The following is a 288,358-nucleotide window of genomic DNA, read 5'->3' on the forward strand; positions in this document are numbered from 1 at the left end:
TTCGCTATCCAATCTATGAACGCTGAAGTGGAAAATCGGTCGAACTTTAAGTAGCAGCCAAGACGGCAATTTGACAAGGCTAAAACAATAGCGATTTGAAATGTTACTGACCCATCAATAAATCTGGCGTAACGGCTCTAACATCAATATTTTATGTCAACGCCACAATGAGATTGACAAGCTATGCCGCGGAGGACAATGGTCTAACTGTCGCTCCGAGGCGGCGTGGAAAACTTTAATTTTTGCTATTAAATACTTAAGGTCCCGTAACTAATGTGTACATTTGACTTAAAAAAATCAAAAGAATTATACTGTTTATGCTTATACATGTATATTCATGCATTTTTCAGTCATTTCGTGAAATTCCTGAAGAAATCATGCGTTTCGTGTAGTCCCTTAAAGGGGCCTTTTCACAGATTTTGGCATGTTTTGAAGTTTGTCATTAAATGCTTTATATTGATAAATGTAAACATTAAATTTTAAAAGCTCCAGTAAAAAATCAAAAATAAAATTTAAAAAAGGAAAAAAAGTAGCCCGTAGCAGGGCTCGAACCAGTGATCTCCGGAATCTTGAAGTAAAAACGCATTAGCCAACTGAGCTATCCTGCCAAGCTTAAATAAGACGTGTATTTTATACGTTATATAAGCAATCTTCGTAGTTTCACGAATTTAAACGACAACAACAGAACTCTCCAAATTATTCAATCGTTTCGCGTTGCAACGCTTTATAATTTTTAGGTTTTTAAAACGTCAAAAGATGCATATAATGGCTATATTAGACCATGGCAAATATTCAGTAATACTGTTTTCTCACAAATATCATAACTAAACCGAAAATTTGCGAATCTGAAACATTTTTTTTCAATTTTGTCAATTTACCAAACCGTGAAAAGATCCCTTTAATCAAACAGTCATTTCACGAAAATCATGAATCGATTAGGAATTCCGTGAAATTCCTAGTTTCACATATTTACTGTAACACATATACTGCTAAATTACGGACACTGATTATTTTGAAGACTACTAAACTGTTCATTAATGGAGACATTCAAGTTAAAACAGTTTATTGGTAGCCTACCTGAACAGCTTACCTTAATTTATATTAACAAAACATTTATGCTTAATATCAATAACATTTCATACATTTATCCGTCAATACAAAATATTTATACTAAAATTTTATTTATATTAATAGTTAATTGTATCACATATAGTTTCGTTGTTTACAAAATAATAACGCGACGTCGTAAAATGTTTGTGTCAAAATATATAATAAAGACATAGATCCCATATATTTAATCCCAACTCTATTAGAACTAGACAGATACATCAAATATGTAGCACATATAACGTTGTTTGTTTTTAAATGGATCATGGACCATGTGCTAGTAAGCTGGTATGGTAACTCTGATTATAAATGCTTTTAATGGGTTACTGCAAACATCTTTTTAAATACCAATTAGTTACTACGGCTTCATTGTCATTTGTAATGACCATGGCGCATGAAGCTTTTAAAGTAAGCAGCGTCATTATTTTGTGTACTCTGATTTTTTTTAATCGGCTGATTAAATATCCAAGATGCACGTTTACTTTAAAAAACAACAACAATTATGATGATATACTTCTACTACATTAAACTGTTCTAGTAAATGCAAGATCGCTCCGAATATTCCTTTTGGTTTTCTTTAGGCCAAACGAGCCATGCTAATCGACTCAACGCTTACTTCTCAGTACACCTCCATTCTCAGGTTCAAAGTCACGCCTCCTGATTTCAGTGGTGACAGTGTGTCCGTCAGGCAAGTAGTTGACGTAGTCCCTGGATCAATATCAACCTGGGACCCCATCAACTTACTCCCCGAGCGGACACGTTTACTTTATCCGTTAGTCCAAATCCAAGAAAGTCCGATAACAGAGACTTCTATGAAAGCTCCATCATTACGTATTCCTTTAAGGGTTCGCCTTTTCCAAATATCTGGGTGTCTTTTGTAACATCTGCGTGCATTTCCAGGTTTCCGATTTAATCGCGTCTAGCTGGTTATGTGTACCGAAATATTCTATATATATGTCCGTTAGCTTCATTTTTCTGTTTGGATCTTCAAGCGGTTACGACTTACTTTATAAACAATAAGTATTTCCAATATTGTTTTAGGTTTAAACCTGTATTGAAAATAAAGACTTCCTACGAAATACCATAAGTTGTGCCAGATATGCCTATGTTTATTTCATTTCATTTCAACCTTCGAAAGTATCAATTCATAGCTATTCGACTTTTCAATTAACATATACGCCATCCCTTACATTTGTTCGTCTGTATTTATCATGTTATGTTGTTTTTCCCGGAAATTCAATTAAAAGCGTTTCAGTGCTTATAAATATAGATAGACGGTGATCCAAACATATGTCTCATATTTTCAAATTCACATTTATAACACACTTTAACAATATGCAACCTTACTAACTGAAGATCGGCGTATGTTTGTTACATAATTTATGTTTGAGAAGATTTGTGAGCGATGCCATTGTATAATAGCCTATTCTGCAATTGTTGTATTTTTTAATTTAATAGGACTGTGATGCCCGTGGATAGGGGGGGGGGGGGGGGGGGGGGGCATAACACATTGAAGGAACTGGAATATTGAAGTCTCTTAATATGTGGGAATAAATATAACGATAATGCAACCAATGGTTTGAATAAAGGCGAAATGTGTCTGCCAGACTTCCAACGCCACACGCGGCTTTACAAACATGACATTTATGTATGCAGTCACATGCTATTCTGCTGGCTGGCATATTTAAAATATACATAAATATTGTCGGTAAATATGTTTAAGTCACCACAGAAAAAAAGGTAAATCAAACTTAAGTAGTACAATGACCTGAAACATTTCCACCATAGTTATAAAATGAAAGGACATACGTGTCCACACAATTAATGACATTGCAGTGAATAAATTAACACGTTTATGCAAATGTTAATTTCACTTTTGAAACATTGATGTTACTTACTATTAAAATATAAACACATTATAAAACATATATTATCAAACATATTTACCATTGCTTTACATTGTTAACGTTATAGAAACTTTTGAGCGATTATACTGTTATAAAGTGTATTGGCCACGTGGTAAAAGCGTTATGAAAAGTTTTTTGCACATGTTCTGCTCTCTTTATTCTTTTTTCTATAAATGTCAATTTCTAAATGTACTATGTATAGAGTTGTCGTTGAATATTTTGTAAAAAAAAATGTAAACAACCGTTCGCACACTCAAACGTTACAAATCTGAAATGATAGGTTAATGGGCTAGCAACATAAATGGTATAAAGTATACGCAGTATAACAATAGTGACCTAGCGCAGGTATTCAGTTTGCCTTAAAGCGGTATATTTGGTCATTAAATCATTTATGTCCATATCGTTTACGATTTTTACGTAGGTTTTACATTTTTGCTTACGCGCTTGCATGAGCTAATAGAGAAGCTGTCTATAATTTTGAACTTTTTCTACACATTCTGAAATTATTACTTTTGAAAATTAGCAGTTTGTTCTTTATTTTCACAATCATATTTAGATGGTCCTGAGAAATAAATAACTGATAAAATGACATGATACAATTGCAGTTTTGCTATATGTAGCATTATCTATTTACAAATGCAATAACATAATATGACAAACAGACGCATTGTGCGTTCTATCGGACAAACACTTCCACCATCAATTATGCGTAATTTCCAACTACTAAGCACCCGCGCCGCAGCCGAAACATCATTTCTCAGCTTTCCTGTGACCAAAGCCTTTCTCTCAATCGTGCACATGAGTAATGAAGACTGTACGAGCCACGTCATGGAATTGACAATGTCCCGAGAGAGCTGCGCTTTACCTCTCCGAACTTTGCCAATCACCCGGCGTTGGTCGCAAATACTCGCATCTATTTTTTTCTGTAAATGGGATGCCGTCATACCGGTATTTACCGCTCCTACTATTTATGCTCCTTTACGTCTCGTGTTTTCTCAACGAGGATTTCATCCATGAATTATACGTATTTCTAAACAGCGACCCGCGCAGACTGTGAGTAACATATTTATCCTTATAAGAGCTTACATTTTACTAAATAAATAATCGGAAATGTACAATTCAGTCCAGTTAGGAAATTACCCGTTTATTTGTACATTCATGCAAAATGGAAGTTTTTTTCCATGTGTATGCGGTGATAAAAGTATTCTAAATGTCATCACATGATATTGCTATAAATGCCTTATATATTTGGTTTAAACACATATTTGCTATACAATCTGAAAAGACACATTTTTATCATAGAACATATGATGGCATTTAGTAAAAAAATGGTCATACAAATATTGATTTATATGGTGGTTAAATGGATATATAGCTAAATATATGTAAGCGGTACATGCATGTTAGTTTCAGCAAAAAGCTACGTCTATCGAACTGCAATACCACTAGTTAGTTCTATGTTGCGTGTTTGGTCGTAATATATGTTTAAACAATATCCACTTCCTGGTTAACATTGTTGAAATTTTCAAAACGATTATGAAAGTTGTATTCATAATAAATAAACGTATGCATTCTAATGACGTTCTTATTATGTTAACTATGTTTTCAAGGAATCTTAAATGACCGCGGCAAAGCTAAAATTATTACAACGAATGATTTTTTCCCCGTTGTGGCACTCGATGTTTGTGCTATACATGTATACAAATATACCTGACTTTAGTAAGACTTTTAGTAAAACCGAATATCTGTTTGCATACATCCTGTCTTAAAAGCTCGAAAACTTGACAAGCTTAAATATATATGTTAAACAAAATACTTTTTATTTTATACATTCGATACTTAAATAAACACATTTGTTTAAAAATCATGAATGTGTCGTTTCCTTTTTAAATGAACTTTTTTCTATGTTATGGATACAGCTTATCAGGAACCGGTGGGTAGAGATTAGCGCTCATCTGAAGGACATCTCAGTAATCCATGATAATGATAATCCATAATTAAATGATAGCAATTCTGCGTCCGTAATTAAGATGCAATATAAGGTAAAGCAAAATTGTCATATATATTGGACTTATTAAGTCAGAAACTATAACACCAGTGCAAAAAGAAGGAGGTGACAAGATTGGCCTGTGGGCTTTAAGCTGTCTAACCGTACAAACGGCGACATGGCGACAGTTAATGAAAACATAGCATTTTGACAATTATAGGTTGTCATTTCTTGCTAATCAGTGTTTATTTTATTTATAAGACAATGCAGTGAGTCAATAATGAATGATTACATTGTCATAGATGACAGACCCACCACAACTCATTTTGAAACTCGTCGCCATTTGTTCAGTGCAGTATTGTGAATGGCCCACTTTCAGGGTTGTTTATAAATATCTATAAATCTTTATATAACATTAATTATAATTTTACTGATGCATCATCATTGTCATCATCATCATCATCATCATCATCATCATCATCATCATCATCATCATCATCATCATCATCATCATCATCATCATCATCATCATCATCATCATCATCATCATCATCATCATCATCATCACCACTATTAAATATGCTTATAACGTAAATTATTTTCATTATGATCTCAACTAAAATGTTAAATGATGGAAATAAAAAAAAATCAAATTATATACATAATCATTTTTCAGACAAATATATATTTGTTAAATAATTTATTCATTTGTATAAAATTTACAATGAAAATATATTCAATACAACGGCAAAACTTACAGTTACATGGAAAATTCCCAGCAGAATATGTTGCCCTTATTATAGTATATTCAACATGATTATAAATTATTGCAACATGTTTCACTAGCCAAATCCTGCTACAACGTATATGAAGCAGCAAGTAGCTTCATATTTCAATAATAAATGATTGAACCCGTGTACTCTTTATTTTTTTTATTTAAATAACTGAAAACATATTTTGCTATGTTCTGCTGTGTTCTGTTATATTTGTCAAGACAGTATTTAATGGAAACTTAGCTTACTTTCTTTACAGAACCTTTGTTGATGTACGCTGCATTAAACTTGCCTTTTGGCTTGAATTTTAAGAATTAGGAAACAGATAAAGCGAACTTTCGCTTAAATGTTTTCAAGGATATCTCGTTCAATCTAAGCCTCGGGGATAAATGCATAAAACAAATGTGTTCGTATACACAAAGTAGTGTGCGTATCCGTGTATTTGTTCAGTTGCACGTTAATTTAGTCGAACTCCAATTATTACATACAAATTGGTTGCGGGGTTATCCTTATAAAATTACATTGTATATAATATGTATTTACCACTATGAATAAACACAAAAACTTTAAACACACATAATACGAGAATTGTTTGGTTTTTGTTCACAATGTGCGCTATGTTTGAATGGTGTTCAGTGTTAAAGGGATCTTTTCACGCTTTGGTAAATTGACAAAATTGAAAAAAGTTGTTTCAGATTCGCAAATTTTCGTTTTAGTTATGATATTTGTGAGGAAACAGTAATACTGAACATTTACCATGGTCTAATATAGCCATTATATGCATCTTTTGACGATTTTAAAACCTAACAATTATAAAGCGTTGCAACGCGAAACGATTGAATAATTTGGAGAGTTCTGTTTTTGTCGTTAAATTTTGTGAAACTACGAAGATTGCTTATATAAGGTATAAAATACTCCAGGTATATGTACTCGGCGGAATAGCTCAGTAGGCTAAAGCGTTTTTACTTCAGGACTCTGGCAGGACTCCAGGGGTCACTGGTTCGAAACCTGGTCCGGGCAATGTTCTTTTCCTTTTTTAATTTTATTCTTGATTTTTTACTGGAGCTTTTACGATCCAATGTTTACATTTATCGATATAAAGCATTTAATGAATAAGTTAAAAAAAATGCCAAAATCTGTGAAAAGGCCCCTTTAAGATATTTTACATTAAACAAAAATCAGAAACAGGCAAGATAGGGTAGAAATAATGAATACATTACACATTCAATGATATTTCAAAACGTTAGTCATATGATACAGAAAAAACATGTCGTAGATGCCTCAGCACTTCCGAAACAAAACTTAGTTAAACCAGAACTGATTTTATAATTCGAAATCATGTGTTTGTTTTCATAATACAATCAATACAACTATAATTGTTATACACATACACTTTAAAATTTCGATTTATTTGTATCGTCTTCTGCACAATAGTGCAACGCACAAGAATGGGCTGTGCTCTGTATGATTCCGATATTTTATCTAACATGCAAAAGGAGACTTTCAATGATACATAATCTACAAAAAAGGGTCAGCTCTTTAGATTTAGAATACTATAGTCTATATTTGGTTGTCACTTTGGATATGTGATATAAATATTATTTATATTTCAAAACTGCTATGAAGATACTGGTTTTTTGTTGTTATCCAAAACACTTATTTATAAAATTAATACAAATGAAGTAAATAGTATAAAATAAAATGAAAATAAACTGATATAACCACCATGCGATGCATAAAACAGACAGATTCTCACACATTCAAAGTTTAAAATAATCATCAATCTTAAACAAAATGAACAAAAAAAGAGAGTTGAATTCGGTTAAATCTACGTCAATAGTATGCATATTACATAAACAGATTTATCGATTATTTAAAGCGAACACAAAATTCCCAAGAGTAGAATGTAAAACTGAATGTAGTATGTATAGATAAGGTAATCTTTCATTATAGTGACATGTGTTTACGTACAAGGTATTAACAGACATATATACAATGCATAAAAGAACACCCGGCCTAATAGGCCTATAAGTCACCTTAACAACAGTGTAACATATAACGTGACCATTATTATACAAATGGACAATAAAATATTTGTATATTTTAATGTTTTGTTTTACGGTTCAAACCATTCATATCAAATCATTCCATGAAATAAATCCGCATAATCATAACAAGCTATATGCACGAAATAAGCTCTGGAAACATGAGTAGATGCTTAACAATCCATAAAATAAAACATAACTATGTCAACTATGTTTTCTACCAAATGTTGTTGAATGACATTTAAAACGGTACTCATGTAATGATAGGCCACATGAACTGACAACCCGACATTTTACTTGCCCTTTCCATTGTCAGCATTTTCAACTCTTGGTCCATACAAATACTTTTAAAGGTAGAACCGGGATTACAATTATTACAATCCATACAATAAATGCTGTTATCTTATACTAATAAAGGTTTGCAGTTTATTATAACTTTGCCAAGACACCATCTGTAAAAGTAGAACCACCAAGCCATACCATATTTTCAATAGCCATAAATAGCATACCAACTGTACAGTTAAACTATAGTCATATAGTCTTTAGAAGATACACTTTTAAGCATTCAATGACAAAACATAGAAATCCATGACATTTTATGTTTAACCAACTAGATCGATAGCTATGAAGAAAATGTGATGCTTTCGAAACCAAACACGACGTTAAAAAGTAAGCAGCTTCGACCAGATCTTTTAAAGTTCCTGTCTCGAAAAGGAGAACATATGTCACGAGTGACTCGTGATTTTTGTGTGAAAAGTAATTAATCTGTGTCTCTAGTCATGTGATGAAATGACTGTCAGCCACCAGAATACTTTCGAGTTACAAAATATTAAAATATACAATAAAAGTATAGGAATATTAACGTATTTTTTTTTAATGAAACCGAACTTGGCATAAACATTTGCTTCTTTTTGTATCAGAGCGAAACGCGCATTAAGGGAAGCCTTGTGTATTACTATTACTGTATATGTTTAGAACTTCATATCGGGTACTTCTGCGTTCTTTTATACGATAATATCTTGAAGCAAAAAGTATATTTTGTTGTCACTTGTTGTCACCACCTTTAGCTAATAATTCTTGCTGATATAGCAGGTGCATACCCGTACGATAGTCACTTTTTTAATAGAAAGGAAACATCTATTATGTCAATAATCAGCGTGTTTGATCTTACCTGTATTTAAATGAGTATTTTAATAATCTCTTGTGTAAAACAAATAATTTTGGACATGCAAATTGTTCATTATATACATTTTGTACATGCGGATTTGTTTAAGAGTCTGTTCAAGATTCAGTTAAAAACAACCAAAGGCAACTTCAATAATATGTCCCATTTATATATATATATATATATATATATATATATATATATATATATATATATATATATATATATATATATATATATATATATATATATATATATATATATATATATATATATATATATATATATATATATATATATAGTTAAAAAGTGCATATAAAATAACAAGTACGCTCTCAATAACAGACCTATATTTATTGGCAAAGTTTCAGAACATTTTCCCACGTGTTCATTGTATGTGTCACACATGTCAACTCCTACCAAATCGCGCATATTGGTTATTTAGCTTCGGGCAATCGTGATTAATAATTAACTCTGCATAAAATTATTCAAAGTAGTAGGCAACTTGACGTACGTTACATACAACGATTCTTCAAACGTTTTACTTGTGGCACGTCGTATTGAATTTGAGATGATGACGTGTTGTTCGTCTTTATTGAGATATTACAATGTGACATCCGAACGTTGCTTTTTCAGTATTGTAAAATCGAGTGATGAAACGTGTCGTGTCTTCAATCTAAGATCTGTTAGTTTCTTTAATTGCTCGATTTGCGTTTTTATGTTGTCGAAAGCGACAGAGAATTGATACGAAACAGTTATAGCTAACGTGACATGCATGCTGTACTCACCGAGCATTAGTGTCCAGATAAAATATTCTGTGATTTAATAGAATTTATTGGCTATTCACAGCTCATCAACCGATAGGAAATCTACTGATATACCAAGAAACATATCGAAAGTTACTTTATGTTCAATATCTGTCCACCATGTTGTTAAATGCGACCCTATTCACTGCACGAAATGTAAACCTATATTCGTTTAAAATGGCTGCTCGCAAGTACTAGAGTAAGTAAATATGAAATTTTGTAACATTTGAAAATGACAACAGTTGGGAGAGGGATATGACATAAACTTGGTGGTGAAAAATAGCCCTGTCATGAACAAATGTATGTCGCTCGCTTTAGCAATTAATTATAGCTTCATGCGTGTTGTTCATGGCAATGCGTAGATGTACAGTGTGTTTTGCATGGTTAATGTGCAGATATGGTGGCGCGGAAATGCGTACGAGTTGAACAGTTAATAATTACTCGTTGTTGTACGCCGCCCCCCCCCCCAGCCCACCCCAAGATCGTTTGTGTTGTATGAAACAAGTTGAAGTTCATTTCAAATAAAAGGCAAAATGCCATCAACGAGTTTCGGCAAAGAAACATAATAATTTGCGGACAAACCGGGGATATAATCAACCGAGCAATGTGTGAAGAAATCCAGAGGTCCGTATTCGAAACTCAATTTATCAATAAGTACTAACATTTTTTTATTATGTTAAATGCATTTGAATCGCACGAATATTCGCATATTGACTAAATATTTGAGGGAAATGGCCGTTTGAATAAAAATAAATCCCCGTCGAATAAGGTACATATTTTTCGTACCACATGTAAATAAGCGCGGAAAAACAGTTTCATGTAGGTTCGAATTTCTTAATCTATTAAAAACGTTATCCATTAAGGGTAATATTTGGATCGAAAAAGAAGCAAGGGTTCTACACAGCTATCCCTGAGTATAAAATCTACACGTTGATATTTAATAAACGGAAAAATCTCGATTATATTTATATATATGTTCACAACATATTAGCTGTCATTTAACGACTTAACAAAAGAACTAAACGTTCCGAACTGCAAACCATGATATAATCACCTGTCGGCATTTATATAAGAATTTCATTTCTTAAGTACATATGTAGTTAATGTCATGTGTTTATGCTTGAATACTTTCAAGACATATCTAAGATAATGATCCATAAACAATAAGTCAAATAAATAATCATTTCCATCAGAGGATAATTTATAGTTTATGATTCTTACTGTATTTGGCTTTGGTGGGGATTGAGTGCTCGAGTATCGTAATTGTTATTAACGATGCGGTTTAGTTAGTGAGGATTGGAATAAATTTAAATGTATACATCAATCATCAAGTCAAAAACCACCGCATACTTGACAACCATGGTCGGTTTTACATGAGGCGTCTAAATCTCACATATTATCTTTCTCAAATATAACATGTGAAACGTAATGCGTTTATATTACAATCTAAGGGAGGTAAATGCAAACAAAACTTATTTACTTAGGATACATAGCAAAAAGAAAATGAACACGGTAACGCAACATACAAGTAGAATAGGGGCGACTGCACTTCACACACACACGCGCGCGCGCACGCACAAACGCATGCACGCATACGCACACACACAAAATCCCACCAATGCGCTGGATCTTTAGTCTACTCGTAAAGCTAGTTCTACGCATTTCAGAAGTCGCCTTTTCACCGCTACACATACTATTCGTCGTTGGCATGAAACAGATGTGTAGTCTCTGTGCAAAATCCTAGTAGAATAACCTCGATTTTGGATATAAAAATATGATTATACGGGCAAAAGCCCGCGAAGCGGGCGTTGACCGTTCATACATTGGAAATTTAGACATAAAATTACATAAGAATACCACATAGGGATGGGTCTCAAACAAATTTGCAACGCGACATATATTTTCGCAATGCTATGTATGACCTTGAACAAATCAAAAACACTTTGACATATGCTAAATCACATGTAAGTACATACCTCAGGAAAAATTATATCAATGACATCATAATTGTGTAGCGAATCGCACTAAATAATCTCGCATTATTTGTTTTTCCAGAATTAAGTCATTACATAATTATCTCCCCTGAATACTCATCTTCAGTGGGTATAAGCCGAAGACTGGTTCACTACATAAAGTGACAGTCTTTACCAAACACAATTTTCGTAACATAACCCGTCTTAAATATATTGCCGAATCTTAGATAACTGTCGAATTTATTTGCTTTGATCATTTCAATATCTTATTGTTAGTATTATCATGACAAATCACAAACGCTTGTTAAAAAAATATTTGTTTTAAGCATTATAGTTTGCATCTCTATTCTTTCAGTATTCTCGCGGTATTTTAATAACGACACCCTACAGTTTATTTGTCAGAATTCGTGACGCATTTTCCATTCGCTCTCAGAAAGAAGTTTTACGTGTGATCATGAGCAATATTCTGGTAAGTAGTCGTTGTTATCCATCAGAAACACATTTATTCACAAAATTTAAAGATATTCGATCTAACTTATAGAGTATTTTAGCTTTAATTTTAAACGTATTTACACCTCGTCTGCTCGCACTTTACCGATATCCCGAAAGGTTACATATCACTATAATAAGTGAAGGCCTAAAACCACAAAATTCGATACCGTTTGATTTTCGTACCACAATCTTACGTAAAAAATCTTTCAGATTCGAAATCAACAAAAAACATTTATAAATTGTCTGCATTATTGATCAAATTTTAAGATATTTGTTGGTTTTCCGTTTTTAGAAGCTGTTCTGCCAAGGCAAGAGCTGGGTATCACACAAGCCATTCTATCCAGCAAAACTGACAGTTTTGGTTTACAGAAATCAACAAAGGAGGGATTCCTGAACTATCAAAATTTCCAAGCTATACACACAGTTATTATCTGTGGTGATCTTTATTGGTTCTGTTGGTTTACTTGGATGGAACATGTGTGAACTTTTATAGAACTTTGAAAAGTCTATATCTGTATATCTATAAACAAAAATCAGCTATGGTATAATAAGATCAGATGTGCAAACAATGTCAAAGGGTTGTTAAATTTACAATTGTGGTGATCTTTATTGGTTCTGTTGGTTTACTTGGATGGAACATGTGTGAACTTTTATAAAACTTTGAAAAGTCTATATCTGTCTATCTTTAAACAAAAATCAGCTACGGTATAATAAGATCAGATGTGCAAACAATGTCAAACGGTTGTTAAATTTACAATTTGAAGGCAATTATGCTGAAAAAATATGAAAGTTGCCATGCAAATTTAGTCTGTATATCGACAAGTGTCTGCCAATAAATGTCAAACTAGTAATACAAAACTAACCACAAGTAGGTAAAAGCACCAAGTACCTGTTGTGATCATTTATAGTAAGATAGTGTAATTCTAAACAGTAGCAAATAGCTTGTTTAGTAAATGCATAATGCAATTAATATGATTTCCTTTCTATTGCGTAATTAATAAATTGGTTGTTACTTGTTAATCAATGATAAATGTTTTATGGCTAGTACAAAACCAGCATTGTTAATTTTGTAAAAGGTAATAAAATAACACCACTTTGTAATTTCATATACGTAAATATTCTTGTACTGTAGGTTGATGACAGTGTTTTAGTATTACTTATTTTGTAACTATTATTTTATGTGCAAATAAATGATGTGAAGTGTTTTGTATCTCCACACAATACCACATACCTTTTTATATATGTACTGTGTTATGTGTAATTTGAATGTTTAAATAAAAAAAATATGGATGATATAACATGATGCATTCTAATATTTGCATTCAAATTGTAACTATAGAGCTAAGTGTATGCAGTTTAGACTGTGATTTAAGAATTGCTACAAAATGGCTAGTTTTTCAGTGGCGACAAAATTTAAACTATTCAACAATAGTTTGCGAAAGAAAATTAGAAACCTGCAAGATATCTGTATTTATTAAATATTTAAATTGCGAAACAAGTATGTTGTTATGCTGTTACACATAATTATACATTGATAATAAATAAGAAGACAATTAGCGTTGTTAACGTTTCCCAACAGTAGAAATCATTCTTCTGATGAAGTTAGTGGTATACAGACGAAAGCTCCAGGCATGGCTTTCAATACGTAGTGTGTGTTATTTGACAGTCTAAAACTTATTGGATTAAAAAAAAATCCTGTCAAATTTGTCAATCAAAATTGATTTGACACATCACATGATTTTGATTATGTTAAATCAGTGTACTGTATGCTAAATGCAACTGCTTTAGCAAGCTGTCAAGTTGAATTGAGACATTTGATGAAACAAACTGTTTCCTGGGTAGGACCAGTACTTAGTGTCTATATGACGTACCATGACGTCGAAAGTCTGCAAGAACTACTAGGTAGAACGAGAAATGTACTTCGACGTACAATTTTCACCGACCCTTGAGTGTTAGCCAATCAGAAGACACCTTACATCTGTTGCTTTTAGAGATATTTGACTTTGAACATTATTATTATTATTATTTATTCCAAATTATGCGACTATCGACCGCTTACTCATAGATATTGTGCGTATTTATTAAACATTATTATTATTATAATTTATACCAAATTATGCGACTATCGACCGCTAACACATAGATATGGTGCGTATTTATTGACCTGGCGTGGCGGAATTACCCTCTAACTTATGCAGGTTATAGTTATCACAAAATACGACCAACGGGAAGGTTAATATACATTATTTATCCCGTAAATTTTTGGTAACTGTTTGGTTACCGTTGGAAATTTCCTACACAGTAATTCGCTGGACGGTCGTGATACTCCGCCCCGCATGATCAATTAATACTCACAATATGCTGAATCATTTTAATTTTAAAAAGGTAACAATTGCATCTTCTTCAAATTTGTTTATAATCTAGTTCAATGCATTACATACTTGAAACTTCTATGTGTTTTTTTGCCATTTTGATATTTTTATTCATTTTGTCCTCAATTAAAAAAGAGATTTTAAACATTTATTATGAATAAATCTGAAGGAAAAGCGGCTGAAAAGACAAGTTTTTTTATTAGATGTTCAGAAAATGTGTACGTCGAAGTACAAACATGTATGTCGAAGTACAAATTGTACTTTGACGTACAAATATATACTTCGAAGTGTATTTTATATGTGTATGTCGACGTACAATTATTGTACATCGACGTACATTTCTCTTTTTACCTTGTAGGTCTTCTTGACTTTCAAAAAAAATGGTACGCCATAGTATATCTTTTTTTTTATTCAATATAAAACATACAATGTAAATATGTGCATAAGCAAGAACAAAAGTGGTATAATACAACAGTAATAATGTCAAACACATATAACACATGATATGCTATGATATACTGTTGTTGTTTTTTTGTTTTGGTTGCATGTGGTGTATGCTGTTATTTTTAAATGTAATAATCAATCCCATAGATGAGTTGCGTAGAGTTAGGTAGAAGACAGCTGGACTGGGTTATGAAAGTTTATGCGTTTCCATTTTTGTTCAAAAATATGAAGTTTATCGTTGTTGAGGGCTATTTCTTTTTCAATTTGGATCTTTAGTTTTAAATAGTTTATAAAACAGTTGAAAGTAGGCATTTGTTTTTTGTATTTGAAGCTAAATATAAAATATTTCATTAGTATGATAATGTGGTTCACAGTGTTATTAATTTCCGGTATTTAAAAATTATTCACACCGAAAATGTTGTTAACTGGTTCCATAGAATTTGAATATGTTTGCACTCCCAGAAAAGGTGTTCTATTGTTTCAATGTGTTCGCTGCATATATCACATAAATTTGTGTTGGATAGGTTGCACTTAAAAAGGTATTTATTTGTAGCTATGATTCTATGGACATATTTATATTGAAAATTGCTCAGTGTGCTATCAATAGTTGTTTTATATGGCATGATAAATATCTGTTTCCAATTAAATTCTTGTTCTCGAAGAAGGCTTTGCCATTTATTTTGAATCTTGGAGTTTTCTGCAGGGTGTTTAATTTGTAGTTTGTAAAATATTTTGTTTGTTTTGTTTTGTTTTACAAGTATGTTTTCCGTGAATGATGTTTGAGTACATGGTGTGTTATTTGTATTAATTGTAGATTTAATATGTATGGGTATGCTTTTAATTAATGTGTAATACATTAGGAAATTGCCCGAAGGTATTCCGTATATATAACATATATTCTCAAAAGAATAGAAGTCTTTTATTCTGTAATCGTACAATTGGTCGACATATTTAATGTTTTTTTCAAACCAATGTTTATAGAAAAAGTCTTCTTGTTTGAAGTTATGTCTTTATTGTTCCATAAAATAGTTTTACTGGTGGTTTCGGTTTCTAGATTATGAGTAACATTAGTCCATGCCGATAAAACATTAGACAGAAATATGTTTTCGTTTGCAACTTCATGCAAAATGGTATTGCTGATGTTACATTCAAAAAGTAAGGAGTCACCATATTTTTTTAGGATTTCCTGGTAGAATAAATTCCATTTACTTGTATTGGTATTATCTAGATATCTTTTAACCCAGCTGCATTTGATTGCATTCAAGAATGAGTCGATGTCCGTTAATTGGATACCTCCATTTTCTACAGATTGAATTAACTGAGTTCGCTTAATTTTATCAGGTTTACCGTCCCATATGAAATTAAATATTTCTGATTGTATATCTTTAATGATATCATTTGGTGGGTTTGGGAGAACTGTTAGTGTATAAATTAATTTAGGGAGTGCAAACGTTTTCAACACCGTGTTTTTTTCCGATTAGTGTAAGTTTACGATGCTGCCATGATTTAAACAATTTTTAAATTTTTGTAATTAAGGCAGTATGTTTTTCAGAACTATTTCATTTTCATTGTTTGTAAAGGTTATTCCTAACGTTGTTGCTTCATCTGATGTCCAGTGGAATTTCATTTCTTTTTTAAGTTGAATATTACTTTGTTTATATTTACCTACTCTTAGCACAGTGCATTTACTTTGTTAAGTTTAAGACCCGATGCCATTCCAAAAAGGGTAAGCGATTCTATAAGATTATTGAATGAGTCAATACTGTCATTTAAAAAATAAGTTGCGTCGTCAGCAAATAGGGACTGTTTAATTTCTTCGTCAGGTTCTAGCGATATTCCATTTATATGTTTATTTGATTGGATATAGTGTGATAGATACTCGATGCATATAATAAATAGTGAGGATGAGAGTGGATATCCTTGTCGTACCCCTCGTTCGATGTTAAAACTGTTTGAGAAGAAGCCATTGTTAATTATTATACTGTTAATATCGGTATAAAATAGTTTTACCCATTTAATTAGACTTTCACCGAAATTCATATTTTCTAAGCAAGAGAACATAAACGAATGGTCTAGTGAATCGAAAGCCTTTTCAAAGTCCGCAAAGAACATGAGGCCAGAATTGTTTGGTTGGTTGAAATAATTTATGCATTCTTGTATCAGACGTACATTTTTACCAATGTATCGCCCTTTAATAAAACCAGATTGAGATCTTGAAATGACTGATGGTAATACTTTTTTGATTCTGTTTGAATTACTTTTAGTTAATGATAAGGATTCTAGGTTTTTTCCAGGTTTTGGAATGAGTGATATTATACCTTGTTTTTGTAACGTAGTTAGGTTTTTGTTGTTAAATGAATAGTTAAGTGGATTAATTAAATGTGTTTTAATATCGTTCCAGAATATTTTATAAAATTCGACTGTGATGCCATCAGATCCTGGACTTTTGTTAGTTTGCATTTCTTTAAGTGCTAGTCCACATTCATATTCATTAAGTTATCCGTCGCACAGTTGTTTTTCTTCTTGATTTAAAGCATGATGTGTATTTTTAAAAAGGATGTTATTTTTAACATGTTTTCGTTTATATAGGGTTTCGAAGAATAAACGTTGTTCTTCTAGTATTTGAGTTCGGTGTGTTATATCTTCGCGATTAACTACTAATTTGTGTATAGTTTTTTGTTCACTTCTACGTTTTTCAATGTTTGCGAAGTATTTTGTATTTTTTTCATTGTGTTCAACATGCTATGCACGTGCTCGTCGTATAATTCCATTGAAATGTGTATGGTAAATTCCTTCTAATACTTGTTTGTTTGATGTTATTTCATTCTCAATGTCTTTGGTATCGTTTGTGTTTGTTTCATGTAATTGCTTTTCAAGTGTTTCAACGATTTTTATGGTTTCAGTTTCAAGTTTTTTTGTTTCTTTTTGTTTAAATGATGTGTATCTTATTGTTGTGTTACGTATATTACCTTTAATTATTTCCCATAATGTGTTGGGGTTTGCATCTTTGTTATTTTGAACTGTATTAGTTATTTCCTGTTTTATTTGCGTTTGGTATAGTGTATCTAATAAGATGCTGTTATTAATTTTAAAGTATCCTGGGCCTCTTTCAGGTTGAATTTTGTGCAGTTTAAGTTCAACTAGAGAGTGGTCAGTCATCAATCCTGGTTTTATGTTGCATGTATTAATAATATTGCAGAGTGACTCGGATATTAAAAAATAGTCTAATCTGCAAAATATTGTTGGTTTTGTGTTTGAGTGCCAGGTGAATTTTCTCTCATTCGGATTAACTGTACGCCATATATCGATTAAATTGTAGTTTTCAATTATGTTATTCAAAATGTTTCTATTTTTTGAGTGAGTATAAAGGTTTCCATTTCTTTTATCTAATAATGGGTTTAGAACAATATTGAAATCACCTCCGACTATAATGTTTTTATCTTGGTTACTTATTATATAGTATTGTAATGTTTCGTAAAATTTGGATTCATCTATGTTAGGGCCGTAAACGTTTATTAATGTTAATTGTGTTTCGTGTATTTTTATATCTATACTTGCTTGTCTGCCAATTATTATTTCGTTAAAGTTATCTACTGTTATTCCTGTATTACTTTTGATCAGAAAAGCGATGCCTTGTTTATTTGTATGTTGTCCACTAAGATAAATATCTCCGTCCCATTCATTTTTCAAGGTTTGTGCTAAGGTAGGTGTTAGATGACTTTCCTGTAAAAGACATATATTATATATTTTTTTCGTCCAACCATTTTAGCATTTTAGTGCGTTTGTCGATGTTATTAAGCCCTTTTACATTTAGAGTACATATTTTAATACTCATACAAAAGGAGAGTTGAGTAAATGGTAAGCGTTTGTGTGCATGTCCAGTTGGTTACTGTATTAAGGTATGCAACTGAGGTAAACATTGCTATACTTGTATATATATTAATGTATATATATAAATAATGTAATGAGATAAATAATTTAGAGATTGAAATAAATATGGGTAGGCTGGAATGTAAGTTAAAAAAACGACTTAATATTTGAGCTAAAATATTTTCTACAAAAACCCATGTGGGAAAGAATACTATAAATAGTATTTGGTACGTTTACTGTTTCTTCATTTGCGAATGTGTAGGTATGTGTGAGTCGAGTGCATGTGTGTGTGTTTTATGAATGCGTGTGTGAGGGGGAGAAAGGGAGAGGGGAGAGAGAGAGATAGGCAGTGAATGAGTGGGTTTGGGTATGTGATTGATGTTTTCGTGTGTCTACAAATACAAAAATCTTAACATATCATTTTTGCTAATTTCAAATACAGTAAAATAAAGCAACATGATAAATCTTATTTTATATTCATTGGTGCTTGCTCGTGCGTGTGTGTGTGTGCGCGTGTGTGTGTGTGTGTGTGTGTGTGTGTGTGTGTGCGCGCGCGTACGCGTATTTGCGCGTGTGTGTGATTGCGTGTGTGTGTGTTTGTTTGCGTGCGTGCGTGTGTTTGTGTGCGTGTATTAGTGTATGAGTGTCGTAAGATACATAAGATTTCACATTTACTATAGCATTACTAATAACATAAGGACAGTTATCATGATAGTAACAGAATACATTATTATAAGTCTTCAATATTCATGATAGTCAAAAATTAACATTTCATGAGATACATTACATTTCACATCTACCATAACATTACTAATAATTAAATATGAGAACATTTATCATGATACGAACAGCAAATTATTGTTTATTATTGTTATTATTAGTCTGAAATGTTCATGAAAGTCAAAAAATTAACATACGCAATCAAAATGTTTGGTGCTTATTACTTATACATATATTGTAATAATTGAGTGTTTTGTATAATTACGCGTTTAATCTCTGTCATTGAAAAGGTTCTTGCGTTTTTCATATTGGTAATCAAAAATTTACGAAAACGAGATACGCTTAGATCTATAAACTGACGGATGTTCACGATTAAAATTGTAACAAAACTAACAACAAATGGAACACAATTTAAATTTATTTGTCTAGAAATATGCTTTGATTAATTGTCAGATTCTCGTGGTAGACAAAAGAAACGAAATCAAATCACGTACTGAAAGACTAAGTATGCTTGTGTATCCGCCACATTATCATTCTGAATCGTTTTTAATGTATATTAAGGATATATCCTATGTCTTTCACATTTTCGAAAAGTATCTTAGATCATCAGATATTTTCGATCTAGATTGTATGATAAACGAAAAGTATCTTAGACCAACAGATAAACGAAGAGTATCTTAGATCAACAGATGGGCTCTCTATGCAGTGTCAAGCTTAATATACGAAAAATAAAACACAATTGAATATGCTAATTTGCTTGTGTCAAATAAACACATTCATAATTTGGAATGAGTTCCGGTTGAGAAATTTCGTTCGTTTTTTCATTAACAATTACGTATGAATAAATGGAAAAACAAACATATACAGTTTTCGTTATCATAAAAAAAGACAAGAAAAAGGAACTGTCATTGTATAGAAAAATTGACATAATTGACCAATATTTACATGTAATATATACTAGTAGTGTCTGTTCAGAGGCAAAGTGTACATGAATAAGTTTGCAAGTCTGTCGTTTACTTTACGTTTATGTCAAACAGTTATATTCATAAGAAGGTATTAATAGCGTGTCACATGTGTTAGTAGACTGCTTTTTTAACAAGCAGAATGTACATAGTAGTTCGTTTGTTTGTCGTTTATTTTATGCTTATGTTAATTATACATTTCTAATAAGGTATAAGTTAACATTGAAATGTTTTCTTCGTTTTTCATAAACAATTTTGTATGAAAAAAAGATGACAAAGCAACAAAAAAAACAACAGTCTTTTTGTTTGGTAGAGTAAGAGGAGAACATAAGGACCTTTTTACATGTACAGAAACATAATTTCGGTGAACTGTTAAGTGATTCATCGCTGCACTGCAAATGCAGCGTGTGCGTGTGTGTGTGTGTATGTGTGTGTGTGTGCGTGCGCATGTGTGTGTGCGTGTGTTGGTGTGTGTGTGTGCTTGCGTGCGTGCGTGAGTGTGCGTGTGCCTCTGTGTGTTTGTGAGATCGTGTGCGTATGTGCGTGTTTATTATTGAATTCTTGTTTAAGTATGTGTCTTGCTCTTATGTGTTAGTGCGTAAACAAATATGTGGGTGTTTTAAGAGTCGAATAACATGTGTTAATATATATTACTTAGTGAGGCCTTATATTTTCAAAAACCAGAATCTTTGAAGTAGCATTTGTTAATATATTTAATCAGATGAGGTTTATTTTCAAAACAAAGTCATGCATTTCACAAATCAGTCTTCGCTATAAGAGAAAGATTGTTCTTGTATCTCGTGTTTCTCGTGTTGTGGTGTTATTTACAAAAACAAAATCAATGCGGATTCACAGATAAGTTTTCGCTTTATGAGAAGGAACGTTCTTTTTCCCCGTGGTTCTCGTGATGTGGTGACGATTGATAAAAACTGTTCAGACGGATTGTGTATTGTTTGTATACTTCACATAATTGGAAAGGTAACTTCTCTTGGTCAAAAATATTTTTACTCGTTTGACCATGGCAAGTCTATCCAGTATTTGTACTGGTCATGTGTCACTTTATGAACAATTTCATTGACGTCACGGTAGTAGATGACGCCGTCGCGGGACCAAGTTGATGTTACTATGTCTCTTTGTTTTTTTTTCGTACGCAAGCAAGGACGTGGTTGTTCAGTTTGGTGAGGTGGTCGTTAATGTATAAAGGTGTTTTTTGTCTTCGCAGGTTTTTAGCGCTCTGCATTATTTTGCTTCTTTTTATGCGGGAGATCAACTTCAGAACGATGGGTCTAGGTTTTCTATTGTGGAATTTACCTATTCTGTGAGTTATGTCGATATCGCGTTCTGACAAGTGAAGGTCGGGGATATTTCGGTTTAGCGTTTCTAAAACTTTTTCTGTTGTTTCGTTTGCGGTTTCTTTATCGTGATCGGGTATGCCATCTATCTTGATATGTTACTTCGCCTGCTATACTGCTCTAATTCGTTTATTTTCATTTCACAATTTGATTCCTGCTGTTTTAGTTGTTTGCGTAGGCGTTCATTTTCGTCTTTCTGCTCATTCAATTTGCATTTCATGTCGCTGATTGTTTGTGACAGTTTATTATTTCCCATTTCTTTGTCAAATATATCGCTCTCGACCTTTTCGATTCTTAAGATGACAGAGCTGAGCATTTCCTCTTTAAGCTGCAGTACTATGTTTTTAATAATGGTGCTTAGTTCACTGCTGTCCTTTGTAAGGACGTTGTTAAGTTTAAAGTTTATCTCTTTCAACCCTGCCGCGATATCTAGATCATTATCATTTTGTTCTTTATTGTTTGTATTTTGTTCAGGCTCCTCATCTTCAAATTCATTTGCGCTATCTGCATTACTGTCGGATAATGGAGCGAATCTGCTGCCTATTGATTTCTTTTTCCTTGGTTTGTTTTTTGTGGATTCATTTAAGCTAATGTCAGCTTCACTTATACTGCTGCTGGTATTTCGGGCTCTTTTCTCTCGAGTTTTTGTATTGAGACTGTTTGAATCCATCGTATTAATTGTAGTCAAGTTTGAATCTATGCACTTATTCCTTTCGTTTTACTGATCAGTGTTTAGAGACGTGGGTCACCCTTTCTTTTTTGTTTAGTATAGTTGCGAAATTCAGTCGTGCGCACTCTTATAAAAACACTGTCGATCATAGTGTGTACACATCCGTTTTAAAATGTTAACAAGTTGCCGTGTAATGATTCAAAAATGGCGCTACCCATATCAAGTGCTGTCTTTTATAGCATCTTCATCAGATTAAATTTGCGTGTTTTATTACAGTTTTTAATTAAAAATGGTTAAAGTGTTACCTCTTTAATTCAAATATCCTTTATTTGCAATTTTATTGATTATTCCATTGAAAAAAAATCACTTTATATCACCACCGATAAAAAACATATCCTATCAACCTAGAAGGTCAAGGCCATAGTATATCTTGAGGGTTATCTTAAAAATGCACCCACTTAAGGGATCAATACAGAGCCCAGTGACTATAGCCAGTTAGCAGACACCCCATCCACTATACCACATCCACCGAACCAGCTTTAAATTCCCGTGACTAGACAAAAAAATAAGATGCTATATTTTTAAGCTGGAAACATGTCACTCGTTTTTAGATTGATTTTTTTGGATGCATTACTTAATTATTGCAACAATTATAATATTTTGAACACAATCATGTCAATATATGTATTAAAAATACATGGTTATCAAAAAAAACTTAAAAGGCTTTTGCCCGTAAATTAGGTAGCACCTATAATACGGGCAAAAGCCCGCGAAGCGGGCGTTGACCGTTTATTTGTATCACTTTTCTGAAATACAAAGAGACATTACCTTATAGGGATACAATATAAAGAAGTGAAACTCCAGCTGCTGGAGCAGTATTGAATTTTCATTAAATTAGTTGGTCCTTTATTTAAGGCAAGTGACCGATTGCCAAAACAGTACAAAACAGCACAATACAGCACAATACAAACCAACATAAACACAAAATATGAATAAAGCTGGGGTCACCGCCTTGGAACGGTCAATGCAAAGCATTGGGGGTTTAAACCTGGTTATAGAGCGGTCAACCTCACACTTGGCCCAGCAATATTCATAATACATTTAAGTGTAAATAAAATTTAACGTCATAGCATTGTAACTCAAATTAAATAATAATAAAAGGGAATTAAAACGCATTCAATTTAATTACTATTTAATTACTCAATTGCATTGAAGATACAAGAGTAACAGAATTACAACTTTTTGACGAACGATCAAATAAAACTATTAACAATTGTCAACTACATTCCTTCTTTATAGAAAAGATTTGAGAATATAGAATCATAGAGTTAATATCTCAGATAATCATCGCGCAAATACAGGAAGAAGCAGCAATAATGGGTGTAAAAATTCCATATTACATAGCTTGGTTGTTTATGTGACTGCTAAACAAATTAAAAATAATTAAATCAAACAAAAAACGCCTATCAAAGAGAAAATATAAATAAAATGGAACGTTATAAACCCAATGACCTATGCATGTAGATTACAACTGGGAAAGTCGGTCGTATGACGTCACAAAAATCCATAATGACATAATGACGTGAAAATATTCCAAGGGCAGGTCAAATAATTTCTGCCGTCACCTATTTTCGCGATGGAAAATCATAGAGCGCTGGAGCAAATAGACACTTCGACAAACGCTATATGACACGTAGATGCATTCCTCATGAAATAATACGGCATGGCAGTAATTATTAAGTAGCGAATCGTACTCTATGGTATTGTATTATGATTTTCTACGATCAAAATACGCCTGTTTGCCTCCCTGTGTGACACTTCCTGTTTCCCATTATTCATTGCAAATTAAAAATTGCTCTAGATGTTGTTAACAAAATCTTAAAAAAGATAACCCGTCTAAATTATTTGCATACTTCCGGTTTACAATACCGAATAAGATTAGTTTCGAATTAACTTCTTCAATGAACCCAATATTCTATAGTTAATATTATCCCTTTACATAAATAAACAATTGTTTAAAAGTTTAATTTGTTCACAAAATGAACGGCCGCGTTTCTTTCGTCGACATGTCTGTGTGACGTCACTGCTTTCGTCAATACGTCATTAAGAAGTAAAAATTGAAACTGACATACTCTGGTGGATGTTAACATTGTTAAATTTAATAAATTAATGGAATGCACTCGATTGGTAAGTCATTATTCAATTAAAATATTGCGTTTGGTTACATAAAACATCGATCTATATAATATTGCTAAAGATTACCTTTGATAACATGGGAACTGTTTTCGGCACATACAAAATTTCGCCGATTTTAAATTTAAGGTCATTATTATTCAGTCAAACTAGCCTCTAAACCTATAAGTTCGTGCACCTTAAATTTCAATGGCATATCTTTCATGAAAGATCATTAGACAATAAATAAACGTGATATATACTTTATGATGTATCTTTTGTTTAACAAATAACGAGTGAAGTATGTTGGTTGACAGATATAAATAATAATGGAATTACGTACCTTTAAACATTCGTGTATATGGTAGTCTGCGTCACACAGAATTACCCTATAAGATCCAGCATCAATTTTGATGACGTCACAGCGAGGCCCTGGGATGTGTTTATGATAGCCGATATATGTTTTTGTGAATATGTGTTTATTTGTATTAAATATTAGTTGTTTTAGATGAATTTCGTGAATAAACTGTAATGAAAATAATGGTTTAAACAAAACTGGTCTTCATAAAAACGAAAGATGAACGGGGATAACTGTTTTCAGAGGTCTAGATAAAGTGTATTTACTAATGGAAAAAAACTAAATAAAATTCTATTCACAATGGGGGCATAAAAGACTGTCACCCCTTCTAATGACAGTTGTTTTGTGACAAAATCCCAAATTGACGCAGTGAGAACCTTTATCGCAATAGGCCGGACACGATCTTAACGTATGGTCTCGTGTCAACATTTGGGGGAAAAATTTTCCGCATATACAGCATACTTTAATCGTATTGTAATTCAAAGTACAGAGTCCAAAATACAAATTCTAGACGGGCCTCAAAGGGAAACTACTCTTACAAAATTTTACGATCAAAACATTGACAAACATAGCCGTCTGGTGAAGGAAATTTGCAGATTTTAAACATTGTTTAGGCTTTTTCTTTGGAACGAGGTCAGAAAAACAGACAATTTATATCATATTTATTGTTTTTTTTCTCATGATTGTTGTTTTATCGGCTGTGGAAATTTTCGCGTTACAAAAGTGAACAGTTTTCGGGTACGTGCGTTCAAATGTTGCTTAGAAGTTTACGTCATAAAAAAGTACACGATCTTATAGGGCTGCACGAAGTTATAGGAATAGATTAAGTTTTGGAGTTATTTCTTGAGTATATTCTACGTGATTATTCTAAAGACCCTTTCTTTTGTGATGTATTTAGTTACGTTGTGATTGTAAACAATATTGCATCTCCGACTCATAATCGATCATTTTCGTACCAAACTGTTTCAAACTGTAAAAAATCAAACTGTGCTTACATACACATTGGAAATAGACTAGATCTAATTCATATGTACATTTTATGGATTCTTTTTGATTTTCTTTTAGAAGCTGCTCTGTCAAATGCTGGACTTCACACATTCCATGCAGCATTCTGCTGAGCAAAACTGACTGCGTGCTTTGTACTCAACAACGAAGCAATTCTGGACCTATAAAGCTTGACCAGGACTGAAACATTCGCAATTGTGACTCTGTAATGTTCAACGTTAGTGGACTGTAAAGAAACTGCAATTATTGTGGAGAGACTCTGTATGTCTGTAAGCAACAAGATGTGTTTGTGAAACACAATGTCCCCCTATATGACGTTTGACCTTGTAGGATGACCTTGACCTTGTGAAGGATGACCTTGACCTTGACCTTTCACCACTCAAAATGTGCAGCTCCATGATATACACATGCATGCCAATTATCAAGTTGCTATCTTCAATATTGCAAAAGTATTCATAAAATAAGCGATTTCAGCCACATATATTTGACCTCTGACCTTGAAGGATGACCTTGACCTTTCACCACTCAAAATGTGCAGCTCCATGAGATGCACATCCATGCCAAATATCAAGTTGCTATCTTCAATATTGCAAAAGTATTTATAAAATAAGCGATTTGGGTCACATATATTTGACCTCTGACCTTGAAGGATGACCTTGACCTTGACCTGTCACCACTCAAAATGTGCAGCTCCATGAGATACACATGCATGCCAAATATCAAGTTGCTATCTTCAATATTGCAAAAGTATTCATAAAATGAGCGATTTTGGCCACATATATTTGACCTCTGACCTTGAAAGATGACCCTGACCTTGACCTTTCACCACACAAAATGTGCAGCTTCATGAGATACACATGCATGCCAAATATGAAGTTGCTATCTTCAATGTAGCAAAAGTTATTGCAAAATGTTAAAGTTGGCGCAAGCAGACAAACAGACCAACGGACCAACAGACAGACAGGGCAAAAACAATATGTCCCCCACTACTATAGTGGGGGACATAAAAAGAATATACAGCATAACAAATATCAGTATTGAAAACAATGTGAAAGAATAGTGAAATTAACAATTTGCAATCAAGCATGTCAAATGAATTGTTGATAATAAAAATGATAGTTCCCAGGCAGCTCTAGACGTTTTTTTCTGTATTTCTATTACTAGTATTAATTCATAAAATGTATGCCACAATTAAAAAGCACACTCTGTTTAGAGACCATTGTGTTGTCTCATTGTGTGATGATGACTTTAAGTAATACATTGTACATTAAACAATATCTACTAAGTTGTTTTTAAGTATCAGATTTCTTGTTTATTATATAAATGAATGTTAATGTTTGCTTAAATATAAATGTGCATAATGCAGTGCCAGTAGCACACTTTGCAATATTTTTATTTCAAAATAGTGTGTTGTACACTTGAACTTATACCTATAATTAATAATCCTTGCCTAAAAATTCATTTGACACACCTGAGACCATGTTGTGTATTACCATTATTATTTTGCACATTATGCTGACACTTTGAAAAAAATGCAAATAAGCGAAAAGCAGAAGTTTAGTCTTGTCAACTGTCTCTGATTAATTTTTTGAAGACCATATAACAAGCGAAAGTGTAGGATACGGTATTCATTTTATTTGATGACTGCTTGTTATTATTTCTTCATAGAAGACGTACTGGATGAGTGGAGTATTTTTTTTGTTTCTACATCTTTGATGAAGTCAACTCATTGACATTTAGTGCCATGACTGAGCGTGTTTTTAACTAAAAAACGCGTGGTAGGAACTTATCCGAATATATGCAAACTCATAACGGTGTGTCTAAAACTACATGTGTTGAGTGCACAGAAACAAGGGCGAGAAGATACGGGTACAAATGAACATACTAAATGTGTTATTTTGTTTATGAGCTTGAACATACAAAAACTTGACTTTAATCAATTGGGATGTACATGCAGTTTAAAAATCGGGTTGTTATTTTATAATCATATTCATGTGGAAACTGCCTCACTCACATGCAATACGCAGCTGCTGTCTATATGTTTAATGCCACATTCCATAATGACTGAATATCTTTACTTTCAAAACATGAAAATGAATTAAATGAAATGAAAATAAACGAAAAAATGTAATTAAATTCAGGTGAAAAATATTTGATTATATTTTATTTAAATATGGTTTGGTAAATTATTTACTGGTAAAACAATTCTTATTGATAACAGTAAATTCGTGATAATAAGTATGTTGTTGTTTATTTTTTGTCTCACACATAAAGTGACAGGTACACTCATATATTTAGCGTTAAGCTTATGATGTGGGTCTTCATCATAAACCTAAATTTTTGCTACTAGTATTTTCTCCTTAGCACCAACCTAGTAATGTTCAATCTGTGTATGCCATAAGCGAAAGTTTTTACCAACTGTTAATTCCTGAGGATTCAGAAAAATACAATAAGTTTACCACATTTCATGACATAAGCTCTAACAGTGCGGAAGATATGCAAAGAGTATTGTGTCCAAAGCCAAAGGTGATATTTCTGGTCTGTGTAATTTTGCGCAGTGAATGAGGTCTATGCACTTCTTTCAAGATAGACGCAAACACTCCCGCAAGCATTGTTGCATTTATATATTTATTAACATTTATTAAGTACTAAAAGTTTTTCATTTACATATGCAGGGGATACATTTACGATGTCGAAGATTTAGACATGGGACCAAAATAATGAAGTACGGCACCTTTCTTTTTTATGCTTAAGTTAAATAAAATCGTTTTAGAAATAATCTCACCCTAAAACATAAATGGCATCCCTGCATATGGAAAACATCAATTAAACACAGTTTCGCGAGATTTTTTTTTAAATTCTAACATTGTTTTGAAAAATGGAAACAAAAAATGAAATACATGTTTAAGAGTTTGAAAACAGTACAAGGGGTTACTATACAAAAAGCATAGCTTCATAAACTTGTTTAAGATTTAAACATATTATATTTTATTGCTTTGCTAAATTACATATCGTTATGTAAAGAAATTGAATGTTTTGTTGCATGATAATGTGCAGACATATATTACCCGTGTTATTTTTATCAAACATCAAATAAGCTTTTGCCCGTAAATTAGGTAGCACCTATTATCATATTATAGTGGGCTGTAACCTTCAGCAAACGATATTACCACACTCTGGATCAGCAGACGATTTATTCCGAGATAGTCGATGTATCACGATTGGATATTACCAATCTGAACGCATCGGACTATGGAAGCATATTTGTGCCACCACTTAACAACTTAAAATAACATGAAAATAATGGAGGATTTCGCGAAAAAGAAATTCTTTTCGCGAAAACAGATAAATTTTCACGTAAATAAATATATTATGTTAACACGAATTTATGCATGTTAGTGCTCTAAACTGCCAACACATACAGATAAAATGTTCATGAAAATAATGGAAGATTTCGCAAAAACAAATAACTTTTCTCGAAATCAGATAACTTCATGAAATTATGAATATTAATTCGCGAAAGATGCCAGTTATATAAAAATAGATGCTCTTCAATCGGTGAACATTGTCTTTATCCTACAGACCAAGAACTGGAGTGTACGTGCATACTATAGCAAGTAGTAAGTTTCCTTTTATTCTTTTATTTTTTTATGTAAATGCATCTTTGTTGACGAAAATACATGAAGCTGTTTTTACATATTAATTTTCAGACACAAAAATGGAAATTACTGGGTGAGAAATGGATGTGCGATTTTTCTGTATTCATTAATGCAACAGTCTATACAGTGTCAATGTCACATTTAGAGTTCAAAGGTCGAAAACGGTACAGTACCAATTTCCCCCTTTGGAAAGCCACCTGTTAGACCTTTGGATTTTTTATATGAATAATAGATCTCTAATTTTCTTTATGGTAATTCCAGATCATGCCCGCATACGATATTCAGGACGATCTTCGGGGTATGTCATCATCACAGCTTATTGTTTTGTATCGTCAGAGAGGTTATTCTATACGTGAAATTCTTGGAGTTATGGCCATACGACATGGAAAAATAACAAGCGAACGATCAGTTTTCCGAGTCTTGAGACGTTACCACCTGATTAGAGGCCAAAGTCAGCACAGTCTCGAAGAAATTATTCAAGAAATATTGCTTGAGTTATCAGCTTTCGGTGAAAATGCTGGTTACCGGCAAATGCGTCAAAGACTCCTGATAAATCATGGACTTGCAGCAACATTTGAGATGGTTCGTCTAATTTTAGGACTCATTGATTCACAAGGTGCTGCTTTAAGGCAGGCGGAAAGGTTAAGGCGGAGAATTTATATAAACAATTGTCCCAATTTTGCAATCCATTTAGAATTCTGGGACAAAATTGAAGCCATACGGTCTGTCAATCCATGGAGCTATGAATGGATTTTCCCGTAGAGTGTTGTAGCTGAAATGTTGTGATTCTAACAAAAAGCCGATGTACATATCTAGCTTTTATTTAGATTACATTAGGGAAATAAATGGCATTCCAGTTCGGGTTTACGGTGACGCGGTATAGAAAATTCTATTGTCCGTGATGTGCAAATGGCATTACGATGGACAGACGCAGATAAGTACCAGGGGATCCAAAGCTTCGTCTATGTTTCATCTAACAGAAATGTCTGAATTAAGAGGTTTTGGCGAAGTCTTAGAGAAATGTGTGGAAATGTCTGGATGAACCATTTTAAAGATATGAGTGATTTCGGATTACTGGACACATCTGATAGTGTGCACTTAGAATGCATTAGATATTGTTTTCTTCTTGTCATTAGTAAAGACCTGAATGAAGTTTGCAATATTTGGAATACTCATTGTGTTCGTCGAAATAACCGAATTTCATGTCCTGCAGGAAACCTGAGGTGTTGTTCTTTCAGCCAGAAGTACATGGCGCAAGAGATTGTAAAATATCACTGGTTGACCAAAGGGAATTAAATGATGTGGAACGGGAGTATTCTCAACGCCCTCCAGAACTTGGTGTATCACAAGAGTTCCTGACAATTGCAATAGCAGATGTCGGAGATTTGAATCTTCAATACCCACCTAGAAACAGAGAAGAAGGAACAGAGCTTTTTGCTGCAATAATCATGTACATTGAACGCCTCGTTTAACACGGAAATGAAACAAAAATGAACTTAATGATACTTCCTAACAAGCTGGCTAACTTGTGCATTGGTTGACAAAATGTCAATTAATAGATATAGTTGTGTCTGAAAGAAGAGCAAGTACTAGTTTTAAACAAGCTGTTGGCTTTGTATGCGTTGTCATTGCCATGTATGATTGTGTGTCAATAAAACAATACATGTTTTGTCAGTTTCGCTTTAAAATATAATTTAAATATGTGGCCAAAATGCTAGCTTTATTTGTTATGAACACCCTGAAATAAAAATAAAACACAAACCAGGTTACGGTGTATATGGAGTCAATACCGTCACGGGGGAAGTACTGTTACACGAAGGGTAGAGTGTCTGGAAATATAATTTCTGGATCACTGCACTGTTTGCGTAACACTTTCAAATGTCATATGAACGATGGAATGCTTCTGTTCTGCCCATGTGTGGTAATCGCCCTTATACTGTCAAATAGTTATAATTTTTTTGGGCATACGGTATGAACAATGCAACACAAGGTGAGCCTTGAGACGGTTCTGTAAAGACTAAAGATAAACGAGAGAAACTGACTCATTACGACTGTCAAATTTGATATCATTGTTTCTTGCAGTCGTGTCAGAGGGCTGTCAGGTGTCATTTTCTCGTGTTCCCTTGAATGCAGGGGTTGTCATAAGGCACTTCTCGTCTTGCATTGTTCCGCCAATGTGGGGTGAGAATAGCAGTTTTATGCCATACAATAAGAGTGTTTCATATCCAAACTAATTTTCATTATGCAGTAGTCTACATGTGACCTTGATCTTTGAGTAACATACCTCAAACACACCAGTAAACATGGATAAATACATCAATAGTTATGTACAACTAACTATTTGTTAAGGTACAACTACACAGAGTATGCGAAAGTGCAAAGGTAAGTCAGAGGTGGCTGTATTAGTTGAATTTGTTTGATGGTAATCAAGCTGATATTTAAACAAGAACCGTTTGACATCCACACACTCGACTTTTCTCAGGGCAGTGCTAGATTATTATTATAAAATGAAAATCTAAATGAACAAATATACGTTGTACATGGGGTATAATTCTGCCAAAATATTTTTGGATTATCTGTCTTGCAAGTTGGTGTTCTCCTTTTGATAGTTAACAACAGCCCATTGTATAAAACTTGGATATCTTATCCGCCGGTTATCTTTGCGCACTGCTTAAATTTGTCCAAATTGGTTAAGACCTTGGTTAACTTTAACAACAACAAAACAATATCCAAAGCATGTGATGGTCTCATGAATCTTTTTATACAATTGGAATCCAAATTAAATTATCCAAACACCAGAGATATTGAAAAAGATAACCAATGATAACTTTCATTAAAGTTTACACAACTGGCTGCAAGTGTTCAAAGTTAAGGGGGAGACCTTTGATAGTTGTTGAAAAATGGGCACCAGTCACACACTTAAACAAGACTGATGTCCTCAACTACAATGGTCTGACAACAATAACTCAACATGCGTCGAAAAGTAGAGCTAAAACACATTAACATGATTATGTCAAGCAAGGGCAAATAAAATTAATAATGACACTGTTTATTTTAGAAATTATTTATATAAAATAAGACAGACTTTTTGTCATATCACAGCATAGCAATCAATATGAAATCAATGTTATCAAAAAGGTAAAAAATAAGAAGAAAAAAACAAACAAACAAGAACTTCGCGGAAGAAATTGTGCTACGGACGCAGGCAGGACATGAAACATTGTACCATAAATAGAGATTTAACCTATAAGTCTTAGTGTGACCTTGACCTTGTGGGTAGGGACCTGGCTGTTAAGCATGACACATTGGACAATGATGATGAGCCTTTGTGCCGAGTTAAATGAAATTCACTTGAAAGATGACGAAGTTATTCTCCAGACACGAATGAGACATGTAACTGTATCATATATGGAGATTTGACCTATAAGTGTGACCTTGACATTATAGGTAGGTACCTGGTTGTTTAACGCGACACATCGTCTAATGATGGGGAACATTAGTACCAAGTTAAATGAAATGCGCTTAATAAATGACAAAGTTATGCTCCGGACACAAAACATTGTACTATATAATCATATATGGACATTTTACCTATAAGAGTGACCTTGACCTTGGAGGTAGGGACCTGGGTGTTAAGAGCGACACAACGTCTAATGATGGGGAAAACAATTAGAACCAAGTTAAATGAAATGCGCTTAATAAATGACGAAGTTATGCTCCAGACACGAAACATTGTACCATATAATCATATATGGACATTTGACCTATAAGAGTGACCTTGATCTTGGAGGTAGGGACCTGGGTGTTAAAAGCAACATATAATTGAATGATGGGAAACATTTGTGCCAAGTTAAATGAAATTTGCTTGATAAATGATTAAGTTAGGCTCAGGACACAAAAGCTTGTATCATATCGTCATATATAGACATTTGACCTATAAGTGTGACTTTGACCTTGGAGGTAAGGACCTAGGTGTTAAGCGTTACTCATCGTCAAATGATGGGTAACATATGTGCCACGTTAATTAAAATTCGCTTAATAAATGACGAAGTTATGCTTTGGACACAAAAAAGTGTATCATATTGTCATATATAGACATTTGACCTATAAGTGTGACCTTGGTCTTGGAGGTTATGACCTGGGTGTTGAACGTGACACATCGTTTAATTATGGGGGACATTTGTGCCAAGTTAAATGAAATTCGCTTGATAAATGACGAAGTTATGCCCCGGACACGAAACACTATATCATATTGTCATATATGGACAGTTGACCTTTAAGTGTGACCTTGAAATTGGAGGTAGGAACCTGGGTGTTAATATCCACACTTAAGATACCCTGGTTTAATAAGTGCTCTATAAGAATTGTTAAACCATAGCAATTATAAAACACAATCCAACAGTACACAAGTATACATGAACATATATGCTGACATCTCATGTTTAAAACCCTCAAGTCAAATAAACAAGGCCAAGATGGCGCTTAATAAGTCTATGTAAAACTATTTACCAACAGGACAGCAAGGAAATCAAAAGAAGAAATACTTTGTGCTCAAGTGTGTAAAACCTAATTTCCAAAATAATGAAAAAAAACATCATAATATCATGAGTGTCACCCTCCTTGGGTATTTCTTAATACTTTTCATTAAATATTGATTAAAACTACATAGTACATAGTATGAGCTTGGTTACGGTTGTATAACAAACCCATCTGGGTTTTCATTGGTTAATCAATCGTACCCAACTACTCCCTCGCCATAAATCAGTCCAAGAAATATAGTTTTTATAAAGTAAAACAGTTTTTTTTACATGTTGAACTGACACCTGCAAATGGGGCATATCGAACCCCTTTCTTCGCAGCTGCAAACGTAGTACAGTATGTGCTCACAGTCTAAAAATGTATTGCAATATCTATCTCTGAAAATCTGGCATGTTGGAATTCTAGGATAGGTAAAACTCTGAAAAGAAAAAAACAAAAACACTCACAAAAGACCATACTAACACTTTTAACACTTCATGTTAAATAATTTAGGTCTTACAAGGTTTTATAAAGTGCCTCAGACACAGCAAAAAGTAAAAAAGCTCTGGGACAGCTGTAACAAAAAATATAAGTTTACCACTGAAAACATTGATTTTTATGAATACGTGCCTTCCCAAATTATATTTATAAAAGAAGTTTTGAACAAACACATTTCAAACATTTTTAATAACAATTAATATCACTATATTATACAATTAATAGATCTATTTTGTATAAGTTAATTAAAACATACTAACAGACCACGCGTAGAACACCACGTTAGGTATTCACGTTAAAGGCTCTGAAGTGCATCTATTTTTAGATCTGGCAATTTTCGCGAATTTTTTAAGGTTTCGTGAAAAGTTTTCACGAAAAGTAAGGTTTCATGAAAAGTTATCTGTTTTCGAGAAAAGTGATTTATTTTCGTGAAAACTTTAATTTATCTTTATGTGGTGGCAGTTTAGAGCACTAACAGGGAAAAATTCGTGTTAACATAATTTATTTTCTTTTCGTGAACATTTATCTGTTATCGAGAAAACCTTTTTTTTTTCGCGAAATCCGCCATTATTTTCGCGTTACGACATCTGCTAAGTAGTGGCTCAAATATGCTTCCATATCGGACAGTGGGCTACACCACACCGTCGCCGTTATGGCGGAATTGTCCGAGGAGTCCCGATTGCGATATTACTACACTCTGGATCAGCAGACGATTTATTTCATGCCTATCTTACGGAGGAATCCGAGATAGCCGATGTATCACGATTGCGATATTACTTACAAATTTTTTAATGGAGATAAAAACCGGAAGCGAATTGAATGTCAAAACTAACATAACCACACATTTGAGAGCAGTCAATCATGTCTGGTGATTCTTTAAAATTTCGTATGTATTATTCATTTTATATGTCATATTAACGTGTTAACGTCTTCGTCTTAGCGGTAAATTACTAAAAAATTGCCACTTCTTAGAATTCGGACACGTTTCATTTCGGATGTGAATCTGTTAGCGGTAAATAAAGTAGAGACGTTTTCAGTTGTCAATTTAAAATGTTTTTAACATTCATCAGGCAAAGATAGATTGAATAACACAGGAAACGCAATAAGAATTTTATTTGAAATCATTCTCATTACATTTGTATGCCGACACATTTTTATAATGGGAAATAGTGTTAACATGTAATGATGTATGCACACAGCATTTATTTTAATGTCCAATCTATTTGAAGATAAATAATGGATACTGGGTTTTCAAATGAAGTTAAATAATTCTTGATGGCCTTTGGAGTTTTCTTTTGTCGCCTTAAATGTCACATTTCGGTAACAAAATGGTCACCAGTTAAATTTGAAATATTTCAGGCACATATAAAGGCCCTTGTTTTTAAATTAAACAGAGTCTGTAGTGTCAGAAGAATGGTGTTTGTTTCATATCCGATTAAAGGTAGTGAAATCTTCTGCGTATGCTATTTGAAAAAATCCTAATGTTTTTTAACATTTTATGTATACAGATACAAATCCTGTTCAAATTCTATGGACACTCTTCCCAAAATGAAGAACAAAAACGTACACCTCATTGTTAACCAAGCTTATTAAGATTTTATGTTATTTATATTTTTATATTATATTAGAGGTCGCAGTGGTGTAGTGGATATGTTGTACGCCTAGCGATCGGGACATGCATGCCAGAATTTTTCAGGTCCAAATCGGAACTTTCCTTAAAAATTGTCCGGATATTTGACCAAAAAGCGGGACACCTAAAACGATCAATCATTTCACCTTTTCTTTAGTCAGTAGTCAGTATATTACTTACAAAAACTCTTAATTTCTGCCCAATATTGATGATAAATGTGTGTTCAGAATTTCATGAACGCATACGTTCTCCATTTTCCAGAACTTAACACACTCCATGAACTGAAATGTGGGGTGTCCCCGTTTGCCTCGATTTGACATTCAATTGGTGCAGGGATATCCCCTTGAACCTATGTAAATAGTGTGACACGATGTGAGCGCATTGAGCACTATTTTTATTCAACCAATCGTAAATTAACTCTAAATTAAGATTGATGCAATATGTACAAACATTTTTTCTGAAAATCCGTCAAAAACGAAAGGTAATTTGTGAGAAACATCAATGTGTATTGGTCAGCATTCAATTTGTTTGATGTACAAAATCGGTGTTTTGACAGGTTTTATAACTTTGGGTTGTATAATACACAGGATAATATTATTGTTGTACTTGCTTGGACCATGAAATACAAACGCAGGCGGCGTTTATTTCTGTACGATACATCTTTGGATAGCAATTAGCGACTCCTATCATAAAAACACCATGGTGTGAATGCTGATTAAATCAATAAGTTGCCAATAAATCGCTGATAAGGTGTCAAAAACAACACTGGTGCACCCGAGTAGTAGCAGTGGGTTGTACATTGGGGGCAATAAAGGGATTAGCGATGGTAAGTTTTAGCCAGAAAGAGCTTGAAAAGCGAATTTTATTGGGAACTTATAGACCTTACATCGTTTTTAACAAATTTCGGGACAAATCGTCTCATATCGGGATGCCAGGACAAAGAGCCCAAAAGCAGGACTGTCCCGCCGTGATCGGGGCGTCTGGCATGTATGGATCGGGAGTTCATGGGAGCTGTGGGAGCGTTCTTTAGATTACCCCAAGAGACACCAAGACGAAGTACTGGTTGTAGTCCCAGGAAACGGACTCGAGAGAGTTTCAAATAAGCCCTAGGCTTTCTATGCAATTGAGCTAAAATAAATGTGTTTAATCTAAGATTTTATATTATGAAATTGAATGCTGTTCAAGTCTTAAATGTTTTTGTTATCTGCCAATTTTGGTTTTGTTTAGAGCTATCATTGGAGGCATTAACTGATCACCACCACATCCAGTGCCACTGTAACCTACTGTTACTGATTATAAACTACCTTTGTATAACTATGGCATCTTGTATGTACATGTAAAAGGTTCTATGCAATATGGGTGCTGCTGAATATTCCATTATATACTGACCTCTAAGGTTGTTTGATGCTTAAGTTTGTATTGTCTTATTTTCAGAGAAACACAGAACACAACGACAGCTCAGTAAGGATGACATTGCAAATCAGTCACGTTTATTACTGCACAATTTCATTGGTGAGCGCCTTGAGAAAGAAAATGTCGAGCACAAGCCAAAGTTAGAGGATCTACAAGAACCAGGCACACCTTCAGGTAAGGATTTTATGACAACAGTGTATTTAAGCTGTTAGATTAAATGTACATTCAAACTAAGTTACTTTGGTTGCCCTGACTACCAATACCTAACACAAGTTATTGTTCCTTGATGGATTTCAATTGAAATTCAAAGTAATGATTCTTTGGTATTTAGAATGAGATCTTCAGATTATCATACCCAGCAAGTATGCTGTAATCACTCTGTCAGTGTGTTCAAATTGTAATACCGGTAAGTTTGTGACGAATTAGTGAAGCGAACCATGTCCGCATTTCTCAAATGATTAAATTGAAAATTCAAGTGTATCTTCACTTTAAAGCGTAGATGTGTAACACTTATTAAATATTCTAAATGATTCACAGTTGCCGAGTTATTGTTGTTAACCTAAAATATATACTTCCAGGGAGTGTAAGTATATATTGACAAAATTCTCAAATTGATTTAATTTAATTGATTAAATAGGTAAGCACATAAGGTAGTCGTGAAGACTCAGCGATGACCTGTAAATAAACTCTGACATACACACACACATTGATTTAATAAAAAGCATGGCCCACATTTACGTGTTTGATAGACTTCTTTTGGGAAAATGCCTACTGGATTTCAAAATAGTTTTTCAAAAATGTTCTTAAGGTGAGTGTTATCACACAACTTTTTATTTGTCAAACAATGTGCTGAATTTGTCAGTGGAGTTTTTCTTTTATGGCTGATTTTGGCTGGAATTTTTTGTGTCATGCAGTGAAAGACTAGATTTGAAAACAATCATATAAAAATATTCTTTTGATGACCCTGTATTCTAGATGGGCTTGGTTATATATTCCATAGTGTTTCGTCAATTATTTTATGACAGATATTTGTTTTATATTTATTTGATGATAAACAATTCAAATGGCTACCATTCTTGATAGATTTATCTCACGTTGTTGCTAAAATATTAATGGTCCACTTTAATTATAAAAATCAGCTTAATGACTGAGTGTATGTCATATTTTTTTATATAAGATTGCAGAAAATTATCATCATATAAAAATGGGTACATTTGTTAAATTTCCAGGTCCCCCTCTTGAACACTTCAAAGAAATTGGCTCAGCACTGAGATTTATAGCAGATGAACTTGACCAGGACAAAAGAATTCACAAGTACTGGATTTATACACTGTTGTGATGTTTGCTCTTTTCTTGTCAAATTGGCTTTTTTTTTTATTAGTCTTGCATTTTATATTATGCAAACGTATATGTGTTTGGAATTGTTAAATGGCATTGTGGACCAACCAGATAGCTAATTTAAAAAGAAAAACATCCACAACCATGTGTTATTTTGTTCAAGATGGTTGTGTGTTATGTAAAAAAAAGCTGCATTACAACTACCAGTAGAATAAAATTGTAATTCTTGAAAGTAATTATATATTTCAGTACAGCAACATTCCTGTGTACAACCAGTCATACTTCACAATCTTGAGATCACTCACAGAATGAGGATGCAAACGTTGTGATCGAGAGATCCTTGTTTTGAAAGTGTTCTCAAGTACTCTTGAAACCCAGTTATCAGTCTTAATTAGCCTTGTTTTTAAAGTAGAGTTGCCTGTCGTTTGAAGAATAGTACGTTGTAAATCATTGTAATGCCCTCTAGTTGGTTATTTATATTTGCTTTCATTGTTAATTTCACAGCATTATAGATAAAGTGCCGCCAAACGCACCTCGGGAAACGTTCTTCAATGTAGCCAATGATTTCTTCCTGGATGGGGTCATATCATGGGGCAGAGTTGCCACACTCTTCTATTTTGGCTATAAAATGATCTTAAAGGTAAGACAATGTGCTTGACCCGGTATCCGGACAAAAAAAAGGCACCCGGACAATCGTCACCCTGTGTTTTTTTTCATACCCAGACAGTCAGCACCCTGTAAATTTGTCGCCCCGGACAATTTGCACCCGATTTAATTGTAAACCCAAACAATTAGCACCCGAGTAAAGGCGATCAGTAAAGCCAGGCAGCACCTTGTTTAACTAATTAGTCTTATCCGCTAATTGTTTGGTAAAAGTGATGATTTATAAATCCCGTCATAACATGTGTTATCAAACTTATTAAGTGTGGATTGATTAAGGTTATCTGCTAATTGGTTTCATAACACCTCTAAACAAATAACAAACATCAAAGATAATTAAAGCATTCCTTAACTTATGATTTTTCTCGAAAAAACTAAATATATACTACTGTTTGTTTGATGTTTGTGTAATTCTCATATGTAAATAAGCTCATATGTTATTACAAGATGTCAGGTTTTGTAACCTGTGAAAACGAATAAAGTACTGTTCTGTTCTGTTCAATAAGTGTAAATAGAAGACAAAAAATGGAAACATTTCTTATGGCCCTATTCCACTACGAAAACAAGCCCACGATTCGCTACGATTTTTCACATTTATTGAATCGGGAAGACTCGTGACAGTCTGCGATTTAGTTACGACAGTGGTACGATTGAGTTACGACGAATCGTGGGGTTCGGTTGAAGTCTTGCGAATAGGGTCGCGACTTCACTACGATGTGTAAGAATCTACTGCGACTGTACTACGAACGATGCAGATCGGTCACGACTAAGCTAGGACCTCACCGAACGCACCCATGAATTCGGCGCCAATGTCTACTGATATTGATTCTAACACGGCACGCGACTTGTTTTCTATAGACAAAGAAAGAAAGAAAGTGTGAGTTATTCTGCAATAAATTATGGGTGGAGCTTAATGTTTCGAAAATAGTTCCGAATAAATAAAGAAAATATTGCAGTAAAATGCACGTTCTTTAATCCCGCTCTTAAAGAAATGTAAAAAATGTAGCACGTATATAAATGTAATGAAACAACAAATTGTATATTTGGTGATAAGTGGCATGACCACGCCTGCTTAGTATTTGTTTGTTAAAAAAAGGTAATTAACAGTGCTCCAGCCAGCTTTTCAAAATATAGGGGAGCTTCCCAAAAAAGGGCACATTTCACGCGTAATTTTGGAAAATAGGGCATTTGGTTATAAATATACTTAAGTATATACTTTGGTTATACTATATACTTATTAATTGTAAACATTAGTGCATTGGATGACTTCACCAATTGTATGCTGTTCCTCATTTTGTGTAATGAAATTACAATAAATATATTACTATCTACATTGGCGCTAAGGAAAACAACTAAGTCGCCAATTTCCTAACCGACTTTGGCTAGCATCCGACTTCACGCATTAGAGATATGTAGATATCATATTTCTTTCAGGTGTGTTTGTGAGGGGGGGGGGGGGAATTTTGATGTTTTTTTTATCACCTATCATTGAACTGCATGTTAATCTTTCAGGTTCCAGTTTCAGCATCAGTGGCCTTTTAGAAGAAAATGAAATGAAGAAAACATGAAATAAATTCAGGGGTTTCACTGGGTCAAAAAAATGTTGTGACTGTCACTACTTAAATTCATTGCTTTAAATAACTTTGAGCCAATGTTTGTCCACAGTAATATTAATTAAAACAAAAATATATATTGATAAATTTAAAGTCTAAACAAAGATCAATGTCACCATGAAGTAGCATCCAGTCTGGAGATTAAAATGAAACATTGTTATTGTTAATAATAGGATATATTTATTTCACAACACGTTATTTCAACTTATGTCAACAACGTTGACGGTTTTGTTAGGTCGCGAAAATATATGACAATATCAACATTACATTTTACTTGCAGAGTGATAAATCCTCCTTCCAAACAAGTTCTTTATTTGTTGAAATAACAACTGTCTTCCCCTATTCATGTTAAAATTCATCATGATTGAGGACAGAAAGTGTCTTTTAAAGTTCAGAAATAAAATCCAAACACAAATATGTTTTCCATGCCGTAATAATTAACCGCATATTCGCATTAAAAAAAGATGATGAATTTTCAAATGTTAATAGGTATTTTGAATTAAAAATCACTATTTTTGAAAACTTAAAAAATATAGCGAAAGAATTCAGAAGTTTAAAAAAAATCAATAGTGCTGAGTTTGATTTCATTCGAGTGTGATTGTGCCTAACCAAGCGTGACCTCAGAGATAATCTTTCAGAGCATGTTACTTTCGTCTGCAACAAAAGGCTAATTAGTGATCTGATAACAAACCATGGCCTTGGGACTTGTTTGTTCACAATGTGTTGACCAAATACACCCCAGGCAGTCATGTAAGGGTGTTATCTGTGTATTCATGTCGATGTTTCTGGCAATTTATGCGGCCTGAAGCAGGAATTTAGAGATTAAAAGGGCATTTGACAGAAAAATAGAGGGGCGCTTTTAAGTGGGCAAATTTTAGAGGGGCGCAGCGCCCCTCTATTTATTGCTAGCTGGAGCACTGATTAAGAAAACATTTATAGCATGTCATCTTTTCAGAAGAATTAACACATGTGACGTCATTTAGTTTCTTTGAGTGTTGTTCTCAATGAAAGTGATGTAATTTGCAAAATATTTATGAATGAAAACTACGTCAAATGTGTGTACAATTCAATGACGTCACTAAATAGTGAACTTTGTACTAAAAGGGCGGAGTATTGAAAAATATAGTTCACATCCAAAAGCTTGAAGCAAATCAATCAGAATCGTGTAAGAATAGAAGTAATATTTTTCTATGATGGCTTGTTGTCGAATAACCCACAGTAAGGAGTATAGATTCGTGTTATCAAAGCACTCGTGCTCCGCATTTGTGGTTTAATTCCTACGCATCTATACTCCTTACTGTGGGTTATTCGACAACAAAACATGATGGAAAAATATTGTTTCTTTATCATTCTTTACAAAATCGTAACTGTTTCGTAACTAAACAGCGAGAATCTTAGCGGGCTTGCAACTCAATCGGGGTGAACTCTTGAGAGTCTTGACAAAGTCGTAAATGATTCGTAGACAGATCACGTGATCACCGATTCCCCGATTGAGTCACGAATTACCTAAGATTCCATTACGACGCCCAACAACGCACTACAACACTGTTACGAGTCAACTGCGATTAAATTCAGTCTTAAAGGTCTTGATCAAATTTTAAACACGTTTAAAAACTGGCCGCGATTTTTTCGGAGCCTACGACTCGCCCGCGACTAGCTACGAATGAGTTAGGACCTTCACCGATTGAGTTACGAATGTCCCCGACCTCAAAATATTGGAAATCGGGACAAATCGTGGGGAATCGGGTCGTAGTGGAATACCCCTATTAGCAAAAATGCAATTCATTACGACAGGTAAGGGTGTGCGAAGGTTGTATTTCGAAAACTACTTGTATTAGACTGGAACTTTTAAATTAAACCAAGAACTTTTTGTTGGTAAAGCCCTTAAAGCATTGAATACATTATTGATAAAATGTCATGACTTTGATATAAAACCAAAATATTATGTCAATTGTTTGACTCCTTTGTTGGTTCTATATTAAATTATGCATCAGAAGTATGGGATTTCACGAAGTCAGCTGGCATTGAACGCATACATCGACAATTTTACAATGGTTGCTTCAGCTTAAAGTAAATACATGTAATGTTGCGGTTTATGCAGAATTAGGTAGATATCCATTGTATGTAAACAAGTATGTTAAAATTGTAAAGTTTTGGTTTAAAATTCTTTACAATGAAAATATTATTATGAAAACAGTTTACAAACAAGCTTTAAATGATTGTAATTATCCCCACGCTTTTTGAAAAAGCATGGGAATATTGTGGTTATCTCCGCCGTGTGTCTGTCCGTCTGTCCTGACCACTATCTCCTCCTACACTATTAGCACTAGAACCTTGAAACTTACACACATGGTAGCTATGAGCATATGTGCGACCCTGCACTATTTGGAATTTTAATCTGACCCCTGGGTCAAGAGTTATGGGGGTTGGGGTGGGGCCGGGTCAGAGATTTTCACTGATTTTTAGCTCGGCTGTTTTCAGAGAAAATCCGAGGTATGTCAAGGTTTGTAAAGGCTTTTAACATTGGCTCTAAAATCAAAGTCCTTCCACCTACAACTTTGAAACTTCATATGTAGATGCATCGTGATGAGTTCTACACGCCACACCCATTTTTGGGTCACTAGGTCAAAGGTCAAGGTCACTGTGACCTCTAAAAAAAATAATTTGACAAGCTTTCGCACCCACCCAAAATTGCCTTTAACTATAACTTCTTCATTTCTACACCGATTCACCTCAAATTGGTACTGAACTTCTCTAATGACATTACGGTCAATCTCAACTATGCATGGCCCCATTACCAACCCTGGGGCGCCCCGCCCACATAGGCCACATCCACCCAAAATTGCCTTTTACTATAATTTCTTTATTTCTACTGAATTCTACTAAATTCTACACCGATTCACTTCTTATTGATACTGAACTTCTCTAATGACAATACAGTCAATCTCAACTATGCATGGTCCCATTACCAACCCTGGGGCGCCCCGCCCACATAGGCCACACCCAACCAAAATTGCCTTTTACTATAACATTTTCATTTCTTCACCAATTCACTTCTAATTGATACTGAACTTCTCTTATGAAATTACGGTCAGTCTCAACTATGCATGTCCCAATTGCCAACCCTGGGGCACCCCTGGGTCAAACATGCGGCGTGGGGATATGCGTCGGCCTCTGCCACACCATTTCTAGTAAAGGTTGTAAAGATAGGGTCACAAATGTTGATAACATGTTAAATAATTATGGATTTGGTTATGTATTTGAAAATACAAACCTTGTGCAAGTAAACAGTTTTGTTAGAGAGTTCAATTGTAGACTTGTTGATAATTTTAAACAAGAGTGGTATGGTAAAATGAATAGCAGTTCTGTACTAGATATGTATAAAGTTTATGAATCGGCTTTGGAATACGAAGTATATTTAGACTTACACCTTAGACGTTTGCATTTATTTTTTGTTAGATTAAGAGTCTCTGCACATCCGTTGAGAATCCAAACTGGCAGATATGCTCAGAACAACATTCCACGAAATGAACGTTATTATTTGTGTTGTAATTCCGTTGATCTAGAAGACAAATAACATTTCATATGTATTTGATGCTGTTACACCGACTTAAAAAAAAAATATATTAGCCGTATATTTTATATTAATCCATCTGTGTATAAATTCCACAAGTTGTTAGTTTCATGTGATAGATTAGTTATTTCAAATGTATGTAAATACACAAAAGAAGCTTAAGTTATTAGAAATACGATCCTAAATAATACTGTTAAATAGATAGAAATAGATAGAAATTACTTGTTTTTCTATAATTGTATAGTTTTTTTGAATTTGAAGTTTTTTATGCAACTTTTATGTTACATGATGTTATGTTGTTGTTCGTATTCACGTGACAGAAAATAGTCTGTATATTCTAGTATGAAGACGATGTACTATCTGTCTGTCTGTCTGTCTGTCTGTCTGTCTGTATGTCTGTCTGTCTTGTACACACACAAAAAATCCTGGAACGATAGAAGACGTAAGACATGCACCCCGAGACGAGCAAACCAATTAGCGGATTGGACTAATAATTAGATTAAGTCCATAAAGTGTTGACGGAATTTTATTACGCTGCAAAGTCAAATCAAGTCAAATGTCTTTAATGGTAAAAAAACATTAACTGTTTCTAGGTTTTAAATTTGGTGTCGTTTGTCCTGGTTTACAATTTAATCGGGTGCCGACTGTCCTGGTCGACAAATTTACAGGGTGCTGACTGTCTGGGTATGCAAAAAAACACAGAGTGCCGATTGTCTGGGTGTCGTTTGTCCTTTGTGCTAAATAATTAAAAAGAGGGTACTTTTGATGGTAAAATACTCAAAGTAATTATATGCTTTCAAGTTATTGTAATGTTTTGTCGATATATTCTAATTTACAATTAAAAAAAGGTTTCAAACAACATTTTCATGGAGTGAAAAAATACAAAAGAACAATAATGGTTTTTATATTATGTTTATTTATATTATATTATATTATTTATAGTAATGTATTTCATTAAGTGTTTGTACACAATTATTCACATATTGATAAAGGTATAAATACTATTATTTGACAAAGGGGAAAAGTTCAGAATAATAATTAGTATTACCAGCTGTTGAATTTTGTGCTCTGTTTTGGCGACACAAATTGTATAACATTTGATTCAGATATAAATAATTGATTGTAATTTTGTGTGTGAATGTAACTTTTGTTTAGTGGATGAAGAATGAACACGATTTATTTGACATATTTCAGGCACTTGACAAGGTAGCACTCATCAGGGCAATAATAAACTGGGTGATCAATTTCATAGTGGATAAATTTGCACCCTGGATCATCTCCAGAGGAGGATGGGTAAGCAAAGCAACATGTTTTCATGAAACCCCAGGGGAAAAACAATAGAAAGGGTGTTTATTGTAGTTACTCTGGGACAGTTTGTCGGTCAGTCAACATAAATTGTTATGATTGTGGAGCAAACTTCTTCCACTTTTCATATTTTTAATTAAAACTTCAAAAACAAGCATGTTTTCTTAATTAAGTGTAGTGTGGCATACACTTTTCCTGTTCAATTACCCACATATTTCTTGCTAATTTGCCGTTTAACATAGCTAAACAAGTGGTTTTTGGTTAAAAGTCATGTTTTAAGGGTTTATGACAAAGCTCTTGTTTAAATATGTACACATTAATGCTAGTAGATGCCCTGGGCGATAAGCCTGTCTATTTGTTTATCTGTCCGTCAGTACGGGGGTAATCCTATATGTCATGTTTTGTGCAACATCAATATTGCAACCTACAAAGCTTGATGCTTGTATGAATGTTATCTGTGAACATTCTCAACAGCAACATAAGATTCCCTCATTTTGACCTTGACTTACTTTTAGACTATAGATTTAAATAAACATGAATTAAACATATTGTAAAAATCTTATGCGCTACGTGAGGTTAATTGCGATTATAATTAACATGGATGTATAATGGAGAACGTCCTGAGTCTGTTTGTCCTTTACATCAATAGTCAGGTAAACACTGCTTCATACAAAGATTATTTTATAATTGTTGATTTAAAATCAACAGTAATTAACTATATTGTTTACAATACACTACATTTCAACACGTTTTGACAGAATTGTGTCCTTTCATAAATTTTTAGCTCACCTGAGCACATAGGGCTGATAGGGAGCTTTTAGGATAGTGTGGTGCTTGTTGTCCATTAGTACTATCGTGAGATGTGTGTGCATATATAGGGAGCTTTTAGGATAGTGTGGTGCTTGTTGTCCTTTAGTACTATTGTTAGATGTGTGTGCATATATAGGGAGCTTTTAGGATAGTGTGGTGCTTGTTGTCCATTAGTACTATCGTGAGATGTGTGTGCATATATAGGGAGCTTTAAGGATAGTATTATGCTTGTTGTCCATTAGTACTATTGTGAGATGTGTGTGTGTTGGGAGCTTTTAGGATAGTGTGGTGTCTGTTGTCCATTAGTACTTTTGTGGGATGTGTGTGTGTAGGGAGCTTTTAGGATAGTATGGTGTCTGTTGTCCATTAGTACTATTGTGGGATGTGTGTGTGTGTAGGGAGCTTTTAGGATAGTATGGTGTCTGTTGTCCATTAGTACTATTGTGAGATGTGTGTGTGTAGGGAGCTTTGCGGATAGTGTGGTGTTTGTTGTCCATTAGTACTATTGTGAGATGTGTGTGTGTAGGGAGCTTTTAGGATAGTATGGTGCTTGTTGTCCATTAGTACTATTGTGAGATGTGTGTGTGTAGGGAGCTTTTAGGATAGTGTGGTGTCTGTTGTCCATTAGTACTATGGTGAGATGTGTGTCTGTGTGTAGGGAGCTTTTAGGATAGCATGGTGTCTGTTGTCCATTAGTACTATTGTGGGATGTGTGTGTGTTGGGAGCTTTTAGGATAGTATGGTGTCTGTTGTCCATTAGTACTATTGTGAGATGTGTGTGTGTAGGGAGCTTTTTGGTTAGAGTTATAACTCTCTCCACCCTGGAGATATTTTGCTTTCCTTACATAAACTATATGGACACAATACAAGAATGTAAACTAACATGACTGTCATCTTGAATTAACATAGACTGCATTCAGGTGATTAACAATTTATATATTTGTTATTATATTATAATTGTTAATTGTAGGATATATTAATTTAAAAACACTTATTTAAACACTTTCTAATTTTGTCTAATTTGTTGACAGTTTTGAATTACAAATTTACTGTTACGAAGCAATAAGGGTCAGAGTTGTAATGTTTCCTGTTACAGAGCATTGTGGTCTTCATAAAATCTGTTCCAATAATGCTGTCCTGGCTTTCCTCTACTAACTTCAAGTTTGCTTAACCCTTTTCCACTCAGACGCAAAGTTAAAATGGCTATGTACAAACAGCATAAAACAAGAGCAGCCTGCGAGTAACTTGCAATATGTTAAGGTTTTATGATGTTTGCTGCTCATCAATATCTATATATTAATAATTGGTAAAGGGTTAAACATTGCCCTCATCAGGATCAAGATTGGCCATGCCAAGGTTCACAAACTTGTATAGATTATGATAGCAAGTAACGTCGAAAATCCTCTTCTCTGAAATCATACGGGCCAAGGGTTTAATATTTGGTGTGTAACATAGTATTTACCCTTTTTAATACTCATGAGGTTGTTTCTATTTCCTAACTTTACAAATTTGGTCAGGAAAATTTTAATCGTTATTTGCTTATTCCTATCTCATTAAACTCATATTAAGGTGCACAAAAATAAGTAAATTACAAGTTTACCATTTCAGGAGGCAATTAGAGAATATTTTGGGACTCCGGGATGGCAGGTGGCTGGTGTATTAATTGCTGGATTGACGGTGGCAGGGGCGGTCGTAGCATACGGGAAGCGTTAGGCAGGGATATTAGGATTTAAGCAATACTAATACTCTGCACATGTGTATAGTTCTAACATCACTTGTACAGTCTTTTAATTTATGTTGGAAGAAAATGTTATTTCAGGGAAAACAAAGCATGTTTTTTATTCACTTTAGAGGTGAACTATATCCCCACAAATATAAGTACTGGTGGAGATGTGAAAGTCATAATCAATTTATAGAGACTAACTTGTACATTTCAGCTGTATAAACTTGTACTGGACTTCCAGTGTTGTTTTTTATCACAATTTTAGGAATTGGGCCAAGGGATTCGTAAAATTGTGTGGTTTTGAATACAATTGTGAAATTAAGTACTTTTCTTTTTCTTTCACATACTACAAAATTGACATTTAGAGGGTTTTTACAACTAAATTTACAAAGGTTCAACACTAAGATATGGATAGGGAGACAACATGTATAATTACAATTTTTAAAATCTTCAATTCTGAATTTCAGAAAATGCATACTTGTTTAGATTGGAGTTGGGGCTATATTTTGTTTCCAAATATGTAAACTAACACAATGCTTTTAAAAAGCCTGATTTGTATTGTCACACAGCAGATTGTTTACCATGTATTACTGAGAATTGCTCTTTATTTTCAAAATAATCTAGAATTTATTAGGGACCTTATTCATTATTGTTTACTGGGAAGAACATATTAAATAAAAATGACTTGGTTGTTAACATGTTGTTTATATAGATACCGGTAACATGACAGGCTCATCAATTAAAACCTTACATGTTATGCCCATTCAATAAGTGCATTTTTATGGTTTATATGCTGAAAAATCCAACCATCACAACATCATCCATTTATTATGTAAGAACTTTTTATTATGATTTTTTATTTGCAGTGTCTTGTTTAAATATTTTTATGTCTCAAAATACAATCATAGACAAAAAGTTTACATCAGAGAAAATTCATTAGTGGAATAAAATCTAATTCAATTAAAAGTTTGCACTAAGGCTTTGGAATCTTAATGTTCTAAATCATTTTGAATTTTTATGTCCCCAACTATAGTAGTGGGGGACATATTGTTTTTGCCCTGTCTGTTGGTCTGTTGGTTGGTCTGTTTGTTGGTTGGTTGGTTTGCACCAATTTTAACATTTGCAATAACTTTTGCAATATTGAAGATAGGAACTTGATATTTGGCATGCATATGTATCTCATGGAGCTGCACATTTTGAGTGGTGAAAGGTCAAGGTCAAGGTCATCCTTCAAGGTCAAATATATGGGTCAAAATCGCTCATTTAATGTACACTTTTGCAGTATTTCAATATTCAAGATAGCAACTTGATATTTGGCATGCATGTGTATCTCATGGAGCTGCACAATTTGAGTGGTGAAAGGTCAAGGTCAAGGTCATCTTTCAAGGTCAGATGTCAAATATATGTGGCCAAAATCGCTCATTTTATGAGTACTTTTGCAATATTGAAGATAGCAACTTGATATTTGGCATGCATGTGTATTTCATGGAGCTGCACATTTTGAGTGGTGAAAGGTCAAGGTCAAGGTCATCCTTCAAGGTAAGAGGTCAAATATATGTGGCCCAAATCGCTTATTTTATGAATACTTTTGCAATATTGAAGATAGCAACTTGATATTCGGCATGCATGTGTATCTCATGGAGCTGCACATTTTGAGTGGTGAAAGGTCAAAGTCAAGGTCATCCTTCCAGGTCAAATATATGGGTCAAAATTGCTCATGTAATGTCACTTCTGCAATAATGAAGCTAGCAATTTTATATTTGAAATGCGTGTGTATCTCATGGAGCTGCACATTTTGAGTGGTAGAGGGTCAAGGTCAAGGTCATCCTACAAGGTCAAACGTCATATAGGGGGACATTGTGTTTCACAAACACATCTTGTTGACTATCAAAAAAGTGCACTAGATTAATAGAATTCCCAAGTTGGTATAAACACATTTATTTTACAAATTTTCTACTCTCCAAATCATTAACATGTTGTTTGTAATTTGTTATTTTAGAAAGGTCTATCTATTATTTGTAAGATGTATTAATCTTGTTTCTGACCAAGGTATTATGTGAAGTATTTAAATGAATGATTATGTTATGTAATAAATGTAAAGAAATATCACTATGTATTTTTTTAGCAATTCAAGCATGGTTCAAAATGTTGTTTGCTCAGGTGAGCTTTTCTGACCGTCTTTGTCCGTCCGTCCACATTTGTTTGTAAACACTCTAGAGGCCACATTTATTGTCCGATCATTATGAAACTTGGTCAGATTTGTCCCAATGATATCTCGATCGAGTTCGAAGCTGTCTTATGCTGTGTCAAAAACTAGGTCACTAGGTCAAAAAAAAGAAAAACCTTGTAAACACTGTAGAAGACACATTTCATACCCAATCTTCATGTAACTTTGTCAAAATGTTTGCCTTAATGATATGTTGGTTGAGTTCAATAGTGGTTCCTGTCCTTTGAAAAACATGGCTGCCAGTGGGCTGGGCAGTTTTCCTCATTTGTCTAAAGAGAAACCTTGTGAACACTATAGAAGTCACAAATTTTGGCCAATCATCATGAAAGTTGGTTAAAACATTGGTTTTATTGATATCTCAGATGAGTTCGAAAATGGTACAGATAGGTGAAAAAACATGGCCGCCAGTGGGCGGGGCATTTTTCTCTATATGTATACATGTATAGTGAAAACATTTGAACAGTCTAGAAGTCACATTTTTGGCCCAATTTTCATGAAATTTGGTCAAAATGTTAGCCTTAATGATATGTTGGTTGAGTTCAAGTTCAAAAGTGGTTCCGGTCCGTTGAATAACATGGCCGCCCGTGGGCGGGGCAGTTTTGCTTATTTGGCTTTAGAGAATCATTGTAAACACTCTAGAAGTCACAATTTTTGCCCAGTCATCATGAAAGTTGGTCAAAACATTGGTTTTATTGATATCTCGGACGAGATTGAAAATGGTCCAGATCGGTGAAAAAACATTGCCGCCAGTGGGCGGGTCATTTTTCTCTATATGTATAAAGTGAAAACATGTGAACACTCTAGAAGTCACATTTTTGGCCCAATTTTCATGAAATTTGGTCAGAACATTTGTTTCCTTGATACGAGAGTTGAGTTCGAAAATGGTTCCGGTCAATTTAACATGGCTGCTGGGGGGCAGTTTTCTTATATTTATATAGTAAAAAAAGCTTGTGAACACTCTAGAAGTCACATTATTTGCCCAATCATCATGAAACTTGGTGAAAAGATTGGTTTTATATATATCTCAGATGAGTTCGCAAATGGTCTCGATCGGTCAAGTTTTCCTTATGTTACTAGAGGGAAACCTTATGATCAAACACTATAGAAGTCACATTTTTTTGCCTAATCATCGTGAAACTTAGTCAATACATTGGTTTTATTGATTTCTCGGACAAGTTGGAAAATGGCTCAGATCGGTGAAACACACTTTTTAGCTCACCTGATTGCTCAGGTGAGGTTTTAGGATTGGTCTTTGTCCGCCGTCCGTCCACATTTGGTTTGTAAACACTATAGCATTCACATTTCTCAAGCATTCTTTATCAAAGTTGCTGAAAGATCTCAGTCAATTTTGATAATGAGCAAAATCACATAATTAATGCCATAGTTATTGCCCTTAGATTGTCCAAATTTTCTTTATATTATACAAAATCCTTGTAAACACTCTAGAGGTCACAATTTTTATTTCAGATTTAATAAATCTTGGTCATAATATTTATTTTTGTAAGCAAAGTTTGATGTTTAGTTAGGGGGGGGTCAACTCAAAATAAAGGTTACCAGGTCAAATCTTACAAAAACAAAAACACTCCATGCGCCAGAGTTTTGGTTCAATAATGACGAAACTTGACCCGAATGTTTGTCCGGGCAATATCTAGGTAAAGTTTGACATTTGGTAAAGATTGAATGAACTGACTCCTCTCAGGTGAGCGAACTAAGGCCATCTTGGCCCTCTTGTTTTACAAATATTGAATCAATCAAAAGCCCAAGCTCAATTGCAAATGGCATTATGATTGGTAAATATTCTTAGTTGAGATTAAGTGTATTTCTCATAAAAATTGTCAAGTGAACATCAAATCATGAATGAAACAAGCTCTCTGAGTGGTCAATTTTGAAGTTGATGATTACAAATCATACCGTTTTGATTGGTCAGTTGCACAATTATAAGAATGTTTGGTTTGTTTGCAATTGCATCTAATAAATGACATGAGTTATAATAGGTGTTGCAATGTTCTCAAATGTTTTTTTAAATAAGTGAATGTTTGCAATTGCATCTAAGTTTTTATTTAGCATTTTCATCTTTTCATATTTATGCTCCCTTCGAAGAAGAGAGGGTATATTGTTTTGCTCATGTCGGTCAGTATGTCCGTCCACCAGATGGTTTCCGGATGATAACTCAAGAACGCTTAGGCCTAGGATCATGAAACTTCATAGGTACATTGATCATGACTCGCAGATGTCCCTTATTGATTTTGAGGTCACTCGGTCAAGGTCACAGTGACCCGAAATAGTAAAATGGTTTCCGGATGATAACTCAAGAACGCTTATGCCTAGGATCATGAAACTTCATAGGTACATTGATCATGACTCGCAGATGACCCCTTTTGATTTTGAGGTCACTAGGTCAAAGGTCAAGGTCACGGTGACCCGAAATAGTAAAATGGTTTCCTGATGATAACTCAAGAACGCTTATGCCTAGGATAATGAAACTTCATAGGTACATTGATCACGACTCGCAGATGACCCCTATTGATTTTCATGTCACTAGGTCAAAGGTCAAGGTGACCCGTAATAGTAAAATGGTTTCCGGATGATAACTTAAGAACGCTTATGCCTAGGATCCTGAAACTTCATAGATACATTGATCATGACTCACAGATGACCCCTATTGATTTTGGGGTCACAAGGTCATAGGTCATGGTGACCCGAAATAGTAAAATGGTTTCCTGATGATTACTCAAGAACGCTTATGCCTAAGATCATGAAACTTAATAGGATCATTGATCATGACTCGCAGATGACCCCTATTGATTTTCAGGTCACTAGGTCAAAGGTCAAGGTCACGGTGACCCAAAATAGCAAAATGGTTTCCGGATGATAACTCAAGAACACTTATGCCTAGGATCATGAAACTTCATAGGTACATTGATGATGACTCGCAGATGACCCCTAATGATTTTCAGGTCACTAGGTCAAAGGTCAAGGTCACGGTTACTCAACTTAGAAAAATGGTTTCCGGATGATAACTCAAGAACACTTATGCCTAGGATCATGAAACTTCATAGGTACATTGATCATGACTCGCAGATGACCCCTATTCACTTTCAGGTCACTAGGTCAATGTCACAGTGCCAAAAAGCGTATTCACACAATGGCTACCACTACAACTGACAGCCCATATGGGGGGCATGCATGTTTTACAAACAGCCCTTGTTTAGATAAGGATTTATGTTTTGAAACTAATAACTGATTTGTGTTGATTGGTGCATCTTCTTCTTAGACACAATCGTGTATAAAAATTAAGTGCTGTAGGATAGTTGTATTTATGATTTTGGGGACTTGGTTTTTAAGTTAAATTGTCATATTAGAGGCTTGTTCATAGTTTGACAAAATGACTGTTTAAGAAAATGTAAAAGATTAAAAAATTAATGTATTTCTTTTATTCAGACAAGCAGGAGAATACTGATAACTCATTAAAAAAATGTTCAAAATATATTTTTGTTTTATTGATAATCACCAATAAAATATTTATTAATATTGATTAAGCTTTTTAATGATTATTAATAAAAAGGAGTATTACCAAAACGATTTTTATACAATCCAGAATTTAAAAGCCTGTGTTGATATGCTTTGACTTCTAGAGGTTCCGAGTTAATCCACAGCAGTAGCCAATTGTATAAATCTGTATAACTCTTATCCAGCTGATAACTTTTGGTTATCTTATCATAACATTGAAGATAACCAAAAGTTATCCGCTGGATAAGAGTTATCCAGATTTATACAATTGGCTGCAGGACATTCAATTTATTTGTATTTTATCATTGTTATTTTAATCATTCAAAAGTATTTCAAATAATATGATAATAGGTGCTACCTAATTTACGGGCAAAAGCTTTTTAAGTTTTTTTGATAACCATGTATTTTTAATAAATATATGGACATGATTGTGTTCAAAATATTATAATTGTTGCAATAATTAAGTAATGCATCCAAAAAAATCAATCTTAAAACGAGTTACATGTTCCTAGCTTACAGATCTAGCATCTTATATAAAAAAATTCTAGCCACAGGAATTTAAAGCTGGTTGGGTGGCTGTGGTATAGTGGATGGGGTGTCTGCTATCTTGCTTAGTCACTGGGAGGTCTCTGTATTGATCCCTTAAGTGGGTGCATTCTTAAGATAACCCTTAAGATATACTATGGCGTACCATTTGGGTTGAAAGTCAAGAAGACCTACAAGGTAAAACGAGAAATGTACGTCGAAGTACAATAATTGTACGTCGACATACACATATAAAATACACTTCGAAGTATATATTTGTACGTCAAAGTACAATTTGAACTTCGACATACATGTTTGTACTTCGACATACACATTTTCTGAACAGCCAATCAAAAAACTTGTCTCTTGAGCCGCTTTTCCTTCAGATTTATTCATAATAAATGTTTAAAATCTCTTTTTTAATTGAGGACAAAATGAATAAAAATATCAGAATGGCAAAAAAAAACACATAGAAGTTTCAAGTATTTAATGCATTGAAATAGATTATATACAAATTTGAAGAAAATTCAATTGTTACCTTTTTAAAATTAAAATTATTCAGCATATTGTGAGTATTTATTGATCATGCGGGGCGGAATATCACGACCGTCCAGCGCATTACTGTGTAGGAAATTCCCAAAGGTAACAAAACAGTTACCAAAATTTAACGGGATAAATAATGTATAATAACCACCCCGTTGGTCGTATTTTGTGATAACCATAACTTGCATAAGTCAGAGGTTAATTCCGCCACGCCAGGTCAATAAATACTCACAATATCTATGAGTTAGCGGTCGATAGTCGCATAATTTGGTATAAATTTATAATAATAATGTTTAATAAATACGCACACTATCTATGAGTAAGCGGTCAATCGTCGCATAATTTGGTATAAATAATAATAATAATAATCTTCAAAGTCAAATATCTCTAAAAGCAACAGATGTAAGGTGTCTTCTGATCGGCTAAATCGTCGCATAATTTGGTATAAATAATAATAAAAATAATCTTCAAAGTCAAATATCTCTAACAGCAACAGATGTAAGGTGTCTTCTGATCGACTAACACTCAAGGTCGGTGAAAATTGTACGTCAAAGTACATTTCTCGTTCTACCTAGTAGGTCTTGTAGAATTCGACGTCATGGTACGTCATATAGACACTAAGTACTGGTCCTACCCAGGAAACAGTTTGTTTCATCAAATGTCTCAATTCAACTTGACAGCTTGCTAAAGCAGTTGCATTAAGCATACAGTACACTGATTTAACATAATCAAAATCATGTGATGTGTCAAATCAATTTTGATTGACAAATTTGACAGGATTTTTTTTTAATCCAATAAGTTTTAGACTGTCAAATAACACACACTACGTATTGAAAGCCATGCTTGGAGCTTTCGTCTGTATACCACTGACTTCATCAGAAGAATGATTTCTACTGTTGGGAAACGTTAACAACGCAAATTGTATTCTTATTTATCATCAATGTATAATTATGTGTAACAGCATAACAACATACTTGTTTCGCAATTTAAATATTTAAAAAATTCAGGTATCTTGCAGGTTTCTAATTTTCTTTCGCAAACTATTGTTGAATAGTTTAAATTGTGTCGCCACTAAAACTAGCCATTTTGTAGCAATTCTTAAATCACAGTCTAAACTGCATACACTTAGCTCTATAGTTACAATTTGAATGCAAATATTAGAATGCATCATGTTATATCATCCATATTTTTTTATTTAAACATTCAAATAACACATAACACAGTACATATATAAAAATGTATGTGGTATTGTGTGGAGATACAAAACACTTCACATCATTTATTTGCACATAAAATAATAGTTACAAAATAAGTAATACTAAAACACTGCCATCAACCTACAGTACAAGAATATACGTATATGAAATAACAAAGTGGTGTTATTTTATTACCTTTTACAAAATTAACAATGCTGGTTTTGTACTAGCCATAAAACATTTATCATGGAGTAACAACCAATTTATTAATTACACAATAGAAAGGAAATCAGATTAATTGCATTATGCATTTACTAAACAAGCTATTTGCTACGGTTTAGAATTACACTATCTTACTAAAAATGATCACAACAGGTACTTAGTGCTTTTACATACTTGTGGTAAGTTTTGTATGACTAGTTTGACATTTATTGGCAGACACTTTTTAAATTTGCATGGGAACTTTCATATTTTTTCAGCATAATTGCCTTCAAATTGTTAATTTAACATACCTTTGACATTGTTTGCACATCTGATCTTATTATACCATAGCTGATTTTTGTTTATAGATCGACAGATATGGACTTTTCAAAGTTATATAAAAGTTCACACATGTTCCATCCAAGTAAACCAACAGAACCAATAAAGATCACCACAGATAATACCTGGACACCTACACTGTTAGGCCGTAATTTAGCTATGTTGTAGTGGCCCCTCTGATAAATGGTCTCTTCTTTAGAATCTCTCTCTGATATGTACTATTTTGTTAAAACTTCTTTAGAGTGCGCTTAGTAAATTTTAATTGTTAATTTAACTTAATTTACAGACGGGTTAAACTTCTTAATGTTCCATTTCTCAGAATTTAGCAACGATTTAAATTGATTAACACTTGTGGCAGCTATTGTTGATTCTTCCAAACTGTTCCAGTAATGAATTGATCTTTTACTAAAGGTGTTGAGTCTTAAATTACTTTTGGAATTCTTGCCTCTTAGTTTCAAGTGATGACCACGAAGATTATCCTCAGCCAGATCGAACAATTTTTCCCAGTTTAAATCATCCAGCTTATGTAAAGATTTGGATTTGGATCATATCCGCCCTGTCCCTTCTGTACTCAAGTGTGACAAGTCCCAACTTTCGAAGTCTCTGGTCGTATGGTAGATGTGCCACCAATGGCACTAGTTTAGTTGCTCTTCTTTGAACATACATTAGTAGCTTTCAAATATTTTCTTACTAAAAACAATACGCCTCTGTTCCCATTCGAAGTAGGACTAAAGACATCATAGTCTGTAAACTTCAGATCATTTATACTCAGTTTTTCATTAGCTGCCTTTGGAAAAACCTCACAAATTCCAAATATATCCATGTCTAAAAATGCCTCAAGTTCTGCAACTTTATTCGATAACAAATCAACGTTTGTAAAGCACAATTTCAAAAATGTATCTGTATCTTCAGATGAACCTTTTGACAAATTATTTGAACACCCTGCATAATCCACACTTTCATTTGAACGACTAAAAACTGAACATTTTGAACGTAATTAACAATAATTGAACATTTTTAACGCGATTAACTGTGCTTTGAACATGTTTAACTGTTTACATATTTATGCCCCCCTTCGAAGAAGAGGAGGTATATTGCTTTGCTCATGTCGGTCGGTCTGTCGGTCGGTGTGTCGGTCCGTCCACCAGGTGGTTGTCAGACGATAACTCAAGAACGCTTGGGCCTAGGATCATGAAACTTCATAGGTACATTGATCATGACTCGCAGATGACCCCTATTGATTTTGAGGTCACTAGGTCAAAGGTCAAGGTCACGGTGAGCAGAAATAGTAAAATGGTTTTTGAATGATAACTCAAGAACGCATACGTCTAGGATCATGAAGTTACGCATACGCCTAGGATCATGAAACTTCATGGGTAGATTGATCATGACTTGCAGATGACCCCTATTGATTTTGAGGTCACTAGGTCAAAGGTCAAGGTCACGGTGACCCGAAATAGTAAAATGGTTTCCGGATTATAACTCAAGAACGCATACGCCTAGGATCATGAAACTTCATGGGTAGATTGATCATGACTCGCAGATGACCCCCTATTGATTTTGAGGTCACTAGGTCAAAGGTCAAGGTCACGGTGACCCGAAATAGTAAAATGGTTTTCGGATGATAACTCAAGAACGCATACGCCTAGGGATCATGAAACTTCATAGGTAGATTGATCATGACTTGCAGATGACTGCTATTGATTTTGAGGTCACAAGGTCAAAGGTCAAGGTCACGGTGACCCGAAAAAGTAAAATGATTTTAGGATGATAACTCAAGAACGCTTTTGCCTAGGAACATGACACTTCATAGGTTCATTGATCGTGACCCGCAGACGACCCCTATTGATTTTCAGGTCACTAGGTTTTTTAAACCTCTTATAAATTACCACACCCCACATTATAATTTTTTTTTTAAACAACATAAATTACCACACCCCACATTATACCCCCCAACCCTTATGCCTAGGATCATGAAACTTGATAGGTAGATTGATCATGACTAGCAGATGACCCCTATTGATTTTCAGGTCACTAGGTCAAAGGTCAAGGTCACGGTGACCCGAAATAGTAAAATGGTTTCTGGATGATAACTTAAGAACGCTTATGCCTAGGATCATGAAACTTAATAGGTACATTGATCATGACTGGCAGATGACCCCTATTGATTTTCAGGTCACTAGGTCAAAGGTCAAGGTCACAGTGACCCGAAATAGTAAAATGGTTTCCTGATGATAACTTAGGAAAGCTTATGGCTAGGATCATGAAACTTCATAGGTACATTGATCATGACTCACAGATGACCCCTATTGATTTTCAGGTCACTAGGTCAAAGGTCAAGGTCACAGTGACAAAAACATATTTACAAAATGGCTGTCACTACAACTTAGAGCCCATATGGGGGGCATGCATGTTTTACAAACAGCCCTTGTTATATTACAATCACTGTGAACCAAACCATTTAATGACCGTCCCCCGACCCTTGAGGGGCGGGGAGAGTAGTTCCTGTTGCACCAGCTGGCAAGTTAATTGCTTGTCTGGGTTGAAGTTCAACGATTACTGTGTGTATAGCTTGGAAATTTTTATAGTTCAGGAATCCCTCCTTTGTTGATTTCTGTAAACCAAAACTGTCAGTTTTGCTGGATAGAATGGCTTGTGTGATGCCCAGCTCTTGCCTTGGCAGAACAGCTTCTAAAAACGGAAAACCAACAAATATCTTAAAATTTGATCAATAATGCAGACAATTTATAAATGTTTTTTGTTGATTTCGAATCTGAAAGATTTTTTACGTAAGATTGTGGTACGAAAATCCAACGGTATCGGATTTTGTGGTTTTAGGCCTAAACTTATTATAGTGATATGTAACCTTTCGGGATATCGCTAAAGTGCGAGCAGACGAGGAGTAAATACGTTTAAAATTTAAGCTAAAAGACTAAAAAGTTAGATCGGAATATCTTTAAATTTTGTGAATAAATGTGTATCTGGTGGATAACAACGACAACTTACCAGAATATTGCTCATGATCACACGTAAAACTTTTTTCTGAGAACGAATGGAAAATGCGTCACGAATTTTGACAAATTGCTGACATGGATGTTCAATTGTGTTTGTTCCGACACTGCTTCGTAGATATTTGTTTTTGTGCCTGGCTGAGAAAATGCAGTTTTGTTTTGTATTAGATATGTTTTCAATAATACCCTACCTATGCACTGAAATCAGCCTGATATTAAGGTGTGAGATATATATAGGTGTTAATATCAGTCAATGTTTATATATTAGTCTTAATCAACTATAAAGTCATCATTTTTGTAGATTCAACAAGACAAACAAGTTGATATTACAATGTAGTGTATTTTATACACAAAAAGCAACAAAAATAGCTAAAACGTATAAAACAACAGAAAAACTGCTATTGACAACATGTTAGTCACTTTTGTTCCAAGGATAACTGATCAGCAAAGTGGCTTGTGATATGAGGTTACACAGGAGAGGAGGAGCATAGATTGTGATGCAAAACAGCATAATCCACACGGCTGATACATACTATTGGAAATATGGACTTGTGGAATATTCCTTTTATTATATGCATTCCTGTACGTTACACAAACCCCATTTGGAGAAAAATCATTAATGTAGTTAATGCCAAAAGAACATAATTTTCCCAAAGTGGTGAAGCAAAATAAATCTGGCATGGTATATTAGTGTTTTTAATAGGGAATATCTTGTATTTGACATGAAAGTTCAGCACACTCATACCATGGTAACTCCTGGAGTTGGCTTATGTCTCACAAGTGACATATCAGATCAGGTTGGCAGTTTCTTCTTTTATGGTCACATAAAGGTTATCTGTGTTACCTTAAATACTATGTAGCTAGAAGTGCCATTGAAACTTAACCCATGCAACTCCCAGAGTGTATTCTTGGATCTTGCATCAAAAGCTTTTCATTAAATTGAAGTTGAAATTTTGGTTGGTTCTAAGAAAAAATAATTTGTTTTAGCAAACCTTTTTTCTCAAATGCAACATATTATTTAGACTAGTAACTACTTCTGCAATGTTCTCAGCAATTTTGGCAGCCAATGTAATTTAAGTAGCTTATTACAAATATTAGAAACCATTGGCTATATCTCTATCTGCAGGGACAATTCACTTTCATTATACAATCTTGTGATGTTTGTGTACCAAGGAATTGTGTGCTAATTCTGTCGACGTCTGAATATTAGTTTGCAAATGCAAACCATCATAGCTAATAAATTTGTTGTGATTGCTAATGCTTTTTCTATCAATAATTCTAAAAGTGACAGTGCATGATTTTGGTTACAAAAATGTGCCAAATAATATGTCTAAATTTATAAAAAAATAATGACGAAAGTTTGTAAATGTGAAGTCAATAAGATATATTTGCATCAGTGTAAGGTTGATATATGTCATTGAAATTGGAACAGTGTGAATAAATATTTAATGTGAATATAAATATTTGAAATTTGTTCAAATTAGACCAACCTTTCAATACTATCATTCATTAATGTAATGCATTGATTTCATTCCCACAGTGACAATGTTCTGTTCTAAGAAATCCCTTAACTCTGACACTGACAATTTATTATTATGTTTAAAGATGCCTTTCCACTGAGAATGTCTTATACCAGATCACACTTTACCACTGACTACAAGTAATAAATAACATCCTACAACTGATACTTCTTATCTGATTGACACAGGTGTATGCATAGAGGTGCCTAATCCTATTGACACAGGTGTATGTATAGACATGCCCTTATCTGATTTACACTGGTATCTGTATAGACATGCTCTTATCTGATTGACACTGATATATGTATAGACATTCCCTTATCGGATTGACACAGGTGTATGTATAGACATGTCCTAAGTCGATTCAAACTGGTGTATGCATAGACCTGCCCTAATCTGTTTGACACAGGTGTATGTATAGACATGTCCTAATTTGATTGAAACTGGTGTGTGTATAGACATGCCCATATCTGGTAGACACTGGTGTATGTATAGACATGTCCTAATCTGATTGACAGTGGTGTATGAATAGACATGCCTCATCTGATTGACAGTGGTGTTTGCATAGACAAAGCTTATCTGATTGACACAGGTGTATTCATTGACAATCATGACAACTGTTCATTACAAACAACCATTGTAACAAAATACCATTTCCTTTTGTTTATCGACATACCGGACCACTTTCAATTACTGATTGCTATATAATTACACAGGTATCCACAATATATAACATGTAGCAGGGAATATTGATATTGCTAGGGACATATTGCCAGGAACTTTGCCACTTACCATTACATATTGCTTCAAACCTAACCACATATTGCCTCGACACGGGCAATGACATGCTTGCAATCAAATCACTGACCAAGACATTGCTGGACACTGTGTAACTTAATATCAATGACACATTTCTACACATCAGAGTAGCATTGTTAGACATATTGTCACTTTCACTGTCATTGTAAGACATCTTGTCACTGTCAGTAACATATTGCTTTAGACTTAACCAATAACAATTAAATAATGCTCGGCACTTCCACAGCCAAAACATGTTTCTAGACACAGTGCCACAGCTTATGACATATTGCAGGAATTTTACCAAGGAGAATTATAAGATTCTATACACATTACCACTGTCAGTTATATATTGCAAGACATAGTGGTAATTTCTATCGACAACACAAAGTTACATATTGACATAAATCATATAGCAAACAATGAAACTGCTCGACATCTTTCTACTGACAAAAATAAATATTGCTAGACACATGACCATTTGCCAGTAACATATTCCTTGACAAATTACCACTGAGAATGACCTATTGATGGAAATCGTGACACTGTCTCTGGTAAGTTGTTGACGTCTTACCTCTGACAATGACATTTTGCTAGAAATGTTGCCACTGAAAATGACCGTTTGCTAGACACTTTGTCGCTGAACATCGCTTATTGCTGGACACGTACAATTTATGTCAATGGTATAATACGGGACACATTATATCACATACAAAGACATACTTCATTATACCTTGTAACAACCTGTCGATGAAACGTTACTAAACATTTTACCACTGATAATGACTTAATGCTATACACCTTGTAACTTACCTTAAATCACGAATGGTTAAACCTCATTGACAATGACATGCTTAGACACGTGCTTTTTTTTGTTAATGACATTCAGTGCTGATAAACTGCCATTGGAACAGTTCACGTACGCATAGTCATGTTCAATAACCAATCAAACGTTATTTAAGACATGTCTCTTAAACGAATATACTTTTAAATCAAGGAACGTGATAATGACTTCAAGGAAGTGCTGATAATGACTTTTATATATTACATCAAGTAAAACATAAATACTAGTTATCAAACGATTCAACAGATTGTCACTTAAACCAGTATCTAGAATTCGAGAAAAACTCAAGAACTCCTTCTAAGAAAGTTAACGTCATGTTGTCGGCATATGACGTCCCTTTGACGTTCTCCATGAACGCGCAGTGGCCTCCCTTGTCCAACATGACTAGAAACAAGTTCGGGTACAGTCGGAACACGTCGAGTGGAATGTTCTCGTGCACCGAAACGCAATCGTCCATGCTGTTCACGCACAACACGGGCACGGCAATATCGTCGACGTCACGCATCGGGTCGTTACGTTTCCAGAACGCTTCGAACGCCTCTATGCCGTACATCTTGCAGTAGACATGGTAGTCGAACTCCTTCAGAGTCCATGCCCTCAAAATCACCGCCTTAATGTCAATGACCTTGTGCAAGGCCTTCCAGTAATTCAACAACATCCGCTTCAAGCTGATGAGAAGTATTAGCTCGTACAGTTTCGGTATTTGTTCGAAGAATTTTTCCGTGTTGTCATACGACGGGGAAATACACACCGCCGCTTTGATTTGCGAAGAGGACCCGTACTCTCCCAGATAGGAGAACAAGGTTGCGCATCCGGCCCCAATTCCGACCCCTAGAAGCGGCACGAAAGGGTAGCACTCTAAAATGTAGGTTATCACTTCCCGCGCATCGCTGGGGTCGCCGGTACTAGTTAGTTTTGGTGACGTCAGTAGACTGTTTCCATGACCCCTTCGATTGAAAACCACCGGTCGGAATCCCCTTTTCGCTGCTTGTATACAGAGTGCCGCTACACTCAGTGCATCGCCGGTAAGACGAGGAAACATAAGAATAATCGGACTGTTTCTGCGAAGCTCAATTTGCTCGTCAATGGCTAACCAATCAATAGCGACGACGCCTTTACCGCTCCGAATGTATTCGCGCCGAAAACTTACGTCAGCGTTCGGTGTGTTTAACAATCCTAACAGGGTCTGCATATAGCCGTTGCGCAGAAACCACGGTGGCCGGAAAGGGCGGCTAAGGAATCCGCGCCTGCGAACAAGGTGAATCGCAAGCGACGATTTTCGGGAGTGAAGTTTCGGAATAATATCCTTCATATGAAAAAAGTCAAATGGCCTCTTGCATGCCACGTATAAACATAGACCCCAGCGTATTATTATCAATATAAAACTTTTCAAGGACGAAAATAAACACAATATTACCATTTCCAGTTGACAAGCAACACAAGGTCTATATCTATAAATCATAAACAGTTTTGTTCACTTCTTAGCACGATATTTATTCTCTTCATTGAACATTCATGGGTATGCGCAAACTTGTTCTTGCATATGCTTATTCACAATCGCGATGATTATGCTACGAGTCATAAAGAAACGTATGACTGTTTAATAAATCCCGAACCAAACCGCTTAAAAGCGCTAGGATGACTTCTTCCGAATGATAACGTGTTGAAGTAATAGTATTCGCTTTCAAAATCATAGATTAATCTGCCAGAACGTGCTTTTAACCGCAAATTGTGTATCAGAAGTGGTAAAGAATCCGTACAGATATTTTAATATCCTTAGTTTTTCACTCAAAACTTATGCGGTTTCATGTTTTGTTATATTTAGGAGATGAAATCCTCGTTGTTCAATCTGACACTTAATATTAATGTTGATGTGTGTGCAAAAACTGTGGGTTCTTTGTGCTAAATTATGCCGCCTTCAATAAGCACGCGTGACAATTATTTATTCAAATTTTGAAGCATTTGCAATAAACAAATGTATTATAATAAACATGTCAATCAGTGCCTTGAACATGTGCCTTAAGGGGACAGTATCTCAAAAGCGGATGAAGTTATTCATTTTTTTTTCAGAATGAGATAGACTATTCTGGGCAAAAACAAAACGACCTCGACGGTGTTTGTGGATTTCATTAAATGCTATATATGACGTATGTCCGGTTAAACGTGGCGGAATACAAATTTATAGTAGGGATAGATAGTCAAATAGAAAAGTTTACTTGTGCAACGAGTCGAGGATCGAGTATAATAGATTTGGTTATGTGTTCGCCGTTGATATTTTCATGTATTGATCAGTTTGAAGTTCTTGATCCGAATTTATTATCGGACCACCGTGTGGTACAATTTCACATGACTTCTGTTAAAAAGTATTGGTGTTTTAATTAAAGTGCTATAAATGAGTGCGATAAAGTATCACACGTATTTACGTGGGATAATGACAAAAAGGATATTTATATACAATCTTTATATAATGCAGGAACTATGCAATCTTTGATCAATATATGTAATACTATCGATCATACAAATAGTTCGGCGTCATTAGATAATTATTTAGAAAATAAATGTTCTGAATTTGATAATGTGTGTTCACCTTTATTCAAGAAGACCATAAACACTCAAGTTAGAGGTAAACATCGTGAACATAAAAAATAATCGATGGTTTAATGACGAGTGTCAAGGGCAAAATCTGTATTCTATAATAACTTGAATATATTTAGAAATGACAGGTCGGATTAAAATAGAATTTTGATGGTGCAATCCCGGAGCAACTTTACAGTTTAGTTATTATAAAATAAATATAATTATGATTCAGAGCAGAAAAAGATTTTTCAACATAATCGGTTTTTAGATGCAAACAAGAAAAATGTGTTTGTCAGAAACACTATGTCCCCTTCTGCGCTGCTTTGATTTTTTTTTTACCTTTGACCTTGAAGGATGACCTTGACTTTTCACCACTCAAAATGTGCGGCTCCATGAGATACACATGTATGCCAAATATTAAGTTGGTATCTTCAATATTGCCAAAGTATTCATAAAATGAGCGATTTTGGCCACATATACTTGACCTCTGACCTTGAAGGATGACCTTGACCTTTCACCACTCAAAATGTGCGGCTCCATGAGATACACATGCATGCCAAATATCAAGTTGGTATCTACAATATTGCCAAAGTATTAATAAAATGAGCGATTTTGGCCAAATATATTTGACCTCTGACCTTGAAGAAAGACCTTGACCTTTCACCACTCAAAATGTGTGGCTCCATGAGATACACATGCATGCCAAATATCAAGTTGCTATCTTCAATATTGCAAGAGTATTCATAAAATGAGCGATTTTGGCCACATATATTTGACCTCTGACCTTGAATGATGACCTTGACCTTTCACCACTCAAAATGTGCGGCTCCATGAGATACACATGCATGCCAAATATCAAGTTGGTATCTTCAATATTGCCAAAGTATTAATAAAATGAGCGATTTTGGCCAAATATATTTGACCTCTGACCTTGAAGAAAGACCTTGACCTTTCACCACTCAAAATGTGTGGCTCCATGAGATACACATGCATGCCAAATATCAAGTTGCTATCTTCAATATTGCAAGAGTATTCATAAAATGAGCGATTTTGGCCACATATATTTGACCTCTGACCTTGAAGGATGACCTTGACCTTTCACCACTCAAAATGTGCAGCTCCATGAGATACACATGCATGCCAAATATCAAGTTGCTATCTTGAATATTGAAAAAGTTATTGCAAATGTTAAAGTTGGAGCAAACAGACCAACATACCAACGTACAGACCAACAGACAGGGCAAAAACAATATGTCCCCCACTATAGTGGGTGGGGGACATTAAAATATTGGAAGTTATTAAAGGCATCGGTAAAGCCTTGCAAGTCAGATATATTAAAGACTGATGATTTTTCCGATATTTTAAATCCATTAATGATCCAGACACACATTTTTATCAGCCAGATGAAGACATTTTGTATTATAATGAAAGATATCTTAACGAGGAATTGCAGTTAATGTTTGATGATTTAAATATTGAAATAACAAAAGACGACTTTAAAAAGGCATTTACATCTTTAAACAAGAGGGCCTGAAAGTCCCAGAGTCGCTCACCTGAGATAAAAAGAAATGACCTGTTCTTTGCAGCCAAATATATCAATGAAACAAATGTCCAAACCAAGTTTCATGAAGAATGACAACAAATGGCCCTCTGGCGGCCATGTTTTTTTTAACAGAGCTGAACCATTTTTGAACTCTTCCAAGATATGTCCAAATTTCACGAAGATAATGTCTTCTAGACTGTTCACATGTTTTCACTATATACATATAAAGAAAACTGCCCCACTGCCTGGTGCCCATGCTTTTCCACTTATCACGGCGGTTTCCAAACTCGTCCGAGACATCCACATAACTAATGTTTTGACAAAATTTTATGATGATTAAGTAAAATTTGTGACTTCTAGAGTGTTCACAAGCTTTTTTACTATATAAATATAAGGAAAAAGACCCCGCCCCTGGCGGCCATGTTTTTTTTTATAGATCCAAACCATTTCCGAACTCAAATGTCGTATCCAGGTGTGGTAGTGCGGTCTCGTTTACTTACGCGCGTGAACTGGTGACGGGATGGTTACGAGTTATGTAACTTTGTGAGCACTTATGTAATGCGGAAATATTTATTCCACAATCGCTTATTTCCGGTCAGGATGACACTGCTGACTGGTTGTAATTCAATTCGGTAAAGGTATTGCCGTTTACTTGAATCATTTTATAAACATATTATTCAACAGTAGGCTGTTTTACACTAAACAATTTAGAAAAATGAAAATGTATCAATTTTAAATTTTATTTCATTAATATTGTGTATCATTCATTACCGGAAAAAAGGTAAATCTTGATTTTGAAGATTATTCTGAATGTGTTTTTTTATCTCCAGAAACTTATAATTGAAATTATTTCCTTATTGTTTTCATAGACTATCCATTTGATATTTGCTAACATATCTTACATATGATTATATAGAGTGAATCATTATGGAATCTTGTTTTGATATGAAGTTCCCATTTAAATTACATATTTGTTGTTAATTGTTAAAACATGCATTAAATACTCCCACTGTGATATAAAATATATCAAACGGTTCAAGGTCACATAACCCCAAACCGGAACTCCTGTTTTTAGGGTTACATGCAGTCAGTTTGATACTTAGCACACATTGTTGAGTGCATGCTGCCTAGGTATTGTAAAATACATTGCAAATGGTTAGTTTTGGTATCAACTTGAAGGTATATTTGTAAGCAATAAGAAAATAAGCCATTTTTGTGCTCTACTTTTTGTGTTGATGGTTCCCCGCTTTAAAAGTAGGTCATACTATTTGAGCCCAAAATGGTTGTCTGCACAGCTGTCAAAACCGGTTTGCCTATTCTAAGGTAAATATTTTGAGTTAGCACACATAGACTTTAATGACATGCTTTTTTTTTTCAAAAGATTATGCATTTATCTTTTCAATGATGTATGATGATAAAGTGGGTATGCGCTTGATCATGATAAAAATTGATATCGAACTTCAACTATTTTATATGTAATATAGAAGGAAATTAATTGCGCATGCGTAACCTCAACCGGCTTTTATAACTGACCACTAATATTAACATCTGGCATACAGCACAGTGAGAAGGTCAGTAAGCTGAGTGGTAAAAAGTTACACACTGCAATGATCAATATCTGGGGTCTAACAAATTCTAGAGCAGAACTAAAAATAGAATGGGAAATATGACTCAGCAGGTTAAACAATGGAGATAGATACTGCAAAATTGTGTACATGTTGTCTTCATTTCAGCTTTCTCTTAGCTTACCATAAACTTGTAAAAATGACTAAAACAGTTGTTAATTAAGAAAATTCTGTGTTATGAAAAACAAGGCCATTGTCAAGCAATATTGTTCCCTACCGGCTCCACCATTGTCAGAAATTCCACCATTTTCAGTTTTTTTGGTTGCCATAGCAACCACAATTTTTGACGTAGGAACGAAATGAAATGACGTGCATAATGTCCATATTGCCATCTATCCATGTTGCAAGTTTCATAACAAAATATAAAGAACTTTTAAAGTTTTCGCAGGATCCAGAAAACCACCATTTTCAGCAGTATTTCTAGTCTATTTGTTGCCATAGCAACCAAAATTTTTGACGTAGGAACAAAATGAAATGACGTGCATAATGTCCATATTGCCAACTATCCATTTTTCAAGTTTCATGAAAAAATATTAAGAACTTTGAAAGTTATCGCCGGATCCAGAAAAGTGTGACGGACGGACGGATCTTAAACCATAAGTCCCCTCCGGTGAAACCGGTAGGAGACATTTAAATAAAACAGTTAATGGTACATAATACTGACATAATAAAACCAAACTTTACTACACAGGACACAAATGTTCTAACCAAATTTCATGAACATCGGGCAACTGAATTTAATAAAACTAGAGTGTTAACAAGATTTTACTATAGCCGTATAGGGAAAAATGCCCCGCCCAATTGGAAGCCATGTTTTTCAAGCAAACATAATTATTTTCGAACTCATCCAAGATATCATTTTGGAAGCCATGTTTTTCAAGCAAACATAATTATTTTCGAACTCATTCAAGATATCATCGAGACCAATCTTCTGACCAAATTTCATGAAGATTGAACAATAAATGTGGCCTCTAGAGTGTTAACAAGGTTTTACTAAAGCCATATATAGCCATATAAGGAAAAATTCCCCGCCCCTGGTGGCCTTGTTTTTAAAGGAACAAAAACCATTTTCGAACTCATCCAATATATCATTGGGACAATCTTCCGACCAAGTTTCATGATGATCGGAAAATAAATGTGACCTCTAGAGTGTTAACAAGGCCATACATTTCAATATAATTTAAAATAAAACTTAAGAAGAACATGTCGAAATAAGCGAGAAATCGAAAATGTCTGTACAGTCAAATTCGCCAGAATGTATATCATGCATGTACGATGTGAATCATCATTTAGTTTTATGGTTGTTTTTAAATTCCTGCAGCGATGTCTATTCATACGACACACGAACACCTACTCCGATTCTAATAAAAAGACGAATTCTTCGGTTATTGTAGGAAAATATGTACGAAATATCTTCGTCACCATCGGCTCGGGCGCTAATTTGTCTTTGCTGCATTTTATGAAATTCGTCTTCAATATCTTGCCTATTTTGTGTTATTGTAACATGTATTTATCAATATATTACAATTTAACACATATAAAAAATCGTATAGTCTCGCTTTAATTGTTTGACAAAAGAATGCCATATTGTACAGAATCATCAAACAATAAAAGACATATTCAAAAGTTTGCTATCTTCCAAAATGTATAACTATCATTTATAACTAATTCCACTTAATCTTCTTGTGCTTAAAACAAATATTTTAAAAATGGAGACTACTCTGTCAAATCAACATAATTTTTCATTTGCAGTTACTTCCCTTGACATATATTATATATATATATTGTTCAAAAGCTGTCATTACTATATAAATATAAGGAAAATGACCCCCTCCCCAGCGGTCATGTTTTTTTACCGATCCGAACCATTTTCGAACTCAACTGTCATATCCAAACTAGAGCTTTGTTACAGACGTGACGTATACCCCCATGTGCCGCATTGACACAGACTATTTTGCATGCTGTCATCACAAAACAAGAGAATCTAATTTATGGCAATTTTTAAGAATTATTATGCCATTATCATTTATAGCAATTTTGACCCTTGAACTCTTGAATTCTTCCACATGACACGCCGTTCAATGACTGTGAACAAAATTAATGTACAGAGTCGTTTTAAAATCTCACAATGAATGACATAGTTATGGTCAAGACAAGATCATTTATTGCCATTTTTGATCTTTGAACTAAAAGTGTGACCTTGACCTTGGAGATATCGACGTAATTCTTATGCGCGACACACCGTCCAATGATGGTGAAAAAAATTGCCACATGATTTTAAAATCTCACAATAAACGACATAGTTATGACCCGGACAAGCTCATGTATGGCCATTTTTGACGTTTGAACTCAAAGTGTGACATTGACCTTGGAGATATCGACGTAATTCTTTCGCGCGACACACCGTCCAATGTTGATGAACAAATGTGCCAAATGATTTTAAAATCTCAAAATGAACAACATAGTTACGGCCTGGACAAGCTCATTTATGGCAATTTTTGACCTTTGAACTCAAAGTTTGACCTTGACCTTGGAGTTGTCGACGTAATTCTTTCGCGCGAAACACTGTCCAATGATGGTGAACACATTTGCCAAATGATTTTTAAATCTAACAATGAACGGCATAGTTTAACCCGGACAAGTTCATTTATGGCCATTTTTTACCTTTGAACTCAAAGTGTGACCTTGACCTTGGAGATATCGATGTATTTCTTTCGCGCGACACACCGGCCAATGATGGTGAACAAACGTGCCAAATGATTTTAAATTCTCACTATGAAAAACATAGTTATGGCCCGGACAAACTCATTTATGGCAATTTTTTACCTTTGAACTTTATGTGTGACCTTGACCTTGAAGATATCTACGTAATTCTTTCGCGCAACACACCGTCCAATGATGGTGAACAAATGTGCCAATGATTTTAAAATCTTACAATGAATGACATAGTTATGGCCCGGACAAGCTAATTTATGATCTTTGAACTCAAAGTGTGACCTTGACCTTCGAGATATCTACGTAATTCTTCCGCGCGACACACCGTCCAATGATGGTGAACAAATTTTCCAAATGATTTTAAAATCTCACCATAAATGACACAGTTATGGCCCGGACAAGCATTAGACCTTTAAACTCCGAGTGTGACCTTGACATTGGAGATATCAACGTACTTTTTTCACACGACACATCGTCCCATGATGGTGAACAAATGTACCAAGTCATTTTAAAATCTAACGATAAATGACATAGTTATGGTCCGGACAAACTTTCGGTTTAAAACATACTAAGTGACCCAGTGTCCTAGTTTTTGACCTGGCATGACCCATATTCAAACTAGACCTAGACAACATCGAGATACAACTAGTGACCAAGTTTAATGAAGATCGGATGAAATTTTGGGACAGACCGAAAAAGTGACTCCTATATAGCCCCCATTACCAGTGATGGGGGTATAAAACACATGTTCTGACCAAATTTTATGAACATTGGACCAAAAATGTGACTTCTAGAGTGTTCCCATGTTTTCACTATATACATATAGAAAAAACTGCCCCGCCCTCTGGCGGGCATGTTTTTTCACCGATCTGGACCATTTTCTTACTCGTCCGAGATATCAATGAAACCAATGTTTTGACCAAGTTTCATGATAATTGGGCCAAAATTGTGACTTCTAGAGTGTCCACAAGGTTTCTCTATAGCCATATAAGGAATACTGCCCCGCCCCCTAGTGACCTAGTTTTTGACCCAGCATGACCCAGTTTCGAACTCAGTCGAGGTATTAATGGGACAAATGTTCTTACCAAGTTTCATGAAGATCAGACAATAAATGTGGCCTCTAGAGTGGTAACAAGGCAAAATGTTGATGACGGACGACGCACGACGGACAAAAAGCGATCACAAAAGCTCACCATGAGCACGTTGTGATCAGGTGAGCTAAAAATTGAAAATCTGCTGGTCCTGATTACATTTATAGTAGTGTGTTAAACACGTTGTTAGAAATGAACACTTTCTGAGGGAATTATATTTACTTTTTAATTAAATGTTTGATAAAGGTTATTTTCCAGAAACTTGGAGCGAGGTACTACTTGTTCCGCTGCATAAGAAGGGGGATTTAGAAGACCCGAGTAATTATAGAGGAATAACATTGTTAAGTACTAATGGAAAATTATTTATTAAAATAGTTGATAGTCGATTGAACGTATGGGGGGGCAATAAAGTTTATATAGAAACTCAAGCCGGATATCGAAAAGGTATGGGTACTATTGGCAATATTTGTGTACTGCAGGGTATTATTGCGCATATTTTGAATCAAAACAAACAAGTGTTCCGCGATCGGAGATATATGCCCCTCTCCAAACAGGGCTTTTAACTAGTGACCCCAATTTCAATAGGGGTCATCTACTGTACAAGGCCAATTCGCTTGTTACGTATCAAGCAAATCGGTCATTCGTTGATGAGTTATTGATCAGAAACGCTTTTCCCACTTATTGTGCCAGTGACCATGACCTTTGACCCAGTGACACCAATTTTGGTAAGGGTCATCTACTGCCCAAGACCAATGCGCATGGGAAGTATCAAGCCAATCGGTGAATCAGTTGATGCGTTATTGATCGGAAAGATTTCAAACTAAGTGTGTAACTGTGACCTTGACCTTTGACCTAGTGACTCCAATTTCAATAAGGGTAATCAACTGTCCAAGGCCAATGCACATATGAAGTATCAAGCCAACCGGTGAATCAGTTGACGAGCTATTTTTGGGAAACGATTTCACACTTAGTGTGTAACAGTGACCTTGACCTTGGGCCTAGTGACCCCAATATCAATACGGGGCATCTACTGTCCACGGCCAATGCACATGGGCAGTATCAAGCCAATCGGTGAATCAGATGAAAAGTTATTCATGAGAAACGATCTAACACTAAGTGTGTAACAGTGTGATTGACCTTTGGCTTTGTAACCCCAATTTCAATAGGGGTCATCTACTGTCCAATGCCAATGCACATGGGAAGTGTCAAATCAATCGGTGAATCAGTTGACGAGTTATTGATCGGAAAAGATTTTACTCTTAATGTGTAACAGTGACCTTGACCTAGTGACCCCAATTTCAATAGGGGAAATCTACTGTCCAAGGCCAATACACATGTGAAGTATCAAGCCAATCGGTCAATTGGTTGACAAGTTATTGATCGAAATTGATTTTCATACATAGTGTGATAGTGACCTTGACCTTTGATCCAGTGATCCAAATTTCAACAGTGGTCATCTATTGTCCATGGCTAATGCACATGTGTAGTATCAAGCCAATCGGTCAATTCGTTGAGTTATAGATCGAAAACTATACACCCTTAGTGTTTTAGTGACCTTGACCTTTGAACTACTGACCCCAATTTCAATATGGGTCATCTACTCTCCAAGGCAAATGCACAAGTGAAGTATCAAGCCAATCGGGCAATTTGTTGACGAGTTATTGATCGGAAACGATTTTCACACTTACTGAGATAGTGACATTGACCTTTGACCTATTAACCCCAATTTAAATAGGTGTCATCTACCGTCCAAGGCCAATGTACATGTCAATTATCAAGCCAATCGGTCAATTTTTTGAGGAGTTGTTGATCAGAAACGATTTTCACACTGGGTGTTATAGTGACCTTGACCTTTGACCTAGTGACCCCAATTTATATAGGGGTCATCTACTGTTCAAGGCCAATGTACATGTGGAGTTTCAAGATAATCGGTAATTTTTTTGACAAGTTATTGATCGGAAACGAACTGGTCTACGTACATTTAGAAGAGGGGCATACAAACTATACACAGCATTTGTCGACTTTAGGAAGGCATTTGACTTAATAATTAGAGATATAATATGGTATAAATTGATAAAATTAGGGGTACATGGTTAAATTGTTAATATAGATCTTTTTCATTAACATATGACGCACTCTCATGAAATACTCTTTTTAAGCAATTTACAACTTGAAGGCAGATTTTGTTAAATACCCAGACATATCAGTAAATCATAGACTTGAGCTTTTTAATAAACTTGTTGAGCCTATTCTAAGCTATGGCTGTGAAGCATGGGGTTAAATAATAGTGTTCAGATAGAACGAATACATATATGATACTGTAAACAAGTTTTAGGTGTGAGGTTGCGAACACAAAATAATTGTGTTTATGAAGAACCGGGAAGGGTGTCGATAATAAATAAGCGTATCATCTGTGTTTTAAAGTACCGGTTTACAATATTACAATCTGATAAGGTCAAGTACATAAAAAACGTTTATGATATGTTATTACATGATCAGGATATATGTTCCGAAAAAATCTCTCAAGAAATTAGTAGACAGACTAGGATTTAGTGAAGTATGGCTTTTTCAAGGTGTAAGAGATATTTATATATTTTTGTCCACAGCTAAACAAAGAATATCTGATATGTTTTTGCAAACCTGGTAAATTGAAATACAAAACACGACCAGAGGTAGAAGTTATAGCCTTTACTATAGCTTTAAGTTCCAACCATAGTTAAATTCAGTAAATGTGTCAAAATGTAGAATTGCTTTAACTCGTTTTAGTGTATCTGCCCATAGACTTGAAGTGGAAGCAGGGAGATGGCACACTCCTAAATAGATACCGTTTCAAAACAGAAAATGCAAACACTGTAACGTTCTTGAGGACGAATTTTATTTTTTACTGGAATGCCTAATGTTTATGTATTTACGTACGAAGTATATAAATAAATATTACTGGAAGAACACAAACATGACAAGAGCTGTCAGAATACAGCGTGCTCGACTTTTCGAGCGCATGCTTGACAGTATAACGTAAGCCATCATTGGGAAATTGTTCAAATACAATAAAGTCAAGGTAATATAGTATTATTCTAACTGGAAGAGGACCATAATTGAAACATATTGATCGCTTATGTTTTAAAGAAGTGGTACATTATAGACGATTCTGAGTTCAGGTCTATTTTAAACAATCTATTGAACAATTGTAAAGACATAAAATAAACTAATAAAATTATATTTCAAGTTTGACAGCAATAGCTTTGGTGGGATGGTTGGACGGTCTTTCAAATATAAAATAATAAAAATATTTTTTTTAATTTTTTTTAACATGTTTAAAAAATAATTCTTTATGTGTGTTGGAGGTGGAGAGGGGTAATAATGTGGGGGTGTGGTCATTTGTTTCATGATTTTTTTTCGGGGGTGGGGAATTCTGGGGTGGGGCGTGGGGGTGGTTTGGGCGGAGTCCATTGTTGTATGTCAAAGTATGAATAAAATCTGATCCTAAATAAAGAATAGCAATTTAAGCCAAATTTATTTATTTGACCTTGAGATTCAAGGTCATTCAAAGGTCAAGGTCAAATTCAACTGGCCAGGTACAGTACCCTCATGATAGTAAAAAAGTATTTGAAGTCTGAAGGCAATTGCCTTGATACTTTAGAAGTAAAGTGCATCTAAACACAAAATTTAACAAAATATTCAAAGTTACTAAGTCGAAAAAGGGCCATAATGACCTCAAAAATGCCAACCAGAGTTATGCAACTTGTCCTGTACAGCCCCCTTATGATAGTGAGCGAGTGATCCAAGCCTGAAAGCAATAGCTATGATACATTAGGAGTAAAATGGACCAAAACACAAAACTTCACAAAATTATCAATTTTCTAAGTATAAAGGGGCCATAATTCTGTCAAAATGCAAGTCAGAGTTACATAACTTTGCCTGCACAGTCCCCATATGATAGTAAGTGTTGCAAGCATGAAAGCAATAGCTTTGATACATTAGGAAACAAGAGGGCCTGAAAGGCCCACAGTCGCTCACCTGAGAAAAAAAAATGACCTGTTTTTTGCAGACCAAGATATCAATGGAACAAATGTTATAACCAAGTTTCATTAAGAACAAACAACAAATGGCCCCCTTGCGGCCATGTTTTTCAACAGACCTGAACCATTTTTTTAACTCGTCCAAGATATCAGTGGGACAAATCTTCTGACAAAGTTTCATGAAGATGCGACAATAAATGTGGCCGCTACAGTGTTTACAAGGCAAATATTCATGATGCACAACGGAAGACAGACAATTGACAAAAGGTGATCACAAAAGTTCACCATGAGCAAAAAATATTATACTCATAAAGATTGTAACCATGTGTGAAGATGATATTATTAAAACTAATCGAGTAAACTAAATCAAGATATGATAACAGCATTTGCACTCAGCAAGTGTCATTCAGATTGAACTAAAAATGTGACTAAAAGTATTCACAAGAGAGCTTTGTTTATAAACAATAATGAACTATTTTCAGTCTCACCTTGCAATTATATTTCCAAAATCAATAAATCCGTTTTAAAACACAAATCTTTGATAATGTGTGTTATTGTATTAAACAATAAAACCCAGTTTATTTTAGCAGAAATGTGGACCCTTCAAGGGAGACTATCTTGAGCATACTAGTATGTTGATGAATAAAGAGTTCTCTCAAATTCCTGAGTACGAGTTACTGTCCATTCTATAATAGAAAGTTCTGAGATCACTTCCTTTCTGGCATTGGATTCCAAGGATTAAACCTACAGAAAAAATCGAAATTAAAAAATCTACATTAATCTGCAGAGATATTTCTTAGTTATATAACAAAAGCATCACAAAATGTCTGGAAGAGGTAAACCAGCAGGAAGGAAGAGGAAAGCTCAGACAAAACTGCCAGAAAATAAGGAAACTATAGTGTTAAAAAGCTTTTTTACTATATAAATATAAGGAAAAAGACCCCCCTGGTGGCCATGTTTGTTTAACTGATCCAAACCATTTTCGAACTCAACTGTCGTATCCAGAAAACATATGTTCTGACAAAATTTCATGAAAATTGGGCAAAAAATGTGTCTTCTTGACTGTTTACATGTTTTCATAATATACATATAGAGAAAACTGCCCCACCCCCTGGGGGCAATGTTTTTCCACCCATCATGACCATTTTCAAACTCGTCCGAGATATCTATAAAATTGATGTTTAGAATATTTTTATGATGATTAGACACAAAATGTGACTTCTACAGTGTTCACAAGCTTTTTTTACTATATAAATATAAGGAAAATGACCCTCTCCCTCTTGCGGCCATGTTTTTTTACCGATCCAAACTATTTTCGAACTCAACCGTCATATCCAGAAATGTTCTGACCAAATTACAAGAATATTGGACCAAAAATGTGACTTCAAGAGTGTTCACGTTTTCACTATGTACATATAGAGAAAACTGCCCCCCCCCCCTGGCGGCCATGTTTTTTCACCGGTCTGGACCATTTTCGAACTCGTCCGAACATAATAATGAAACCAATGTTTTGACCAAGTTTTATGATGATTGAGCACAAATTGTGACTACTAGAGTGTTCACAAGGTTTCTCTATAGCCATTTAAGGAATACTGCTCCGCCCCCTGGTAGCCATGTTTTTCAACGGACCGGAACCATTTTTGAACTCAACCAACATATCATTTAGACAAACATTTTGACAAAGTAACATGAAGATTGGGCATCAAATGTGACTTCTACAGTGTTCACAAGGTTTTTCTTTTTTTTTACCAAGTGACATGGTCTCTAACCTAGCATGACCTAATGGGAAAAATGTTCTTACCAAGTTTCATGGAAGATCGGACAATAAATGTGGCCTCTAGAGTGTTCACAAGGCAAAATGTTGACAACGGACGACGGACAAAAGGCGATCACGTTGTGCTCAGGTGAGCTAAAATGTGGACCCAAACACATAACTTAACCAAATTGTCAATTTTATAAGTATGACAAGAGATGTGTTTGTAAGAAACACAATGCCCCCTATTGCGCTGCTTTGAAATAAAATTTCAATATATCATTTGACAGGTTTAGAAAATATTTCCCTTTTAAAGCTTATTACTTCCCTTGGTTTGTATTTTTTTACTTTTGACCTTGAAGGATTACCTTGACCTTTCACCACTCACAATGTGCAGCTTCATGAGATACACATGCATGCCAAATATCAAGTTGCTATCTTCAATATTAAAAAATTTATGACCATTTAATGAAGGTAAAGTTTTAGGAAAGAAAAATACAATGATATTTGACCTTCGACCTTGAAGGATGACATTGACCTTGACTTTTCACCACTCAGAATGTGCAGCTCCATGAGATACACATGCATGCCAAATATGAGGTTGCTATCTTTAATATTGCAAAAGTTATCAAACTTTAACCAAGGTAAAAGTTTTGGGACAGAATGACAGACAGGCCAAAAACAAGAGTCCCCCTCTCTTTTTCGAATTAGGGGGCGTAAAAAGGGGCAAAACTCTAAAAATAATGCTGACAGAGTTATGCACCTTGAACTTTACAATCGTCTTGTTGCCATAAAGAAGTATTCCACGTGTGAGTTAATTATCTTTGATAGTGTGGTTGAAGGTATTTTACTTTCTAAAAAACTTTAACCAACGCCAACGCCGGGGCGAGTAGTATAGCTCTCATTGTTCTTCGAAAAGTCGAGGTAATAAAAGTATATTGACCTCTTACAGACTTACAATGAAAAAAATACATAAAATCTATTTTTGTTTCTAAAGCCTTTAAATTGAGAGCTGACTTATGTTATCAATAGTTTCTCTCCATGTACTTACAATTTTTTATCTATTTAATTTACAAAATACAAATTACGATTAAGTGTATACACATGTTTTGTATTAAGACTTTTATCTAGGTTTAGGACGTATACAATTTTTTAAACACGTATTAAGACTTTCTTCTATGTCCTGTTAAAAACTCTGTACGCCATTGACCATCTGTGTATATACTTTGTTGTAATATGTGTGTACTCAAGGGCTTAAAGCCTAATGTATGTTGAAATTAACTCTATGAGCAACCACAACTCCTAATAGAGTAAGTAGGACAAAGTGAGATCTTGAATTGTTTTGAATTCGTCATATGTTGTTCTTCTTAAATGCTCTGAGTAATTATGTACCCGGAGTGTCAATAACTGGGAGTTGAATTATTGCAACTTGAGTTCTATGTAGGTTACGATATTCGACCTATATGAGCGAAGGCTGCTCCTATATTGACTACGCTTATAAATCACTAAATTATTTCGATTCGAGTCCTGATTGGGTAGTAAACGTATGCAAAAAATGTTGTTGTTTACATATGAAAGCTACGATGACAATGGGAGAGTAGAGGAGTTTCACGTTAATGCAAGTACATTAAAATGAATAAAAATGAAATTGAACAAGAGATGTGTTTGTCACAAACACAATGCCTCCTACTGCGCCACTTTGAAGCCATATATTTGAGCTTTGACCTTGAAGGATGACCTTGACCTTTCACCACTCAAAATGTGCAACTCCATGAAATACACATGCATGCCAAATATAAAGTTGCTATCTTCAATTTTGCAAAAGCTATGGGCTATGTTAAAGTTTTCGGACGGATGGACAGACTGACGGACAGTTCAACTGCTATATGCCACCCTACTGGGAGCATAAAAACATTAAATGAGCATTTAATTTCAGGCGATTTTTTTTAATGTGGTTTGATTAAGAATTAAATACAATGCTTGTTGATATCAATTCATGTATTATTATAATTATGTTGTGCTTCATTTTTTGTTGACTCGCAGACTTTTTCTTAGCAACAACTTAGTTAAAAAAATTCATCTTCGCAATCATAAGTGGAGTTGGAGTGAAATGTTGAGAGATTGTAAATTTCAATGTCATTTTCGTAGTTTCTTTCCTAAGATTTGATCTAGTGAACTTACTTTTGAAATTTGATCTAGTAAACTAACTTATGAACGCTAGTTACCCAGATTTTATTGTCAAGATAAACAATTTGAACAAGTTTAATCTAAATTGGACAAACAATGTGGTCTCTGTAGTGGAATTGAGCTATGTTGACGCCAGACGACGCACAACGACCGACGGCTGACATAAAATGGCCACAGCCGACTCGACTTCAAACTCAAGTGATATAACACCAGAATAAATTTGCTATTAAACATACTGGTTGAATAGGCAACCCTAGTTTCAAGATCCGTTTTAGAATCTATTTAATATCGCGGAAATGTAATCACTACTTCCTTCCAGACTCACATTAAAACAAGATGACTGCATTTAGAAACAACTTTTATAACAATCCATAAAATGTTACAACGATTTGTAGAATGAACAACATTATGATTTGAAAACATCAAAACCTAGAATATAATATAACAATCAATCAACAACAGTAAAATATGACGAATACAAGAGGGCCTGAAAGGCCCAAAGTCGCTCACCTGAGATAACAAGATATTATTGGGATAAATCTTCTGACCAAGTTTCACGAAGATCGGAAAATAAATGTGTTAACAAGGTTTTACTATAGCCATTTAAGAAAAAAAATGCCCCGCCCCCTGGCAGCCATGTTTTTCAACCAACCGGCATCATTTTTGAACTCGTCCAAGATATTATCGGGATGAATCTTCTGACTAAGTTTCATGAAGATCAGACAGTAAATGTGGCCTCTAGAGTGATAACAACATTTTACTATAGCCATATAAGGAAAAAAGCCCCGCCCCTTGGAAGCCATTTTTTACAAGCAAACATAATTATGTTCAAACTCATCCAAGATATCATTGAGACCAATCTTCAGACCAAATTTCATGAAGATTGGACAATAAATGTGGCCTCTAGAGTGTTAACAAGGTTTTACTATAGCCATATAAGGAAAAAAGCCCCACACCTGGTGGCCATGTTTTTAAAGCAACCAAAACCATTTTCGAACTCATCCAAGATATCATTGGGACAAATCTTCTGACCAAGTTTCATGATGATCTGAAAATGAATGTGACCTCTAGAGTGTTAACAAGGTTTTACTATAGCCATTTAAGGAAAATAGCCCCGCTCCGTGGTGGCCATGTTTTTCAACCAACCGCCATCATTTTTGAACTCTTCCAAGATATTATTGGGATGAATCTTCTGACCGAGTTTCATGACGATCGGAATATAAATGTGGACTCTATAGTGTTAACAAGATTTTACTATAGCCTTAAGTAGCCATATAAGGAAAAATGACCCGCCCCTTGGTGGCCATGTTTTTCAAGCAAACTTCACCATGTTCGAACTCATCCAAGATATCATTGAAACCAATCTTCTGACCAAATTTCATGAAGATTGGACAATAAATCTGGCCTCTAGAGAGTGAACAAGGCAAATGTTGACGTCGCACGACGGACAAAAGGCGATCACAAAAGCTCACCATGAGCACGTTGTGCTCAGGTGAGCTAAAAAAATGAAACAAATTTCATTAGAGGTACCACTGCCATTGCTATTGCAATCTAAGCTCCATTTTGACTAGTCTCAAAGTATGACCATTGAGCTTGAGCGAACTTATTAGGCGAACTCACCAGAGTTCACGGACACCAAGTTTAAAGACTTGACCAGGTGATGAAGTTTTAGACCACATCTGAACCCAATGCTTACATTAATATTGTCAAGATAAACATACTGACTAAGTTTTATCAAGACCGATTACCTGGTAATAAATGTAGCTCCAGAGTGATTAAAAAAGAAAAGATTTGACCAAGTGACGCATTTTAAAGACGCATCTGACCCAGAGTCAAACGTAACGCCAAAATATTGTCAAGATCAGATATTCTTACCGTTTTTCACCAACCTTGAGTAAAAAATGTTTCCCATAGAGTAATACGCTTTGTGTTTTAAACAATTGACCTGATAATTTAGTATCTGGACGCAAATGACCCAGATTTAAAAATGGCCAAAATATTACCAAAACAAACATTCTGATCAAGAATCATTAAGATTATATTTCTAGATTGGTTACAAAGTTTTCTAAGATCTGACCAGGTGTCCTAGTTTTTTAAACACACATAACCAGAACCAAATTCGACCTAGATATTGTCAAGATAAATACCATAGACTAAGTTTCATCTAGATTGAGTAATACATTCGGCCTCTTTCGTGGAAACAAGGATTTTCATGATTAAAGCTGGTGATATAATTTTGGACGCACATTCACTAGACTTGAACTCATTCTTAAAGGGGCCTTTTCACGTTTTGTCAAATTGATAAAATACAAAAAAAATGTTTCAGATTCGCACATTTTCGTTGAGGTTATGTTATTTGTGAGAAAACAGTAATACTGAAGATTATAAAGCGTTGCTTCGCGAAACGATTGAATAACTTGAAGAGTACTGTTTTTGTCGTTATATTTTCTGATACTACAAGGATTGCTTATATAAAGTATAAGTATAAAATACATCACTCACTGTATAAACACGGATGGCCGAGTGGTCTTTAAGCGATAAACTTTTACTCCAAGACTCTAGGGGTCAGAGCCTAGTTATGGGTTACATTTTTTTTCTTTTTTTACTGTTATTCTTGTTTTTTTTAATGGAGCGTTTTTGATCTAATGTTTACATTTATCAATATAAAGCATTTAATGACAAACTTAAAAACATGCCAAAATCTGTGAAAAGGCCCTTATCACGATTAAATTATCATCTTACCAGGAGACCTGCATGGTTTTTAGGCAATAACACACTGATTTATACAAAAACCCAGATAATGTCAAAAAAATCATTATGACCATGTTTAATCAAGATTTATCAACGAATAGGCCTAATATATTTCAAAATAGACAAAAACTTTTTCTATAATTCGACATGATTACTTTGTTAAACAATGGCAACGGAAACGTGGACTAGATATTTCCAATACAAACGGTCTGATGAAGATGCATCAGGGTTGAGTCATAAATGTTGCATATAGAGTGGTAACACGATTTTTCTAAGGTTATACCAGGTGACCAAGTTTTCGGATGCAGGTAACCCAGATTTAAACTCGGCCTAGAGAGCGTATAGATAAACATAATGGACTTTGCATACTGAGTCATAAATGTTGCCTCTTGAGTGGAATAAGCTTTTCTAACATTTGACACGATTAACTAGTATTTTAACGCATGTGACCCAGACTAAAATGACATCAATTAAGTCAAGAAAAATGTTATAACCAAGTTTCATGAATAACAACTTTAGATAATTAACAATACACCGGGAGACATAATTTTTGACACGCATTACCCACAGTCAAGCAAATCCTAGAAAATGTCAAGATAAATTCTCCGACTACATTGCATCAAGATTGAGTTAATACATATTTGTTCTTAAGCGGCAAAAAGATTTTGCTATCATTTGACCGAATGACCTTGTTTTTATAATTGCACGTGTCCCAGATTTAACTTGGTCTAGATATTGTCAAGATTTACAGCTTGACCAAGTTTCATCAAGATTGAGTCATACATGTAATATCGACAGTAGTTTCATTTTTTTACAAGATAAAACCATGTGACCTAATTTTGGATGCTCGTGACCTAGAAAATATCAAGATAAACATTCTGGCAAAGTGTTTTCATATCATGTCATTAATGTGGCCTCTAGAGTGGTTACACGGCTTTTCCAACATTTGACCTTGTGACCTTGTATTTGAACGCATATGACCCAAGTTCTTAATTGGCCTTGATTCATTCAAGATGCATTCTAACCAAGTTTCATCAAGATTGAGTAACACTTGTGGAACTGCAGTGGTATCAATGTGTTTCTTTAATTTGACCTGGTGACCTAGTTTTTTCAAAGCACATGATCAATATTTCAACTATGTCAATTCTGATGAAGGTTTGATGAAAAATTTTGCCGCTACAGTGGTAACGAGCTAAAGTATGACCACAAAACACACATCTATAACAGCCTGACCATAGACAACTAGATGCCAGACACAGGTGATCACAAATTCTCACCATTATCTCCTGCAAGGTCTTGATGAGTATCTTTGTATCAAGTTCAAGAACAATAGCTCAATTTTTTTCCAGAGTCATTGAGCTTAAACCATCTGTAACTGTGGCCATGACCTTGACAAACACGCCCAATATGCAATCGCAAACAGTGTTCTAATAAGGGAGTAAATAATCTATGTATAAAACTCAATATGATTTTGTTCTTAAGGTTGGTAAACCTTTTTCTATTTTTAATACGTTGACTTTGAACCACCATCCATCCCAAACACACTATTAATCAAGGTACATGTAATTATATATAAAACAATTTAATATTTTGTTGTTATCAAACATAAATAATAAATATATATACCCACCTTTCTCTATATCATACTCCAATATAACCCAGACGTTATATGGAATTGTTTTCATTGCAGCGTAAACAAGCATCATTCTACCTTTCAGCTCAGTCTGACCTCGACCATGAATGCATAGTCATAATTACTTTTAATTTGAATATATATCAAAGAAAAAACACTGCATGTAAATTTTATATAAAAACAATAACCACAATGAAAATTACACTTAAACAAGGGCTGTTTGTAAAACATGCATGCCCCCCATATGGGCTGTCCGTTGTAGTGGCAGCCATTGTGTGAATACGTTTTTTGTCACTGTGACCTTGACCTTTGACCTAGTGACCTCAAAATCAATAGGGGTCATCTGTGAGTCACGATCAATGTACCTATGAAGTGTCATGATTCTAGGCAAAAGCGTTCTTGAGTTATCATCCGAAAATCATTTTACTATTGCGGGTCACCGTGACCTTGACCTTTGACCTTGTGACCTCAAAATCAATAGGGGTCATCTGCGAGTCATGATCAATCTACCTGTGAAGTTTCATGATCCTAGGCATATGCGTTCTTGAGTTATCATCCGAAAACCATTTTACTATTTCGGGTCACCATGACCTTGACCTTTGACCTAGTGACCTCAAAATCAATAGGGGTCATCTGCGAGTCATGATCAATCTACCCATGAAGTTTCATGATCCTAGGCATATGCATTCTTGAGTTATCATCCGGAAACCATTTTACTATTTCGGGTCACCGTGACCTTGACCTTTGACCTAGTGACCTCAAAATCAATAGGGGTCATCTGCGAGTCATGATCAATCTACCCATGAAGTTTCATGATCCTAGGCGTATGCGTTCTTGAGTTATCATTCAAAAACCATTTTACTATTTCGGGTCACCGTGACCTTGACCTTTGACCTAGTGACCTCAAAATCAATAGGGGTCATCTGCGAGTCATGATCAATGTACCTATGAAGTTTCATGATCCTAGGCCCAAGCGTTCTTGAGTTATCGTCTGACAACCACCTGGTGGACGGACCGACGGACCGACAGACCGACATGAGCAAAGCAATATACCCCCTCTTCTTCGAAGGGGGCATAAAAAGTTATATATCAAATTTAACACATTTTAAATGTTAAAAACGTATCTATTGTAAAACACAAATATACAAGCACATTTCTTGAATTACTATCACCTGTAGAATTTATTTTGTTTATTTACAATTGCAGATGCACAAAGTGTAGTGTCTGTGACCCAATTTCAAGTGTGGCTCAGATATTTTCAGAGATCAGATAAACAGTTTAATTTATAAACAGACCTGTTTTAGTGCTTTGCTGGACATTGTTATTCAATTTAATTATTAATAGTATCAGTAATCATCGACTTAATGCTAATTAAATTGGTCTATTTGGTTGAATAGTTCTTATTAAATTAATCAAATAAAGTACTTATCAAGGAATTGTTGATAACACATTAAGGATCTATTATTAACATATCATAATAATATCACCGAATATCTTCAATAAATGAAATTCAAGTTAACCTAGTAAAAACAATAGCGTTTATATAACCATTCTATTACTGACCTCGAACTGATCTTGATACCTTGCGAGATGTAATGAAATTCATATCAGCGAGTTCACAATTCCACTGCCGGAACAACGGCTTGTTTAAAACGTGATACTTTTACATGTTTAACAGTATACTTCAAAAGCAATTTAAAATATTTTTGTCAAAAGGAATATCAGGATAGAAAACAATGCAATATATAGTAGTTTTTACTAAATTTGAGACACGAGCTGTAAGGAAAAACGCGCTGGCGCTGACAATCTTCTCAATATAAAGTGGCACACACAAACTCTATTGATGTCGTAAGTTGAATGTGAAACTGTTGTGTCCCTCAAGCCTTTCCAATAGAGATCAAATAGTTTCATGATGAATAAAGCAGTTAACATCGTTGCAAAATGCACATTGCAGCCCTTTTTCATACCATATATTTCATAAACGAGGTAGTCAGTTAAATTACCAAACAAGACTATTGCCAAGCAATATATGTCCCCTACCGGCTCCACCATTGTCAGAATTTATTGATTTATTTTTTGTGTTGCCCTAGCAACCAGAATTTTTGACGTAGGAACAAATGAAATGACGTGCATAATGCCCATATTGCCATCTATCCATGTTTCAAGTTTCATGAAAAAATATTAAGAACTTTTAAAGTTATCGCAGGATCCAGAAAGCAACCATTTTCAGCAGTATTTCTAGTCTATTTTTTGCCATAGCAACCATAATTTTTGACATAGGAAAAAAATGAAATGACGTGCATAATGTCCATATTGCCATCTATCCATGTTTCAACTTTCATGAAAAAAAATTAAGAACTTTTAAAGCTATCGCAGGATCCAGAAAAGTGTGACTGACTGACGGACGGACAGAGCGCAAACCATAAGTCCCCTCCGGTGAAACCGGTAGGGGACAATAATATAAAAGTGATTACTGTTTGTAGATTGCATGTTTTCTATTGCAAACAGTTTCTTGCATACTAGCGGGACATTTTATTCGAATTTCATTAGACGATTACAAATGGTCGGCTATGATGAAAAGCTGGGTTAAACAGCTACGAAAGGTCTTATTTAAACTTTTCTTTCATGGAATAACAAGCGCTCAGTCATTTTCTATTGGTGAAAGAGGACAAAAAGCTGGCAAATAAGCCAAAACCGTCTGGTTTATCAGTTCGCATGGGCTGCCGATGGATGAAACGATGTCGGTCTGACACAAACTTACGGGCATCTTTGTCCCAGTCTCTCATGCACAGGACCTATAAGGCAAACATAATGGAAATGTCTATCTCAGAATGTGCAATATTTGTGGGAATAAAATTGACTAAACTTAACATCCTTTTCAAGTCACACACCATACTTACTGTAATTATTTGAATAATATACCAATTCATTGGTAAATAAAAGGATTAAGTGTTGCTTACAACTTATGAAATAGATTTGTTTTGCCTAAAATTTTAACATACTCAGAACAATAATAATTTCTGAAGGGGGTACAATAAATTGCTCCTAAGCTAAAAAGCAATTTTCATTATGAGTACGGGCAAGAACTCTGTAATCACATTTATGAAATTATAGCCAAGCATGTAATCAACCTTTGCATCATTTTGATAGGTCAGCATACATGAAAAATAAAGAAATATGTACCACTGCCATTAAAAATCATAACATAATATTTTGTGTGTTCAAAATCAAAGAATATTTCGTAAAATAAAGTTAAGCCATTAAAAAACAGTGTACCTTATAGGAATAGCCAACATTTCAAGGCTAGATGTGGTATGATAACATGGATTTAATGAGATAAGAAATGCTCTCTTATTTTGTGTGTGACAATATATGTTAATTTCCCGTGTCGATTTCAGAACATTTTAGAGTGTACACGTGGACCTTTTAGAAAGCACAGGTAAGTGCGCTCCAAATTAAAGATAAAGATCCATAAACACAGTAATGTATTTCCTCGCATGCACTTCCATTTGTACATGCTCTCTTTACTTATTTTTTCTTGCTGAATCGGTAATAGCAGGATGTCCTTGATTAAGCTCTACTAATAATTACCATAATGATTATTCATGAAAATTACATTTTGCCTCCGACTCCCGAGAGCCAATTCACGTTTGCTTGTAAATGATCGGCTATCATCCCAAGAAATTCACATGAATAATTTTCACACAAAAAACAACAAGCATTTTATATCTCTTCATATCTATGTTTCCATATCACATCTAGAGTTGAAGTTTTGGCTATTGCTATAAGGAACAATGATTTTTAATGGGTCAAGTTTATTTTACAAAATATTATACGCATATATGTTGATTTTGAATATTAATGGGGCTTTAATAATATAAAATTGTTTGTTCAATATGTTGGGTTTTTCACCTTGTAAAAGTATCTCACTCATATACTCACCCCCGGAAACCCGATATGCTGTGAGAAACTGGATGTGCTAGGAGAAGTTGCTGATAGATTTCGATGAATTTCGGTAGTGTAAGCAAATCCAGTTCTATAATTGTTTACAGGCATTTTTGAATTAAAATATATTTTACGAAGATACAAATAAGCTGGAAATTTAACTTAGCTTCAGAACGGATATAATTATAAAACCTCTAAGTTCAATGAAAATGATCTACAATGCATCAGAGTGGGCATAAATCAGCTGTAATAGTGAGCTTTTCAGTTTATAAATGAACTGCACTCATGTCATATCTCAACATCTTTGTACAGCACCATGTCATATCATTTTTTCATCAACATGTTGAATGTAAAGTCGAATTTTTCCACCAATACAAATTTTTTTAAGAAACCTCTGCGGATATGTTACTCCGGGATATTGGTCAATATAATTGTCGGTGCAAAACCTTTCATTGGCATACCTTTAAAGAAATTTGTAAATAAAGTGCTAAATATGGGACAAATCCCTGCATTGTCAACTTTAAATAGCCATAGTTCAATAAATCCTGAATATTAATAACCAGGATTTCTCTAACATACATGGTAATACCTCCTTTGCATACACCAAAATAAATTTTAATTCAAAAATGCCTTTAAACAATTATAAAACTGGATTTACTTACCCTACCGAAATTCATCGAAATATATCGGCATATCGGGTTTCCGGGGGTGATACTGTTGATAACAACAAAAACACAAACTAAACAAGACCTGTGTTTGTGAAACACAATGCCCCCTACTGCACTTTGAAGTCACACAGGAGCTATTATACAGAAAATTGTTAAGTCCAAGGCCCATAACTTTGCCAAAAATCAATGGAGCGGAACAAAACTCACACTTCATCTGTAAGTGATGTAGGTAGACTCACATACCATAAATCACCTAGATATCTGAAAGTATTGGGTACAAAACCTCCAGAAAAGTTTATTTTAGAGTAAATGTCTCAGTCCATGAATAACTTTGCAACAAATAAATTGACCAGAAAAAATTCTCTCGCTTTATCTGTAGGTCAAATAGACATACCAAAAATCAGCTTCACAATAGCGTAGCATAACAAAACTCAAGAAATGGATAATTTGGAAGTCCAAGGCCCAATACTTTGCCAAAAATCAATGGACAGGAACAAACCCACACTTCATCTCTAAGTCATGTACTGTAGGTAGACTCACATTCTGTACATATCTGTAAGCGTTCCGTATTTTTTTTTCCAGAAAATGGACAATTTTGGAGTCCATTACTTCGCCAACAATCAATGGACTAAAACAAAACTCAAATTTCATTTGTAAGTCATGTAGGCTGACTGACACAGCAAAAATCAGTTCAGTATCTGAAAGCCTTGTGTAAACAAGAAACCATCGGAGACGGGTGATGCTCCCCAAAGGTTTTTTTTGTCACCATATTGCACTATATATTCAGATAAAAGGAAACGTCTTTAGGGGCATAACTTTGGACAAAATAATATGATGGATGGTTTAGCAACTTAAAAATTTCAAAGGGCCATAACTCTCTAAATAAATCATCTAACCAGAACCCACTAATAACATGCGCATCTCCTCAAGGCAGTTAAGCTTCCCATAAAGCTTCATTGTATTCCAGTCAGTAGTTGGGGAGAAATAGCCCGGACAAGAATTGCACTATATGTACAGTTTATAGAACATTTCAAAGGGCCATAACTCTGTGAAAAATCATCCGACCATAACCGGCTGATAATATGCACATCTCCTTCTGGTAGTGAAGCTTCCCAAGTTTCATTGAATTCCCGTAATAAGTTGCTGAGAAATAGCTCGGACAAGAATTGCACTATATGTACAATGGAAAATTTCAAAGGGCCATAACTCTGTGAAAAATCATCCGACGAGAACCGGCTGATAATATGCACATCTCCTCTTGGTAGCGAAGCTTCCCATAAAGTTTCATTGAATTCCCATAATAAGTTGCTGAGAAATAGCTGGGACAAATATTGCACTATATGTACAATACAAAATTTCAAAGGGCCATAACTCTGTGAAAAATCATCCGACGAAAACTGGCTGATAATATGCATATCTCCTCTTGGTAGTGAAGCTTCCCATAAAGTTTCATTCAATTACGGTCATTAGTTGCTGAGAAATAGCCCGAACAAGAAATGCACTATATGTACAGTTGTTGGAAAATTTCAAAGGACAATAACTCTGTGTAAAATCATCCAACCAGAACCGGCTGATAATATGCACATCTCTTGGTAGTGAAGCTTCCCATAAAGTTTAATTGAATTCAGGTCATTAATTGCTGTGAAATGGCCCTGACAAGAATTGCACTATATGTACAGTTAATGGAATATTTCAAAGGGCCATAACTCTGTGAAAAATCATCCGACCAGAACACACTGATAATATGCACATCTCCTCTTGGTAGTGAAGCTTCCCATAAAGTTTCATTGAATTCCGGTCATTAGTTGCTGAGAAATAGCCCGGACAAAAATTGTGCAGGGAAGGACGCACGGACGGATGGACAGACGAAGTGGCGACTATATGCTCCTCCCAAAATTGTTTTGGGGAGCATAAAAACTAGAGAAAACTGTTATAAAAGAGAACATTTCGAAGTCCTTGGCCCATTTCTGATTCAATAAGAGCACTGCATAACGGGTGCCACGCTCGGCTGCGAAAGCTTGTCAATTATTTTTTTTTTTTAGAGGTCACAGTGACCTTGACCGTTGACCTAGTGACCCAAAAATGGGTGTGGCGTGTAGAACTCATCAAGGTGCATCTACAAATGAAGTTTCAAAGTTGTAGGTGGAAGCACTTTGATTTTAAAGGCAATGTTAAGGTTTTTGTTAAAGTTTCATATTAGAGGTCACAGTGACCTTGACCTTTGACCTAGTGACCCCAAAATTGGTGTGGCATGTAGAACTCATCATGGTGCAACTACATATGAAGTTTCAAAGTTGTAGGTGGAAAAACTTTGATTTTAGAGCATATGTTAAAGTTTGATATAAGGGGTCACAGTGACCTTGACCTTTGACCTAGTGACCCAAAAATGGGTGTGGCGTGTAGAACTCATCAAGGTGCGTCTACATATGAAGTTTCAAAGTTGTAAATGGAAGCACTTTGATTTTAGAGCCAATGTTAAGGTTTTAGCACTACGCCTAGGGCGGACGAGCTGGCTATGACAATAGCTCCGCTTTTCTCTGAAAACAGCTTCGCTAAAAATTAATTGACAAAAACAAAAATCATATGTAAGTCATGTAGGTAGACTCATATACCAACAAGGGCTGTTTGTAAAACATGCATACCCCCCATATCGGCTGTCAGTTGTAGTGGCAGCCATTGTGTGAATACGTTTTTGGCACTGTGACCTTGACCTTTGACCTAGTGACCTGAAAATCAATAGGGGTCATCTGCGAGTCATGATCAATGTACCTATGAAGTTTCATGATTCTAGGCGTAAGCGTTCTTGAGTTATCATCCAAAAACCATTTTTCTAAGTTGAGTCACCGTGACCCTGACCTTTGACCTAGTGACCTGAAAATCAAAAGGGGTCATCTGCGAGTCATAATCAATGTACCTATTAATGTTTCATGATCCTAGGCATAAGCGTTCTTGAGTTATCATCCAGAAACCATTTTACTATTTCGGGTCATCGTGACCTTGACCTTTGACCTAGTGACCTTAAAATCAAAAGGGGTCATCTGCGAGCCATGATCTATGTACCTATGAAGTTTCGTGATCCTAGGCCCAAGCGTTCTTGAGTTATCATCCGGAAACCATTTTACTATTTTGGTTCACCGAGACCTTGACCTTTGACCTAATGACCTCAAAATCAATAGGGGTCATCTGCGAGTCATGATCAATGTACCTATGAAGTTCCATGATCCTAGGCCCAAGCGTTCTTGAGTTATCATCCGGAAACTATCTGGTGGACGGATGGACATACAGACCGACATTTGCAAAACAATATACCCCCCCTTCAAAGAAAGCATAAAAATCAGCTACGTGTCTTATAGCGTTTTGTAAAAAACCTCCAGAGAATGGTTATTACAGAGAATGCATCAAAGTCAAAGGTTCATAACTTCTCCAACAAGAGGGCCAAGATGGCCCTAGTTCGCTCACCTGAGAGGAGTCGGTTCATTCAATCTTTACCAAACGTCAAACTTGACCTAGATATTGTCCAGTTCATTATTGAACCAAAACTCTGGCATATGTTGTGTTTTTGTTTTTGTAAGATTTGACCTGGTGACCTATATTTTGAGTTGACCCCCCCCCCCTTACCAAACATCAAACTTTGCTAACAAAAATAAATATTATGACCAAGATTTATAAAATCTGAAACAAAATTGTGACCTCTAGAGTGTTTACAAGGATTTTGTATAATATAATGAAAATTTGGACAATCTAAGGGCAATAATTATGGCATTAATTATGTGATATATATAAAACCAATCTTTGTACCAAGTTTTATGATGATTGTGACTTCTAGAGTGTTCACCAGCTTTTTTTACTATATAAATATAAAAAAAACTGCCCCCCCCCCAGGCTGCAATGTTATTCAACTGACCAGAACCATTTTCAAAGTCAACTTTCATATCAAGGCCAGGAAACAAATGTTCTCTGACCAAATTTCATGAAAATAGGGCAAACCAAATTTCATGAAAATTGGGCTAAAAATGTGACTTCTAAAGTGTTCACATGTTTTCACTATATACATATAGATAAAAATGTCCTGCCCGCTGGCGGCCATGTTTTTCACCGATCTGGACCATTTTTGAACTCGTCCCAGATATCAATAAAACCAATGTTTTGACCAACTTTCATGATGATTGGGCAAAAATTGTGACATCTATAGTGTTTACAAGGTTTCTCTATAGCCAAATAAGGAAAACTGCCCCACCCCCAGGCAGCCGTGTCATTCAACTGACCGAAACCATTTTCAAACTCAACTCTCATATCAAGGAAACAAATGTTCTGACCAAATTTCATGAAAATTGGGCCAAAAATGTGACTTCTAGAGTGTTCACATGTTTTCAATATATACATATAGAGAAAAATGCCCCGCCCAAATGGCGGCCATTTTTTTTACCGATCTGGACCATTTTCAAACTCATCCGAGATATCAATAAAACCAATGTTTTGACCAACTTTCATGATGATTGGGCAAAAATTGTGACTTCTAGAGTGTTCACAAGGTTTCTCTATATCCAAATAAGGAAAACTGCCCTGCCCACTGGCGGCCATGTTTTTCAACGGACTGGAACCACTTTTGAACTCTACCAACATATCATTAAGGCAAACATTGTGACAAAGTTACATGAAGATTGGGCATGAAATATGACTTCTACAGTGTTTACAAGGTTTTTCTTTTTTTTAACCTAGTGATCTAGTTTTTGATCCAGTTTCGAACTTGATCGAGATATCATTGGGACAAATCTTCTGACCAAGTTTCATGAAGATCGGACATGAAATGTGGCCTCTAGAGTGTTTACAAACCAAATTTGGACGACGGAAGGACGGAAGACGGACAAAGACCGTCACAAAAGCTCACCTGAGCAATCAGGTGAGCTAAAAATCAATGGACCGGAAAACAAACAAACTCACACTCTGTAAGTCATGTAGGTAGACTCACATACCAAAAATCAGCTACATATTTGGAAACAGAAAATTTCAAAGAACAAGGCCCATAACTTCCCCAAAAATCAATGGACTGGAAAGCAACTCTATTTCATCTGTAAGTAATGTTGGTAGACTCAAATACCAAAACTCCGCTTGATATCTTAAAGCATAGAGTAAAATACCTCCGGCAAAACGTCATTATATTGATTATTTCTAAGTCCAAGGTCCATAACTTCGCCAAAAATCAATAGACTAGTTTGAATGTTAACACTTCATCAGTAGGTCATTTAGGTAGACTAACATACCAAAAATCAGCTTGATATATAAAAACCTTGTGTAAAAAACTTTGGAAAATGGAATGTCGGACAAACAGACAGATGGACATTGCGAATGCTATATCCCACCCTACCAGTGGCTTTAAGAAGCCACAAGTAATGTTAAGTAAATTTTTACTGAACCATTCATAAGGAGGAACTTTGGATTGTTACCACCAACATTGTCATGAAGTTTCTGTAACATCATATAATAAATGACTAAGAAAATGAATTTTCTCAAATTAATCACTTATTTTTTCTAGAAAAGCAGACAAATATTGAAATACATTACTGGTACATTAACAGATAATTAAACAAGAGCATCGCCTTGCGGGTGCAGACCGCTCATCTATTTTCTTTTTAAAGGTGAAGGGACTCTCATTTTCAATCACAAAGGAGGGAGGGGTGGAGTGAAGAGGGGTGTATAGTGTGGGGGCGTGGACATTTATTACATTATCTTCCCAAAATGCGGAAAAAAAATTCAGGGGGGGGGGTGGGTGGCGGGGATTCTTGGGTGCGATGGTTGGACGGTATTTTAAACATAAAATAATAAAAATAAATATTTTTGTTTTTTAACCGTTTCAAAAAAAAAAATTGGGGGGGGGGGGGGTGGGGGGGGGGGGGGTATAGTGTGAGGGTGTGGTGGTCATTTGTGAGATGATCTTAAAAAAAAATATATTGGGGGGGGGGTATTATTCTTGGGTGCAATGGTTGGACGGTATTTCAAACATAAAATAATAAAAATAAATATTTGTGTTTTTTAACTGTTTCAAAAAAAATAAAATTGGGGGTGGGGTGGGGGGTTTAGTCTAGTAGTGTGAGGGTGTGGTGGTCATTTGTGATCTTAAAAAAAAAAAAAAAAAAAAAAAAAAAAAAAAAAAAAATTAGGGGGGGGATTCGGGGGGGGGGGGGGGGGGGGGGTATAGTATAGTGTGAGGGTGTGGTGGTCATTTGTAAGATGATCTTAAAAAAAAATAAAAATTAGGGGGGGGGGGGATTCGGGGGGGGGGGGGGAATTGGGGGGAGAGGGGGGAGGGCACGGGGGATGGTTTGGGTGGAGTCTATTGTATTGTGGTATGTCAGGTAAGAGTAGTTTTGTCAAAGTATCAATCAAATATAATCATAAACTAGTGACCTCAAAATCAATAGGGGTCATCTGCGAGTTATGATCAATCTACCCATGAAGTTTCATGATCCTAGGCTTATGCATTCTTGAGTTATCATCCGGAAATCATTTTACTATTTCGGGTCACCGTGACCTTTGACCTAGTGACCTCAAAATCAATAGGGGTCATCTGCAAGTCATGATCAATCTACCCATGAAGTTTCATGATCCTAGGCGTATGCGTTCTTGAGTTATTATTCAAAAACCATTTTACTATTTCGGGTCACTGTGACCTTGACCTTTGACCTAATGACCTCAAAATCAATAGGGGTCATCTGCAAGTCATGATCAATGTACCTATGAAGTTTCATGATCCTAGGCCCAAGCGTTCTTGAGTTATCGTCTGACAACCGCCTGGTGGACGGACCGACAGACCGACCGATCGACAGACCGACATGAGCAAAGCAATATACCCCATCTTCTTCGAAGGGGGGCATAATAAAGAAGTTATGGCATTTTTAGCAAAATTTAATAATTTGACCTTGAGAGTCAAGGTTATTCAAAGGTCAAGGTAAAATTCAACTTGCCAGGTACAGTAACCTCATGATAGCATGAAATTATTTGAAGTTTGAAAGCAATAGCCTTGATACTTTAGAAGTAAAGTGGATCGAAACACAAAATTTAACCATATATTCAAAGTTACTAAGTCAAAAAAGGGCCATAATTCCGTAAAAATGACAACCAAAGTTATGCAACTTGTCCTTTTACTGTACCCTTATGATAGTTTGTGAGTGTTCCAAGTATGAAAGCAATATCTATGATAGTTTAGGGGTAAAGTGGACCAAAATACAAAACTTAACCAAATTTTCAATTTTCTAAGTATAAAGGGCCCATAATTCCATCCAAATGCCAGTCAGAGTTACATAACTTTGCCTGCACAGTCCCCTTATGATAGTTAATAAGTGTTGCAAGTATGAAAGCAATAGCTTTGATACTGTAGGAATAAAGTGGACCTAAACACAAAACTTAACCAAATTTTCAATTTTCTAAGTATAAAAAGGGCACATAATTCTGTCAAAATGCCAGTCAGAGTTACATTACTTTGCCTGCACAGTCCCCTTATGATAGTTAGTAAGTGTTGCAAGTATGAAAGCAATAGCTTTGATACTTAAGGAATAAAATGGACCTAAACACAAAACTTAACCAAAATTTTCAATTTTCTAAGTATAAAAAGGGCACATAATTCTGTCAAAATGCATGCCAGAGTTATCTCACTTTGCCTGCCCAGTTCCCTCATGATAGTAAGTAAGTGTACCAAGTTTGAATGCAATAGCATTGATACTTTCTGAGAAAAGTGGACCTAAACGCAAAACTTAACCGGACGCCGACGCCAAGGTGATGACAATAGCTCATATTTTTTTTTCAAAAAATAGATGAGCTAAAAATGGAAAAAAAAAAAAAAACCAACAAAAACACAATTCAAACTTGCCACAAAAGGCCCCTGTAAAGGCTTTTTTGGTCGGTGTAAGGGCATTATGGATGCATGCACACGATCCATAGACCTATCAATGCCGATTTGCCTAATTGTTGACATTTTAATGACCACCTCCCCTGCGAAGTCGTCTCGACCGATGTTGTCATGATCAAATACTGACAACAAGATGCATGTCCCCTCTAAACTTAGGTACTCTTTAGAGATATTTGGACTGAAAAAAAGTATATATTTTTGAGTAATAATTTACAAAGAAAGAAAATACATCAGCATTTGAGAACACAGAGCAAACAAACTTACAAAAATGTTATGATAACATGAAAAAAATCAATACTCAGGTTGCTTCGTGTATAGACAAATACTTATTATGTGTGAAATAACATTGGTCTTACAATCAACAGACTGAAGGGCAGAAAGATCTAAGTAACTAATGTAATCTTCATTGGAATTGGATTCGTAATTAATAAGCAAACGGCCATCATGTAATAATGAAGGGTACAAAGCTTTTTTCTCTAATATGACCTACTGGCCTACTTTTCAAACCCACTAGACCAAGTTTCAAACTCAGCTGAGAAATTATTAGGCAAAATATTCTGAACATTTTTCTTGAACATTGGTCAATAGAGGTAACCCCTTCAGTATTCACAAAATCAATGTCAACAGTATTCACAAAATCAATGTTAACAACGGAGGTCAAACACAAAGTGCTCACAATAGTTCAGCGTAGGTTGTGCTCATGAGAGCTAAAAGACTTTATCAGCTAAAGATAATGGCAGGCAGAACTATAATTGGTCATAACAATTACAAAAGTAGCCCTTGCAGACCCATGTAGTTATATGTAGCACAATGTCTTAGAATGTCTAAGTTGAATTAGTCACAACATTTTTGTATATTTTTTTCTGAAGAACGATGAAAATTGCACATAAACAACTGCATATCATTAGAAACAATGTCTGCAAGTTTAAATGCTTTATGCTGAAAAGTGTACAGAAATGCCTTTGGACAAGCTTGGGTCAACAGACAGATGTACAGAGACCGATGGGCAGGGAAAGATGCAATCATGCAGACAAAAAGAAGTCCAGTAAAATCCCTTTCCCTTTTTAATGGGGGGGGGGGGGGGATTATGATGATGTGAAAGAATAGGTAAGATTTGACTCACAACTGAAAGAGGACGTTGAACACCGGATTCAGGGTTTGCTTCACAACATGGGTGCGCTGCATGTGTGAGAAGCGAAACAGCTTCTGGGGCTGCAGACTGACCTCTACATAGGGGTCACTGAGACCAGAGGGGTCAAGGCCAGGAAGTTCACTTCCTCGCAAGACTGAAATGAGAACATGTTGCCAAAATGTTTGTTATTCTCTCAGAAGATGTCCTTAATGGTATTTCTTCAAAGAGTTTTGTATATTTGAACACAACTGTTGGGGGTAAGCGCACTTGACTTATCTTACAGTTGTCAGATTTTGCAGTACATTTTTTCACCTTACTGTAAAGTGGTAGGAAATAAATTTTACTATCAAGATATTTAGTATTTTACTAATTTTCAAAATATATTTTGAGAAACATAAACATTGATTTAGAGTGGAATGCATCTTTCTTTATTAACTATCAGTGACATTGACTGTTGACCTTTGCCAAATGGCCTCATATGCAAACATAAATGAAGTTGTTGTTCAATATATATGTGCATGAATTGCACTAACTCAATCATGAGATATTAAATCCAACTCATGTTACTGTATTAAGTTACAGTAGCCTTGCCCTTGATTACACCAATCCCATTTGCAATCCCTGGATATACCGAAGCTATATATGATAATAAACAACAATTGCTAAAATAGTTATTGCATACAAACAATTACAAGAGCTGTCAGAGGACAGCACGCTCGACTATTCAAGTGCTTGACAGTATAATGTAAGCCATCATGGAGAGGGGGGGGTATAATGTGAGTGTGTGATCATTTAATAGATGATCTTTCAAAAATAAGAACAATTTAATTTTTTTTGGGGGGGGGGTGTCTGGGGGGGGGGGGGGGGGGCCGTGGGGGATGGTTTGGGTGAAGTGCATTGTGGTATGTCAGGTAAGTGTTGTTTTGTCAAAGTATGAATCAAATGTGATCATAAATAAAGGAGTTATGGCAATATAAACAAAATTTATTAATTTGACCTTGAGTCAAGGTCATTCAAAGTTCAAGGTCAAATTAAACTTGCCAGGTACAGTACCATCATGATAGTAAGAAAGTATTTGAAGTTTAAAAGCAATATCATTGCACACAAGAATGAACAAAATATTCAAAGTTACTAAGATAACAAGATGCATTTGTGATACACAATGTCCCCCTATATGATGTTTGACCTTGAAGGATGACCTTGACCCTTCACCACTCAAAATGTGCAGCTCCATGAGATACACATGCATTTCAAATATAAAATTGCTAGCTTCAATATTGCAGAAGTGACATTACATGAGCAATTTTGACCCATATATTTGACCTTGAAGGATGACCTTGACATTTCACCACTCAAAATGTGCAGCTCCATTAGATACACATGCATGCCAAATATCAAGTTTCTATCTTCAATATTGCAAAAGTATTCATAAATAAGTGATTTGGGCCACATATATTTGACCTCTGACCTTGAAGGATGACCTTGACCTTTCAACACTCAAAATGTGCATCTCCATGAGATACACATGCATGCCAAATATCACGTTGCTATCTTCAATATTGCAAAAGTATTCATAAAATAAGCGAATTGGGCCACATATATTTGACCTCTGACCTTGAAGGATGACCTTGACCTTTCACCACTCAAAATGTGCAGCTCCATGAGATACACATGCATGCCAAATATGAAGTTGCTATCTTCACTATTGCAAAAGTATTCATAAAATGAGCAATTTCGGCCACATATATTTGACCTCTGACCTTGAAGGATGACCTTGACCTTTCACCACTCAAAATGTGCAGCTCCACGAGATACACATGCATGCCAAATATCAAGTTGCTATCTTCAATATAGCAAAAGTTATTGCAAAATGTTAAAGTTGGCGCAATCAACCAACCAACAAACAGACTAACAGACAGGGCAAAAACAATATGTCCCCCACTACTATAGTGGGGGACATAAAAAAGGGCCATAATTCCGTTAAAAAGCCAACCAGAGCTATGCAACTTGGCCTGTACAGTCCCCTTACGATAGTTAGCAAGTTTTCCAAGTCTGAAAGCATTAGCTATGATACTTAAGGAGTAAAATGGACCAAAACACAAAACTTAACTAAATGTTCAATTATCTAAGAATAAAAGGGGCCATTATTCTGTCAAAATGCTTGATACAGTTGTCTGCTCTTGTTTTTAGATTGGGGTCATGTTGGTAAAGTAGTATGCAAACAAGGGCTGTTTGTAAAACATGCATGCCCCCCATATGGGCTGTCCGTTGTAGTGGCAGCCATTGTGTGAATACGTTTTTTGTCACTGTGACCTGGACCTTTGACCTAGTGACCTGAAAATCAATATGGGTCATCTGCGAGTCATGATCAATGTACCTATGAAGTTTCATGATCCTAGGCGTAAGCATTCTCGAGTTACCATCCGGAAACCATTTAACTATTTCGGGTCACAGTGACCTTGACCTTTGACCTAGTGACCTCAAAATCAATAGGGCTCATCTGCAAGTCATGATCAATCTACCCATGAAGTTTCATGATCCTAGGCGTATGCGTTCTTGAGTTATAATCCGAAAACCATTTTACTATTTCAGGTCACCGTGACCTTGACCTTTGACCTAATGACCTCAAAATCAATAGGGGTCATCTGCAAGTCATGATATATCTAACAATGGAGTTTCATGATCCTAGGCATATGCGTTCTTGAGTTATCATCCGGAAACCATTTTACTATTTCGGGTCACTGTGACCTTGACCTTTGACCTAGTGACCTCAAAATCAATAGGGGTCATCTGCGAGTCATGATCAATCTACCTATGAAGTTTCATGATCCTAGGCGTATGCGTTCTTGAGTTATCATCCGGAAACCATTTTACTATTTCGGGTCACCGTGACCTTGACCTTTGACCTAGTGACCTCAAAATCAGTAGGGGTCATCTGCGAGTCATGATCTATCTAACAGTGAAGTTTCATGATCCTAGGCGTATGAATTCTTGAGTTATCATCCGGAAACCATTTTACTATTTCGGGTCACCATGACCTTGACCTTTGACCTTGTGACCTCAAAATCAAAAGGGGTCATCTGCAAGTCATGATCAATCTACATATGAAGTTTCATGATCCTAGGCGTATGCGTTCTTGAGTTATCATACGGACACCATTTTACTATTCCAGGTCACCGTGACCTTGACCTTTGACCTAGTGACCTCAAAATCAATAGGGGTCATCTGCGAGTCATGATCAATCTACCTATGAAGTTTCATGATCCTTGGCACAAGCGTTCTTGAGTTATCATCCGGAAACCACCTGGTGGACTGACCGACAGACCGACCGACATGTGCAAAGCAATATACCCCCTCTTCTTCGAAGGGGGGCATAAATATGAAATCAATATGCCAAAAGACAAAGGAAATATTTGGGGTAGTACGCAAACTTTAACCTAGATTTATCAATAATATGCATATTCTAAGTATAAAAGGGGCCATAATTCTGTAAAATGCTTGATACAGTTGTGTGCTCTTGTTATCCCCACGCTTTTTGAAAAAAAGGTGGGGATATTGTGGTGATCTCCGCCGTCCGTCCGTCCGTCTGTCCGTCCGTCTGTCCGTCTGTCCGTCCGTCCTGGCCACTATCTCCTCCTACACTAAAAGCACTAGAACCTTGAAATTTACACACATGGTAGCTATGAGCATATGTGCGACGGTGCACTATTTGGAATTTTGATCTGACCCCTGGGTCAAAAGTTATAGGGGTTGGAGTGGGGCCGCGTCAGAAATTATCACTCATTTTTTTAGGTTATTTTACATTTACTTCTTTATTTCTACACCGATTCACTTCAAATTGATACTGGACCTCACCTATGACCCTACGGTCAATCTCAACCATGCATGGCCCCATTCCCAACCCTGGGGCGCCCTGCCCACATAGGCCACACCCACCAAAAATTTCCATTTACTATAATTTTTTCATTTCTACACGGATTCACTTCAAATTGATACTGAACTTTTGTTATGACATTAGGGTCAATCTCAACTATGCATGGCCCCAATCCCAACCCTGGGGCGCCCGCCCACATAGGCCACACCCACCAAAAAAATCCATTTACTATAAAAAAAAATTTAGGTTATTTTACATTAACTTCTTCATTTCTACACTGATTCACTTCAAATTGATACTGAACCTCTCTTATGACAAAACGGTCAAACTCAACTATGCATGGCCCCGTTGCCAACCCTGGGGCGCCACGCCCACATAGACCACACCCGCCCAAAATTGCCTTTTACTATAATTTCTTCATTAATACACTGATTCACTTCAAATTGATACTGAACCTCTCTTATGACAATACGGTCAATCCCAACTATGCATGGCCCCATTACCAACCCTGGGGCACCCCGCCCACATAGGCCACACCCTCCCAAAATTGCCTTTTACTATAACTTCTTTATTTTTACACCCATTCACTTCTAATTGATACTGAACTTCTCTTATGACAATACAGTCAATCTCAACTATGCATGGCCCCATGATCAACCCTGGGGCGCCCTTGGGTCAAACATGCGGCGTGGGGATACGCGTCGGCCTCTGCCGCGCCATTTCTAGTCTATAGATTGGGGTCATGTTGGTAATGAAGTATGCAAAATATAAAAGCAATATGTCAAAGGACACAGGAAATATTTGGAGTAGTACGCAAACTTTAACATTTGCACGCTAAATTGTTATTGAGTTATAAAATAAAATTTATTTCTCTTTATTTATTTACAGTGACATTGGTCACATCTGCCATCTCATATGAATTTTTGATATAAATTATCTATCTTTGCATGTAATAGCTTGACAATGACTTGCTTTGTTTTTGAGTAACTAAGCAGCAACCATGTTTTCTATTTTACGAAATAGTGATCCTGCTCATAAATTTAATTATTGAGCAGAACAATATATATTATAATATATTAAATATTATAATTTTGATTAATATCCATAAAATTACTCCTGAAAAAGTTTAATAATAACCTTAAACCTGCCTATACAGTGTATAAGAAAATGTAAAAGTAGAAAATGTACTAAACTTTTTACAAATGTCAAAAAGAATGACCAATTTGGCCTATTAGGTCATTTCTTTATGAAGAATAAATGTTTTTATATGGAAATTAGCTTAACAAAAAAATTAATCCACCTATATTGTGCATAATTGAAGTTTGTAAGCGTAAAATGGCCCCTAACGTGACAAATTTAAAATAAAGAGTTACCAAACTTGGCCCAAAGAGTCGTTTTAATATGGGAAACAAATATTTTTAGTTTGGATAAAATTGCTCACGCTATTCCCAGGAAATTAGCTTACCAAAAACCTAAAACCTAGCTACATGTAAGATACCAATGCTGACACAGATGTCTGGGAATGTTAAAACCTACCTATTTCAGACAAAAATGCTGACAAAGATGTCTGGGCAAGTTAAAAACTAGCTAAGACATCAATGCTGACACCGACGTCTGGGCAAGTTAAAACCTAGCTAAGACACCAATGCTGACACAGATGTCTAGACAGATTTAAACCTAGCTAAGACACCAATGCTGACACAGACATCTGGGAAAGTTAAAACTTAGCTAAGACACCAATGCTGACACAGATGTATGGACAAATTAAAAAATAGCTAAGACACCAATGCTTACACGGACATCTGGGCAAATAACAACATAGTTAAAACACCAATGCTGGCACAGATGTCTGGACAAGTTAAAACCTTGCTCAACTGCAATGCTGACACAGACATCTGGGCAAGGTTAAAACCTAGTTAAGACACCAATGCTGACAAAGATGTCTGGACAAGTTAAAACCTAGCTAAGACACCAATACTGAAACAGATGTATGGACAAATTAAAACATAGCTAAGACACCAATGCTGACACAGACATCTCGGCAAATTAAAACAAATTTTCTTAAAGTAAAATTCATTTTAATTATTAAATACTTACCTGTTATCTCTAGCTTACCCCTTTCCAAGGGAGTTATTTCATCCGGAAAATATTCAAGCGCTGGGAATCGTCCACCTCTATAAGAATCCAAATCAGGTTAAACATAGTACAATGCAACCTAACAGGAAATCAAGAACCACAACTCATCTTTCCTTTACGCAAACATAAAAAGGCGATGAGCGGGGTGGGAGGTGGGACTTACCAATAGGTAAGTATTTAATAATTAAAATGAATTTTACTTTAAGAAAATTTGTTTTAATATCATAAATACGTTACCTGTTATCTCTAGCTGATTTTGCAGCTGCGGCGGGAAGGTTCGCATATTTTTTCCCATCACAGCAGAACCCATATAGAGGGTTTACAGCCAGAGATAGTAGAATCACGTCCTCTTATAATCTTTGTTAGTACAGTATAGTACTTAATTCTCGGATGGCACCAGTGTACTTACGCCATAGAAGAAACTACAGTTTGAGCCACTACAAGAGGACCCAACTTATACAAATTGTCTTGTTGGCACTCAAGAGAACGAAGATAAAAAGAGGAGAAGGTGGTCGGATTCCTCCAGAAAGCAGCTTGAAGCACTTCAGATAGTGGGGTCTGATTAATATAAGCCCACGAAGCCGAAAGAGCTCTTAATTCATGCGGTCTTATCTTAAACAGGGATAAATCCCTCGATGAAAGAGAAGAATAAGCTTTCCTTATAGTCGAGGCTATCCAACGAGAAATAGAAGCCGCAGACACATCGCCCCCCCCCCCCCTTTTAATGGAATGAAAAGTCTCTTGCGAGAACCTCGAATAGACTTTACCTTTTTAAGGTAGAACTTCAAAGCCCTGACCGGGCAAAGGAGTCTATCATCATCTTCATGTCCACAAGTTCTAGATAGACTTGGAACTTTGAAGGGTTTGGAAGCCATAGAGGGGAGTTGATTTTTAGCAAGGAATCCTGACTGACATAACAATGTAACGGAACCATCAGAAGAGTCAAAACGAAGATGACTATCCTCGAGAGAAAGAGCATGAATTTCACTTCTCCGTTTGGCTGAAGCCATAGTAAGAAGGAAAACGGTCTTCCATGTTAGGAATTGTAATGAAGCCTGATCAAGAGATTCATAGGGAGCCTTAATAAGCGAACATAGCACACAAGCTAAATCCCATTTAGGAGCAAGTGTACGAGATACAGGACGACTAAGTTCCATAGCTCGAACAAGTTCTGAAATAGCTGGATCAGCACAGACTTGTGAAGACTTAGTGAAAGCCAATGTATGCGAAATCATAGATCTGTATCCTTTGATGGAACTAAGAGAAAGTTTCTTATCATCAAAAAGATAAATGAGAAAATCCGCTATTCGTCTAGCAGAGGGATTGAGGGGATTAATTTTCCCTCGAAAACACCAATTGGAGAAGAGTTTCCAACGAGCATCATAGACTGCTCTGGTGGATTTTCTCCTTGCCGAAGCAACGAGGGTTGAAGCCCTGACACAAAATCATTTCTTCTGCAAAGATTGCCTGATAACTGCCAGACGTGTAAGTGGAACATTTTTGGGTCCGCATGTAGTCTGCTGCTTTGAGACAGAAGATCTGACCTGTGAGGAAGATTCCTGGGATAATCGTACAGGAGACTGAGAAGATCGTTGAACCAAGATCTTCTGGGCCACCAAGGGGCAATCAGGAGTATCCTGCAAGAGCTCACCCTGATTTTCCCCAATATTTGGGGAATTAGAATGGGTGGGGGATAGGCGTAAGCGTCCAGTTGGTCCCACGCGAACGAAAGCGCGTCAATTGCCCACGCTGCTGGATCGTAAACTGGACTCACATACAGAGGAAGTCTGTGATTGTGTCTGGTTGCAAATAAATCGACCAGGGGATAACCGAACTTGAAAAAGATCTGGTTGGTCACTTCTTGATGAAGTGTCCACTCCGATGGATGTAACTGGTGTTTGCGAGACAAACCATCCGCCATGGCGTTGAGGCGACCTGGTATATATTTTGCCAGCAGATGAATGTTGAGTGTTTTGCAAAGAACAAGTTATTTTCTGGTTTCCAGATACAGGGATTGAGAATGTGTTCCCCCCTGTGCCTGGATGTAAGCCACCACAGATGTGTTGTCTGTTGACACCATCACACAAGAGTCTCGAAGATGTGATTGGAAATGAGATACAGCTAGAAATACTGCTCGCATTTCTAGATTGTTGATATGTAGGTGAGATTCCTGATGAGACCACAACCCTGAAATTATCAGACTGAGAGGTTCCAGGTGAGCACCCCACCCTTCCTTTACGCGACGATGATAACTGCTCAACGAAGAAGAGCGTGTCCGATGTCCACTCCTTGATGAAGACGATGTATTCGACGACGAATCGGATGTATAAGAATAAGCCGATGATGAAGACCGAGTTCTTCTTGACCGGCGATTGGTGTTATCGGTGGCAGGCCTAACTGATGACTGTTGACCGGTGACCAGACTGGACCTGTGACCGAACCGGTGATCAATGACCGGACCGGTGACATGACCGGACCGGACCGGTGACATGACCGGACCGGTGACATGACCGGTGACCGGCCGGTCATATTATGACTGGTTATGTCACCGGACAAAGACCGTAGAATGGCGGCTGCCATGTGGTCCGACATTGATCCAGTCGTTCCATGATCAATGTCGCCGGTATGCATGGTGTGAGTCATAAGATCTGATGACGATCGACTGACAACAACACCATCTTGCCCGGTACCCAGTGACTGACAAAACCGCTGGTCATCCTTGACCAGTGGAGTCACTGGGTAATCAACGTCGTATGGAGGTTCGTTGCGTTTGCGGCTGATCGACGTCCTCCGGCGACCTGCTTTTGTCCATACGTCGTAAGCCCACAAATCGCAAACCGCACATTTGTTATTAAATGTGCAACCGGTACATGCCAAGCAAGTATCGTGGGAATCCCACCTTGCTTTGATATGACCACAAGAACCTCTATCCTGTAAGTTCATTCTGAAATAAAAGAAACAGAAAGAACCTACAAAAGACAAATTAATGATTATAAATTCAAATAAAAAGTTAAACCACAAAATGTAAACACAAAGAACGCTGTCCAATTGACCTCAATTACTTATTGGGGAATAGGCACGAATTCCTCGTGGTTCACGTGCTCATGACGTCATGTACATGAGCGACGATGCAAACAAAGAAACCCAGCAAAAGCAGAAATATGACAATTACTGCAACAAAAAGTATAGAAATATAAACCGAATGATACAAATAAAAGATAAATAAACTTTATCCTTTTAAACTCCGACAAAAACACAGTGAAAAGAACACATAAGTCCTGAGCCTAAAATAGGCGTGCACATGGTTTTATCCGGAAAGGAAAGATGAGTTGTGGTTCTTGATTTCCTGTTAGGTTGCATTGTACTATGTTTAACCTGATTTGGATTCTTAGGTCCACAGCGCTTGAATATTTTCCGGATGAAATAACTCCCTTGGAAAGGGGTAAGCTAGAGATAACAGGTAACGTATTTATGATATTAAAACAGAGCTAAGACACCAATGCTGGCACAGATGTCTGGACAAGTTAAAACCTTTCTCAACTGCAATGCTGACACAGAAATCTGGGCAAGTTAAAACCTAGTTAAGACACCAACGCTGACAAAGATGTCTGGACAAGTTAAAACCTAGCTAAGACATCAATGCTGACACATATGTCTGGACAAATTAAAACATAGTTAAGACACCAATCCTTATACAGACATCTGGGCAAATTAAAACAGAGCTAAGACACCAATGCTGACACAGACATCTGGGCAAATTAAAACAGAGCTAAGACACCAATGCTGACACAGATTTCTGAAAAAGTTAAAAACTTGCTCAACTGCAATGCTGACACAGACATCTTGGCGAGTTAAAACTTAGTAAAGACACCAATGCTGACAAAGACGTCTGGGCAAGTTAAAACCTAGCTAAGACACCAACGCTGACACAGATGTCAGGGCAAATTAAAACCTAGCTAAGACACCAATGCTGGCACAGATGTCTGGGCAAGTTAAAACCTAGCTAATACACCAATGCTGACACAGATGACTGGGCAAGTAGAATTGCTTGCAAAAAAAACCTAGTTAAGACACCAATGCTAACACAGATGTCTGGACAAGCTAAAACCTAGCTAAGACACCAATACTGACACAGTTGTCTGGATATCTTTAAACCTTGCTAAGACAACAATGCTGACACAGATGTCTTGGCAATTTAAAACCTATCTAAGACTGCAATACTAACACAGTTGTCTGGGCAACTTTAAACCTTGCTAAGATACCAATGCTGACACAGATGTCTGGGCATATTGAATTGCTTGTCTATTCTTTAAAGAGTGGACATAGAAATGTAATTGGATATATTTGCTTACAAACTACAAACTATTTTGAATAAGTCTTCAATGAATAATGTTATTTTTTTCCTTTTCCCAACCCAAGCTAAATATGGCTGGGTAGGTGTTTCATTCTTGTCTATTTAAATTTTTATCTTGAAGATCAATGAAAATGAACTACATTTGAGTAAGATTGAACCACAATGGTTATTTATTTAATGCTTAAACACACTGTGCCTGTGCTACAGGTTAAATGGACTAGATTGTCGAATATATTAGTATACAATTCTAACATGCATTAATGAATCCAAAACTATTCTTTCCAGGGACTACCACTTATAAGAAATCTCAATCCAATATTTATTGATGTTCTTCACATTAAGTAACTACTACATCGCCAATACCTTCCTTTATAATATTGCTTAATGTGAAACTCGTGCTCACCTTCATTATTATTTTTAAGTGTCGATTTGGATGATGACAACCTTATTTCCTAACTCTAACAGAGAGAAGATATTAGATTCCGCATGATTTTCAAATAAATAACATCTTGTGAAACAATTCACTATAGGAGTGCTCATTATTAGTAAAAATGGCACTATGCTCGCTTTGAATTTTCTTAGCAGGACCTGTATTTTTGCGTACCGCTTTGTAATTTCTCAGCAAGTTAAGTCGAGATATTGAGCGAATATTAATAGAAACAAGAGATTGCCAAGCAATATTGTCCTCTACCGGTGAAACTCCGCCATTGTCGGTAACTTTTTTATATATATTTGTTGCCATGGCAACCATAATTCTTGACGTAGGAACAAAATGAAATGACATGCATAATCTCCATATTGCCATCCATCCATGTTTCAAGTTTCATGAAAAATATGAACAACTTTTAAAGTTATCGCAGGATCCAGAAAAGTGTGACGGACAGACAGACTGACTGACGGAGCGCAAACCATAAGTCCCCTCCGGTTTCACCGATAGTTGACGATAAACGATAATCCCTTTCTTGCTTAAATGGCTGAAAAGTGAGTGGAGTCTTATAAAAAATACCTGTCTCGGCATGGAACTCCCAATCTTGTTTGTCTTCCTCTCTGGTGAGTATGCTTCTTTCATAACATGATTCAATATCAGTTTTATTTACCGGTAATAAGCTGCTGTTTGTTTTACTATGCAGGGGTAACATTTGTATCAGCAGCTTTGATTATTCATTAAATCAAGAGGGCCTGAAAGGCCCAAAGTCGCTCACCTGAGATTCAAAGGAACTTACCTGTTCTGTGCAGCCCAAGATGTCATTAGAACAAATTGTTCTTACCAACATTCATGACTAGTGAACACCCTGGCAGTCACGTTTTAAAACAGACCAGAACCATTTTCATACACATCCAAGATATCATTTAAACAAATATACTGACAAAGTTTCATGTAGATTCATTAGTCCATATAAGGAAAAATGCCCCGCCCACTGGTGGCCATGTGTTTCAAGCAACTGGAACCATTTTCGAACTTGTCCAAGATATCATTGGGACAAATCTTCTGACAAAGTTGAATGATGATCCTACAATAAATATAGCTTCTAGAGTGTTAACAGGGTTTTACTTTAGCCATATAAGGAAAAATGCCACGCCCCCTTGGCGGCCATGTTTTTCCACCAACCGGAACCATTTTCGAACTCATCCAAGATATCATTGGGACAAATCATCTGACCAAGTTTCATGATGATCGGACAATAAATGTGGCCTCTAGAGTGTTAATAAGGTTTTACTAAAGCAATATAAAGCAATATTAGGAAAAATGCCCCGCCCCCTCCGGGTGGCCATGTTTTTAAAGCAACCGAAACCATTTTCAAACTCATCCAAGATATCATTGGGAAAATCTTCTGACCAAGTTTCATGAAGATAGGAAAATAAATTTGTGGCCTCTAGAGTGTTAACAAGGTTTTACTAAAGCCAAATAAGGAAAAATGCCCCACCCCCTGGCGGCAATGTTTTTTCAACCAACCGCCATCATTTTTGAACTCATCCAATATATTATTGAGATGAATCTTCTAAGTTTCATGAAGATCTGACAATTAATGTGGCCTCTAGAGTGTTAACAAGATTTTACTATGGCCATGTATAGCCATATAAGGAAATATACCCCGCCCCTTGGCAGCCATGTTTTTCAAGCAAACATAACCATTTTCAAACTCATTTAAGATATCATTGGGACCAATCTTCTGACCAAATTTCATGAAGATTGAACAATAAATGTGGTATCTAGAGTGTTAACAAGGTTTTCTAAAGCCATATAAAGCCATATAAGGAAAAATGCCCCGCTCCCTGGTGGCCATGTTTTTCCAGCAACCGAAACTATTTTTGAATACATCCAAGATATCATTGGGACAAATCTTCAGACCAAGTTTCTTGAAGATCGGAAAATAAATGTGGCCTCTATAGAGTGTTAACAAGCTTCTTCTATAGCCATATAAGGAAAAATGCCCCGCCCCCCCTGGCGGCCATGTTTTTCAACCAACCAGCATCATTTTATAACTGTTCCAAGATATTATTGGGATAAATCTTCTGACCAAGTTTCATGAAGATGTGTTAACAAGATTTTACTATAGCCATATATAGCCATAAAAGGAAAAATGCCCCGCCCCTTGGCAGCCATGTTTTTCAAGCAAACGTAACCATTTTTGAACTCATCCAAAATATTATTGAGACCAATCTTCTGACCAAATTTCATGAAGATCAGAAAATAAATGTGGCCTCTAGAGTGTTAACAAGGTTTTAACAAGGGAGTTAACTATTAGAAAGTATGCATGTACAGGTTATCTTTCTTTAACTGACTGTTCACATGTTTTCACTATATACATATAGAGAAAACTGCTCCACCCCCTGGGGGCCATGTTTTTCCACCCATCATGACCATTTTCGAACTCGTCCAAGATATCTATAAAATTGATGTTTAGATTTTTTTCATGATGATTAGGCAAAAAATGTGACTTCTAGAGTATTCACAAGCTTTTTTTACTATATAAATATAAGGAAAATGACCCCCCCCCCCCCTGGCGGCCATGCTTTTTAACCGATCCGAACCATTTTCATACTCAACAGTCCTATCCAGAAAACACATGTTCAGACAAATTTTCATGAAGATTGGATTAAAAATGTGACTTGTAGAGTGTTCACATGTTTTCACTATATACATATAGAGAAAACTGCCCCGCCCCCTGGTGGCCATGTTTTTTCACAGATCTGGACCATTTTTGAACTCGTCCAAGATATCAATAAAACCAATGTTTTGACCATGTTTCATGATGATTGCGGGCCATGTTTTTCAACGGACCTGAACCATTTTTGAACTCAACCAACATATCATTTAGAAAAACATTTTGACAAAGTTACATAAAGATTTGGCATCAAATGTGACTTCTACAGTGTTCAAGGTTTTTTTGTTTTTTTTACCTAGTGACCTAGTTTTTGACCCAGCATGACCCAGTTTCGAACTTAGTCGAGGTATCATTGGGCCAAATATTCTGACCAAGTTTCATGAAGATCAGACAATAAATGTGGCCTCTGGAGTGTTCACAAGGCAAATGTTGACGGCGCACGACGCAGGACGGACAAAATGCGATCATAAAAGCTCACCATAAGCACGTTGTGCTCAGGTGAGCTAAAAAATGCTTCAGGGTACTAAATAAAATATTGTACATCACATTAATTTCTTCTCCTATAATTTCAATGTCATTGGTTCATGTCCATAAAGTGTAATAGAGGCCATCAATTTTTTATATGGACTGCACTTTCAAAATATGGATGACGCCTGCAAATAATTTAGGGGAATTGTATGAGAAATAAAAATATGTTTTTAAGAATTAACACGTTCATATACATACACAAATATATTTAAATGCAATATTTTAACTCAAAATATAGATGATTTTCTCACCATTTACCAGTATCATTATATGACCCCTGGTCTCCTCCACGTATGCAGCCTTGTACGCCAGATTGCCGAAATACTCAGTGGGCGTTTCCTGTAATGAAATCCAGTTAAAAAACATGTAACATTTTGCATGGCCTGAAGATTTGACCAATATCAAAGTAATAACCCAGACATTACAGCCTTGTTTTGGAAAACTGGGATAAATGCATGTGTTTAAAGTGCATCCCAGACTAGCCTGTGCAGTCCACACAGACTTATTTGGGAAGACATGTTTTGCTTTTTGGAATGTTTTGTTTTAAGGAAGTCTTTACTTACAGAAAATCCAGTTTAGGCCGAAAGGGTCATCCCTGATTTGCCTGTGCGGACTGCACAGGCCAATCTGCTATGACACTTTACACACATACTGTTTAGTATAACACAACATTGTCAGAAGCAAGAGATCGCACTGAGGGTGAACAATACTCCATATACAGCATTGGCACAAATGCTGTTTTTTTTCACCTTCAATATTAAATATATTTTTGTTTATATAATTAACACTTTCTCATATTTTGACTTATTAAAGGTACCCATAACTAGGATGATGTCAGAAACAAAGGTTGTGTTCGTTAAACACAATGCGCCCTACTGCCCTTGGAAGTCCCACAGCAGCTATTTTAGAGAAAACAAGGCCAAGAAAGCAACAAATCAATAGCCTCAAACGAGGCTTACACTTCATCTGTAAGTCATGAAGGTAGACACAAGAAAGCAACAAATCAATAGCCTAATACAAGGCTCACACTTCATCTGTAAGTCATGTAGGTAGACTCACATTACAACAAGAGATGTGTTTGTCAGAAACACAATGCCCCCTACTGCGCCGCTTTGAAGCCATATATTTGACCGTTGATCTTCAATGATGACCTGACCTTTCACCACTAAAATGTGCAGCTCCATGAGATACACATGCATGCCAAATATCAAGTTGATATCTTCAATATTTCAAAAGTTATGGGCAATGTTAAAGTTTTTGGACAGACGCACAGATTGACGGGCAGACGGACTGACGGACAGTTCAACTGCTATATGCTGTCCTACCGGGGGCATAAAAATCAGCTCAATATCTGAAAGCTTTGCATAAAAAACACCTTAAAAACGTTTATTATAGAGAAAATTTCTAAAACGTCATTTGTCTCAAATCTCCATGCCTTTCACTTTTATAGAAGTTCCTACCTTGGATTATATCCTTTTAAAAAATTCTTATATTATTAAGTTATATCCTTGGCAAAATTTAGATCTGTCAAAGGCCTGTACCTTTTTCAAAAATCAATTGACCCCAACAAATTTTACACTTCATGTGTAGGTAATGTAGGTGGACGCACATACAAAATCAGCTCAATATCTTAAAGCCTTGCGTTAAAAACCTCAGGAAAACAGAATATGGAATGGACAGACAGTGCGACTGCTATATGCCATCCTACCGGGGGAATAAAATCTGTACACACAAAAAACGCAGGTGCACATAATCTAATGCTGATAATAATGTTTTGTCACTCAAGCAGTTATTGAAGTCAGGTTCATCACAAAAATTTAACAGACAGATGAAATGGAAGGAAAGACAATATCAAATCAGCCAATACATTTGCATCTAAAAAGTGCGGAACAATCAATACAAAACATGGAAAAGAATGTCTCACAATGTTGGAAGAGAGCTGGCTGAAGTAGTCCAGCATGAGATCATTGGTCAGTTTGGAGTTCATGTCCAGTTTGTCCTTGAACTCTTCACAGATGACTGACTGCAGTACTCTGTCGTCAAGCCCACTCTGCAGAAAGAATGCTGTGATGGAGCGCAGGTGCTGTAGGAATAATTGGAAAGTATTTAATCAAATATTGAAATGTGCTATGGAGAGTTGCCAACAACTATATATATTTTCAATGCAGGAGATAATTAGTGGATGTGATTTTGACATGAAAATGTCCAAACAGTTTCTTACTTGCTTCATCAGGTTGTAGAATTCAGGACTATTCTGAAACAAGAAATATATATGATTTTTTTTAAAGATATACAGCTTTCATTGTGGTTGGTGTTGAGGAATGATCAAAAGTTATATCTATGAGATCAAAGATAGTGAATGCCTTTTTTCTGCGTGGTTCTTAGCTGCATCACACGCATATAAATCACGGGGTGTTGCGCCAGAGTTTTTGGCTTATTTTGTTTTATCAGATATTATTAAACAGACATCTCTAGTTATAAAATAGAACAAGAGCACCGCATAACGTGTGTCACGCTCCGCTGTGAAAGCTTATCAGAATTTTACTTTTAGGTCACAGTGACCTTGACCTTTGACCTAGAGACCCAAAATTGGGTGTGTCATGTAGAACTCATCAACGTGCAGCTACATGTGAAGTTTCAAGGAAGAAGCACTTTGATTTTAGAGCCAATGTTAAAAACCTTAACAAAATCTTAAGGTTAAATCACGACGAAGAAGACACGACGACGGACACGACGAGCTGGCTATGACAATACCTTGGGTTTTCTCCTAAAACAACCGAGCTAAAAATCACAAGAAGAATGAAAATCAATGAAAACATATAGGTCAGCCGTAACCATACTAATCATCCATACATATTTGAAATATGTATACTTGCTGTCTGTGAAAAGACCTGTTATAGTGGTTTCCAGACATTGTTATTTGATTTGATTGTCAATATCTTGTGAATTATAGCGAATGCTTAATAAATTGGTCTAAATGGTTGAATATGTCTAATTAAATCAAAACTGGTGCTAATCAGCATAATGTTTAAAACAAATAAAGACTCTATGATTGACATTCCATAATAATATTGCTGGAAATCTTAATTTAATATCTATCTAATCAAAATAAACTTCAAGTTCAGCTATTTAACGCCATAGCGGTTTTATAACATTTTCTGTTGCTGACTCATAACTAACCTTGCATGATACCTTGTGGGTTGAAATGCAATTCATTAAAGTGAGGTAATGACTCCACTTCTTGAAGAAGGCTTGTTCAAAGCTTTATACAATTACAAGTTTAATTAATGGTCAATATAGAAAACAATTTAAAATACTTTCGTCAAAGCATATATCAGGTTATTGAACAACTATACTTATATGATCTAAAATATACGAGTGAACAGAATGCAATATGGTAAAAATTACTAAACTTGAGAACACAATCTTAAAGTACAACACTAAGGCGCTGACAATTTTGCAACTATAAAGGGGCACAGTACACAAACTGTATTGATGTCGAGAGTAAAGTGTGAAATTGTTCTATCTCTTAATCTTTATCATTAGAGATATAATTGTTTCATGCTAAACACGCAGTTAACATCGTTAAACAACCAACTGTACAGTAATATCCCTTTTCATACCATATACTTCCCAAAAATAGAAATTCAATTGAATAACATCTTAATGAAGAAGCGAACAAGAGATGTGTTCATCAGAAACACAATGCCCCCTATTGCGCCGCTTTGAAAACAAATAACCTTGAAGGATGACCTTGACCTTGAACTTCCACCACTAAAAATGTGCAGCTTCATGAGAACACCGCTTTGAAATATATTTTTTTACCTTTGACCTTGAAGGATGACCTTGACCTTGAATTTCCACCACTCAAAATGTGCAACTTCATGAGATACACATGCATGCCAAATATCAAGTTGCTATCTTCAATATTGCAAAGTTATGCCCAACATTAAAGTGTTTTTTTCGAACGGACGAACAGACTGACATACTGACTGACATACTGACAGACAGTTCAACTACTATATGCCACCCTACCGGGGGCATACAAAGTTATGGCCAACGTTAAAGTTTTCGGACGGACAGACGCCATATATTTGACATTTGACCTTGAAGGATGACCTTGACTTTTACCTTTCACCACTCAAAATGTTCAGCTCTATGAGATACACATGCATGCCAAATATCAAGTTGCTATCTTCAATAGTGAAAAAGTTATGGCCAATGTTGAAGATTTTGGACAGACGGACAGACACCATATATTTCACATTTGACCTTGAAGGATGACCTTCACCTTCATCTTTCACCATTAAAAATGTCCAGCTCCATGAGATACACATGCATGCCAAATATCAAGTTGCTATCTTCAATAGTGAATAAGTTATGGCCAATGTTACAGTTTTTGGACAAACAGACGCCATATATTAGACATTTGACCTTGAAAGATGACCTTGACCTTCACCTTTCACCACTCAAAATGTGCAGCTCCAAGAGATGCACATGCATGCCACATATCAAGTTTCTATCTTTAATAATGCAAAAGTTATGGCCAACGTTCAAGTTTTTTTCGGACGGACAGACAGACTGACATACACACATACTGACATACTGACTGACGGACAGTCCAACTGCTATATGCCACCCTACCGGGGGCATAAAAAGTTATGGCTTATGTTAAAAGTTTTTGGACAGACGGAGAGACGCCATATATTAGACATTTGACCTTGAAGGATGACCTTCACCTTTCACCACTCAAAATGTAAAGCTCCGTGAGATGCATATGCATGCCAAATATCAAGTTGCTATCTTCAATATTGAAAAAGTTATGGCCATTAAAGTTTTCGGACGGACGGACAGACTGACATACACACATACTGACATACTGACACACTGACGGACAGTTCAACTGCTATATGCCACCCTACCGGGGGCATAAAAATGTTTGTAGATTGCACATTTTTATAAATACAAAAAGTTTCAGGCCTACATGCAGGAAATTTTATATTCAAATTGATTAGACCCTTACAAAGGTCAACTAAGTAATGAGAAAATCTAGGTTAGATAGCTACGCCGAAAAAAGGGAATTATAATTATTATAAGATCTATTAATGCAACCTCAAGAAGTGATAATAAAACAACCATGAACCCCACTTGTTGTATTATGGAGCAAGCTGTAAAAATCATTTTGAAAATATAATTATAGGTTATTAGACGTTTCACTGTACAATACGGAGATATATTTGGACAAGCACACAGTTTGACGTCATATTGGACAAGCATTTTTATTCCATATCCTTTTCTTCAGCTCTTTGTTTCATTTTAATTTTGATTTTAAAATGCTTTAATTGCATCTATGCTATTTTCAAGACAAGCGCCAGTGTGAGTGGATTATAGTACATTCGGATACTTTTTCTAGGTCACGGCTTTTATCGTTATAAAACTATTGCTTAGTGCACTTGTACCCAACTGTCAAATATGGAAAAAAATACAGACTTTTTGGATCCAATACCGGAATAAATTGGACGGTCACGTGGTATATATGAAGAATGCCGATTGGATGAATTTATTGGATATAGAATAATAACTTTTATTACCTTCTAAAAACTGCACAGGCACAACTTCATATTATATGATAAAATGCAAGTTTGGATGTTGAAAATTCAAGGAAGACTGGTTTCCCTTAAGAATTGTTCAAAATGAATAATATGAAACCTCCATTACTTTTATGTTGGTGTTATAAAGATAAATCTGAGGAACATAACTCATGACAAATCATTAAAAATCAACATTCTGATCTAAAACAGATAAACCATATATGAGCGTCTGACCCACCTACAGACAGACAGGCCCACAGACATTTATAAATTTCTATTTTCTATCCCATCCAAAGATTTATGTGAAACAAAATTGTAATCAGATCATAAAAGTACTTAGATAATCATTTTTAAAATTCATGAATACAAACAGCATGTAAGTAACTGGTTTGGTTTTTTGTTTCACAAGATTTGGTAACCATAAAGCAATACTTGTTGTACATGACAACAAAACCGGCTTACCCCCTGCTTTATCTGATTGTCAAGGGAGGTAAGTGTGACATTCCAGAGTTGCTCGATCATAAATGGGTAAATATTGGGCATTAGCTGCGTCTCCAATGTCTGTAGGTTATTGGTGATGTATCCTAGCAATTCATCTACTGACTGAAATGAAGCAACAAGGTCTGCATTAACATCCATTGGAATTTATTCGCAAATCAATTCTTGCTTCTGGATTTTCTGCATCATCATTCAACGATTTGTATAGATTTTTTTCACAGAAGAGCCATTTTCTCAAATAAGCTTCAGTCTGGTTTTAGAGTTATGGGCTTAAAATCACTTATTTATTGATTCATATTACTATTTTAAAGTTTATTTTATCGAAAAAATGGTGCTTATGTAGTTTATTTTGATTCTTATTTCATGTAAATCTTGTATTATTTTCACCATGTAATATTTGCATTTTTCATTGCAATGCTAATAAAGTGAGCTTAAGGTAGACTTGTTATTCAAGATTATTTAAGAAATCAAGGCCTGCATCTCAGGACTTTGATAAGCATACCATTTAAACTAAAACTGGGAATTATGCAAATTTAAGCTTCTAGAATGAAGAAATTAAACTAAAAATGTCAACAAGGACTTATCCGTTAAAGTGAAATTTTTAGATACATGCAAACAAAGACACCTACTGCATACACAGCACAACAGTAATAACTTACTGAAGTTTTTTCTGAACTTTTTCTTGTGAAAAGCTCCATGTAGCGCTCTATTTCTATCTGCATCTTCCCGCAGATCTGTTTAAGCAAACTAGCGCAATTCGACAAGATTTCATTGTTCGCCATGTCAGTCAGACGTTGAAGGGTATCATGCGCCTGTTTCCCCACTATCTCACTGTGGTGTCGTGCTGATATATTCAACACGATGTCGTCCCAGGCGAGGAGCTCAGGAAGCTTTGATAGGTAGAGTCGAACATGCTCGATGTTATTCACAGTGATACAGAGCTGAAATCAAATGCATTATATCCTTAATGGACAATAGAATGTTATTACAAATATCTATTGCTCAGGATGTGGTTGAGTAAAAACATGCAGTATTAACATACATCTCAATTACATCATGATTCTACATATTAACAAATATAACATAGTTCATCAGTTACATATACTTGAGTACATGTATTGTTTACATTCACTTTTAATGCACACATAATTTATTCAGGTTACGAACAACAATAATATGTTAACATCCATGTTTTAATGCTTCATATCGTTACCAGAAAACAAATTGTTGAGATGATGCTATACATTTTTGTAGCGATTGAAAAAGGGGAGAAGATTAGTTAATTAAGGAATGGGAAAATAATTTAGTTTGTGACTTTAGCGGAAAAACACACTGACTTTCTGTGCGCGTAAAATACGCGCTTACTTGTTTTTGATAGTTATACGATTATCTTAAAAGAAGAAAAGGGAAAGGAGACAGGAATGAACAAAACTAAAAGAGAAGTATCAAAAAAAAAAAAAGGCTATAGGCAAGATTCTTTAAGGAGTTAATACAAAATTGTACCCTTTTTTATTGTGTTGATAAAGTTTATCTTTTCTAAAGGCAATTTGCTTCTCTAATATAATTTTCGATCTTAGAGCGTTTTTGAAAATCTCGAAGTTTGGCTATTCCGTTCTTGATTTAGTACTGAATATGTAAGACTTCATCAGAATTATTATATAATTTATTTCTTGATTATTTGAGCCTCCTTTTGTGGTACCAAATAAAATATCATTTACATTTAGATCAATTTGTAATTGTTTGCTGATTAAGAACATTGTTAGCTCCCTCCATATGGGTTGAACAGAATTACATTCATATAAAACATGTATAATTGTTTCCTTAAAACTTGAGCAAAAGGTGCAGAGACTTGAAGCTATTAATTTACATTTATACAAATATGCATTAGTGGGTAATATGAAATGAAGGCTCTTGTATTGGAAATTGCGTAAATTATTATCTATGGTGGCTTTAAATGGTGTCAGATAAGCATGTTTCCAGTCAATGCTATGTTCATATGAGGACATTATTTGTTCCCATTTACTTTCTTGTTTGGTTTTATTTTCGTCTAAAGTTTGTTGTTGATTATACAAGTATTTACACACTTTTTTAGTTGTTTGTACATTTTGTAGTAATGTGTTATTTTTAAAGTTGACAAATTCCATTTCAGATAGTTTTTGTTTGTAAGCTATCGGGATACTTTGGATAAGTGTGTAATATTTAAGAAAATCTGTTGAGGGTAATTCATAAAGGGTTTTAAATGCTTCAAATGTATAATAGTTTTTTGACCTAAAGTCATATATGTGTTCTAAAAACTTTATTCCCTTATTACACCAGTTAAAGTAAAAAAAGGTATTTTGGTTATTTTCTATTGTTGAGTTATTCCATATAATCGTTTTAATTACATGCCTTGCTTTTTAATTTGATTTAATCGTGTTCCAAGACAAAATAACATCTCTGAGGAATACATTTTTAAAGTTTGAAACAATATGTTTTTCATTAAGTGAACATTCAAATACAAGATTTCCACCATATTTATCGAGTTCGTTTTGATAGAAAATTTTCCACTGCCCTGTATTGTTCATATCAGTTAATCTTTTTACCCAACTGGCCTTATTTGCATGTATAAGGGCACTAATATCAGTGAGTTTTAGCCCTCCCTGTTCTATTGGTTTAACAAGAGTTGTTCTTTTTATTTTTTCAGGTTTACAAATCCACACGAATTGGAATATAGATGCATAAATGTTTTTTATTATATCATGATTAGGGGTTGGAAGTGCCGACAATGTATACATAATTTTTTGTAGGACTAATGTTTTAACCACTGTGACTTTTCCAAGAAGTGTTAATTTTCTGTGTTGCCACTGTTTTAAACAATTTTTAAAGGCTTGCAATTTTGGTTGAAAGTTTTTGTATATATCGAGATTTTCATCATTTGTAAAGTAAAAGCCAAGTGTTTTGGCTTCTTCAGAGGTCCAAGAAAAATGTTTGTATTTATCAAATTTAATGTGTGTATTTTTTAGTGAACCTACGCGCATTATTATGGATTTTTTTCGTATTTAGTTTGAGTCCAGATATTTCACTGAATTCTTGAATGGTATCTATCAGTGCTGAGAACGAATTGGGTGTTCCATCTGTCAGATACGTTGTATCATCTGCGAAAAGCATTTGCTTGATTTCTTGTTCTTTTATTTTTATTCCATGTATATCTGAATTTTTTAAAATACAGTTTGACAATATTTCTATGCTTAATATAAAAAGTGCTGTTGACAATGGACAGCCTTGTTTTACTCCTCTTTGAATTGAGATTGGTTCAGATAAATGTCCGTTATTTATGATTATGGTACTTATGTCCGTGTAAAATAATTTAATCCATTGTATGAGCTCATTTCCAAAATTAAAATGTTTAAGGCTTTTTAACATGAAATCATGATCTAAAATGTCAAATGCCTTTTCATAGTCTGCAAAGAAAAGTAGGCCTGGCTTGTTATTGTTATTAAGATAGTGTATAGTTTCAAAAATTGTTCGGACATTTTCGCCGTAATTAAACTTGGCAACTGACAAAAGTGAAGCTTAAGACTGAACAACTTGAATTGAGAATTTGTTTGGTAACAGGGCTAGTGATATTACCTGGAAAGGCAAATCATAATATCTTTTCATCATTCAAAGAATAGTAACCCCATACATACTGCACTTACATTGTGAGCAACTACAAGTAGCTATGGCAACTTGGATTAGCCAGGTTCAATCCCCAATCCAGAGCGAAATAATAAGGCTTTTACACAAGGCCATTAAGAACTGGATCTTCCCACACAACAGAAACAAAACAGGGCCATTAAATACTGGATCTTCCCACGCAACGGACACACAACACAGCCATTAAATACTGGATCTTCCCACGCAACGGACACACAACACAGCCATTAAGTACTGGATCTTCCCACACAACGGATAAACAACAAGGCCATTAAGTACTGGATCATCCCACACAACGGACACACAACAAGGCCATTAAGTACTGGATCTTCCCACACAATGGACCAACAACAAGGCCATTAAGTACTGGATCTTCCCACACAACAGACATACAACACTGCCATTAAATACTGGATCTTTCCATGCAACGGAAAAACAACACAGCCATTAAGTACTGGATCTTCCCACACAACGGATAAACAACAAGGCCATTAAGTACTGGATCTTCCCCCACAACGGACACACAACAAGGCCATTAAGTACTGGATCTCCCCACACAATGGACAAACAACAAGGCCATAAAGTACTGGATCTTCCCACACAACGGACACACAACAAGGCCATTAAGTGCTGGATCTCCCCACACAATGGACAAACAACAAGGCCATTAAGTACTGAATCTTCAAACGCAACCTGCACACAACACAGCCATTAAGTACTGAATCTTTCTAGCATCAGCACACAATACAGCCATTAAGAACAGGATCCTCGCATGCAACGGACAAACAACACGCAATGGGCAAAAACACAGCCATAAAGTACTGGATCTTCCCACGCAAATGACAAACAACAGGATTAAGTACTGGATCTTCCCATGCAAACGACAAACAACACGGCTATTAAGTACTAGATCTTAATGAAGCTTTTTGGTGAATGGTTTGTTTGCTACAGGTATAAGTGGTCATTTAACCAAAAACACAAATGTTATGGTCCATTGTCCTCAGGCATGCATCTGTTTCTTGACCTTAATCCAATCGTAAAAATCGAAGTAATGTGATAAAAGATAAACGAAAACAGGATTGAAATCTGGTAAAATAGGACTGTAAAATATACTGTCAGAAATTTTAGCTTTGTTAATGATAGATGAAAAACCCCTTAGTCCAAAAATTAAGAGCCAGGAAAAATTATTATTTTGTCTAAAAAAGAGAACGTCCAAATATTTGGAGTGTTTGAAAACTTAGATGAATTACGGTACATGTCACATATACATTGTATTCCCATCTTTCTCACCCGGTCATTGACATCAAACTCAGCCTTGTGGTTGTTGTCAAAGTAACAGTTGCGCTCCAGAATGGACTGAACCTTGTGGGCGTACAGTCTGGCTCCGTCACAAATGATCTGAAAGACTTGGTTAGTGAGGCTCAGAAACGTTAACCAAAAAGCCTTAGTCATCAAAACAAATAAACACATTATAAAGCCATTTTAACTGTATAAAAATGAAAATAGCTTGTTACATTAATGGCCCCAGATATGAGTTAAGCCGCATACTAAGGTAACTAAAGGTATATCACTCTAGCAACAATACTTTTTCAATGATACACAACTTTTACAGATGGACGGGAGAATGACAAAAGGTAGATCTATGAACAACCTATCTGAAAGTGGGATCACAAAAAGTAAACATTTAAGTTCCACTGATACAGCCCAACTTACATCAGTCACCTTGATAACTCCCATGAGGGCACAGTCTGCATCCTTGAGGTCAATCTTACGCCATTCTCCAATCACCTTCAGGGGACAGAAAGTAAAAGGCAGATGTAGGAAATTTCTAGAAATGTCTGTGTTCGTAAATCTGGCGGGATACAAATCAAAAGTTTCATACGTCCAGCAACTTATCCAATAAGAATAATGCACAAGAGCACCGCATAGCGGGTGCCAACGCTCGGCTGCGGGTGCAGTTTTGAATAAATGAAAGCTTGTCAGAAGATTTTTTTATATATTAGAAATCACAGTGACCTTGACCTTTGACCTAGTGACCCAAAAATGGGTGTGGCATGTAGAACTCATCAAGGTGCAGCTACATATGAAGCTTCAAAGTTGTAAGTGGAAGCACTTTGATTTTAGAGCCAATGTTAAGGTTTTAGCACAACGCGGACGGTGGACAAGCTGGCTATGACAATACCTCGGGTTTTCTCCGAAAACAGCCTCGCTAAAAATTACTTAACTATTTATTCAATATGCATTAATACATTTTTTAATTTTGCTAAAAAAAATCAGTATAAAGCAGAAATACCTGAGCAAAGCATGTCTGTACATCCACTGATGAGTGTGAATACTTGACTAGACTGGTTACTACCACAAGCTAAAAGCATATAACAACCATATACCAGCTAATACTCTTTACTGGTATAAAACCGGCTAAAATAATTAACCAGACTAAGAATACCTTGACATGTTTAACTTGTATAAAACAGCTGAACATGTTTAATCTAGAATTGGCGCGGCCGAGGCCGACACATATCCCCACGCCGTATGTTTGACCCAGGGTTGGTAATGGGGCCTTGCATAGTTGAGATTGACCATATTGACATAAGAGATGTTCAGTATCAATTGGAAGTGAGTCGGTGTAAAAAATGAAGAAGTTAATGTAAAATAACATAAAACAAGACATGTGTTTTGATTTGTTAATTTTTTTTATCATTTGGCAGGTTCATTACTCACCTCCCTTTAAAGCTTATTACTTCCCTTGGATTTGTTTTTTTGACCTTTGACCTTGAAGGATGACCTTGACCTTTTACCACTCAAAATGTGCAGCTCAATAAGATACACATCCATGCCAAATATCAAGTTGCTATCTTCAATATTACAAAAGTTATTGCAAAAGTTTAGCCAAGGTTAAAGTTACAGACAGACAGACAGACAGACAGACAGACAGACAGACAGACAGACAGACAGACAGGACAGAAAGACAAACAACAATACAACAACAGGGCTTTGAACTAGTGACTCCAATTTTAATAGGGGTCATCTACAGTCCAAAACCAATGCACATGGGAAGTATCAAGCCAATCGGTCACAAGCTATTGACCAGTAAAGTTGTTTACTTTTAGTGTCACATTTAACTTGACTTTTGACCTAGTGACCCTAATTTCAATAGGGGTCATCGTCTGGTAAAGGTCAAAGCACACAGGAAGTATCAGGCTGATTGGTCAATCTGTTCACAAGTTATTGATCAGAAACGAACTGGGCTACGGACAGACTGATACACCCACCGATTGACATCCAGCAAAACAATTTACTCCCTCTTCTTCTTAGGAAAGCATCAAAATGATTTACCAGTTTTACAAGGGCTAAAGAAATAACATTTAAATCAGTTGTTCTTTTCTACAAGGATAGAAATTGCAAAACAATCATTGACATAACATTAGGCTTTGATACCATTTTATATAACTCATCTGAGTATAACTGAATGATGCAAAAGTCAAGGCCATTTACATCCTTGTCTATCTCCAGTGCTTTTTCCATCCTCTGGATGCACTCAGATCTGAACGTCTGCAGCCAGTAGATCATGGACTCCTCAAACCACTCCTGGTAATGACTGATCAACATCCGGAATGAATCCCTGAAAGAGAACAGAATATAAAAGAATTTGAAGTAGTATTCTGCAGTTTGTAGCAGCTGATAGCATTTTGTAAAATCAAATTGTAGTTTGAAGAAGAACAAGAGATGTGTTTATCAGAAACACAATGCACCCTTCTGCGCTGCTTTGAAGCCATATATTTGACCTTTGACCTTGAAGGATGACCTTGAACTTTTACCACTCAAAATGTGCAGCTCCATTAGATAACATGCATGCCAAATATCAAGTTGCTATCTTCAAATTGCAAAAGTTATGGACAATGTATATTTTCTGATGGACGCACAGACTGACGGACTGACTGACATTTCAACTGCTATATGCCACCCTACCGGGGGCATAAAAATACAGTTTGTAGAGGCAAAATACAGTTTGATGATTAAAATGCAGTTTGTAAAATCAAAAAACAGTTTATTGAAGTAAAATACAGTTTGCAGATGCAAAATGAAGCTTGAAGAATGCCAAATACATTTTGTAGATGCAAAATTCAGTTTATTGATGCAAAATACAGTTAATAGATGCAACAGTTTGAAAATAATTATTACATTTTGCATGTGCAAAATGCCGATTGTACAAGCTTAATACCATTTATAGAAGGAAAATGCCTTTTGCTTCTGCAAAGTAGTGTTTTTAAATGCAAAATACAGTTTGTAGAAGCAAAATGCAATTTGCAGATGCAAAATTCAGTTTGCGGATAAAAAAAATCAACTTCAAGAATGAGAATGCAGTTTTTAAAGGCAACAAGATGTGTTTGTGAAACACAATGTCCCCCTATATGATGTTTGACCTTGTAGGATGACCTTGACCTTGACCCTTCACCACTCGAAATGTGCAGCTCCTTGAGATACACACACATTTCAAATATAAAATTGCTAGCTTCAATATTGCAGAAGTGACATTACATGCGCAATTTTGACCCATATATTTGACCTTGAAGGATGACCTTGACCTTGACCTTTCACCACTAAAAATGTGCAGCTCCATGAGATACATATGCATGCCAAATATCAAGTTGCTATCTTCAATATCGCAAAAGTATTCATAAAATAAGCGACTTGGGCCACATATATTTAACCTCTGACCTTGAAGAATGACCTTGACCTTTCACCACTCAAAATGTGCAGTTCCATGAGATACACATGCATGCCAAATATCAAGTTGCTATCTTCAATATGGCAAAAGTATTTATGAAATAAGCGATTTGGGCCACATATATTCGACCTCTGACCTTGAAGGATGACCTTGACCTTTCACCACTCAAAATATGCAGCTCCATGAGATACACATCCATGCCAAATATCAAGTTGCTATCTTCAATATTGCAAAAGTATTCATAAAATGAGCGATTTTGGCCACATATATTTGACCTCTGACCTTGAAGGATGACCTTGACCTTGACCTTTCACCACTCAAAATGTGCAGCTTCATGAGATACACATGCATGCCAAATTTGAAGTTGCTATCTTCAATATAGCAAAAGTTATTGCAAAATGTTAAAGTTGGCGCAAACAGACAGACAGACAGACAGACAGACAGACAGACAGACAGACAGACAGACAGACAGACAGAACAACCAACAGACAGGGCAAAAACAATATGTCCCCCACTACTATAGTGGGGGACATAAAAAGCTGCTTTTAGATACAAAATACAGTTTGTAAAAGCAAAATAAAAGTAGCAGAAGCAACACAGAATTTGTAATAGTAGAAAAAAAACTTTGAAAATGCAAAATTCAGTTTGAACAAGCAAATTCGTTGAATTGATATCCCCCCCCCTTTATGCTTCTGGACACAAGAGTATTATATTTGACACTCAAACAAGCATTTTTTCAAGATACAAAGGGCCATAACTCCGTTATTAACAGATGGTGTACAATGCCATTTGGCGTGCATTATCCTCTTATCCATATATATACTCATACGAAGTTTTAATGAAATCCGCCAAAGCACTTCCAAGATATGGCTCTGGACACAAAAGTGACAGACGGACGGACAGCCGGACGGACAGCCGGACAACGCAAAACACAATATCCCTCCGCCTCTGGCACGGGATATATACTCATACCAAGTTTCAATGAAATCCGCCAAAGCACTTCCAAGATATGGCTCCGGACACAAAAGTGCCTATAGTAAAAAGCATTTTTTCAAGATACAAAGGGCCATAACTCTGTTTTTAACAGATTGTATACAATGCCATTTGGCGTGCATTATCCTCTTATGCATATATATACTCATACCAAGTTTCAATGAAATCCGCCAAAGCACTTCCAAGATATGGGTCCGGACACAAAAGTGCCTATAGTAAAAAGCATTTTTTCAAGATACAAAGGGCGATAACTCTGTTTTTAACAGATGGTGTACAATGCCATTTGGCGTGCATCATCCCCTTATGCATATATATAATCATACCAAGTTTCAATGAAATCCGCCAAAGCACTTCCAAGATATGGCTCCGGACACAAAAGTGCCTATAGTAAAAAGCATTTTTTCAAGATACAAAGGGCCATAACTCTGTTTTTAACAAATGGTGTACAATGCCATTTGGCGTGCATCATCCTCTTATGCATATATATACTCATACGAAGTTTCAATGAAATCCGCAAAAGCACTTCCAAGATATGGCTCCGGACACAAAAGTGCCGGACGGACGGACGGACAACGCCAAAACAATATCCCTCCGACTCTGGCGGGGGATAAAAAGCAAATTACAGCATGAAAAAGCAAAATACAGTTTGAAGATGCCAAATACAGTTTATAGATGCAAAATACAGTCTGTAGCACAAAATGCAGTTTGAAGATGCAAAGAGCAGTTTGTAGAAGTAAAATGCAGTTTGTAGAGAGATTATACATCTTGAAGCTGAAAAATACAGTGTTTAGATGCAACATTCAGTGTAAAGATGTATAAAAAAGTCTGTAGAAGAAAAATTCACTTTATACATGCAAAATACATCTTATAATGGCAACAATCATTTCATAGATGCAAAATGCAGTTTGTAGATGTATGATTCAGTTTGATGATGCAAATGCAGTTTGTAGAAGCAAAACACAGTTTGATGTTGCAAAAAGCAGAATAAACAAGATATGTGTTTGTCAGAAACACTATGTCCACTTTTGCGCCGCTTTGAAGCTATATATTTGACCTTTGACCTTGAATGATGACCTTGACCTTTCACCACACAAAATGTGCAGCTCCAAAAATTATTGCAAATGTTAAAGTTGGGGCAAACAAACCAACACACAAACAAACCAACAGACAGGGAAAAAAACAGTATGTCCCCCACTATAGTGGTGGGGGACATAAAAAGGAAAATGTGGTATGTTGATGCAAAATGCAGTTTTCAGAAGCAAAATGAAGTTGCTAGAAGCAAAATACAGTTTGAAGATGCAAATACTGCTTGTGAAAAATAAAGTTTGTAGGAGCGAATTCCGCTTGAAGAAGCAAAATGCATTTTGTAGTCATAAAATTCCATTTTTAAATACAAAATGCAGTTTTTAGATTTATATTACAGTTTGTAGAAGATGCAAAAAACAATACTGCAAAGATTAACTACAGTTTTTAGAAGCAAAATAAGAGTTTGAAGAAACAAAATATGTGTATCAGCAAAATGCAGTTTAAAGGAGCATTATATACAGTTTGCAAAGACAAAATACAGTTTAAAGGAGCATTATATACCGTTTGCATAAAAATTATACCGGAGTGCATTAACACAAAAAACAGTTTTTAGAAGTAAAATAGAGTTTGAGAGTGAAACAAGACTATTTTCAAGCAATATGGTTCCCTACCGGTGAAACTCCACCATTGTCAGAATTGTTTTAATTGTGTTTTATTTGTTGCCAGTGAAACCAGAATTTTTGACGTATGAACAAAATAAAATGACGTGCATAATCTCCATATTGCCATCTATCCATGTTTCAAGTTTCATGAAAAAATATGAAGAACTTTTAATGGTATCGCAGGATCCAGAAAAGTGTGACAGATTGACTGACTGACTGACAGAAAGACTCACGGACACACAGAGCGCAAACCATAAGTCCCCTCCAGTTTCAGCGGAAGGGGACAATAAAGTTTGTAGATGCTTAATACAGTTTTTAGCTACAAAATACAGTTTGTACATGCAAAACTAGTTTTTATAAGCAAACACTGATTGTAGAAGTACATAACAATTTGAAGAAGAAACAAGAAATATCTTTACACAAGAGGGCCATGATTGCCCTGAATCGCTCACCTGACTAACCTTGCTACATCAACCTAAATTCTATCAGACCCATACACAATAACAAGCCCGATTTCATTAATTAATACATTCCGACAAAATTTTATTAAGACCTGTTGAAAACTGTGACCTCTTTCATCTACACAAGGTTTTACTACATTTGGTCCGGTGACCTAATTTTTGACCCCAGATGACCCATATACGAAACAAAATAAGATATTATCAAGATAAACATTCTAATCATATTTCATTAAGATCAGATAAAAACTATGACCTCTATTGTCTAAACAAGGTTTATCTATGATTTGACCTAGTGACCTAGTTTTTGACCCCAGATGACCCAAATACAATCCCAACCCAGATTTCATCATGATTAACATTCTGGCCAAATTTTATAAAGTTTGGATAAAAAATGTGACCTCTACTGTCTTCAAAAGTTTTTTAAAACTTTGACCTAGTGACCTAGTTTTTGAACTTATATGACCCAAATTCAATCCCAACCCAGATTTTCACAAGACAAACATTCTGACCATATTTCATTAAGATCTGATGAAAACTGTGACCACTATTGTCTACACAAGTCTTTTCCATTATTTGACCTAGTGACCTAGTTTCTAACCCTAGTTGACTCAAATACAATAACAATCCAGATTTTATCAAGATAAACATACTGACCATATTTCATAAAGATTGGATGAAAACTGTGACCTCTATTGTCTACACAAGTCTTTTCTATTATTTGACCTAGTGACCTAGTTTTGACCCTAGATGACCCAAATACAATCCCAATCCAGATTTTATCAAGATAAACATTCTGACCAAATTTCATAAAGATTGGATGAAAACTGTGACCTCTATAATGTCTACACAAGGTTTTTATATTATTTTACCTAGTGACCTAGTTTTTGACCTTAGATGACCCGAATACAATCCCAACCCAGATTTCATCAAGATAAACATTCTGTCCAAATTTCATAAAGAATGGATGAAAACTGTGACCTCTATTGTCTACTCACGGTTTTTCTATTATTTGACCTAGTGACCTAGTTTTTTACCCCAGATGACCCAAATACAATCCCAACCCAGATTTGATCAAAATAAACATTCTGACCAAATTTCATAAAGATTGGATGAAAACTGTGACCTCTATTGCCTACACGAGGTTTTACTATTATTTTACCTAGTGACCTAGTTTTTGACCCTAGATGACCCAAATACAATCCTAACCCAGATTTCATCAAGATAAACATTCTGACCAAATTTCATAAAGATTGGATGAAAACTGTGACCTCTACTGTCAACACAAACAAATTGTTGACGGACACACGCAGACACGCACGCACAACGGACGCCGGACATCACACGGTCACATAAGCTCACCATGTCACTTTGTGACAGGTGAGCTAAAAACAATATATATGGCAATGATTGTGGTTGGAGTTGGTGAAAGGTAGAGTTCAATGAATGAGATCTAAGATAGCGAATGTCTTATTCTGTGCAGTTCTTAGCTGCATCACACGCAGTACGAAATGTTACGCGGAGTTTTCGCAGCTTATTTTACATGATTACATATTGCTGGTCATAAACCTATAGATACAAAACAGAAAACCAAAAGAAGAATGGAAGTGAAATAAAAACATATGAGTCAACCGGCCACACACGAAGCATCCATACATATTTTTTATATTTATACACGCGTTCTTCGAACAAACCTGTTTTAGTGGTTTGTCGGGCATTGCTATTTGATTCGATTATTAACAGTATCGAAAATCATCGCTCTCATGCTTAATAAATTAGTCTATATGGTGGAATAATTCTTGTTAAATTAATCAAAAATAATATTTTTCATGGTATTGTTGAAAACACATTAAGAATCTATTATTGACATACCATAATTATATCGCTGAATATCTTCCTTTAACATATTTCTGATCTAAAGAAAATTCCAGTTTACCTAGTTCACGCGATTGCGTCTATACTATATAACGATTATTTTACTGGCCGCGAACTGACCCTGATACCTTGCGGGCTGGAATGCAATGCATTAAAGTGAGGCCACGCTTCCACTGCTGGAACCACGGCTTGTTTAAAACTTTATACTTTTACATGTTAAATGTTAAATTTCAAAAACATTTTTAAATGGTTTGACCAAAACGAATATCAGGATAGGGAAAAACGATACTTATATGAACTTAAATATACTAGTACACAGACAGGAATATGGAAATAATTACTAAATATGAGAACATTATTATTACTAAGCCTTTAAGTACAAATGCTCTGGCGCTGGCAATCCTCTGAAAATAAAAGGTGCACGCACAAACTGTATGTGTGACAGTGTGACAAAGACCCCGTCATGATTCCAATGTTCTGGTGGTATGCTCAAATCAGCCAATGGAATAAATAAAGTATATTCATTCGTGTCTAGCCGCGATAAATTTTATTTGATTTTTATTGGAAACTTACAAAGGTCAGGTAAGGTCAAAAGTGACATTAAACAGCTACGCCGAAAAAAAACTTTGAAGAAGTAATACAACTTGGAAGAATCAAAAACAGTTTAAGAAGCAAAATACAATTTGCAGATGAAAATACAATTCGTAGACAAATGCAAAATGCAATTTGTATATACAAAATATACGACTTGTAGATGAAAAATTGCAGTATATAGGAATAAAATACAGTTAAGACTATTGCCGAGCAATATAAGTCCCTTACCAGTGAAACTCCAGCATTTTCAGATTTTTTTGTAATATTTATTTGTTGCCATTGCAACCAGAATTATTGACATAGAAACAAAATGAAATGACGTGCATAACCTCCATATTGCCATCTGTCGATGTTTCAAGTTTCATGAAAAAATATGAAGAACTTTTAAAGTTATCGCAGGATCCGGATAAGTGTGACAGACTCACAGACACACAGAGCGCAAACCATAACTCCCCTCCGGTTTCACCGGTAGAAGACTAATTAAAAGGCAATATGCCCAATGCATTTATCAACAAGTTTTAGCCTTTTACCTAAAATTTGTGTGATGTTTAATATAATAGACATTATTATGTGGGGACAAAGAAGAATCAATTTCCATCACATTCATAACAACCATCTCTTATGATCTGCATTTTTTTTGTAGGAAATTCAAATATTTTATTTATTTATTTAAGTAATTATTTGACCATAAATATAGCTGTAAATTAAAGGACCAAATGTGAAAAACACTTGAAAGAAAAGATTTGGAACATAAATACATGTATAACAGTCTGCTCTTATTTCCAAGAAGAAAGGGGGATACAGATGATTTGTGCTTTCTAACTTTCCAGTTCAATACTCTAATATATATACACATCTTTGTGATAAGGATTATTTTTATAACAAAACATTCAAACATATGTCTTGTGAATTTATTTAAATAAATCACTTATATCTCAACAAATAAAATGACTGCATGGAACAATGAAACCTAACATGAAGAGATGCGTACAAGTGTATGACCGTCTACTGACAGAATATAATTCCAGGGTTGAGTGTGAAACCTTTGTACCAGTGTAGCATGTCTATATAAGATACAATTGATTAAACACGTGTCTTACCGTCTACCGACATTCTGAATCAACTCAGAGAACAACCGTCTGAGAGAGTTGTAGAGTCGCAGGGAGAGCTTGCTGGCCATCATGATGTTTGCTGGAAAGTTGTTGTACTTTTTCTTGTACTTGTTCATCTTTTCTATCACCTCACATGATACTGCAGATATCTATTTTGGGCGGAGAAAACCAACAGAATACATTAACTAATCATGCAAAGAATTAATTAGAAATGGACTGCATTAATTATTTTCCAAGAAGGAAAAGAATGCACTACCTGTTTTCTGACCACTTAAAGGGATCTTTTCACGCTTTGGTAAATTGACAAAATTGAAAAAAATTGTTTCAGATTCGTAAGTTTTCGTTTTAGTTATGATATTTGTGAGGAAACAGTAATACTGAACATTAACCATGCTCTAATATAGCCATTATATGCATCTTTTGACGATTTTAAAACCTAAGAATTATAAAGCGTTGCAACGCGAAACGATTGAATAATTTGGAGAGTTCTGTTTTTGTCGTTAAATTTTGTGAAACTACGAAGATTGCTTATATAAGGTATAAAATACGTCAAGAATATGTACTCGGCGGAATAGCTCAGTAGGCTAAAGCGTTTTTACTTCAGGACTCTGGCAGGACTCCAGGGGTCACTGGTTCGAAACCTGCTCCGGGCAATGTTCTTTTCCTTTTTTTAATTTTTTTCTTGATTTTTTACAGGAGCTTTTATGATCCAATGTTTACATTTATCAATATAAAGCATTTAATGAATAAGTTAAAAAAATGCCAAAATCTGTGAAAAGGCCCCTTTAAGATTGACAAATTATACTATGTTTGTACGGTGCCATATTTCATCCTTTCAAACAAGAGCTGTGTTTGTGAAACACAATGACCCCTACTGCACTTTGAAGCCATATATTTGACCTTTGACCTTGATGGATTACCTTGACCTTTTTCACCACTTAAAATGTGCAGCTCCATGAGATTCACATGCATGCCAAATATCAAGTTGCTATCTTCAATACACACATACAACGACAGACAGACAGGCCATTCGATACGGGGGCATAAAAAAGAAAACAAGATGCAAATTAAAACAAAAGCACCTCATAGCGGGTACCAACGCTCGGCTGCGGTTGCAGTTGTGAATAAATGAAAGCTTGTCAGAAGAATATTATAGGTCACAGTGACCTTGACATTGACCTAGTGACCCAAAAATGGGTGTGGCGTGTAGAACTCATCAAGGTGCAGCTACATATGCAGTTTCAATGTTGTAGGTGGAAGCACTTAGATTTTAGAGCCAATGTTACGGTTTTAGCATGACTGACGGTGGACAACGAGCTGGCTATAACAATACCTCGAGTTTTTTCGAAAAAACAGCCAAGCTAAAAATGTCAAGCCCATTTAAGAATCCTAGTAAGATATTGTATCTCACCATGTTTTACCTTAAACATCCACGTGCGACCTAGACCTTTGCAAAAGGAGCCCAGGACAACACATCTTTTCTGATTGGTTAACATATATATTTTTTCAAAATTGTACAATTAACAAGACTATTGTCAAGCAAAAAAAGTCCCCTACCGGCTCCACCATTGTCAGAAATTCCACCATTTTCAGAATAAAAAAAAATATATTTGTTGCCATAGCAACCAGAATTTTTGACGTAGGAACAAAATGAAATGAGGTGCATAATGTCCATATTGCCATCTATCCATGTTCCAAGTTTCATGAAAAAATATTAAGATTTTTTAAAGTTATCGCAGGATCCAGAAAAGTGTGACAGACGGACAGACAGACAGACTGACTGACAGACTGACTGACAGACTGACTGACAGACTGACAGACGGAATGCAAACCTTAAGTCCCCTCCGGTGAAACCAGTAGGTGACTAATAAAACAGTAACTGTTGCAAGCTGAAGAATTATCAAATTTAAAGGTCTAGACAAGACAGAGATATTATGGTGAGCAATAACACATGTGAACACGCACAAACAGTAACGATTGCTAAAGCAATACCGAACCTCTCGCAAGGTGGTGGGACAAAAAATTGTTATTGAAAATGTTGTAGACTAAATGGCTTGCTGGTATGCTGGTATAAATACAATTTTCATCTGAATATCTATATGTAATGAATAGACATGGGTTAGTTTATTCTTTTTTATTTTAGAAACCCATTAGAACATCATTGTTTCATTGTTACCATCAATCATTAATTTGTCCCACCAGCAAATGTATGTAATTACGGAGCACCCCTATCATATAGTTAGGGGACTATATATTCTATAGTGGAAAAACAGACAAAGAACCATTTTTCTAACAAATCACATTTGAGCCTTTATTCCTATAAAATATTGAGGTCATTTCAGTGTTAAAGTTTGGGTAAGATCCATCCAGTTGTTAAAGAGCAGTGGAAACAAGAGGGCCATGAGCCCTATGGCAATCACAGGAGAGTATTACCAAAGTTTTACTGTATACTGTTTTACCGTATAAGACTGTAAAATACTCTGCCCTCTGGTGGCCATGTTCTCTTACAAACTGGAACCATTTTTAAACTTATAAAAGATATAATTAGGACACATGTTATGACCAAGTTTCATGAAGCTTGGACTAAAAATGTGACTTCTATAGACTTAACAAAGTTTCACTATAGCCATATAAGAAACAAGAGATGTGTTTGTCAGAAACACAATGCCCCCTACTGCGCTGCTTTGAAGCCATATATTTGACCTTTGACCTTGAAGGATGACCTTGACCTTTCACCACTCAAAATGTGCAGCTCCACTAGAAGTAAGTAAGAAATGGAATGGAGAAATTAATAATTTTTATTTTATTTTTGACCTTTGACCTTGAAGGATGACCTTGACCTTTCACCACTCAAAACGTGCAGCTCCATGAGATACACAAGCATGCCAAATATTGAGTTGCTATGTTCAATATTACAAGAGGGCCAAGATGGCCCTAGTTCGCTCACCAGATAGAAGTCGGTTCATTCAATCTTTACCAAATGTCAAACTTGACCTAGATATTGTCCAGACAAACATCCTGGTCAAGTTTCATCATTATTTCATCTGCGAGTCATGATCAATGTACCTATGAAGTTTCATGATCCTAGGTGTGTCTTGAGTTATCATCCGGAAATCATTTTTCTAAGTTGAGTCACTGTGACCTTGACAGCCATTGTGTAAATACGTTTTTTGGCACTGTGACCTTGACCTTTGACCTAGTGACCTGAAAAATCAATAGGGGTCATCTGCGATTCATGATCAATATACCTATGAAGTTTCATGAACCTAGGAATAAGCGTTCTTGAGTTATCATCCAGAAACCATTTTAATATTTCAGGTCGCCGTGACCTTGACCTTTGACCTAGTGACCTGAAAATCAAAAGGGGTCATCTGCGAGTCATAATCATTGTACCTATGAAGTTTCATGATCCTAGGCATAAGCGTTCTTGAGTTATCATCCAGAAACCATTTTACTATTTCAAGTCACCGTGACCTTGGCCTTTGACCTAGTGACCTGAAAATCAATAGGGGTCATCTGCAAGTCATGATCAATGTACCTATGAAGTTTCATGATCCTTGGCATAAGCACTCTTGAGTTATCATCCTGAAACCATCTGGTGGACGGACGGACCGACATGAGCAAAACAATATACCCCCTCTTCTTCAAAAGGGGGGGGGGGGGCATAATGAGAAAACTGCCCCCCTCCCAGCAGCCATGTTATTCAACTGACCGGAACCATTTTTTAACTCAACTCTTGTATCAAGGAAACAAATGTTATGAGCAAATTTCATGAAAATTGGGCATAAAATATGACTTCTACTGTGTTCACATGTTTTCACTATATATATATATATATATATATATATATATATATACACATATAGAGAACAAGGGACAAAATTGTCACAAAACCAGGTTTTCATTGTGAAAAAAAAATCTGATAAAGGGAGAAAACTCAAAATGAACTTTTGAAATGACCAAAAAAAATTAACCCCCTTTGTAAGTTTTTTTTTTTTTTTAATTCTATTTTTAGTCGTGGCGACCTTGACATTGGAGATATTGACGTGATTCTTTCGTGGGACACACCGTCCCATGATGGTGAACAAATGTGCCAAATAATTTTAAAATCTCACAATTAATGACATAGTTATGGCCAGGACAAGCTCATTTATGGCCATTTTTGACCTTTGAACTCAAAGTGTGACCTTGACCTTGGAGATATCGACGTAATTATTTCGCGCGACACACCGTCCAATGATGGTGAACAAATGTGCCAAATGATTTTAAAATCTGACGATGAACGACATAGTTATGGCTCGGACAAGCTCATTTATGGCCATTTTTGACCTTTGAACTCAAAGTGTGACCTTGACCTTGGAGATATCGACGTAATTATTTCGCGCGACACACCGTCCAATGATGGTGAACAAATGTGCCAAATGATTTTAAAATCTGACAATGAACGACATAGTAATGGCCCGGACAAGCTTATTCCGCCAGCCCGCCAGCCAGCCAGCCCACCAGCCAGCCAGCCCGCCCGCATTCGCCAATCTAATAACCAGTTTTTTCCTTCCGAAAACCTGGTTAAAAATGCCCCGCCCACATGTTTTTTCACCGATCCCGATTATTTTCAAACTCGTCCGAGATATCAATAAAAGCAATGTTTTTACCAACTTTCATGATGATTGGGCAAAAATTGTGACTTCTAGAGAGTTTACAAGGTTTCTCTATAGCCAAATAGGGAAAACTGCCACTATATACATATAGAGAAAAATGCCCCGCCCACTGGCGGCCGTGTTTTTTCACCAATCTTGACCATTTCGAACTCGTCCGAGATATCAATTGAACCAATGTTTTGACCAACTTTCATGATGATTGGATAAAAATTGTGAATTCTAGAGTGTTTACAAGGTTTCTCTATAGCCAAATAAGGGACACTGCCCCGCCCACTGGTGGCCATGTTTTTCAACGGATCAGAACCACTTTGAACTCAACCAAGATATCATTAAGACAAATATTTTGACAAAGTTACATAAAGATTGGGCATGAAATGTGACTTTACTACAGTGTTTACAAGGTTTTTCTTTTTTTTGACCTTGTGACCTAGTTTTTTACCCGGCACAACCCAGTTTCAAACTCGGCCGAGATTTCATTGGGACAAAGCGTCTGACCAAGTTTCACGAAGATGGGACAAGAAATGTGGCCTCTAGAGTGTTTACGAGCAAATGTTTACGGACGGACGGACATACGACGGACAAAGACCGGTCACAAAAGCTCACCTGAGCAATCAGGTGAGCTAAAAAAATACAATGGTATTTGACCTTTGACCTTGAAGGATGACCTTGACCTTGACTTTTCACCAATCAAAATGTGCAGCTCCATGAGATACACATGCATGCCAAATATGAAGTTGCTATCTTCAATATTGCAAGTTATAAAAGTTTAACCAAGGTTAAAGTTTTGTGACACACACATACAATAACTGACTGACTGACACAATGACAATGACATAAAAAATGCCCCGCCCCCTATTGGCCATGTTAAAAAAAACAGAACCATTTTTGAACTCATCCAAGAAATCATTAGAACTAAATAAATGTTCTGAATACGTTTCATATAGATCAGACAATACATGTGTATTCTAGAGTGTTAACAAGGTTTTTACTATAGCCATATTAGAAAAACCCATTGCTCCATTTTATTTCAACTTACCGAAACCATTTCCAAACTTGTCCAAGATATCATTAGGAAACCTGTTCTGACCATGTTTCATGAAGATTGGAAATAAATGTGGCCTATAGAGTGTAAACAAGGTAAATGTTGACCACACACAACTGACGATGAATGACAGACAAAAGTTGAAAACAAAAGCTCACCATGTGCACAATGTTGTGCTCAGGTGAGCTTAAAATGTCAAAGTACATACTATTATAAAGTGGAACAAGGGACAAAATTGTCACAAAACCAGGTTTTCATTGTGAAAAAAAAATCTGATAAAGGGAGAAAACTCAAACTGAACTTTTGAAATGAACAAACAAAATTAACCCCCTTTGTAAGTTTGTTTTTAAAAAAAATCTATTTTTAGTCGTGGCAACCTTGACATTGGAGATATTGACGTGATTCTTTCGTGCGACACACCGTCCCATGATGTTGAACAAATGATTTTAAAATCTCACAATGAATGACATAGTTATGGCCAGGACAAGCTCATTTATGGCCATTTTTGACCTTTGAACTCAAAGTGTGACCTTGACCTTGGAGATATCGACGTAATTATTTCGCGCGACACACCGTCCAATGATGGTGAACAAATGTGCCAAATGATTTTAAAATCTGACAATGAACGACATAGTTATGGCCCGGACAATCTTGTTCCGCCCGCCCACCAGCCCGCCAGCCAGCCAGCCCGCCCGCATTCGCCAATCTAATAACCAGTTTTTTCCTTCGGAAAACCTGGTCAAAAATATAGCAAGGGTCATAATTCTGCCCTAAATTGTTGCAGTCAATATGCTTTAAGGTCTGATACACATAAGCTTCATTCAATTGTGAGAAGTTGAGAAAGATAAGCAAAATTAATATTGGAATTCAAAACACAAGCATCCGGACGTATGGACAGACAAGTGTTATGATTAATGCCTCTCATTCCGTGGAGGGATGCATGATGTCTGGTAATGTTGCATTTAAACATACTCACCCTCTTTTCCATAGCAAAACTGATGGTGCGGTAGTAGTTAATTCCGATGTTGTTATAGAACTGTTGGAAGGCTGCAAGAACTGTGCAGTGGGTGCAGGTGGTATCTACCAGGTCTGAAACCGAAAAGGCAACAGACCGTATTCATAGTGTGTCTAATGATTAAAAAGAATACACAGAGCTCCAAGGCCAAGGAGAATTTAAAAATTAGTCATACCCAAGTGGATTCTATTACATGTTGTTCTGAAACCATATGAACAAAGCTGCACTTATGAATATAGCAATACTGAACAACAGTATTGAATCAACTAGAGCTTTGTCACAGACGTGACGTATACTCCCACATGCTGCATTGACACAGAATATTTTTTATGCTGTCTTCAGAAAACAAGAGAAGCTAATTTATGGCCTTTTTAAGAATTATTATGCCATTATCATTTATGGCCATTTTGACATTTAAACTCTTGAAATCTTTCTCAGGACACGCCGTCCAATTACTGTGAACAAAATATATGTACAGAGTTATTTTAAAATCTCACAAATCAATGCCATGGTTATGGCCCTGTGAGATCTTTTATGGCCAATTTTTACTTTTGAACTCCAAGTTTGACCTTGACCTTGGAGATATTGACATAATTCCTTCACATGACACACCGTCCAATGATTGGGAACAAATGTACCGAGTTCTTTTAAAATCTCACTGAATGACATAGTTATGGCCAGACAAGCTCATTTATGGCCATTTTTGACCTTTGAACTCAAAGTGTGACCTTGACCTTGGAGATATTGACGTTATTCTTTTGCATAACACACCGTCCAATGATTGTGAACAAATGTACCAAGTAATTTAAAAATCTCACAAAGAATGACATAGTTATGACCTGGAAAAGATCATTTATGGCCATTTTTGACCATTGAACTCAAAGTGTTACCTTGACGTTGCAGATATCGATGTTATTCTTTCGCATGACACACCATCAAATGATGGTGAACAAATGTGCCAAATGATTTTATAATCTCACAATGAAAGTCCTAGTTATGGCCCGGACAAGCTCATTTATGGCCATTTTTTACCTTTGCACTCAAAGTGTGACCTTGGAGATATCGACGTAATTCTTTCACGTGACACACCGTCCAATGATGGTGAACAAATGTGCCTAATGATTTTAAAATCTCACAATGAACAACATAGTTATGGCCCAGGCAAGCTCATTTATGGCCATTTTTGGCCTTTGCACTCAAAAGTTCAAAGTGTGACCTTGACCTTGGAGATATCGACGTAATTCTTACGCATGACACACCATCGAATGATGGTGAACTAATGTGCCAAATGATTTTTAAAGTCTCACAATAAATAACAAAGTTATTGCCCGGACAAGCGCATTTATGGGCAACTCCAAGTGTGACCTTGACCTAGGAGATATTGACGTACTTCTTCCACATGACTCATGACCGTCCCATGATGGTGAACAAATGTTACAAGTCATTTTAAAATCTAACGATAAATTATATATTTATGGTCCGGACAAACTTTCGGTTTAAAACACACTAAGTGACCCTGTGACACACTAAGTGACCCGGCATGACCCATATTAAAACTTGACCAAGACATCATCTAGATACAACTTCTGACCAAGTTTGGTGAATATCGAATGACATTTTCAGGACAGACAGACCGACCGACAAAGTGGCTCCTATATAGCCCCAATTACCAATGGTAATGGGGGTATCATAATTATTTGACAAACAATAATTACCAATAATTTTTTCTATTTCCACAACTGCTTCATCCTTGTCATCCTGTTTCTGTTCCTTGACATGCTCCAACTGTGTATCAATCCAGCTGGAAATCTCACTTTGAAGTTTCCTCAGAAGTTTATCTGAGAGTTCTGCCTTTGGGTCACAGCTTGGTTCCCACAGGTTGAGGCCCAAAAGCTGAACTACAATCCTGAAACCACAGACTTAAGTTACATAAAACTCAAGCAAATTCCATTATCGAAGTTTTACATTTAAACAACAATACAGATATTGTTATTGAATTTTTGTAAACAAATACAGTAAAATAAAGAAAAAGGTTGCCATGGCGTAGTTGATATTGTGTCAGACACCAAGTGACTGGGAGATCACAGGTTTGATCCCCTCTGTGGGAGATTCATGAGTGTTTTAAATAAGCATTAGGCCTTCAACACAATCGAGCTAAAATAAACAGGTTTAAATTGAACTATGAAATGCAACATGAAGTCAAGTTTTTATGTTCCCAAAGCAAAGCAACACAACACTTAAGGTTAATAGTTACTAAATTATAAGGCAGTGTATATACTTTTTCTTATGAAATGAAGTGTATTTGCAAATAACATGTATTGAAGAATCATTCTCAGATATGTTTTGTCAGAATTCCTTTAATTTCAGCACTAATGTACAATTTATGTGTAAACCTAAGTTTCATTCTCCTTTAAAGCCACACACCTTGAAATGATATACATGTTCATCAATACATATAGATGCAATTTGAAAGTGTGCAAAATCGTCATTAAAACAATAGCCTAGTTAGCAAGTAATTTATTATCGTTTTAAATTTTAAAACCGAAAGTATGATTTATATACGTATGCGTACATTTCGACAAACGCGTTTATTTTAAGTTTTATAGCGAAATAAGATGGATTTCTACCTTGTAATAACAAGATATATTCTAATTGAAATAGTTAAATTTAAATCTATATCCTAATTAGCAAGTAATATATTATTATTCGAACGGTACAGCTTTTAAAACCGAAAGTAGGATTTCTAGACGTATACGTCCATTTTGACAAATGCGATTGTTTTAAAGCGCAAAAGAGACGGATTTCTACCTTGTTACCACCAGATATATTCTAATTGGCATAGATAAAATATGTTTCTTTGTGTGAATCAACAATTTCATTGTCATCTCTATACAATATCCACCTTTTTAAGTGTACATTGTTTGCATATTTATAAAAACAGAAAAACACGAACAAATATATGAGAACATTACTTCCCAATTTTTTTAATGAATCTGAATAGTTGTTTCATAATCAGTCTTTTCAAATAACATCTTATTGAAATTTTACCAATTTTAACATTTTTAATTAGTGTGTCATCAATGTTATCAGAATGAAAACTACTCAGTTCTAATTTTCTACAATAAATAAATAATATTTTATGCACACATAAAAGATTTTATGTCATTGTACGATTTCTTAATTGTTGAACATTATATTGGTCCAAGCCTTATATTTAATTACTTGTGTATAACCTCAGTGTGGGGTCACATGGGCTCTTTTAACCAATCAAATTCAGTGTTGGCCATTGTGGCCCTTTGTATCCTTTTAGACTAACGAGGAATCCAATATGGTCGAAATTAACAATTACGCTCTTAAGCGATACTTCCAAGGATTAATTTTAATAGGATATGATGCCGTTTCATTCCGTTTATGTGAAGGATTATCTCTCGTTGTACGAAGACTTACACCAATGGTGTTATCCCGTGTGATACTAAGTTTAAAGGGCAGTTGAACGAGTACACATGCTTATCACTATCAGTGCCGTGTGCAGAAAACTTTGCGACGTATACGCAGTCTACCGTGAAAGGTTTCCAAGATGGCGGCGCCCACAGCGTAATTAGCGCATATCGCCAGTCACTGTTTTTATGCTGATCAGCTACACAGTTGTCGCTGCCCTATATCAGTCATACTGATTCAGTTCAGATAAGTATTCAAATATCGTGTTAACATTTGTGCCTGACTTTAAGTTCTGGCTGTTTAAATTATTATTTTTTCTGCCTTTTTAAGAATGATGATCAATTCGGGTCAGCTCTATATATCTTGTATATTTATTATTGTCTTATTTAATTTAAAGTTCAGCCTGGGCTTATACTTTATGAATATTTACGACACATTTGTATTGTCAGTTTAGCTGGGTTTCCCCAGTCACATTAACAGATGTCTTCACGTTTTTATGAAATAAACAATGAAACACCCTTTCATTTTAGTCTATATTACCATACCTCATTTATATGGTCAACGTGTGTATTTTAAAATTCTTGTGATGTGTTTTGTTGTGCTATTGTTGTTCATGTTTTCTTTATGGCAATTATTTGGTCGTAATATTTTCATTAACATATCCTTGTTAAGTCTGTAACTACTAAAAACTATAAGTAATTTTAATATTCTTAAAAGCTTCATATTCATATATATATATATATATATATCAATCTTATTTGTATGTGGTGTGGTGTGTCTTATAGTCACAATGTAATTTTAACCTTCAAGTTTTGTCTTGTAGTCACATCTGGTCAGTCTATTTGTGACTTGTAGTCACAATAGTTCACATAAGGTTATACCCAAGGAGTGTCCGTAAAGGTGACCGGTAGCTGCAGAATCCCCCAGCCCGAGCCAGAGAACAGAAATATCCTTTCACGTATCCTTCAGTTAATGAAAAAGCGTGTCTTTATGATGCCAAAAACTTGCTGAAGTTTCTTTCTACATTTTTATTTATCAAACTATTTTCCATTATTATACTTTCATTAATGCTTCATAAGTGTAATATCTATCAATTTTATTTTTTTTTATATCAATTTTATGTACAGGTATATGTTTTGTAAACACATTTTGATTTATATAATTATATACATAGGTGTTTCATCAAATAAGCAAGTTTCAGGTTTCAAGTATTTGTGTACGTATAACATTTGTGCTCAGTATAAGCAAGACATATGTATTTGTATCTATCTAAAACACACTCTAGTGTTATTGTCACTAAAAGCCATGCTCGCTATTTAATATACTATCATTTACCGGTATGTGTCTTTATGTACTTAAGTCATGAACAATGTGAATCATATTCACAATCTTGAACTCGTGGGTTATATACTGTATGAATTATAAAAAAGCGGCTCTTCTTAACATTTGATAATGTTTTCGACTCACAGTATATTTTACAATAGGATTTTGGAGACAATTATTTATAATCTCTTTAGCAATATTAATGTAATTTTTGTTATCTGTCATTATATTTTCAAGATTATACCAAGTTTAAATCATTTTAATCATCTGTTCTGTATGCTGCTGGTTTTATAATATATGCACGCTGTTAGTTATCATTTCAGGCCATGCCTACCTCTCAACACCGCAATACAAAGGACCTGTCCGCTGGCTGGCACTTCCTGTACAAGTACTTTCAGGTTAATCTTATAGTTTAAAGCTGCACATTCATTTTCACCTCTTAACAGGTACCTGTACTTAGTCTTAATTCCAAAATCTGTTGTATACATCTGTTTGGTCATCTTGTTGGTTTCAGGCCGCAGCTCCATTGTATAACATATTATTGTTTACTTTCTTATCGATACAGGTAATTTTTCACCTATAACAAAGGCCAGTAATTAGGGCCATATCTGTTGTATATATCTCCTATGCATGATGGTTTAGGGCCACAGATCCATTGTTTTCCTATATTATTGCCTACTTTTTACCGTTACATCTTTTTTATATTTATTTTCGTTGCTTTGCTTTACAATTTATGTTAACCTGACAGTTTAAGGCTGCAGGTAATTTTTCATTTATTAATAAGGCTGCTGTTTAAGGCAAGTATCTGTTGCTTATATCTCCTATGTTGTCTGGCGGTTTAGTGCTCGGATCGGGGATTATACTATATTATTGATTGCCTACTCTTTTACCGGTACGTTGTCTTATTTTATGGTGTGTTGCTTTGCCGTACAATTTATGTTTACCTGACAGTTTTAGGCTGCAAGCAAACGTTTCACCTTTTAACAAGGCTGTTTATTAAAGCCATTATTTGTTGGATATATCCCCTATGTTGTATGACAGTTTAAGGCCGCAGATACATGTTGTTTGTTTTTTTCTTCATGATTGCTTACTCCTTTAAGTGGGCATCTTTACTTTTGTTGTTTTGCTGTAAAAGTTACGTTTCCCTGACAGTTAAAGGCTGCAGGTAGTCTTTCACCAGTTTTACTAGCGCTTTTACTTTATACAAATATTGGTTGTTTTATGTCTGACTGGTTAAGGTCGCAGCTCCAATTATTTACATATAGGTCTAAGTCAATTTTGTTGACAATTAGGTTAAGCAGTTCTTATTAACACTGCTTTTTTCTGGCAGTGTTTTTCTTATGGAGCATACACATATAATTAAGTTATGCTTATTCTAGTGATCGTTGAACACCAATCCTATTGTTTTCAATTAATTTACTTCACTAGGTTTTATAATTTGTTATTAATTAGCAGATGGATGATTTAAGCCTAGGGGCTCTTAACAAATCAAAGCTTATAATGCTTATTTGTCCTTAATTTTCACATATCTGACCTTAATCGTAATGCTACGTTTATATTCATTCAGGAGCAACTACCCCCTTTTCGAATTGCGGTCCTCTCCCGTACTTCATGGGCGGCGGGGTTCCCGCTCCGGTCCCCTTTGTGGCGTGTTTTTACCACCCATTATGCCTTTCTGGAAAGAATCTGTTCTATTTTTATCTTTTTTATGGCATTTTATAATAAATGCCCGTTTTCAATCAACAATATTGTGTTTGTTCTTTCCTTCAAGTCATACGAGTCCGTCCGGTCTATGACCTTTTCATTACCACGAGGACAATACATAAATAATATTTTATGCACACATAAAAGATTTTATGTCATTGTACGATTTCTTAATTGTTGAACATTATATTGGTCCAAGCCTTATATTTAATTACTTGTGTATAACCTCAGTGTGGGGTCACATGGGCTCTTTTAACCAATCAAATTCAGTGTTGGCCATTGTGGCCCTTTGTATCCTTTTAGACTAACGAGGAATCCAATATGGTCGAAATTAACAACCCACCTCCACCCCTTCTCCGCCATAAGGTTTTGACTCCCGTACTATGTATGTTTTTACCTGTGTGTAAAACACATTTGTTTCTTATTTTACTGTTATACGCATCAAATATTTTTCTTTTATACTTATTTTGGGCGTGTTTTTCCCGCCGTCATCACATTCAAATTCTTGTTTTTGTATGTGTATATACGCGTGGCGTGTTTTTACCACCCATTATGCCTTTCTGGAAAGAATCTGTTCTATTTTTATCTTTTTTATGGCATTTTATAATAAATGCCCGTTTTCAATCAACAATATTGTGTTTGTTCTTTCCTTCAAGTCATACGAGTCCGTCCGGTCTATGACCTTTTCATTACCACGAGGACAATACATAAATACACATAATGTACATGATACTGATAAACAAATGCATGGTAAATCTGTTCTACAACTGAATATCACATTATGTATTAAGTAAATAATAAGCACTTTAAGCTTAGCCACGGATGTTAGGACCATACATGCCAGATGTCCCAATCTCGGTGCAACAGTTCCACTTATTGGGCGTTTGTCCCGAAATGAGAAATTTGTCCCGACATTTGTAAAGATACCATTTACATGCTATAAGTTCACAATGAAATTTGATATTCAAGCCATATGACGTCTGTCTGGCTAAAACTTACCATAGCAACTTCTACTACCGGTACTTGAATGCACCAGTGTAGTGTTTGACACTTATAAACAATTCATCTGCAAATTATTGATCTCATCAGGCATTCTCACTTTGGTGTTTTTTATAGGGGTCACTAGTTGCTATTGATATATGTATTGTTCTGGCCCAATCGAGTCAAAAGATACCCTATGTATTATTCCACTTGAAGATAAAATTAACCTGTCAAAACAACCATTTTTTATATCAATCAAATTGAATTCTGACCAATACACATTGGGGTTTCACATATATTTACTGTTGTTTTGACTGATTTTCAAGAAAATAGTTTGTACATATTGCATCAATCCAAATTAAGATTTAAATGACCATGGCCTTGACACGTGCAGATCATGCTATGTAATATGATTTACTGGTACACCTTTAAAGGAAATGCCATGACCTAATTGGATATCAAATCAAGGCATAAGGGATACCCCACATTTTATGTTATGGAATAAGGTGTGTAAACTCCGGGAAATTGAAAACATTTGTGTTAATGACATTTTTAAACACATTTATTAGCAATCTCGGCCAGATGTAAATGGTTTGTGCTAATTAATATACTGACTACTGACAAGTAAAGATGGAAAGATTGATCTTTTTACGTGTCCTGGCAAGGTCAAATGTCCCAAAAATTTGTATAGAGTGTAACGAATAAGACCTGAAAAATTCTGGCATGTATGGTGAGGACAGTCTACATGGCCCTGACAATGTCAGGCCAGCGTGTGACATGCTGACAAGCTTGCTTTATCCGACACATTTACACACAACTGATCACATATATCTGTGTTAATATTTCAGGAGTGTGTCTCTGACACATATGCAAACAGGGAGCTCTACAGGACAGTCAAATAACATGCTTGCAACATGACGCACATCAGGACCATGCAAAACAGTCTGCGTTCATAACATATTTGTACCTCTTTTAATTAAGTGTATAAGCTTAGTACAGTAAAGTTAAACTAGATAGAAGTTTACTAGTAGATGTGGATAAAATACTGGATGAAACATGTGGCCTGTGTAGTTAAGCAACCTAAAAATCGACCACCCACACAATGCGACAACTAATGCCGATACAGGGTGATCACAATACATCACGGAGTGTATATTGAAACGAGATGAATCGAGTATTTGACCCTTACTGTAGTAAATTCAATCTTATGCAAAAACTATTCATCCGATTTTATTGGTTTAAACGTTATCTTGTTGCTTATTAATTCCTCTTTCAAAAAAATATAACTTTTAGTATATTCCCGTTGTTATTAATGGATTTATAGCGAGTTAAACACAAGAAATACACATTTTATGTTTTACCACCGCGCATTTTAACGTGTTGTGGCTATTGATTTTTTACAATCAGTGTACAGCGAAGCGCCGAGGTTATACATTTTGATGTACCCACTCACGTCTTTTGTTAAATTATAGTTTCATTTCTCGGCCGATTTTGACAAATTATATATCATTAGAAAGCTTACGTTACGTAGTAAACAGATATACAAATATATATTAAGTTTTTCTTCTGATTTCGACAGCCTGGCGAGTTATAAATTTAACTTTTGCAAATATCATACCGTTTTGGAGTTTTAGAATCTAGATTTACGGTTGACATGTTCGTACTTAATACCAATTTGTAGCGTTTATATTTGGAGTTCAGTTTTAAAAATTACATCTTGCTTCGGAGAGTAGAATTCTGTATACGATAGAAAAAAAAAATTGTTTAAAAACGAAAGTAATTAAGGAATGAAGGCGGAAAAAAGTAGCGCGCGTTCCTAACGCACTGAACTGATGCTACGGTCTTGGCGATTATGCTTTTGTTTAGAAACCGGCCATTGAATTTCCTTTGCCATATTATTAGATTTTTATGGAATATATTGTAGTATTTTGTTCACGGAACATATCAATAAAGCTCATTATAAATGAATTTTAATAAATTAACGATTTCAGCTCTCGTTTATACCACAGAAAGGGTGTTAAATTTATGATGAAACAGCGTATATAACGGACCCTCTCGATATTATTCGGCTTTGCATGCATACTTGAAATAAATGGGTGTCAAAAACATTCATCGTTTGATGTTTATTATCAACGAGGTAATTATGTATAATTGCTTGAAATGTTATTTATCTTAAATTATCAATTGATTAAAGATTCTTGAAAATCACGGTCGGTGTTACGCGGGTCATTTCGTATTTTGACATCAGGGCATCATGTCCAACTAGTCAAAATCAGATTTTTTTCACTGGGAAGATGACGGCTTAGATTTAGACAGGCAGACAGATAGTTTATTCAGACTTATACAACAGTACATCGTCTTTAACTCAAGAATACAAATTATTTTTAGACGAATTGTTAGGTGATTACACATATAGCAGTGATGATTCTGAGAATGTTGCCATGTTTCTTATCCATGTAATCTAGAGTCCGTGGTTTGAGCATTTTTATCGCGGTGTTCAATAAAAGATATCTCAATAATCTTGTTTATTGATAGATCTATGGCTTTATTGCCCCTGTGTTCAGCACAAACCAATTATCTCGTTATGATCAGATACTGTGCCGACCAATACTAAATAACACTATGGTGTCATACGCCACAGCAGGGACCTATACTTGTATATCGGTCCCTAACCACAGGTGGCAATGTCTGGTCAGTTTACACTTTTTATGATACCTCAATGTCTTCTCGTGGTATTAGAGGTCATTTCTTGGAGTAATGTAACGCCAATTACACAATTTTGCGTTTATAAGATATGTAGCGTATTGAAAACATTTATAGTCATCTGCCCATACAGATTGCCATAAACTAAATACTGTATAGATGTCAGCCAGCTTAATCATAATAATTATAAGTGCTTAATACCTATACATGTACATTTTAAACATTTAAAAAATCTAATACTTAACATTTAACGTATTTAGCGGGTACCGGTAAAAAACTCCGTCATTTCGTAGTCCTATAAAGAGTGTATGGTAGTGTACGGAACAACATGATTAAAAACAGCATTCTCATTTGACCACAACGGCGTTAAATAATCTTTCCGAAAAATACAAATAATACAGAGTTATAATTTAGAATTCTATATATTTATAACTCTGATAACTTATAAAGATATTTCAATATACATGCATAGACAGTTGACCGTGATTTTCAAGAATCTTTAAATAATTTTAATTAATTGATAATTTATGGTTAATAACCTTTCATATAATTTTACATAATTACCTTTTTGATAATAAACAACAAACGATGAATGTTTTGACACTCATTATATTTGAAGTATGCAAAGCCCAAAAATATCAAGAGGGTCCGCTATATACGCTGTTTCATCATAAAATTATAACCCTTTCTGTGTTATGATCAAGAGCTGAAATCGTTGATTTATTAAGCTTCATTAATACTTTGTTTTATTGATATGTCTCTAGAACAAAATATTTCAATATATTCCATAAAAAAATATAATAATCATGGCAAAGGAAATTCAATGGCCGGTATCTAAACAAAAGCATAATCGCCATCAGTTCGGTTCGTTAGGACCGCGCGCTACTTATTTCCGCCTTCATTCCTTACTTGCTTTCATTTTTAAACCATTTTTTTTTCTATCATATACAGAATTCTATTCTCCTAAGCAAGATGTTATTTTTAAAACTGAACTCCAAATATAAACGCTACAAATCGGTATAAAGTACGAACATGTCAACCGTAAATCTAGATTCTAAAACTCCAAAACGGTATGATATTTGCAAAAGTTAAAGTTATAACTCGCCAGGCTGCCAAAATCAGAAGAAAAACTTAATATATATTTATATATCTGAACACTACGTTACGTAAGCTTTCTAATGATATATAATTTGTCAAAATCGGCCTAGAAATGAAACTATAATTTAAAAAAATGCGTGAGTGGGTACATCAAATGTATATCATCGGCGCTTCGATAAAAGATCGATAGTTACGACACGGTCACATGACTTAGACACAACAAGATATTTGGCGTAATGGTCCCATTTCTTATCCGTGAAATCTAGAGTCCGTGAATACATGTAGCTCTGAAGTGATGACCAATTCCCGATATAGGATGATCACAATACGTGTAGCTCTGAGGTGATGAGCAAAGCACTATATATTATGATCACAATACATGTAGCTCTGAAGTGACGACCAATGCGGGATATAGGGTGATAACAATACATGTAGCTCTGAAGTGATAACCGATGCCCAATATAGGGTGATCACAATATGTGTAGCTCATAAGTGAGGACCAATGTTGGATATAGTATGATCACAATACATGTAGCTCTGAAGTGATAACTAATGCCAGATATAGGATGGTCACAATACATGTAGCTCTGAAGTGAGGACTTATGCAGGATATAGGGTGATCACAATACATATAGCTCTGAAGTGATGACCAATGCCGGATATTGGGTAATCACAATACATATAGCTCTGAAGTGATGACCGAAGCCGGATATAGAATGATCACAATACATGTAGCTCTGAAGTGATGACCAATGCCGGATATAGGAAGATGACAATACATGTAGCTCTGAAGTAGAGCTTGATGCTGGATATAGAGTGATGACAATACATGTTGCTCTGTAGTGGAGACTGATGCCGGATATAGGGTGATCACAATACAGGTAGCTCTGAAGTGATGACCAATGCCGGATATAGGAAGATGACAATACATGTAGCTCTGAAGTAGAGACTGATGCTGGATATAGAGTGATGACAATACATGTTGCTCTGTAGTGGAGACTGATGCCGGATATAGGGTGATGACAATACATGTAGCTCTAAAGTAGAGACTGATGCTGGATATAGAGTGATGACAATACATGTTGCTCTGTAGTGGAGACTGATGCCGGATATAGGGTGATCACAATACAGGTAGCTCTGAAGTGATGACCAATGCTGGATATAGGGTGATCACAATATATGTAGCTCTGAAGTGACGACCGACGCCGGATATATGGTGATCACAATACATGTAGATATGAATTTAAGACTAATGCGGGATATAGGGTGGTCACAATACATGTAGATCTAAAGTGATGACCAATGCCGGATATAGGAAGATGACAATACATGTTGCTCTGAAGTGGGACTGATGCCGGATATGAATGATGACCATACATGTATCTATGAAGTGACGACCAATGCGGGATATAGGGTCATCACAATTAATGTAGCTCTTAAATGCTGAAGGTGAGCTATAAAAAAAGCTTTCTTACTATAACACAAAATAAAACCATGCAGCCTTTGCATGTTAAATATTTCAATACTTGTTAAATTAGCCTGAAACTTAGCCTTGTATTTACCCAAGTTTAGTTTTCAAAACGTCCATCTTCTCCACAGAGGGTGGGAACAAGTCTGGTAGCTCATCCACTGTGATGCACTGCACTTCAATGTAACGTGATGCCACTTTCCGATACCTGGAAATCTGTTAAATGTATACCAAATTACAATGAGGTATTTTTTGTCATAACCTTTGAAGATACAAGAGGCATACAGGCCCTAAAGAGACCCAAAGGAACAAGCAAATTAGTTGAATTGATATCCCTCGCCAATATGCTTCTTGACACAAAAGTGTTATATATTACACTCAAAAAAACATTTTTTCAAGATACAAAGGGCCATAACTCCGCTATTAACAGGTGGTGTACAATGCCATTTGACGTGCATCATCCTCTTATTCATATATATAGTCATACCAAGTTTCAATGAAATCCACCAAAGCACTTCCAAGATATGGCTCCGGACGGACGGACGGAAAGACGGAAGGACGGAAAGACGGACAACGCCAAAACAATATCCCTCTTCCTATGGCGGGGGATAATAACTAAGCTATTCTCAAAGGGTGCAGTTCACAGTCATTAAAGTACATAATGAAATATGATTACATTTTTGTATTTGTTTTCTAGACACATTTTTATTTTCAAACATTTTCTGAACAAGTTTCAGGAAGATTTGACTTTATACGTCACTTCTTAAGTGCAAAGAAAATTTACCTCAATTGACCCAGTTTTAAACTCAGCCATGTTCAGATCAAAGCTACATGAAGAAGGGTCTAAAATGTGTCTACGAGTGTGTCACAATAACAAATCTTTACAAAAGCCATACAAGAAAAACTGCCCCAACCTCTGGCAGCAATATTTGTCAACACACTGGCACCTTTCTCCAACTTGGCTGAGTTATCACTAGAATCAATGTTCTGACCAAGTTTTAGGAAGATTTAAAACAAGAGGGCCTAAAAGTCCCAAAGTCGCTCACCTGAGATAAAAAGAAATGACCTGTTCTTTACAGCCCAAGATATCAATGGAACAAATGTTCTAACCAAGTGTCATGAAGAATGAACAACAAATGGCCTCCCTGACGGCCATGTTTTTTAACAGACCTGAACCATTTTTGAACTCTTCCAAGATGTGTCCAAATTTCATGAAGATTGGGCAAAAATGTTTCTTCTAGACTGTTCACATGTTTTCACTATATACATATAAGGAAAACTGCCCCACCCCCTGGTGGCCATGTTTTTCCACTGATCACGACCATTTTCAAACTCGTCCGAGACATCCACATAACTAATCTTTTGAAATTTTTTTATGATGATTAGGCAAAAAATGTGACTTCAAGAGTGTTCACAAGCTTTTTTACTATATAAATATAAGGAAAAAGACCCCCTTTTGGCGGCCATGTTTTTTTTACCGATCAAAACCATTTTCAAACTCAACTGTCGTATCCAGAAAACAAATGTTCTGACCAAATTTCATGAAGATTGGGAAAAAATATGTGTCTTCTAGACTGTTCACATGTTTTCACTATATACATATAGAGAAAACTGCCTCACCCCCTGGCGGCCATGTTTTTCCACCCATCATGACCATTTTCGAACTCGTCCGAGATATCTATAAAATCGATGTTTAGAATTTTTTTAATGATGATTAGGCAAAAAATGTGACTTCAAGAGTGTTCACAAGCTTTTTTTACTATATAAATATAAGGAAAATGCCCCCAACCCCTGGCGGCCATTTTTTTACCGATCCGAACCATTTTGGAACTCAACTGTCATATCCAGAAAACACATGTTCTGACCAAATTTCATGAAGATTGGACCAAAAATGTGACTTCTAGAGTGTTTACATGTTTTCACTATATACATATAGAGAAAACTGCCATGCCCCTGGCGGCCATGTTTTTTCACCGATCTGGACCATTTATGAACTCATCCGAGATATCAATGATTCCAATGTTTTGGCCAAGTTTCATGATGATTGGGCCAAAATTGTGACTTCTAGAGTGTTCACAATGCTTCTATATAGCCATAAAAGAAATACTGCCCCGCCCCGTGGCAGCCATGTTTTTCAACGGACCGGAACCATTTTTGAACTGAACCAACATATCATTTAGACAAACATTTTGGCAAAGTTACATGAAGATTGGGCATTAAATGTGACTTCTATAGTGTTCACAAGCTTTTTTTTTTTTACCTAGCAACCTAGTTTTTGACCCAGCATGACCCAGTTTCGAACTCAGTCGAGGTATCAATGGGACAAATGTTCTGACCAAGTTTCATGAAGATCAGAAAACAAATGTGGCCTCTAGAGTGTTCACAAGGCAAAATATTGACGCCGCACGACGGACAAAAGGCGATCACAAATGCTCACCATCAGCACAACTGAGCACGTTGTGCTCAGGTGAGCTAAACAGTAACTTCTAGAGTGTATTTTTTTTTCAATTTAACCTACTGACCTAGGCAAAGTTTTCAACTTAGACCAAATTTCATTGGGAAAATATTCAGACTAAGTGTCATGAAGAATTAAAACTTAATTTGGCCAATAAAGCAATTACAACGTGTACAAGGTTTCACTACAGCCGATGGTCAGGAAAACTGTCCCACCCTATGTCAGACACGTTTTTAAACAAAAAAGAACCATTTTCAAACTATATTAGGACAAATGTACTGAATTAGTTTCATGAAGATTGGAATAAAAATGTGACCTTTAAAGTTTAAACAGGCAGTCATGTTTTATGAACCACAACTATTGCAAAAATTGACAAAAAAGAACAGGTGTTATGGTAAAGGTTCATGAGATTGGACTCGAAATATGACCTCTACAGTATTCACAATGTTTCAATATAGTCATATAAGGAAAACTCTCCCTCCCTCTTGGGTGTGTGGGGATGTGTAATTTGAACAATCACAACCACTTGCCAAATCAGCCTAGTAATCATAAGAACAAATTGTTTGACCAAGTTTCATCAAGATTTGACTAAATGTGTAAAGAGATTTAACAAGGTTGTATTATAATTTTATAAGGAAAACTGCCTTGACCCTGGTTGTCATGTTATTTTGATGAACCAGAACCATTTTTTAACTATGTAATCATTGGAACAAATGTTCTGACCAAGTTTAATAAAGACTTGACAATAAATTGGACCTCTAGAGAGTATGCTAGTTTTCTCTTTAGTTTAAACTAGAGTCCTAGCTTCTGAACTCACATGACCCAGTTCCAGTTTCAAACTCAGCCATTAGATAGCAATATGAAAAATGTTCTGACATATTTTCATGAAGATTGAAAAGTGTGACTTGTACAGTGTTCACAGGAAACTGTTGAAGAAGGACAATGCATGTATAAACAAGAGCACCGCCTTGCGGGTGCAGACCGCTCATCTATTTTCTTTTTAAAGGTGAAGGGTCTCTCATTTTCAATCACAAAGGAGGGAGGGGTGGAGTGAAGAGGGGTGTATAGTGTGGGGGTGTGGACATTTATTACATTATCTTCCAAAAATGCGAAAAAAAGAAAAAAAAACAAGGGCTGTTTGTAAAACATGCATGCCCCCTATATGGGCTCTAAGTTGTAGTGACAGCCATTTTGTAAATATGTTTTTTGTCACTGTGACCTTGACCTTTGACCTAGTGACCTGAAAATCAATAGGGGTCATCTGCGAGTCATGATCAATGTACCTATGAAGTTTCATGATCCTAGCCATAAGCTTTCCTGAGTTATCATCAGGAAACCATTTTACTATTTCGGGTCACTGTGACCTTGACCTTTGACCTAGTGACCTGAAAATCAATAGGGGTCATCTGCCAGTCATGATCAATGTACCTATCAAGTTTCATGATCCTAGGCATAAGCGTTCTTGAGTTATCATCCGGAAACCATTTTACTATTTCGGGTCACCGTGACCTTGACCTTTGACCTAGTGACCTGAAAATCAATAGGGGTCTTCTGCTAGTCATGATCAATCTACCTATGAAGTTTCATGATTCTAGGCATAAGCGTTCTTGAATTATCATCCGGAAACCATTTTACTTTTTCGGGTCACAGTGACCTTGACCTTTGACCTAGTGACATCAAAATCAATAGGGGTCATCTGTGAGTCATGATCAATGTACCTATGAAGTTTCATGATCCTAGGCCTAAGCGTTCTTGAGTTATCGTTTGACAACCACCTGGTGGACGGACAGACCGACCGACAGACCGACATGAGCAAAGCAATATACCCCCTCTTCTTCGAAGGGGGGCATAAAAAAAAAAATCGGGGTTGGGGGGGGATGGGGGGTGGGGTGGGGGTGGGGGGGGATTCTTGGGTGCGATGGTTGGACGGTATTTCAAACATAAAATAATAAAAATAAATATTTGTGTTTTTATTAACCGTTTCAAAAAAAAAAAAATTGGGGGGGGGAGGGGGTTGAGGTGGGGGGGGGGGGGGTATAGTGTGAGGGTGTGGTGGTAATTTGTAAGATGATATTAAAAGAAAAAAAAATTAGGGGGGGGTTCGGGTGGGGGGAGGGGATTCGTGAGTGCGATGGTTGGACGATATTTCAAACATAAAATAATAAAAATAAATAGTTTTGTTTTTTAACCGTTTAAAAAAAAATTGGGGAGGGGGTAGGGTGGGGACGGGGTATAGTGTGAGGGTGTGGTGGTCATTTGTGAGATGATCTTAAAAAAAAAAAAAAAAAAAAAAAAAAATAGGGGGGGGGAAAGGGGGGGAAAGGGGGGGCACGGGCGATGGTTTGGGTGAAGTCTATTGTGGTATGTCAGGTAAGAGTAGTTTTGTCAAAGTATCAATCAAATCTAATCATAAATAAAGAAGTTATGGCAATTTTAGCAAAATTTAATAATTTGACCTTGAGAGTCAAGGTCATTCAAAGGTCAAGGTAAAATTCAACTTGCCAGGTACAGTAACCTCATGATAGCATGAAAGTATTTGAAGTTTGAAAGCAATAGCCTTGATACTTTAGAAGTAAAGTGGATTGAAACACAAAATTTAACCATATATTCAAAGTTACTAAGTCAAAAAAGGGCCATAATTCCGTAAAAATGACATCCAGAGTTATGCAACTTGTCCTTTTACTGTACCCTTATGATAGTTTGCGAGTGTTCCAAGTATGAAAGCAATATCTATGATACTTTAGGGGTAAAGTGGACCAAAAAACAAAACTTAACTAAATTTTCAAGTATAAAGGGCCCATAATTCCGTCAAAATGCCAGTCAGAGTTACATAACTTTTCCTGCACAGTCCCCTTACGATAGTTAATAAGTGTTGCAAGTATGAAAGCAATAGCTTTGATACTGTAGGAATAAAGTGGACCTAAACACAAAACTTAACCAAATTTTCAATTTTCTAAGTATAACAAGGGCCACATTGGCCCTAAATCGCTCACCTGAACAAATTTAATAGCCCTAGGCCCAATGGTAATTGACAAGAAGATTTTTAAAGTTTTCACTAAAAAGGTCCTTTATAAGCATATGTTCTATTCTGTGACCAAGGGGCAGGGTGAAATTTGACCCCTGGGACATTATTTGAACAAACTTGGTTGAGGACTATAAGATTTCACCACATACCAAATTTGGTAGCCCTAGGCCTTATGGTTATGGACAAGAAGATTTTCAAAGTTTTCACAAAATATGCAAAAACGTATAAACATGCAAAGTTCAACGAGCTCCTGCGGCCTTGTTTTTCGACGAAACAAATTTTCTTGAACAACTTTTTTAGGGGAGCCTTTAAGGATCATCCCTGTAAAATAATTGAAAATCCGACAAGCCGTTTCTGACAAGAAGATTTTTTAAGGTTTTGACCATATAATGGGCATGGCGGCCAGCTTGGTTATGTGACCAAATTTTTTTTTAACAATTATTTTTTTCCCGTGACGTAAGGATGCTCCACATGAAATTTGGTTGAAATTGGCTCAATGGTTTAGGAGGAAAATATGATCTGCTCAGGTACGCTAAAAAGTGGACTTAAACATTGAGATAAAAGGAATTTTTGCTTGTTTTGAAGAGATTCCTCTTTTTTCTCAAAATTGACAAGATATCATCGACTAAACAGGCAACCCATGTTCGCATAAGGAAAAGGGTAACTTGGAAAAAAATGGTATCCATTTAACCCTTTACCAATCAACATATTTTGGACTGAACAATTTCTCAATTTCCCACAATGATTCAACCCTACCAGAGCAATTTCCTAAGCAATAATCACCTCCCATTTTAAAGGAAAAATAATTTCTCATCAACAAAACTACAGCATTAATTGATTTCTGGTAGTTAACCCTTTTCCAAATTGAAAGAGGTTGCAGACGACAAATTAAATTATAATGGAATAAGAAGAAACTGATTTAATAGGGTAGGAAGCATTGTGATGAGAGGAGAAAATTATTATTTCAGCAATTTCTCCTTTTATTTCAACGATTTCCACAGTCACAAACATTTGCAGAAAGAATTAACTGTTTTGGGTTAAGGGTTTATGAGAATTGCCAGTGTTTGATTATGCAATAGTGTATGTATGGGGGGATATGCTTTGATTTTGGAAGAGTCTAAATTAATGTAAAAGGGCTAAAAGACATCATAAATTGAAACAACTTCTTAATTGATGTAGAGTTATGCAATTGAAGTTGAAATCATTGAGATACAAGAAATCTTTGCTTGTTTTGAACAGATTTATCTTTTTTCTCAAAATTCTCAAAATATCATCAGCTGATGAGGCATCAAGTGTTTGCATTAGGAAAAGGGTAACTAACTGGCTGGGTTAAGAGAAACTTGGCCTGTAGCCAGCCAATCCTTAATTCTCATAGCACTATTAATGGGAAAAAAGGGTACACTATAATTATTTCTAAATCTGCCATCTCAAGGAGATAATTCTGGAATTAATGGTCCGATGTTGCTCATTTTCGATAGGGCTCGAGTCTTCATTGATATGAAGACACTGTGCAAGTTTGGAAAGCATTGGATGAAAAATTTGGACTTTATTGCATCATAAACACCATTTTCTCAATTCAAGGGGAGGTAATTCTGTACTTCATGGACCAATAATGCTCATTTTTTGTAGGGTTTGTGTCCTCATTGATATAAAGACAATGTGCAAGTTTGGAAAGGATCGGACAAAAAATGTGGAAGATTTTTGAAAGTTTTCACAAAATAGGCAAAAACGAATAAACATGCAAAGTTCAAGAGCTCCTGCGGCCATGTTTTTTGACGAATCAAATTTCTTTGAACAACTTTTTCAGGGGAGCCTTCAAAGGTCATCCCTGTGAAATTTTTTGAAAATCTGATGAGCGGTTTCTGACAAGAAGATTTTTTAAGGTTTTTACCATATATGGTCATGGCGGCCATCTTGGTCATGTGATCAATTTTTTTTTAACAATTCTTTTGTCCCATGATCTAGGGATGCTCCACATGAAATATAGTTGAAATTGGCTCAATGGTTAAGTAGAAGAAGATGTTTACAAATTGTTTACAGACAGACAGACAGACGGACGGACGGACGGACGCCGGACGGTGAGTGATCACAATAGCTCACCCTGAGCTATTGCTCAGGTGAGCTAAAAAGGGCACATAATTCTGTCAAAATGCCAGTCAGAGTTACATTACTTTGCCTGCACAGTCCTTATGATAGTTAGTAAGTGTTGCAAGTATGAAAGCAATAGCTTTGATACTTAAGGAATAAAATGGACCTAAACACAAAACTTAACCAAAATTTTCAATTTTCTAAGTATAACAAGAGGGCCATGATGGCCCTGAATCGCTCACCTGACTAACCTTGCTTCATGAACTTAAATTTTATTAGACCCATATACAATCCCAAGCCAAATTTCATTAATTAATACATTCTGACAAAATTTCATTAAGACGTGATGAAAACTGTGACCTCTTTCATCTACACAAGGTTTTACTAGAATTTGCCCGGTGACCTAATTTTTGACCCCAGATGACCCATATACGATCCAAAATCAGATATTATCAAGATAAACATTCTGACCATATTTCATTAAGATCATATGAAAACTATGACCTCTATTGTCTTCACAAAGTTTTTCTATGATTTGACCTAGTTTTTGACCCCAGATGACCCTAATACAATCCCAACCCAGATTTCATCAAGATTAATATTCTGGCCAAATTTCATAAAGATTTAATGAAAACTGTGACCTCTACTGTCTACAAAAGTTTGTTTTTTTAATCTGACCTAGTTTTTGACCCTAGATGACCCAAAGTCAATCCCAATTCAGATTTTAACAAGACAAACATTCTGACTATATTTCAATAAAATCTGATGAAAACTGTGACCTCTATAGTCTACACAAGGTTTTTCTATTATTTGACCTAGTGCCTAGTTGCTGACCCCAGATGACCCAAATACAATCCAAACAGGGCTCCTCTTGCCCAAAAATTTATGTGGCCAACATTTTAGCCAAATGGAATTTTGTGTAGCCAAATTTTAGAAACTGTAGCCAAAGTTTTAGCAAAGCATTTGCAGGGGTCAAAGTTGGATATTTTGAAAATCCTGAACTTAAAGCTGGGGGCCAGGGGGCCGCAGGGCCCTCGGTGGGTCCAGGGGACAAGGGGGCCAGAGGCCCCCAGAAGCTCCTGGATTCGACACATTTAAAGGGTGCCTGTACCTGTTCTGGTGATTCTATTTTCTTAAAAAAACAACATACACATATATTTAAAAATCTTCATGTATTTGATAAAGAACACAAAGTTAGTCAAAAGGCAATTCATTCACATGCACCCTCTGTCTGGCATGGACTCGACTGCAGGTGTTGCTTTTGAAGAACCAGATAAAACCTGTAACAGTGGTTACAAATAATATTTTTCACACATACTTTAAAAAAGTCAATAATACATGTATAATTAATGCAGAATCAAATGTCACCATTTATATTCACAGAATCATGCTGCCAGAAGCCTCCACATACACCTAAGAAAATTGGGTATGGTGGCTTCTGCTAAACAGTTAAAATTGAAAATTTCAGCATGGGTTCCCCTAGTTTTTATCCCAATCGTTGTTTGAATGCTAAATAATTGTATCCTGGTGTGACCCAAATTTGACGATGTAACGGTTACATGAAGCAATATTTAGCAAATAATTTAAGAAATAATGAATGTTTAATAGCACAAAATAATAATTTTAAACTCGGCTGTATTACTTTGAAATGATTCCAAGACAATAATCATCCATTTAATCGATAAAAATAGAACATCGTCGAATTAAGGTGTCGGCGAATTTGGATTACGGTAGGTTGCCCATATTTGTTTTACAAAAAGTAAAAAAACAACATTTCTTGCTGCTGGGCTCATATGTACGGGACAATAAAACATTTTATTTAACTAAAAAAGACCTGTCCCAGTCAGCAAAAAATGGCGTATTTGATCGTATTTTCAATTACTGTTAAAATTCTTTTCCTGATTTATGCTTTATTCAAAGGTCAAAATGTTTTAAAAGCTCACAATCAATGAATCATACGTTATTAATATAAAAAAAATGGCAAATTTGCTAGATCTATCTTGCCGATTTTTGATGCAAAACAACCTAAACAGTAAACTTTAGCAACAGAAAATACGACCAAAGTCGGGGTGTTAGTGTAAAAAAATAAAAACCCCACCTGGTTGGTCTTGATGGTTCTTATATTCTTTATGTGATAAGGGCCCTCTGCGTGAGACGCAATGCCTTCTTCCCACAAGACTGATAATTCAGGTTTTTTTTACAAACTCCTCAAACCGCTTTTCCACAAAGCTTCCACTTTTATCAACCAGTTCACTACCCGCCCGTAGACTACAGCGGGGAATGGCCACCCATTATAAACTGTACGCTGAAGTTTCTTTAGCTACCAACAGGCAAGTATCTCGTTGCCATTTTTCTCAACTTAAGTCTAAACACAGCTTCCCATTCGGCATCAAATATATGCAAAAAGTACTCAAATTGATTTAAATCGGCAGCAATCTTTAATCTTTAATCAGATGTAATTGTTTATTTAATCCTCTACGATGTACGATTTGTTTACGATTTGTTTTCACATCAGTAATTTGTCTCGATGACCGGTGTTAATGCCGACTGCGTATTAAATTTTTCAGGTCAATAACACGGCGATGTATTCATGCACAGTCTACAGCTGAAAGCGGTTAATATCTGGGACGGCATGTCAGGAAAAAAATCAATACCGATAATTCGCATTGTTCATTAATTAAGCAACGATTAATAACACTTATCCTTTATGGATTTTCATGAAAGAAAAACCATAATAAAGAAAATTTTATTCTCTTTAATCTGATATATAAACAAGTTTGGAAAGAATTGGATGAAAAATTTGGACTTTATTGCATAAACACCATTTTCTCAATTCAAGGGGAGGTAATTCTGTACTTCATGGACCAATAATGCTCATTTTTTGTAGGGTTTGTGTCCTCATTGATATAAAGACAATGTGCAAGTTTGGAAAGGATCGGACAAAAAATGTGGAAGATTTTTGAAAGTTTTCACAAAATAGGCAAAAACGAATAAACATGCAAAGTTCAAGAGCTCCTGCGGCCATGTTTTTTGACGAATTAAATTTCTTTGAACAACTTTTTCAGGGGAGCCTTCAAAGGTCATCCCTGTGAAATTTTTTGAAAATCTGATGAGCGGTTTCTGACAAGAAGATTTTTTAAGGTTTTTACCATATATGGTCATGGCGGCCATCTTGGTCATGTGATCAAATTTTTTTTAACAATTCTTTTGTCCCATGATCTAGGGATGCTCCACATGAAATATAGTTGAAATTGGCTCAATGGTTAAGTAGAAGAAGATGTTTACAAATTGTTTACAGACAGACAGACAGACGGACGGACGGACGGACGCCGGACGGTGAGTGATCACAATAGCTCACCCTGAGCTATTGCTCAGATGAGCTAAAAAGGGCACATAATTCTGTCAAAATGCCAGTCAGAGTTACATTACTTTGCCTGCACAGTCCCCTTATGATAGTTAGTAAGTGTTGCAAGTATGAAAGCAATAGCTTTGATACTTAAGGAATAAAATGGACCTAAACACAAAACTTAACCAAAATTTTCAATTTTCTAAGTATAACAAGAGGGCCATGATGGCCCTGAATCGCTCACCTGACTTACCTTGCTTCATGAACTTAAATTTTATTAGACCCATATACAATCCCAAGCCAAATTTCATTGATTAATACATTCTGACAAAATTTCATTAAGACGTGATGAAAACTGTGACCTCTTTCATCTACACAAGGTTTAACTAGAATTTGCCCGGTGACCTAATTTTTGACCCCAGATGACCCATATACGAATCCAAAATCAGATATTATCAAGATAAACATTCTGACCATATTTCATTAAGATCATATGAAAACTATGACCTCTATTGTCTTCACAAAGTTTTTCTATGATTTGACCTAGTTTTTGACCCCAGATGACCCTAATACAATCCCAACCCAGATTTCATCAAGATTAATATTCTAGCTAGTTGCTGACCCCAGATGACCAAAATACAATCCAAACAGGGCTCCTCTTGCCCAAAAATTTATGTGGCCAACATTTTAGCCAAATGGAATTTTGTGTAGCCAAATTTAAGAAACTGTAGCCAAAGTTTTAGCAAAGCATTTGCAGGGGTCAAAGTTGGATATTTTGAAAATCCTGAACTTAAAGCTGGGGGCCAGGGGGCCTCAGGGCCCTCGGTGGGTCCAGGGGACAAGGGGGCCAGAGGCCCCCAGAAGCTCCTGGATTCGACACATTTAAAGGGTGCCTGTACCTGTTCTGGTGATTCTATTTTCTTAAAAAAACAACATACACATATATTTAAAAATCTTCATGTATTTGATAAAGAACACAAAGTTAGTCAAAAGGCAATTCATTCACATGCACCCTCTGTCTGGCATGGACTCGACTGCAGGTGTTGCTTTTGAAGAACCAGATAAAACCTGTAACAGTGGTTACAAATAATATTTTTCACACATACTTTAAAAAAGTCAATAATACATGTATAATTAATGCAGAATCAAATGTCACCATTTATATTCACAGAATCATGCTGCCAGAAGCCTCCACATACACCTAAGAAAATTGGGTATGGTGGCTTCTGCTAAACAGTTAAAATTGAAATTTTCAGCATGGGTTCCCCTAGTTTTTATCCCAATCGTTGTTTGAATGCTAAATAATTGTATCCTGGTGTGACCCAAATTTGACGATGTAACGGTTACATGAAGCAATATTTAGCAAATAATTTAAGAAATAATGAATGTTTAATAGCACAAAATCATAATTTTAAACTCGGCTGTATTACTTTGAAATGATTCCAAGACAATAATCATCCATTTAATCGATAAAAATAGAACATCGTCGAATTAAGGTGTCGGCGAATTTGGATTACGGTAGGTTGCCCATATTTGTTTTACAAAAGTAAAAAAAAAAACATTTCTTGCTGCTGGGCTCATATGTTGGGGACAATAAAACATTTTATTTAACTAAAAAAGACCTGTCCCAGTCAGCAAAAATGGCGTATTTGATTGTATTTTCAATTACTGTTAAAATTCTTTTCCTGATTTATGCTTTATTCAAAGGTCAAAATGTTTTAAAAGCTCACAATCAATGAATCATACGTTATTAATATAAAAAAAATGGCAAATTTGCTAGATCTATCTTGCCGATTTTTGATGCAAAACAACCTAAACAGTAAACTTTAGCAACAGAAAATACGACCAAAGTCGGGGTGTTAGTGTAAAAAAATACAAACCCCACCTGGTTGGTCTTAATGGTTCTTATATTCTTTATGTGATAAGGGCCCTTTGCGTGGAGACGCAATGCCTTCTTCCCACAAGACTGATAATTCAGGGTTTTCTTACAAACTCCTCAAACCGCTTTTCCACAAAGCTTCCACTTTTATCAACCAGTTCACTACCCGCCTGTAGACTACAGCGGGGAATGGCCACCCATTATAAACTGTACGCTGAAGTTTCTTTAGCTACCAACAGGCAAGTATCTCGTTGCCATTTTTCTCAACTTAAGTCTAAACACAGCTTCCCATTCGGCATCAAATATATGCAAAAAGTACTCAAATTGATTTAAATCGGCAGCAATCTTTAATCTTTAATCAGATGTAATTATTTATTTAATCCTCTACGATGTACGATTTGTTTACGATTTGTTTTCACATCAGTAATTTGTCTCGATGACCGGTGTTAATGCCGACTGCGTATTAAATTTTTCAGGTCAATAACACGGCGATGTATTCATGCACAGTCTACAGCTGAAAGCGGTTAATATCTGGGACGGCATGTCAGGAAAAAAATCAATACCGATAATTCGCATTGTTCATTAATTAAGCAACGATTAATAACACTTATCCTTTATGGATTTTCATGAAAGAAAAACCATAATAAAGAAAATTTTATTCTCTTTAATCTGATATATAAACAAGTTTGGAAAGAATTGGATGAAAAATTTGGACTTTATTGCATAAACACCATTTTCTCAATTCAAGGGGAGGTAATTCTGTACTTCATGGACCAATAATGCTCATTTTTTGTAGGGTTCGTGTCCTCATTGATATAAAGACACTGTGCAAATTTGGAAAGGATCGGACAAAAAATGTGGAAGATTTTTGAAAGTTTTCACAAAATAGGCAAAAACGAATAAACATGCAAAGTTCAACGAGCTCCTGCGGCCATGTTTTTTAACGAATCAAATTTCTTTGAACAACTTTTTCAGGGGAGCCTTCAAAGGTCATCCCTGTGAAATTTTTTGAAAATCTGATGAGTGGTTTCTGACAAGAAGATTTTTTAAGGTTTTTTACCATATATGGTCATGGCGGCCATCTTGGTTATGTGATCAATTTTTTTTTAACAATTCTTTTGTCCCATGACCTAGGGATGCTCCACATGAAATTTAGTTGAAATTGGCTCAATGGTTTAGTAGAAGAAGATGTTTACAAATTGTTTACAGACAGACAGACGGACGGACGCCGGACGCTGAGTGATCACAATAGCTCACCCCGAGCTATCGCTCAGGTGAGCTAAAAAGGGCACATAATTCTGTCAAAATGCATGCCAGAGTTATCTAACTTTGCCTGCCCAGTCCCCTCATGATAGTAAGTAAGTGTACCAAGTTTAAATGCAATAGCATTGATAATTTCTGAAAAAAGTGGACCTAAACGCAAAACTTAAACAAAATTTTCAATTTTCTAAGTATAAAAAGGGCACATTATTCAGTAAAAATGCACGCCAGAGTTATCTTACTTTGCCTGCCCAGTCCCCTCATGATAGTAAGTAAGTGTACCAAGTTTGAATGCAATAGCATTGATACTTTCTGAGAAAAGTTGACCTAAACGCAAAACTTAATCGGACGCCGACGCCGACGCCAAGGTGATGACAATAGCTCATAATTTTTTTTCAAAAAAAGGTGAGCTAAAAAGGCAATCTTATAAGCTTATCCTTAGCCCCCTGTGCTCAAGTAAGCGAATAACATATCCTTTACAAAAACTGAACCTCCTGATTGGAAGGTCTTAAAAAGGCAGACAAACAAGATTAGTTTTTAACTGTACATTAATTTATAACCTACTGATAGCATTTTAAAACAGACAGATATTTGAACAGATTGAATCAAGGTTGAACAGAAAATTGTTTATACCAGGCTGGCTTTAATACGAAGGTATAAAAATCAAGACTAAACAAATATTTCAAAATAACCAGAAATTAGGTGTTCATATTTTGGTATGAAATAATTTTGTTCCAAATAATGGTGATCGTAAATACAGGTGTTATTGTTTATCAATGAGCAATCAATTTGTATGATATCAAAGTACCTCAGAGTCTGTGAGAGGCATACGGTCCAATATGTTCTTCTGTCCAATCTGCATGATGGCCCAGGTCATCCTAAGCTCGTCCAAGGCCAGGCTGAGGTTTCTGTCACCCTGCTCATTGCTGAGGTTCTCCTCAGACTGGATCTCTAGCTGGCAGATCAGACTCCTGCAAACAGACGCCTTTAGGTAGGTACAGAGATGGGTCAATGTCTCCAAGATATGGCAATCAAATGAGCCTTTAAGACTAAAAAGCCATACAAAATGCAAGAGCTATCCCAAGACTACACACTTGGGTATTCTTCTAATTTGAAAGTGTTATGTTATTGTTCATGAAGACATGTTTGATAGTACAATTATCTGTAATACCTGTAATTGAGTAGTAAGTTATATGCAAAATTTAACCTGAAAATCAAGATAACACAAAAAACGTGGCAACGCCACAAAAACAGATTTCGATAGTTTTACCAATTAATATATCTTAATTTAAATTACTATGCAATCTATAAAAGGAGTGCATATAAGCTACCTTCACTAAAATTTCAACCAAATCCTCCATCAAGACTCTAGAATGATGAAAGAAAAAGTTTTCCCAAATATTAACTATGACTTTCACCTTGACCTGACTGGTGCAAAATACAATAGAAAGATTTTTGCATGTATGCTCGCTTCACACCAAGTTTCAGCACAACTCGAAGCAAAGTTGCTTATTTAAAAACATTTTATTGTTGAAAACTATGACCTTTATAACAGTAATTTGACCCAACTGCCCCCAAATGCTAGGTCTCTTTGCTGACATACTGTTTATAGAGTTTAATCCAGATTGGTCAGTTTAAACTAAAGTGTTCAATTGCAAACATCAACCTTAACAAAAAATGTTACAAGTACAAAATGGGGTATTTTTCAACTAAACTGATGTCCAGAGTTGTAGTCCTTGGTCTGTGACTGACAAAGACATACATCATAAATATCTGTACCAGATACTGAGATATTGGACTGAAAAAGACGTACATCGTAAATATCTGTACAAGATTCTGCGATATTGGACTGACAAAGACATACATCGTTAATATCTGTACCAGATACTAAGATATTGAGATTTTGCGCACACATGATTACCCGAAGAACAAAAAGGGGCATAATTCTGCTACATTGCAGGTCAGAGTTATAAGCCTTGATGACAAACCTTAAATGATGATCCTGCAGACAAGTGTTTAGTTTATACTGAATATTGTTGTAGTTAGAGATATTTACTTGATACATGCAAACCGTATCCTAAATTTAATCTTGTGCAAAAACCTTAACTTCGTGATGTATATGTACAAAAAAGGACAATCTTGCTATTAGGCTGGAAACAGTGACGGCTCCTAGTCAGATACTGGCTATAAACATGTACATAAAATTTATTTCAATATTTGTTTAGGAAATAGAGATATGAATATGCAGCAGACAAATGCTAATATAATTTTATAATTATGCAAGATGCAGCATAATTCCACTAAATATATGAGCTGTGACCTCATATGATGATTTCAAAGACATTTGTTTCAGTCCGATAGTTATGACGGAGACATTGGCATGCAAACCAAAACCTAACATTTCATGTAGCACACAAACCTTAATCTGACTTGTATACATACAAAGTGATTCATAATACTGCAAAAAGGCTTTTCACTGCTTTATTTAGTGAATAATCATCAAGAGAACACCTATTTTAAGTCTTATTTAAATATTTCTCATTGATATAGAGATATACTGTAGTTGCATGCAACCATTAGCCCTATTTTTCTATGTACAACAAGAGATGTGTTTGTTAGAGACACAATGCCCCTTACTGCGCCACTTTGAAGCCATATATTTGACCTTTGACATTGAAGGATGACCTTGACCTTTACCGCTCAAAATGTGCAGCTTCATGAGATACACATGCATGCCAAATATCAAGTTTCTATCTTCAATATTGCAAAAGTTATGACCAAGGTTAACATTTTGGGACAGAATGACAGAATGACAGACAGGCCAAAAACAATATACCCCCGATCATCGATCTGGGGGCATACAAAAGGGCATAATTCTGCTACATTGCAGGTCCCAGTAATTAAACTTGGTAAATGATTTCACTCAATTAAACAAATATATAGGTGTAATTTCAACTCAGAAGAAACAGTGATATGAAAATTGTTCATGTTTTCCATAACCTGAACACTCAGCAGATGCTAGCGCAGACAAAAGTGTGAGCAGCACAGCTAGAACTATTCTGTGACTGTTGAACTGTCCATGATTGGGTTATGTTTTTTTAGTTCTTCACTGGAAATAAAATATTTTAACAAATCTGCAAGAATATCAAAGATATTGCCATATTATGAGGTTTTTATGCTTATAGATTCAATAACTAAAGAAAAAGATTTACAAGTACTGTGTTTTAATCAATTTTTTGTTTACATTTGACATCTAAATTTTACCTTGAACTTGTACTTTTAATTGTCAAATTTGATCTTTGACATGGACCTGGTTATTTTGCACAACAATTAAATCATCATCAAATATTAGCGACTGCTACATGCCACCCTACCGAGGGCTGAAAAAATCATTTTGAATTAATTGCAAACATATCATTTGGTAATTGTTTACTAAATAATGTGGTATAAAGAAGCCCATGCTATTATTCTTTGTTCTTGTTATGAACAGGAATAAAGGAACATCCTATTCATGAGGTATATTCTGAGTGTGTCTCCATATTTTATGAGACTGTGTTTTATGGAATATGTTTGAGTATCTTAAATCAACAACTAACTATTTTTAAGTGTACAAAGTTTTAAGTAATTACTGTATATTTAGTTATTTGCTTGCGATTAACTAAGGTAAGTACTACGTGTTTCAAGTCAGTTCGCTCTTAACTACAATACACCTGATAACTGCCACATCTGCCGCATCCGCGTATGAAAGAGTTGTATAATTTATGCAAGAGGTTTTAGTTCTTCAACTACATTCATTCCTTTTGTCCTTTACATGCAACAATGATAAGGGCTTTGGCAATGGTTAAGTAGTTTGGTAGTTCAACATTTTGTTATACTTACACAATGACTTGTGAGAGCTTTGGGATATTGTAAGCAACAGCAAAGATTTTCAAGACGCGATAGTCCTTTAAGGTCAGGCAGCCATATTGGTCTCCGACATGTCTCTGCAGCATTAAACACAAATAACACTGTATCACAATGTTGTAAGATAACAAAGGCAATATTGTGTACATATTACAATGTAGGTTTGCATAATTGGCAAGAGCCTAGTTGGACAATGTCAACACAGCTTGCCACTGGAAATAATTGTCCTTGTATGAAATATAGTATTTTAATGATAAACTTTATTATGGTAATTGTTAAATAAATTATTATCAGAATTATCCGTACAAGACACAACTGAACTTGTATTTAAACCCTGATTTTTTTTAAAGATGTTCAATCGAATACAAAAACAGTTTCACTAACAGAGCAGGAGTCAAATAAATATAAAAACGTTTATTCGCTTGCTGTGGGGGCCTGGTTTACTGCCAACCACAATGCTCAATTCAGTCAGGAACAAGGCTTGCTTTGGGTTTGAGCCAACCACAATGCTCATTACAGTCAGGAATAAGGCTTGCTTTGGGTTTGAGCCAATCACAATGCTCAATACAGTCAGAGACGAGGCTTGCTTTGGGGGCCTGGTTTGAGCCAACCACAATGCTCAATACAGTCAGAAACGAGGCTTGCTTTAGGTTTGAGCCAACCACAATGCACAATACAGTCAGGGACGAGGCTTGCTTTGGGTTTGAGCCAACCACAATGCTCATTACAGTCAGGAACAAGGCTTGCTTTGGGTTTGAGCCAATCACAATGCTCAATACAGTCAGGGATGAGGCTTGTTTTGGGGGCCTGGTTTGAGCCAACCACAATGCTCAATACAGTCAGGGACGAGGCTTGCTTTGGGTTCGAGCCTACCAAAATGCTCAATACAGTCAGGAACGAGGCTTGCTTTGGGTTTGAGCCAATCACAATGCTCAATACAGTCAGGAACAAGGCTTGCTTTGGGTTTGAGCCAAACACAATGCTCAATACAGTCAGGGACGAGGCTTGCTTTGGGTTTTAGCCAACCACAATGCTCAATACAGTCAGGGACGAGGCTTGCTTTGAGGGCCTGGTTTGAGCCAACCACAATGCTCAATACAGTCAGGGACGAGGCTTGCTTTGGGGGCCTGGTTTGAGCCAACCACAATGCTCAATACAGTCAGGGATGAGGCTTGCTTTGGGGACCTGGTTTGAGCCAACCACAATGCTCAATACAGTCAGGGACGTGGCTTGCTGTGAGGGCCTGGTTTGAGCCAACCACAATGCTTAATACAGTCAGGGACAAGGCTTCTTACCGATACCATACTCTCTGATCAAAGGCAAGTACATTGATATTTTTCTAAGGGTAGCTAGAGCCTTATAGAAATTGACAATATAATACAAATTAGCAAGGACATTAAAATGAGCCAAATAGTTATTGTACCAAGAACAATTGTTTCCATGTTATTAATGTAAAAATAAGACTACCATTAGCAGAATACCTTTTTTTTGTAATGAAATCATACTGTTTACTGCCAACATGATGTTTAGTTTTTGCTTTGAAAGAATTGCTTTGCTCACTGTTCATGAACATCTACTAAATTTATAATTATGAAACAATACATTTCTAAGTGTGACATTGACTTTTACGTTATCTAGACAGGTGTTTAACATGACAAGTTGTCTTATTATGGTTTATAATTTTGAAAGTCATTCTTTAATCCTTCAGTATATGGCAATAGTATGACTGGAACAGGATTTTCTTTATTTTACCTCATTAGAGTGACTTTGTCCTTGGCAGTTTGGGTACAGATTTTACAAGCGACTTACTGTCTTATGATAGCTAATGTTTGTGCCAAGTTATTAACAAAAGGGCCATGATGGCCCTGTATCGCTCCACTGTTTTTTTAATGCAAAAAAAGCGTGCAATGGGCATGGATTGAAATGTACTCAAGCATGTGACTTTCTCTTTCTATCCCTCGGCCCACTGGGCGCTTAAAGTTGGATGGGTGAGCATTTTTATATATGGAAAACGTTACTACGGTGTTAACTAAACAGACTAAAAAGCCCGGGAATTGTCGCACAGGTCCTTTGCTCATAACGTAGGTACATTTATCTCTCCAAAAGATATTGTCGTTCTTTCTATTTCACATATTTTTAGATGCGGAAGATCAAATCTACGCATTTGATTTGAAACAGATTCACAAGACCCATAGGAATCAAAATGCCTTAACCCTTTACCAAACGACACATTTTGGACTGTCCCAATTTGAAAGAGGTTGCAGACAACAATTAAATTGTAATGGAATATGATGGAAATGATCAGGTAGGGTAGAAATAATTGTGATAAAAGGAGAAATTGCTCATCTTGAGCAATTTCTCATTTTATCACAATTATTTATAAAGTCGTCAGCTACAAACCCGTAAAATCCTGTTAGTGTTTGGTAAAGGGTTAATAATCTCTGGTTCCTTCTCAGAGCCTTTCACATTTTTATAACAATACAATAGAAGCATCTTTCTTTGTAAACAATCATCTCAAAATATAATTAACAACCCACACATCCCTAAGACCAACAGGCCTGAGAATATTATGATTATCTACAGATTATTTCTTTATATTTATAAATGTATTTAATAAAGTAATACATTTGACTTCTAAGATAAATTCATAACTTATATTTAGAAAATTATAAAATGGTCAGAAATAGCTATATATGGATCGTTGAGCAATTGACAATCATATCCACAATTCATGAGTCACGATTCACAAATGGAACAATGAATCATTAGTAATTAAAAAGCAGCATATACGATAGTTAAGAACATTGCACATCATTAATTCCAACACCTTCTCTTGAGTACAAAGTTTGAGTTTACCATGCAGTATCATATATTGACTTTTCTTGAATTAATTACGTTCATGACAGTTGTGTTTTTAAAATCAAAACAATATTATTAAACTGGTTTAAACACTACAAAAAAAGGCATGAAATTAACATGTCATCCAAAATATTTTTATCCAGATATATGGTCACTTTCAACATATTTAAATAAAACCTGACTTCTTTCAGTTTATAAGAAAAACATGCATAACACATGTTCTTACTTCAATTCCTTTGTAAGCAGTAGTGCTGCAACAATATACCGGTATATCGGTATATATCGCAATACGCAATCTGCATATTGTATTGCAATACGATTTTCATCATACCGGAGTAGCGTTGTTACATCGGAGCATTCGTTTGATGTTTTTGAACAGATTATCGTTGAATTAATTGCGAACAGCTGTAAATGTTTCGTTCGATTCTGAATTGAGCATTATTAAATTTGTAATCCGAATTTCGGAAATACGCTTCCAAATTTTAATGCTAATGCAACAATAAAAAATTCTAGCGTCAAATAAAAAGTGCTTTATTCTTTGTCTCAATAAAAAGCGCGCGAAAATTATACAGACATGTAAAACGTCGCATGAAAAGTATGGGTGTATTTTGTGTTGTATAAAAATGGGAACATCACGTCAGGTGAATTACGCGTGTTCAGTGGAAAAAAACGTCCCGGTTGGACGTTATTTCATCACATCTTTAAATAGTAACAAATGCCAAAATGTATTTGATACTTAAGAAAATTTGCAAATGTTTGTGTTTCTTGTTATTCTTGAGCACATTTATAGTAAATATTTACCAGAATTTGCTTTAAAACTGGAATATACGGGATTATCGGGTAATTAGAAAGTTATAATTTTGGTACAAGTTAGCAATATATTGCGATATATTGCAATACGGGTTTTTGAACTAACAATATATTGCAATACGGTTTTTGGCGTATTGTTGCAGCACTAGTAAGCAGTCACCATCTGATCTAAAATGGCACTTAATGACAGGGTTTTATCTCATGTTTACAAGATGTTGTTGGTCACAGCCACACGGCCGCAGTAATCTCCCCTGGTAAACGTCATATGTTCAGTTTTGTGACCCCCGGGGCAGGGTCAAATTCAAACCCAGGTGAATAATTTGAACTATTAGATGTCACTACATACCAAATTTAGTAGCCCTAGGCTCTATAATTATGAACAAGAAGATTTTTAAAGTTTGCACAAAAATGGCCTTATTTAAGCATATGTTCATTTTTGTGACCCCCGAGGTAGGGTCAAATTTGACCCCAGGGGCATAATTTGAACAAACTAAGTAGAGAACTATTACATGTCACTACATACCAAATTTGGTAGCCCTATGCCATATGGTTATGGACAAGAGAATTTTTTAAGTTTTCACAAAAAAGGCCTTATATAAGCATATGTTCAATTTTGTGACCCCTGGGGCAGGGTCAAACTTGACCCCATAGGCATAATTTGAACAAACTTGGTAGAGGACTATAAGATGCCACTACATACCAAATTTGGTAGCCCTAGGTCCAATGGTTATGGACGTAAAGATTTTGAAAGTTTGCACAAAATAGACCCTCTATAAGCATATGTTCAATTTTGTGACCCCCGGGCAGGGTCAAATTTGACCCCAGGGGCATAATTTGAACAAATGTGGTAGAGGACTATTAGATGTCTCTACATACCAAATTTGATAGCCCTAGGCCTAATGGTTATTGAGGAGACGATTTTGAAAGTTTTCACAAAATTGGCCTTATATAAGCAAATTTTCAATTTTGTGACCCCCGGTGCAGGGTCAAATTTGACCTCAGGGGCATAATTTGTTAAAATTTGAAAGAGGTTCACCCCAGGAACATTCCTGAGAAATTTCATCAGAATTGGACCAGTAGTTTAGGAGAATAAAATGTTTTTAAAAAAAGTTAACGCACGGACGCACGCACGACGGACACAGGGCCATGACATAAGCCCCGCTGGCCTCTGGCCAGTGGAGCTAAAAAAAAAATCAATTTATTGCAAATGTATAGCTTAGACAGGAATTTCAGGCTCTTTAATGGCAAAATTCGACCAATAAGAGTGACCTTGACCTTTAAGGTAGGGAGAAGGGGTCTTATGATTGTTTACAGTAACGCTGAGAAATCAACCTACTTTCACTAATTGTCTCATACATAATAAACAATAACATATTATAATGCAAACTCAGTATAACATTACTGATGGATTCTTTCTGCATATCTTGTATGTGTGCTGAAGAAACTGCCTGTAGGCGCGGTAGAAGTCATCATTGGAGTACTGGTACCGCTCGTCTAGCTCTTGCTGAAAAAGGCAAGGGAATCATGTGGAAGCCTTCATTGTATGCTTTCTTATAATTCACATTAAAATGACTATAATGATGCATTTGGTTATGTATTTTGTAAAATAAAAACCGTCAAAGTATGAAAGATTCAAAGTTAAAACAAATTTTTCTAGTAAAATTCATTTTAATTAGTAATTACTTACCTGATATCATATGCTATTTACTCCGATAGGATCGTAATTTATCCGGAATTTTTCGTCCGAGGAATCCCACACTTTTCAGAAACCCGTCTAGTAGGACAGAGCGGTCACATTAGTGCCGTGTAGCCGCACAACCAAAACGGGACATTACCCAGTATCCACTCTTATTCCAATAAAAAAATATGAAATATTAGACGAAGAGCGGGGTGGGAGGTGGGACTTACCGATATCAGGTAAGTAATTACTAATTAAAATGAATTTTACTAGAAAAATTTGTTTTAATAGCTTAATAACGTTACCTGATATCATATGCTGAATTTGCAGCTGAGGCGGGAAGGTTCGCGAAAATCTCCCCATCACAGCGGAACCCATATCTCGGGTTCTCAGCTAATCTTCGTTATTACGGTATTAACTTAATTCACGGATAAGCGTAATATACCTATGCAGTAGAAGATACTACCGTTTGTCCAACCACAAGAGGGCCCAACAAATACAAGTTGTCCTGTTGGCACTCCAGAGAACGAAGATAAAAAGATGAAAAAGTAGTCTGATTCCTCCAGAAAGCAGCTTGAAGCACGTCAGAGAGTGGGGTATGATTAATATATGCCCACGAAGCCGACATTGCTCGTAATTCATGCGGTCTAATCTTAAAAAGGGATGAATCCCTTGAAGAAAGAGAAGAGTAGGCCCTTTTTATAGTCGAGGCTACCCAACGGGAAATAGAAGCCGCAGACACATCGCCCCCCCATTTTAAGGGAATGAAGAGTCTCTTACGAGAACCTCGAATAGACTTAACTTTACTAAGATAGAACTTCAAAGACCTGACAGGGCAGAGGAGTCTATCTTCATCTTCATTACCACAAGTTCTAGAAAGACTTGGGACCTTGAAGGGTTTAGAAGCCATAGAGGGGAGTTGATTTTTAGCAAGGAATCCTGGCTGACACAACAAGGTGACAGAGCCATCGGAGGAATCAAAACGAAGATGGCTTTCTTCGATAGAAAGAGCATGAATTTCACTTCTACATTTGGATGAAGCCATGGTAAGAAGGAAAACGGTCTTCCTGGTTAGGAACTGTAAAGAAGCCTGATTAAGGGGTTCATAGGGAGCTTTAATAAGCGATCCAAGAACACAAGCCAAATCCCATTTGGGGGTAAGAGAACGAGACACGGGACGTTTAAGTTCCATGGCTCGGATCAGTTCCGAAATGGCTGGGTCAGCACAGACTTGTGATGACTTACGAAAAGCCAAGGTATGCGAAAGCACAGATCTGTATCCTTTGATGGAGCTAAGAGAAAGTTTCTTATCATCAAAGAGATAGATTAGAAAATCCGCTATGCGTCTAGCAGAGGGATTGAGGGGATCAATTTTCCCTCGAACACACCAATTAGAGAAGAGTTTCCAGCGAGCATCATAGACTGCTCTGGTGGACTTTCTCCTTGCAGAGGCAACGAGCGTTGAAGCCCTGACAGAAAAGCGTTTCTTCTGCAGGGATTGCCTGATCACGGCCAGACGTGTAAGTGGAACATGTCTGGATCCATGTGAAGTCTGCCTCTCTGAGATAGGAGATCTGACCTGTGCGGGAGTTCCCTGGGAAATTCTCACAGGAGACCGAGAAGGTCGTTGAACCAGGATCTCCTGGGCCACCAAGGGGCTATCAGGAGGATCCGGCAAGAGCTCACCCTGATTTTCCCTAAGATTTGGGGAATTAGAATGGGTGGGGGATAAGCGTAAGCGTCCAGTTGATCCCAATCGAACGAAAGCGCGTCTACCGCCCACGCTGCTGGTTCGTACACTGGACTCGCATACAGAGGAAGTCTGTGGTTGTCTCTGGTCGCAAACAGGTCGACCAGTGGATAACCGAATGTAAGGAATATCTGATTGGCCACTTCCTGATGAAGTGTCCACTCCGATGGAAGTAACTGGTGTTTGCGAGACAAACCGTCCGCCAGGGCGTTGAGACGACCTGGTATGTGTTTGGACAAGAGAGAGACGTTTAGGCTCTTGCAAAGAACAAGTAATTTCATTGTTTCCAGATACAGAGAGTGAGAGTGTGTCCCGCCCTGTTTCTGGATGTAAGCCACGACTGATGTGTTGTCTGTCGATACCATCACACAGGAGTCCCGAAGATGTGATTGGAATTGAGAAACAGCTAGAAAGACTGCTCGCATTTCGTGCAGGAGAGACTCCTGAGACCAATCTGATAATGTCAGGCTGCGGGGTTCCAGGTGAGCGCCCCAACCTTCCATGCTCGCATCCGTTATGAGATGTAAAGACGGTTGCGGGGGGGAAGAAGCGGTACTCCTGCCAACAGGGTCTCCTCGTCTAGCCACCATAGAAGGTGGGGGACTAAGGACGGAAGAATGGGAATCTGTGTTAGCAGATTGTCTGGAGACCATTTCCATCGAGCTGAGAGATAGTGCTGAAGAGGACGTAGGAAGAGACGTCCCAACTGCACGAAGTCTGCTACAGAGCTCAGGATACCGTTGAGTGAAAGGAAATCTTGAGCTGTGATATGAGATTGGGACAGCACCCGTCTGACCTTCCAAAGGAGGTCTGATATACGTTGCGGTGAGACCCTGACCCGATTGATGTGGGTCAGAAAATTCATTCCCACGAATATGAAATCCTGAGAGGGAATGAGGTCTGACTTGGCTACATTGAGAAGGAGTCCTAAAGAGAGGAGCTCCTTCCAAGAGAACTCTAGGTGTAGCAGAAGCAGTTGACGATCAAGCTGGTGTAAGAGCCAATCGTCGAAATACTGAAGCAGTTGAACCCCGTGTAATCGGAGGTGTGCGCTCACTGCGGCCATGAGTTTGGTGAAAACTCGTGGAGCCGTGGCCAATCCGAAGGGCATCGCCCGAAACTGGTAGACCTGGCCTCAAAGGAGAAGCGCAGGTACTTCCGGTAGTTGGGATGGATAGGCACATGGAAGTATGCATCTTCCAGGTCCAAGGAAACCCCCCATTGCATGGGTTTGATGGAGCGCCGAATGAAGGCAGGAGTCTCCATCTTGAAAGTAGGTTTGACTAGAAACGTGTTGAACACTTTTAAGTCTATGACTGGTCTCCAGGAGCCACTTTTCTTTTGAACAAGGAAAAGGCGACTGTAAAATCCTGGAGAACAAGGGTCGTGAACCCTTTCTACCGCCTGTTTTTCCAGGAGTCCGAGAATGGAGTCTGGAAGTTGTGGATGCGGAGATACCAGATCTATTGGGACGCGAGAGAGTGGGGGCCTTTTTTCGAATTGAAAAGTGAGGCCTTGTGTGACAAGAGAATGAACCCACGTGTCCGAAGTTATTTGGAGCCATCAATTTGCGAAGTGCATAAGTCTGGCCCCGACTGGTACCTCCGGCATCAGAGGTTGTGGCGGTAGAAAGGGGTATGACCTAGGGCTGACCTTTAGGAGGTCCACCCTTGCCGGAAGAAGGATTAAATGACTTCTTGTCCGCATTGGGTTTGCCCTTACTCCAATTTTGTTTTACAGAAGGCTTCCGATAGGAAGTTGTTCTGTTCTGAAAAGGAGGCCTATTTGTGGGCTGACGTGGAGCAGACGGACGCTTAGTAGGGAAACTGTCCCTTTTAGCGTTCTTGGCCGGTGGGGCTCCTGGGGGCTTAGAAGCAGGGCGCTTAAAAACCACAGAGCGCTGGCCAGAGTTGCTCCTAGCTAAGGAGGCATGTATCTGATCTTCACGATCAGCAGTAAGTGCCGAATGTATCCTCCCTCCGAAAAGAGACTCTGCTGTTAGTGGAGCAGTTCGAAGGGAGTTTACGCCTGTTTCCAAAAGGAAATTATTGGGCAAGGAAGAGGGGATGAGGTCTCTCCGAAGCCTTAACATCTCAGACATAGAAGACGCAGCATTGTGAGATAAACACTGCATAGTACGTGAAAGATGTATCAACAAGGCCCGGAGCTCCTCTGGGATTGAATCAGAGAGCTCCCAAACCAAGTCTAAGGCTGTGGCTGCCATGAGATCTAGCTGGTTAGCCAGACCTATGGAACGGCATTCTCTCAGCTCCCAATTTTCCAACAGGGAAAGAGGGACTGATGTATGGGTAGATGATGAAGGCATTGTAAGTGACAGCTTACTAATGTCAGCATCAGGAACCGGAAGTTTGGAAAGGTCCAAACCGGTAGCAGGGTCGGGTACCGGGCCTTATAACTTTTCCCGCTGTCCATCTGTTTAGGCTCCGTCAGCTCCTTAGGGGCTTTCCATGGAGATGGCGAAGGCTTATTGGCTGGTTCAAGTGACTGGAAAACAGCCATTGTGGAAGAGCCAATAGGAAGGCGTAGATCCACTCGGGAAGTAGCCTTACTTATCCTGCCGGGCTCTCGTCTGCATTGCTACCTGTTCTGTAACGGTAACTGTAGATCCTGTGAGAGACAAGGAAGGGCGGGGGCAGAAGTCCTCATCTAAGGTATTGAACATAAGTTGGTATACCTGATTGATGGAGGCCAAATAATAAAGTTCGGCCTCATTAGACTCCGAACCCGCCTCAATCGAACCATCTGCGGGAGCATTGGATTGATTGAAACCGGTGGATATAGGAGAAGGAATAATAGATTCATTCGCTTCTATCATGAGAGAATCGTTTTCCGGCACCATCAAAGATATAGCTGGTGAGTTAGGTCTCTCAGAGATCAAGTCAGCAGACTCACTTTGAATACCAGAGGTCGCTGGTAAAGGATCAGTTGAAAAAGGGACAAAGATTCCCGGCGACTGTTGGATCCACAAAGTATTGGGATTTGATGGTGTAGCGGCAGCCCGGGGTATACTTCTATGCAATGTGGAAGAGACCCGTGGGGCTGAAAATGCAGCCGAAGTGGTTAGATTAACCCCTGTACCTTGAGCCTGATATGTATGCAAACTAGTGTTTGAATACAAATTATGCTCAGTGGTTGTAGGAACGGCTGAAGTGTGTGTTGAGGCCAAAATAGAGGCCGACACACGTGGAAGGGTGTCAATAGATTCCTCAGAGAAGGATCGACTAGGGGACCTAGGAGTCCGAGAGCGCCTAATAGAGGAAGGTCTATGTCCCTTATCCCTGCGACGCCGAGACACTGTTTGGCGGCGCTGGGAATGATGTTTCCTGATCGAACGTCTCCCCGAGCGCTGGCGTGATCGCTCTTTACGAGGCAATCTACGCCGAGAAACACTTGGTGAGCGTGAACGACGTCCCCTCCGGTAATGATGAGGGCTATTTGAAGTAGACGATGAGTCATACGACGACGAGCCCGAGGTGGAGGAGTAGTCGGAAACATCAGACACTACACGTTTACGTCTGTGACTCACAGTAGAAACGCGGCTGCGTCTACCTTTGTGGAGTACTGACAAGGTAGTGTCAACATCTACGGTGACCGGAACGGTCTGTGACACAGACTGAAACCCGTTGACCGGATCGGTCATTACATGACCGGTGACCAGACCGGTCAATGACCGGTGACCGGACCGGTCACAGCATGACCAGTGACCGGACCGGTCAATGACCGGTGACCGGTTAACCGGTGACCGGACCGGTCATAGCATGACCGGTGACCGGACCGATCAGTGACCGTTGACCGGTGACTGGTTGACCGGTCATAGCATGACCGGTGACCGGACCGGTCAATGTTGACCGGTGACCGGTGAAGTCTCCGGACCAGTCAACTGGTCATTCCCGATGAACGGACCGGGCAAATTTTGTCCGGTGTGGTCACGGGGTAGGGACCGATGCCTGGCAGCTACTGGTGGCATATGGTCAAGATCGTGTGGTGAAAAGTCCCGACACATGGAACTTTTCCTACGTTGATCTGATGCCGAGTCATTCAACTGGTCATTCCCGATGAACGGACCGGGCAAATTTTGTCCGGTTTCGTCACGGGGTAGGGACCGATGCCTGGCAGCTACTGGTGGAGTATGGTCAAGATCGTGTGGTGAAAAGTCCCGACACACGGAACTTTCCCTACTTTGATCTGAACTATTCTTGTTGCGTCCACGACTCTTGAAGGGTCGACGCTTAATGGCCCAGGTATCTGCAGACCAATGCTCACAGAAAGGGCAGCAGTTATCCTGGGTACATCTTGCACACGACAGGCAGCTACCATGGTTGTCCCATGCTGCCTTTGTGTGTCCACATGAGCCACGTGTTTGAGGCATACTTTGCCTTGAACAAACAAACAAATACACAAAACGATACAGAAATACACGGATATATATACGGAGAATGTTTTAACTAAATACAAAAACTTCTCTATTCTGTTAAACAGAAGAATCCAGCGAAACAGAAGCAACAATTAAGTTTATAACAAAATGTCGGCCTTTGTATATCGCCATCCGGAATAAGAGTGGATTCTGGGTAATGTCCCGTTTTGGTTGTGCGGCTACACGGCACTAATGTGACCGCTCTGTCCTACTAGACCGGTTTCTGAAAAGTGTGGGATTCCTCGGACGAAAAATTCCGGATAAATTACGATCCTATCGGAGTAAATAGCATATGATATCAGGTAACGTAATTAAGCTATTAAAATGAGATTATTATTCTGGCATACATGCAATATTTTCATATTAACATATTTTTCTATTCTTAACATAAATGTCTATTGTCACTTTTGAATTAAAACAATTTTTTTAAAATATAAGTCATTTTAATTATTAAATACTTACCTGCTATCTCATGCTTCTCCTTTCCAAGGGGAATTAACTCATCCTGGAATTTCAACTGGGAATCCACCATCTCAATACCGTAATACAGGCCAGGTTAAACATAGTGCAATGCAACCTAGTCAAAAATCGGTAACCAACCCTCAATATTCTTTCAATATATATACAAAAATATTAATCCAATAGCGGGGTGGGAAGTGGGACTTACCAATAGCAGGTAAGTATTTAATGATTAAAATGAATTTTATTGAAAAAAAATTGTTTGAATGTCATAAATACTGACCTGCTATCTCATGCTGATTTTGCAGCTGCGGTGGAAAGGTTTGTTTACATAATCCCAACACATTAGAACCCATAAACAGGGTTATCAGCTAACGATAGCAAAACCCTAAACAAAGGTTATCAAGTAATCTTCGTTAAAACGGTTTTAATTATGACTTCTCAGACAAAGTAATTTGTCTATGTCGTAAAGAAGACACTACTGTTAGTTAAACTACAACAAGCCCAAACATATACAAATTGTATTGTTGGCACTTCAGAAAACGAAAATAAAAAGATGACAAAGGTGGTCGGATTCCTCCAGAAAACAGCTTAGAGCACGTCAAAAAGTGGGTGTGATTAATATATGCCCACAAAACAGACAGAGCTATTGATTCGTGCGGTCAAATCCTAAAAAGGAAAGAATCCTTAGATAGAGATAAGAGTAACTTTCCTTAGTCGAGGTCTAACCCCGAGAAATAGAAGCCGCAGACACATCTCCCCCCCTTTTTTAGGGAAATGAAGAGTGTCTTTTGAAAACCTCAAATGGACATCCGACTAACACTGCTGAGATAGAACTTCAAAGCCCCGATTGCCCATAGAAATTTATCCTTATTTTCATGACTACCAGTTTAAGAAAAAAAACTTGGAAACTTGAATTATTTTTTATTTTTGAAGCCATATACACCCCAAGAAACCCGATACCTTACGGGTCATGTAATACCGTAGGGGACAGTGCTGTGCATTTTGGCATGAACTTACAAAGGGTAAGTAAATTGGAAAAAAATATTTTTTCAAAGTCAAATTTGAAACAACTGTGTATTAAAATTGATAACAAAGGTATTGGCCTACATGTAGAAAAAATCCTGACAAATTTTCTAAAAAAATGAGCGAAATGTGGCTCCCTGAAGTAGAAGATCGGGCAAAACGGGCCATGTTCAGGCATTTATGGGGAAAAAAACTGCTTTAATTTGCAAGCCACTAACATTATTAAAAAATTTATACAAACTTTCACATGTCTGCCATAATCTCTCAGCAGGGTTTCTCCAGAAAACTATTAATTGTGGAGAAATTTGCGTTTTTAATGACCATGTTGGGAAATCATTGATACCATCTGGGGAAGGCATGGAAACCATACGTGGGAAGTGACTTTATAATTCTTTTTCGTGACAAAAAACCTTATTTTTAGCCATTTTAATGCAATTTCTTTGCTTTGTAGAGGCCTATAGTAAGTGTATTTGGGCACATATGCATACACATGTACTTTTAATGCTTTTTAATACATTCAATGATATTATTTGGCTATCATCCAACATCATTTCAGAAACGTGAATCATTTGTCTTATATATAATGTGGTTATTCAATGTCTACTTTAGATATGTAAAAAAGCTATCACAATGCTAGTGTTGCCCCCCCCCCCCACACACACACATTATTATACCGCCACAAAGTCTGTTTGGGGGGCTATATAGCTATATAGGAATCAATTTGTCCCGAATGTCCCTGTCCCAGTATGTTACATCCGTCCCGATTTTTTGTCCGTTTGTCCGCCCGATTTATTTTCATGAAATAAATTTTGAACAAATGAACATACAACATTAAAACTTCATATGTTGATGCAACCTTATTAGCTTTATATATACACCCCACCATCTTTTAGGTCACTAGGTCATAGGTCAAGGTCACTTAAATCTTTTATAGAAAACTTTATCATAGACTATATAATGGAAGTGCTTTCACCTACAGCCTTCAAAATTCATATATTGATGCACCTCCATGAGTTTTACTGGTCAAATCCAGTGTAAGATCACAAGGTCAAATGTCAATGTCACTTCAACCTCTAAAAGAAAACCTTAATGTTGTCTTCAGAACAAAAATGCTTCCATCTGCAATCTTCAGACTTCCTATGTAGATACACCTGACCTAAATGAGTTTTACATTATCACACTACTATTTGGCCATTATGTCAAAGGTCACTGTGTTCTCTGATAAAGAACCATTACATTGGCCCTTCCTGGGTTCTAAAAACCTCATATGTAGATGCATCAATGAATTTTGTGCAACACATACTGTTATGATCACAGGTGGAATGGAATATAAATTATTAAAAATGCATACTGTAGTAAAGTAAGTATAGGTAAAATGTCTTCAACATTCAAACATATTATATCAACATGAGAGCTATTGTTACTCTAAAATCTATCATTGTCATTGCAAAAAATCAAAGACTGCTTGTGATTGTAAATTTGTTACAGCAACTAGCTGTAATATGAGCTTTTATTCGTCCCATTTTGGTAGGCAACTTGCATTATTACATCTGCAAGTGGGAAAGACAGGAAAAGTTGCTTTTGCACAGTGTTCCATTTCATCCTCTTAATATATCACATGCATTTAGCTAACATGATAAGTGTTTTCTGGCGGTGTGGTATTAATAACTTATCACACTTCTTCTCAAGAAGGTCAGATATCTATCTATCAAGAAGGTCAGATATCTATCTATCTACATGTATCTATACTGTCTAACTCCCCTTGCGGTTATTATTGACATTATGGTGGACGAACCAGTTATCGAACACATAGGGAATTACGTTAAAATTTAAACACTTAAAATAACAAAAAAATTATGTTTTAACAAATGACTAAAAGTTTAATCATTTAATTACTTATCTGTAAAGTTTTCCAACAAATATCCTTCAAGAATTCATAACATTGATTAAACTTGTCAGTGAACAAGGTAAGTGTTATTCTTCTAATCAACTGTACTTTGTGTGGTTAAATGTATAAAATCGGTATCAACGTCATGTGTTGAAGTCTTGTTAGCGGCTATAAACTAGCAATGGCCAAATTCGTTAAAAGGGGAGTAACAAGTCAGCTCATTGAAATTAAAAGGTAAAATCAACTATTATTTTGTTTGATAGACAACTCTTTCCAAGGCCAGTCTGTGCCATTTTTAATGTGACTTAAATACGCTTAACAGTAAAATCACAGAAAACTTAAGGCAATCTAAACAAAATTAAGCGCAAGTTTAGCAACTTCATTTCAAATGAGTTTTTCTCATTATGACACTTGCCGAATTAGCACCAAAAGTCTTAGAACACGCCACATAAATATTTTACATAAAAAACCCATATACTCTTATTAAGACATCATTTTTATGTACCTAACCAATTAATGTATGCGACAAAGCAGTCAAGTCTTTCTTTATATTTTCCAAAATAGTGTTGGTAAAAAGAAATAAAACTCAAGAATGTTGAAAAGGCACTATTGATAATATATAAGGCATTAAAAGTACAATTGAATGCATATGTGCCCACATACACTTACTGTAGGCCTCTACAAAGCAAAGAAATTGCAACAAAATGGCTGAAAAAGAATTATAAAGTCACTGCCCACATATGGTTTCCTGGTCTTCCCCAGATGGTATCAATGTTTTCCCAACATGGTCATTAAAAACGCAAATTTCTCCACAATTAATAGTTTTCTGGAGAAACCCTGCTGAGAGATTATGGCAGACATGTGAAAGTTTGTATAAATCCTTTAATTATTGTAGTGGCTTGCATATTAAAGCAGTTTTTCTCCCCTAAATGCCTGACCATGGTCCGTTTTGCCCGATCTTCTACTCCAGGGAGCCACATTTCCCTCATTTTTTAAAATAATTTGTCAGGATTTTTTCTACATGTAGATCAATACCTTTGCTATCAATGTTAATACACAGTTGTTTCAAATTAGACTTTGAAAAATTAAATTTTTCTAATTTACTTACCCTATGTAAGTTCATGCCAAAATGTACAGCACTGTCCCTTATAGTAGTACACGACCCGCAAGGTATCGGGTTTCCTGGGGTGACATAGAGGACTTGATATTAAGCAAGGAATCCTGGCTGACACAACAAAGTGAAGACGGCATTAGATCCAATTGGAATTGGTCGTATTCAACAGAAAAAGCATGAATTTCACTTCTCCGTATGGTAAAAGCCATAATAAGAAGAAAGACCGTCTTAAAACTATATTGGAACTGTTAATAAGCCTGATTAAAAAGGTTCATAGGAAGCTCATTAAGCATCCCAATACATGTAACACAAGCCAAAACCGCTTAAGAAGGTAAAGGAACGAAAAAACATAGTGTTCACGTTCCATAGCTTGGATCAGTTCCAAAATAGGTAAGACAGCACAGAGTTGTGATGACTTACACAAAACAAGGTATACGAAAGCATAATCTCTATCCTTTGATGAAGAAAAGAACAAATTTCTTATCATCAAGACAAAGATGAGAAAAACCTCTATGTATCTAGCAGAGTGATTAAGGTAATAACTATGCTCTCGAATACCCAGTCAAAAAATAATTTCCATAGAACCTTTATACAGTTCTGATGGAATTATCCTTGCACAAGTAACAAGGATTGAAACTCTAACAGAAAAACGTTCTTTTGTAGAGATTACTAAATAATGGCCAGACATGTAGTGGCACATGTTTGGATCAGTAAAAATATGTCTCTCTGAGATATGATATTTGACCTGTAAAGAAGTTTTCTGAAAATAATTGTACAGGAAACTTCAAAGGTCGTAGAACCATAATTCCATGGTTCATTAAGTATATTGCATGAAATTATGGCAAAAACTCAGTTATTCCAAAAACTCACCAAGAAGGCAAGATATTCCAGTTTATGTCAAGTGGACGAATGTATAACAATCGCACACCCTGCTGGATCGATATCTGTGAACTGCATTATTGACGTTGTTCAGCATACCGGTAAATACTGCGATCTACGATCGCATAACGCTCATTACTAGCGTTAGATGATAAACAACGTTCTTCGATATACTATGCATCAATTTTTGTACTCCATTGCAAAATCACTGCCACGCATGCGCAATTACATTTAATTGAACCCAACGGAAAAATAATTCGACAGAAAGAACTGCAAGACAAAACGTCCAACGGGGCGTTGAGACGACCTTGTATGAGTACGACGATAAAGAAAATTTGTTGTTCTTGCAAAGAACGAATAAGTTCCTGATTTCCAGATACAAGGAGTTATAATATGATCATCTCCGTGTCTGTAAGTAAACCACGACCGATGTGTGATAGTTAAAACCATCACAAAGGAATCGTGAAAATGTGTTCTATTTGAAAAACAGCTAAAAAGAATTTTCGCTTTTCAAGATGTAGATGTGCAGGTGATATTCATTAGGATACCACATAATTGAGAAAATCAAGACACGTTGTTCTATGTGATCGTCCCTAACCTTCTCTGCTCACATCTGTATAAGATGTAAGGAAGGTTGTGGTAGAATAAACTATACTCTTGATAAGAAAATCTTCTAGTCTAGACACCACTGAATAGTGGTAAATAATGACAACCAGATGGAAATCTGTGTCATTGAATAATCCGGAGATTAATACAATTAACTTAAAAATACAGCTGAAACGGACGTAAAAAAAGACGTCTCAGCAGAAAGACCGGTGACCGAACCAGTAATTACCGACCGGTGGCTGGAACCATTAGTCAAGGATGGGTGGGGAAAGAAATCATGGCAAGCCAAACTTTCCCACTCCCAACACACTTGAAAAATTGGTAGAATACGAAAGTGTTTAACACTTATAAGTTTATGACCTATCTACAGTATATGGCCTCTTCTTGAACCAATAAAAGGCGCCTTTAAAATCCTGCAGAATACAGGTCCTGAAGTCATCGATTAGCGAAGTACGGAAATATGATTGACAGTGGTACCCACGGAATCGGAGGTGTGATGGCAGAAAAAGTTGGAAACCCTAGGAGTAACCTTAAGGGGGTCCACCCTTGCCGGTAGAATGCTTGGAAGTCTTCAATTCTGACTTGATTAATCCATTTACCTCAAGATTCCTAACCGGGATGAATTCCAAAAGGAATACGACCAGTTATAGGAAGACGGCCTGTTATGGCCAGAAGTGTAATAGAAGAAGAACTTTAAGATGAGGTCCCTCCAGATCCTAGCATCTAACATCTGAGTTCAATAGCGCACAAGCCATCTACAAGACTGTAGCCGCCATGCGGTCAATCTGATAGGCAATTATGTGTATCAGAACTTTTGTTGATTCCAGTAGCTTGAAAATATGCACTGTCGTAGGAGCAATAAAAAAGCAGAAGTTGATACGAAATGTCGTTTTGCTAATCCTGCAAGCGTCACTTATGTGTCCCAACTGTTCCGTGACACTGACTGCAAAGTCTGTAGCCCACAGGTAAAGGCGGTTAAAACAATTTATCCTTTGGGTCTCGAACATAAATTAATAGAGGTCAAATAGTTTTGTTCGACTTCAATGCTAGACTCCGAGCCCGCTTCAGCCAATATATCTGCACGACCAGTAGTTTGCATGTAGCCAGTTGAGATAGAAGTAGAAATAACAGGTATAGGTATTTCATAATCTTCTAGTATAGTAGGTCATAACCAGCACCAGAATGGATAGCTGGTCAGGAAAATCAACCATAGACCAAGTCAGCTGAGATGATTTGGTAACCAACGGTCTCCAGTAGAACATCAGTATTGAAAAACACAAAATGTCATGTGGATTGTTGAATCGATAAAAGAATAGCATTCAATACAATCATAGCCATTGGTATACAACTAGGTAATGTAGACGATACCCGTGATACTATAAAATTGAAAGATGAAAACACAGTGGAATACCGGTGATTGGTAACTGGTGACAGAACCGGACCGGTCAATGACCGGTAACTGTAGCCAGGTGAACGGACCAGTCATAATATGACCGGTGACGTAACCAGTTCAAGACCGAAAAATGGTGGAATCCATTTGGTCTGATAACAATGTCCAGCACTGCTAGGAAAAGAAGATCGTGCCAAAAATACAATCCGATGGCGATGAGACATCACTAAAGCAGACGACCAAGATTCATTCGATGAAGAAGAAGAGGAGGAAGAATATTCGGATGATGATAATGAAGAGGAGGAAAATTAATCCGTTGATGATGAACGACTACTTATTCTGATTGTGACCAGTGATCGGTGATATGACCGATGAATGGTGACCGATGTCCTGTGATCAGACCGGTATAATATAACTGCGTCAGAATGGATATATCTGGTGCAGAAGAATATGACCATCCAGGAAGTCATCTGATAATGTTAACCGGAAAACAACGGTAGATTATCAGTATTAATAGGCATAAAGTGTCCTTGTAGTCGCAGTGGAGAAATGAACACCTAATCCCGAAGCCTGAAAGTTAAACGAACTAGTGTTCGTATACAAATACAGCTCGGTGACTGCAACATGTGTGGATGCCATAAGAAAAAAACCGTCACACGTGGAATGGAGACATGATATTCCTAAAGGAATAAAATGAAGAACGTCGATATGACCAGTAGGTTCATTAACGCCTACGTGAGTAGTGGCAACATCCCATATAACTGCGATGCCGAAATATTGTTCAGCTATGCTGAAAATATTTTCTCCTACAATATTGTCTATGTGAGCGTTGACGTGATCGCTTACGAGCGTATCAACGCCGAGAACTGCTCAATGAAGGAGATGTATGTTCAATAACTATCCTGTTGGGCTCAATGAAGTCCGATGATGTCTACGTGAAGGTTGACGACGTCCTCGTTTCCTGCGATGTCCAGATCTTGATCTGCTGCGCTGTCGAGATGTGGAACGGCTGCGATGAGACCGAGATCTTCTAGAGTACCGTCTCCGTGAGTGACGACGTAATCGCTTACAAGAGCCGCGACCATGAGAACTGCTCGACAAAGAAGAGCGTGTCCGATGTCTACTCCTTGATGAAGACGATGCATTCGACGACGAATAGGAGGAAGAAAAATAATCCAATGATGAAGACCGAGTTCTTCTTCTTGACCGGTGACTGGTGTTATCGGTCTCAGGCCTAACTGATGACTGTTGACCGGTGACTAAACCGGTGATCAATGACCGGCCCGGTGACATGACATGACCGGTGACCGGACCATTAATCAATGACCAGACCGGTGACATGATCGATGATCAATGACCGGACCGGTGACATGACCGGACCGGTGACCGGCCGGTCATATGACCGGACCGGTGACCGGACCGGTGACCAGACCGGCCAGTCAGACGTCGATCAATGCAGAGCCAAAGGTCAGTGATCAAGGTCTCCATTGACATACCGGTCATATCATGACCAGTGTTGTAACCTGATAATGACCGTTTGGCGGATGCCAAATGGTCCGGCATTGGTCGATGTCCTTGGCAAATGTGCCAAATGATTTTAAATTCTCACAATGAAAAACATAGTTATGGCCCGGACAAACTCATTTATGGCCATTTTCGACCTTTGAACTGTAAGTGTGACCTTGACCTTGGAGATATCAACGTAATTCTTTTCACAACAAACCATCCAATGATGGTGAACAAATGTGCCAAATGATTTTAATATCTTACAATTAATTGCAAAGTTATGGCCCGGACAAGCTCATTTATGATCGTTGAACTCAAAGTGTGACCTTGACTTTGGAGATATCGACGTAATTCTTTCGCGCGTCACACCGTCCTATGATGGTGAACACATTTGCGGAATGATTTTTAAATCTCACAATAAATGACAAAGGAATGGCCTGGACAAGCATTTGACCTTTGAACTCCAAGTGTGACCTTGACCTTTGAGATATCAACTTACTTTTTTCACACAACACACCGTCCCATGATTGTAAACAAATGTACCAAGTAATTTTAAATCTAACGATCAATGACATAGTTATGGTCCGGACAAACTTTCAGTTTAAAACACACTAAGTGACTTAGTGACCTAGTTTTTGACCTGGCATGACTCATATTCAAACTTTACCTAGACATCATCTAGATACAACTTCTGACCAAGTTTGGTGAAGATCGGATGAAATTTCGGGACAGACTGACAGACCGACCGACCGACAAATTGACTCCTATATAGCCCCCATTACCAATGGTAATGTCTAAACACACAAATACTTAATGAATAAACCTGATAGCATTTTAAAATCTCACATACTTGAAGTTAATGACACAGCCAACTTTTAAATTGATTACGACATCAGACAGGGATGTTTAGTTTGGTGATTTCTTGTTTCATTCGGTAAATTTGTAAGAGGAACTCTTTGGGTTTGGTACTTCATGTTTATATTTATTCTGAAACTGTGAGTTGACTTTAAAATTGCCTCAATCTGTATTTATAATGCTCAAATTTAATTGTTAAAGTCTTCTTCTTATCTAACCTCCATAAAAATTAACTTCACTGGATCAATTGGTTCATCAAAAGAATGAGCATCCGGATATTGAATATCAATCAAAGTAAAACCTTGCATGTCATGGAATGCCCAAGTTTATCCCCCTGAATTTCCTTCTAGAAATCATATCGAGCTAGGATACATAATAAAGGTCTTATGCAAGCCTACCTGTTTATATGAGATGCCCAGTTGAAGATGACACTTGCCAATGCAGCGAGGCTTGCCCTTGTAAGGGACAAGAGACACAATGTCATACCACTCATCAGTGCCCAGGGTAGATATGTCCTGCACAAATATCACAAAATTGCATAATATTGGAACATGTGTACAAGAAACAGCCTCTTGTGTTCTGCTTATAACCTCAATGTGACATGAAGCACTTACATGAAAATGTGAGCTTAAAGGGGCCTTTTCACAGATTTTGGCATGTTTTGAAGTTTGTCAGTAAATGCTTTATATTGATAAATGTAAACATTAACTTTTAAAAGCTCCAGTTAAAAATCAAAAATAAAATTTAAACAAGAGCACCGCCTTGCGGGTGCAGACCGCTCATCTATTTTCTTTTTAAAGGTGAAGGGACTCTCATTTTCAATCACAAAGGAGGGAGGGTCGGAGTGAAGAGGGGTGTATAGTGTGGGTGTGTGGACATTTATTACATTATTTTCCAAAATGCGAAAAAAATTATATATATATAAAAAAAAAAATTGGGGAGGGGGGTGGGGGTATGGTGTGAGGGTGTGGTGGTCATTTGTGAGATGATCTTTAAAAAAAAAAAAATAGGGGGGGGGGGATACTGGTGGGGGGAGGGGGGGGGGGGGGGGTGGGGGGATTCTTGGGTGCGATGGTTGGACGGTATTTCAAACATAAAATAATAAAAAAAATATTTGTTTTTTAACCGTTTAAAAAAAATAATTGGGGGGGGTGGGGGTGGGGGAGTATAGTGTGAGGCTGTGGTGGTAATTTGTGAGATGATAAAAAAAAAAATTAGGGGGGGGGGATTCGGGGGGAGGGGGGGAGGGCACGGGGGATGGTTTGGGTGGAGTCTATTGTGGTATGTCAGGTAAGAGTAGTTTTGTCAAAGTATCAATCAAATCTAATCATAAATAAAGAAGTTATGGCAAATTTAGCAAAATTTAATAATTTGACCTTGAGAGTCAAGGTCATTCAAAGGTCAAGGTAAAATTCAACTTGCCATGTACAGTAACCTCATGATAGCATGAAAGTATTTGAAGTTTGAAAGCAATAGCCTTGATACTTAAGAAGTAAAGTGGATCGAAACACAAAATTTAACCATATATTCAAAGTTACTAAGTCAAAAAAGGGCCATAATTCCGTAAAAATGACAACCAGAGTTATGCAACTAGTCCTTTTACTGTACCCTTATGATAGTTTGCGAGTGTTCCAAGTATGAAAGCAATATCTATGATACTTTAGGGGTTAAGTGGACCAAAACACAAAACTTAACCAAATTTTCAATTTTCTAAGTATAAAGGGCCCATAATTCCGTCCAAATGCCAGTCAGAGTTACATAACTTTGCCTGCACAGTCCCCTTATGATAGTTAATAAGTGTTGCAAGTATGAAAGCAATAGCTTTGATACTGTAGGAATAAAGTGGACGTAAACACAAAACTTAAACAAATTTTCAATTTTCTAAGTATAAAAAGGGCACATAATTCTGTCAAAATGGCAGTCAGAGTTACATTACTTTGCCTGCACAGTACCCTTATGATAGTTAGTAAGTGTGGCAAGTATCAAAGCAATAGCTTTGATACTTACGGAATAAAATGGACCTAAACACACAACTTAACCAAAATTTTCAATTTTTTAACTATAAAAAGGGCACATAATTCTGTCAAAATGCACGCCAGAGTTATCTAACTTTGCCTGCCCAGTCCCCTCATGATAGTAAGTGAGTGTACCAAGTTTGAATGCAATAGCATTGATACTTTCTGAGAAAAGTGGACCTAAACGCAAAACTTAACCAAAATTTTCAATTTTCTAAGTATAAAAAGGGCACATAATTCTGTCAAAATGCATGCCAGAGTTATCTAACTTTGCCTGCCCAGTCCTCTCATGATAGTAAGTAAGTGTACCAAGTTTGAATGCAATAGCATTGATACTTTCTGAGAAAAGTGGACCTAAACGCAAAACTTAACCGGACGCCAACGCCGACGACGACGCCAAGGTGATGACAATAGCTCATAATTTTTTTTCAAAAAATAGATGAGCTAAAAAGGAAAAAAAAAGTAGCCCGCAGCAGGGCTCGAACCAGTGACCCCCGGAATCCTGAAGTAAAAACGCTTTAGCCAACTGAGCTATCCTGCCAAGCATACATAAGATGCGTATTTTATACGTTATATAAGCAATCTTCATAGTTTCACAAATTTAAACGACAAAAACAGAACTCTCCAAATTATTCAATCGTTTCGCATTGCAACGCTTTATAATTTTCAGGTTTTTGAATCGTCAAAAGATGCATATAATGGCTATATTAGACCATGACAAATGTTCAGTAATACTGTTTCCTTTCAAATATCATAACTAAACCGAAAATGTGCGAATCTGAAACAACTTTTTTCAATGTTGTCAATTTACCAAACCGTGAAAAGATCCCTTTAAACAGCAAATCTGCTGATCATGAGTTACCATGACTGGCGCCTGACTTCTGCTTATTTGAACTGAGATTCATGAAAATCAATTAAAGGGTTATATAACTGACACAAATAAAACAGAAACAAGAGCTGCTTTTGTGAAACACAATGACCCCTACTGCGCTTTCAAGATGCACACCAGCTATTTTTGAGAAAACAAGGACCATAACTGAGCCAAAAGTCAATGGACTGGAAAAACTCAAGTAGGTTAAGACTCAAATGCCAAAATTCTTCTAAAAAATCTTAATGGATTGTGTAAAAAAAAATCGGTAAACAGAAATTATAAAGAAGTCCAAGACTATAATAACTGCGCCAAAAATCAATGGACTGGAACAAATTTCACACTTCAACTGTAGGCCATGTAGGTAGACTCATACCAAAAATCAGCTCAATATCTGAAAGAGTTGAGTGAAAAACACAACCTAAGGGTTATTATAGAGAAAATTTCTAAGTCCAAGGCCCATAACAGCGCAACAAATCAATGAACTGGAAAGAATTTCACACCAAATTTGTAGGTCATGTCTGACTCGCATACCAAAAAACAAGAGGGCCATGATGGCCCTGTATCGCTCCACTGCTGAAAAAAGGCTGAAACAAATTCTCTGCATGTGCAAATACTTAAATATAGGCTCTATTTAAGCACATGTACACTTTTGTGACACTCTGGGCTTGGTCAAATTTAACCCCAGGGGAATAATTTGAGCAAACTTTGTAGAGGACTACTATATCTCACTACAGGTTCATAAAAAATATGGTAGCCCTAGGTCCTAGAGTTAAGGACAAGAATATTTTTAAAGTTTTCACAAAATAAGCAAGATATAAGCGTATATAATGTTCAATTTTGTGACCCGCGTGTCAGGGTCAAATTTGACTCAAAGGGCATAATTTGAACAAACTTGGTAGAGGACTATAAGATGTTACTGCATACCAAATTTGGAAGCCATAGTCTGAATTGTTTTCGACAAGAAGATTTTTAAAGATTTTACAAAATAGGCGCTTTATAAGCGTTTATTCAATTTTGTGACCCCCCAGGGCAGGGTCAAAGTTGACCCCAGAGGCATCATTTGAACAAATTTGGTAGAGGTTTATTAGATGTAACTACATACCAAATTTGGTAGCCCTAGGTTCAACGGTTATGGACAAGAAGATTTTAAAGTCTTCACAAAATAGACCCCATATAAGCTATGTTCAGTTTTGTGACCCCCCTTGCAGGGTCAAATTTGACCCAAGGGGCATAACTTGAACAAACTTGGTAGAGAACTATTAGATGTCACTACATACCAAATTTGGTAGCCCTATGCCTTATGGTTAAGGACACGTAGATTTTTAAAGTTTTCACAAAATAGGCACTATATAAGCATATAATCGATTTTGTGGCCCACAGGGCAGGGTCAAATTTGACTCCTGGGGCATAATTTGAACAAACTAAGTGGAGGACTATAACATACAAAATTGTGTAGCCCTAGGCCTATTGTTTATGGACAAGATTTTTCTAAAGTTTTCACACAATAGGCCTTATATAAGCATATGTTCAATTTTGTTGCCCTCGGGGCAGGGTCAAACTTGACCCCAGGGGCATAATTTGAACAAACTTGGTAGAGAACTATAAGATGTCACTACATACCAAATTTGGTAGCCCTAGGCCCAATGTTAATGGACAAGAAGATTTTTAAAGTTTTCAAAAAATAACACCTTTATAAGAATATATTCAATTTTGTGACCCCCGGGGCAGTTTCAAATTTGACCCCAGGGGTATAATTTAAACAAACTAAGAAGAAAACTATTACATGCCACTACATACCAAATTTGGTAGCCCTATGCCATACAGTTATGGACAAGAAAATTTTGAAAGTTTTCACAAAATAGGCCTTATATAAGCATATGTTCAATTTTGTGACCCTCGGGGCAGGATCAAACTAGACCCCAGTAGTTGACCGCAGGGGCATAATTTGAAAAAAACTTGGATGAGGACTATAAGATGTCACTACATACCAAATTTGGTAGCCCTAGGCCAAATGGTTATAAACAAGAAGTTTGAAAGTTTTCACAAAATAGACCCTATATAAGCATATGTTCAATTTTGTGACCCAGGGGCAGGGTCAAATTGGACCCCAGGGGCATAATTTGAAAAAATTTGGTAGATGACTATAAGATGTCTCTACATACCAAATTTATTAGCCCTAGGCCCAATGATTATGGAAGGGAAAATTTTGAAAGTTTTCACAAAATAGGCCTTATATAAGCATATGTTAAACTTTGTAACCCCCGGGGCAGGGTCAAATTTGAGCCCAGGGGCATAATTTTAAGAAATTTGGTAGAGGACTATTAGATGTCTCAACATACCAAATTTGATAGCCCTAGGCCCAATGGTTATGGACAAGAAAATTTTGAAAGTTTTCACAAAAAAGGCCTTATATAAGCATATGTTTAATTTTGTGACCCCCAGGGCAGGGTCAAATTTGACCCCAGGGGCCAAATTTGAAAAAATTTGGTAGAGGACTTTTAGATGTCTCTACATACCAAATTTGATAGCCCGAGGCCCAATGGTTATGGACGAGAAGATTTTGAAAGTTTTCACAAAATAGGCCTTATATAAGCATATGTTCAATTTTGTTACCCCCGGGGCAGGGTCAAATTTGACCCCAGGGGCATAATTCGAAGAATTTTGGTAGAGGTTTATTAGATGTCTCTACATACCAAATTTTATAGCCCTAGGCCCAATGGTTATGGATGAGAAAATTTTGAAAGTTTTCACAAAATAGACCTTATATTAGCATATGTTCAATTTTGTGACCCCCGGGGCAGGGTCAAATTTGACCCCAGGGGCATAATTTGAAGAAATTTGGTAGAGGACTATAAGATGTCTCTACAAACCAAATTTGATAGACCTAGGCCCAATGGTTATTGACAAGAGAAAATTTTGAAAGTTTTCAGAAAATAGGCCTTATATAAGCATATGTACAACTTTGTGACCCCTGGGGCAGGGTCAAATTTGACCCTAGGAGCATAATTTGAAGAAATTTGGTTGAGGACTATTACATGTCTCTACATACCAAATTTGATAGCCCTAGGTCCAATGGTTATGGACGAGAATTTTTTTAAAGTTTTCACAAAATAGGCCTTATATAAGCATATGTTCAATTGTGAGACCCTCGGGGCAGGGTCTTATTTGACCCCAGGGGCATAATTTGAAGAAATTTGGTAGAGGACTATTTGATGTCTCTACATACAAATTTGATAGCCCTAGGCCCAATGGTCATGGACGAGAAAATTTTGAAAGTTTTCACAAAGTTGGCCTTATATAAGCATATGTTCAATTTTGTGACCCCCGGGGCAGAGTTAAATTTGACCCCAGGGGCATATTTTGAAGAAATTTGGAAGAGGACTATTTGATGTCTCTACATACCAAATTTGATAGCCCTAGGCCCAATGGTTATGGACGAGAAAATTTTGCAAGTTTTCACAAAGTTGGCCTTATATAAGCATATGTTCAATTTTGTGACCCCCGGGGCAGAGTCAAATTTGACCCCAGGGGCATTATTTGAACAAATTTGAAAGAGGTTTATCCCAGGAACATTCCTGAGAATTTTCATCAGAATTGGACCAGTAGTTTAGGAGAAGAAGATGTTTAAAGAAAAAGTTAACGCACGCACGCACTCACGACGGACACAGGACCATGACATAAGCCCCGCTGGCCTCTGGCCAGTGGAGCTTAAAAAGCGCAATATCTGAAAGTGTCCAGTAATAAACCTCCAGAAATTGGTTATCGTAGAGAAATATTCTATATCCACTTTTGTCTCAAATCTCAATCCCTTTTACTTTCTATTAATAGAAGCTCCTCTCTTTGATTATATCCCCTTACAAATATTACTTCTCTTGTCAAAAATTGACATTGGGCCTGGCAATAAAAAATTGAAATTATCTCCCTTTTAAGCTTACTACCTTCCTTGGCAAAATTTTAGATCAGTATCTTCTTCAAAAATCAACAGAATGGAACAAATTTAATATTTTATCTTTAGTTCATGCAGGTAGACTTGCCCATCAAAAATCAGCTCTATATCTGAAAGTGATGCGTCAAAAACCTTCGGAAAATTGACAGTGTAACTGCTATATGCCACTCTACTGGGAACATGAACAGAGGCTACAACATTTAACATTGAAGTGTTAAAGGCACATTATACAAATTTAAGTGCATAACTGTTATAAACAAAAATATCAGTGTAAGATGGATGCTCCCCGATGGTGCGCTTTGTCAATCTATGAGTTAACAAGAGATTGCCAAGCAATATTGTCCCCTACCGGTGAAACTCCATTATTGTCAGAAATTTTTTATGTTTGTTGTCATAGCAACCAGAATTCTTGACGTAGGAACAAAAAGAAATGACGTGCATAATCTCCATATTTCCATCTATCCATGTTTCAAGGTTCATGAAAAAATATGATGAACTTTTTAAGTTATCGCAGGATCCAGAAAAGTGTGACGGACAGACTGACAGACTGACAGACAGACTGACAGACAAACAGAGCGCAAACCATAAGTCTCCTCCTTTTTCATTAGTAGGGGACAATAACCATCTTAAACAAGAGATGTGTTTGTCAGAAACACAATGCCCCCTAATGCGCCGCTTTTGCTTTTTTTTTTACCTTTGACCTTGAAGGATGACCTTGACCTTTCACCACTCAAAATGTGCAGCTCAATGAGATACACATGCATGCCAAATATGAAGCTGCTATGTTCAATATTTCAAAAGTAATTGCAAAACTTTACTGTTATAATAATTTTTTTTTTTTTTACCTTTAACCTTGAAGGATGACCTTGACCTTTCACCACTCAAAATGTGCAGCTCCATGAGATACACATGCATGCCAAATATGAAGTTGCTATGTTAAATATTTCAAAAGTTATTGCAAAACTTTACTGTAATATTAAAGTTTTGGGACAGAATGACAGACAGACAGGCCAAAAACAACATACCCCCGATCTATCGATCTGGGGGCATGAAAAATCTATTATTAGCCTCGGTGACCTTGACCCCAGTTACCTCAAACCTCATCAAAATGTAGAGAATGCAATGCAAGGTACCTACATGCCAAATATGTAAGAGATCGGAAAAAATATTGAAAGCACTATGAGAAACTGTAACAAAATTGCGATGGAAAATCTATTTTTAGCCTCGGTGACCTTGACCCCAGTGACCTCAAACATCATTAAAAGGCAGAGGTCCATGCAATGTACCTACATGGGAAATATGTAAAAGAACAGTAAAATATTGAAGACGCTATGAGAAACTGTAACAAAATTGTGATTAAAAATCTATTACAAGCCTCAGTGAACTTGACCCCAGTAACCTCAAACCTCATCAAAAGGTAGAGATCCACGAAAGGTACCTACATGTCAAATATGAAAGAGATCAGAAAAATATTGAAGGTGCTTTGAGAAACTGTAACAAAATTGTGACAGAAAAATATATTATTAGCCTTGGTGACCTTGACCCCAGTGAGCTAGCCATATGCGTTCTTGAGTTATCATCTGAAAACCATTTTACTATTTCGGGTCAATGTGACCTTGACCTTTGACCTAGAGACCTGAAAATTAATAGGGGTCATCTGCGAGTCATGATCAATCTATCTATCAAGTTTCATGATCCTGGGAATAAGCATTCTTCAGTTATCATCCGGAAAGCATTTTACTATTTCGGGTCACCGTGAACTTGACCTTTGACCTAGTGACCTCCAAATCCATAGGGGTCATCTGCGAGTCATGATCAATGTACCTATGAAGTTTCATGATCCTAAGCAGAAGCGTTCTTGAGTTATCATCCGGAAACCATTTTACTATATCCGGTCACCATGACCTTGACCTTTGACCTAGTGACCTCAAAATCAATAGGGGTCATCTGCAAGTCATGATCAATGTACCTATGAAGCTTCAGGATCGTAGCCATTAGCCTTCTTGAGTTATCATCCGGAAACCATTTTACTATTTCAGGTCACCATGACCTTGACCTTTGACCTAGTGTCCTGAAAATCAATAGGGGTCATCTGCGGGTCATAATCAATGTACCTATGAAGTTTCATGATCCTAGGCATAAGCGTTCTTGAGTTATCATCCTGAAACCATTTTACTATTTTGGGTCACCATGACCTTGACCTTTGACCTAGTGACCATAAAATCAATAGGGGTCATCTGCCAGCCATTATCAATCTACCTACAAAGTTTCATGATCCTAGGCATAACCATTCTTGAGTTATCATCCGGAAACCATTTTACTATTTCGGGTCACTGACACCTTGACCTTTGACCTAGTGACCTGAAAATCAATAGGGGTCATCTGCTAGTCATGATCAATCTACCTATCAAGTTTCATGATCCTAGACCTAAGCGTTCTTGAGTTATCATCAGGAAACCATTTTACTATTTCGGGTCACTGTAACCTTGACCTTTGACCTAGTGACCTCAAAATCAATAGGGGTCATCTGCGAGTCATGATCAATGTACCTATGAAGTTTCATGATCCTAGACCCAAGCATTCTTGAGTTATCATCCGGAAACCACCTGGTGGACAGACCGACCGACAGACCGACATGTGCAAAGCAATAATTAGCATAATTAGAGAGCGGACAACATGTTGAGGTTTAAAACGCACTAAGATACTAAGATTTGACCCGGCATGACCCATATTCAAACTTGACCTAGACATCATCTAGATACAACTTCTGACCAAGTTTTGTGAAGATTGGATGAAAACTATTGAATTAGAGAGCGGACAACATTGTGATGTTTAAAATGCACTAAGTGACCCAGTGACCTTGTTTTTGACCCGGCATGACCCATATTCAAACTTGCCCTAGTCATTATCAAGATACAACTACTGACCAATTTTGGTGAAGATTGGATAAAAACTACTTGAATTAGAGAGCGGACAACATGGTGAGGTTTAAAACACACTAAGTGACCCCATGACCTAGTTTTTGACCCGGCATGGCCCATGTTCGAACTTGACTTCTGACCAAGTGTGGTGAAGATCAGATTTAAACTACTTGAAATAGAGAGCCGACACCATGCTCAATGTTTTAAACGTACTAAGTGACCCTGTGACCTAGTTTTTGATCTGGCATGGCCCATGTTCGAACTTGGCCTTCAGATCATCTAGATAAATCTTCTGACCAAGTTTGGTGAAGATCGGATGAAAACTACTTGAATAAGAGAGAGGACACCATGCTGAATGTTAAAAAACGCACTTAGTGACCCTGTGACCTAGTTTTTGACCCGGCAAGGCCCATGTTCCAACTGGGCCTTAAGATCACCTAGATACAACTTCTGACCAAGTTTGGTGAAGATCGGATGAAAACTACTTGAATTAGAGAGCGGACAACATGCTGAATGTTTAAAAAGCACTAAGTGACCCCGTGACCTAGTTTTTGACCTGGCAAGGCCCATGTTCAAACTTGGCCTAGACATCATGTAGATACAACTTCTGACCAAGTTTGGTGAAGTTCGGATGAAAACTACTTGAATTAGAGAGCGGACAACATGCTGAATGTTTAAAACGCACTAAGCAACCCCGTGACCTAGTTTTTGACCCTGCAAGGCCCATGTTCGAAATTGGCCTATACATCATGTAGATACAACTTCTGACCAAGTTTGGTGAAGATCGGATGAAAACTACTTGAATTAGAGAGCGGACAACATGCTGAATGTTTAAAACGCACTAAGTGACCCCGTGACCTAGTTTTTGACCCGGCAAGGCCCATGTTCAAACTTTGCCTAGAAATCATGTTTATACAACTTCCGACCAAGTTTGGTGAAGATCTGATGAAAACTACTTCAATTAGAGAGCGGACACTTAATACGGACCGACAGACAGACCAACCGACCGACCGACAAGTTCGCTCCTATATACCCCCCATAACTTCGTTTGTGGGGGTATAATGACGTGCATAATGTCCATATTGCCATCTATCCATGTTCCAAGTTTCATGAAACAAGAGGGCCTGAAAGGCCCAAAGTCGCTCACCTAAGATAAAAAGAAATGACCTGTTCTTTGCAGCCCAAGATATCAATGGAACAAATGTTCTAACCAAGTATCATGAAGAATGAACAACAAACGGCCATGTTTTTTTAACAGACCTCAACCATTTTTTAACTCTACCAAGATATGTCCAAATTTCATGAAGATCGGGAAAAAAATGTGTCTTCTAGACTGTTCACATGTTGTCACTATATAATTATGAAGAAAACTGCCCCACTCCCTGGCTTTTTCACTGATCATGACCATTTTCAAACTTGTTCGAGACATCCACATAACTAATGTTTTGTCAACATTTCAAGATGATTAGGCAAAACATGTGACTTCTAGAGTGTTCACAAGCATTTTTACTATTTAAATATATGGAAAAAGACCCCCCCCCCTGGCGCCCATGTTTTTTTTACCGATCCAAACCATTATCGAAATCAACTGTCCTATCCAGGTGTGGTAGTGCGGTCTCCTTTGCTTACGCAAATGAACGGGTCACAGGACGGTTACAAGTAATGTAACTTTGTGAGCACTTAGGTAATGCGGAAATACTTATTTGACAAACTCTTATTTCAGGTCAGGATGACTATACTGACTGGTTGTAATTCAATTAACTAAAGGCGTTCAGTCAGGGACGCCTAAATACACTTAAATAATTCATTTATAAGTGAAAACGAAGGCAGCTTTATCAAAAATAACTAATTTTTATTCCTAGAACTCAGAAAATGAAGAACAATGACAGAAAATTAAGAACAGGTACAAGCTAAGTCTAAAGAATCTAAGTATCGTTACAAAAATGAACAACATACAGCAAATACCTTAATAAATGTAAAAAGAAGTTCAAAATCTGTCAAAAAAACTGATACAAATATAAGTTACTGTAAGTCTAAAAAGTGCTTCAAAAATCTAGTTTACAAAATAGGTCTAATTTAATCTAAAGAACAATATTTATAAAGATAAGGAAACCTCAGTGAATCAAATGTAAAATAAGAAAAAACAAGGGACAAAATTGTCACAAAACCAGGTTTTCATTGTAAAAAAAAAACCTGATAAAGGGAGAAAACTCAAACTGAACTTTTGAAATGACCAAAAAAAATTAACCCCCTTTGTAAGTTTTTTTTTTTTTTAAAATCTATTTTTAGTCGTGGCGACCTTGACATTGGAGATATTGACGTGATTCTTTCGTGGGACACACCGTCCCATGATGGTGAACAAATGTGCCAAATGATTTTAAAATCTCACAATGAATGACATAGTTATGGCCAGGACAAGCTCATTTATGGCCATTTTTGACCTTTGAACTCAAAGTGTGACCTTGACCTTGGAGATATCGACGTAATTATTTCGCGCGACACACCGTCCAATGATGGTGAACAAATGTGCCAAATGATTTTAAAATCTGACGATGAACGACATAGTTATGGCTCGGACAAGCTCATTTATGGCCATTTTTGACCTTTGAACTCAAAGTGTGACCTTGACCTTGGAGATATCGACGTAATTATTTCGCGCGACACACCGTCCAATGATGGTGAACAAATGTGCCAAATGATTTTAAAATCTGACAATGAACGACATAGTTATGGCCCAGACAAGCTTATTAAGCCAGCCAGCCAGCCAGCCAGCCAGCCAGCCCGCCAGCCAGCCAGCCCGCCAGCCAGCCAGCCAGCCCGCCCGCATTCGCCAATCTAATAACCAGTTTTTTCCTTCGGAAAACCTGGTTAATTACTAAAGTTATTGTAATAGAATAGAGTCTTTCTAATTTAGAAAATGCCAAATAAATATAATCTAAATAATAAGAATAATTTAGAAAATAATGCCAAAATGTCTTGATGCTGGTGTCAAAAATAATTTAGAGTTTAATTATTTCAAATTTCCAACCTTTTTCAAGAGCTGTTAACTTTTTCAAGAAAGCATAAAGAGGTGTTTAAATCAGCCAAAACAGCTTATTTTATACAGTTCAGAAGAGATCAATGGCAGAGTAGTCAATTTTCCCTCAGAACAGAGCATTTATCAATGATCAATATCTTCCCAAATTCCAGAACAGAACTAACAAGATGTGTTTGTGAAACACAATGTCCCCCTATATGATGTTTGACCTTGTAGGATGACCTTGACCTTGTGAAGGATGACCTTGACCTTTCACTTCTCAAAATGTGCAGCTCCATGAGATACACATGCATGCCAAATATCAAGTTGCTATCTTCAATATTGCAAAAGTATTCATAAAATAAGCGATTTGGGCCACATATATTTGACCTCTGACCTTAAAGGATGACCTTGACCTTGACCTTTCACCACTCAAAATGTGCAGCTCCATGAGATGCACATGCATGCCAAATATCAAGTTGCTATCTTCAATATTGCAAAAGTATTTATAAAATAAGCGATTTGGGCCACATATATTTGACCTCTGACCTTGAAGGATGGGGGACATAAAAATAGATTACTGAACCAGGTTAAACAAGGGAGATAAATACTGCACAAATACTGCAAAATCATGTACATGTTGTCTTTCTTTCAGTTATCTCTTAGTTGAAAGGCTTATCATAAGTGTTAATGACTAAAACAGTTATGTTAACTATGAAAATTCTGTGTTATGAAAAATTACATAATACAGTTAATGTCACATAATATTGACATAATAAAACCAAACTTTACTACACAGGAAACAAATGTTCTGACCAAATTTCATGAAGATTGAGCAAACTAGAAAGTTAACAAGATTTTACTATAGCCATATATAGCCATATAACGAAAAATGCCCCGCCACTTGGCAGCCATGTTTTTCACGCCAAGGTTACCATTTTTGAACTCATCTAAGATATCATTGGGACAAATCATCTGAGCAAGTTTCATGAAGATCGGAAAATAAATGTGGCCTCTAGAGTGTTAACAAGGTTTTACTATAGCCATATAAGGAAAAATGCCCTGTCCCCTGGCGGCCATGTTTTTCAACCAACCAACATCATTTTTGCACTCGTCCAAGATATCGTTGGGATGAATCTTCTTACCAAGTTTCATGAGGATCGGATAATAAGTGTGGCCTCTAGAGTGTTAACAAGATTTTGCTAAAGCCATATAAGGAAAAATGCCCCGCCCCTTGGCAGCCATGTTTTTCAAGCAAACGTAACCATTTTCGAACCCTACCAAGACATCATTGAAACCAATCTTCTGACCAGATTGCATGAAGATTGGACAATAAATGTGGCCTCTAGAGAGTGAACAAGGCAAATGTTGATGTCCCACAACGGACGACGGACAACTGACGACGGACAAAAGCCGATCACAAAAGCTCACCATGAGCACGTTGTGCTCAGGTGAGCTAAAAATATTGAGAACTTTTAAAATTATCGCAGGATCCAGAAAACTACCATTTTCAGCAGTATTTCTTGTCTATTTGTTGCCATAGCAACCAGAATTTTTGACATAGGAACAAAATGAAATGATGTGATTATTTGTCCATATTGCCATCTATCCCTGTTCCAAGTTCATGAAAAAATATTAAGAACTTATCACAGGAGTTATCACAGGATCCAGAAAACCACCATTTTCAGCAGTATTTCTAGTTTATTTGTTGCCATAGCAACCAGAATTTTAGACGTAGGAACACAATGAAATGACATGCATAATCTCCATATTGCCATCTATCCATGTTTCAATTTTTATGAAAAAATACGAAGAACTTTTAAAGTTATCACAGGATCCAGAAACGTGTGACAGACTGACTGACAGACAGACTGACAGACAGACTGACAGACGGAGTGCAAACCATAAGTCCTCTCCGGTTTCACCGGTAGGGGACAATAACCAGACTGACGCAAGTGTTCAAATGGAATATCATAGATATGGCCAGTATTCAAATTGACTAACCAGACTTAAGCAACTATTCAAAATGAATTACATTGATGGGGTAAGTATTCAAATGAATAACATAGATAAGGCAATAGTTCAAAATGAATAACATTATAGGGCAAGTGTTCAAAATGAATAACATAGATAGGGCAAGTGTTCAAAATGAATAACACAGATAGGGAAAATGTTTAAAATGAATAACATAGAGATGGCAAGTGTTCAAAATGACAAACATAGATACTCTGGGCAAGTGTTCAAAATGAATAACATAGATAGGGCAAGTGTTCAAAATGAAGAGCATAGATAGGGCATGTATTCAGAATGAATAACATAGATAGGGCATGTATTCAAAATAAATAACATAGATAGGGCATGTATTCAAAATGAATAACATAGATAGGGCAAGTGTTCAAAATAAATAACATAGATAGGGCAAGTGTTCAAAAGGAACAACATCGATAGGGCAAGTGTTCAAAATGAATAACATAGAGAGGGCAAGTGTTCAAAATGAATAACATAGAGAGGACAAGTGTTCAAAATGAATAACATAGATAGGGCAAGTGTTCAAAACGAATAACATTGACAGGACAAGAATTCAAAATGAATTATGTAATTACTCATAGTCTTTGGACACTTAAATTTTTTTAATCATGTCCAAAAATATAGATACAGTAAAACATTCTTACAATACAATCCTAATATTGAGAGAAAAAAACAGGTTTAAAAAAAAATGTAGAGACACTCGAACAATATTGTTTTGACGATCAGATAAAATGTCAAGTGTTTTAACGATTGGGAGCATTTGCTTGTAAAATACCACATGGTAGAGTATAAATTACTTTTCAATATGTTTCACTTTAGACTGTTGGTTGAAACCATTGTTGTTCACTAGTATACATAGTAATGTACCAAATTACGCAAATGTAATGGTCCATTAGATTTACTTAAAGGCATTCATCTGCCAGGTTTTATGACTTATCTGGTTGTAAAACGCAAGATCGTGGTGATCGTAGTGATACCAGATAAGATCAACAGGCCATAAGTTTGGTAAAATATGCTTGCAAAATAAACAGCCTGAAAATTTAGAGTCATTAATTTTGGATGAAAACCAGTCTGAAATGTAGAGGCACACAAAATAATTATTTTTGCTTTGGAGTAATTACGGTAACCAGACTAGGGCACTATTCAAAATGAATAATCAGACTAGGACAAGTATTTAAAATAAACAAGAGCACCGCATAACGGGTGCCACGCCTGGCTAAGGGTGCAGTTTTTAATAAATGAAAGCTTGTCAGAATATTTTTGTTATTTTTTTAGAGGTCACAGTTACCTTGACCTTTGACCTAGTGACCCCAAAATGGGTGTGGTGTGTAGAACTCATCAAAGTGCATCTACATATGAAGTTTCAAAGTTGTAGGTGAAAGCACTTTGATTTTAGAGCCAATGTTAAGGGTTTAGTACGACGCGGACAGCGGACGTCAGACGACGGACAGCGGAAGACGAGCTGGCTATGACAATACCTCGTTTTGTCCGAAAACCAGACTTGCGTAATTATTCCAAATGAAATTCACAATGAAACATCAGACAACGGCAAATATTGTAATATCACCTGAGGGAAATCTTACCTTCAAGAACATTATCACATAAATAGAGAATATTATGTGAGTGTCGGATAGAAATCAAGTTTATCATGCGAGGCTGAGAAACATGTAGTGCGAGGCTTGCCGAGCTCTACAAAATTTCGAGCCGAGCATGATAAACTTGATCTCTATCCGACACTCACATAATATTCTATTTATCCTATTATTTTGTGGTCGTTGATCTTCAAAAGAGTAAAAATACTTTAAAATTCAAAGAAACAGCGCTGGTTTTCCAAGTTGACTCCGAAGTGTTTGTTTACTTCAACGTCACAATTTGCTATGACGTCACATTGAAACATATACATGTATAGTGTTCTTCAAATAGAGATCGGAAAACCATGGTCTAACAAGAGCACCGCCTTGCGGGTGCAGACCGCTCATCTATTTTCTTTTTAAAGGTGAAGGGACTCTCATTTTCAATCACAAAGGAGGGAGGAGTGGAGTGAAGAGGGGTGTATAGTGTGGGGTTGTGGACATTTATTACACTATCTTCCAAAAAAGCGAAAAAAAAAAAAAAAAAAAAAAAAAAAATGGGGGGGGGGGGGGTATAGTGTGAGGGTGTGGTGATAATTTGTGAGATGATCTTAAAAAAAAAAAAAAAAAAAAAAATCAAAAAAAAAAAATTTGGGGGGTGGGGTGGGGTGGGGGGGGTGGGGTGGGGGTATAGTGTGAGGGTGTGGTGGTCATTTGTGAGATGATCTTAAAAAAAAAAAAAAAAAAAAAAATTAAAAAAAATTGGGGGGGGGGAGGGGGGAGGGGGGGAGGGGGGGGAGGGCACGGGGGATGGTTTGGGTGAAGTCTATAGTGGTATGTCAGGTAAGAGTAGTTTCATCAAAGTATCAATCAAATCTAATCATAAATAAAGAAGTTATGGCAATTTTAGCAAAATTTAATAATTTGACCTTGAGAGTCAAGGTCATTCAAAGGTCAAAGTAAAATTCAAGTTGCCAGGTACAGTAACCTCATGATAGCATGTAAGTATTTGAAGTTTGAAAGCAATAGCCTTGATACTTCGAGTGGATCGAAACACAAAATTTAACCATATATTAAAAGTTACTAAGTCAAAAAAGGGCCATAATTCCGTAACAATGACAACCAGAGTTATGCAACTTGTCCTTTTACTGTACCCTTATGATAGTTTGTGAGTGTTCCAAGTATGAAAGCAGTATCTATGATACTTTAGGGGTAAAGTGACCAAAACATAAATCTTAACCAAATTTTCAATTTTCTAAGTATAAAGGGCCCATAATTCCGTCCAAATGCCAGTATGAGTTACATAACTTTGCCTGCACCGTCCCCTTATGATAGTTCATAAATCTTGCAAGTATGAAAGCAATAGCTTTGATACTGTAGGAATAAAGTGGACCTAAACACAAAACTTAATCATATTTTCGATTTTCTAAGTATAAAAAGGGCACATAATTCTGTCAAAATGCCAGTCAGAGTTACATTACTTTGCCTGCACAGTCCCCTTATGATAGTTAGTAAGTGTTGCAAGTATGAAAGCAATAGCTTTGATGCTTAAGGAATAAAATGGACCTAAACACAAAACTTAACCAAAATTGTCAATTTTCTAAGTATAAAAAGGGCACATAATTCTGTCAAAATGCATGCCAGAGTTATCTAACTTTGCCTGCCCAGTCCCCTCATGATAGTTAGTAAGTGTACCAAGTTTGAATGCAATAGCATTGATACTTACTGAGAAAAGTGGAACTAAACGCAAAACTTAACCAAAATTTTCCATTTTTTAAGTATAAAAAGGGCACATAATTCTGTCAAAATGCACGCCAGAGTTATCTAACTTTGCCTGCCTAGTCCCCTCATGATAGTAAGTAAGTGTACCAAGTTTGAATGCAATAGCATTGATACTTTCTGAGAAAAGTGGACCTAAACGCAAAACTTAACCGGACGCCGACGCCAACGCCAACGCCAACGCCAACGCCAACGCCGACGCCAAGGTGATGACAATAGCTCATAATTTTTTTTCAAAAAATAGATGAGCTAAAAATAGCTATAGTATAAAGGTAAAGTTTATACGATCGTTGTTATACTATCGATTTTCATCTGGTAATAGGATAAAAGTTTATAAGCAACCGAATATTTTCGAGTTACAAAATGATAAAAGTATTATTCATTATAATAGTATGTATTTTGTTTAAACAAAATATATACAGGTAAAGAAGACCCAAACACAAAATAGTCAGAAATTTCAGAATTTTATTAATTTCCTTATTTTTTCCATAAAATAAATTTTCTGAATAAGGTCCAAAATCAATTACCCTGATTGGAATGTTGATTTTCCCAAGGCAGCTGTCCGTCACCCCAATATCACGTTCAGATTCTGAGTTGTGTCTAAGAACACTCAGAAAACTGAAATAAGCACAGTTAACTATATGCCATGTAACATGATCTTCTTTTCGAATAAGGGTGGGGCAGTTGATTTATTCTTACAAAGGAAAAAACAACAATGTCACCAAAAAAACCTTACTAGATGCCTGTTTTGATTTGTTTAAAAAACTATTCTGGGAAATTTGGAAAAATGAATAGTTGTGATGCAAACTCTACCACAAAAACTGTGACAAATTAATTCACGGATATATGCATACCATATGGAAGCTGTCTTAAACATGGGTATTATGCCAACTGCCGTCAGCATAGCTCCAGACAAACACAGACTGATCAGAAACTATGCTGTTTTCTTATGGAACTTAATACCTTGCATGATAGTGGATCAGACTGCACGACTGCACTCAGAATCTTTGCTGCCAGGATATTGCATGAGACCCATTATTGCATGATGCAGATTATGTTTTATGTTGCTGTCCGAATTTACTCATTCAATTTCAACACAAAATAAACAATTCACTTCCAATATTAAAAATATATTCAAAAGAGGCTTTTTAAATTCAAGCCCCAAACTGTAACTGATCTATTGAATACAAATTACAATACAATAAAGCAACATTTCTTCTAGCCCTGACATACTGTTTCAAGTTGTGATGTTTGTGCTTCTCTGGTTTGACGTCTGCTGAGAAATCTTCATCACATACATACAGGTGCAACTCATCTGACAGCATGTCTTCAATGTCTCTGACAGTGGGAAAATGGCATCATAAATTGCAATATTTTTACTTGAATTTTAAATTTATTTACTGAAAAGCTCACTATCATTTCCTGACACATACCTTTATGCAAAATCTTCTTAAGTTCCATTATTTGGAATATTGGAATACTGTGATTTTTATTCTGCAATCAGGTGAAATTGATTACAGGTTATCATTTAAAATTACTTTTCAGGTTGTCATTTAATGTATCTTTTGGGACATGTGCAAGAACAGCAGCATAATTGGACAAAGGACACAATTCAAGCTGGTAATTTATTCACAATTCAAGCTGGTAATTTATTCTCAAAGAGTACACGATTATGAGGTTAATGTTGGCTGCACCTTTATGGAATCAAAAGCCTTACATCAAGAGGAAAACTCTTGATTCTGTTTCCTGGGAAGAACCAGTACTATGTGGGGTTTTGAACCTGAAAATTTCCTGTTTTCATGTTTACAATAATAACATAGCAAATATCTGCGCAAATTTCCCTTCTTTTTCAAATTAAAGCAGAAATCAACAAAATAGTCATTTTGAAAAACTCAGAAATTTCATGCTGATAAAAAAATAAATGGTTTTCAGTTAATCTAAGATAAATATGTTTACTGACACAAACTGATACGCCAGAATTACTTAAGCTATTATCAGTTCTATAAAACAGACATGTTCAATAGCGCTTCAGAATTTAACAACAGATCTCATAGGATAAAATGTTTGAAAAAGAAGCGCGGTGAAGTAAAAAACCTGCGAGGTGCTTATAGTTAAGTCATTATTACATTTTGAAACAACAAAAAAATCATTTCACTCACAAAGCAAACTCTTCATTCCATTTCGGGTGCGAAGAATGCTTCACAGTCAGGGTCCTAGCAGTCTCACAATCAAGGGAGTCTACTCCTTTCCTGCCAGAGATCGGCGAAAATCTTGCCCCCTCCGTCAACGAATTTTGCCTTGGCAACCCACTGGGACTAGTAGACGGGGTTGACTTGCTTGAGCTATTTGGAGACTTTGGAATGAGGTGCCAAGAGTTCTTTCCCTTCACTTGATGATGCAAGGTCACCAGACAGTAGGTGTTGCATGTGTCTACAGTATGATATATGATATGTTTTATTCAGGAAAAAATGAAATATGCTCCTCATTCCACATACAACACAAGACAAACAAATATATAACCGATTGATGGCGAGGCATGTTACATCATGTTAGATCTCTGCACATACATACGGTAAGTTATCAATACAACAACATTTAGCTTTGATGATAACAAACGTTTGGGAGAAATGAAAGGAAAAACAAAATCTAATCTACATTTGTCTTAGACCAGAGATTGGGTTCTTTCAGTGCCAAATGTAAATTCTAGCTTAATGATATGGAATTATGTATTAAAAGAGTAAATTTAAATATGAACAGTATTTTTTGCAAACATATTCAAAACAAACTTGTTCCAACACATTCGCAAATCCGCATTTGCAAATCTAATAACCAGTTTTGTCCTAGGAAGATTGGAATAAACACAACTTATGAGTAAACACACAAAAGTATATTAAATCTAGGAAACTTTATAAATATTAAAAAAAAATAGTTTTATTAGTTTTAAGATGTGCCTGGTATATTCATTATGAGAAAGCCACAAATAAAGAAAAACTTACATAAGCATTACAAAGTGTATGATTTCATTTACATATACATATTAGGTACATTTATCAATAAAGAATAATATAATGGTGAGCCTTGCAGAGCCAATATTATATTTGTGCCGAGCCTTAGACCCGTGTCTCAAACACCACAAATCTGTAGCGACATAATACTGATATGGCTATCTTTAGACGTGTGTCTCAAACACCACCAATCTGTATCAACATAATACTGATATGGCTATCTTTAGACCTATGTCTCAAACACCACCAATCTGTATCAATATAATACTGATATGGCTATCTTTAGACGTGTGTCTCAAACACCACCAATCTGTATCAACATAATACTGATATGGCTATCTTTAGACCTATGTCTAAAACACCACCAATCTGTATCAACATAATACTGATATGGCTATCTTAAGACCTGTGTCTCAAACACTACCAATCTGTAGCGACATAATACTGATATGGCTATCTTTAGACGTGTGTCTCAAACACCACAAATCTGTATCAACATAATACTGATATGGCTATCTTAAGACCTGTGTCTCAAACACCACCAATCTGTATCAACATAATACTGATATGGCTATCTTTAGACCTATGTCTCAAACACCACCAATCTGTATCAACATAATACTGATATGGCTATCTTTAGACCTATGTCTAAAACACCACCAATCTGTATCAACATAATACTGATATGGCTATCTTATGACCTGTGTCTCAAACACCACCAATCTGTATCAACATAATACTGATATGGCTATCTTTAGACGTGTGTCTCAAACACCACCAATCTGTATCAACATAATACTGATATGGCTATCTTTAGACGTGTCTCTCAAACACCATCAATCTGTATCAACATAATACTGATATGGCTATCTTTAGACGTGTGTCTCTCAAACACCATCAATTTGTTTCAACATAATACTGATATGGCTATCTTTAGACCTGTGTCTCTCAAACACCATCAATTTGTATCAACATAATACTGATATGGCTATCTTTAGACGTGTCTCTCAAACACCACAAATCTGTAGCGACATAATACTGATATGGCTATCTTTAGAACTGTGTCTAAAACACCACCAATCTGTATCAACATAATACTGATATGGCTATCTTTAGAACTGTGTCTCAAACACCATCAATCTGTATCAACATAATACTGATATGGCTATCTTTAGAACTGTGTCTCAAACACCACCAATCTGTATCAACATAATACTGATATGGCTATCTTTAGACGTATGTCTCTCAAACACCACCAATCTGTATCAACATAATACTGATATGGCTATCTTTAAAACTGTGTCTCAAACACCACCAATCTGTATCAACATAATACTGATATGGCTATCTTTAGACCTATGTCTCAAACACCACCAATCTGTATCAACATAATACTGATATGGCTATCTTTAGACGTGTGTCTCAAACACCACCAATCTGTATCAACATAATACTGATATGGCTATCTTTAAAACTGTGTCTAAAACACCACCAATCTGTATCAACATAATACTGATATGGCTATCTTTAGACGTGTGTCTCAAACACCACAAATCTGTATCAATATAATACTGATATGGCTATCTTAAGACCTGTGTCTCAAACACCACCAATCTGTATCAACATAATACTGATATGGCTATCTTTAGACCTATGTCTCAAACACCACCAATCTGTATCAACATAATACTGATATGGCTATCTTTAGACGTGTGTCTCAAACACCACCAATCTGTATCAACATAATACTGATATGGCTATCTTTAGACATGTGTCTCAAACACCACCAATCTGAATCAACATAATACTGATATGGCTATCTTTAGACCTATGTCTCAAACACCACCAATCTGTATCAACATAATACTGATATGGCTATCTTTAGACGTGTGTCTCTCAAACACCACAAATCTGTATCAACATAATACTAATATGGCTATCTTTAGATGTGTGTTTCTCAAACACCACAAATCTGTATCAATATAATACTGATATGGCTATCTTTAAAACTGTGTCTAAAACACCACCAATCTGTATCAACATAATACTGATATGGCTATCTTTAGACCTATGTCTCAAACACCACCAATCTGTATCAACATAATACTGATATGGCTATCTTTAGAACTGTGTCTAAAACACCACCAATCTATATCAACATAATACTGATATGGCTATCTTTAGATGTGTGTCTCTCAAACACCACAAATCTGTATCAATATAATACTGATATGGCTATCTTTAGAACTGTGTCTAAAACACCACCAATCTATATCAACATAATACTGATATGGCTATCTTTAGATGTGTGTCTCTCAAACACCACAAATCTGTATCAATATAATACTGATATGGCTATCTTATGACCTGTGTCTCAAACACCACAAATCTGTATCAACATAATACTGATATGGCTATCTTATGACCTGTGTCTCAAACACCACAAATCTGTATCAACATAATACTGATATGGCTATCTTTAGACGTGTGTCTGAACCACCACCAATCTGTATCAACATAATACTGATATGGCTATCTTTAGACCTATGTCTCAAACACCACCAATCTGTATCAATATAATACTGATATGGCTATCTTTAAAACTGTGTCTAAAACACCACTAATCTGTATCAACATAATACTGATATGGCTATCTTTAGACGTGTGTCTCTCAAACACCACAAATCTGTATCAACATAATACTGATATGGCTATCTTTAGACCTGTGTCTCACACACCACCAATCTGTAGCAACATAACACTGATATGGCTATCTTTAGAACTGTGTCTAAAACACCATCAATCTGTATCAACATAATACTGATATGGCTATCTTTAGACGTGTGTCTCTCAAACACCATCAATCTGTATCAACATAATACTGATATGGCTATCTTTAGACATTTGTCTCTCAAACACCATCAATCTGTATCAACATAATATTGATATGGCTATCTTTAGACGTGTCTCTCAAACACCACCAATCTGTATCAACATAATACTGATATGGCTATCTTATGACCTGTGTCTCAAACACCACAAATCTGTATCAACATAATACTGATATGGCTATCTTTAGACGTGTCTCTCAAACACCACCAATCTGTATCAACATAATACTGATATGGCTATCTTATGACCTGTGTCTCAAACACCACCAATCTGTAGCAACATAATACTGATATGGCTATCTTTAGACGTGTCTCTCAAACACCACCAATCTGTATCAACATAACACTGATATGGTTATCTTATGACCTGTGTCTCAAACACCACCAATCTGTATCAACATAATACTGATATGGCTATCTTTAGACGTGTCTCTCAAACACCATCAATCTGTATCAACATAATACTGATATGGCTATCTTTAGACCTATGTCTCAAACACCACCAATCTGTATCAACATAATACTGATATGGCTATCTTTAGACGTGTGTCTAAAACACCACCAATCTGTATCAGCATAATACTGATATGGCTATCTTTAGACGTGTGTCTCTCAAACACCACCAATCTGTATCAACATAATACTGATATGGCTATCTTTAGACGTGTGTCTCTCAAACACCACCAATCTGTATCAACATAATACTGATATGGCTATCTTTAGATGTGTGTCTCCCAAACACCACCAATCTGTATCAACATAATACTGATATGGCTATCTTTAGATGTGTGTCTCTCAAACACCACCAATCTGTAGCGACATAATACTGATATGGCTATCTTTAGACGTGTGTCTAAAACACCACCAATCTGTATCAACATAATACTGATATGGCTATCTTTAGACGTGTGTCTCAAACACCACCAATCTGTATCAACATAATACTGATATGGCTATCTTTAGATGTGTGTCTCTCAAACACCACCAATCTGTATCAACATAATACTGATATGGCTATCTTTAGATGTGTGTCTCTCAAACACCACCAATCTGTAGCGACATAATACTGATATGGCTATCTTAAGACGTGTGTCTAAAACACCACCAATCTGTATCAACATAATACTGATATGGCTATCTTTAGAAGTGTGTCTCAAACACCACCAATCTGTATCAACATAATACTGATATGGCTATCTTTAGACGTGTCTCTCAAACACCATCAATCTGTATCAACATAATACTGATATGGCTATCTTTAGACCTATGTCTCAAACACCACCAATCTGTATCAACATAATACTGATATGGCTATCTTTAGACGTGTGTCTCTCAAACACCATCAATCTGTATCAACATAATACTGATATGGCTATCTTTAGACCTATGTCTCAAACACCACCAATCTGTATCAACATAATACTGATATGGCTATCTTTAGAACTGTGTCTAAAACACCACCAATCTGTATCAACATAATACTGATATGGCTATCTTTAGACGTGTGTCTCAAACACCACCAATCTGTATCAAAATAATACTGATATGGCTATCTTTAGACGTGTGTCTCAAACACCACCAATCTGTATCAACATTATACTGATATGGCTATCTTTAGACGTGTGTCTAAAACACCACCAATCTGTATCAGCATAATACTGATATGGCTATCTTTAAACGTGTGTCTCTCAAACACCACCAATCTGTATCAACATAATACTGATATGGCTATCTTTAGACGTGTGTCTCTCAAACACCACCAATCTGTATCAACATAATACTGATATGGCTATCTTTAGATGTGTGTCTCTCAAACACCACCAATCTGTATCAACATAATACTGATATGGCTATCTTTAGATGTGTGTCTCTCAAACACCACCAATCTGTAGCGACATAATACTGATATGGCTATCTTTAGACGTGTGTCTAAAACACCACCAATCTGTATCAACATAATACTGATATGGCTATCTTTAGACGTGTCTCTCAAACACCACCAATCTGTATCAACATAATACTGATATGGCTATCTTTAGACGTGTGTCTCAAACACCACAAATCTGTATCAATATAATACTGATATGGCTATCTTAAGACCTGTGTCTCAAACACCACCAATCTGTATCAACATAATACTGATATGGCTATCTTTAGACGTGTGTCTCAAACACCACCAATCTGTATCAACATAATACTGATATGGCTATCTTTAGACGTGTCTCTCAAACACCATCAATCTGTATCAAAATAATACTGATATGGCTATCTTTAGACCTATGTCTCTCAAACACCACCAATCTGTATCAACATAATACTGATATGGCTATCTTTAAAACTGTGTCTCAAACACCACCAATCTGTATCAACATAATACTGATATGAATATCTTTAGACGTGTGTCTCAAACACCACCAATCTGTATCAACATAATACTGATATGGCTATCTTTAGACCCGTCTCTCAAACACCACAAATCTGTATCAACATAATACTGATATGGCTATCTTTAAAACTGTGTCTCAAACACCACCAATCTGTAGCGACATAATACTGATATGGCTATCTTTAGACGTGTGTCTCAAACACCACCAATCTGTAGCAACATAATACTGATACGGCTATCTTTAGACGTGTGTTTCTCAACAACCAAAAGTGTGGGGGGGGGGGGATTCTTGGGTGCGATGGTTGGATGGTATTTCAAACATAAAATAATAAAAATAAATATTTGTGTTTTTTAACCGTTTCAAAAAAAAAAATTGGGGGGTGGGGGGGTGGGTATAGTGTGAGGGTGTGGTGGTCATTTGTGAGATGATCTTTAAAAAAAAAAAATTAGGGGAGGGATTTGGGGGAGGGGGGGTGGGGGGGGGGTTGGGGGGGGATTCTTGGGTGCGATGGTTTGACGGTATTTCAAACATAAAATAATAAAAATAAATATTTGTGTTTTTTAACCATTTCAAAAGAAATAAAAATTGGGGGGGTGGGGTCGGGGGGGGGGGGGGGTATATATAGTGTGAGGGTGTGGTGGTCATTTGTGAGATGATCTTAAAAAAAAAAAAAAAAATAGGGGGGGGGGATTCGGGGGGGGAGGGCACGGGGGATGGTTTGGGTGGAGTCTATTGTGGTATGTCAGGTAAGAGTAGTTTTGTCAAAGTATCAATCAAATCTAATCATAAATAAAGAAGTTATGGCAATTTTAGCAAAATTTAATAATTTGACCTTGAGAGTCAAGGTCATTCAAAGGTCAAGGTAAAATTCAACTTGCCAGGTACAGTAACCTCATGATAGCATGAAAGTATTTGAAGCTTGAAAGCAACAGCCTTGATACTTTAGAAGTAAAGTGGATCGAAACACAAAATTTAACCATATATTCAAAGTTACTAAGTAAAAAAAGGGCCATAATTCCGTAATAATGACAACCAGAGTTATGCAAATTGTCCTTTTACTGTACCCTTATGATAGTTTGCGAGTGTTCCAAGTATGAAAGCAATATCTATGATACTTTAGGGGTAAAGTGGACCAAAACACAAAACTTAACCAAATTTTCAATTTTCTTAGTATAAAGGGCCCATAATTCCGTCCAAATGCCAGTCAGAGTTACATAACTTTGCCTGCACAGTCCCCTTATGATAATTAATAAGTGTTGCAAGTATGAAAGCAATAGCTTTGATACTGTAGGAATAAAGTGGACCTAAACACAAAACTTAACCAAATTTTCAATTTTCTAAGTATAAAAAGGGCACATTATTCTGTCAAAATGCCAGTCAGAGTTACATTACTTTGCCTGCACAGTCCCCTTATGATAGTTAGTAAGTGTTGCAAGTATGAAAGCAATAGCTTTGATACATAAGGATTAAAATGGACCTAATCACAAAACTTAACCAAAATTTTCAATTTTCTAAGTATAATAAGGGCGTATAATTCTGTCAAAATGCACGCCAGAGTTATCTAACTTTGCCTGCCCAGTCCTCTCATGATAGTAAGTAAGTGTACCAAGTTTGAATGCAATAGCATCGATACTTTCTGAGAAAAGTGGACCTAAACGCAAAACTTAACCGGACGCCAACGCCGACGCGAAGGTGATGACAATAGCTCATAATAATTTTTCAAAAAATAGATGAGCTAAAAAATCATTTGACTAGAACCCGCTGATAATATGCACATGTCCTCTTGGTAGTGAAGCTTCCCATAAAGTTTCATTGAATTCCGGTCATTAGTTGCTGAGAAATAGCCCGGACAAGAATTGCACTTTATGTACATTTAATGGAAAATTTCAAAAGGCCATAACTCTGTGAAAAATCATCCAAACAGAACCGGCTGATAATATGCCCATCTCCTCTTGGTAGTGAAGCTTCCCATAAAGTTTAATTGAATTCCGGTCATTAAATGCTGAGAAATAGCCTGGACAAAAATTGTGCACGGACAGACAAAGCGACGACTATATGCTCACCCAAAATTTTTTGGGGGAGCATAAAAATCAAATAGTTTAACAAAGTTGCATGTATAAATATCAAAATCATGCTGTGTCATCTCATTTCACATACTCACCTTCAGAGAAGTCCATTCCCCGCAAACCATTTGCTTCTAGCACAGTCAAGTTCAACTGAGTGTGCTTTGGCTAAAATGAATGCAATAGAGGATGAGAAACAATGAGCAACAAATATATTTATACATTAAAATTAAATATCTACTTGGGATCTATACTTGGGGTCTCTATCCATTTGTTATAACTTATAAGGATTTGCAAATACTTAAAAGCTTATGTAGATATTTGCCACGAAAACATGTGTGTTAAAAAGTTGTCCATAACCTCACATGAAAATAACAAGAGGGCCCGAAAGGCCCAAAGTCACTCACCTGAGATAACAAGATATTATTGGGACAAATCTTATGACCAAGTTTCACGAAGATCAGAAAATAAATGTGGCCTCTAGAGTGTTAACAAGGTTTTACTATAGCCATATAAGGAAAAATGCCCCGCCCCCTGGCATCCATGTTTTTCAACCAACCGGCATCATTTTTAACTCATCCAAGATATTATCGGGATGAATCTTCTGACCAAGTTTCATGAAGATCGGACAGTAATTGTGGCCTCTAGAGTGTTAACAAGATTTTACTATAGCCATATAAGGAAAAATGCCCCGCCCCTTGGAAGCCATTTTTTTCAAGCAAACATAATTATATTTTAACTCATCCAAGATATCATTAAGACCAATCTTCTGACCAAATTTCATGAAGATTGGACAATAAATGTGGCCTCTAGAGTGTTAACAAGGTTTTACTATAGCCATATATAGCAATATAAGGAAAAATGCCCCGCCCCTGGTGGCCATGTTTTTAAAGCAACCAAAACCATTTTCGAACTCGTCCAAGATATCATTGGGAAAAATCTTCTGACCAAGTTTCATGATGATCGTAAAATAAATGTGACCTCTAAAGTGTTAACAAGGTTTTACTGTTGCCATATAAGGAAAATAGCCCTGCCCCTGTGGTGGCCATATTTTTCAACCAACCGGCATTATTTTTGAACTTGTCCAAGATATAATTGGGATGAATCTTCTGGCAGAGTTTCATGAAGATCGGACTATAAATGTGGCCTCTAGAGTGTTAACAAGATTTTACTATAGCCTTATATAGCCATATTAGGAAAAATGCCCCGCCCCTTGGCAGCCATGTTATTCAAGCAAACGTAACCATTTTCGAACTCATTCAAGATATCATTAAGACAAATCTTCTGACCATATTTCATCAAGATTGGACAATAAATGTGGCCTCTAGAGTGTAAACAAGGTTTTACTATAGCCATATAAGGAAAAATGCCCCGCCCCCTGGCTGCAATGTTTTTCAACCAACCGGAATCATTTTCTGACTCGTCCAAGATATTATTAGGATGAATCTTCTGACCAAGTTTCATGAAGATCAGACAATAAATGTGGCCTCTAAGAGTGTTAACAAGATTTTAATATAGCCATATATAGACAGATAAGGAAAAATGCCCCGCCCCTTGGCAGCCATGTTTTTCAAGCAAACGTAACCATTTTCGAACTCATCCAAGATATCATTGAAACCAATTCTCTGACCAAATTTCATGAAGATCTGGAAATAAATGTGGCCTCTAGAGTGTTAACAAGGTTTTACTATAGCCATATAAGGAAAAATGCCGCGCCCCCTGGCAGCCATGTTTTTCAACCAACCGGCATCATTTTCGAACTCATCCAAGATATTATTGGGATGAATCTTCTGACCAAGTTTAATGAAGATCAGACAATAGATGTGGCCTCTAGAGTGTTAACAAGATTTTACAAAAGCCATATATAGCCATATAAGGAACAAGATGCGTTTGTGAAACACAATGTCCCCCTATATGACGTTTGACCTTGAAGGATGACCTTGACCATGTGAAGGATGACCTTGACCTTTCACCACTCAAAATGTGCAGCTCCATGAGATACACATGCATGCCAAATATCAAGTTGCTATCTTCAATATTGCAAAAGTATTCATAAAATAAGCGATTTGGGCCACATATATTTGACCTCTGACCTTGAAGGATGACCTTGACCTTTCACCACTCAAAATGTGCAGCTCCATGAGATACACATGCATGCCAAATATAAAGTTGCTATCTTCAATATTGCAAAAGTATTCATAAAATGAGCGATTTTGGCCACATATATTTGACCTCTGACCTTGAAAGATGACCTTGACCTTGACCTTTCACCACTCAAAATGTGCAGCTCCATGAGATACACATGCATGCCAAATATCAAGTTGCTATATTCAATATAGCAAAAGTTATTGCAAAATGTTAAAGTTGGCGCAAACAGACCAACCAATAGACCAACAGACCAACAGACCAACCAACAGACAGGGCAAAAACAATATGTCCCCCACTACTATAGTGGGGGACATAAAAATGCCCCTCCCCTTGGCAGCCATGTTTATCAAGCAAACATAACCATTTTCGAACTCATCCAAGATATCATTAAAACCAATCTTCTGACCAAATTTCATGAAGATTGGACAATAAATGTGGCCTCTAGAGAGTGAACAAGGCAAATATTGACGTCGCACAACAGACAACACACGACGGACAAAAGGCGATCACAAAAGCCCACCATGAGCACGTTGTGCTCAGGTGAGCTAAAAATGTATGAATCTTTAATAAAAGTGCATTTTTTACTAGTTTTGATTTGCATTGTTACATAATTAGATAAGTTTTACATTTGCCATAGCAAGATAGTGAGGACATCTTAGATAATAATTTAGTTGGTAAGGCCAAATAAAAAAATAGTCTTGGTTCAGGGAACATGGCCAGAAAAATGTAGGAGGGTAGGTAGGTTTTTCTTTTTTTTTTTTTTTTTTTTTTTTTTTTTTACCAGTCGACTGATTTCAGGGTGAAAAAGGGTCAGTTAATGCACCCATGATTGTTTAAACACTGACCAAATGATTAACATTGCACATGTGGTATTTAGTCGTTGTATATTATTCAATATTCCTAGCTCTTTATGCACTTCTTCAGGGCTAGCGCTGGCCCAAAATTTCTTTGAGCCAACCATTTTTTGTTTGTCTGTCTGTAATAGTGTGACCTTCATATTCAAAAGTGAACAAGCCATCTTTATCAGTCTCTGGTGTTTGGGGTGTGACCTTCAGAATTTTTTTCATCATGAGACCTGACCTAGTCTCCGACAGGTGCTCAAGAGTCTGAATAGTGGCTGTCAAAAGGAGGGTAACCTCAGAATAGCACAAGTCTTTCTTCTGGTACATTTTTTTATAAAATGGCAATGGGTTTGAGCGCATCGCACAGGAAGTGAGCAGTGTACATAAATTTGAATGTTGCTATTGGTTTGTACAGACTAAGGGCGTCACAGTACATTGATTTTGATTCATTATCAAAGCGAAGCCAATTGTTGTCAAGTTTCCATGACTCTTGGAATGCTCTAGTGTTTTGTGTTTTAATTATTTTTTTTTTATGACTCTTTTTCGTCCAACGACGCTTTAAGGTTAAAGACGCCATGTTAGCGACTGTAGAGACAAAGTGGTTAATTCCATTTTTATAGTAGACTAGATGAATGACTCTTCCTATGTGTTAAAAAAACGAAACTTTAATTACAATTAAACCGCGCGTTTTTTCACATTTTCATTTGATTAAAATACGCTGCTGTCAGTTAGCATAGTGTGCGAGTTAAACAAACAAATTAATTAATTATCATCTTTTCATTTGATCGGAAATTGACAGAAAGTTGTAACACCATCGACATAGAACTAATTATTTAATTATCACTTTTAAATTCAGATCAATAGACAGCTTGGAAATAATTAAATTATTGTCACGCTTCTTTTCATTTTTAATCTTTAATAATACGACATTTGCGACCGGCCGCTATTTTGTTTGCAGACGACAATTTTAACTGTGTATTCAAAGTGCACAGTGTCTGCGCATGAATTACCGAATATTACTCCATAGCTCCACCCATTTTTACATTTCATTCAACAACGTTATTTCATCTGTAAGCGAGCTCAATGTTGATTGGCCAGCTAGCATGCGCACTTCAATAACAATAAGGTCAAGCAATGTCTCGTATACAGGTGCAGACCGGTTTTTGTTCACTGTTCAAATTGCGAACACTTTCATTGAAACAAAGAGAAAAATATAGAAAACCAATCCAGGTTTAAATGGTGGCTGTTTTCAATGAAATTTTACGAGATTTTAGCATTTTCGCCATCAGATTTTTTTCCATGGACCAAAAAATCGTTAGGGTCGGGGGCAAAAAATAGGGTCGGTCGGGTTCCCTAAACCAAGACTATTTTTTTTTTTGGCCTAATACAAATATAAATTTATTTAGAGTATCAATTCTACATAATTATTATAAAATATATTTTTTGAAGAAAGATAATGTAGAAAGATGGCAACCTGAATCCAAAATAAGTTAAATGCACTTTAGACCATTTTGTTACATAGCTAATTATTTTGCACAAAAACATGTGCATGAATGCTTTCTATAGGAGTGACAAGTCACGTTGAACATACCACGATTGGCAACTCCTCAAATATGTAGAGCTCATGATCAACCCTGTCCACTTCAAACACCTGAATATACGTAGTTAAAACATGTTTATACACATCGGACTGACTGATTTGTTTGTTGCAATAATTTGAATTTGATTGACTTGTGCATCTAAATATTGAAATTGAAACCGATTAAAGATAATGGCTGGAATTTATTTCAAAGTGCATTGATTTAAAACTCAAAGAGTACTTGATTGGAAATTTTTGTGTCCATAAATAGATTGACAGACAGACATCAATGGTGAAACCAGTACACCAATACAGGAAACAAAACTTTTTAAAGACTGCACTAGTCCTGAACGACATTGAGTTCCTTACAATTTTCACCTGTCACACTGTCACTCTTTCTTCAAATATGTGTGAAATAAAGATTTCAAGAGGCTGATTTGACTAATATAGTTTCTTATATCACTGCTGAAATATTGTTTACTCAGATTATTCATGCTAGTTAAAACAAGAGATTGTATTTGTCGGAAACACAATGCCCCCTATTCCGCCGCTTTGAAGCCATATATTTGACCTTTGACCTTGAATCACCTTGACAATTTCACCACTCAAAATGTGCAGCTCTATGAGCTACACATGCATGCCACATATTAAGTTGCTATCTTCAATATTGCAAAAGTTATTGTAAAAGTTTAACCAAGACTTTAACCAAGGTTAAAGTTTGGAGACAATAACAGACAGACAGGCCAAAACAATATACACCCGATCATTCGATCCGGGGGGCATAAAAACACAATACCCGCTACTGCGCCGCTTTGAAGCCATATATTTGACCTTTGACCTTGGAGGATGACCTTGACCTTTCACCACTCAAAATGTGCAGCTCCATGAGATACATATGCATGCCAAATATCAAGTTGCTATATTCAATATTGCAAAATTTATGACCAAGGTTAAAGTTTTGGAACAGAATGACAGAATGACACACACACATACAATGACAGACAGACAGACCGAAAACAAAATACCTCTGATCATTCCATCTGGGGGCATAAAATTGACCTGATTAATGACTACTATCACGGATGCAATTTCAGGATTCACTGTCAGAATTCAAGCACAAAGTTTACACACACAAAATCACTATTTATTCGAGAAAGTTTTGCATAACGTTAGTCAAAACTGAGAACAGCAGTCAGTCAAACTAAATGGCCCAAGTGGCCGTTGTCCACAAGTGACAGCTCTTCTCATATCACCACTTTTTAGATGATTCAGTTGGTTGTACCGCCACATCTTCATCCCATCCAAGTGTTTGCACTCAGTGTAAAACAAATGCTAATTGTTGATTACCAAGCAAAATAACATAAATAACTTATATTAAATAATACAGAATAATATCTTATAAATTGATTTAATTTCATATTTTTAAACTAAATTTATTACTTAATCAATGAATTATTATGATTGTTGATTCGTGCATCTCGTTTATTCAGTAAATAACGGTTGTGACGTGTCATTGACATCACTTCCAAATAAGTCTCAACAGCAGATTCGCTGTCATAAACCAAATGTACCGTGTACCTGTACAGTAAAAATTTATTTATAACAAGAAACCGTCGGAGACGGGTGATGCTCCCCAAAGTTTTTTTTGTCACAATATTGCACTATATATTCAGATGAATCATCCGACCCAAACCGGCTGTTAATATGCACATCTCCTGTTAGTAGTGAAGCTTCCTATAAAGTTTCATTGAATTCCCGTGATAAGTTGCTGAAAAATAGCTCGGACAAGAATTGCACTTTATGTACAATGGAAAATTTCAAAGGGCCATAACTCTGTGAAAAATCATCCGACCAGAACCGGCTGATAATATGCACATCTCCTGTTGGTTGTGAAGCTTCCCATAAAGTTTCATTGAATTCCTGTAATAAGTTGCTGAGAAATAGCTCGGATAAGAATTGCACTATATGTACAATGGAAATTTTCAATAGGCCATAACTCTGTGAAAAATCATCCGACCAGAACCGGCTAATAATATGCACATCTCCTCTTGGTAGTGAAGCTTCCTGTAAAGTTTCATTGAATTCCGGTCATTAGTTGCTGAGAAATAGCCCGGACAAGAATTGCACTATACGTACAGTTAATAGAAAATTTTAAAGGGCCATAACTCTGTGAAAAATCATCCGACCAGAACTGGCTGATAATATGCACATCTCCTCATGGTAGTGAAGCTTCCCATAAAGTTTCATTGAATTCCGGTCATTAGTTGCTGAGAAATAGCCTGGACAAGAATTGCACTATATGTACAGTTAATGGAAAATTTCAAAGGGCCATAACTCTGTGAAAAATCATCCGACCAGAACCCCCTGATAATATGCACATCTCCTCTTGGTTGTGAAGCTTCCCACAAAGTTTCATTGAATCTGGTCATTAGTGGCTGAGAAATAGCCCGGACAAGAATTGCACTATATGTAAAGTTAAGGGAAAATTTCAAAGGGCCATTACTCTGTGAAAAATCATCCGACCAGAACCAGCTGATAATATGCACATCTCCTTTTTGTAGTGAAGCTTCCCATAAAGTTTCATCGAATTCCGGTCATTAGTTGCTGAGAAATAGCCCGGACAAATATTGTGCATGGACGGAGGGACGGACGGACGGAACGACACACGGACGGACAGACGAAGCGGCGGCTATATGCTCCCCCCAAAAGTTTTGTGGGGGAGAATAATAAAATGTCACACAAACAGAATTTTTATACAAAAAAACTCAAACAAACCACAAACATTCATACTTTATAACAAAAAACATGGCACATCATGCACAAAAAACTTAAAACCACATCAATAAAAACAAGATAGCACATCACGCAAAAATCTTTAAGTTAAACACAATCATTCTCACTCACAACAAACCTATCCATACTCAAGGTTTAAAGTACAATTTATTAATTAGTGGTCATATGATAAGCGATATTTACTTTAAACGTGTAACATACTATGAAATGTTTCATTTTGAAGGCACCCCCATAATTATCCCCAGAAAACAAACCTCAACACCCTATTATTTGTATGTAATATGGAGTGATTTTCGTCACTGAGACAATTATTCTCAAGTGAATGTTAGGTCGGTTTTCACTTAAGTATAAAATGACAACCTCCTGTTCATTCCAGTTTATCTTTTGAAATATATATGCTTATAGAAAAGGCATTTACTTCAATGAAAAAGAATCTTACTAGTCAGAAAATATCGTGTTTTAAAACCAGATTTTTTCTCTCATCCTAAAAGGACGACAGCTTTTAGGAAAATCCCTCATCCTTTCAAGATTCGTCAACAGAAGCATACAAGTGGAATTTCGGTCTCCTGCATTAAACCCCACATCTTAATACTTTATCCCCATAACCAATGTGTCAGTATTTAAAGGCCATCAATAAAGAAAACAACCTTTAATGTTAATTCTCGAACAAAACAATACACTGTAGATATGTTACTCACCTCTCTGACGTAGTCGATGAGGTCACCATGCTTGAGGCCTTGTGTGGAGTTATCTGGGGTCCCCAGCGGATGCAATAAACAGCGTAGCAATCCTCGATAGATGTTCTCATTCTGACAACAAACATTTATGCCACTTACCTTAATTATCCCCACGCTTTTTGAAAAAAAGGTGGGGATATTGTGGTTATCTCCGCCGTCCGTCCGTCCGTCTGTCTGTCTGTCTGTCCGTCCTGGCCACTATCTCCTCCTACACTAAAAGCACTAGAACCTTGAAACTTACACACATGGTAGCTATGAGCATATGTGCGACCCTGCATTATTTGGAATTTTGATCTGACCCCTGGGTCAAAAGTTATAGCGGTTGGGGTGGGGCTGCGTCAGAAATTATCACTCATTTTTTTAGGTTATTTTACATTTACTTCTTTATTTCTACACCGATTCACTTCAAATTGATACTGGACCTCTCTTATGACAATACGGTCAATCTCAACCATGCATGGCCCCATTCCCAACCCTGGGGCCCACATAGGCCACACCCACCAAAAATTTCCATTTACTATAATTTTTTCATTTCTACACGGATTCACTTCAAATTGATACTGAACTTTTGTTATGACATTAGGGTCAATCTCAACTATGCATGGCCCCAATCCCAACCCTGGGGCGCCCGCCCACATAGGCCACACCCACCAAAAAATTCCATTTACTATAATTTCTTTATTTCTACACCGATTCACTTCAAATTGATACTGAACTTCTCTTATGACATTAGGGTCAATCTCAACTATGCATGGCCCCATTACCAATCCTGGGGCCCCGCCCAAATAGACCACACCCGCCCAAAATTGCCTTTTACTATAATTTCTTCATTTCTACACCGATTCACTTCAAATTGATACTGAACTTCTCTTATGACAATACGGTCAATCTCAACTATGCATGGCACAATTACCAACCCTGGGGCGCCCTGCCCACATATGTCACACCCACCAAAAATTGCCTTTTACTATAACTTCTTCATTTCTACACCAATTCACTTCTAATTGATGATGAACTTCTCTTATGACAATACGGTCAATCTCAGCTATGCATGGCCCCATTACCAACCCTGGGGCACACCTAGGTCAAACATTCGGCGTGGGGATACGCGTCAGCCTCTGCCGCGCCATTTCTAGTTACTCTATGTTTTCGGACACTTAAAAATAATTAATTTTTTTCATGTGTGAAAACTTAGATACGAAAAATATTCACAAAATGCAGTTGTCCGAAAACTTAAGAGTCGAAATTGAAGTGTCCGAAAATAGCGTCAATTGTATCAACCACTACCGGTAATAGCACGCACTTGTAAAATACCACGCTGTATAGTATAAATTACAGTTATATATGTGTGCACTGCATTTCAAATAATTTTAAACGCTTGATTTATTTGACAGATAGTAACTACAAGGTTGTACTTTGACCAACAAGTTCAAAGATGAGCATGTGATGTACCGATACTCGCTAGTACAAACCTGTAATTAACGCAATAAAAAAGCAAACTATGAATTCTTTGTTTTTTCATTTCCAATATTTCTTGTCTAACACCTTCCATTGTTTGTAAAACTTGCAATAGGGTGCACCAAACTTTGAAACGTTAAGTATTTGTCACAGTTATTTTACTGAGAATGGGTTGTACCATTGCGGTAGATAGTTGAACTGCTAATTGGCCCTACCCTTGGTAATTGTCATAAGGCTTATGCTATCGGGCGAAACCATTGTTTAATACCGGTTTACAAGGTTATTTACCCTATAACGCAAATGTAATGGTCCGTTGCCCTCAGGCATGCACCTCTAATGTTTTATGATGTAAATCCGGTTGTAAAACCCTGTGATCAAAGTGTCATTAGATATCGAAAACAGGACAGACATTTGGTAAAATAGCGCTATAAAATATACTGTCCGAAAACTTAGAGACATTAATTATGGACGAAAACTCGTGTGTGCGAAAATTAAGAGTCACGAAAAATAATTATTTTTGCTAAAAACAAGGGTGTCCGAAAAAACATAGAGTAACAAGGGCTGTTTGTAAAACATGCATGCCCCCCATATGGGCTGTCCGTTGTAGTGGCAGCCATTGTGTGAATATGATTTTTGTCACTGTGACCTTGACCTTTGACCTAGTGACCTGACAAGAGTTCCGCGGTCGGAGATGACCGCATTGAAGCCGGATTTTTGATTTAAATGACAGGAAAGTACCTTTCGTGTTTTTGTCAATGCAATACTTAAATTACTGAAATATTGTTCAAAGGTCAAAATGAAATGTAAGTACTTTTCAAGGCATGAGCAAACCTTGTGTTATGTTTTGAATGCATGCATATACATGAACAACAATAACATTTAAGGTCACAAATATGAACTTGAATTGACAATTAGGAAAGTTTGATCTCAATTTTTTTATTAGCAAATTAGTAAGATATTGTTTGAAGTTTCCATCAATTTCATTATCAAATGACCTTGAAATGACCAGTGGTCATCTAAGTGTGCTTGCAAACCTTCATGTCAAGTTTGAAGACTCTATGTCCAAGCATACCAAAGTTATAACAATTTTAACATTTTAACATTTAAGGTCACAGTGACCTTGACCTTCAAATGAATGACATTGAAATGACCAGTGGTCATCTTCTAGTACTGGCCAATCTTTATTTCAAGTTTGAAGACTCTAGGTACAAGCATACCAAAGTTATAACATGAAATAAGAACTTTAACATTTTTACATTCAAGGTCACAGTGACCTTGACCTTCAAATGAATGACCTTGAAATGTCCAGTGGTTACTTACTAGTTCTGGCCAACCTTCATGTCAAGTTTCAAGACTCTAGGTCCAAGCATACCAAAGTTATAACAACTTTAACATTTTTACATTCAAGGTCACAGTGACCTTGACCTTCAAATGAATGACCTTGAAATGTCCAGTGGTTACTTACTAGTTCTGGCCAACCTTCATGTCAAGTTTCAAGACTCTAGGTCCAAGCATACCAAAGTTATAACAACTTTAACATTTTTATATTGAAGGTCACAGTGACCTTCACCTTCAAATGAATGACCTTGAAATGACCAGTGGTCATCTGTTAATCCTGGCCAACCTTCATGTCAAGTTTGAAGACTCTAGGTCCAAGCATACCAAAGTTATACCATGAAATAAGAACTTTAACATTTTTACATTCAAGGTCACAGTGACCTTGACCTTCAAATGAATGACCTTGAAATGACCAGTGGTTACTAACTAGTTATGGCCAACCTTCATGTCAAGTTTCAAGACTCTAGGTCCAAGCATACCAAAGTTATAAGAACTTTAACATTTTTTATATTGAAGGTCACAGTGACCTTGACCTTCAAATGAATGACCTTGAAATGACCAGTGGTCATCTGTTAATCCTGGCCAACCTTCATGTCAAGTTTGAAGACTCTAGGTCCAAGCATACCAAAGTTATACCATGAAATAAGAACTTTAACATTTTCGAGCACGCCGCCACCCCGCCCGCCCGCCCGCCCCCCCGCCCGCCCGACAACATCAATCTATAAGCCGAGATTTTTTCGAAAAAAATCCGGCTAAAAATCAATAGGGGTCATCTGCGGGTCACGATCAATGTACCTATGAAGTGTCATGATCCTAGGCAAAAGCGTTCTTGAGTTATCATCCGAAAATCATTTTACTATTTCGGGTCACCATGACCTTGACCTTTGACCTTGTGACCTCAAAATCAATAGGGGTCATCTGCAAGTCATGTTCAATCTACCTATGAAGTTTCATGATCCTAGGCGTATGCATTCTTGAGTTATCATCCGAAAACCATTTTACTATTTCGGGTCACCGTGACCTTGACCTTTGACCTAGTGACCTCAAAATCAATAGGGGTCATCTGCGAGTCATGATCAATCTACCCATGAAGTTTCATGATCCTAGGCATATGCGTTCTTGAGTTATCATCCGGAAACCATTTTACTATTTCGGGTCACCGTGACCTTGACCTTTGACCTAGTGACCTCAAAATCTGTAGAGGTCATCTGCAAGTCATGATCAATCTACCCATGAAGTTTCATGATCCTAGGAATATGCGTTCTTGAGTTATCATTCAAAAACCATTTTACTATTTCTGGTCACCGTGACCTTGACCTTTGACCTAGTGACCTCAAAATCAATAGGGGTCATCTGCAAGTCATGATCAATGTACCTATGAAGTTTCATGATCCTAGGCCCAAGCGTTCTTGAGTTATCGTCTGACAACCACCTGGTGGACGGACCGACAGACCGACCGACATGAGCAAAGCAATATACCCCCTCTTTTTCGAAGGGGGGCATAACAAGATGCGCTTGTGAAACACAATGTCCCCCTATATGACTTTTGACTTTGAAGGATGACCTTGACCTTGTGAAGGATGACCTTGACCTTTCACCACTCAAAATGTGCAGCTCCATGAGATACACATGCATGCTAAATGTCAAGTTGCTATATTCAATATTGCAAAAGTATTCATAAAATAAGCGATTTGGGCCACATATATTTGACCTCTGACCTTGAAGGATGACCTTGACCTTGACCTTTCACCACTCAAAATGTGCAGCTCAATGAGATGCACATGCATGCCAAATAACAAGTTGCTATCTTCAATATTGCAAAAGTATTTATAAAATAAGCGATTTGGGCCACATATATTTGACCTCTGACCTTGAAGGATGACCTTGACCTTGACCTTTCACCACTCAAGATGTGCAGCTCCATGAGATACACATGCATGCCAAATATCAAGTTGCTATCTTCAATATTGTAAAGTATTCATAAAATGAGCGATTTTGGCCATATATATTTGACCTCTGACCTTGAAGTTGGGCCACATATATTTGACCTCTGACCTTGAAGGATGACCTTGACCTTTCACCACTCAAGATGTGCAGCTCCATGAGATACACATGCATGCCAAATATCAAGTTGCTATCTTCAATATTGCAAAAGTACTCATAAAATGAGCGATTTTGGCCATATATATTTGACCTCTGACCTTGAAGGATGACCTTGACCTTGACCTTTCACCACTCAAAATGTGCAGCTTCATGAGATACACATGCATGCCAAATATGAAGTTGCTATCTTCAATATAGCAAAAGTTATTGCAAAATGTTAAAGTTGGCGCAAACTGACCTTGACCTTTCACCACTCAAGATGTGCAGCTCCATTAGATACACTTGCATGCCAAATATCAAGTTGCTATCTTCAATATTGCAAAAGTATTCATAAAATGAGCGATTTTGGCCATATATATTTGACCTCTGACCTTGAAGGATGACCTTGACCTTTCACCACTAAAAATGTGCAACTTCATGAGATACACATGCATGCCAAATATGAAGTTGCTATCTTCAATATAGCAAAAGTTATTGCAAAATGTTAAAGTTGGCGCAAACAGACAGACAGACCAACAGACAGACCAACAGACCAACGGACAGGGCAAAAACAATATGTCCCCCACTACTATAGTGGGGGACATAATTACGGTAGTGGTAATTTTACAGTCAACTAATTTTGCATTGCTTTCATTTCTGTTTTGAAAAGGAACCAATTAAAGTAAATGCTTTTAGTGCCGAATCCTCATTTAACATAATTGAACAATTAACTTACTTCTGAGGCCCAATGGTTCCCATTTGTGAGCTTCCTCTTTGTCTTAATATTTTAGAGACTTGTTCACAGATTTTCATGTTGTTGTATTTTTAATATAATCAAAGGTATCTACAAACAAGAGATGTGTTTGCCAGAAACACAATGCCCCCTACTGGGCCGCTTTGAAGCCATATATTTGAACTTTGACCCTGAAGGATGACCTTCACCTTGAACTTTCAACTCTCAAAATGTGCAGCTATATGAGATGCACAAGCATGCTAATATCAAGTTGCTATCTTCAATATTGAAAAAGTTATGGGCAATGTTCAAGTTTTCGGATGGACAGACTGACTGACAGACGAACAGTTCAACTGCTATATGCCACCCTACTGGGGGCATAAAAACAGTATAATATTTGGAATAGTCATAAACAAGACTATTGCCAAGCAATGTATGTCCCCTACAGGCTCCACCATTGTCAGAAATTCCACCATTGTCAAATTATTTTTTATATATATTTGTTTCCATAGCAACCAGAATGTTTGACATAGGAACAAAATGAAATGACGTGCATAATGTCCATATTGCCATCTATCCATGTTTCAAGTTTCATGAAAAAATATGAAGAACTTTTAAAGTTATCCCAGGATCCAGAAAAGTGTGCAGACAAACTCACAGAGCAAAAACCATAAGTCCACCATCGGTGAAACCTAAACGCAGATTTTGAAACCTGAACGCAGACCCTAACTTCAAGGTCAAGGTCACAGGGGTAAAATTTTTTGTGCGTATGGAAAGGCCTTGTCCATATACACATGCATACCAAATATTAAGGTTATATATCTCAAGGGACATAGAAGTTATGAGCATTTTTCGAAACCTAAACGCAAAGTGTGACGGAAAGACGGACAGACAGACAGATGGACGGACAGTCCGATCACTGTATGCCCCCTTTTCTTCGAAAGGGGACATAAAAATGACCCACCCCATGGTGGCCATGTTTTTCAAGCAACTGGAACCATTTTCAAACTAGTCCAAGATATCATGGGGACAAATCTTTTGACCAAATTTCATGATGATCGGAAAATAAATGTGGCCTCTGGAGTGTTAACAAGGTTTAACTAAAGCCATATAACGAAAAATGCCCCACCCCCTGGTGGCAATTTTTTCAATCAACCAAACCGTTTTTTAACTAGTCCAAGATTTCATCGGAAAATATCTTGTGACCAAGTTTCATGATGATCAGACAATAAATATGGCCCCTAGAGTGTTAACAAGGTTTTACTACAGCCAGATTAGTACAAATTCCCCACCCCCTCGTGCAAATGTTTTTCAACTAAAAAAAACCAATTTTGAACTCCAAGATATCATTGGCACAAATCTTCTTACCAAATTTCATTAAGATTGGACAATAAATGTGGCCTCTAGAGTGTTAACAAGGTAAATTTTGATGCTGCACGGTGACGCAGGACAAATAGCGATCACAAAAGCTGACCATGAGCACATAGTGCTCATGTGAGCTAAAACGAGTTACACATCACAACACATTAATATTTCAATGATTCCAAAATCAGGCTTGCAATGTGCAGTTCTTAGTACTGTTTTATTGTGGTCAATACAGGCTGCATTTATATAGCAGTCATTTTACGTATTTCTTCTTGAAGTAATCATTGAATTTACTCCGTAATGAACACAATTAACTTTTACTTAAAATATGATGATTAGAGTTATTATACTAATAAAGCGTCCCTTAGTATGAGAAACCATTTATTTACAGGCATCACACAGTGTTCTATTAGTGAGACTGGCAGTTAACGCACTGCTGTCAAACCTGGCCTAACAAATTGTAAAATCATAATCTTGTATTAATGCATGACCACTGTGACAAATATGTGTTTGATGTATTGTAAATGATTGCTGTCTGTTATCATATCAAGTTTTACTAGATTTTACAAAAAATCATCTTATCCATAACTTTATTTATTTTTATTTTTACACATCAAAAAGTTCATAAACAATATTTATTAATACTCTTGTTTTAATGAACCAAAGTGAATATCTAATTAAATGCATCTACAGTATGTTTGTGTAGCACACAGTTTGATTGACAATGACATAATTGTTATAACAGTTATGCTTAAAAATGCCAAATCTGACCTGATCCACAAGTGCCCAAGTCCTTCTGATTGATTTTATTGATTGACAATCTAAACTTAAAAAAATTAGACACACTCATTTTTCTTCACAATCATGCAATTAAAATCTTAAAAGTTTCTTTTTCAATTAGCACAATCATAATAACCTACAGTTATATTATCAAAAGTGGCTATATTGGCATCCTTAAATAAATTTTGAATTAAAAACTAAGAATTGGAAACATATTCCAATAAACTTATTTAAGTTACTTCATCTGTGAAAAAGTACCAAAAAAAAACAACTTTATTTTCTTATTTCATTGAAATTTTATTTCGGAACACTATAATAAGTCTTCATAGGCTTCCACAATGTCAGCCTTGTTCTTAATTATTTTTATCTGACATTATGCAACTTTTACATAACTCAATATCTGTAATGTGAAAAGGGTCTATAATGTTCCTGAACATTATAATTTCTGAACTATTGGAGTCTGCTAAGAAACAACTGATAAGATTGGTTTCAAATGTAGTTATAAATAACATACATTTTAAATATCAAATGAGGCAAACTTCAGAAAAAATGAAAGGTACCTTGTCATCAGAAAAAAATGCTCCCAAAACATGCCCTGTGTTATCCATGTCAAAGAAAGCACCTTGTGATTATAGACTTGAGAGTTAATAGAATATTTACAAAAACACTCCCATTTTTGCAACGACTGCTAAAACTACCATCTTTTTCATTATCAGCCAATATAGTTCCCATGGTTTCAAATGGAAATGTTGCAAACAAGTGCCCACTGATACACAAAGAGACAAACTACATATTTTCATAGATGACAAGAAACAAACAAATAACAAAACAAAGTTTTTTTTTAACAGACATAAATGTTCAAATGTTTTTATTAAAAATATACTGATACTAAAGTTCTGACATAGGGGTAACCTGAGTATTAAGCTTCAGCGGTAAGTCTAGATTTCCCTAGATCATTGTTATTCTATATTACACATAAAGTCACCTGGCTATATAGCAACCAGTTAACATTTTTAATGATGTCTTATTAAATATTTCACCATTTTAATGGGATTAAGTGGAGAGCCGGCTCATTTGTAAGAGCTTTCCATAGTATTTTTTCAGTAAAGTGCAATCGCGCGTTTGAACGGTAAGAACAATGTCGGATCAGTGTGCGGACTTCATATTACAAACGCGCAGTTGCACTTTACTGAAAAAAAACTTATTTGTTTAAAAAGATCATGATACCTATAGAAAACCCTTACAAATGAGCGGGCTCTCAACTTAATCCCATTAAAATGGTGAAATATTTAAAAAGACATCATAAAAAAATGTTAACTGGGTTGCGCTTTATTCTCCCAACACAGGTCTTAAAAAGTCACGTGGAATAGGCACCGTGACTATGAGACAGATGGATACAGAGATGGAAGTCAGAGAAAGAAAAACAAAAACATGACTGAGTACATGCATATCAGGTTTTATATTTACAAGAATGGCAGCGCTAATTGCTTGAATTATTTGTTCCTGAAGATGTTTTGAAGATGTTTTGCTCGTAGACGTCATCTTTTTCTCACTTATTCTGATTGTTCTAACAAATGATTAGCGGTAAACCATAACATGCCAATACAGGCACTAGTCTGCTGATTAGCAACAATCCAACACTTCGTTTCCATGGTGATGAAAGCCTTTCAAAATTAATGGCATGGAAGATTGAATGCCATGTAAAGCAATTTGTAACACAATTGCAATCATATTTAGTAGGTTGATTATTCTAACAGAAAGTGGTGTTCCAAGAGGTTTCACATTTAATCACTTTTTTATTCATTATATTTTAAAATGTATATTAATATTTTAAAATCGTACAAAAATATTTTGAAAAACTTCCAAAACAGTATAAGTGAATTTTTGTACAACTGCTCTAAATTGCAATTAACCCCTGTAAAGTGGTTCAAGGCTTGAATGTCCCTCTTTATTTATCAATTACATAACCTTATAAAAGAAGGGTTTGTTGATTTGTTTTCTAAACTGATGTAACATTGACATGTTACTCATTTGAAAAATGTTGGTACTAAACTGATATGTGCAGATTTTGTGATGCTGGTGTAATAAATGTAGTTCCTGTACGAAATGTTCTGCCCGGAGTTGGCACAGAATATCAAACTAAATTCCGGGCGTAAAAAATATTTCCTGGCGTATTTTTCTTTATATTAATTTAAGAAGAGAGGCGGATTCCGGGCATAATCCTGGCGGAAAACAGGGGCGAAATATGTAAATGAGGTGGGACGGTAATTTAAATTACGGGCAGAAAGCAGTTTACGGGGGTAATTCAGATTACAGGCGGAATTTTACAATTACGGGCGAAACTTAGATAACAGGCGTAATTAAGATACCGGGCGGAAATCGGATTACATGCATTTTGTAAATTTACCCATACAAGGGCAGGCCATTTGAAACAAGGGACAAAATTGTCACAAAACCAGGTTTTCATTGTGAAAAAAAATCTGATAAAGGGAGACAACTCAAACTGAACTTTTGAAATGAACAAACAAAATTAACCCCCTTTGTAAGTTTGTTTGAAAATTAATCTATTTTTAGTCGTGGCAACCTTGACATTGGAGATATCGACGCGATTCTTTCATGCGACGCACCGTCCCATGGTGGTGAACAAATGTGCCAAATGATTTTAAAATCTGACAATGAACGACATAGTTATAGCTCGGACAAGCTCATTTATGGCCATTTTTGACCTTTGAACTCAAAGTGTGACCTTGACCTTGGAGATATCGACGTAATTATTTCGCGCGACACACCGTCCAATGATGGTGAACAAATGTGCCAAATGATTTTAAAATCTGACAATGAACGACATAGTTATGGCCCGGACAAGCTTGTTCCGCCCGCCCGCCAGCCCGCCAGCCAGCCAGCCAGCCAGCCCGCCCGCATTCGCGAATCTAATAACCAGTTTTTTCCTTCGGAAAACCTGGTTAAAAAAACAAAAGGCAATCGCAAAAGCTCACCATGAGCACTTTATGCTCAGGTAAGCTAAAAACTAATCAAAATTATGACAAAATATTTTTATCATAGTATCTTTATATTTATTTAAAGATAAAACATTTTAAAAAGATAGATCACCCTTAGCTAAAATTTCCCAAACAAATGCGGAATTCCGCAATTTTTCAGCATAACTTTATCCACAATTTGTGCAGAACAGACTCGGAGTATTGAACGCGGAGATCTGCATCAAAAACCCAGAGTGCAGAAATGCGGAGAAATCCCAGATTGCGGAAAAACTGTGGAATGCAGAGAATTGGACGCGGAACTTTTTTCTTCTTCATTAAATGAGGAAATTTATACTTCTGCAAATGCGAAACTAATGCCAAAATCATGCATTTTTCCGCAGTCACAAAAAATAAGAAGCTTATGCGGAAATTGTTCGCATTTTAGTTCTGCATTGCGATGATACTTTTGAGATAGCTTTTAAAGACATACAACAAAAATATCCATAATATATACATACAAAAAAAATATGATAAACATGCACTTTTTTTTAAACAAACTGTTCTCACACACAGCCAAAATAAAAAAGTTCACTCTTTCACAAGGCGTGTTTTAAACTGCGTTCTTGAGTAGGATCTCCTCTCTATCACAGCAATGAATCAAAGCTTTTTTTGGTATGACACATATTTGATATGGTCTGATACAGTATCAATGATATACTATACACTTAAAACAAGAAGACCATTGGTATGAAAGGCACACTAGAAACCCAAAGGAAGTTGACTGTTTGAGAAGGTGCAGTTCCAAATGATAAGTACTTTATGAAACATACATATATCAGATATGGCGAAAGACCGTCACAATTTACAGGCCAGACTGGCCTACCGGGCAAAAATTATTTACAGGCCAGTTTTTAATTTCACATGCCTAAATTTTAAGCATTTAATCCTGAAGAAACATTGCATAGTAAATTAAAAAGTAAATGTTAAAATTTGGTTGAATTATGAAAGAGCAAAAAAAGTATGAACAAACTGATTCGAAGAAATAACAAGAGAACCGCCTTGCGGGTGCAGACTGCTCATCTATTTTTCTTTTTAAAGGTGTAGGGACCTATCTCAATTTCAATCACAAAGGAGGGAGTGGTGGAGTGGAGAGGGGTGTATAGTGTGGGAGTGTGGTCATTTATTACATTATCTTCCAAAAATGCAAAAAAAATGCAAAATAAAATAAAACAAATTATTTTTTTGGGGGGGGGGATTCTTGGGTGGGATGGTTGGACGGTATTACAACAAGAGGGCCATGATGGCCCTGAATCGCTCACCTGACTCATTAAGATCAGATGAAAACTATGACCTCTATTGTCTACACAATGTTTTTCTATGATTTGACCTAGTGACCTAGTTCCTGACTCTAGATGACCCAAATACAATCCCAATCCAGATTTCATCAAGATAAACATTCTGACCACAGTTCATAAATATTGGATGAAAACTGTGACCTCTATTGTCAACACAAGGTTTTTCTATTTATTTGACCTAGATTTTTACCCCAGATGACCCAAATACAATCCCACCCAGATTTCATCAAGAATTCTGACCAAATTTCATAAAGGTTGGATGAAAACTGTGATCTCTAATGTCTACACAAGGTTTTTCTATTATTTGACCTAGTGACCTAGTTTTTGACCCCAGATAACTCAAATAAAATCACAACCCAGAATTCATCAAGATAAACATTCTGACCAAATTTCATAAAGATTGGATGAAAACTGTGACCTCTATTGTCTACAGAAGGTTGTTCTATTATTTGACCTAGTGACCTTGTTTTTGACCCCAGATGACCCAAATACAATCCCAAACCGGATTTCATCAAGATAAACATTTTGACCAAATTTCATCAAGATTGGATGCAAACTGTGACCTCTACTGTCTACACAAACAAATTGTTGACGGACGGACGCACGGACACACGCAGGCACGCACAACGGACGCCGGACATCACACGATCACATAAGCTCACCGTGTCACTTCATGACAGGTGACCTAAAAATATGTGTCGGAGATAAACATGAACAGTTGTGGTTAAAATCCCATAGAAACAAGGGCTGTTTGTAAAACATGCATGCCCCCCTATATGGGCTATAAGTTGTAGTAGCAGCCATTGTGTGAATACGTTTTTTGTCACTGTGAATGGTGGTGGTGGTGGTGGTGGTGGTGGTGTAGTAGTAGTAGTAGTAGTAGTAGTAGTAGTAGTAGTAGTAGTAGTAGTAGTAGTAATAGTAGTTGTAGTAGTAGTAGTAGTAGTAGTAGTAGTAGTAGTAGTTGTAGTAGTAGTAGAAGTAGTAGTAGTAGTAGTAGTAGAAGTAGAAGTAGAAGTAGTAGTGGTAGTAGTAGTAGTAGTAGTAGTGGTAGTAGTAGTAGTAGTAGTAGTAGTGGTAAAAGTAGTAGTAGTAGTGGCAGTAGTAGTAGTAGAAGTAGTAATAGTAGACGTAGTGGTGGTGGTGGTGGTGGTGGTGGTGGTGGTTAGTAGTACTAGTAGTAGTAGTACTAGTAGTAGTAGTAGTAGTAGTAGTGTAGTAGTAGTAGTAGTAGTAGTAGTAGTAGTAGTGGTAGTAGTAGTAGAAGTAGTATTAGTAGTAGTAGTAGTAGAAGTAGTAGTAGTAGTAGTAGTAGTAGTAGTAGTAGTAGTAGTAGTAGTAGCAGTAGCAGTAGCAGTAGCAGCATTACAAGACCAATACTTAAGAATGATCAAATGGGAAAAGGTAACATAGCACCGGCAGTAAATATGGGGCTCATTTACAGGTCAGATTTGGAATCTCTGCTGTAAAATGAGATTTTGAATGAATTAAAAGGAGGCAAATCTGTAATAAAAAGAACATGCATAAACCGTAGTTGTTTCCCTTGTTTGAACCATGCTAAATCCTTACAAGTTTGGAAAGAATTGGATGAAAAATTTGGACTTTATTGCATAAACACCATTTTCTCAATTCAAGGGGAGGTAATTCTGTACTTCATGGACCAATAACGCTCATTTTTTGTAGGGTTCGTGTCCTCATTGATATAAAGACACTGTGCAAATTTGGAAAGGATCGGACAAAAAATGTGGAAGATTTTTGAAAGTTTTCACAAAATAGGCAAAAACGAATAAACATGCAAAGTTCAACAAGCTCCTGCGGCCATGTTTTTTAACGAATCAAATTTCTTTGAACAACTTTTTCAGGGGAGCCCTCAAAGGTCATCCCTGTGAAATTTTTTGAAAATCTGATGAGCGGTTTCTGACAAGAAGATTTTTTAAGGTTTTTACCATATATGGTCATGGCGGCCATCTTGGTTATGTGATCAAATTTTTTTTAACAATTCTTTTGTCCCATGACCTAGGGATGCTCCACATGAAATTTAGTTGAAATTGGCTCAATGGTTTAGTAGAAGAAGATGTTTACAAATTGTTTACAGACGGACGGACGGACGGACGGACGCCGGACGCTGAGTGATCACAATAGCTCACCTCGAGCTATCGCTCAGGTGAGCTAAAAATAAAACAATAAAAATAAATATTTGTGTTTTTTAACCATGTTTGAAAAAAACAAGAGATGTGTTTGTCAGAAACAAAATGGCCCCTATTGCGCCGCTTTGAAATTTTTTTTTTTTTTTTTTTACCTTTGACCTTGAAGGATGACCTTGACCTTGAATTACCACCACTAAAAATGTGCAGCTTTATGAGAACGCCGCTTTGAAATACTTTTTTTTTACCTTTGACCTTGGAGGATGACCTTGACCTTGAAGGATGACCTTGACCTTGAAGTTCCACCACTCAAAATGTGCAGCTTCATAAAAACGACACTTTGAAATCATTTTTTTTTACCTTTGACCTTGACGGATGACCTTGACGAATGACCTTGACATTGAACTTCAACCACTCAAAATGTGCAGCTTCATCAGAACGCCGCTTTGAAATATAAAAAAACAAGAGCACCGCCTTGCGGGTGCAGACCGCTCATCTATTTTCTTTTTAAAGGTGAAGGGACTCTCATTTTCAATCACAAAGGAGGGAGGGGTGGAGTGAAGAGGGGTGTATAGTGTGGGGTTGTGGACATTTATTACATTATCTTCCAAAAAAGCGGGGGGGGGGGGGGTGGGGGTGGGGGGAAGGGCGATGGGGGGGGGGGGGGATTTTTTGGGTGCGATGGTTGGACGGTATTTCAAACATAACCATTTAAAAAAAAAAATTGGGGGGGGGGGGGGGGGGGGGGTATAGTGTGAGGGTGTGGTGGTAATTTGTGAGATGATCTTAAATAAAAAAAAAAAAATTGGGGGGGGGGTTGGGTGGGGGGGGTGGGGTGGGGGTATAGTGTGAGGGTGTGGTGGTCATTTGTGAGATGATCTTTAAAAAAAAAAAACAAATAGGGGGGGGGGGGAGAGGGGAGGTGGGGGGGAGGGGGGAGGGGGGGGAGGGCACGGGGGACGGTTTGGATGGAGTCTATTGTGGTATGTCAGGTAAGAGTAGTTTCGTCAAAGTATCAATCAAATCTAATCATAAATAAAGAAGTTATGGCAATTTTAGCAAAATTTAATAATTTGACCTTGAGAGTCAAGGTCATTCAAAGGTCAAGGTAAAATTCAACTTGCCAGGTACAGTAACCTCATGATAGCATGAAAGTATTTGAAGTTTGAAAGCAATAGCCTTGATACTTAAGAAGTAAAGTGGATTGAAACACAAAATTTAACCATATATTAAAAGTTACTAAGTCAAAAAAGGGCCATAATTCCGTAACAATGACAACCAGAGTTATGCAACTTGTCCTTTTACTGTACCCTTATGATAGTTTTTGAGTGTTCCAAGTATGAAAGCAATATCTATGATACTTTAGGGGTAAAGTGGACCAAAACATAAATCTTAACCAAATTTTCAATTTTCTAAGTATAAAGGGCCCATAATTCTGTCCAAATGCCAGTCAGAGTTACATTACTTTGCCTGCACAGTCCCCTTATGAAAGTTAGTAAGTGTTGCAAGTATGAAAGCAATAGCTTTGATGCTTAAGGAATAAAATGGACCTAAACACAAAACTTAACCAAAATTTTCAATTTTCTAAGTATAAAAAGGGCACATAATTCTGTCAAAATGCATGCCAGAGTTATCTAACTTTGCCTGCCCAGTCCCCTCATGATAGTAAGTAAGTGTAACAAGTTTGAATGCAATAGCATTGATACTCACTGAGAAAAGTGGACCTAAACGCAAAATTTAACCAAAATTTTCAATTTTCTAAGTATAAAAAGGGCACATAATTCTGTCAAAATGCACGCCAGAGTTATCTAACTTTGCCTGCCCAGTCCCCTCATGATAGTAAGTAAGTGTACCAAGTTTGAATGCAATAGCATTGATACTTTCTGAGAAAAGTGGACCTAAACGCAAAACTTAACCGGACGCCAACGCCAACGCCGACGCCGACACCGACGCCAAGGTGATGACAATAGCTCATATTTTTTTTTCAAAAAATAGATGAGCTAAAAATGACCTTTGACCTTGAAGGATGACCTTGACTTTTACCTTCCACCACTCAAAATGTGCAGCTTCATGAGAAAGCCGCTTTGATTTTTTAAATTTATTTTTTTACCTTGAAGGATGACCTTGACCTTTAACTTTCACCACTCAAAATGTGCAGCTTCATGACATACACATGCATGCCAAATATCAAGTTACTATCTTCAATATTATAAAAGTAATGGCCAATGTTAAATTTTTCGGACGGACAGACGCCATAATCACTGTGACCTTGACCTTTGACCTAGTGACCTGAAAATCAATAGGGGTCATCTGCGAGTCATGATCAATGTACCTATGAAATTTCATGATCCTAGGCATAAGCGTTCTTGAGTTATCATCCGGAAACCATTTTACTATATCGGGTCACCGTGACCTTGACCTTTGACCTAGTGATCTGAAAATCAATAGGGGTCATCTGCCAGCCATTATCAATCTACCTACGAAGTTTCATGATCCTAGGCATAAGCCTTCTTGAGTTATCATCCGGAAACCATTTTACTATTTCGGGTCACTGTGACCTTGACCTTTGACCTAGTGACCTGAAAATCAATAGGGGTCAACTGCGAGTCATGATCAATCTACCTATCAAGTTTCATGATCCTAGGCCCAAGCGTTCTTGAGTTATCATCCAGAAAGCATTGTACTAATTCGGGTCACTGTGACCTTGACCTTTAACCTAGTGACCTGAAAATCCATAGGGGTCATCTGCGAGTCATGATCAATCTACCTATCAAGTTTCATGATCCTAGGCCTAAGCCTTCTTGAGTTATCATCCGGAAACCATTTTACTATTTCGGGCACCGTGACCTTGACCTTTGACCTAGTGACCTCAAAATCAATAGGGGTCATCTGCGAGTCATGATCAATGTACCTATGAAGTTTCATGATCCTAGGCCCAAGCGTTCTTGAGTTATCATCTGGAAACCACCTGGTGGACGGACCGACCGACAGACCGACCGACTGACCGACATGTGCAAAGCAATATACCCCCTCTTCTTCGAAGGGGGGCATAATAATGGGGGAGATTAAGGGGGGATTCGGGGGGCATGAGGGATGCTTTTGGTGGAGTCCATTGTGGTATGTCAGGTAAGAGTTGTTTTGTCAAAGTATCAATAAAATCTAATCATAAATAAAGAAGTTATAGCAATTTTAGCAAAATTTAATAATTTGTCCTTGAGAGTCAAGGTCATTCAAAGGTCAAGGTAAAATTCAACTTGCCAGGTACAGTACCCTCATGATAGCATGAAAGTATTTGAAGTTTAAAAGCAATAGCCTTGATACTTAAGAAGTAAAGTGGATCTAAACACAACATGTAACCATGTATTCAAAGTTACTAAGTCAAAAAAGGGCCACAATTCCGTAAAAATAACAACCAGAATTATGCAACTTGTCCTTTACTGTCCCCTTATGATAGTTTGCGAGTGTTCCAAGTACATGTATGAAAGCAATATCTATGATACTTTAGGGGTAAAGTGGACCAAAACACAAAACTTAACCAAATTTTAAAGTATAAAGGGCCCATAATTCCGTCAAAATGCCAGTCAGAGTTACATAACTTTGCCTGCACAGTCCCCTTATGATAGTTAGTAAGTGTTGCAAGTATGAAAGCAATAGATTTGATACTTAAAAAAGAGGACCTAAACACAAAACTTAACCAAATTTTCAATATTCTAAGTATAAAAAGGGCACATAATTCTATCAAAATGCCAGTTAGAGTTACATAACTTTGCCTGCACAGTCCTCTTATGATAGTTAGTAAGTGTTGCAAGTAAGAAAGCAATAGCTTTGATACTTAAGGAATATAATGGACCTAAACACAAAACTTAACCAAAATTTTCAATTTTCTAAGTATAAAAAGGGCACATAATTATGTCAAAATGCAAGCCAGAGTTATCTAACTTTGCCTGCCCAGTCCCCTCATGATAGTAAGTAAGTGTACCAAGTTTGAATGCAATAGCATTGATACTTTATGAGAAAAGTGGACCTAAACGCAAAACTAAACCGGACGCCTACGCCAAGGTGATGACAATAGCTCATAATTTTTTTTCAAAAAAATTGATGAGCTAAAGTGTTTTTTTCAGTTTAGGAAAAATATTTAATCATATAAACATACATAATTAAGTTGTATTGATGTATTTAACACAGATCTATTAATATATTAAATATTTTTACCTTTTTTTAATCTTCCATTTCACTCAAATGCTATAACAGTAAACTGTATAGAGTGACAAACATAATAAAGCAGAATATGCACATGAATCTGATTATACACAGATTCATGAACATATAAATCAAATCATGTGTCTGTTTCCATTTTCGAACGATAATCTTGTTAGATTTCTTTACGCGAGTAGACTAAACTCCAAATTATGTACACTAATTCTGTGTTATTCATACATGTATATGGGTACGCGTTAATCATGTATCTAAAAAAAAATCCCAATCGTTCAATGACAAAAAGCTTTTCATTACACCATGCTAATTATATGATGTCCATCGTTAATTTAATTTTTAATTGTCATTTTTGCTGAGCAACGTAATTTCTTTTTATTGTCCGCCATCTTGAAATATTTTTGACATGCGTGGAGCGCAATGAAAAATCTTAAATGTCCTACTACTTTTGCGACTATGCAAGATGCTCCGTTCACCTTAGGAATAATAATTGTAATTTATCGATGTTGCATTGTACAACTGACTTATGCAATTTCGCGAAAAGGAACTTTTTATCTTCAAATATCATAATACGGTTACAACAAAGTAATGTTGTTGTGAAAACTGCAAGTGGGTTACAATTTTTTAAAGCAAACATTACCAGACAGTAAGTCCGTGAATCTTGCATTGCAACGTCAGCCCTTTTAATTGTTCGTCGGTAATGTCCGACGGGCAGACGGGCTTTCATCATGTCTGATATATATTTAATTTCTAGGCTCATCTTTATTGTCAAACTCTGGGATATTATAAGACTGTCATTGTTCTGACCCAGTTTTATGGCAGTAGGGGGCATAATGTGGACTGGTTAGCAGAGGGGGTAATCAAGTGATAGTTAAGACGGCGACGTCCATGCAAAGACAGTCATTTTTTGCTGTTTCCCACTTTTTGTTACTTTTGTTTAATTTTTAAATGACACTCACTTTCCATCCATATCAGTAAACATGTGATTAGCTTTTATTTCGTATTAAAAATCGCTTTATATCTCCACATTACTCCTCTCAAATTTTTTTAGCGGAGCTTTTATTAGGTTATCCCTCTTAGAAATATGGCAGCCAGTATAGTCGAGACAAAGACGAATATCAACACAAATTCAACGCTAGTAACTTTCTTGCTGATATGGCTGGGAAGTGAGCTGCATTTAAACAACAAGAGGGCCTGAAAGGCCGAAAGTCGCACACCTGAGATAACAAGATATTATTGGGATGAATCTTCTGACCAAGTTTTACGAAGATCAGAAAATAAATGTGGCCTCTAGAGTGTTAACAAGATTTTACTATAGTCATATTAGGAAAAATGCCCCACCCCTTTGAAGCCATTTTTGTTCAAGCAAACATAATTATTTTCGAACTCATCCAAGATATCATTGGGACCAATCTTCTGACCAAATTTCATAAAGATTGGACAATAAATGTGGCCTCTAGAGAGTAAACAAGGTTTTAACAACGCCGAGTCTGTATTAACCTCGCGTACTTTTGCGGAGTAAATCCGCCGCATACGTACGCGGCGGATCGAGTGAAAAGACATCAACCTACATGTACATACATGTATGTGTAGCGTAGAAACCAAGATTTACGCTGGTTTCATAATTATTATTTTCACGTTTTAATAAGCGATATATATGACACGTAATGCGCTTTAACAAATTATCGTTGAATTAATTACGCGCAACTGTTAATGTTTCGTTCGATTATCAAATTATCGCTATTAAATTTGTAATCCGAAACACACTTCAAAATTTAAATGCTAACGCGACCTTTGGCAAATTCTAGCGTCAAATAAACCGTGCTAAAATATCCTTTGTTTCACAAAAAGCACGCGAAAATTATGCAGACATGTAGAACGTCGTTTGGAAAGTGTGGGTGTATTTTGTGTTGTATAAATACATGAACATCACGTCAGGCGTAAATCGCGTGTTCAGTGGAAAAAAAAAACGCCCCGATTAGACGTTATTTCATCATCTCTTTAAATAGTAACAAATGCCAAAATGTATTTGATACTTAAGGAAATATGGAGAATGTTTGTGTATCGTAAATATTTACCAGCATTTGCTTTAAAACTGGAATATACGGGATTATCGGGTAATTAGTAGCGATATTAACTAAACAATATGAACAAAATAAAACGTGTTTACATACGCATATTCAAACAATAGTTATAATAAGCTGATAATTAACAAAACAACAAATACGTCTTCACCGTTTTGATTATTGGTGTGGCTTCAAACTGCTAATTTTCTCAGCTTAAATATAATAGCAAAATCAACATGCAATTAATTTATAAATCCACCATATGCTAGAGCCTTGACCACTTGTATGTGCGAAAACATAATTACGTGACCTTGTTTATGAGTGAAATACATACTCTACGGGCGGGAAACAAACTTAATTGGCCAGACACATTAACTATGCTTACATGTATATGCTAATACAATCCGCGCACAATAAATTTATTATGATTTTAATTATTATTATAATTGTTCTTTCAAAATTTGTTAACTACATGTAACTAATAATTTGAAAAATATTTTTTATTTCATGATGCACATCGACTCGGCATCATGTCGCGGATCGCGGCATGCCTCGGCGGACAGATGCGAAGCTTCGCAACAAAATGCAACTTGCCGCCGCATACTGACGCGGCTTCAACGACTGACGCGGCATCAACTCGTTTCGCCTTGCAGCCGCGGATCGCCAAATACATTTGTTCCACGTTGGCTGTACTGTATAGCCATATAAGAAAAATGCCCACCCCTTGGCGGCCATGTTATTCAAGCAAACGTAACCATTTTCGAACTCATTCAAGATATCATTAAGACAAATCTTCTGACCATATTTCATCAAGATTGGACAATAAATGTGGCCTCTAGAGTGTTAACAAGGTTTTACTAAAGCCGTATAAGGAAAACTGCCCCGCCCCCTGGCGGCCATGTTTTTCAACCAACCGGCATCATTTCAGAACTCGTCCAAGATATTATTGGGATGAACCTTCTGACCAAGTTTCATTTATTTTGGACAATAAATGTGGCCTCTAGAGTGTTAAGAAGATTTTACTATAGCCATTATAGCCATATAAGAAAAAATGCCCTGCCCCTTGGCAGCCATGTTTTTCAAGCAAAGGTTACCATTTTTGAACTCATCAAAGATATCAGTGGGACAAATCTTTTGAACAAGTTTCATGAAGATTGGAAAATAAATGTGGCCTCTAGAGTGTTTACAAGGTTTTAGTATAGCCATTTAAGGAAAAATGCCCCGCCCCCTGGCTGCCATGTTTTTCAACCAGCCGGCATCATTTTCAAACTCTTCCCAGATATTATTGGGATCTATCTTCTGACCAAGTTTCATAAAGATCAGACAATAAATGTGGCCTCTAGAGTGTTAACAAGATTTTACTATAGCCATATATAGCCATATAAGGAAAAATGCCCCGCCCCTTTGCAGCCATGTTTTTCAAGCAAACATAACCATTTTTGAAGTCATCCAAGATATCATTGAAACCAATCTTCTGACCAAATTTCATGAAGATTGGCCAATAAATGTAGCCTCTAGAGAGTGAACAAGGTAAATGTTGACATCCCGTCCCACAACGGACAACGCACAACGCCTGACGGACGACGGACAAAAGGCGATCACAAAAGCTCACCATGAGCATGTTGTGCATAGGTGAGCTAATTAATAAAAGTAATAAAGGATACAAAACTGAAAAATACCTCCCTCTGCATGATCGTTGCCATCTTAACTATCACGTGATTATACCCCATCTGCTGACCGGTTCAACTAGAGCTGTATTTATAACACACACTGTGCCCCCTACTGCGCTTTAATGTCGCACAGCAGCTATTTGAGAAAATTGTTCAGCCCAAGGCCGTTAACTTGTAAAAAAAAATCAAAGGACCCGAATGAAACTTTATCTTTATGACATGTAGGTAGACTCACACAGCAAAAAATAAAATAAGTATCTAAAAGCTTTTCAGAAGAAAATCCTGAAGTGTCATTTAATAGAAAATTGTTGATTTAACTCATGAATCGGAATGAAACCTAAACTTATTTGAAAGTCATGTAAGTAGACTCACACGCCAAAAATCAGGTCACTATCTGCAATTTTTTTGGAAAAAAGTCCAGAGAACTGTTATTCTAGAGAAAATGTCCAAGTCCAAGGAATGTAACTTGGCAAAAAAATCAAAAGACCAATGCGAAACTCAAATTTAATCTGTAAGTCATGCAGGTAGACTCACATACCTAAAATTAGGTAAACATCTGAAAGCGTTAAGTTAAAACTCCAGAATTGGATTCCGGACAGACAGACTGACAGACAGACAGACTGATGTAACAGTGTGACTGTTCTATGCCACTATACTGAGGGCATCAAATACTCTGCCGTTACTTTTTTATTCATGGGTGAAAATAGAAAGTACACACGGCCACAATTCATACATAGTTTTTCCACAACATTTAAGGAAAAGCACTGGTCAAGATGATGGTATTAAGTGATCAATATAAGAATTGTATGAAGCTTTGAATTTTTAAAATGTTTTGTTAATATTGATAAAATTGGTATTTTTTATTCTGCATTTTTTTCTTCCCTCTGATTAAATTGAAACAAGAAATATCTTTAAAAAAGATATACGGCGTTGATTGTGGTCGATGTTTATGAACGATCAAAAGTTATCTCTATGAGATAAAAAGTAGCGGATGCCTTTTTTCTGCGCAGTTCTTAGCTACATCATAAGCAAATCAACTACGGGGTGTTGCGCCAGATTTCGTGGCTTATTTTGCTTTATGTGATATTATTACTCAGATATCTATATTTACAGAATAGAAAAACACAAGAAACAGGAAAATAAACGAGTGCATATAGGTCAGCTGGCAATACTCGAATCTTATTTAATTGCATAATTATAGTAAAGCGAATTATTGTGCTCATGCTTAATAAACTGGTCTAAATGGATAAATATTTCTAATTAATTTTATCAAAATTGGTCCTTATCATGCAAATGTTGAAACCATATTAAAAATCGATGATTGACATACCACAATAATATCGCCGAATATCATTATTTAGTATCTTTCTGATCAAAACAGACTTCAAGTGCACAAAGTTTACGAGACGGCGTTTATATAAAGATTTCTGCTACTGACCGCAAACTGACCTTTGATACCTTGCGGATTGGAATGCAATGCATTTCAGTCACTACGTTATTGTCAGTAAGACCGGTGTAACACAATGATCGCAACCCCTTCTGCGAACTCCAGTGATGAACTGTATATAAACTCTGACTTTCACAAATGGCCGCGAATTGACCCGAAACCTCGCGGGTTGAAATGCAATGCAAGTAAGTACTAAATATGACAACATAGCCTTTAGTATAAACGCTTTTGCGCTGGTAATTCTCTGAAAATAAAAGGTCAACGCACAAACTGTATTTATGTCGAAAATTGATTGTAAAACTGTTCTATCTATTGAGCCTTTTCATTAGAGATAAAATTGTTTCATGCAGTAAAACAGTGTTTCAAAGACGCGGATATGTTTCCAATGTTCTGGTGTTATACTCAAATCAGCCAATGGAATAAATGAAGTGTATTCATTCGTACCTAGCCGCGGGAAATTTTATTTGAGTATTATTGGACACTTACAAAGGTCAAGTCAGGGTGAAAAGCTGGCTTAATACAGCTTACGCCGAAAAAGAATAAAACAAGAGCTGTTTTTGAGAAATACAATGCCCCCTACTGCGCTTTGAAGCCATATATTTGACTTTTGACCTTGAAGGATGACCTTGACCTTTCACCACTCAAAATGTGCAGCTCCATGATATACACATGCATGCCAAATATCAAGTTTCTTCCTTCAATATTGCAAAAGTTATGACCACGGTTAATTTAAAGTTTTGGGACAGACACACACAAAGACAGACAGACAGGCCAAAAACAATATACCCCCGATCATTCTATTTGGGGGATAAAAACTTTACTTCACTTGCTTAATTATATCCAAATGGTTGGGGGCAAAACCCAACAGTTCAATTTGTTTTGGCTTTACATAATTATTTTTTCAAAAAAGGATAACCACTTGATAATGTTAATAAACTATCAATTATAAAATAAATCATGTTCATAAACAATCAATTATAAAATCTATCAAAAAATTAACATGCATTAAATGTTAACCAAGGTATAAGTGAAATGTAGAATTATATAATAAATATTCTTTCAATAGCCAAGACAAAGATTTCTAGTATCACTTTGAATTTTCAATTTCAAACAGAGCTACAGATAAGCTTTTTGGGGTAATTGGGCAATACCCTTCAAAATAAGAATGAATTGGGTAATAAAAAGTGGGTATCCAAAAGTATGATACCTACTCATATTAAAAATAATTGGGTATTTGTACCAAAACAAACAATTGAATATGGTAATTGCAATAAAACATTCATTTAGCTTCTCAAAAACTTACCTGCATATAGTTATGTATTCAATTGAAGTACAGGTTGTTCCATCTTTCTGTGACAAAACAGTCATTTGCTCATTATAACAATTTAACAAACAATAAATGTTAAATCACATTCCTTGTGTTGTTTCAACAGTAACTGTTCTTAACTGAATAAAACTAATATTTAACATTATAAACAAGTTGTAGTCAGTAAATCATAGTTATTTTTACACCCCTTAAAATTGTTTCGCCATCAAATTTATTTACCACGACAAAGGAATCTATACGGGTTTTTTGTATTTTTTTGCGGAACTTTTTGTATGCCTTGAAGCGCCATTTTTTTTTACTCGCATGTGTTATCGTCGAAATGCTTGGGGAAATACGTACAAATATAAAACAAGCTCTTGTCCATTAAGACTCGAGTAAAAACGGCAAAATCAAAACGGGATTTTTTATTACGCATAGAAGGCGGCTCGAATTGGGTATTGGCGATTTGTTTTGCGTACCGGTACACTAATATTTTGAAAAAATTGCGTATCCACATATTTTTTATTGCGTATTTACGCTAATACGCAGCTTATCTGTAGCTCTGATTTCAAATGAACATGTTCTAAAAACGGCAAACATGTTTTATGTTCAAGACAACATGGTGAGTTTCAAATCACCTGTTGTGTTTTTTTTAAATCAGTCGGCTTCAAGCCAATTTACAATTAGCATTAATACTCAATGTAAGAACATGTGGGACAGTAATCTTTTTTAAGACTCAACTAGACAAATTTTGGGTTAATAAGCATTTTGATATATCACAAGTGTATTAATACGAGTAAATTTAATTAATTAGTGACATTTACAACAAATAACAATTTAAACCAGAGAGGAGATATTAAAATTGAAGAAGTTTAAAGTGATCAACTAACTGTAAGTGCTATTAAAATTCCCTAGAAGACACAAGGTAGACACAAGGTAAGTAGGTTATTGTATGACGATGTATGCTTGCACGTCATAGTCCTAAGTCAGGTGTCTCACTTATACCTAAATCAACAAAGCTGCCCAAACATTGAGTTCTTATCTCATCAAATGTCTGTTTCTTCTTTATTTATAAGTCTCATCTAGTAATATTAAAACATTTCAATCAGAATAATCCCATATCAAAGCTGCTTGGCCAATCACAAACTCTTTTAATTGTTTATTTATATTACATGTATTAAACTGAAATAAAATGCAAACACAAATCATTAAAATAGTCTTATTAGTTCAAATTCTATTTGCAAACATAATTTTTCAGTTATATTATGTTAAATGATTGGAAATTGATGGATATGATCAGTGGATATCAAGACAAGTGAACTCCTCAGTAAGTGACAAAGTTCAGTATGTGCAATATTAAAAAAATATATTACAAGAGGGCCTCAATGCCCAAAGTTTCTCACCTGAGATAACAATATATTATTGGGACAAATCTTCCGACCAAGTTTCATGAAGATCGGAAAATAAATGTGGCCTCTAGAGTGTTAACAAGGTTTTACTATAGCCATATAAGGAAAAATGCCCCGCCCGCTGGCAGCCATGTTTATCAACCAACCGGCATCATTTTTTAACTTGTCCAAGATATTATCTGGATTAATCTTCTGATCAAGTTTCATGAAGATCTGACAGTAAATGTGGCCTCTAGAGTGTTAACAAGATTTTACTATAGCCATATAAAGAAAAATGCCCCACCCCTTGGAAGCCATGTTTTTCAAGCAAACATAATTATTTTCGAACTCATCCAAGATATCAATGAGACCAATCTTCTGACCAAATTTCATGAAGATTGGAAATAAATGTGGCCTCTAGAGTGTTAACAAGGTTTTACAATAGCCATATATAGCCATACAACAGGGCCTGAAAGGCCCAAAGTCGCTCACCTGAGATAAAAAGAAATGACGTGTTCTTTCGGCCCAAGATATCAATGAAACAAATGTTCTAACCAAATTTCATGAAGAATGAACAACAAATGGCCCCCTGGCGGCCATGTTTTTTTTAACAGAACTGAACCATTTTTGAACTCTTCCAAGATATGTCCAAATTTCATGAAGATAATGTCTTCTAGACTGTTCACATGTTTTCACTATATACATATAAAGAAAACTGCCCCACTGCCTGGTGCCCATGTTTTTCCACTTATCACGACCATTTTCAAACTCGTCCGAGACATCCACATAACTAATGTTTTGACAAAATTTTATGATGATTATGCACAAAATATAACTTCTAGAGAGTTCACAAGTTTTTTTACTATATAAATATAAGGAAAAAGACCCCCCCCCCCCTCCCCCTGGCGGCCATGTTTATTTTATAGATCCAAACCATTTTCGAACTCAACTGTCTTATCCAGGTGTGCTAGTGCAGTTTTGTTTACTTATGCAAGTGAACTGGTCACGGGATGGTTAAGAGTTATGTAACTTTGTGAGCACTTAATATGTAATGCGGAAATATTTATTCCACAATGGCTTATTTCCGGTCAGGATGACACTGCTGACTGGTTGAAATTCAATTAAGTAAAGGTATTGCAGTTTACTTGAATCATTTATAAACATATTATTCAACAGTAGGCTGTTTAACACGAAACAATTTAGAAATATAAAAATGTATCAATTTTATATTTCATTTCATTAATATTGTGTATCATTCATAACCGTTTTATTTTCAATTTTCTGACATCGTTTAAATACATAAAGCCTGAAAATGATTAATCTTGATAAACATACATGCCAGACGTCCCGATCTCGGCGGGACAGTCGCGCTTTTGGGCCCTTTGTCCCGGCATCCCGATATGAGATGATTTGTCCCAACATTCGTAAAAAACGATGTAAGGTCTATATGTTCCCAATAAAATTTGCTATTCAAGCTCTGTTTCGCTAACACTTACCGCTAATCCCTTTATTGCCCCCAATTAACAATCTGATTCTACTTCTCGTGTGTACCAGTGTTCACCTTATGAGCGATTTATTGGCTAATTATTGATTTTATCAGGCATTCACACCATGGTCAAGACAAACATCCTGGTCAAGTTTCATCATTATTAAACCAAAATTCTGGCATATGGAGTGATTTTGTTTTTGTAAAATTTGACCTGGTGACCTACATTTTGAGTTGACCCCCCCCCTTACCAAACATCAAACTTTCCTTACAAAAATAAATATTATAACCAACATTCATAAAATCTGAAACAAAATTGTGACCTCTAGAGTGTTTACAAGGATTTTGTATAATATAATGAAACTTTGGACAATCTTAAGGCAATAATTATGGCATTGATTATGTGATATATATAAAACCAATCTTTTCACCAAGTTTCATGATGATTGGGCAAAAAATGTGACTTCTAGAATGTTCACAAGTTTTTTTTACTATAAAAATATGAGAAAACTGCCCCCCCGGCAGCCATGTTATTCAACTGACCAGAACCATTTTCAAACTCAACTCTTATATCAAGCAAACAAATGTTCTGACCAAATTTCATGAAAATTGGGCCAAAAATGTGACTTCTAGAATGTTCACATGTTTTCACTTTATACATATAGAGAAAAATGAACCGCCCACTGGTGGCCATGTTTTTTTTCACCGATATGGACCTTTTTCAAACTCGTCCGAGATATCAATAAAACCAATGTTTTGACCATCTTTCATGATGATTGGGCAAAAATTGTGACTACTAGAGTGTTTACAAGGTTTCTCTTCAGCCAAATAAGGAAAACTGCCCCCCCCCCCCCGGCAGCCATATTATTCAACTTACCGGAACCATTTTCGAACTCAACTCTCATATCAAGGAAACAAATGTTCTGACCAAAGTTCATGAAAATTGGGCCAAAAATGTGACTTCTAGAGTGTTCACATATGTTTTCACTATATACATATAGAGAAAAATGCCCGGCCCACTGGCGTCCATGTTTTTTCACCAATATGAACCATTTTCTAACTCATCCTAGATATCAATAAAACAAATGTTTTGACCAACTTTCATGATGATTGGGCAAAAATTGTGACTTCTAGAAGGTTTACAAGGTTTCTCTAACCAAATAAGGAAAACTGCCCCCCCCCTCCCCCTGGCAGCCATGTTATTCAACTGACTGGAACCATTTTCGAACTCAACTCTCATATCAAGGAAACAAATGCTCTGACCAAATTTCATGAAAATTGGGCCAAAAATGTGAATTCTAGAGTGTTCACATGTTTTCACTATATACATCATGTGTATAAGCTATTATTGAGTCGACAATGATTTAAAACATCGGTATAGACTTGCATGTACACAAATAAATAATATTGACAACAATCAAAAGTCAGATAAAACAGTTACCGAAACAACAATGAAAAAGCTAATGATAAAACCAATTGAGAAAACTCGTATGTTCCATTTAAAAAAATGCTTAAGGCGATTTAACTTGTACATTATTATACCCTCTTCATAAATGGCAAAATTAATGGTATATATTTTAACGTAATTTGTCATAATTTCGGGAAAAAAAATTCGGACACTTTTTCCCCATTTAAATCCAGACCGATTGATGTTGCTGGAAAATATGATCCCTGATATACATATAGAGAAAATTGCCCCGCCCACTGGTGGCCATGTTTTTTCACAGATCTGGACCATTTTCTAACTCGTCCTGGATATCAATAAAATCAATGTTTTGACCAACTTTCATGATGATTGGGCAAAAATTGTGACTTCTAGAGTGTTTCTCTATAGCAAAATAAGGAAAACCGCCCGCCCACTGGCGGCCATGTTTTTCAACGGATCGGAACCACTTTTGAACTCAACTGACATATCATTAAGACAAACATTTTGACAAATTTACATGAAGATTGGGCATAAAATGTGACTTCTACAGTGTTTACAAGATTTTTCTTTTTTTTTACCTAGTGACCTAGTTTTTGACCCGGCACAACCCAGTTTCTAATTAGACAGAGATTTTATTGGGACAAAGCTTCTGACCAAGTTTCATGAAGATCGGACAATAAATGTGGCATCTAGAGTGTTTACGAACAAATGTGGACGGACGACGGACGAACGACGGACAAAGACCGGTCACAAAAGCTCACCTGAGAAATCAGGTGAGCTAATAAAAAATATAAAGACGTTTTGAATAAATGGTGATATTTTATTTTAAGAATCTATAAATTATTGCAAGTTTAATATGCAAAATATGAAGGATATTAACTTAACATTGTCTTCATTGTAAGAATACATTAAAGCAGCACTTTATAACATTACTAGAGTGTTGACAAGGTTTTACTATGGTCGTACAAGAAAAAATGCCCCGCCCCCTGGCAGCCATGTTTTTCAACCAACCGGCATCCTTTTTCGAACTTGTCTAAGATATAAATGGGATGAATCTTCTGACCAAGTTTCATAAAGATCAGACAATAAATGTGGCCTCTATAGTGTTAACAAGATTTTACCATAGCCATATATAGCCATATAAGGAAAAATGCCCCGCCCCTTGGCAGCCATGTTTTTCAAGCAAAGGTTACCATTTTTGAACTCATTCAAGATATCATTGGGGCGAATTTTCTGAGCAAGTTTCATGATGATCGGAAAATAAATGTGACCTCTAGAGTGTTAACAAGGTTTTAATATAGCCATATAAGGAAAAATGCCCCGCCCCCTGGCAGCCATGTTATTCAACCAACCAGCATCATTTTCAAACTAGTCCAAGATATTATAGGGATGAATCTTCTGACCAAGTTTTATGAAGATCGGACAATAAATGTGGCTTCTATAGAGTGTTAACAAGGTTTTACTATAGCCATATAAGGAAAAATGCTCCGCACCCTGGCGGCCATGTTTTTCAACCAACGGGCATCATTTTCGAACTTGTCCAAGATATTATTAGGATGAAGCTTCAAACCAAGTGTCATGAAGATCGGACAATAAATGTGGCCTCTAGAGTGTTAACAAGGTTTTACTAGAGCCATATAAGGAAAATGCCCCGCCCCTTGGAAGCCATGTTTTTCAAGCAATCATAACCATTTTCTATCTCATCCAAGATATCATTGAGACCAATCTTCTGACTAAATTTCATGAAGATTGGACAATAAATGTGGTCTCTAGAGTGTTAACAAGGCAAATGTTGACGCCGGACGCCGGACAACAGGCGATCACAAAAGCTCACCATGAGCACGTTGTGCTCAGGTGAGCTAAAAAAGTTGCTGTTTTGCAGGCATCTTTCACATTTTTGAAAGTTGTTAAATGTGGTATTCTTAAAATAGAGCGAGGACATACTATTTATGTTAATTCCAGTCCTAGTCTGAATTTAATGTGCACTGTCTCTTTTAACAATATTTCATTTTTTTTTGTAACTGTCAGTTTGCCAATCTGTGATCTGATGTTCTGTCAATTTTAAAAGTAAGATATTAAAAATCAATAGGGGTCATCTGCAAGTCATGATCAATTTACCTATGAAGTCTCATGATCCTAGGTGTATGCGTTCTTGAGTTATCATCCAAAAACCATTTTACTATTTCGGGTCACCGTGACCTTGACCTTTGACCTAGTGACCTCAAAATCAATAGGGGTCATCTGCGAGTCATGATCAATCTACCCATGAAGTTTCATGATCCTAGGCGTATGCTTTCTTGAGTTATCATCCGGAAACCATTTTACTATTTCGGGTCACCGTGACCTTGACCTTTGACCTAGTGACCTCAAAATCAATAGGGGTTATCTGCAAGTCATGATCAATCTACCCATGAAGTTTCATGATCCTAGGCGTATGCGTTCTTGAGTTATCATTCAAAAACCATTTTACTATTTCTGGTCACCGTGACCTTTGACCTAGTGACCTCAAAATCAATAGGGGTCATCTGCTAGTCATGATCAATGTACCTATGAAGTTTCATGATCCTAGGCCCAAGCGTTCTTGAGTTATCGTCTGACAACCACCTGGTGGACGGACCGACCAACAGACCGACCGACAGACCGACATGAGCAAAGCAATATACCTCCTCTTCTTCGAAGGGGGGCATAATAAGCAACATTTTAAGACACATTAAATGCCAATTAATGCTTACAAAATACATCAGCTCTAGCTGAGCAGCAGCACTTCCTGAACTATGATCAACCCAACAGCTGATAATGACAAGTGTTTAGATGTTGATGTCAATAAAATGTGTTTGGTGTAGACAGCATCAGCCAAGCATGAGTTGCTTGCAAAACTGTAGTATCTTACTTAGAAACATGTATACATCTGATTCAATAGTTTCATATTATGACAATTGTAATTAATATATGACTGGTACAAGTCCAGGCATTCACACTTGGCCCAACGAATGTACATAGAATGCTGAGACTAGGGCTAAGGTCCAACATTCACTTAATAATTGTTCAACAGATCTCTAGACCTCAAAAGAAGACAAATAGAACTAGTATTTCAGAGTAAACCAACTGAAAATTCCATAGATAATTAAATTTAATCTTCATACAAAACATACAATAACAAAAACATGCTTTAATCACATATATAACATTAACAACCATTCTATATTTTGTCACTGTGTTTTTGTTCAAATTTTGCAAAATCTTTGTAAATTACATCAATATAAATTAATTCTTAAATTTCTGTACAGTATCAAAGAGAAATTATACTGCAAGTCAGGCAACATTTTTCCTTTTTTGGTTTAAAAATCCACCAATGGTAAAAATGTCCACTGCTGCCTATTTACTGGCAAGCATTAAATAAATTGTCAGAAACATTTAAAAAAAAAAAACCATAGCAATAACCAAAAATGTCAACATGAATATTAAAAGTGATATGATTTATGTCCGAATGCACTTTACTTGTACTTCCCAACAATGGAAAACTTTAGTCATAATGACATGTTTAGGCACATTTATCATCAATACAAGCATAGGCACAATCATCAATAAAAGCGTAATTTTTATTTTTAGTTCATTGGCTTAAGCCAAGTAACTTATTTCCAAAAATCAGAAACAAGTTTTGCAATTGCTTGCATGTTTATCAAGGGGTAAAATGCCCAGATGCGGGATGTTGGCAGACAAAATAGATAAGATATTTTACTGATAATTTTCTTATTCTTAACATTTGACACTTTTCTTCTTAGATTTGTTCTAAGACCATTTTTGTGAAAATTGTTTCAGATCAATATTTGGTCAACAAATTGACCAATTGGCTTGATACTTCCCATGTGCATAGGACTTGGGCAGTAGATGACCCCTATTTAAATTGGGGCCACTAGTTTAAAGGTCATGGTCACTGTCACAATAAGTGGGAAAATCATTTCTGATCAACAACTCCTCAACAAATCAACTGATTAGCTTGATACTTTCCATGTGCATTGGCCTTGGAAAGTAGATTACCCCTATTAAAATTGGGGTCACTAGGTCAAAAGTTAAGGGAACTGTCACAATAAGTGTGAAATTTGTTTCCGATCAATAACTAGTCAAAAAATTGACCGATTGGCTTGATACTTCACATTCATATTGGCCTTTGACAGTATATATAGATGACCCCTATTGAAATCGGGGTCACTAGTTCAAAGCCCTGTTTGGGGGGCATATGTCTCCAACCGCGGAACTCTTGTTAAATTATATATGCAAATTTGTGCAGTTAAAAACTATTTCCATAATTGCTTTTAGTTAAAGTTCTCCAATCAGATCTAATGACTTTGAACATATATTTGTAGTTGCGCAGTAGACATTGGCAAATTGGTTGGCTTAATAGATTACTTAGGAAACCATCTTTAGTTAGTTTTTTAAGACAACTTATCCTCTACTGAATGTTATAACTAGTATTACCGACATTTTGTAATTTTTCAGGATATATATTTTCAAAATACATTTAGAGCACATATGTTATTTTTTACATTCAAAATAATTTAGTGTTTAAATTATGTTAACTGCTGCTTTCTTAATTATTCATTGCCTTTAAAAAGACATCTCAATTTGGAGTTTTGTTTCGTTTTTCAAATTTTGTTATAATACTAGTTTGAAAATTGGAATACTGAAAAATGTTTATGATTTTAATTAAACAGGTTTTTGCTTCTCCTCAAAATTCTACAAAATGTCAGTTGCACTACTTTTAAATTCAAAAAAACGTGTTTGTGTGAACATTTGGTATAAACAATATTTTTACCAAAAAAGTTGTCTTAATATTTAACCTGTATAAACACAAAAATAAAAAAATAAATAAATAAAACAAGACTATTGCCAAGCAATATATGTCCCCTAGTCTGGCTCAACCATGGTCAGAAAAAAAAATATATATATTTGTTGCCACAGCAACCAGAATTTTCGACGTTGGAACAAAATTAAATGAAGTGCATAATGTCCTTATTGCCATCTATCCATGTTTCAAGTTTCATTAAAAATATTAAGAACTTTTTAAGTTATCGCAGGATCCAGAAAAGTGTGACAGACTCACAGACTGACGGACAAACAGACACACAGAGCGCAAATTATAAGTCCCCTCCGGTGAAATCGGTAGGGGACAAAAACGTCAGTGACATGACTTATATTATTCTGTAGACATTTTTGTTTATTTATATATTTAGACCTTGATGAAAAATAAATGTTGCATTTTAAATGGTATTTTAACTTCCTCCACCTACTTCCTACCTCCACATTCATTCTCCATCGAATACAAAATAAATTGCCTCTAACAATTTTTTTCCAAGATTTAAAGGGACCTTTTAATGTTTTGGTAAGTAGACACAATTTAAAACAAGAGCACCGCCTTGCGGGTGCAGACCGCTCATCTATTTTCTTTTTAAAGGTGAAGGGACTCTCATTTTCAATCACAAAGGAGGGAGGAGTGGAGTGAAGAGGGGTGTATAGTGTGGGGTTGTGGACATTTATTACATTATCTTCCAAAAAAGCGAAAAAAAAAAATAAAATAAAAAAATCGGGGGGGGGGGGTATAGTGTGAGGGTGTGGTGATAATTTGTGAGATGATCTTAAAAAAAAAAAAAAAAAAAAAAAAAATCAAAAAAAAAATTTGGGGGGGGGGGGGATGGGGGGGGTGGGGTGGGGGTATAGTGTGAGGGTGTGGTGGTCATTTGTGAGATGATCTTATAAAAAAAAAAAAAAAAAAAAAAAAAATTAGGGGGGGGGGGGGAGGGGGGGAGGGGGGGGGAGGGCACGGGGGATGGTTTGGGTGAAGTCTATTGTGGTATGTCAGGTAAGAGTAGTTTCATCAAAGTATCAATCAAATCTAATCATAAATAAAGAAGTTATGGCAATTTTAGCAAAATTTAATAATTTGACCTTGAGAGTCAAGGTCATTCAAAGGTCAAAGTAAAATTCAAGTTGCCAGGTACAGTAACCTCATGATAGCATGTAAGTATTTGAAGTTTGAAAGCAATAGCCTTGATACTTCGAGTGGATCGAAACACAAAATTTAACCATATATTAAAAGTTACTAAGTCAAAAAAGGGCCATAATTCCGTAACAATGACAACCAGAGTTATGCAACTTGTCCTTTTACTGTACCCTTATGATAGTTTGTGAGTGTTCCAAGTATGAAAGCAATATCTATGATACTTTAGGGGTAAAGTGACCAAAACATAAATCTTAACCAAATTTTCAATTTTCTAAGTATAAAGGGCCCATAATTCCGTCCAAATGCCAGTCAGAGTTACATAACTTTGCCTGCACCGTCCCCTTATGATAGTTCATAAATCTTGCAAGTATGAAAGCAATAGCTTTGATACTGTAGGAATAAAGTGGACCTAAACACAAAACTTAATCAAATTTTCAATTTTCTAAGTATAAAAAGGGCACATAATTCTGTCAAAATGCCAGTCAGAGTTACATTACTTTGCCTGCACAGTCCCCTTATGATAGTTAGTAAGTGTTGCAAGTATGAAAGCAATAGCTTTGATGCTTAAGGAATAAAATGGACCTAAACACAAAACTTAACCAAAATTGTCAATTTTCTAAGTATAAAAAGGGCACATAATTCTGTCAAAATGCATGCCAGAGTTATCTAACTTTGCCTGCCCAGTCCCCTCATGATAGTAAGTAAGTGTACCAAGTTTGAATGCAATAGCATTGATACTTACTGAGAAAAGTGGAACTAAACGCAAAACTTAACCAAAATTTGCAATTTTTTAAGTATAAAAAGGGCACATAATTCTGTCAAAATGCACGCCAGAGTTATCTAACTTTGCCTGCCTAGTCCCCTCATGATAGTAAGTAAGTGTACCAAGTTTGAATGCAATAGCATTGATACTTTCTGAGAAAAGTGGACCTAAACGCAAAACTTAACCGGACGCCGACGCCAACGCCAACGCCAACGCCAACGCCAACGCCAACGCCGACGCCAAGGTGATGACAATAGCTCATAATTTTTTTTCAAAAAATAGATGAGCTAAAAATGTTCAAAATTTTCTCCTTACTTTGGGTTATTCGACAACAAACCATCATAGAAAATTATTATTTTGATTCTAACACAATTCTGATTGATTTGGTTCAAGCTTTTGGACTTTAACTATATTTTTCAATACTCTGCCCTTCTTATAAAGTACAAAGTTCATTATTTAGTGACATCATTGAATTGTACAAAAAATTTTATGACGTTTTCATTCATAAATATACTGCAAATGACGTCACTTTCATTGAGAACAAAATCGTAGAAACTAAATGACGTCACGTTTATTGCTATAAATGTTTTCTTAATTACGTTTCCTAACAAATAACATTCTTCGTAGGTATGCTTATGCCACTTATCACCGAATATACAATTTGTTGTTTCATTACATTTATATACATGCTACATTTATTAAATGTCTTTTAGAGCGGGTTTTAGCACGTGCATTTTACTGCAATATTTTCTTTATTTATTCGGAACAATTTTCGAAACATTAAGCTCCGCCCATTAATTATTGCAAAATAAACCATACTTGATTTCCTTTTTTGTCTATAGAAAACAAGTCCTGTGTAGTGTTAGAATTGTGATGAAACAGTAATACTGAGTATTTACCATGGTCTTAAATATCCATTATATGCATCTTTGACTTTTTAAAAACCAGAAAATTATCAAGCGTTGTATAATTTTGAAAGTTCTGTTGTTGTTATATTTTGTGACGCTATGAGGATTGCTTATATAAAGTATAAAATACATCACTCATTGTATGAGTAAGAATGGCCGAGTGGTTTACGTGTTTGACTTTTACTCCAGGGGTCAGTGGTTAGAGTCCAGTTGACGGTTACTTTTTTTTCATTTTTAAGTTTCATTCTTGTTTTTATTTGAGCTTTTTTTTATCAAAATTTTGCATTTATCAATATAAAGAACTAAAGTCTTCAAAATCTGCCAAAATCTGTGAAAAGGTCCCTTTGCTACAAACAGGTTGAATACCTTGCATGGTACGGGGGCACATACAATGCATTCAGATCATTTTGTTTACCTCTATGTCATTCTGTTTTGGGAAACACTCTTTCGGACAAAATCTATCAAAACTTCTTCGCCTAAGTTGTTGTAGCTCTAATTCTGCTTCTGTTTGACACCCCTCTTTAAAGCCCAAACTTTTTTTCATAACACGCAATAGCTTCCGTCGTAATTTGGCACCAAATGTGTTTTTGTCACGTTCTGATTGTTTAAATATTTCTACCTCATCAAAACTGTTGCATGTTGGCAGCATAAGCAAGTTGACTGATACTGATGGCAACGATTTTGATCTTGACGTTTTGTAAGAACACTCTTCCATTATGATGCAATTATGATGATATTACCTGACAAGGATGACAAAAATCTCCCTGAATCTGTTATAAAACTTTTTTTTTTTACTTAATTTTCTAAACTTAATTTCTGAATTCAAAAAATCCAAATTATGTAGTTTATGTTCAAAACAATTTTTATTTAAATTCAAACACTTATTCATCAAAGTGAAAAAAATTAAGAACTTAATGATTTATATAATCATCAATTAAAAACACCAAAGTCATGAACAGTTTATAACAACATTATTTTTAAACACAAACAACCACTCTCTATTGCTTTACATAAATTCCATAATGTCCATCATTTGTAACTAGCATAATTATATCAAAAGATTTCATTCTGTTTGATTAGAAGGCTAAACTGTCAACTTCACTGATAACACTCAAAATTCCATACCCCATGAAAGTTCAATACATTAATAAGAGTGCTGTGATGTAATGTAACAATATATTGGTAAAGCATCTACCATAATGTGTACAAATGTGTCCTAACAGTGTGCTTGGAAGGAAAAGAAAGCTATAAAATAATACACAGTTTGAAACCATGTGCCAAATGGTGAAATGACAAGAGATGTGTTTATCAATAACACAATGCCCCCTACTGCGCCGCTTTGATTTATTAAAAAACAAGAGGGCCTGAAAGGCCCAAAGTTGCTCACCTGAGATTCAAAGGAACTGACCTATTCTGTGCAGCCCAATATGTCATTAGTACAAAATGCTCTTACCAACTTTCATGACAAGTGAATACCCTGGCAGCCACCTTTTTCAACAGACCAAAACCATTTTCATACACATCCAAGATATCATTTAAACAAATATACTGACTAAGTTTCATGAAGATTCATAAGACCATATAAGGAAAAATGCCCCGCCCACTGGTGGCCATGTTTTTCAAGCAACTGGAACCATTTTCAAATTTGTCTAAAATATCATTTGGACAAATCTTCTGACAAAGTTTCATGATGAACGTACAATAAATACGGCTTCTAGAGCAGGGATCATATTTTCCCGCAACCCCAATCGGTCCGGATTAAAATGGGGAAAAAGTATCCGAAAAGTTTACATCCGAAATCATGAATAATACGTTATTATACATACCATTGATTTTGCCATGCACTTAATACACGTAATAAATGTACATGTTAAATTCCCTTTGGCATTTGTTTTAAACGGAACATACGAGTTTTCTCAATTGGTTTTATCATTTGCTATATCATTGTTTTTTCGTGTGTCGTTTTCAACAAACATTTTATTCATCGTTGTCAACTATTATAAATCTGCGTAAGTCGTAAACGATGTTTTAAATCGTTTTCAACTTGATAATAGCTTACAAACATGCTTGGAAATACACGTCTGTGCGGAGGTTGGCTACTGACAACAACAAAACCAAATAATCGTTTTTTACTTTTATCTCTGATATTATCAAATTTATTACCGTTCAAAGTGATAACACTATATTTATAAAACAAAACGAAACAACGCAATAGTAATCGTGTGCTTAATACATAAATACAAAAATACAAATAAATATTTAGGACAAGGCAACAGGATATAGTACAATCATACATGAATGTCATTAATAATGAGATAAGATAAAGATAAGATTTATTTCTACTAGTTTTTATATAATTTAAAAATGTTGTGCATGAAGCCGCTGACCTGGGTCTATACAGAGATCTAAAAAATTGCCATAAAATTTGCGAGCATAAAACTAAGAAGAAACGAAACACAAAATGTGGTACCGCTAATAAAGTGGGTAAAAACGAATTATTTAAGTATCAGATCGAATCAATTTCGGAGTGAACTGGTCAGCAGCTTCCTCACAATAAAAGGTTGCAAGTACATATATGCATTTCAGCACAAGCAACAGGCAATACAAAATATTTAAACAACAAAACTCAGCAAGATAATGTTGAAATGCAATACAAAAGCACAAAACGTTTAAAAAACGCAAAAAGCATCAAAAGCACAAAAAGCATGAACAAATAATGAATAGCAAATGTACACAATCCTGTCATTGTCTGCACATCTTCAACACGATGAACAATATGGGATTACATGTTTATTAACTTATCAAGCTTGTTGTTGATGCAAAATATTTGCCGATTCTTCACTGAACGCCACTTCTGGTAAATAACCTCGGGCTCGAATGCAGACAAGTCAGGGCCATTGATGGCACACGCATTAAATTGTCAAGATTTTCCAAACCCATTCTGCATCTTAGACGAGTTTTTATGAGGTTTTGAGCTGAAAACCCACGTTCACAGTCTACTGTACTGACAGGGAGCACCCTGCAAATGGCAAGAAGCCCCGTCATGTTTGGGAACTTTGCCCACATCTCTTCTTGAGAAAGTATTTTGTCAGCAAGCCCCTCGAATGATGACACTTTGAGGTTGAACATGTGATTTTTGAACAGAGAAAATTCTCGGAGGGCTCCCTTTTCACAAACGGGCGGCGATTTGCCACTGATCTCTTTTCCGAAATGCTTCAAAAGCACAGAGATTTGCTTATTGCCATAATCGGCCTTGTCTTTAGTGGAGCTTAGAAAGTCGGCCGGGTTGAACAGCATCATTGCTTCCCATATTTCAATTTTTGGGAAACGCTCCTGAATGCTGTTCAACAGTATTTCTGCAAACTCCGATACTGCAACAGGCAGTCGTGTGTCTTTGTGGGATCGTTTTATTAACTCCCCATGCAACGTCTCTTGCGTCTCGTATGTTCTCAAAAATTCACGCAGGTTTGGTCCATAGGTTCTCAACCAAATACTGCTGTTCATTGGAACAACATGCAGTTTGGATAGTACCAGTAAGTTGACTGTATGAAAGCTTCTCTATAATTGCAATGCCTTTGAAACCAAAGCAAGTTCCGACACGATGTCAGAAAAGAAGTGTGTCAGAAACAGAAACTTGTATGTTCTGCAAACTTGAAACAATGACAATGCCATGACATCATCATCGGAATCGCTTTCCATTGACTTCAAAAGCGAGTGCAGTGTTTTTCTCACATTTGTTACACTGTTAGCAAAACTTAACCAGCGAACTTGGTGCACAGCTGTAGGTTTGACTTGTCGGTCTTCAAGAACATCTTGCCAAACTTTCAAATGCTCAAGTCTTTTACTGGATCGACAAAAAAAGAGTAAAGTGAATGAAGCATGCCTTCGTAATATGCGACTTCTTTCACAGACTTCGCTGCATCAAGGCTACTAAATGCCAGTCTGTGGGCAGCACAATGCATGTCAAGCATGAATGGGTTGTCCGATTTCAAGCGAACAGACACACCATTTTGTTTTCCGGTCATGACTGCGGCCCCATCAGAGCTAAACCCATACACACGTTCTAGGTTTATGCCACGGGCCTTGAGAACACCCACAAGCGAGTTGTATACCACGCCAGAATCTGCAGCACTGAGTTTTATCTACGTAAGGAAACTAGTGTGCATGTCTCCATCGTGCAAATAGTTCACATACACAATCAAGTGTTTCTCCAAACCAATGTCTGTGCTCTCGTCAATCATGATACCGAGAGCAGGGCTACTTTTCACTTTTTGTAACAAGGTGTCGTCTATGTGGTTTGATATTATCTGTATGAACTCCACGCAAGCATTTGCATCATGGTACAAAGATCTTGTAAGAGGCATGTCGTTGCTGACTTGTAACTCACAAAGTATTGGATACTTTTCGATAGGCATGTTTGACTTAGCAACTGTAAACGCTGTGCGAATCAATCTACACACCGCCAGTCTAATGTTGTCAGCATTTTTGCACATACTTTTGTCAACAGACGACATCCTTTGTGCTAACATGTCTGATTCCATTTGCATGGACGTTTTGTGACCACTACTATTCTCGTGGTCTTTCAATGTAGATTTGCGAAAGTTGGTAGAACCTGACGTAAATTTGGACAGGTTGTTGTGTTTTACGCACATAGTGCACAACATGGCTCTATTGTCATACTGTAGCCAACTAAATTTGCCCAGCCAACTAGATGTGAAATTTTTACTTTCACTACTACTGTCATGCCTTGCCTTTTTGGAACCATGCGCAGGGGACTTGTCCAGCTTGGGCTTTGATAATGGGTTGGCACTTAAAACAACCGAATCTGTACCATTGCCACACCCGCTAGAGAAAATCTCGGAATTCGAATCGACAATCCGATTTTCGTTTATGCAACTTTCATTTCTTAGTTGCAGACTAATCGGTTGCTCAAGCCGACAGTCTGTTTGAGAATCCGGTTTGCCAGACCGGTTCTCATGTGAACTTGGGTCGCTACTCCCAGTAACTGAATCTGTACGTAACACCGGTTCGCCACTTCGGTTTTCATTCGGTTTCAATTGAGTTTGAAACCAAGCAACAATCTTGCGTTGTGCCATTTTACAATGAGAATGACGAAAAATCTAAGATTTAAGATCTATAAGTAATATCTTGGTATGATAAACATACACATCAGTAAACAAATAGATTACTTATTCGCGCATATGAGCTACAGACATTTCTTTTTAATGCAATTACAATGGCAACAAATTGTTTTGTTTCACATTCACGTCAATTAACATCAAAGACAGATTATATACCAGTGCGCGCTGTCACCTTAGCCTCTATACCAATAATTACTATCAATAGACACACAATGATACCGATAATCGATCAATACGTACATCACAGGCCTTAAGTCTCTTTAATTGTTTTGCGGTTTTTACAGTTTGAGAAATTTTAAAACACCCTCATTAATTTCGGACACGTCTTTAATCCCCTATTCACAAGTTTTTTATTCTTGGTCGGATGTGCAATAAACCGGTCCAGACCGGTTAGAGACTGCAGCGATTGATTTATCTCACCTAATCGAGACAAGACTGTAATTAGGGTGTGCGTTGACGTGTATATTGTGTAACTTGCAATCGATTTTATGGGAATTTTAGCAAACAGAATCGGACCGACTGTTTGGGATTTTCAATCAGTCTTTCATGACCTCAATCGGTCTAGGACCGACAAAACCGAAAAAATATGATCCTTGTTCTAGAGTGTTAACAAGGTTTAACTATAGCTATATAAGGAACAAGATGTGTTTGTGAAACACAATGTCCCCCTATATGATGCTTGACCTTGAAGGATGACCTTGACCTTGTGAAGGATGACCTTGACCTTGACCTTTCACCACTCAAAATGTGCAGCTCCATGAGATACACATGCATGCCAAATATCAAGTTGCTATCTTCAATATTGCAAAAGAATTCATAAAATAAGCTATTCGGGCCACATATATTTGACCTCTGACCTTGAAGGATGACCTTGACCTTTCCCCACTCAAAATGTGCAGCTCCATGAGATGCACATGCATGCCAAATATCAAGTTGCTATCTTCAATATTGCAAAAGTATTTATAAAATAAGCGATTTGGGCCACATATATTTGACCTCTGACCTTGAAGGATGACCTTGACCTTGACCTTTCACCACTCAAAATGTGCAGCTCCATGAGATACACATGCATGCCAAATATCAAGTTGCTATCTTCAATATTGCAAAAGTATTCATAAAATGAGCGATTTTGGCCACATATATTTGACCTCTGACCTTGAAGGATGACCTTGACCTTGACCTTTCACTACTCAAAATGTGCAGCTTCATGAGATACATATGCATGCCAAATATGAAGTTGCTATCTTCAATATAGCAAAAGTTATTGCAAAATGTTAAAGTTGGCGCAAACAGACCAACAGACCAACAGACCAACGGACCGACAGACCAACAGACCAACAGACCAACAGACAGACAGGGCAAAAACAATATGTCCCCCACTACTATAGTGGGGGACATAAAAATGCCACGCCCCCTTGGCGGCCATGTTTTTCCACCAACCGGAACCATTTTCAAACTCATCCAAGATATCATTGGGACAAATCATCTGACCAAGTTTCATGATGATCGGACAATAAATGTGGCCTCTAGAGTGTTAAAAAGGTTTTACAAAAGCAAGATATAAAGCTATATTAGGAAAAATGCCCCGCCCCCTGGTGACCATGTTTTTTAAGCAACCAAGACTATTTTCGAACTCATCCAAGATATCTTTAGGACAAATCTTCTGAGCAAGTTTCATGAAGATCGGACAATAAATGTGGCCTCTAGAGTGTTAACAAGGTTTTACTATAGCCATATAAGGAAACATGCCCCGCCCCCTGGCAGCCATGTTTTTCAACCAATGGGCATCATTTTTTAACTTGTCCAAGATATTATTGGGATGAATCTTCTGACCAAGTTTCATGAAGATCGAACAATAAATGTGGACTCTAGAGTGTTAAAAAGATTTTACTATGGCCATATATAGCCATATAAGGAAAAATGCCCCGCCCCTTGGCAGCCATGTTTTTCTAGCAAACGTAACCATTTTCAAACTCATCCAAAATATCATACAGACCAATCTTCTGGCCAAATTTCATGAAGATTGAACAATAAATGTGGCCTCTAGAGTGTTAACAAGGTTTTACTATAGCCATATAAGGAAAACTGCCCCGCCCCCTGGTGGCAATGTTTTTTCACCGATCTGGACCATTTTTGAACTCGTCTGAGATATCAATGAAACCAATGTTTTGACCAAGTTTCATGATGATTGGGCAAAAATTATGACTTCTAGAGTGTTCACAAGGTTTCTTTATAGCCATATAAGGAATACTGCCCCGCCCTGTGGCGGCCATGTTTTTCAACGGACTGGAACCATTTTTAAACTCAACAAGCATATCATTTAGACAAACATTTTGACAAAGTTACATGAAGATTGGGAATTAATGTGACTTCTACAGTGTTCACAAGGATTTTCTTTTTATTGACCTTGTGACCTAGTTCTTGACCCAGCATGACCCAGTTTCGTACTCAATAGAGTTATCAATGGGACAAATGTTCTGACCAAATTTCATGAAGATCACACAATAAATGTGGCCTCTAGAGTGTTCACAAGGCAAAATGTTGACAACGCACAACGGACAACGCACAACGGACAAAAGGCGATCACAAAAACTCACCATGAGCACGTTGTGCTCAGGTGAGCTAAAAAATCATTTGGCAGGTTCAGATAATTATCTCCCTTTAAAGCTTATTACTTGCCTTGGATTTGTTTTTTTTACCTTTGACCTTGAAGGATGATCTTGACCTTGACTTTCCACCACTCAAAATGTGCAGCTCCACAAGATATACATGCATGCCAAATATAAAGTTGCTATCTTAAGGGACATAGAAGTTATGAGCATTTTTCGAAACCTTAACGCAAAGTGTGACTGAAAGACAGACAGACAGACAGTGCGATCACTTTATGCCCTCCTTCGGGGGCATAAAAATGTCAATGAAAGAAGCAGTCACTCTTTTATTTTGTCTTTAAAATTTACAGAAAAGTGCCATTAAATTGTAACTTGAAAGTTTAGGATGGTTTTAACATCCATCAAGGGTTATAAAATAGGAAAATTATCAAGATTTTCAAAAGTCAACAAAGTTTCAGATTGGTAACATTTTGTTGTGCACATTAATTTTGGTAGTGAAAGAAAACAACAGGGCCTGAAAGGTCCAAAGTCGCTCACCTGAGATAAAAAAATGACCTGTTCTTTGCAGCCCAAGATATTAATGGAACAAATGTTCTAACAAAGTTTCATGAAAAATGAACAAATGGCTTCCCCTGGCGGCCATGTTTTTTTAACAGACCTGAACCATTTTTGAAATCTTCCAAGATATGTCCAAATTTCATGAAGATTGGATAAAAAAATGTGTCTTCTAGACTGTTCACATGTTTTCACTATATACATATAAAGAAAACTGCCCCACCCCCTGGGGGCCATGTTTTTTCACTGATCACAACCATTTTTAAACTTGTCCAAGACATCCACATAACTAATGTTTTGAGAAAATTTCAGGATGATTAGGCAAAATATGTGACTTCTAGAGTGTTCACAAGCTTTTTTACTATATAAATTTAAGGTTGAAGACCCCCCCTGGAAGACATGTTTTTTATCGATCAAAACCATTTTCGAACTCAACTGTCGTATCCAAGTGTGGTAGTGTGGTCTCGTTCGCTTACGAAAGTGAACCGGTCACGGGACGGTTACGAGTTATGTAACTTTGTGAGCACTTATGTAACGCGGAAATATTTATTCGACGCTTATTTCCAGTCAGGATGACACCACTGACTGGTTGTAATTCAATTAACTAAAGGCATCCAGTCAGATATGCCTGAATACACTCAAAGAATTAATCTATAAGTGAAAACCAAAGCAGCTTTAACGAAAATAACTAAATTTTATTCAAAGAACTGGGAAAATGAATAACAATGACAGAGAATTATGAACAGGTACAAGCCAAGTCTAAAGAATCTAAGTACCGTTAAATGAACAAAATACAGCAAATACCTTAATGAATGTAAAAAGAAGTTCACAATCTGTCAAAAAAACTGATATAAATATTAGTTACTGTAAGTCTAGAAGTTGCTTCAAAAATCTAGTTTAGAAAATAGGTCTAACTTAATCTAAAGAACACAATTTATGGAGTTTAGGAAACTTCAGTGAATCAAATGTAAAAATAAGAAGAATGTACTAAAGTTATTGAAATAAAATAGAGTCTTATTTTGAAAATACCAAATAAAAATAATCTAAATAATAAGAATAATTTAGAAAATAATGCCAAAATGTCTTGATGCTGGTGTTACAATAATTTAGAGTTTAATTACTTCAAAATTCCAACCTTTTTCAAGAGCTGTTCCCATTTTAAAGAAAGCATCAAGAGGTGATTAAATCAGCCAAAACAGCTTATTTTATACAGTTCTGAGAGCACTGGCAGAAGAGTCTATTTTCCCTCAGAACAGTCCATTTTTCAATGATCAATATCTTCCCAAAATCCAGAGCAGAACTAACAAGAGCTGTGTTTGTGAAACACAATGCCCCCTACTGCACCGCTTTGAAGCCATATTTTGACCTTTGAAATTGAAGGATGACCTTGACCTTTCACCACTCAAAATGTGCAGCTCCATGAGATACACATGCATGCCAAATATGGAGTTGCTATCTTCAATATTGCAAAATTTGACCTTTGACCTTGACCTTGAAGGATGACCTTGACCCTTTACCACTCAAAATGTGCAGCTCCATGAGAGTTGCATGCATGCCAAATATCGAGTTGCTATCTTGAATATTGCAAAATTTGACCTTTGACCTTGACCTTGAAGGATGATCTTGACCTTTCACCACTCAAAATGTGCAGCTCCATGAGATATGCATGAATGCCAAATATCAAGTTCCTATCTTCAATATTGCAAAAAATATGGGCAATGTTACTGTTTTCGGACGGACGGACAGACTGACTGACAGACGGGCAGACTGACTGATGAACAGACAGACGGACGGACTAATGGACAGTTTAAAAACTATATGCCACCCTTAAGGGGCATAAAAAAGTTATGGCAAATGTTGAAGTTTTCGGACGGACAGATGCCATATTTTGACCTTTGACCTTGAAGGATGACCTTGACCTTTCACCTTTCAAAATGTGCAGCTCCATGAGATACACATGCATGCCAAATATCAAGTTGCTATCTTCAATATTTAAAAAGTTATGACCAATGTTAAAGTTTTTAGACGGACGGAATATTTGACATTTGACCTTGAAGGATGACCTTCACCTTCACCTTTCACCACTCAAAATGTTCAGCTCCAGGAGATACACATGCATGCCAAATATCAAATTGCTATCTTCAATAGTGAACAAGTAATGGCAAATATTAAAGTTTTTGGTGGGATGGACAGACATCATATATTAGACATTTGACCTTGAAGGATGACCTTGACCTTCACCTTTCACCACTCAAAATGTGCAGCTCAATGAGATGCACATGCATGCCAAATATCAAGTTGCTATGTAAAATATTGAAAAAAATATGACCATTAAAGTTTTCGGACGGACGGACAGACTGACATATACTGACTGACTGACCGTTCAACTGCTATATGCCACCCTACCAGGGGCATTAAAATAGATAACTGAACCAGGTTAAACAAGGGAGATAAATACTGCAAAATTATGTACTTGTTGTCTTTCTTTCAGCTATCTCTTAGTTGATAGGCTTATCATAAGTGCTAATGACTAAAACAGATATGTTAATTATGAGAATTCTGTGTTATGAAATATGACATAATACAGTTAATGTTACATAATAATTACATAATAAAACCAAACTTTACTACACAGGAAACAAATGTTCTTACCAAATTTCATGAAGATTGGGCAAAAAATGTGTCTTATAAACTGTTCACATGTTTTCACTATATACATATAGAGAAAACTGCCCCACCCCCTGGCGGCCATGTTTTTCCACCCATCATGACCATTTTTGAACTCGTCTAAGATATCAATGAAACCAATGTTTTGACCAAGTTTCATGATGATTGGGAAATAATTGGGACTTCTAGAGTGTTCACAAGGTTTCTCTATAGCCATATAAGGAATACTGCCCCGCCCCCTGACGGCTATGTTTGTCAATGGACTGGAACCATTTTTGAACTCAACCAACATATCATTTAGACAAACATTTTGACAAAGTTACATAAAGATTAGGCATCAAATGTGACTTCTACAGTGTTCACAACGTTTTTCTTTTTTTTTGAACTGGTTACCTAGTTTTTGACCCAGCATGACCCAGTTTTGAACTCAGTCGTGGTATCAATGGGACAAATGTTTTGACCAAGTTTCATGAAGATCAGACAACAAGGCCATCATTGTTATATGTTCTGTTTTACGGGACCGCCGACCCTAATTGTTGCCAAAATGAAATAAAAATAAAAGTCAATAACCTTAATTTTATTTTTATTTTCCCAGCCGACCGTGCAATTTCATAACAAATAAAATTTGTCAATGCTTTTTACCTATTCCCTGAAATGCCCAGATAAAAAATGGACTTAACCCGACGCTAGCTTAGTATCGGCTTTTTAATTGGTCGTTTTTAGCTCGACTATTATATATGAAATATATATAGTGGAACTATCCTACTCACCCCGGCGTCAGCGTGACCGTCTGCGTTACCGTTAGCGTTATCATCTGCGTTAGCTTGCAAATGTTTAAAGTTTTCGTACTACCCCAAATATTTTCTTTTTCCCTTGACATATTGCTTTCATATTTTGCATACTTGTTTACCAACATGACCCCAACCTATAAACAAGAGCAGACAACTCTATCAAGCATTTTGTCATAATTATGGCCCCTTTTCCACTTAGAATATGCAGCAAATGTTAAAGTTTGCGTACTACCCAAACTATTTTCTTTGTTCCTTGGCATATTGCTTTCATATTTTGCATACTTGTTTACCAACATTACCCCAACCTATAAACAAGAGCAGACAACTCTATCAAGCATTTTGTCATAATTTTTGCCCCTTTTATATTTAGAATATGCATATTATTGATAAATCTTTGTTAAAGGTTGCGTACTACCCCAAATATTTCCTATATCCTTTGACATATTGCTTTTATATGTTACATACTTGTTTACCAACATGACCCCAACCGATAAACAAGAGCAGACCACTGTATCAAGCATATTTGACACAATTATGGCCTCTTTTACACTAAGATAATTTAACATTTTGCTTAAATTGTCATAACTTCTTTATTTATGATCACATTTTATTATAACTTTGACAAAACAACACTTACCTAAATACCACAATGGATTCCACCCAAACAATACCCCACGCCCCTACCCAGAATCTCTCCCCCCCCCCAGCCCCCACCCCCCCCCCAAAAAAGCTCTTTTTTTGTTAAACATCATCTTATAAATTACCACACCCCACATTATACCCCCCTACCCCCCCCAAAAATTTTTTTTTTTTTAAACATAATCTAATAAATTACCCCACCCCACATTATATCTCACCCCCCCTACCCCCCCCCCCCCCCCCAATAAAAAAAGAAATTTTATTTTTTCCTTTTTTCATTTTTGAAAGATCCTCTAATAAATTATTGAATATGAACAATTTCCCCACGATGGCTTACGTTATACTGTCAAGCACTCGAATAGTCGAGCGCACTGTCCTCAGACAGCTCTTGTTATTGAAAACAATTGCCATTAGCCAAGAACTAGTGCTGATTGAGCTTGTCGAGTCATCGCCGAACGACAACTGACTTACGTATTGTTTGCAGATGTAGCGGAATACGATTTTACATTGCCATCCACACATCTCTCTCTATATTGCCAAGGATACCGACGATAGTCGATGTAGCTCGATTGAGATGGCATGTTTTTACACACGTCCAAGATGGGGGCAAGCAGACGGGAAATTTGCGATAAGCAGCGGAAATGATAAATAACATTCAAATTGACAACGAATATCATATGTTTATTAGGGAATAATTTAATGCATGTGTCATTTAACGCAAAATGCTATGTTTGAGATCAAAAACAACAAAAATTTATTAGAAATATGCAAAGTGAATGTGCGTCAGTGAATAGTGGATCTGTGTATAATCAGATTCATATGCATATGTTGCTTTATTATGTTTGTCACGCTGTACAGTTTACTAAAATAGCATTGAACTGAGGATGTCAAGTGCAAGATATTGAAAGGTAAACCAATTAAATATATTATTTTAACTCAATTTAATACAGCATTAACATACCAAGAACACTAAAGCGTGTTTTTTATATTTGTTAATGTTTTCACCATATGATATTTTTTTTTTTTAATGCTGAATTAAATTAATACTCTTATAAAAGAGGTTGTGATTAAATGGTGTATTTAAGAATCTAAAGATTATTGCTAGTTTATTATGCATGTGGAAGGATATTAACTAAAGGTTGTCTTCATTGTAAGAAGACATTAAAGCAGCACTTTATAATATACAAATGCTGTTAAACATGAACTTAACAATTTTAATTCCGTTCTTATAATCATATTTATAATGTTTATCGCGCTATTTTTCACAATGTCATGGTTTATTGCGCTAATTATCTCAATTCAAATGGCACAGGCTGTAACAAAAAAAAGCAAAATAAATCACTGACTTTTGTTGAGTGTATATATCAAACAACACTGGATAGAAAGTCCTCACACGTATTGCTCATCCTTAACATAATGCTTGTTTGCTTGCTATCACACTGATAGTTTAAACTGCATATTAATATTTAATTTTTAAACAATGAACAGCATACAAATTACAAAGTAAAACAAGATGTGTTTGTGAAACACAATGTCCCCCTATATGACGTTTGACCTTGAAGGATGACCTTGACCTTGACCCTTCACCACTCAAAATGTGCAGCTCCATGAGATACACATGCATTTCAAATATAAAATTGCTAGCTTCAATATTGCAGAAGTGACATTACATGAGCAATTTTGACCGATATATTTGACCTTGAAGGATGACCTTGACCTTTCACCACTAAAAATGTGCAGCTCCATGAGATACACATGCATGCCAAATATCAAGTTTCTATCTTCAATATTGCAACAAAAGTATTCATAAAATTAGCGATTTGGGCCACATATATTTGACCTCTGACCTTGAAGGATGACCTTGACCTTGACCTTACACCACTCAAAATGTGCAGCTCCATGAGATACACATGCATGCCAAATATCAAGTTGCTATCTTCAATATTGCAAAAGTACTCATAAAATGAGCGATTTTGGCCACATATATTTGACATCTGACCTTGAAAGATGACCTTGACATTGACCTTTCACCACTCAAAATGTGCAGCTCCATGAGATACAAATACATGCCAAATATCAAGTTGGTATCTTGAATATTGAAATACTGCAAAAGTGTACATTAAATGAGCGATTTTGACCCATATATTTGACCTTTGACCTTGAAGGATGACCTTGAAGGATGACCTTTCACCACTCAAAATGTGCAGCTCCATGAGATACATATGCATGCCAAATATCAAGTTGCTATCTTTAATATTGCAAAAGTTATTGTTAAAGTTGGCGCAAACCAACCAACCAACAGACCAACAGACCAACCAACAGACCAACAGACAGGGCAAAAACAATATGTCCCCCACTACTATAGTGGGGGACATAAAAAGATTCCTTAGCAAAAACCTTGCGGCTTAACGAAAACTGATGATTTTTTTAAGCAAGTGTCATGAAATAAAAAAACATCATCAACAAGTACAAGCTCTGATCAAAACTCGTTCCATTGTTAATGATATTAATTTAATAACAAGTGACTCTTTTGCAAAGTCATCGTTGATTTACGAAAGCAAAGTGCTGACTGATATTCCACATGTTGAAAGCAGTAGTTCTTCAGAAGATGAAGCGCCTCCTAGTCCTAATCAAATGTTAAACTCTTTCATGTAGTTTTAAATCCCAATTTATTTTCCCAATTTCTTGAAAATGCCGATAAAATTCCCAATTTCAAAGCCATGGGCTATCTTCCCAAAAAGCTGAAAAAAGCCCTGCAATGTCGGGCATCATCCTCACACCTTTTAACTTTAAACAATAGTTACTTATGAAATGTTAAAAGCAAATGGTGAGCAATCGAATCCTTATGGCCAGTAAATTGTTAAAACAACAACCTTTAAAGAATCTACACAGTAGCCATTTAATTTCAGTACATGTATATTTCGCTTTGTTATAGTCATTTGTTAATATTTGCTGATTAAATTCCCTTTGTACGCATCTAAACACAAAAACGTGTTTTTATAAGAGTTCGAAATAGTTGCTGTTGTCTGTCAAGTTTCATGCATTAAAAGCATGCGTGTTGCAACAGACACGGTGCTGTAACTAAATATAGACGTGCAATTCAGTACATCAAGTATTTTAAGATGAAAAATTTAAATCAAATTAAATGCATATGATGAGAAAGTATTGACCCATTCAAACTATAGAAAAATACGTTAGTTTATGAATTAAACATTGCAGTAGATGGTACGTTCATAACAATATTGGTGACAGGTGGATTAGAGGAGTTTAGCATTAATGTCAGTACATGAAAATGAATAAAAATGAAATGGAAATACATTTATGGGACCTTTTCACAGATTTTTGCATGTACTGAAGTTTGACATAAAATGCTTTATATTGATAAATGTAAACATTATAAAAGCTCCAGAAAAAAATATAAAAAAAAAATTGAAGAATGAAAATAAAAACACTCTCAACTGGGCTCGAACCACTGAGCCCTAGAGTAAAAGTCTATCGCTTAGACCACTCAACCATCCGTGCTCATACAATGAAAGATGTATTTTATACTTAATAAAAGCAATCCTAGTGGTGTGATAAAATATAACGACAACAACAGAACTCTCCAAATTATTCAAATTTTTTGCATTGCAATGCTTTTTAATTTTCATGTTAATGTTTAATCATCAAAAGATGCATATAATGAATATTTTAGAGCATGGTAAATGTTCAGTTTAACTGTTTCCTAACAAATATCATAACTAAAACAACAAGAGGGCCATGATGGCCCTAGTTCGCTCACCTGAGAGGAATCAGTTCATTCAATCTTTACCAAATGTCAAACTTGACCTAGATATTGTCCAGACAAACTTCCTGGTCAAGTTTCATCCTTATTGAACCAAAACTCTGGCGTATGGAGTGTTTTTGTTTTTTAAGATTTGACCTGGTTATCTATATTTTGAGTTGACCCCCCTTACCAAACATCAATCTTTGCTTACAAAAATAAATATTATGATCAAGATTCATAAAATCTGAAACAAAATTGTGAGTGTTTACAAGGATTTTGACTAATATAAGCAACCCCAGATTATCGATAATCCCTATTAGAATTAATGGGCAAAATAGGGGGTTATGCTTTTTAAATGCTTATAACAATTGTTTATTTTCATCTCACAATAATCAAATTAGTATGCATTGAAAGTGCATTAAATTTACTTTTTAATGGTGTATGACTTGTTGAGGTGATTTATATCTAACTTCCAAGAATATCTGGTAGAACATGACATTGTTCACATTTTTTTTAAGTCCAGCTATAACTCACTTACTGACCTGTGTTTGTTAGGGTCATGCTGTTTGCGCGTGTTTGCTGCACGTGTGAATCTTGTCAACATAAACAAGACTATGTTAACCAATCAGAGACAAGATGATTTTTTTGTGTGTCTTTTTAACTGTGAAAATCGGATGAAAAATGGCTTCAAAAAGATCACTCAAAGTCCATTGGATTAATTAGAGTTAAATATTGTTTGTTCAACTTCTGTCAAAAACCTTGTTTTCTTACCTTTATTTTGATGTTTTGCTTTTTAAAATTGGATAAGAATTGACTTTGCATGCGAGTTCAAAGTTCAAAGGTATTTGTAAACAAGATGGCCATGGTGGCCCTGGTTCGCTCACCTGAGTAGTATTAACGTTATGCAAGGGTTGTTAACGTAGTTTTGTGGAAAGAAAACGTTGCTGTTTCGGCAGATATATACATTTATGCGTTATAAGTAGTTTTGTGTGTATGTTTTTAAAAATAGACATTTTGTTACCTGTTGCAACAAAGCTATATTTTAGATAAAAGTAAGATGAGGACAGTAATTTATTAATTAGCATCAGCAAAAGAAAATGGAAGTATATATTGCACAAATTGTTGTCCAGCTTTGAGATCATGAGATAAGCATCTCAGCATCTTATAGGTGGTGACTGTTTACAACCTGTTTAGCAAGAACACTTTTAGATACTGAAAACAACTGTATTTGTTCAACAGATTGTGTGTTTATAAAATAGTTTATGCATAATTAAATACAATATGTTGAATTGTTATCAAAGTCAGTTATAAAGAAGTATATGAGTATGAGAATATGTACAGCTGCTAGAAATTCAATATTGATCTTCTTTTATAGTACAAAACATCACTTGATCTTTCTTATAGTTACAAATGTGTGCAAATATAGAAGTAAACACACACAATACATTGAAAACTGTATCATATCAAAACAACTGTAAAACTATTTGTAATTTAAATGCACAAAAAATCTGTAGCATAAAATTAATACATTATTTTTGCAAAAACAACTGAAAAACAACTTTTCTTTTTAACCAAACAGTTGTTTGTGCTTCTTAAAAGATGTAATAAGTTGTTGTTTTTTTACTACCAAATTGTTCAAATTTTTGACAAAGTGTTTTTAAACAACTGGAACAATTTTAGGACTCACCTTGCATTGATATTTCCAATTGAAACAACAATAAAACCTGCTAAAATCACAAATCTTTCATAATCACACACAAACTGAAAATCATAGGGGTAAAACATTTCAAGCTGTAATGACTATTCTATCTTATGAATGGTTTCCATCTGACATCAAGACAAAGGTCTTTGATGAAAGTGCCCAGTTAATTGGGGTCAATTTCCAGGAGTGTTACACAATCACCACCTGGCAACAATGCAAGCACAGGTATAAATGAGTTTTCTAGAGTGCAGGAAAAGTGAATAAAAGGTCAAATAAGATTCATATGTAACACTTCTTGTTGTTTTATTGGTTTTACCACTATGTTGAATGTCTGCAAAAATATAGATTGTTATCTATTACTGAAGTAATAGCAATAATTAATTTGAGTAATGCAATAATTATAATTAAATATTTGGGTTGTGGTTAATGTTTCTGAATCCATTACCAGTATCATCATCATCATCATCATCATCATCATAATCATCATCATCATCATTGTGCACCAACATCCGCATTACAACTAGAGTGTTAACATGGTTTTAATATAGTCATATTATGAAAACTGCCGCTTCCCTGGAGGCAATGTTTTTCAACAAACTGTAACCATTTTCGAACTCAGCCAAGCTATTATAAGAACAAATCTTCGGACTAAGTTCCATGAAGATTGGACTATACATGTGACTTCTAGAGTGTTAACAAGGTTTCACTATAGCCATATAAGCAAAACTGCCCGCCCCCCTGGCGGCCATATTTTCAACAGACCGAAACCATTTTCAAACTCAGCCTTAATAGCTATCATAAGAACAAATGTTCTGATCAAGTTTCATGAAGATTGGACTATAAATGTGACTCCTAGAGTGTTAACAAGGTTTAACTATAGCCATATAAGCAAAACTGCCCCGCCCCCTGGCCGCCATGTTGTTTTACCGATGCGAACCATTTTCAAACTCAACCGTTGTATCCAGGAAACAAATGTTCTGACCAAATTTCATGAAGATTGGACCAAAAATGTGTCTTCTAGTGTTTACATGTTTTCACTATATACATATAGAAAAAACTACCCCGCCCCCTGGCGGCCATGTTTTTTCACCGATCTTAACCATTTTCAAACTCGTCCGAAATATCAATAAAACAAAATTTTGACCAAGTTTCATGATGATTGGGCCAAAATTGTGACTTCTAGAGTGTTCACAAGGTTTCTCTATAGCCATATAAGGAAAACTGCCCCACCCTTTGGTGGCCATGTTTTTCAATGGACCAGAACCATTTTTGAACAAACATATCATTAAGATAAACATTTTGACAAATTTACATGAAGATTGGGCATCAAATGTTACTTCTACAATGTTCACAAGTTTTTCTTTTTTTGACCTAGTGACCTATTTTTTGACCTAGCATGAGCCAGTTTCAAACTCAGTTGAGGTATCATTGGGACAAATGTTCTGAATAAGTTTCATGAAGATCGGACAAGAAATGTGGCCTCTAGAGTGTTCACAAGGCAAAATGTTGACGACGCACGACGGACGCACGACTGACTACGGACAAAAGGCGATCCCAAAAGCTCACCATGAGCACATTGTGCTCAGGTGATCGAGCTAAAAAAGCAACAGCGTGTGTCAGCCATTTTGTTTGTTGTTAATTCCATACATTTGAACAGAAAAATCAATAAATAACAGAACAAGAGGGCCAAGATGGCCCTAGTTCGCTCATCCGAGAGGAGTCGGTTCATTCAATCTTTACCAAACGTCAAACTTGACCTAGATATTGTCCAGACAAACATCCTGGTCAGGTTTCATCATTATTGAACCAAAACTCTAGCATATGGATTGATATAGTTTTTGTAAGATTTGACCTGGTGACCTATATTTTGAGTTGACCCGCCCTTACCAAACATCAAACTTTGTTTCCAAAAATAAATATTATGACCAAGATTCATAAAATCTGAAACAAAATTGTGACCTCTAGAGTGTTCACAAGGATTTTGTATTATATAATGAAAATTTGGACAATCTAAGGCAGTCTTCACGCTAAATATTTTAGCCAAATAGCCCTTCGGGCTAATACGATGGAATTTTGAATAGCCCGAAGACATGTTCAATAGCCCGAGGAGGTCAATTTAAATCTTATGACTTTTTTGGCCAGGAACACCAAAATAGTTATTAACAATCAGAAAATCTACTTCCATTAGTAAAAACAGATGCATGTGATTACAGTAATAAAGGGTATAATGTTTCCTTTTGAAATGCATTTTATACAAAATGCACCAGATAATTATGCTGTTTATTGTAACTTTATTATTACACATGTTCTCGTTCAATGATTCCATTAATCAGTTTGACCGGTGTTTTGTTTTATTTTAAAGCGAATTATTATCATGTTTAAAAAATATCCGAAAAACTTCAAAAATACATCAGCCTATTAAAATAACAGATTATTATCGTATTATTACTAGGACAATCGCCGGTGAATTTCTGAATTGTCGGCATGTGACTTCAGAACAAAAGGCCACTGGGTGTGTTAATTGCCCAATCTACAAGTGACAATGTCTGCTTCTTTAATTTACTCCCGATGTTTTGATAAGCATGTGTCAACCGTGAAAAGTATTGTATATTTGTAAACAGATTATAAGTAGCAAAATAGGTCACGTAGCAGAACGAGATTACAGAATAAACGAAAGTACTACAATTATTAATAATACATTAAAAAAACTTATTCTAATGCGCAAAATAATTGATTAAAACACATGGAAACCTACCTGTAATAAGTATCAATTTGTTTTAACCCAATGCGTACAATATCCCTTACAGACTCTTTAATTTTTATTGAAAAAATTACTTGTCCATTTTTCATGAATTATAAATACATTTTCGGAAAACGCTTCTCAAATTAAATACGCTTCTAGATTGGTCATTATTTTAAAACATTACGAAGTGCCCGATGCGCGAACATCCCGGAACGTGATCTACACATGTTCAGTTTGAATAACCTCATCTTGGTTGGGCGTCAATTGCATCATTACTTTAAATAGCAACATACCCGGATGCTTACACGACAGTTTAGAAAAATGGCGGCCGCATGCTTTAAAACGTCATTTTAGGCATTTAAATAGCAAATTTAAACGTGCTTCTTAAAAACGCGTATAAATCAGGTTATTGATATGACGCTCAAATATTTAATCGACCGATCGGGCTATTTTATTAGCATTTAGGATCGACCGACCGGCCCAAGAATCGACTCGGGCTTCGGGCTTATAGGCTAATTCGAAGACTGATCTAAGGGCAATAATTATGGCATTAATTATGTGATATATATAAAACCAATCTTTTCACCAAGTTTCGTGAAGATTGGGCAAAACATGTTACTTCTAGAGTGTTCACAAGCTTTTTTTACTATATAAATATGAGAAAACTGCCCTCCCCCCAAGCAGCCATGTTATTCAACTGACTGGAATCATTTTCAAACTCAACTCTCATATCAAGGACACAAATGTTCTGACCAAATTTCATGAAAATTTGGCAAAAAATGTGATCCAGAGTGTTCACATGTTTTCACTATATACATATAGAGAAAAATGCCCCGCCCACTGGCGGCCATGTTTTTTCACCGATCTGGACCATTTTCAAACTCGTCCGAGATATCAATAAAACCAATGTATTGACCAACTTTCATGATGATTGGGCAAAAATTGTGACTTCTTGAGTGTTAACAAGGTTTCTCTATAGCCAAATAAGGAAAACTGCCCCCCCCCCCAGCAGCCATGTTATTCAACTGACCGGAACCATTTTCGAACTCAACTCTCATATCAAGGAAACAAATGTTCTGACCAAATTTCATGAAAATTGGGCCAAAAATGTGACTTCTAGAGTGTTCACATGTTTTCACTATATACATATAGAAAAAAATGCCCCGCCCACTTGCGGCCATGTTTTTTCACCGATCTGGACCATTTTCGAACTCGTCGGA

The 288,358-nt window shown here is 36.2% G+C and overlaps 3 protein-coding genes across 3 annotated transcripts; 1 reads left to right on the forward strand and 2 right to left on the reverse strand.

Moving 5' to 3' along the window:
• The first annotated feature begins 35,594 nt into the window (after positions 1–35,594).
• Positions 35,595–49,241, forward strand: LOC127844129 (apoptosis regulator BAX-like). The gene is made up of 6 exons (XM_052374147.1): positions 35,595–35,741; positions 37,920–38,072; positions 39,128–39,212; positions 39,741–39,876; positions 46,278–46,376; positions 48,807–49,241. The coding sequence occupies exons 1-6, from the start codon at positions 35,717–35,719 to the stop codon at positions 48,909–48,911; spliced, it is 603 nt and encodes a 200-aa protein (XP_052230107.1). The 5' UTR covers positions 35,595–35,716; the 3' UTR covers positions 48,912–49,241.
• An 11,948-nt stretch (positions 49,242–61,189) lies between these two features.
• Positions 61,190–65,656, reverse strand: LOC127843999 (protein ABHD15-like). The gene has a single exon (XM_052373967.1). It carries the CDS (start codon positions 65,095–65,097, stop codon positions 63,886–63,888), a length of 1,212 nt encoding a protein of 403 aa, XP_052229927.1. The 5' UTR covers positions 65,098–65,656; the 3' UTR covers positions 61,190–63,885.
• A 15,830-nt stretch (positions 65,657–81,486) lies between these two features.
• Positions 81,487–238,057, reverse strand: LOC127843606 (protein unc-13 homolog D-like). The gene is made up of 27 exons (XM_052373295.1): positions 237,939–238,057; positions 229,584–229,694; positions 226,105–226,164; positions 221,622–221,691; positions 213,337–213,607; positions 212,411–212,515; positions 211,705–211,795; positions 193,429–193,545; positions 176,847–176,948; positions 171,752–171,855; positions 168,681–168,843; positions 153,914–154,035; positions 142,820–143,010; positions 141,066–141,178; positions 134,378–134,538; positions 126,436–126,562; positions 125,234–125,302; positions 124,654–124,728; positions 124,231–124,338; positions 119,925–120,206; positions 119,230–119,370; positions 115,398–115,430; positions 115,101–115,259; positions 113,428–113,515; positions 99,169–99,331; positions 98,007–98,223; positions 81,487–88,324 (listed from the first exon to the last, which is right to left on the reverse strand). Exons 1-27 carry the CDS (start codon positions 237,984–237,986, stop codon positions 88,175–88,177), a joined length of 3,441 nt encoding a protein of 1,146 aa, XP_052229255.1. The 5' UTR covers positions 237,987–238,057; the 3' UTR covers positions 81,487–88,174.
• Between the last annotated feature and the right edge of the window lie 50,301 nt (positions 238,058–288,358).

This window comes from Dreissena polymorpha, chromosome 1, assembly GCF_020536995.1.
Source record: "Dreissena polymorpha isolate Duluth1 chromosome 1, UMN_Dpol_1.0, whole genome shotgun sequence".
Taxonomy (NCBI): domain Eukaryota; kingdom Metazoa; phylum Mollusca; class Bivalvia; order Myida; family Dreissenidae; genus Dreissena; species Dreissena polymorpha.

Bases quoted from the DNA above. Each gene is read 5' to 3' on its own strand.
- LOC127843999 (XM_052373967.1), bottom strand. From the start codon at position 65,097: ATGATTTATAGATATAGACCTTGTGTTGCTTGTCAACTGGAAATGGTA.
- LOC127844129 (XM_052374147.1), top strand. From the start codon at position 35,717: ATGTCTGGTGATTCTTTAAAATTTC. The intron at 39,877-46,277 runs GTAAGACAATGT...GACATATTTCAG, and splicing joins GCTATAAAATGATCTTAAAG to GCACTTGACAAGGTAGCACT. The intron at 46,377-48,806 runs GTAAGCAAAGCA...TTACCATTTCAG, and splicing joins TCATCTCCAGAGGAGGATGG to GAGGCAATTAGAGAATATTT.
- LOC127843606 (XM_052373295.1), bottom strand. From the start codon at position 237,986: ATGGATAACACAGGGCATGTTTTGGGAGCATTTTTTTCTGATGACAAG. The intron at 154,036-168,680 runs GTACTTTGATAT...TACATTTAACAG, and splicing joins TGCCTCTCACAGACTCTGAG to ATTTCCAGGTATCGGAAAGT. The intron at 88,325-98,006 runs GCAAGTTTGAAT...TTTGCCTTATAG, and splicing joins CTTTACAGGGGCCTTTTGTG to GTCCTGTGCATGAGAGACTG.